General features: G+C 42.9%; 7 protein-coding genes across 9 annotated transcripts; 6 read left to right on the top strand and 1 right to left on the bottom strand.

Annotated features, from left to right (window-relative positions):
* The first annotated feature begins 6,220 nt into the window (after positions 1-6,220).
* itgbl1 (integrin, beta-like 1) lies at positions 6,221-59,397 on the top strand. The gene is made up of 11 exons (XM_076081897.1): positions 6,221-6,312; positions 15,272-15,474; positions 22,804-22,950; positions 24,472-24,594; positions 24,826-24,966; positions 28,334-28,474; positions 30,092-30,238; positions 40,693-40,809; positions 50,357-50,503; positions 53,756-53,869; positions 58,264-59,397. Exons 1-11 carry the CDS (start codon positions 6,221-6,223, stop codon positions 58,350-58,352), a joined length of 1,461 nt encoding a protein of 486 aa, XP_075938012.1. The 3' UTR covers positions 58,353-59,397.
* Positions 59,398-62,419: 3,022 nt separating this feature from the next.
* Positions 62,420-175,994, bottom strand: fgf14 (fibroblast growth factor 14). 3 transcript variants are annotated; one of them, XM_076081967.1, is made up of 5 exons: positions 175,787-175,994; positions 92,873-92,983; positions 91,161-91,264; positions 64,141-64,339; positions 62,420-62,562 (listed from the first exon to the last, which is right to left on the bottom strand). In XM_076081967.1, the coding sequence occupies exons 1-5, from the start codon at positions 175,992-175,994 to the stop codon at positions 62,420-62,422; spliced, it is 765 nt and encodes a 254-aa protein (XP_075938082.1). The 3 variants fall into 3 exon arrangements, with proteins under 3 accessions (XP_075938082.1, XP_075938085.1, XP_075938084.1); XM_076081970.1 differs by lacking the exon at positions 175,787-175,994 and adding an exon at positions 156,710-156,782; XM_076081969.1 differs by lacking the exon at positions 175,787-175,994 and adding an exon at positions 99,940-100,132.
* Positions 175,995-191,962: 15,968 nt separating this feature from the next.
* cfap97d2 (CFAP97 domain containing 2) lies at positions 191,963-193,405 on the top strand. The gene is made up of 3 exons (XM_076081798.1): positions 191,963-192,004; positions 192,470-192,556; positions 192,747-193,405. Exons 1-3 carry the CDS (start codon positions 191,963-191,965, stop codon positions 192,897-192,899), a joined length of 282 nt encoding a protein of 93 aa, XP_075937913.1. The 3' UTR covers positions 192,900-193,405.
* A 552-nt stretch (positions 193,406-193,957) lies between these two features.
* cdc16 (cell division cycle 16 homolog (S. cerevisiae)) lies at positions 193,958-203,646 on the top strand. Its single transcript, XM_076081885.1, has 18 exons — positions 193,958-194,159; positions 194,345-194,399; positions 194,681-194,778; positions 194,942-194,980; positions 195,114-195,254; positions 196,286-196,445; positions 196,559-196,653; positions 197,163-197,296; positions 197,721-197,800; positions 197,927-197,976; positions 198,057-198,130; positions 198,242-198,367; positions 198,489-198,641; positions 199,125-199,188; positions 199,304-199,365; positions 201,051-201,186; positions 202,591-202,681; positions 202,824-203,646. The coding sequence occupies exons 1-18, from the start codon at positions 194,112-194,114 to the stop codon at positions 203,075-203,077; spliced, it is 1,860 nt and encodes a 619-aa protein (XP_075938000.1). The 5' UTR covers positions 193,958-194,111; the 3' UTR covers positions 203,078-203,646.
* Positions 203,647-204,393: 747 nt separating this feature from the next.
* upf3a (UPF3A regulator of nonsense mediated mRNA decay) lies at positions 204,394-214,992 on the top strand. The gene is made up of 11 exons (XM_076081886.1): positions 204,394-205,963; positions 206,173-207,244; positions 208,340-208,446; positions 208,575-208,681; positions 208,888-208,986; positions 209,098-209,208; positions 209,309-209,364; positions 209,459-209,617; positions 209,710-209,843; positions 211,226-211,526; positions 212,732-214,992. The coding sequence occupies exons 2-11, from the start codon at positions 207,104-207,106 to the stop codon at positions 212,918-212,920; spliced, it is 1,404 nt and encodes a 467-aa protein (XP_075938001.1). The 5' UTR covers positions 204,394-205,963; positions 206,173-207,103; the 3' UTR covers positions 212,921-214,992.
* A 676-nt stretch (positions 214,993-215,668) lies between these two features.
* Positions 215,669-219,771, top strand: p2ry8 (P2Y receptor family member 8). Its single transcript, XM_076081887.1, has 3 exons — positions 215,669-215,785; positions 217,124-217,443; positions 218,543-219,771. The coding sequence occupies exons 2-3, from the start codon at positions 217,151-217,153 to the stop codon at positions 219,303-219,305; spliced, it is 1,056 nt and encodes a 351-aa protein (XP_075938002.1). The 5' UTR covers positions 215,669-215,785; positions 217,124-217,150; the 3' UTR covers positions 219,306-219,771.
* Positions 219,772-219,889: 118 nt separating this feature from the next.
* asmtl (acetylserotonin O-methyltransferase-like) lies at positions 219,890-226,330 on the top strand. The gene is made up of 15 exons (XM_076081878.1): positions 219,890-219,981; positions 220,859-220,974; positions 221,661-221,792; positions 221,879-221,926; positions 222,014-222,078; positions 222,165-222,229; positions 222,477-222,585; positions 222,909-223,230; positions 223,300-223,542; positions 224,139-224,301; positions 224,392-224,591; positions 224,681-224,813; positions 224,903-225,043; positions 225,179-225,301; positions 225,760-226,330. Exons 2-15 carry the CDS (start codon positions 220,882-220,884, stop codon positions 225,963-225,965), a joined length of 2,043 nt encoding a protein of 680 aa, XP_075937993.1. The 5' UTR covers positions 219,890-219,981; positions 220,859-220,881; the 3' UTR covers positions 225,966-226,330.
* The last annotated feature ends 22,042 nt before the right edge of the window (positions 226,331-248,372 follow it).

Genomic DNA, 248,372 nt, shown 5'->3' with positions numbered 1-248,372 from the left:
TCCTGCGGCAGCAGACAGTGAACGGTAGCAGTCATAAGAGCAGTAAAGAGGGGTGAGAGAGCATATTCACAAGTGCTGCGAGGTGCAGCTTCAGCAACACACAGCTATGCAGTTAATGCGGTGCAACCCAACTTACATAAACACTTATTTTCTCTATGAAGCCATGCGGATAGTTTTGCTTATTTTTGACAATGTTGAGGTATCTATATCTGGTATCTCTGGTGCCACCCTCAATACAACGTCTGTGGGGCTCCCAGCACAATTTAAAACCTCTCTTTCTAGAAACAACAGCCCTTTTTACTCTGGATATGTTTTCATAGGAACTATTTCTTTGGCAGAGTAGTGTCAATGAAAACGGCAAAAAAGAGAAGTTTCATACCCAGAGTATCAGAGACCCAAGATCATCTCCGTTCACCTTCATCATAAGGGGCGTGAATCTTTCAGGATTTCACGATTCAATTCAAAATGGACTCTCGATTCAGAACGATTCCTGCTTCAAAATCGATTCTCAACTCAGGACACCAGGGTTGTAATTGCAGAATCTACTGCAGTCGCTGTGTGCAATATCCCAAAAAGAAATGTAAACACACAAAGGCAAAGTGTAACATTTATTCATGCTAAACTTGCACAAATAAACACTTTTTACAAAAAGGTTTTTCAGTGACTTCAAGAACATAAAAACAATAACAAATGTATGCTGTCACATTAATACAACTGGTAGGCTTTCGTTTCTCATAAACTTGGCAATTACAAAAATGAATTGGACATAAATGAACACTGTAAAATTGGTATTTTGTGTGATTTTTTCAACAAATCGACACGCTATATGTCCTAACTGGCCACCTGTGACGCAGCACTGCGACGCCCTGTTTCTACTTATTCCTGTCGCTCGCTTTGAAAGCGCCGCAGCGGACAAGGAGCAGCTGATTGGTGAAGTTGAAGTTACCAATATGACGTATATGACGTACGGTGGCAGCTGGCTGGAGGTATCGCCTGAAACTTTCCTACTTGCTGGTGACTATAGTGTATGTCATTTCCAAGTAAATATCACAATATTAAACGTGTGTTTTCTGTTTAAAAAGTCGGAAGATAGCAAGTACTACTCTCCCATCTTGTAAGCGGTTACGTCTCCAGCCTGACCTCCAGCACAGAGCTGAAAACCACGTGGTTTATTGATTTATTATTGGATTATTCCTTGTTCAGTGTGACCGAATGTTGCATCTCCGTCTCGCGGTGCATTCATTGTGCACAAGACAGACAGCATCAGTAGCGCTGCTTTTTTTCTTTTTGAACAATCGAATATTAATTTTCATGTTCAAATGCAATATCTAATTTACTTTGTAGAAACAAATAGGTTTTTAAAAATCCTAATTTTTTTCTCCACACCCCTTTTTACTATACTGGGATAGAGGCAGAGATGTCAGAGACAGAAACTATCCGCATGGCTCAATAGGAACGTGAATAATGTTGACATTTGAGCAAAGCAATCCTTCAAGAAAAACAGTGCACTGAAATACAATTCAATAAGATAGGATAGTTAAAGTACATCACATCAAAACAATAGATCCAACATACACACAAAAGAGATTCAGAAAAGGAACAGGCATCAATGTCCTAAAGCTCGGGTGAAATGTGTCACTGTCACTGCATCATGAGCCTTTTGAACCGGTACTCAACTGACTGAAACTCAACAAAGAAGGTTTTTTTTAAAGTGACATAGCCTGAATATACATCTTTTACAGGTTCAAATCTAAGCACGGGGAACACTTGGGAATGCAGATGGAACAATGTGACTGTGTCATATCCTTGTTTCCTTTCCTGCTCCCACCAAGAAAAGAAAGTGTCCCTATGAACCCCATGTAGTTAGAAGCAATTTCCCAGTGTAATTGCTACGCTTAACATATGCAGATGGAGACGTGAATAAGAGTGAAAACTAAATTACAGGGTCTAAGTGCTATTATGTGGGAGTATAGGTGGCAAAGACTGCAATTACTTCCCCATTTGGAGAGAGGACATGTTCCTCACGGGCAGGATGTGATCACTGGGCAGATTAATTGTGACTGTGAGAGTATTTGTTGGAGTCGGCGAGAGGTCTTCGCTGAAGTTTTACTCTTGAGGAGTGCACTCCGGTGGTAACATCAAAGGAGAGAAAGTGTGGTTGATTTCTTTCTTTCTCTTCCATCGCCCTTAAATAGGCTCAAGAATCATGCGCTTTGTTCAAGTTATAAAGCGAGGACAGTCAGCTTCCGTTTTCATGTCCATGTTTAGTTTGATTTAAAGCTGCATTCATCCATGTTATATTCATGAACAGTGGTTCAAATGATTAAGTGTAATGTAGAAGGTTACAGGGATTCACAAACATCATTTTGTGATTTCTATATGAATGACTCCATAAAAATATTGTTTTTAAAAAGGAAGAAGACATCTGATTGCTACAGTTAATTCGCTGTTGAAGAAAATGAAATTTGTGATCCCACCCACACAAACGCAGTGGCAAGTAAAAATCCTTTTAGATACATATATTTGTGGATTTTTATTGCATTTATTTAAAAGCAAAATGTTTGTCTGAGCACCAGAAATATATTTGTGAATCATATTTTTTTTTCATGTGGATTTTTACAAATACTGCTAATTTCTTTTCTGTGCATTAAAACGCATTGTTGTGGTGAGTCTTTTATCTATAAATCACAAAATACATTTGGGAATCCTTCAGTGAGCATTCATTGATATTGAGACTGATCTGACCCCATAGAAAGTTGCCACTCATGGTGACAGACACATGGAGAGTCATCACCCAGCTTCCCTATGTACCTGCTCTCATTGACCTTGTTTCCAGCTTTTCTGACAAAATGCTCTGACACTGCAAACCCACTGTGCGCTACCTGCCAGCGCCGAACGGAAGACGGACAAAGTGAGCCAAGTAGCTGGTGAACATGGATCATTTAGTAGCTAAAGTGCCTTAGCAGCAAATATTTACAAAACTGTTTGCAACTTTACAGGTAATATGTCAGCATGGCACTGGCCTGCTGCATCTGAAAAATGTGAGCCAAAAGAGTAAAGTTGTGGGACGTGAAACTAAAACAGCTGAAGGACACTAAAAGGCTCCGTAGGGCTGAGGGGAGCTGCAGAATTAGGTGATGACACTTTCACATTACATTTAGTGATTTGACCCACTTCAAAATATTCACTATAGCAGCTTCAAGAGTATAAGTAATGATATTGAGGTATTAAGTCAAACACACAATTGATACCTTGTCTTGGCATACTGTTGCAGCAAATGTTCATTATCATCACATCATTAGGTCGGTTTCATGTTAACATTCTGCTTGCTGCATGTTAAAGAGGTGTCAGTACTCTCAGCTCATTTCATGAAGGTTTTCTAAATGAAAATCCAAATCAATCTTGGTAATCTTAAAGACTACACCTGGAGGATGTAATATATAAAGCCCCCAGAATGTGGCCTCGCAGGCTCCAATGGGCGAATGTGAAATCCTCAAAACCCCTAGAAGAAACTGCTCAACCACCTTGTCAACACGCGACAAGCTGCTGTGGCATACGACCGGTCGCACGACTGGCTGTCAATCAAAGAAACGCATATTATATATATATATATATATATATATATATATATATATATTTGTATACAGTGCATATCCATCGGAGATTGAAAGCTGAGCGAACGTAAGCTCGACGGAGCCAAGGTTACTATGGAAACGGATGAGAGCTAAGGGGCTACATTGGACAAAAACAAGCTAACCACAGTACGCGTACACGTTTTGTGCGCAAGCGTGGGTCCTAAACGAAGTGACCACGAAATGTGACAACATGGACACCTCGTAGTGTAGCAAATGCGCGACGTTATTGAACCAAGGCCTACTCCGGAGGATGAGAATGTCCTCACTTCCTGGAGAACCGACAAGCTAGCGCGCGGCAGCACGTCGGCATCCCTCGAGCAACAACAGCTGGATGTCACATACAGCACGCGGCGACCGAAGCGGCGGGTTAAGAAAACAAATACTGAGTCACTCACGAGAGGAGGGTTTCCCTTATCCGCCGCGTCTCGTCCTGTCCATGACATCAGCTGTTTTGGTGCGTTTGGACCGTGTGTGTGTGTGTGTGGGGGGGAGAGTGCGGGAGCGCGCGCAGGTTTTCAATCACATCAACCAGCACCAGCGCATGCAGCGGAGGCGCGCGGCCGTCTCCATGGTAACAGTCGAAGGTCCCTCGAGTTGCTGCATCACAACAACCTCCCAAATACTTTTATTTGCCCCAACTGTTTTATTACTGTAATTATATATATTGTGGCAGACTGACACCTCCGTTATCACAAAAACAGTGAAAACAGTATTGTATGAAAAATGAATTATTTTTCTCTTTCTTCTAAATGCTGGCCCTCAATATCATGAATCATCCGTAAATTCTTCATATATCTGTTTGTGTATTTTTGATCATTTGGATTGTCTGTACTGTGTTTTTTATTCTGTTGGTTATTGTGTACACACCATGTCTGTTGCATGTCTGTCCCTCCAGGGAGAGGGATCCCTCCCTGCCAGCCTGAAGTCTTCTGTGCATACCTTTTGATTGGAGCCCTCATAAATCATTGAGCTAAGTGCAGTGCTGTCAGGTCAACTCAGAGCAGTGTACCCTGTGCTATGAAAGGTGATGAAAGTTTCACTTCAGCCTGCTGTGTGTAGCTGACGTATAGCTGTATAGGCTCCCCCCCCCCCCCCCCCCTTGCTTTGGCCTGTGCTTGTATCCTGCATGCAGTTTGAATGCTGCCAGAGTACAGAATGTGCAGACCGTTGTCTGGAGGAAGCATTATATTAAAGGCAGGAGTCGCGTGAAAAAAAATCATAGTAAACCAACTACTGTGGTTGCATAAGGTGATTCTGAAGTGAGGTGACATGCTATTTTTACCAGTCATGACAGTGTGTGGCCGCTATTGTTTTCACCTTGTGAGTATTTGTGAGTCATCCAAATGAACTACCACTAAAGTGGTTTTGAGTACTTTGCCAGGTGTCTGTCTGTCTCTCTGTCTGTCACCATAGTGTCGTGATTTGTTCTCCTCTCATTTAAATAATGTGATAAAACATGTTTTTGCCCAGTAGTTAGCAATGCCCCCTACCAGCAGGCGGGTGTCGGTATAGTGGGGAACAATTGTCCTGATGATTTCAATGATATAAGTACAAAATCTTAAGCGAAGGCTTAAGTTGCGAAGAAAGTTCCGCCTCAATTCAGGATTTTGCCCTCCGTTTCTGGTGAGCTGCGCCCCTACAATATATTAAATTACTGACCAATGCTCTAATTCAGTCAGAGACACTTGGCTGGAGGACTGACCATTTAAGCTCCCGCAGTGCTTCATACATTGTTTACGGGTAAGATCAAATGCAAGGTACTCCTCTGGCTCCACTGCTGTTTCAGAAGACTCAAACATTAGTACAGATTGGATGGCAGAGCCTTGACTGTCTCTGATTGGCAGACCAAAATTACATTTTTGTATTCAACGCATGCTTAAAATTACAAATCTGTCAGATCGGAATCGAAATGCATGTTACTGTTTCTGCAGCATCGTTTGGAGCCAAATTGATTCCATGTTTGACTCGTCATGGAAAGCACAGGTGTTGCTAAAAAGAATCTTTTCCACCCAAGTGTCCCAGTCAGTTATGACCAATCTATGTGCGACAGTGAGCCAGCGTGCACAATACCAGAACGCTGAACCCGGATCAGCTAAAATGGGATTCAGCCATCATTATGTCCATCATCCACACATGTGCTTTTCTTATCATGACGTCGACATGCCTTCATAGGAACGGCCTTTTACATCAAAAGGAAAGATAGAAACAAAAGTGCAGCACCATAGAGAGATCATCTGGAAAAGGAAGGAGGAGGGGGGGGGGGGGGGAGTCAAACAAAGCATAAAAAAACAGTCTGCTTCTAATTACATCTCAAACTGGTGACTTAACTTTTTTATTTTGGCAGTTTTCCCCCACTCCAGCTCCCGCCCAGGCCTGTGTCTGAGAGTCAAGACTAATCAAAGGCACTTGTATGGAGAGAGCTGTTGGCCTCTGAAGGGATTGAGCCAGTTCAGGGCCAGCCTGCTGCTCTTTCTCTCCTTCTCCTTCCCCTCTCTCACTCTCTTCCTGTCCTGTCCGTTTAAGGCGAGAAAGTTTGGGAAAATTCCTTCGAGCTACTTTGCTTCAGGTTTCACTGGGATTTAAACATGCACACTGGGGTTTCGGTGCAGTCCATGTCGGTGCCGTTGTTTCTGATTCTGCTCTCTGCCGTGGAGGACACTTTGTTACAATCGGTGAGGTGAGTTTCCACACAGCTTTTTTGTTCTTGTTTTTTTTCTGGTTTATTTTGGGGTAATCGGAGCGAGAAGGAAGAGGGAGGTAAAGAGTGTTGCTGACAAAGACAACGTTTGGAGAGTGCAATGTGGGGACGTTTAGGACTGCCTGTACATGTAGTTTGCCCTTCTTTATGCTGTTTTACTTGCCAATAATTCGGCATGCCAAGTCATGGGAGGGAAACTCTGCTTCTCCGTTTCCATCATTCAGCGTTTGAATAGCACTTTCTTTATCAACTTCAATTCATTTATTTTCATTCGGACACTGCGTATCGCAGCTTTTGACCTTTGGGTTTGGTGCACGAAGGTTTAGTGACATCTTGGCTGGAGCGAGGGTTTTGTGCTTCCAAATCTTGGAAAAAACAAAATTTAAATAAGGAGGAAAATCCAAAAACATCATACATGTTAACACTTAGTAACCTCTTGAACTATAATTTGTTATACTTTTTTTGGCCTTTTTAATAAAATCATGAATCATTCACTGAAGCCGTTAAAGCCATAAAACTGATTTTATGATTTTATTTAATTGGAATCATGTGTGAAGAATGACATGAAGGTGAAAACTGGCTAAAATGTGAAAAAAAGAAGAAGGCCTTTTACAGTAGAGGCTGAGTCAGCAGATCTGTAAATGTTGCCATATGATTCAAACTAATTTCAAATGCAGTGGGGGTGTTTTTTTCCAAGCAGGTGCACCGTGCCTGTCTAGTGATTGCATTGTGTATGTCACAGTGGAGCCTACAGTGCATAGCATTTATTAGACAGCAGTGGCAAACCCACTTACATCCTTACCACAGGAGGCGACAGCTCCTCAGAATCCAGGTGATTATAGTGTTTTTCTCGGTTTTAATTATGAACAGTTCCTACCTTGTTTGTTTACCAGGTATGTCGCCATAACAACCTGACAGCGGCAAAACGAGTAGGTGTGAAACACTCAATAGTGAAGGTTATGTTTTGTAACCTCAGCTCTAAGAACACAGGCAAAGCGAGGGAGCTCCATGACACTTTCCATACGTATGCAATGCTCAATCCAATCGACATCCAAAACATCAATAATTTCCTAGCAAGGCAGGATTAAGGTTGGAGAGCTCCACCTGTACTCATAAAACTAGGGTTACGATACCAACTCATTCTCAGCCCAATGCGTCAAATACAACAGCTAAGTCAGTGCTCATAATGTCACAGCTCTGTCACTTCTTCCCACCTTTCACTCACCTAATTAGTTCATTCAGGGCACCTGCCAGTCACACTCTCCTCATCAGCTCATCACTCTCACCTGCTCACTCTACCTCTTCACTATTTAAACCCCTGCCTCAGACACACTCACTGCCAGATCGTTCTTTGCTTACATGCTCAACTTTCCCGCACTCACCCTTGGACTGATTCCCTGTTGCCGACCCTGCCTGTTCCGGACTACCTCGCCTTGCTTCTGCCCTGGAAACTTACTCAGCCCTTCTGTCCTTGACCCCGAGAAAACCTGTCGTGGATTCTGCCAGAGCATATTCTACCTGTCGTGCGTTTCTAATAAAGAACTTAAATCAAACCAGTCCGGGTCTTGTCGTACTGCTCCTGGGTCCTAACTACACCCGTAACAGTACGATCTGGCCATAACATGGATCCAGCAGACGACGCCACCGCATGGGCCCGGCTCGAGGCGATCGAGGAGGCGATGCGACGAACCCAGACCATGGTCGCCACCAACACCGCCGAGGTTTGCCAAGACCTGGCGAATCAAAACCAGGTTCTCATCACGTTGATAGACCAGGTACGACAACTCACGGCAGCCACAGCTCCGGCCAACGTGGCTGCTTCACCGCAACTCGCTCCGGTTCAGTCGGGAATGGATCCAGCAGCATCTACGGCGGTCTCGGAGCCCCGGGTGGGGGAACCCGAACGCTACGCCGGGGATCCTGAGGGTTGCAACGCATTCCTGACGAACTGCTCTATCCTGTTTGCGTTGCAGCCCCGCACTTTCACGTCTGAAGACGCCAGGGTAGCGTTTACCATCAACCACCTGACGGGGAGAGCTCGGCTGTGGGGAACGGCGGAGTGGGATCGTCGTACTCCTGCCTGTGCTTCCTTCCAGTCCTTCTCTGCCGAGTTACGCAAGGTTTTTGGGGCAGTTTCCGGAGGACCGGACGTCACCGGAGGGCTAATGAGGCTCCAGCAGGGCCACCGATCGGTCACGGACTATGCTATTGATTTCCGGACCCAGGCTCGATTAAGCTCATGGGGGATGGACGCCCAGTGTGACGCATATCTGCTCGGGTTAGCGGATTACATCAAAGATGAACTCATCTCGATTGAGCTACCCACGTCCCTGGACGGACTTATCGAGACTACCTCCAGAGTGGATCGCCGCATCCAAGTCAGACGGCTGGCAAGGCACCGGGGACAGCCAAGTCAAGGGCAACCGTCTCGCTTTCCTCGTGCTACGGCTCTGGATTACACGCCGACGCAGCCGCTTCCTCAGGCGAGTGAACCCATGCAAGTGGGACGTACTGGGCTATCCACAGAGGAACGAGAGCGACGCAGACGGGGAAACCTATGCATGTACTGTGGTCAGGCGGGTCATTATGCTTACAATTGCCCGTTAAAAGACCGGGCTCGCCAGTAAGGAGGGAGGTACGGGTGAGCCGAGCTGATTCCCGATCCTCCGCCTGTCAACGACCACTTTTCCACGCCCAACTACTATTAACCGGGGGCTCCCATACTATTTCCACCTTCCTGGATTCTGGAGCAGACGCGTCCATCATGGACGAGGACCTTGTTACCCAGTTGGGAATCGACCGGAGACCTCTTCCACAGGCGGTCTCAGCCAGCGCCCTGGACGGTCATCTTCTGGGAACGGTGACTCACCAAACCGTCCCGGTACACATGCTGTTATCCGGCAACCACCACGAGACCATCAGTTTCCACATCCTGCAAACTCCTCACATCCCCCTCATTCTGGGATACCCCTGGCTGCGTCGACATAATCCGCACGTCGACTGGACTACGGGAGCTTTTCGGGGTTGGAGCCAGGCCTGTCACCTAGTCTGCCTGAAGCAAGCCGCCGTTCCACGAAGTGCCGCGCTCTCCAGGTCCACGCCTGAACTTCCAGGGGTTCCTGCGGAATACTTGGACTTTGGGGAAGTATTCAACAAATCCAAGGCCCTGTCTCTGCCTCCTCACCGTCCGTATGATTGTGCCATCGACCTCCATCCTGGTACATTTCCACCTAAGGGGCGCCTGTATTCCCTGTCAGCTCCTGAAAGAGAAGCTATGGACAAGTATATTAATGACTCCCTGGCTTCCGGTATCATACGCCCCTCGTCCTCTCCCGCAGGGGCTGGATTTTTCTTTGTGGATAAGAAGGACAAAACTCTCAGACCCTGCATCGACTACCGGGGCTTAAATGAAATCACGGTTAAGAACCGCTACCCCTTGCCACTCATCGCAACGGCCTTCGAGCTACTTCAAGGGGCCACCATCTTCTCCAAGCTTGACCTCCGCAATGCCTATCACCTGGTCCGGATCAGGGAAGGGGATGAGTGGAAGACGGCATTCAATACACCTAAAGGACATTACGAGTACCTTGTGATGCCCTTCGGCTTAACCAACGCCCCTGCCATCTTCCAGGCCCTGGTCAACGACGTGCTCCGAGACATGTTGAACCGGCACGTATTCGTCTACCTCGACGACATCCTGATCTTTTCCAAGAACCAAGAGGAACATGTGCACCATGTCCAGTCCGTGCTTCAACGCCTACTGGAGAACTCCCTGTTTGTGAAGGCGGAGAAGTGCGAGTTTCATGTTCACACGGTTTCATTCCTGGGGTATATTGTTTCCCAGGGCAGCATCCAGATGGACCCCGCTAAGGTTGCCGCGGTCACTACCTGGCCTGTTCCAAGCTCCTGCAAGCAACTTCAAAGTTTCCTGGGGTTCGCCAACTTCTACCGGAGGTTCATCAGGAATTACAGTGCGGTCGCTTCCCCACTCACCACCCTCACCTCCTCCAAGAACCCTTTCCGATGGACTTCTGCAGCTGAAGAGACCTTCCAGAACCTGAAGTCCAGATTCACTTCTGCACCCATCCTCCGAGTCCCGGATCCTGACAGGCAATTTGTGGTGGAGGTGGATGCCTCCGACATAGGTGTTGGGGGTGTCCTGTCCCAGCGCTCGGCCACTGATCAAAAGCTCCATCCCTGTGCCTTTTTCTCGCGACGGCTTTCCCCCGCCGAGAGAAACTATGACATTGGTAACCGAGAACTACTAGCAGTAAAGCTGGCCCTGGAGGAGTGGCGGCATTGGTTGGAGGGGACCAAGCTCCCATTCCTTGTTTGGACCGACCACAAGAACCTGGAGTACATCCGCACAGCCAAGAGACTCAATTCCCGACAGGCCAGGTGGTCATTATTCTTCACCCGGTTCCACTTCACGCTCTCCTATCGCCCCGGTTCCCGCAATGTCAAGCCTGATGCCCTTTCCCGTCAGTTCCAGGGGGAGGAGGAATCCACCGCTGGTCCCCCATCCATCCTCCCTGCCTCCTGTCAAGTAGGCGTTCTCACCTGGGAGATTGAGAGATCGGTGAGGGCCGCTACTAGGGGTCAAGCCGGTCCCAGCGCGTGCCCTCCTAACCGCCTGTTTGTTCCTCAGGGCCTTCGGTCCGACGTCCTCCAGTGGGCACACTCCTCTCCACTTACCTGCCACCCGGGCATCCAGAGGACCCAGGACGTCCTGCGGCAGCGCTTCTGGTGGGTCTCGCTCAACGAGGACACCAGGGAATTCGTCAACGCCTGCCCTGTGTGCAACCAACAGAAACCTTCCCATCAGGCTCCGGCCGGCCTCCTGCGGCCTCTCCCTGTGCCTCATCGTCCGTGGTCTCACATCTCCCTGGACTTTGTCACCGGACTACCGTTATCTGAGGGCCACACCGTCATTCTGACAGTGGTCGACAGATTCAGCAAGATGGCCCACTTTATTCCTCTCCCCAAACTCCCATCTGCTAAGGAGACGGCTGAACTCATCTGTCTGCATATCTTCCGCCTGCATGGAATTCCAGTCGACATTGTCTCCGACCGAGGTCCTCAGTTCACCTCCATCTTTTGGAGGGAATTCTGCACTCTGCTGGGGGCCACTGTCAGTCTGTCTTCGGGGTTTCATCCTCAGTCCAATGGTCAGACGGAGAGGAAGAATCAGGAGATGGAAACAGCCCTTCGCTGCATGGTCTCCCGGAATCCTGCCTCCTGGTCCCGCCAGTTGATGTGGGTAGAGTACGCCCATAACACCCTGACCAGTTCCGCCACAGGCTTGTCACCCTTTCAGTGTGCTTATGGGTTCCAGCCACCCCTGTTCCCGGCATTGGAAAGGGAAGTTTCCTGCCCATCTGTCCAGACATTCATCCGCCGCTGCCACTAGACCTGGGCTAGGGCCCGAGCAACCCTGCTCCAGTCTGCGGACCGCGCTGCTACAGCGGCGAATCGACACCGCACCCCAGCCCCTATCTACCAGGTGGGTCAGAGGGTGTGGTTGGCAACCAGGGACCTACCCTTGCGGGTGGAGTCTAAAAAGCTAGGCCCACAGTTCATCGGGCCATTCGAGATTGAGAGGATCATCAACCCGGCAGCAGTAAGGCTCAAGCTTCCCAGGTCCATGCGCATTCACCCCACGTTCCATGTATCCAAGGTCAAACCGGTCCGGGAGAGCCCTTTGGTGCCGGCTGCTCCGCCTCCTCCGCCTCCTCCGCCTCCTCGCCTCTTTGAAGGAGGTCCGGTTTACTCTGTCCATCGCCTGCTGCGCTCCCGCCGCTGGGGGCGAGGGCTTCAATACCTGGTCGACTGGGAGGGATACGGTCCGGAGGAGAGGCAATGGGTTCCGGCTCGGAACATCTGCGACCCTCGACTCATCGCCAGATTTCATCGGCAGCACCCAGAACAACCATCTAGGACCCAGACGACTGCCAGGAACACCCAGCAGGTCCCCGGTGCGGACCATGAGAGACCTCCCTCCGGGCCCAAGGAACCCTCCCACCTGAACCCCTCCACCCACCCGGATGGGGATTCTGACTCTGCGGCCAATCCCAATGTCCCCACTAAAGCCTTACTCTGAACCCTCAGGGACTTAACTGACGTCACCTGGTAAATGGAGTGTGAGTGGGCTGCAAAGGGCTGGAAATGATATATAAATATAAATGGGACAGACTTTGCTGCAACATGTCAAGTACCTTCATGACACCAAAACATGTTTTTTTGGTGATTTTTTTTATCGCATATCATTTTTACTGCCTAATTTCAACCTCTTCCAGGCATTTGCCTACAAGACGAGAGGTGATTGTCAAATGATCAAAACAGCTTCATTAACAAAATGTAAAGAAACGATTGATGAATGAACAAAGTGTATAGAATACACTATGATGCTATGATGCACATTCCCGCAAAGTCTGTGAGGGTTTAGGGCTGTCCCACTGTCAAATCGTGGAGTGTTTGAGGGCTCTCTCACAGACATTTTGAGCCATTTATGAACACTTTCCGTAAGTCCACATTTCTGCAGACTTCATTCGGGATTAAAGGCGAACATAAAAACACATGAAAGCAGAGGAATGCAAGCAGAGACTATTTTACACAGCTGGTTTATTCATTAATAATTTCCTTTCATTTTGTTATCAAAGCTGTTTTGACAAAAACGAGTAAATAGATTATTTGACAAATTACTCTCATCTCGTGAAGCAAAAGAATGTAAGAGTAAAAAATATAAATTAAATTGATTTTACGTAACTTGACGTAACGTGATATGTCGCAGCAAAGTGCTGTCCCATTCGTATTTACGCCACATCAAGTCCTAACAGTGTCTCACACGCCATTTACCAGGTGATGCCAGATAAGTCACTCAGGGTTCAGAGTTTAAGGCTTTAGGGGGGAAATTGGGGTTGGGCCCCTCTATTTCAAGTCACAACGCCTGAGTGATTTCCCACAATTCATAGCGTTGTGACTTCAACTACGGTAAAACTGTGTTTGAAGTCACTACGCTATGAAAGTCTGCAGAAATGCCGACCAACGGAGAAGTGTGCGCTAGGTACTCAAGATGCCCTTGAGCACTTGAGAGTTTGACAGTGAGACAAACCTAAGCCCTCACCGACTTTGCGGTAACGCGTCTCAAAGTAGTGTGAGTATGTGAGTGTGTAGATTGAGATTGGGCTGTTGCATACGGCCGCGCTCCCTTTGTTTAGCTAGTCCTAATTCAAACCACACACACATGCTGATTTATTCAAAAACCCTACAGAGAAATGAAACGAAAAGAAAACTGCACTGCATTTTGAACCTTATTAGACTTCTGAGGCAGAATCTATGGGTCTTTCAAACATACTCATCCTACCCACTAGCCATTAGATAGATGACTGTTTGTATCCATCATATGATTACTTTACCTACCAAATATCCTCAACAGATCCCTTGGGATGTCCCTCTTAAGCCCCTAGCCCTATTTTTAGCCCTCTGCTCGAAAATGATACCCATACTAAGGAGACCACAGTTCTGTAACTACAAGGTCTATTTTAATAATTGTTGATGCTATAATCAGATCACAACACTGGTGAGATTGTTCAGTGGGTAATATTGTGTATATGTTGCTGGTTAATATAGTGCATGAACATATTACACAGCTCAAATTGGAAATATTCAGGTTCGCCTTAAAAAAAGCACTTTTATTGATATTATGTTTTTGAAATAATGCAGCTGGCTGGCTCAAACTCTCCCAAATCATAGCACAACTGATCAGTAGTTGTAGAATATAGGTTGGCTGGAATAAAGTGAAGAATAAGAGGCTTTAGTACAGAGAGGTCACGCGAGGTCATCATTTTCGAACCAGCTGTTGCAGCTCTTACATTGTACTTTTATATACTATATAACTATATATTTCACTTTTTTCTCACTCATATTATTTAATACATCCAAATACAGCTGTTAGGAATCATTTTGAGAGCCAGGGTCATCTCATAGCCTGTTTCTGGCTGTCATCTATAGGATTTTCTCAGTTGATGTGTGTGTATGGGGCTGTAGCTCAGCCTATCATCGGTCGATTTCAGTCAATGAGCAGGCCTTCGAAGCGTCAGAGTCTCAGGAAGGCGGGTGCCGAAGCGGGTGTTGATTGACAGAACTTTCAGCCAGTAAAGTTGCAAGAAGTGCCGCGTATCCCCGCGCGTAAAATTCCATTGGCCGAAGGTCTGACCGCTGGCCCGAGGTGGGTTGACACCCCTTCTACCGGAAACAGCTCGGCTGTAAACAGGATGCACTTGGCGACCATGACAGTAGCTCTGAAACGGATCATTGTCGATGTTTTTGTACTAATATTTCATAAAACCTGTCCAAAAACCAAGGATTTTTTCCGGTGAAGACCACTGCCCTGGTGCCTTTGTCCAGTCACAGCTTTCTACTGGTTTCATGGAGAGAAAAACCGAAGGTATTTATGCGTTCTGTGTCGGATGCTAATCTAAACGATGTACGGATTAGCCGGCTATCCGCTAGCTTTGTGGTGCGAAATCGATGTGCAGTTAAATATGATGGCGATTTATGGCCACAAATTCGTCCTTTTATGACACGTTTTCTAGATGCTTATATTAGTAGTCTATAGTTGTGTTTGGAGTGTGTAAAAAGTGACTTATATGATAGTGTTGCCCATACGTTGCTGTTTAATCCGGCAAAAAAAATTACAATTGTACAATATTTAGCAAACAATAAATCCATTTTCCGGACAACATTTTCAGGGTGCCTGAACCCCATGAGGACTCCTCCTCGCGGGGTGGAGGAGGTTAAAGGTAGACATGTCTGAGCAAAGGTGTTTTCGCTCAGATGTGGTCGTATTTCAAACGGACACAGATGGCTATACACTTGATCCTTGACCTCCATAGTTTTCAAAGCTGGATAACAACTGACCTTCTCTCTTTTTCCCCAGCCAGGTGGGTGGTGTGTGTAAGCTATCCACAGAGTCATCTCTGCGCCGCTGCCGCACACCCGATGGCAAGATCTGCAGCGGGAGGGGCAAGTGCGACTGCGGCATCTGCACCTGCTTGGCCACGGAGCCAGGGAAGTTCTACGGTCCGCGCTGCGAGTGCCACGACTGGGTCTGCGCCTCGCACAATGGGAAAACGTGCAACGGTGGGTACAGTGACGCACTGACACGTGAGACAACCTGCTGGTTTCAGTGTAAAAGCGAGGAGGCAAATTTGTCACAGCACGGTTTTATTCTCATATATTGTCTAATAAAAGTTTGACATTCCAAGCTCCATGGGAAGTAGTGTGCAGGCACATGGCTCCACATGTTGTGGTACTTAGGTTGGGTTGTTAGATGGGTCAGTAATTGATGCAGCAGAACTCGGCCCAGTTCCAATCCGGCCCCTATACTTTCCCCAGTTTCCCAGTTTGTAGTCGCACTCACAGCTGAATGAAGCAACCTTCTTTAAGGGGTAGTTTGTCTCTCCAGCAATGAAACTATCAATAAATCCCAGAATCAGAACCAGAAATACCGTATTGATCATCGGAGCTAAATTTGGTAACAGTTGCTCCCATTCTAGAATGAAAACTTCTGACATAGAGAAATTATGAGAAAATATGTGTTAAAATATGTGCATTATTCTACAATATAAATACAATACATATGGAAAATGTGGAAGAAATGTAAAATATGCATACTAGCTAGCACAATATATAACAACAGTGCAAATAATAATGCTAAGATTAGATGTGTAGTATAAATAAATGTGAATATTAGTTTAAATGCACCGTGCAGACTTGCATATTGCAGCAACAGACTATCACCATGGACATAATTAGGTTGGCCAGTTGTATTACTTAACTTTACAAAGTGCATTGAGCAAGCTGGACGTCATCAGATGAGCTAATACATTAGCAAAAGTGAAACTAATGCAGTCTAACACTACAGCCCTGCAGTAACTCTTACCTTCATGAAGGTCACAGTGATCAGTTTTGTTGAAAACAGTTTAGGTTGAATCAACTTTATGGTCATTTTTTAGAGGCAGCGGTCTATGGTGCCCTTTTGTTGAGGCTGCTATAATCAATATTTTTTATACTAACCATAAATCAAACGACTACAGGTAATGTGAAAGGGGATAGCTCGTGGTGACAAATGCTCAGAGAATTATCTTCTGACCCTGCACTTCCCTCTGCTTTACAGAGCGGAGTGGGTGAAAATTAGTAATTTAAAAAATCATTTGAGAGTGGCGTTAAATGTCCTTTTGGGGCCTGTAGTTTGTTATCACATTATTTTAAGAGGTTGTGTTTACTTTCTCTAATATTTAGTCTACCTTCATTAATATAAATGTGTCTAACAAACCCAAAGAAACACCTGTCAGTACAATCTAACACCACCACAAAGTACTGCCTCTAAGATGACCAAACACTGAAATAACATTCTAACTACCACAAGGCTAGGATTCGTTGCAGGGTAGTTGTATTAGACTTTGTGTGTGTGTGTGTGTGTGTGTATGTGTGTGTGTGTGTGTGTGTGTGTGTGTGTATGTGTAGGTGTGTGTGCACGTGATGGGGTAGAGAGATTTATTTGGGCAAACAAGTCAGCCGCTGGAGCTGATTATGGTTCAGCAAGTCTGGAGCGAGGAGGCCCACGCGTCAGCCTCATAATGGGGTCTCACTCACTGGGACACAGACTGCAAATGGAACCTCGATGCATCAGAAGAGGGATGGGTCTTCACACCCGGACACACACACACACACACACACACACACACACACACACACACACACACACACACACACACACACACACACACACACAGACACACATACATTCCTACATTACCAACAGTGGACTGTCATGCTGGTCTAACCAAGTGTGGTCTTCTGTTTCTGGTCATTTTGAAAAAACAAAAAAGAAATAGCAAATTTACTTTCAAGGTCTTTCCCCAGAATATTACTGCAAATGTGCTTTTTAATTAGTTTTTAAAGAAATTGCCAAGAGGGGACTTGCATCTTTGAGTGATGTCTACCTATCAAAGAGCGGACTTCCACATACTGCAGTGGAACTGCCTGTACCCTTTTTAGCAGCGGAACAATCATATGCGCACGCAAATTAGCAAATGATGCATTTTCCAAAAAAGAAAAAAATGAATTTCCATGTGCATGAAGGGCCCAGCAATTATATTCAAAGCATATTGAGAATAATACACACATTTCCACCCCCACCTCAGTTGCTCAATGGCCCATGCAGCATGCATGCTGTCTGAGATCGGCAGCCAATTTCTCCCCCTGCGGCTCCCTTATCTCTGCCTCTCACTGCTGCCCACTGATAAGATCCAATAGATTTTTTTTTCTCCTTATAGCGATAAACTGTGTATTTGTTTTTCCTTTCCAGAAACATTGGCTTTCCTGTTCTTTTACCTCGGATGGAATTCATTCGACTAATTCAGATCCTCCTGATCAGAGCAACAATCCTTTTTGTGGGGAGTTTACATGGTCTTTACTTTTTTGTTGTGCAGGTTTTCCATGTCAACAGACATCCAAATCAAGTGAACTGTAGGCTCTACATTTATATACTCTGCGTGCATAGGATGAACAAAAGTTAACCGCCCAGGGTGCTCTTTAGCAATGCATGCTGGAACGGAGGCATTATAGAAGCAGTTCATGTACTGAAATGTCCTTCTTCTAGTTAGAGGAGAATGAATAGCTGTCCTTGCCATTTTATTCAGAGCAAAAAGAGCCTATTATGTTCCTGTTACATATGCATCACATTCTTCACCACACAATAACAGATACAGACATACTCCTCAGTTCTTTTGTTTCTTTCTTTTGCATACATTGTATTTTATACTGTATAAACATAGTATCATGATATGCTTTTTGCGATCCATTGGCAGAAAAAAATGCCTGTACTGTCGCACAATATATGTACCATAGAACATTCCATGATAAGGCTAAAAATACATAAATTCCATCACAACATAATAGACCTATTATGGCCTGGAGTGGATTTCCAAGGATGCACACAAAGCAGTGATGCCGTCGCTCACACGTTCTTTTCCTCCCGCTGATGCATCCCACATTGTAGCAGAGCGACGGGATGACGACCTGGAATAACATCTGTTCGCCAAATGTACAAATGTGTCATTTCACCCTGCTGATTGTTTTTTCGACAGTGTTTCAATCTTCCTGTTCCGTCTCCCATTATTTTTTTGTCTGAGGAGCAGTACATGAGAAACATAATCTTTGGTTATTTTCATAGTTTTCTGTAGTAAATCATCTGTTTTCAAAGACGAGGGTCAACGTGGCAATGTTTCCATTCTCTCTTTCACAGCCCTCCCTCTTTTATTGGCCACGTAAAATCTCTCTCTCTCTCTCTCTCTCTCTCTGTGTCTGCAGTTTCCTCTGGTGTGTGTGTTCAGACAGGCTGTGCTTCTCTGAAATTCATGGTCTTTTCTCAGTCAGAATCACAGCGGGTGTTCCAGGGCGCTGCAGGCTAGCATTGTCCCAATGAAGAAACACTGTATTATCAAGTTGTTAGTAATTACTGTTGCAATATTGAATAGCATTAGACTATTATATCAAGACTGATGTGAGCAACCCAGTCACCAGAAACAATGTTGGCATTGGAGGTTTCTGTAAACGAGATGCGTTTAACCTGGATGTTTCTGAACCAAAAATACGTCTCGTGAATGTGTTTTACATCAGCCTCGTATCGTGCTTGCAGAAACGCACAATGCCACGTGGTTAACGTTTGTTAGGTTTAGGCAACAAGACTAGTTGGTTAAGGTTCATAAAAAAGAAACATAACGAACAACCGTAACTATACCGTGAATACATAAAAAATGCCCTTAGCGGACTTTCTTACATAAGGTCGACTTATAATAACGGCTTTTCACTTCATCACTTGCTCTGATCTAATCCTGAATCAACATTCAACGTATCTGTGGTTTAGCAGAAACAATTTTCTCCTGGCGACTGAGCTGCAGTGAGCAATCACCTTTGAGTTTGATCTTCAACCGGAACAGAACATCTCTTTTATTTGAATTGTTACCTATCAGAGAGTCAGAGTGACACCTACAGCAACACCTACTGTAACAGCACATGCAATGTTTGATCAAACACGGGTCAGCAGTGCGTGATTTCTGCAGACTTTACCATAAGCGTATCCTTCTCGCCCTATCTCAAAGGGGCAGTTGAAATATGAAGACATGAGAGCGAAAAAACCCTTTCCCCCCTGATGGATGGTTGTTTTAAGGGTTCTTTAAGAACATATATTAGCCTCTCTCTCAGGCTCCGGCTTTTCAGAGCATCTGCTCTTTTCGTGGCTCAGCCCCCAGCCTCCTGCCCCCCCCTCCCTGCCATAGCCAAAAATGATCCCACCCAAGGGGGTTTTATGTCAGCAGTGCATAAGAAGTCAGATTGTCCAAATCAAACTCCTCCAGATGCACTTTCCAACAGCACTACATTAGCTTAAGATGTTGCTTACAATATGCACACATTATAGACAGATGAGAGAAACTAATCATGGGAGAACAGCTCACTAATGGCAGTCTGTCCAAAATGACTAAAAGGTCATTTTTACACATTTCTGTTGATTTCCCAAAGAGAGAGGGAAAAAAGAACAGCGACTCAAAGAGGAATGCAGTCCTTAAGCCATTACAGTCCATTAAATTGTTCATCTCTGGATTTTTTATTTTATTTGCTAGTGCATATTTTTATGTGCTTTCACTTGGATATTCTGAGCTTTGCTGTGCAATGTGTGCTCGTGTGGTGAGTCACCTAATGATTCCAGCGTGGGCTGCGACGAGAGAAAAGCCACTCAAGTCTATCCAAGTCTACTAGTAAAAGGTCGTTTTTGATTGGGGACTAATTTCAACTTCCAAAGACCTCTTACTGTAGGAACAAGTGTTTCTCCATTGCTGTTATCATGCCTGAGGAAGGTTAAAAAAAGAGAATTGTAGAAAAAACAAAAACAAAAAAAGGAAGGATGAGAAGCAGGAGTTGCTTGTCGCGAGGGCAGCGCGCCCAGAGAATGAGTTATTACCTGGGACAGGTGTCTCCAAGATCTTTTCCCACAGAACACGAACTGACGTGCCGCCGCTTCACGCTCCGCCACCCACAGGGAGAGAGGAACGCAAGGAGGGATAATTACTCACCGAAATGAGTATCATGTTATGGAGAACATGATCTAAACAAAGTGAGGGTTGGGGCGGAGGGGGGATGTAATTTGAAGAGGCAATATGTAATGTATGTCTTGCATTATTGCGTTGCTTATAATTGACAGTGCACTGAAATCGTATAGGCCCGAGATTGCCTCAAACGTAAGTGTTCTCCGCTCACAGGGAGGGAATTCGTTTTTTGTTACATATATTTAACCGGAAATCATTCGAGGATTGTTGGATTATGATGTTGCACACGACCCCATGTTTATCTCCCTCTCGATATTATACACGTTTTTCTATCTGAAACAGGGACATGATAGATTCTGAAATTAGCCTGCTGAGTGAGTCACCAGTCAGCAGTTAATCATGGTAACACCACATCATCACCTATTACTGACACTGACGCTGCAGCACAGATGCACCCTCTCTCTCCCCCCGACCCCCATGGGATGTATCTGGTCCCGATCATCGGGGGCCCTGATCTGCACACGTGTCCGTCGGCGGTGTGTAGTAGGGACCCTGACGTACCCAAGCCGCGGTAGAAGTACTGCTCAGGAAGCTCCAGGGAAGATAAACTGTCGACAGACAGCCACCTTCCCACGCACACAAACTTTCGCCCGGCTGACAAAGAGGGTCCGTGTCAGAGTGATTGTCAAGCGGAGATTTATGGGGGCCAGTGGGTGGCAGTGGGTGGCAGGGATACATTCTGCTTGAATCTAATGTGTGGCAGTTCCCATCTGCAAAACTAAATGATAAATCCAAAAAGAAATGTTTTTTCTTTTTGTCATTTACATATATTCTGTATAGAATTGTGCAGGAATTGTGTTTTTGTAAGCCAAACCCTGGAAGTTTTTCCATTTGATTTTGAATTACTGCAGTAAAGAAAACTCTCTGTGGCAAAAAAAAACACTTATGGTGCTTACATGTTTTCTTCAGCCAGATAATCTTCACAAATGAACGCCACTTTTTTAATTTTTGAAGCGTGAATGCAATCGGCAGAAGTAAAAGGCCAATGCAAGCCACAAACTAAACATGAGCGTGAGTACACAAAATGACGCCATGAAGGCGGACTAGTCGGAGATATGATGTTTAGTTTAATTTAGCCACTTGTAAGCAACCACTTTTAAAGACATTTAAAAGTGAGAGGGATATTTACTGATGCATTTACATCGTAGAACAAAATCTCTTTCAACCGCAGACCTTATCCCAGGCATCTTAGCAAAAATCAATTCAAAAAATCTATTGACTTTAAGATGAGGGAACCTGGATCTTGCAAAAATGCTGACTCATTTCCAGGTTTTTTAAAACATTTTTCCCGCAACTCTAGTGCATGTTGCTACTTCTGTTTTGTGCTAGGCTACCGCACTGTGGTCTTCAGTAGATGTTTTTTTTAGGATTCAAGAATCACTTATTACTGAAAAAACTACAAGTTCTGGTGCGTTTCAAGATGCTAAAAATACTTTAATATGCCAATGGTTTGATAGTCTGAAGAATATTTCTAGCCAATATATGGCTACATTGCAATAATATAGAATTTTATCTTTTGAACAGCCAGCAGAGAGCAATATCCCACGCAGAGCCTCTTTTTTTTGTGCAGATGATAACAATTGTACAGAGGTTTCATTATAAAAGTTCATTTTCCTCAACATCATATTGTCTCTGTGGTGCAGAAGCGCACTTTCCATATTCTTCTCTCCCTTGAACCCGTTCCCAAGTGTCCCCTGAGACGTATCGATAATGAGAAGAGACGGGGGACTCGCCCGTTGCTAATGACTGATGGATGGCCCTTGAAAAAAGGACGTCACGTTTACACGATGAACGTGTCGGTAGAATGATTGAGTGTGACATACAAGGCCCCCTTGCTGCTAAATACGCTGGGTGCAGCATTTATAATAACTCGTCAACAGCCTTCTTTTGCATCACATGATTTCCTCCTCCTGTTTTTCGTGTTGCTCACCGCGGCCATCAGAATGAAGAGAAAGTGACGGCAAAACCACCTGCGTAGATCCTCTGAACACTGGACAATAAATCGCTGAGCGATTGAAGGGGAAGCTAAAATATCTTCCTTCAATTTTGTAACAAAAAGGGAGGTATTACTTACAATGTGCACATGTATGCATCTGAAGGGGAATGTGTATTTCACATCCATTAAAACAAGTCAAAGGAGTCAAGTGAATCCTATAACTCCAGCTCCTGTCTCCTGGTAGTGCGACACCGCCACCGCATCAATTTAAGACAACACTCGCCCTGTCTTGTAGAGTGTTTTGGCGATGGGAATGCTTCTCAGTGTTGATGAACAGCACGGGGTGCATTGTGCTTTCCCTTTCAGACCGCGGCTACTGCGACTGTGGGACGTGTGAGTGTGACGAAGGCTGGTTCGGAGAGGCCTGCCAGTTCCAGGAGGAGTGTGACCTACCCGGCAAGAAGAGCAAAGAGCTATGCAAAAACCCACAGGGGGTGGTGTGCTCCAACAGAGGTGCTGCGACCACACGCACACAAACTCTCACACACACACACAGATGCGTATACCCACAATGAGTCATACACAGTAGCAAGAAAAGTACACTCAAGCATTGCCACAAATTTGCAGCAAACAAATGGACATAATACACACAACATATACATACAACAATCACATGTGTCTTTTACTGGACTACAGGTTTATAATTTGCACACTTTAAACAAATATATATCATACATGCTATACAGACAAATAATACACCACTATTAAAGGTTGCCAGGTTGTGTAATCTACTGATGTTAGTAACTGAAAATCTGATTTACAAAGTTAAAACTCGTGATTTGTTTGACAATGTTTTACACATTTTCTAACAAACCACAAAGTCTACAGTTAATTACAGAAAAAAACATGAGCCATGAGCATTTCTTTCAGTTAAAAGCAGGCAATAGGTGCCGAGTGAAGCCAATACGGAAGTTTCTTAAAACTTGCATTCTCTCTACTGGCCAACAGGGGGCGACTCCTCTGGTGACAAAAATAAGTCAGATTGTATAGAAGAAGTCTATGAAAAAATGACTCTACTTCTCTCTTGATTTATTACCTCAGTAAACATGAGTTTATGGTCTCAATCTCTAGTTCCAAGTCTTCTTCAATACAGCATGCTCATTTATTAAATGATGGTCCATTCAGAGTCAAATAGACCATAAAGCAGGGTGTGCTTTAGGGCGGGCTTACTGGGATTGACAGGTCAGCGACTACCACAGATGTATACAGTGTCTCTACGTCACTCCTCCGCATTCCAAATATGGTAATTTCTGTTCATTGATTGCAAAAAAAAAAAAAACATAGCAGCGATCGTATTCCAAATTGTCAATCTCAATTGTCGCTCCAAAACGGCAGTCCACAAACCAATGGGTGACGTCACGATGACTACGCCAACTTCTTACCTACAGTCTATGGTTAGAAGAGACACTTGTAATATCTTTGCTCTCACACACTCCAGGAATTCCAACAATTCAACAATTCCCTTTCACTTACACAGATGCACTGGAAAGACTGGCATCTTGAGTCAACGATACTGTCTTCAATTTGGCCAGCTAACAAGCCAGAGGTTATTTGATGCACACAGTTGTAGTTCGTGCGTCTGTCTGTGGACACATGAGCCACAGTGCCTCCCACCTAGATGAAGGCTGAATGCGTACAGCATCTGTGTAGATGAAACGCAAATTGGCGCAGCATTCGAAAAAAGCACACAAACACAAACACAGCTTCGCCGCCTTCAGACACGAGTCCAGATCCGTTGACACACGACGCACAGACGGAATTTGCACATCTGCGAACCAGCTGGGCTTCTTTAAGTGCACCGCACTAGAATGTACACAACCAACCACATACTGTAAACTTACACACACACACACACACACACACACACACACACACACACACACACACGCACACACACACACACACACACACTCACACACTCTTGACTTTTTTTCTAACACATGAGCTTTTAACTGTGTCTCGTATCTTTAATAGGCACCTGCCACTGTGGCAGCTGTATGTGTAACAATAAGGACGACAGGGGTCTGGTGACGGGACGCTTCTGCGAGTGTGACGACAGCGAGTGTCTGGACGAGGACAACGGGGAGGTGTGCGGAGGTATGTCTCACACCCTCACTCCACCAACCTTAATTTGCCTAGCAAGTCTCAAATAGTAGCAATAAAAGCAAAAAGTTATTTTTCTCTGTGAACATATGATGAATAAATACAAACATAAAATCCTAAAATCAGGACATTTAAATGAGTAATGTAGAAATCTGACTGTCAATCTATAACACTGACAGAGGTGAACTCATCAGTCGTCGCATGTGCATTCTGATCTGCTTCCAGGCCACGGCCAGTGTTACTGTGGAAACTGTTACTGCGCTGCTGGTTGGCATGGAGACAAATGTGAATTCCAGTGTGACATCAGCCCATGGGAAAGCAAGCGGAGATGCACATCTCCAGATGGCAAAATCTGCAGCAACAGAGGTCTGTTTCCCCGCTCCAAAGCCAGTAGTCAAATTATTTCATGATTTTTTACTTAATTTGTCTTAATTTTTTTTTTCAACAGCCAATATGCTGATGCAGATTATCATCGATTCACAGAGCAATAATGTACTGGAATAATAAGTATGGCAAGGACGCTATGCGATTTCTTAATCGTCACTGCAGCTTCTAAACTCATTAGAATCCACCTCATGACAGTGACAATTGAATTGTGTTTCTCGGAAAGAGGAAACAAACATTGTAAATGGGATCAAGTTCATTTCCTGTCTATTATCTAGGGGTCATAAAGACAACTAAAAGACACATGCTGCATCCGAAATAGCATCCGATACACTACACACATATGTGTACTGTCGTTCAACATACTTCTGTGTAAATAAACAGTAGGGTGGATCTTTGTGGACGCAGTGAACTGTATATACGTCACTTCCTGAGAGCCTCCATGGTATGCCTACCTCATGTGACCAAAGGATGATTTTTTTAGAATCATAAAGTCTGAACTAATTAAAAGATATATATATATATATATATATTACACCTAGCAAAGTGGAATCTTATACGTAAACTTACAATCAAGCGTTATTGACATGACAGAGCTGTCCGCCATCATCTATTATGAATTTGGCATTGCATTGTGGGGTATTTACGTCAGCACTGTGTCCAGTCTTTGCATAATGTAATACATCACCGGATATAGTATGCAGTTCACACACTAATGGTTTCATACTAAGTTTTTGGAAGTATTAAACTATGTCATATACTGTTGTAGCGTACTAAATAGCATGTTAGTATGCTACAGGAATGCACTACCGCTTGTTTTGTTCTTTTTTCTCGTGTTGTAAGTGGGTTGCAACTGCACTTCGTTGTGCATCATTGTGTTGCATAATGAAGAGAAATGATTTGTGAATCCTTAAAACTTTTGAACGCAACCACTATCCCCGAAAGTAGTGACACACTGGGGAAGAAATTAATGGAATTTGAAACTCAACATAGATTTAAATAAATCTTTCATCCGTCACAGTTTCCGGCATGTATGACATGAGAACCCCAGTTCAGCTCGTCTTCTCCTCTCTGACTATCACAGATGAAAAAGAGTCACTTTTGACATCCAACTTTTGAACTGAGTAGGAAAAAAAAGAAAATCACTGGAGAAATACAGAGAAGAGGAGAACTCAGAGAATGGACTGGTTGAAGAAATCCGCATGTTAATTCCGCTGAAAGTCATCAGAGCTTGGCGGACAGACAGTCGGAGAAACAGCTTTACTAACCCTCGCTCAAGTGATCCTGCGGGATTTCAGTAAAGTTCTCCAAAATGAATTGCAGTGGACTGGCTGAGGACAGGCTAAGTGGTAGGGGCCAAATGGTAGGCTGCATGGACAGAGCCCCATGATTTAATAGTTAAGAGCACAGCCGGCACAGCATGAACAACCGTCGACTGTGGTCATGGTGTAGAGGCCCATTGTACTCCTATTTAGGAGAGAAAAGGGCAGTCGAAGGCCGGACAACCCCAAGAGTCACCGGAGAAAAGAACAAAGGAAATACGACTGCAATTAAAAAGAGTCCATCTCAGTTCAAATCAACCTAGACACACTCTTTTTGTGCTTGCTCTATTAGCTTGATAGCGTTATGCAATACATTCAAAAGTACTTGTTATGATTCAATTTATGAATTCACTCATTTTTGAAACATTGTTAGAAGGTGGGAAAAGATGCAGGTTTTATTGCTTTGATTTATTTTCCTTTATCTTTCTGTTGAGCTGTCAATGAAATTAAACAAACATGTACAGGAATTCACAAAGAGTTGACAACAAAATGCATCATTTTATGACAATAAATAACAAGTGTTCTTGAGCTACTGGTTAGAGCCTGAGCCCGGCTGACGTTATTTAAAATTTGGGTGAAAGAAAAATGATTGGGAAAGATTCTTTTCTCATTTAGTTACTCCTTCGAGGCAAAACCAAAATATGACGATACCGTGTGGCTCTAGTTTTATGTTAAATTGTACTTGGCATAACTGATACAAAATACTACACACCTGTACTGTAAACTGTCCAAAACACCACTTACCGACATGCACCGCATCAAATATTAAAGCACAGTGTGGCCTAAAAATATTATAAATCCTGTATTTTACCCCCTCAAGTATTGTAAAAATATGCTAACATATTCCAACATCTTTTTCATCCTGCCCCATTTGAGTGCAACACAATTCTCGGAAGTCAGACAATTTGGTGCTGATTATAATGGGAACCATTCTCAATCCCCTATATATGGCACGTCAGAATTAATCTTCCTTTTAAAGCGTGTGAAGATAAGTCCCAGTGATTATGGGAGATGGATCAAGGAAGATGATTACACGAGAGGGTTGATTTGATTTCATCACCCTGTATAGATGTGACGAGTTCTTGTGCGAGGGTTGGAAATATCTCCTGCTCCACTTACGCTCCGAAATGAATGAGTGAATGATTTGAGTGACGGGCATGCAATAGATAGCCTCTGTTTCATTCCAACAAACTCACCACCCCCTCCGTCTGTTGGGTTCACCTAGCCGCCGCAGTTGAGCTAATAATATACTGTCAAAAACGATAGCAGCCACATAATGCTGGAAGCTAAATACGTGCATATGTGATTTTTTAATCACAACAATTTGAATGGGAGATAATATGGCTGCACGTGGTACACAGAGAGGGTTGATTCCCCTTTTGTGTTGAAAGGGGAGTTTGCTTTTTAGCTGGAAAACAGGGATTAAGTCAGAAATTGCCAAACGTCCTCTAATGGAGTCCTGAATTTATAGAGCATTTTTTCAACTAGCACAGGTGCTGTAATCTGCTTCCGGTGAAGCCAGACTGTCACATTTGTGGCAGACATGAAAGTGCATGGCTGTATAAATCCAGGGCTCCGGGGTTATGAGGGTGGTGAGGGGAGGACCGCATCAGGGCCAAGGGCCAGACACGCGCCAGGCACAACCTGCAGGCTTGCCAGCTGGCCTGGCTCCCCCTGGGGGTTCCCCGTGCTCTGTCACCGCTGATAAGAGAAAATGGGATTTCCACTGGCTGCTGCTTGGGCTGATGCCCTGGCTAAGATGTAAAAACAAATCAGAAAGAGACAGGCGGACGGATAAGTAGATAAAGGAAGAAAAAGTAAGGCAGATGTTGGCTGCGGCCTAAAGTAGAAAATGAAATCCTTCCAGCCACATCAGTGCAAGACGCTTGCCCTCCTTTTAGTTTTTTTCCAGTTTACATTATTGATTTATTTGGACTGTACTACTATAAAAATAAACGTACAATGGAGAATTAATGCATTGTGAAATAATAGTGTACGTGCGGTTGTGTTTGCTTTGTGTGTGTCAGGGACTTGTGTGTGTGGAGAGTGTAACTGTCATGATGTAGATCCTTCCGGCGACTGGGGGGATATCCACGGAGACACCTGTGAGTGCGATGAGAGGAACTGCCACGCGACCTACGACCGCTACTCCGATGACTTCTGCTCAGGTGAGCATGCTGTGTTTGGATTCACATACCTGTTTGGCAAACATTTACAGAATTCCTCATAAAATTAGTCAAATAAGTACATGGTTCAAGAGTTTAGGTTCACTTAGCTTAGCATAACGACTGAAAACGGGGGAAGGCAGCTAGCCTGGCTCTTACAGAAGGTAACAAAATCTGTTGACAAAAAACAAGTAAACCAAAGTAAAAATAGCAGTTTTCTGGTGTACAGGCATAAATGTGACCAGTAACTTTATGGCAACTGCTACCAGACAAAAAATAGTCCGGCATATAATCCCCCATTTTTACTTGACACTTTGGGGGTTGTACAAATAATACAAATGATAGTCATGCTCGTTGGAGTGCTTTGGAGGGGCTGGTAGGCAGATCTTGTTGCCTTTGGACAGAGCCAAGCAAGCCGTTTCCTGCCATTTCCAGTCTTTATGCTACGCTAAGCTAACTGGATGCTGGCTACATATATAGATGTGATATCAATCTACTCATCTAACTCTGTATGAAAGTAAAAATGTAGTTTTTTTCCCCAAAATGTTAAAGGTGGTATATTCAAAATTCAGAACATATCAGTGATTTAGGGATTGCCTCCACACGGCTTTCAACATGGAGATGGCTTAGCTAACAACGCTAACAGTGCAAGCAACGGCAACATTGACAGTGTTTATCTGAAGGGGTGGGTACATCAGCTGTAACCTCCATGTGAGAGCAGTGCAGAGCGGCAGTCATTAGCTAGCCAGTGGGGGCACACACAGGGACTCACGGCCGGGCCGGCTATGTAAATATAGCACAGAGAAGCTCGGATAAAGAGGGAGGGGGACTCCATTCTCTGCTCAGGACGCCATTACTCCACAATATCTTTACATAACAAATAGTTGTCCACTGCTATTTTAATGCTCTGAATTCCAAATTCAGCACCTTTATAGTCTTGCTTAATAAGATAACTGGCTTATGCAATGAACAACCATAGTATATGATATTGGTTATGTCAGTGCCATGTGTTGATCTTAAACTTTGAATAGCTGCAGTTCAACGACACCTTTCCATCTAGTTCTACTCTGGTGCAAGTTTGAAGCCGTAAAAGTGAACTTTCTATATAAGACAGATCCTACCACTGTGACTGCTAACAATGGATGTACCGGAACATGTATCTTAGCATCCATGTTCATAGAAATCACATTTTTCTGTTCTTTAGTGCAGACCTTCATGTCCAGTTAATTGTTTGAGAGAATGTGGACACAATTCACATCTTAATGTCTTGAATCTCATCTTTCTCCATCAGTTTCTCTTTCTCTATCACCCAGACCAGACCAGGTTTAATCAAAGGTCATCCAGCAGCTTAGAGGAGGCCAGACAGTCAAAGCTTGTTCAGCCGACGCTCAGAGGACACCCAATCTTCTCACCTCCAGCGTGTCCTGCTCCTTGCTGCCCTCTCTAACACACTAGCTCCCCTTTTTCCCTCATCTCTGCTCCGTAACCCATCGAACTCTCCACCCTGCTTCACTCAATGCTGCTTTCCCCCCCTCAGTATACGCTCAAAAGGAATTTCCTTGCACAAAGCCCCTCGCTTTGTTTCACCTGTCTGCCTCCTCCACTTCTTCTCCTTGGCAGGTCATGGCCAGTGTAACTGCGGAAGGTGTGACTGCAAGGAGGGATGGGCCGGGAAGAAGTGCGAGCATCCTCTCTCTTGCTCCCAGTCTCCGGAGAGCAGTCTGAAGAAGTGTCGCGGAACGTCCAATTTGCCCTGCTTCGGACGAGGTACCTGGTCTTCCCCTCCCGCTCCTGTTGCCATGGTTACTGCAGCAGGCTTGCACTCTGTCGTCACCTCTTGGTGTAGAACAGGCCGTTTCCAGTGTTTCACATCTCTCAAACTATCCTTAAGAGGGAACAGAATTAAAGCAACCTGCGTTTATTGTGGTGCATACATGAATGTACAGTATATGCAGGTTTGTACAGTATTACTGCTTGTATGTGTGTGTTAATGCCATACATATGCATATATATGCTTGAGATTAAGGTGCACCGTATGCCTGTGAGCCGTCGCTGGAATAGCTCTTTCGATAGAACAAGCAGTGGGTCGATGCGTCTAGATTTATCACACCGCAGCGCATGCTTTAGTAGTGGCCCTTCTGGACAGAGGAAGCTTGTTTTCTTGGAGCCTCTGAATGCTGGTCCTAATACAAATATTAGTCTCAGATACTCAGAAGGCATCACTGGAAACCCCGTGGTAAGAAAAAAAAAAGTTCCATGTTCCCTTGTCCTCCCAGTCCTTGAGCCCTTGAGCCTGTTAATTGATGATAGTAAGGTGGAAGTGGGAGGGGGGGGGGGGACCGCAGTGTCTATTTTAGGGCTATAAAACCAATATGCTAGACTGTTTGTTTGTTACTGATGGGGTATCTATCTGGGATCGGTAGAATAGTCAAATGTTGCTGAATCCTGATTGGTGCACAGAATTACGTCTTCTGCAAGCTTCTGCTGCCCATTTAAAGCAGGCTTGAGCAGGCGTGTTTATATAGGACCCCATCGCTCATAGTCAGAAGATTGAGTTGAGTTTTTTAAGGGCCTTTAAATATTCCATGAATATGAGCCTGGACGGCGTGTTATAGCCTTGAAATAACCAGGGACTTTTTTGGGAACAAATTGCTGTTTCATGGATGGATTAAGAAACACATGTAAAACTATAGAAACATTGTTTTTTTTAAATCATTACTGCTCATGAATTCTTATGCAAAAGTAAAACACCCACACTCTTAATATAATTAGTCGAGTGAGAAAAAAAGCATTTAAAAAAAAATAGATGAAGGTAAAAACATGCAGTCAGTCCATTAACCGCTCAGCTGCTACATTAATTGATGTACAAACCAGCGGTTAAGATTATACTGAACTGCTACACATGCACACAGCCCCAAAGCTTCCCAGCCAAAGAGGGGAGAACAAATGACTCAGCTTTTGCATAGCTGCGCTGCTTAATCTTTACAGGTGGTGGATATAAACGCCCCAGGCCACGTCTACAATATACTGCGTTAAACTAGAATCACACTCTGAACCAAGTGAGCCAAAAGGTACGACATTTATACTACAGTCAGGTTACAGTCGTGCAGTTGTAAGTAAAGACACATGACAGTCTATCAAACGGTGTTCATCCGAAATACCAGACATTTGAATAAAACAAATAAAACTGTCAATCATCTATTGTACAGCTTAATTGAAATTAACTCAGTTGCAAGGTTATTCATCCATAGAATTTCCAGACAACAAAAAGCAAAGCCGAAATGATGGTATAGCCTTGCCAGAGAGCTACTGTGCCTGCGTCCAGAGGTAACAATGCACAATGGTCACGTTACCACTGTTCTCGGACTGACTGACAACCTGCATTGTTCCAAATAAGATAAGGTAAATTGTCTAGCGGCCATGCAGTGCACACTTAGCAGTCTTCTGAGGCATCCCTTGTATCTGTATTTTACACTGATGCAGCAACCATAATAAATCAGTTGTACAGTGCTGTATGGGGCATTGTTCAGTGCACCACTTCTCTTTTATTTTTGCTCCAAACATCGTTTGTAATTTTCTGGGGAATACCCGTCAGTGTTCCGGTACTGAGAATGAGATGACAAAAAGAAAAGGTCGAGTTGAGTAAAGCCTCCTGAATTCTGTTGTTCTCACGTTTATAATGTAGTCGGTGGCGGGTGTTACTACAAGGGGTACAACCTGCTTGGTCTCAGGGATGTGCGGATTTATCAGGGGTTAATCTGAAGCATTGATTTCCTGTATCATGTGACTGTGGGGGACATCAGTGGGGAATGCAAGGTTTTTTTCAGCTGCTGCTGTGTTCCAAATGAAAATGACTGGAGATTACTGTAGGTTATTTTAGTGGCCATGGACGTTCCTCACACCCATGGATGGGAAAGCTGCTGATTAGATCAGGGACCTGCAACCATAGACTGTAAGGAGTGGACGTAGTCACGAGGCGTCACCCATAGGTTTGTGGACTACTGTTTTGAAGCCTCAAGTTCCACATTTTGGTCGTCGCCATTTTGGTTTTTAGCCATCACCATCATGGTTTTTTTTACAACCAGAAGTGACACAAGAGGGTTGAGCTGACTACAACGAACGCTAAAAAAAAGAATTTGTTAGGTAACCATAATGTTACAATTAACTTTCATGAAGTTAAAGCACACTGTGAAAGGTTTAACTTTAAACGAAAAACACAAACAACTCCCAGACTGGACGACGACGTGGTAGCGACCTGTAAATCTCAATTTAGCCACGCCCTAAATCATATCCTGCTATGGTCTATTTGACTATTAAATTAAATGGACCATAATTCACTAAATGACCTGTCAATCCCAGTAAGTCGACCCAAAAGCACACCCTGCGTTATGGTCTATTTGACTCTAAATGGACCATAATTTAATAAATGAACATGCTGTGTTGAAGAAGACTTGAAACTAGAGATTGAAACAAAAACTTATGTTTACAATGTTTACTGAGGTAATAAATCAAGTGAGAAGTAGAGTCATTTTCTCATAGACTTCCATACAATCCGACTTCTTTTTGCAACCAGTGGAGTCGCCCCCTGATGCCGATTAGAGAGAATGCAAGTTTAAGGCGCTTTGGCTTTGGCTTCACTTTTCAAACACCCTGGTTGCCATCTGCCTGAAAGATAGGCATGGTTGCTACCATGAAGACAACTGCATTAACATTATCCATGATCCAACAATTGAACAATGACAGCAATACAGAAAACAGAGCTCACATAATGTAACTACGATATTGGCAAAGTACACTCTACAAATAGAACCAATTTGCCGCCTTTGAATACATCAACTATTCATTACATATTGTGTCCGTTCCATAAAAGACTTTTTGACGTACTCAAACCAATTCCACAACAACATGGTTGAGCAGGCATGGCGGCCCCCCCTCACATAATGAAACAGCAAAGATTAACTTGTGCTGAGGGAGTTAATTAGCTTTAATTCCTCCAGCAGTACCTTTAAATTATCTCCTATTGCTGCAACAAAATGGAACTTTAAATTACCCTGTGCAATAAAAAAACTAATGGGATCAATAAATTCTTCCTTTTAAAAATTGCATTTTGTTTCAGCCATCCCAATCTATGCAGTGACAGTTTAAAGTCTGGTTTAAAGAAATCTGCTGAGGCCTACAATTTCCATCACATGTTGAAAGCATTGTCTGTGTGCCATAAATCCTCCTGTTCCTCCTCTGTTATTAGTAATAAAATGTCTGAATGTACTGTTTACCGTCTCTGTTCAGATATACAGAGGAGGGAAAGTATCGGGGCTGTGATTAGAAGGAAGGTTGACTGTGTGTGCATGCATACCTTAGTGTTTGGGGTGGCGTGCGTGCGCATGTCTTCATTTTTCATAAGATGCCCATTTGGTTGAGTGTTTGGAAGTTCACAATGGCTGGAAACAAACTGGTGTAACAGAGTTCATTGCAAGGCTTCCATGGAGGGCAAGGGAAAGAAAAGGGAAAGAGAGTGAGAAACACAATGAATGAGACCGGAAGAGTAAGAAAGAGAGAAAGAGAGAGAGAGAGAAACTGAAGGAGACAGATGTAGAAAATCACTTAGGCATGGATGAATGCGACTGGTCTGAGGTGGCAGCTTGAGCGGAAAAGCCTTGAAATTCGAAACAGCAGCTTCGGGGCTTTTCTTCCTTGTGGAGAGCACATTCTTTACACCGCGGTATTTCCTCAAGGAAACACCTGCTTTCAACATCTTTCTGCTGATTCTTGGGATTCCTTTCTCTGATCTCTGAAGTGTGGTCCGTAGTAGACATTGAATATGTGTATGCATTTGTTTGTATTCAATCCAATCCCATTCAAATGTATTAATAAAGAACATGTACCAAAGAGCTGTACGAATCAAAATGACAATAACCATAACAAAAAATTCAATTAACACACAAAAAGAGCAAAAGGACAATAAAATAATAAAAGCAAGACTCAGACTGAATAAAAAGCCTTGGAATAAAGATGTGATTAAATACAGTGTTTAAAATCAGGCTGTGTAGGGGCAAGCCGAACAAGCAGGGGTTTCTTGCTCCAGAGTTTGGGGGCTACACAGGCAGCCACCTCCGGATCTGAAAAGTGAAGCCAATTCTTGCAAAGAAACTTGCATTCTTTCTACTGACCGGCAGGGGGCGACTCCTCCGGTTGCAAAAAGTCTTATTGTAGAAGTCTATGAGAAAATGACTCTACTTCTCACTAGAATTATTCCCTCAGTAAACATTGTAAACATGAGTTTATGGTCTCAATCTCTAGTTTCAAGTCTTCTTTAACCTGTTACCACTCCAGTAAAATGAGTCGAAAACACCTATCGTTGATTTTAAAAAGAGGCGTTGATTGTACCTGCTGTTGTGATTGAAAAATGGTTTGCATAAATCGAATCACAAGAATCTTAGCTTTCCAAAGATATGTTGCATCGGTACCTACCTATACATAGCAGTTGTGTACATGACGCGGGCCGTCAGAGTGTTAACAGGTTTACAGCATGATGTTCATTTAGTAAATTATGGTCCATTTAGAGTCAAATAGACCATTTCATAGACCAGGCTACCTTTTTATTGACGGGTCGCTACCGCTACCATTACATTACATTATTACATTACAGTCATTTAGCAGACGCTTTTATCCAAAGCGACTTACAATAAGTGTATTCAACATCGGTTTTCAAGAGAACTACAAGTCACCAGAAGTCATAAGTGCATCTCCTTTTTTAAAACAAGCATCTAAGAGCATAAACCAGAGCCAAAGTACAGTGCAGAAACAAACGAATGCAATAAGTGCCACAAACTAATACGAATACAATAAGTGCAACAAACTAGTATGAATACAATAAATGCTAAGTAAGTGCTAAGTGGAAGGCTCAGGGTAGGCCTTCTTGAAGAGGTGAGTTTTCAGCCTGCGCCGAAAGATGGGCAGCGACTCTGCTGTCCTTACATCAGTGGGGAGATCATTCCACCACTGTGGGGCCAGGACAGAAAACAGCCACGACCGGGTCAATCGGCCGTAGGAACCTCTGAGCGATGGGGCAACCAATCGCCCCGAGGCAGCAGAGTGAAGTGGTCGGGCGGGGGTGTAGGGCTTGACCATGGCCTGGAGATAGGAAGGAGCTGTTCCATTGGATGCGAGCTCTTACAGGTAGCCAGTATAGAGAACGGAGAAGTGAAGTTGTGTGGGAGAACTTGGGGCTGTTGAGTAGAGATGACAAGAGCCTTGATTAGCACCTGCGGCGTCTCATCAGTGAGGAAGGGGCGAATCCTCCTGATGTTGTTGAGCAGCAATCTGCAGGAGCGTGTAACCGATGCAATGTTTGCTGAGAATGACAGGTGATCATCCAGGGTCACACCCAGGTTCCTCGCAGTCCGAGTTGGCGTCACCACGGTATCGTCAATGGTGATGGACAGGCCTCGGTGCGGGCAACCCTTCCCCGGGAGGAACAGTAGCTCGGTTTTGTCCAGGTTGAGCTTGAGGTGGTGTGTCGCCATCCACTTCGAGATATCAGCCAAGCACGCAGCAATGCGTGCCTCCACTTGAGTGTCACCGGGGGGAAATGACAATACCAGCTGAGATATCTTTTCTTTTTTCAGTTCTTCACGCGGGTTAGAGGTGCAGTGACATGGCACTTCGTGTCTTTAGCTTGTATAATGTGATGTATGTCACGGTGAAACTGTAAAAATATAGCCTTGGGCAATCATTTCAACCGCAATATGATTTGATTGGATTGTAATTATGATTGTAACCTTTTACAAGAAGAGAAAAGGGATTTTGATGCATGGCAATTTAGAAATGTTTGGTGTAACACATAATGGTGTACACAGAAATGAACGAATGGTGGCCTTCTCCCTGGAAAGTCAGACCCTCTTTGTCTGTAGCAGTTGATGATGCGAGTATTGCTCGCCTGTACATCCTAATGGTTTGATCACTGCAGCCTACTTAAAGTGTGCACTGTATGCGTTAAACAACTGTTATACACTTCTAATGCATCATGGTATTGACAATACACCTGTTTGATAGCTGCTTGCCTTTGGTTGCTAATGGGATGCTTTTATTCTCACCACACGACCATTCAAAGCATCATTTGACTGGATGCATTATACTGTACTTGGTGTGATGCTGGACTCCTTGCAGCTGAACAGAACTAGAAATTAAATCAACTCAATAGAGAGGACAGGCTTTGGCTGGCAGAGTGGATTCAAACCGCTAATCTACGGTGTTGAAAATCTTGTGAAGTCGATATTTCCAAAATCCACGTTTAATCTTAGTCCCTTTAAGTTTTCTAGATACATTTAGATCCTACACTGTAGCCTAAATATATATTTTATGTTCAGTCAAATAGCTTTGTTTTTGTCCAAAAAATGGCAGGAGCGCAAACACAATTGCATTTTTGCACTTTTGCCAGTGTGTTAGTTTCACAGCTCTATAGTGAGAGGAGTGTCACAGCTGTGGTTCTGTTTATGCAGATCAGCCAGTGCAGCCCAACGTTGGTACTGGCACAAAAAATGGTCATGTATTTCCACTGGGTTAAGACCACTTTATTGAAAATGGGAAAAGAGTAACACTCAGATAATCTAGTTTAGAGAGTCAAACACACACACATACACACACACACACAAATGAAAAACTGTGTTGCACCTGGTTGTAATTCCATAGTAGCACAAACTGCAAGCTTCTCTGCAGAGACTTCAGGTTTATACCAGGCGGCAACCTCAATGCAGAAGTGTTAAAACCTGCATTATCTCTACTGGCCAGCAGGGGGCGACTCCTCTGGTTGTATAGAAGTCTATGAGAAAATGACTCTACTTTTCTCTTCATTTATTCCCTCAGTAAACATTGTAAACATGAGTTTTTGGTCTCAATCTCTAGATTCAAGTCTTCTTCAATACAGCATGATGATCATTTAGTAAATTATGGTCCATTTAGAGTCAAATAAACCATAGAGCAGAGTATGCTTTAGGACGAGCTTACTGTGATTGACAGGTCGCTGCCACTACCAGAGATGTATACGGTGTCTCTACGTCAATCCTCCGCATTCCAAATATGGTAACTTTCTTTTATTGGATGCAAAAAAAGCAACATGGTGACGGCCTTAATCCAAGATGCTGTCGGCAAAATCGCCGAACTCGAGGCTTCAAAAACCAATAAGTGATGATACCATGACTATGTTCACTTCTTATATACTGTCTATGGTTTATGCATAAGCAGAATAGAAGGCATCCTTATAGGAGTGATACAAGTCTGGGGAGGGCTTTGGGATTCATTGGGACACGAGCAGTTTTATCTTGGGAGAAGCTCGCTCGGACTCCAACACCAATCCCACTGAGAAACTATCGGCTGCTTTTGAAAGGAATGAGGGGAGCTGACATGACTGACCATTATCCAAGCCTACCCTCACCACCTGATTGAGTCATCTATCTAACATGCATCAATCCTGCCCTATTCCCCTTTTCCAGTGTGTGTTACACTGCTGCTCTCTAAACTGGCAAAAAAAGTCTGCCAAACCCTCACCTGCACACAACTTTGCCCTTTTTAAAAATTAAAATAGAGCCGAAGTGTATTTGGTTTGTGACTTTATCAACATGGTTGATCCTCACCTTAAGACAGGATGACGAATTAAGCGCCAACACCCACCAACACGCCCGCACGCCGGAGTAAAGGGTTTGACGAGCGCAGGGATAATCGATAAGGCAGGGCTGTTGCGACATCACCGGTTGCCAGGGTAACAAAGTCCCCGGAGCAGATGGCGGTAAGCTATATGTGAAGCAGGAAGAGCGGTTGCTGGTCATAAAAAGTGACAGTGATGTGACACGGACAACACATTGGATGACGCTGCCAGTCAAGTGGCTGTCTCGCAGAACTCATGTTCGCTACTATTTATTGCCCCTAATTCAACTCAGTGAGTCATCAGAAGATAAAAGGCAGGCACATGCACATTATGGATATGTTTCAGGTGTTATTTAGTGGCACTAAACACAAAATGCACCCAGCAGTGCAGAAGCGACGTACCCAGCTCAATAACAACAAGACAAAAAGAGAAACAGAGGCACTCAGTAAGCTGTGTTTTAACCATATGTCTTTGCTGAACTGGGATATTGCCTTTGTGCACTTATTTTTCATGGTGGGGCAGCTTACCTGTTTGTAGCACTTCGGGGTGTCTTTTGTCTGTAGAATTTGTGAGTGGGAACATATAAAAGATGTACAACTGTGTGTGTGTGTGTGTGTGTGTGTGTGTGTGTGTTTGTGTTTGTGTGTGTTACTCGTTTCTCATTAGAGCACAGACAACCAACGCACATTTTATGGTAATGTCTTCAATTATGCAGTATTATCCTGAAGATGGTAATAAAACATGCACTCAGCATTCTGAGGTTAAAGTTTATTACATTTCACCTCTCAGTAACATTGTTGCTAATGTATTGTTGTAGTTACATTACATAAACAAATTGCTGTGACTGTGAGTAAATTGTTTGCAGCGATGAGTTTGCACGGTAACACTAAATGGTAAGGGTACATGGATTTTAAAAAAGCATGACTCAGTTCATGTAGCACTTCACAAACCTCTTCATTGGTCAGGCTGGTGTCAGGTATTCGTAGCTAAACTTACGAAAAATAAAGCGCTGCAATTTGTTGTTATCCCATTAAAGTATTGGTGTACGGGAGGGCGGAAGGGGAGATGCATGTGTCCAACACACAGCGATCTTTCATCCAGCAGACAACTGTTCGTTCCACAATTTAAACGAGAAGTCAATGTTGATTTATTCGTCAAGTCACTTCTGTAGTTATTTTAACCCAAACAAGATTCATTGCTAACCTAACTAAGGATGTCACTATCTTCTTCTAAACCTAACTGAGTTGTTTCCTGTGAAGACGGTTTATTTAGTTTATTTGAAAAAGACTATACATGTAACAAGCGGGAATTGACACACGTGTTGCTGTGTTTCGTGGGACTTTTCAGAAGATACCATACGAACCGTTGTATGAGGATACGTTGCATATGTATGCAGTTAACGGGGCAAAAAAAATTGACCAGTCACAGCAGTGCACCTGCATTCTGTGTGAAAATGTTACTTTGTTGGCTTTGAATCATCAATTCAAGTTTTTAAATGTTGTGAATGGATTATCGTGAATGGTTTGTGAGCTTTAAGCCAATGTGATACACACACCTTTCCTTTCCAGACTAGCATTGATTATTCAAATGGAGTCCAAAATGATGATGTCATTTGCATTTGTAATTTTGGCAAATAGAAATGAATATACAGAAGGACTGACTTTATTTCAGAGCCGACAAGAATGATAGATTCATAGGAAACAAAATATATAAGAATGACTATCTATTTGAAGGATCAGAACCATGATAAAGTCATGAAAAATGAATGCTTTGTTAATCACGATTACAACACTTCAAATTCAACAATACTGTGAAAAGACATGAACATCATTAATAACTCAGCAATCTTAATGATTGAGATACACTAGCTGCTGCATTAACTCATGCATGAGATACTCATTATGGTACATTCCTGTTCATGAAAGACTACATGAATTAATTCATGCTTTTTTTTATGCATTAAGTCATGAAAATGTAATGTAATTCATGATAATTCAAAAATCTGTCACACAAGGTGTGAGCATTGACAAAAAACAAAGATGGATTATGACTTCAGAAGATGATTGTCCCTTAAAGCCCCCGATTATCTGTATGTGGCCTTCAATACCCCCCCCATAATTAACATAACCCTGAGCAGCCTGGTTAAGTGATCAACGAGCAAGTACGCTGCACAACTCCAACGATGGTTTCGGAATAGATGGTGTTTGCCTAATGAGCTTCACCACTAGCGAAGCATGCTACCTCGGTGAGTTCCCCTGTGGCCTTCTTCACTGGCAGCTCGCTGATCGCAACATCTCGAGGTGTGTGTGTGTGTGTGTGTGTGTGTGTGTGTAGCCCGTGTGAGTGTTTTTACCAGAGCGAGTGATTTACATATGAGATTTCCACGCACGGCCGGAGGGGAGATTAAGTCTAGTTTAAAATCAGTCGTCTTCAGCAAGAATGCGAATAACTGCTCTAAATTACAGGTGACATAAAAAAGTAAAAACGCTTCAAGAAAAGAAAGATGATTCTGCTGCTTGAAAAACACAACCCTGCTGTGAAACACTGCTCAGATGTGAGAAGATTCTCTCTGTTTTTGTAGGTCAGTGCCAGTGCGGACAGTGTACCTGCTACCCACCTGGGGACAGTCGTGTTCACGGCAAAAACTGTGAGTGTGACGACCGTCAGTGCGAGGACATCGGTGGAGAGGTCTGCGGCGGTGAGAGCAAGTGCACACACACACACACACACACACACACACACACACACACATTCATTTCATCTTTGTATCCAGTAAGGGCTGTTCAAGTTGTGTGAGTAATAGAGGGAATTGACGAAACATGGCAATAAACATGGCGAGCCTGCATTTCAACATTGCTGTTCAAACTGTGCAGAGAAGTGGGAGGCCTAAGCAATGGACCTCATGCAAGACCCGCTCCACGGCATGTACGAATGTTTTTCAGAACTTGTTGCATTCACAATTTCTTTTTTTTGTACTTCGAATTTTCAATTCTGTAAGAAAGGAATTCACCAGCGGATTAAACCCGTCATACGAGTCACGTGCAGATCTTTCTCTGCAGGTGGAGCTTAAAGGTTTCACTGTGCGATATTCAAAGCATTAATATAGCATCAAACAGCTATTTCCTATGTAAAGACATAGGGGAGTAATGTGTATACTGAGCAGAGAGTTAAGTAATTCTCCCTCTCTGCATGCGAGTGTGCCCCATTGGCTGTCTCATGGCCGCCGCTCTGCACTGCCAGCCTGGTCTCACTCCTAACTCGTCAAATACCAACGGTTGGTCAGCACCCCCTCGGCGTCTGATGCAGACGCACCGGGCTTCAAACATTAGATCCGCACTTTGCAAGACAATAGGCTCGCGAAACTCAGATCAAACCGTCACACTGGGCAGCGCTGGAGAAATATGAATCAAGATTGTGTTACTGCCTTGCCTCTTTCTCACCTCAAATGTTTTCAGAAACATTTTATTGGAGTTTGTCAACTGGGCGCCATATTGCAAACCGCCCAGCCACAATCGGCTGGAGAAAACATCTATCTGTTTATTGACAGGATTTGGTACATCTCCACCACCGGCGCTGTTAGCACCGTTAGCTGCAAGCCTTTCGGCTTAGCCGTCGCCATGTTGAGAGCCGTGCGGAGGCAATAGATATGCTCAGCATTTGATATTGAGCACCTTTAAGATTTATAATATCTTAATCTGAATGAATATGGAGTTTAAATATTCTACAGATATTAACTAAAATAGAAGTAATTCAACAAGTGTCTTTCTCTTCTCTTTTAGATGATATGAAGTTATTGGCATAATTTGGCATGGCAAACTTATTCAGCCACTCCATGCCTCGGGGTCTTTATTCATGTCGCTGTCAGGGGAACATCCTCCATTGCACCCGACAACTGTAACAGCACCAACTGTATGATATTCTCTTGTGTATTTCCATCACTGTCTTGTCCCCTGGATCCCCTCCCATCTAAGCCAAGGAACGCTTTGCTTTAGCGAGACATGTTTTAGGACTTACAGTAAGTTGGTGTGTCACCATTCCCTTTTTTTGTCCCGGTAAGGCACTGCTCTTATGACATATTGTTGACAGCTGTATTAATTCTTTTCGGGGGCCCCATGCTCGTACAACCAAGCCTCCCAGAAAAAAAGGATGCGAGATTAAGGACATGAAATGTTTTGCTCCAAGACAAGGCAAGGCAAGTTTATTTGTTAGCACATTTCAACAACAAGGCAATTCAAAGTGCTTCACATAAAACCATTAAAAACATCAAAACATAAGGCAAAAGAAAAGGAGATTTAAAAACAATTAAGAACATTGATTGAAACATAAAAAATAGTCAGTAGTAAAATGCAGAAATGCAGGAAATTGATTAATATTCTTGAATATGGTTCAATTAAAGGCAGCAACAAACAGAAAAGTCTTCAATCTTGTTTTAAAGGAGCTGAGGGTCTCAGCAGACCTGCAGCGTTCTGATTGACTTTTTATAGAGACCTGTAAACACAGCGTTACAGTAGTCGAGTCTACTGAAGATAAATGCATGGACAAGTTTTTCCAAATCCTGTTGAGACATAAATCCTCTAATCCTTGATATATTCTTCAGGTGATAGTCGGCTGATTTTGTAATAGTCTTGATCTGGCTGTTCAGGTTGAGGTCTGAATCCATAACTACAGCTAGATTTCTGGCCAAGGCACAAGTACGATTCCTGGGTGAAATACCGTTACCCGCTGCTAATGGCAGCTAAGGATCACACTTTGTAGAAACTTGAGCCGTTTAAAATATTTGGATTGGGAGTCTATTTCCGATGAATTCAACCACTACGCTGTGCTATTTTCTTTGCGATTGCAGTGGCGAAGATTGCTATGGCTCTGACTGTGACAATAGCTGCTGAGGCTCATGGGTAACATGGTACTTATAGTTCCATTCTTTAAGAACAAAACTATGAATATACATCTACTGACGCAGACATGGTTACGCACTTACACCCCTCACCTAATTATTGCAGAGGAAACTACACACATTTTGTGCAGCGTGTGCACACATACACTCACCCACTTTGAAATCATGCCAGGAGCAGCCGCTGAATTTGAAGATCAATACGGTGTGATCCTATCTGCTCTCTTTGATATCCACAGGCACAACCCCCCAGCCCCCCCCCACCCTAAACCCTTGAGCTTGAGTTTGAGAGAAATTGCTCCAAGCCTTTGAAGCTTTGGTTTGAGGTCTTGGGGAAGTTTGGGCTCCTAATATGAGCCATTTAGGCACAACTACTGTAATGGATGGGTTGTGCTAACAACATTAGAGGCTCAATTGAAATTGATATTTTGCGGCTGCTGCTGCTGTCAGACAGAGACAGAGGGAAAGGCAGATGAAGGTGCATTTAAGGATCGCGGTGCTCCTAAAGAAAAGCAGAACATGGTTGGAGAATAGTTGTATTGTAAAAGAGTAAAACCAACTGTCTGAGGGGAAAACTGACAAAATGTGTTGTTCATTCGGCCAAATATAATTCCCATAGTAATTTGCAGGATGTATTCCTCCATTTGACTGCCTTTTCTTTTACAATTGCTTATGTGTTCAATTTGAGCATACAGACACGCATTTCTGTATTTTCTGGACACATACATACTTCCTTTAAGTCTGTGAAACCGAAACAACATGACACATGCACAGCTTTTCAAAGAGTAAACAAACAGACAGATTTCTCTCAAACAACAAAGAGGAGCTTCCCGCCCCCCCCACAGGGGTATCAAGCAGGGAGTCACTTTGTCAAACTCTGTTCACTGTTTAATCCGCTGTTTGCTTCACTCCAATGCTCCAATGCTCAGACTATTTGCAATCAGTCTTGAATTGACATGCAATCTGTCTATTCCCATCTCCCAGCTAACGCACTGAATTTATTTTTTCATGTTGTTTTTTGTCGGCTGTGGCATTTTGCATCAGTGGTGCAGTGCAGCATCTGAGGGGAGATTTCTCCTTTAAAGGGGGGATGCAGTATTTATGTGAATGGATTACTGTGGCTCATTGTGTGCCGAGCTGTCCAGAAACAATTCTTCATGAGGCGTCCAGTGAGAGCCTGTCTGAGCACCAAGCACAGACGCAGTCACACACACACACACACACACACACACACACACACACACACACACACACACACACACACACACACACACACACACACACACACACAGTCAGGCTGTCAGGCTGACAATTAAGTCGGTATACTCAGAGGCCTGTGAGAAGCTCAGAGGCACTCTAAAACAGGTACCCAGAGTGAGAAGTTGGGGATCAAACAGAAAGGCTTTGTAGTGAGGGGGCTGTAAAACATAAAAAAAGAATAACTTCCCAATCCAGGGTACAGTGCAGTCTGTGCCCCTGGATGTTTGGCCCTCGATGCAGACAGCTGAGAGGGAGGGGAAGTGAGAAATGACACTGGCTCCTTGCATATAATTCAATCCCTAAGTGTTAACCAGCTTGTCAGTCAGCTCGGCCCACACTTGGCTCTCAAGGCTTTTCTCCAAACACGAAGAACGAGAGGAGAGAGCAGCCAAATATTCACTTTGCACTCTGCTCATTCTTCAGGCCTCTCTGGTCAACTTTTGTGCGCAATGGGATTGATGAATGTTGAGCATTCACGCTGTTGTGCTATTATTTCTAGTTTGTTATATTTTGTGTATTCTAATATATTCTTTATATTGTGTATTCTTTAGATATACATCTCTAGTGTTGATAATGTATACTTAATGTGGATAACCTGCTGCTGTAACACAATCATTTCCCAATTTTGGATAAAAAAAGTCTGTGTGTCTATCGAACAACTCTATAGACAGTTGTATGGCTGCAGACCTGGCCATGTGAGGGGTAAACATACTGCCCAATGATAATATTGCACAATGTATCCATTCAATTTGGGTTTCGTGACATCGAACAAGTGATTTGGGTTCATGTGAGGTTTCAGTATCTGTCTGGTTTTTGGGGCACTTCCGTATCAAGTGTCAAGTCTGATAAATATCATGAGGGCTTTCGAAATATCATAATTTCTCAGACATAATTATGACACGGTTGTTGACATGAATGGTATTTAAAAGTCTGAAACCAGTCAATATGTCAACCCCCTATGGGACAGGAGCGTAGCATTAGTGTTGAGCCTGAAAGCTGCCTGATTGGTATGAAGGCTCAGCACTGTATCTAATAACACACATCTTCAAATATTCAAAGTACTATTCTATTGTATTCATACGTAACAGGACTGAGATTTTAGTATAGCATTAGCAAATATGAATTGTAGCCACATGACATCAGTGCTGATAGCATGAGAACATTTGGCATCATCAAGTGGTTTACCGAAAACAACTTTTAAAAAAACACATCTAAGAAACAATTTAACAGGACTGTACGTTGAGATTGATGTTCTCAGTCATACTTGCAGTATGATCAAAAATATAGAAAATAGAGTGAGAAAACTTGCTTTTGGTCGTCCCATGGCCTTCTGGAGACTCAGGAGGTGCTACTTCCTGTTGATCATGTGACTGGTGTGATGTCCCAATATTTTAGGGGGGGTAATGTGTCAGAGTAACAGGACTGATACAACGAAAATGTGTATTCAAACTAACATATTACGAGTTTCTGATGAGAAAATGTACATTTATATGTCTAAATTGGAAATGGAGTCACACAATAATACAAAAAAAAACAGTGAAGTGTAGGGTTAGAGAGTTGTGGGTTGTGGGTAGTTTCAAGATACAGACAGAAAAAAAGGGCTGCATTGGAGCAACAGAGTGTGCATAGAGGCGGGCTTAGAGCCCCCCCCCCCCCCCCGCTATTACCAGCTCAGTTCTATCCTTTCCGTGACAATGGACTCCCTAAGACACTCTCCGCATACGGTACATCTTTTCCCGGGGTTGAATACCAGATTTGCCACCGCCTCCCCCTCACAGTCCATCTCTAAACGCTATAGCACAATGCACGCTCTGTGAAAGGCAGGTGCAGACTAATTGAATGAGGGCTAGGTTGCCGCTCCTCCAAAGCAATTAACTGCTCTCCCAGGCAGGCTGATTGAGGCAGCCATGCATGGCCCGCCATGGCTGCCTCTCCACTCCGACTGAGACAGAAGCTCGCTAACTTTCATTTATATCCTCCCAACAACACAACCACCACACTCACAAACACACACACACACACACACACACACACACACACACACGCACACCTCCGATACACCATCCCCCACCTCTACCTCCGTTTGATTAAAAACAGCAATAAAGAAAGAAACAACAGCATCGGGAAGCAATGTGAGCTGCAGAATGAGCCATTGCATAGTTGCTATTATTTTGTACAAGCTGTGTCTCTAAAGATACTTGAGATTTGATTTCTTCATCATCCATTTCAAGGTTCAAGCTCGATTTTTATTCTACTTCTAATCATTCTAAAACACGGGATTGCACAGAGATTGAGACTTGGACTTGGAAATTGGACTCAAGTCGCACGCACAGCGACTTGAGACTTGACTTGGACTTCCCCCCCTCAAAGACTTGAGACTTGAATTGGACATTGGAAAAATTGCTTGTGAGCATCTCTGGGTTTGAGAGGCTAAAGGGACGTTACAGTAGATTGTACGATTATAAGAGTCATTAGTTGGAGAACCAGTGTTATGATACAATATGGTTGTACTCTAACTACTATCAGAAAATAGGTTATGTTTTTAATTTCATGCCCTATGTTAGCAATATTTTCCTGTAACCTTAAATAATTAAAGACTATATCCATTTTTACGGGCAAAGTATAAGTATTTACTTCACTGTTTTTTTTCAAAAAATGTATTGCCTGTTTAAAGTATCCATATACCAAACAACTGATTAATGCTGATATGGTATGCTAATAGATAAAGGAGGGATGAGACAGTAGGCCTACATGCTTTGAATTTCTTAGATAAAGCTATGCGCTCAGAGTAACTGACATAGTATGAAGAGTGAGATAGTTTACACAAGGTGGGTGAGTGGGAAGGCGGATGAGTCAAACAAACACAGGACTTTCTTCCTGGAGACATCTGTTAATGTCCCTTGCAAAACTAAAAGTAAACGTGGAAATTTCGTCACCTAAGTCGTTAGTGACGTGAGTCAAAAGTGTCGTTTTTCACATGAGTTGTTAGTCAGTGACGTTAACCTCAACCAGGCTCTTTTCCAAAACCTAACTAAGTGGTTTTGTTGCCTAAACCTAACTTCCTGTGAAGACAAAGGTTTATTTTGAAAAGACACCAGGCATGTAACAAGCGTATATTGACTCACTGTGACTGACACGTCCAAAAGTGACGCCAGAGGGGTATGTAGAGCATCATAGCTTGAAGCATAGAAGCACTGACCAATTTTCAATTGAGAGTGTAAACGAAGAGCACACAGAGAACCAAGAGAACCAGGTTGTGAAGGCTGGTGTGCAAGCTTTTATATGTTTGTTCTTCCCCTGTGTTGTGTGAACTATCATTGTCCTCACAGGAGCAATATTTCCCCTGCCCAACAGCATGGGAAATCTCAGGGGTTCTCACACTATTACAGGTACGGTTACGACAGGTTAAGGCCCTGAAGATTATGATTATGTTAGTGACCTTAGTATCAGCCAAAAATGTTCCAAATGTTCATATTTCCTCTATGGTTCATACAGCTGAAACAGTCTGGGGTCAAGTTGACCCCGAACAATGCAGATGCATACAAAATGCATACATGACATTGAAAATATATCATGTTAATTTTATTTTTACCCAGTTGTCCCCATTAAATTAGGAAAAGCTGTTAAATTTTAAGTTTTACAAAATATGGTGTCAAACATTTATTTAGAGACGTTTGATTAGGGGCAAAATTGACCCCAATAGCCTTCATGCTAAAACATGCTAACTGACATAGCGTACATATTAATCATAAGAGTGAGGTATCGATCTTCTCATATATACCTCTTGGCCAGAAAGCATGATTTTTTTTTTCTAAACATAACTAAGGAGTTGTGTTGCCTAAACCTAAGAAAAAATGTGGGTAGCATTTTTTATTTTGTTTTGTTTGATGTAACCAAAAGAAAATACATTTCCCTCAAAACGTGATTGAGAATTCAGTTTAATTGTACATCAATTTAATTTGATAGGAAATAGGTTGAGATAAAAACAGCATCCTTCAAAAAAAAGGAATAGATTAAAAAAAAGAAAAAGAAAATTGGTATTGCTGATCTAAAAATTCTTTGAAATTATTGCCTGGATAAACTTTAAATGTAGGTATTGCGAAGTGATCATTTATATCAGTGTACAGCAGTGGCGGGCCGTGCATTTCATACCTGGGCCTTCACTGCTGTCCTGCAGTTGAACCACCTATTCGTCTGTCAACACCCAGAGGGAAAATGAGTCCACTTGAAACACATGAATCTTCAAAGATGATCACACTTTAACTTAAACTTAACTTTAACACTTTAACTTTAACACTTTAACTTTAACACTTTAACTTTAACACTTTGCGCGGAGTATATAGACTTCTGCCGCTTCATAGACATGTCTTCTTGTTGCTGGGCACCGACTAAATGTGTCCCCAGAGCAATATTGGCCGTAACAATAGTTCCTATCACATATTAAACCAAAGAAAAATGAATATTCATAAAAACAAGTTGTACAAATATAATAATATCTAAACAAACACCCTAAAGCTACTGCAGATGTAAAAACAAAAGCAGTTAACTTACCAGAGCTGCTGTTCACTATTTAAAGACAAAGTGCATCCTCCTTTCTTTGTTAATAAAGAGTTTAATGACACGGTTGTTCAGTACATCCGTGCGCTTTAGTTCCAGTAAGAAGTCCTTCTCGATTCATGGACGCCAGTGAAGACAGTCGAGCCTCCCCAGTTGTATTTCTTGAATACGTTTTAATGTGTTTGAGGGCTGAAAATGTCCGCTCCACAGAGGCAGCAGATATTGGGATTGTCACCACCCAACATGTCACGCTAGCCCACTGACCAATCACGTACTTGTAGGCCAGTTAGCAGGCTCTGGCAAGTCAAAGAATACGCCCAACATGTCAAACTAAAGATCTGATTGGTTGAACACTATGACAATCAACAATATCGTCCCCATTCACTTAAACTGCAAAGGGATTCACTTGTGAGTCTGCAGGCCTCGGGCCTCTGTTCTTACCTAGAGACACAGAGGTGAAATCTGATTGGATAAAAGCTTAAAACAAGCTGCACTGGAAGCAGAGCAACTGAGGAAGACAGTAGCTGTGCAATGAGAAAATAAGATAATGAGAAAAAAAATTATAATACATGTAGTGTATTTATGAAAAATTATTAAATTATAAAATAGCTATAACTTTGTGATTCTGTCTAGGCCAGCAGAGAAGGCCTTGCAGGCCCTGACGGCCCACCACTGGTGTACAGTACATATGCAAGTCTGAATGTGCGACCTGTTAAGTCTCAGCTGACAATCAAAATGTAATCACACAGCTTTCTGCACGGTAAAGATTTACAATGGTGGGAATGATGTGAAAATGCTCCGCTCATTATCACCTCTTCAACCTGGCATCTGTAACCAGATGTGAACACAAAGGAATCAATCAATGATGCCACCGCCTCAACATGATACGATTGAATTGTGTTGAAGTAAGTGCACTGCGAGTGATGCAGCTGTCAGAGTCGAGGGACGGAATAAGCCAATGAGTGTGTTTTGTGTGTGTGTGTGTGTGTGTGTGCGCACTTCTTAAAACCACAGTGAAGCTGTCGGCTATTAGAACATCCAAGCACCCAGACTGCCTTCTTCAACCAATTAAATATCTCTGGTTTGTTTGCTGTGTGTGTGTGTGTGTGTGTGCGTCTTTATGTGTTGTCGTCTGCCATTGCCTTTCTTTGTTTTTCATCTTTCTCTGAAGCGGTGGAGATTTATTAAGGACAGGACAAGACCAGTGATGACAGTTCCTTTCATGTCCCGGGAGAAAATACAATAAGCCTGCTGCGTCTCTCTCGTCTTCCCGTAGCGCTGTCTCCTTGTACTGCCTATTACTGTCAAGGTTCAGTGTCTGTGCTGTCAACTTTCTGTGTTTATTTGCTTTATCGCCTTTCTTGTTGCTCTCTCCAGTGGCGTTTCTCTTGACTTTTTGCTCCATCTCTGAATGCTTTCATGCTATTTTTCTTCTTTTTTTTCTCTCTCTCTCTCTTCTGGTTGTGTGATTCTCTCTTGGCCATGCTCCATATTCTGTCTCCTTTTAAATGAAGGCCCTTCTGCCCTCCGCCACCAGGTCACGGTTACTGTTCCTGCGGACGCTGCATCTGCGAGGAGGGCTGGTTCGGGAAGCTGTGCCAGTTCCAGAGGTCCTGTGACATGAGCGACGTTCAGAGCAAGGAGCTTTGTGAGACTTCGGATGGAGTCATGTGCAGCGGAAAAGGTGTGCGAGATGGTTTTTTTCAATTCTGCAAAGTCCAAAAAGTTTCCATGGAAGTCACAGTTTGTTAGTGGTGGAAGAAGTATTCACTTGGTAGGACTTTGTAATAAAAAATTGAACAAATTATAAAAGTGAACAAATTATAAAAGTGTTACTGGCTCAATGTACTTTTGTCAAAAGTAAAAGTACTCATAATGCAGACAAATGCCCCCTATGGATTTTATATTATTATATATTATATCACTGGATTATCAGCAGCATCAGCATTACTCTGTAGCATTTACTGCTGGAGCAACTTTTATTTATTATATTGTTGGGTATTTTAATCTACAACAGTGCATCAAATATAAGATTATAAAATTGTCATGTGTTTTTTAATGTTGAATCTTAATCTGCAAATCTGTACAGTAAAATAACTGTGGTGGAGTAAAAACTACATTTTTTACCCTTGAATTGTACCGGAGTAGAAGTATAAAGTAGCATGACATGGAAACACTCAAGTAAATGTACCTCAAATTTGTACTAAAGTACAGCATACAAGCAGTATATGCTCACAGAAATACACGATTCACGATGGGTGGTTACATTTAACCCTTAACTTTTTAAAGTAATATGTAAAACTGCAGTGCAGATATTATGGGGTGAATTATGCCACATAAAACTGTTGTCCAAACATCTTCCACTGAGATCTGAGAAGAAGGCATATTCTTAACGAGTTTAAAGAAAGTTAAAGTAAAAAAGTTAGTTAGTACAGCAGTATGTTGTAACAACAACAAGACACTCTATTGATGGAAGCTCTGGCATTTTCTTTTCTGTTCTCTTCAGAGGTTTAATGTCCTTTTTTATCTCCTTTCTCTAGAACATATCACAATATCTTCCCCCTAAAGATCAATGAAAATGACGTACCCCTTCCCATTACCTCTGGTAGTTTCATTCAACGCTTTCACCTTCTTACAAACTCTGGATCATAACTCTTGTCTCACATTTTCTTTCTGGAGTGTTGCTCAAAATGTCTCGAACTAGAAAACGATATGTTCTGCGTCACAAACTTTGTTAATTACAATGCGTCTTTTCTGCGGGTAATAAGTTCTCTTTATACTTGTCAAACGGCTCTCAGTTAATATACAGTATTTACATATTCTCAATCATCTCCCTTCTCTTGTACATAGTCACTATTTCACTTTCTCACTATTTCAAAACTCTTTTGATCCCCACCGCAACTGAAACGGTAGACCATTCATGTACGAGACGCATTTAATGAAACAAGGTCATCTGTGAAGCTCAATAAAAAGCATGTTCCAATTATCGTAATTTCTTACATCGGAACGTTATGGTACCAAGTAATTAAACTTACGAGATTAACATCAAATTCCCACTCTGAACCCACAACCGTGTTGCTCTGTAACAGGTTAATAACTCGCTCTTTAATGATTACGGTAATAATCTGGACAAGATTTACGTTTAGCTTCCTTTATGTAATCTTTTACCCAAGACAGGAACGTGTTTTACATGAACCAGAACACAGCTGCAGTACAATCCAAAATCTGACATATCACTACATATTATATTGAAGTTATCCAATACAGACTCAGATAGCTTCCTGTAGGGCTGAGAATGTTGATAGATTAATGGATCAGTTGATTGATAGGGAACTAATCAACAACTAGAACCACCATCTCACGGTCTAATGCCTCTGCCGACCAGTCAAGTTGCATTTAACATCCATGTCTGTCCAAAATGTCATCACTTCATCACTCTACCCTATTTGACATTCATGTGAAATTGTCAGAATAAGCATATGAATTATTGCGTTTGACCGCCACAATCGAATCAGTTCACGCTTTGAGCCCAAGATGGACGTTTATGCCAAATTTGGAGAAATGACTTCCTGAGATATGGCGTTCACGGGAACGGGACAGACGTACAGAGAACCCCGAAAACACAACGCCTTCGACCACAGCTGTCAGAGGTGCGGGGACATAAGAATGTTCATGTGAATAAATTGTTCACAATTGTAATGAATTGCGACAAGACAAACAATCTAAAGGTGTCTCCATCGGGGCATTGTCCCCTCTCCTCTGACATGTTATAGACTAAATGATCAACCAGTTAACCGGAAACAAAAAAATGTCAGGTTGATTGATAATAAAGATTTATAATATCCTATACATTTCTTAGATTCTGCACAGTGTCGCCACATCGTATGTGTCATTAGGTGGCAAATGACATTAGGCAGCAGGATTCCTCCTCTGCTGCGTGGCGTCGAATCCACAGAAATAGAGCAACTGCAGTGGGTCCAGCCCTGCAGAGCCGAGTCGAGCCGAGTGGGATCATGAAAATGAAGATGAGCGTGTTCATTCTCCACGCTCCACCACATTCAGACACCGGAACAATCTTCCCCCAGCTCCTCCTTCGCCTCTCTCTCTCTGTCTCCCTGTCTGTCTGTCTCCCTGTCTGTCTGTCTGTCTGTCTCTCTGTCTGTGTCCCTGTCTCCCTGTCTGTCTCCCTGTATGTCTGTCTTCCTGTCTCTCTGTCTGTCTGTCTCCCTGTCTGTCTATCTGTCTGTGTCCCTGTCTCCCTGTCTGTCTGTCTGTCTGCCTGTATGTCTGTCGGTCTCCCTGTCTGTCTGTCGGTCTCCCTGTCTGTCTGTCTGTCTCCCTGTCTGTCTGTCTGTCTGTCTGTCTGTCTGTCTCCCTGTCTGTCTGTCTCCCTGTCTGTCTGTCTGTCTGTCTATCTGTCTCCCTGTCTGTCTGTCTGCCTCCACCTCCTATCGTGTGATCCGATGTGTGAGGTTTGAAATTGGGGAGAATGAAAACATAGTTGTTGGACCTCTGGTATGAGCTTTGGGAGAAAAAAAAAACTGAAACAGACTGCAGTATATTTGTTTTCCACTACCAATCCTTAATACCGTACTATCCTGATGCCGACCTTGAGAGAGAGAGGAACAAACACTGATGGGGGAGAGGGGAAGTCTTAAGTCTGGGCGGATTGGTTTCCTGGTGGAAACAAGTAGGGGCTGTTTCCCCGGGGAACATCCCCTATGCACTCAGCCCAACTCCATTCATCTTCTGTGTAAAGCAAAGAATTTATAAGACATAGTACAAACAGCATTTATTACGAACTCAAAACATGAGGGGATGGCGTTAACAAGAAAAACACATCGAAATGTTACTCAGCTTGGATTCGGAATGTGAAAAGTTAAGTAACACTTTGTGTGTGTGTGTGTGTGTGTGTGTGTGTGTGTGTGTGTTGCAGGTTCCTGTCACTGTGGCAAATGTATCTGCTCTCCCAAAGACTGGTGGGTGTCTGGAGAGTACTGCGAGTGTGACGACCGAGAGTGTGACAAACATGACGGCCTCATCTGCACAGGTAGAGTGGGACATGTGGTTCACACACACACACACACACACACACACACACACACACACACCATTGTACTTGTAGATTTTGAAGCAATCCCACTAACGTGAACAGCTATGGTTGTGAGTTTGAGAAGAGAGAAGTGAATAGTGACAAACATACGCACACACACACACACACACCCTTTATATATCTTCTCTCTCTATATAGCAGCTTATCCACAGGAGCCGTCTTCTCCCCGCTGATAATGAAAATCTCAGTACATAGTTTATAATTATTGTTACCCCCGGGCCTGTCAGAATCTGGACAGCTGTTCAGAAGTGTTTCTCATCATTACTCCATGACTCCAAATGTCAGCCTTAATGTCATTCAGATGAGCATCAGTGGTTCTAAATGGAGACAAGGGCTGCTTAGAAAATGTGGAAAACTGAGAGGCAATGAGCAATGTGTGGCAATGTCTGTTAAATGTTCCCGATTACCATATAACTTACTGGAGTATATATTAGTGAACATTAGCATAATGCATGAGAGCTATTATAAGGTAATGGTGTTTTACATGAAGAGGCAAGTCTTGAATATGCAGGTAAAAGCAGTGGAGCCTTTTTTGTTTTTACAAGTTAACGATCCAAAAATGAGTTCGCCAAGTTTGCCCAGGAATTAGTCTGCACCTGGAGATTTCACGGACCCTTCAGAGCTGTACAACCCATGAGTGATGTGGAAAATTCAGCGTTTCAGGAGTGCTTGCTGGTCAATGTCATGCGCTGAATATGATCATTTCAGCCACTTTCTTTCAGAAGAGGGAAACAAAGAGCTTTTTATTTGTCTGTCTGCAACACAGGTAAAAACAAATACATTTCTTTCAATATGCAACACTTCAGAATCCTCTTCATCGTGGGCATATTCATCGACGTGATTTTCCATCAGATCTATTACAATTACCTTTTATCTTATTTTAGTATCAGCAACGCAGTAACACAAGTGTCTGTTGGTTTGAGTGAACGCCCATTTAAACTAAGCCTTGAAGAGCGTGAGCCGGGATCAGAGAGCCTCCCACTCCAGAGGGAACACGGGTGGTTCAATTGAGCTGTTGATATTATTAATTTTCCCATTAAAACATCAAAACTGACATTGACTTACCGACCAACAAGTACCGCCTGCTTTGTCTCATTCATCTGTGCCATAAAGTTCCATCGATGTCAAAAACTATTAATAAAACGCGAGACCTATACCGCTGCAATGGGTGAAATATTCCGTAATTGCCACGTACACACACACACACACACACTGTACAATTCATTTTTAAAACTTCTTGTACACGAGAGCCCCCTTTAAAGGGGGCTAGAGGGGGGCGGGGGGGTGGTGTACATGTGTACAATTCACTTTTGCGAAAGGAATAAAATAATAAAAAAATAATACCTGTGTAACAAAGAGATTCTGGGCGAAACAACCATGGGAGCCATTTTACACACTGCAAAACACAATTATACATGAACTAAGATCATATCTGGAAGATTTGCCACAATTTTGGCCAAAAATCGACGAACTGTGCTCTTTGTATGATCTCTCATCACGAAGCACGGATCGCACATGGCGGATGAGCACATCTAGCAGGCTCGTGATTCGACCCGGAAACGAGCAGCGGCGTCGAAATTACTCTCTTTCAAACCGTTCAAAGGTTATGGGTATACATGCCAACATCAGCCACTGGTCACGAGAAAATAAATTGGGTAAAAAAACTTTCGTTTTGACGGTTTTGGCGATGTAAAATGGATTTATTCCAACGGATTTCGACGCTCATGTGTCCTCCATCCTGTGTTGCATGACTGTGACTGGTATCAATGCGCGGGCGGAATGAATGGCAAAATGGCAGCCGATTCTGTGAGGTGGAGCAATCCATGTAGAGAGGGGGGTTTGCCCTGCATTTTGCGATTTTTAGTCAGTAAAGAGAAACGGAGATTCTCAAACACCCCCGCATGGCTCCCGTTGGACTATCCCACATCTAAAATGGTCTCACACTTGTAAATCGGCCGATCACAGGCCTTACCAGTGTCACATAGACACACATTATGAGCCAGTTATTGTTATGAATGACAGATATGACACATCATAACTGCTCAAAATTATTCAAAATGGTATCAAACTGATTTATTAGGATTATTGAACACTCAGTGATAAGAAAAGTGAATATATAGTTAATATTTAGTTATATAGTATATACAATTAGAATACGGCAATGCAACTGCTGCTTCCAAAAATGAGAATTTTGCATGCCTTTGCTTGGTTTATGCTGGCCTGCTTTACTCAATCAAAGTCAAATCAGTTTAGAGACTGTAAAACCTGTTGTGCTATGACTTTGGCTATGCCATTAACATTTTTAGGCCTTATTTCAAGTAATATTTTAGACACAAGTGCTTTTTTTCAGGCGAAACTGCAACTTTTTCAATTTGAGCTGTGCCATATGTGAAAATATGTTATTAACCAGTAACATATACACAATATTTACACATATCAGCACATCTTCCAAGTGTTACCTGTATTATACAATCAAAAAATTATTAAAATAGACCTTGTAGTTGCAGAAATACACTCTCTTTAGTATGGGTATGCAATTTTCGACCAGAGGCCTAAAAATAGGGCCAGTGTTAAAGAGGTTTTAATCCCATATATATTGTCACAATAATATTATGTAAACAGACAAATAGAAAAGAGCAAAGAAGTATTAACACCAAAATGTACCAGAAATATGAATGCTAACAAAATAAAGGTAGAGTTGAAAGTAAAATATTCCCCTCTGAAATATAGTGGAAGTATAAATTAGTATACAACTGAAGTACCTTAAAATTATATTTAAGTATGGTTCTAATTTCATTAAATTAGATTCTGGATTAAAATGAATGCACCAAATGTCTATTAATCCGCAGATTAAAATAGTCCCCGACAAACGCACCATTTGCTGTTGTTTGTGCATGGACTTGTGGTGCAGTAGGGAAGTTGGAATGTTCTGAGAGACAGACTAAAGGCATTTTGGGTTTTATTAATATTTTCATGGGATTTACTGACAATAAGAAGAATAAATAGAGAAAGGCCAGCCTAATCCTTAGTGACAGGGAGGTCTGTCTAATCTGCTCCCTGGAAGATCAACAAGCCGTTTAGCTGACTTTTATTGTTTTTCCTCTCACCTACTTACCCATCTCTGCTTCCTTCTGTTTCTTCCACCTTTCTTTCATCATGTGTTTAAGTCCGTCACCCCTTTTTCCCTCCTCAGATTCTGCCCTCCTCTCCCCCAGGGATATTTTGCAGTAGATAAGTCTTTTTCAGGAGTCCTCCTAAGCTCGGCATCTCCTGTCTGACAGCTCAGGGAGCTTGTGGAGAGACAGGGGCTACGAGGTTATAACACATTCAGAGGAGGGCGTTAGCCCAATATGGGTGTCTTTATATACCTAAATTTAAAAAATACCCTCACAGTGTTGGCTTGTCAGTGATTCCCAAAACAACTAATATGATGGTGTTGCTGAACTGACTCCCTTATTGGTTGGACAGTTGAGGCCTTTTAAGATACTTATGGAACGATAGCAGGAGATTGGACTTTAACTCCAGTCTCTTATGTTGAAGTCAGATGTAGCACAGTCCTCGTTCCAACCCGAACTTCTATTACTTCGATATTCAATATTTCTTCCTTTGCTAACAAAAACATTTTAAAAAAGTTGTTTCAATGCAGACGGCCACCTCCGGTTCTGAAGCCAAGGCTGAAGTGTCTTAAACTTGCATTCTTTCTAATAGCCATCAGGGGGCGACTCATCTGGTTGCAAAAACAAGTCAGATTGTATAGAAGTCTAAGAGAAAATGACTCTACTTCTCTCTTGATTTATTACCTCAGTAAACATTGTAAACATGAGTTTATGGTCTCAATCTCTAGTTTCAAGTCTTCTTCAATACAGCATGTAAATTATGGTCCATTTAGAGTCAAACAGACCATAAAGCAGAGTATGCTTTAGGGCGGGGCTACCTTGTGATTGACAGGTTGCTACAGCGACGTTGTCCGGTCTGGGAGATGATGCCGACGGCCAAAAAGCCAAACTCCAGGCTTCAAAACTTTAGTCCACAAACCAATGGGTGACTATGTCTACATACATGGTTGTGACAAGCATTTCTTTCAGACAGTCTGACTTTTCTGTGTAAATGTCTGGCTTTTTTCCCCTCTTAATTAAACCAGCGTTTTCTCTCCTCTGCTGTGTGGGCACAAGCAGTGTGAAACCAAAAGAAACGTCCTGAGCAGCGAAGTCAGCAGGGGCAGAGAAATGCACCCAGTGGAAGCGGGGTGTGAAAAGAGGAACCTTGTTAAAGGTCAGGCATGATGGCGCAGTTCTTAATTCACAGCTTCTCTTCTCACATTGCCCTCACAGGGAATGGGGTGTGCAATTGCGGGAACTGCGAGTGCTGGGACGGCTGGACGGGGAACGCTTGCGAAATCTGGGTGGGAGAAGAGTACTGAAGGGGGGAGAGGACGCTGGCGTTAAGAGACAAGAGAGGCCTGGCTGCCCGGAGCGACCAGGAGCGCCGCTGATCGTCACGACCAGGCTGGTTAGAAAACACAGCAGCCAGGAAAAACCACGGGAGGAGGGAGACGACTAAACTAAACCTGGATGTAACTCTGCATATCACTAACAGCATTCATTCTTTTATTGTACTGGTTACAAGTGATCCTTATTGTAGGTGTGAAAGAAACATATTACCATGTAAACATTTGTTTCCAAAACAGCTCTATGTATGATTTTTTTTGTTTGTTTGTAGGAACGCTTACATAGTCCAGATGGCTACACATGATATGATGCAGATACATGATGAATCCAAATGTTGGAAAGGGAAGAATAATTAAAGTGAGTTTTTTTTTGATGATGTTGATCTGTTTTTAACTGGTACGGAGCGGAGTGTTGCCCCACAATTGGACGGAAAGTTCACTCAAAGTTGAGGCGGAGGTTACTGTTTGAGGTTTTTATTTCTTTTTTTTAATAATAAAACATTAAATGTGCCTCATGACACAACATTTTTGCATGGAAAACAATACGAAGACCTTAATCATACATGGTTACAAATCTGTTATAACATGACATAACTCCAATGGGCATACTTGCAATGGTATATATATATATATATTTCTTTTTTTTGTTGTTGAAAATAAATCATTTTAACAGTGCCTATTCTTTTCCACCGGAAACCAAACAATCTGCCAATGAAAGCCACGCTGTACCGAAGGTACGTGACGGACATTTCCAACATTTCAACACACACAAGTGACGAGGTTAAACTTCTACGTGGAGGAAACAAAGAGAGGGCATACATAGTTCCGTTTTGGCATGCTGGATGTCCATGACACATCAAAAAGGTGGCATCAGGGGATGAGAGCTGCATTGACACAAGAGCTCAGTCACCACTTGAAAAGAGAGCCGATGAGAAGTCACAAAGAAAATTTAATGTAAATTCTACTTTGGCCTTTTCTTCTTTTTTTTCATGCTTAAACTAGCCAAACCCCTCCGTTTTCTTTGTCCCATCGAAAGTGACAGGTGCAATAATATACTGCACGCTATATTGCATTAAGTATGTTACTGACATTACAGTACACCTTTTTGTATAAATATTCTATTCAATATGTTGTATGTGCGTCTACAACGAACACAAACTGTATAGTGTAGACAAACTCGTTGCATATATGTATGTAAAATTAGCGGTACATACCAACAGTTCTCGATCGACATAGCCTACTACATGCAGTTCATTGATGCCATCCTCTCCCCATGCAACAGATGGGACAGTGTATAAAACAAGAGGTTGGAAACGGAGACGTTTGCTCGAAGATTCTCGTGACACATCTGAAAAGAGGGGGAGGGGGGGGCAAAGCAAACGTGATCGGTATCAGGAGACGACATCAAGCACGACCCGTATACAAGAGAAATTAGAAGAAAAAACTAAATGTGAAATGAAATAGTGGCTACAGAGATCCAAACAGAGATGTACATTTACACACCGGGCATTTACAAAAATAAAGTCAGCCTCAGAGAAGCCAGTTATCTGGACCGCAGGGCTAGAGCAGCAGCCAGCCCTGCGTGTAGAGTTTGTAAGAGTGGAGGATGATTGGCTGTAATGAGGACAGAACATCAGCCCCAAATACAACTAAAGTGGTTTCCAGCTCCTGTGTGTGTGTGTGTGTGTGTGTGTGTGTGCATCGTATGCCATTTAAGAGCTTTGTACAGATAAGTATTCCAACTAATGCGCTTCAATGTGCTGTAATAAGAAACGATCATGTGTAAACCCAATAAAATCATATTCATCAAATCAACTTCTGAACATAAATTGCAGTTTTAGCATCACGCACACAGCAGCAACAATCTACTCCGTATTCTAAATCTTATCTAACAAAACTATTCGAGGAAAAAAATTCCTTCAGAGCAAGACGAACGTTATGAATTGATCGATTCAGACAGAGCTCTGATAAACCGCTAACAGTCGTGATGAAGATGCCGAAACGGAGAGTGCAGCGGGTTTACCTTCGGATCCGCTGTGAGTGTGCTGCAGCCTGCAACATGCAACTCCCAGCACCCGACTCCAGCGCTCCCGTGGCTCACGCCGATCAAAGAGCGGTACCCATACCTTGCTCTTCGTAGAAAATACATGCACGTGATTAATTCAAGGTATACGCACATCTCTAAAATGACACCTTTGGGGGGTGGGGAGTGGAGTTGATTCTGTCGCACGGAACAAACGCAATCACAGTGAAAGCTTCGATTGATTGAATCTGATTTGTTTTCTTTTGCAAAGAATCGGTTTAATTTCCTGGGAAAAGACTTTGGTCATTTTCAGAGTTGAACACATCCGAGTGTGGCTTGTCAATGGATAATGCTACGTGTCCTCTACACGGATGTATCCGGTGGGTTAGGCACCTTCGGGGCCCAGTAACGGGGACTGGGAACCTGTTTTTGCATGCCGGGAATCGAGGTCCAAACAGGCACGTGATAGGCCAAGATGATCGGTACTGGACTCTGCATGCTGAGCTAGGAGACAAATCCTCTCGTAGTAATAATATTAATAATAACAATATCTAGTCATTTAAAGTTATGATTTATAATATTCATTTTCCCTAAGTTTTATACAGTGAAAATGTTACAATATAAGCCATCTCTTATATAACTGCTGCAAGAAGAGAGAACACAACATTAACCTTTGCCCATGCTTTAGGTTTGCCGAACCAAATAGGGATGCAGCCAGTATAAATGTCGCCTACTGGTTTTCAGCCATGTTGTTTTTCTGGCTTTTTTTGAATAGACGCTGCCATAAAATGGCTGCTAGTGCTGCAGTCGTCCACCATCTGGGTCAAAGCCACGAGCCTTTGCCTCGTAGTCCAAAGAAGTCAGTGAGTGAGGGACAGAGGCCCACAAGGCCTAGAGATATTCCTAGAGCCCACACTCTGAAATGAGATTAAAGAAAAATAGACTTCAGGTTTTCTTCTATTTACCAGAGAAGGCGGAACGGAAACCGCTGGTGGGACTTAGATAGTGATATGTAGACACCATTCCTTACAGCGCTCTACCGCCCACACGCAGACGTCTGTTTAGAAACGCGCGTGTGTGTGTTCGTGTGTGTGTTTGTGTGTGTGTAGGGAGCTCCTCGCATTGATTGCAGTGGCGGTAATTAGCACTTCATCAACTATGATTGCAGGAGCTCTCTGCCAGCCTCCAGTGTGTTTCTATCCGCTGTAAAAAGAAAAGAAAAAACAAGCAACACATCGATTTGTCCCCCTCCACCAACTGTGTGTGTCTGTCTGTAAGTGTGTGTGCGTGTGTGTCTGTGCCTGTTGCGGGCAACACAAAAATTTGAATTTTTTTGTTTGTGTATGTGTTGCCACATCTGTTTGAATGTGTTTCTTACAAAATCAAACAACTCCCCTGCAAAACGTTTTTATCTTTTCTAGGTTACTTGACAAAGAGGAAAAAAAGAGTGTGTCTAGAGATAGAAGAGAAGGAGAAGGGGAGAACGTACTGGTAAAAAATAGAGGACGACAGTCCAAATATTTGCTCTATCTATACAGTCTCTATCCCAGAACATAGCTGGTGAACTGTGGTATAGAAAATAGATCTGAAGGTACACAGACTCTGCTGCTGCAGCAGGGGGCCATCACAGAGAGAGAGAGAGGGGGGGGTGGTGTTCTTGTACGAACCGCCTGGCAAGCAAAGTGCCACGAGCGTGGCCGTGAAACACAGGGTTCTCACAGTTTTTAAGGGGAATCTAAAGGCATTCCATGATCAGAGGTCCTCTTGTTTCCCTCCTGTGTGCCGGAGAAACTCAGCCGCCTCGTTGTCCATGCGTCCATGTCGAGGACCGGCTGGAGAAAAGGGAGGGCGAGGCTGGAGAAAGAGGAGCACGAAAAAGGGAAGGGGTGGTTTTCGCCTGGATCTGGTCCCCAGAAGAAAAGAGGGTCTGGAGTCTAGTCTCCGTCACTCCCCCCCCGCCTTTCCCACCTCCGCGTGCACACACACACACACTCACGTGTTGGGTACTGGTGCGGGGCTATGTGGCAGGCTTGTCGGGCTTGCTTACAGGTTTACCTCCGTTCATCACCGCCGGCTCACTTGTGCTTTTACTGGGAGGCGCCGCCGCCTTGGGCACCGTCTCTCCAACGTCGTGCAACGATGGCTCTCTGTACATGGCAACTGGAGGGGCGGGCGAAGAGGAGAGAAAGCAGAGAGACAAAGAACAGAGCTGTTAGCGAGAACTTCCCGACTGCACTTTTAGAGTTTAACTTTCAAAAACCATCTTCCCCACAATATCTGTTGTTGTGTACTTTTGCAAAATATACTACACAGGCAGAAATTCCTTAAAACCTTCAAAGAAGATGATGACATTTTTTGCCCATGGGCGTCCTGACCTGCTTCTGTCTCCATGAGGGCTGATTCTTAATCTAAGCAAATGCTTTTCAACAAAACATCGAAAAGTGCCTCATTATCCAACACTTTACAGCTGTCTACTGCGGTCTTGTCGGGAGACTTCTACTTGATTCCACGTTTTAATCGGTCGGGAAGCAATCAGGCCGGTTGACTGACAGTGAGTGACTGCGGCATCAGCTGGACTATCAGCACTTCATGCTGCACTCACAGAACTGTCCTGCCTCCTGCACTGTACTGTACAGCAAAATCAGTGAATCAGCACATAATTACAAGAATATGTCAATGAATCACATAGTTGTATCATCACTACAGGGACAGGCCTTGTAGTATGGGGCATCTGTCTCGTAATGTAACAAGGGTAGTCGTGATTTTTTAACTGTTTTTCACCCAAATACATCAGGATTTATTTGTGTCTCCACCTACATTCATGTTATGCTACAGTTATGTTTCCTTCTGCAAAAACAGCACTGCTTACAGTAGCGAGGCCTCTTGCAATGTTGACAGCTGATAAACTCCTTCAGGCACCAAAAAGTGGAGAGAAAATATGGAGGAAATGTTGCCCCTTTAGTCTTGAAGTAAATAAATATTGAAAGCTGTTAAGCTCTGTTTTTATCCTGCTTTACTTATACTGTATTTTTTTATACTATTATGAAAGAACTATTGAAATAAAGCCCCTAAAAGCAAATGGAAACTGCCCAAGCAGATAGCTTTAGATTTGTTTGCCCTACAATATGACAAATCCATCTCTGATAGTTCTGTTGCCATATATGATGGGTGGGTCCTGGAAGTTGTGCACCTTGCACACATCTTGGATCTGTCCCTTTAAAGGATAAAGCTGGTGATGAAAAGATTAAACCCACTAATGTGTTCGCTCATCTCTCAATTTGTTCCAACTCAGCCCCAAGTTCTTTGGTTCCTAATGAACACGTAAAAACAGATTTTAACGTTTTTTTTTAAAAGGCTCCGTAATTTCCTGATACAGCTGGGCACTGTAGTTTTTAGGAAATTATGCTCAAACAGAAGGAAATAGTGCATTTGTCGGGGACTATTTTCACTTGCGGATTATTACACTCTACTGTGCAGTAAGATGGTGTATGTAGGATTGATAAAGTACAGTGGGAAGTTCATTGGAATGAAAGTTAGTCTTTTCATTAAAATAGTTGACAAAAATAAAAAGATATTAAATACTACCACACCTATAGTGAAAAACTATATCTATTTAATACAAAAAAATACTAATAATAGAAAAAAAGAAATATATATATCTGTGCCTACCAGATTATAAATGGATTGTTAACCTCCCTTTAACCTCTGTGCAGTTCTAAAGTCTATCACAGTACGTACCTTCTAATGGCTTGGGCAGGAAGTGAGCAGCTGGTTTGGTTTTTTTCACCCGGTTCCCCTTCATTGCTTGGCCCTCTTTATTGAGCCCTAGGAACCAAGCTCTCCCCGACTCCTGTTGTCTGTACAACATGGACGAGTAGATCACATAGTAGTTCTCAAACACGGACTCTTTGAACTTGCACTCCGCTGTAAAGAGTTCCTGCAGGGACAGACACAAGCACCGGGTGTTATTGTAAGAACAGGCTCTTTGAAAACCAAAAAAGAAAGAAAACAATACAATGAAGATTTCCTCTGAATGTAACACATTCCAGTCGGACTCCGAATAATAATTCACAGTTCACATTACGTAAGAATGAAACAGATGTCGGATTCATAATTCATATTCAAACTGTTCTGGGGGGGTCACCTTTATTTCATGCACACAAGTAATAATATTGCAGAAACTGCCTCGCCAGGTGAAATGGACTTCCATTTCACCTGCAGAGTCCATCTCGCTATAATCGTGTCTCAAGCCAAGCCTAATGACCTGCTCGGGATGAAATGCAACTCTCATCCTCACCTTGGCCCTCAACCTTGACATCAGATGTAAGAGCACTCGTTTAGTCAATTAGCTCATGTTCCCGGTCGAAAGTATATATTGTTGGGCACTGACCCTCGCACCTGCAGCGCTGGAAACATCAGCAACACTCCCCTGTTCCTTAGACATTTCTTTTTAATTGGTTGAACCCAAATGGGATCATCCCTCCCAAATACTATGTCTTCCGTCAGCAATTTGTCTATGACTGCCTTCTGGACTTTGTACGAATAATGATAGAACTAATCAAGTGGACTCCTCCATCCTTTTACACCCCAATATGGCCACGACTCTCTGCACTGTCGACCATTCTTCTCCATACCAGAAGGGTAATAAAGAGCGTAGCCACACTGTCCCGCCCTGCCCGGCTAAAAGTAAAGACATTTATCGGGGCGGTATATAATCAAAGCGCACTCGTTCACAATGGAGAGTTTCACCGCATCTGTTGTGAGCAGTTCACACTGAGCTGGCTGACACTACTGACAGTAAATGTAAAAAAAAAAAAAAAAAATCCCCTGATGCGCCCCGTGGTGCCGGGGTTGTTAGTCTCAGAGTCTGGAGGCTTCTTGAGGTAACCAAAATAAGGAATACTGTCATTTGCTTTGCGACAAATGAGCAGAATTTACATCGTGTCGGATGATTTTGTCGATCTTCCAACCAGGATTACTTTCCGTGCTAGAGAAATAAACATTCGCAATCTTATCAAACCAGGGTCTCTGACGAAGACGATGGAAAGAAAAAAACCTTTTTTTGGAAATTCCACCTTTTGATTCAGCCGTGTTTGAATGATGCGGGTAAATCTGAAAGGAGATTATGCTAAAAATATGGCTACAGCTTGTGTGTAGATGTCTTAAAATTGACATGACTATACAGCCAGGCTAGCGGCTCTGTGAGGCCACGCAAGCACAGCGTTGCTTTGTGCCTAAATCTGACGACTGTACATGTCCACAGTAACAATGTTAACACGCTGATGTTCAGCAGCTGTGATGTTTACCATGTTCACAGGCTTAAGATTTGCAAGGCTGATGGGCATGTCATTAGCTTTGCAGGTATCGGCTCATAAATCAAAGTGAGATTTCGTTTTGTTGTACTGCAACTGCAGCACAACAATTTCCCTCGGGACCAATGGAGCGTTATCTCATTATCTTATCTTATTGCAGTTCATCCTGAGGAGGATATAAACGTGCATACCACATTTGTGCCAATCCATCCAGTAGATTAAAAGTAGCAACCTGACACGACAAATGGTTTGTTACACAGAACCATGTGAGAGGCCGTCGTTGGCAACTATTCGGAAAAAGGACACTTTCAAAAAATACTTGGCAGCTGCCATCTATCCAACCATCTATCTATCTATCTATCACCACCTCTCCATGTCGTCACACTCTTCATAGAGCGCTGATTGGTCTGAACTACATAAACTGCCAAACGCATTCATGATATCACGATAATCCTGCTGCCGTGTAAGGTAAGACAAAGACTATGGGTGTCTGTACAAAATTTCATGGCAATCCATCAAAAAGTTGAGCAAGTTTAGCAAGAAGATTGAAGTTTACGTCAATATCTGTCCGAAAATGTCATCACTTCTTACATCCTGTGAAATTGTCACAATTAGCCAATGAATTCTTGAGTTATGGCCAAAAGCGTGTTTTGTGAGGTAACAGTGACCTTTGACCTCCAATATCTAATCAGTTCATCCTTGACTTTGGGTGGATGTTTGTGCCAAATTTGAAGAAATTCCATGAGATATCACATTGACAAGAATGGAATGGACGGACAATCCAAAAACAATAATTACTGTGGTATCGAGAGAAAGCCAGCTATCGCTGGCACAGAGGCATAAAACCATATTATTTTAATAATAGCTATATCAATAATAGGATCAACAGTAATACTGGCAGTAACGTTTCCATGTTACACCCAGGCCTGTCGAAATAACTACTTTTGTTGGACAATAAATTGTCCCAGAAATAATTCAAATTGACGATATTATTGTCATATTAAGACATTAAATTACATTTCATTCCACTGATATGACTATGTAATATAATAATGCAAGTGCACCCTTTCAAAGAGCAATTAACTATTCATTCTTAAGAATATTTAGACATCGGAACTGGAGTGTAAAATAAATATGAAATTATTCTAAATAAATAAAATAAAAAAATTTAATAAAAATACTCAACCAAAGCAACAAATAAAATGGACACTGGCTCTGTTTAAAAAATGTGCAATGTCTGCAATATGCACAAGTCTTATAATGGTATAGAAACCCCTTCTGTTCATTCTGGCTTCATACGATGAGTCAATAACGTAATTATCGTGACAGGCCTAGTTTCAACATACTTTGATTTCATAGATATTTTATAAATCTCCTGTATTGTATCTGCAAGGGATGTCATGTATGAGCTAAATGCTCAGTTTTGAACACATGATTATGCTGCAATTAGCCCCTTGGAGGCTAATTGCCTCACTCCTGTCGGAGCTTATCCTCTGAAAGCAGAGCTGAGCAGGAAAGGAGCGGAGAGACACTTGGGATGAACCGTAGCGGTCCCGAGGAGCACCCAGCTGTATTTGTAAGTGTCCTCTCTCTACCCTTGATTGAGGACTCGTGGGCATTCCCGAGTGTCGAGGCGCCAAAACGCGCCATGCAAAAACAACAGCATCGACTGAGACGTCCCTCGCATCGCAATAACAGCGAGAAACAGTTTGTCAGCGGAGGCACTGAGAGGTCAGATTGGCGATGAATGTGTGGTGGGAATTCCCTCATTGTCTTGCCATTACGCAAGAGAATTAATTTAACAGACTATTCCGGTGGCAAATGGAGGGATTAGGACGACAACTATTAATGTTGCTTCGGTAGTCGACTACAACAGCTGGGCAGAGCCATTGATAGGCAGACTGAAGCAATAAAAAAACTGAGCCGTACATGATAAAACCCGGAGCGCGAGGCCGTCCGGCATGTTTAATGTCATATAAACAAACACTCCCTCTGGACGACGCACAGGCTCGACCCCATCGTTATTCTTTTTATCGTGCACATTAAGATTTATTGTGCGTCAGCAGCGAGCAGTTTATTAAACGGCTGCTTATTATATCCAAGTTGTCAGGAAAAAAGGGAGGGAAGGCTCCTGTCTGGGCAGGTGACATAATGAGATATTAAATACATACGTACATACAACTCTAGATGTACAATGTCCAGCCTACAGCGCAGAACTACGTGTAATAGTTTTGTTTTCCTTCATGGCTCCCTGAGTTGCCTCAATGAGGTAATTAATTTGACTTTTTTTCTCCGTCAGGTGAGCGGCGCCGCAGGTCGGTCGGCTGCTGTGATTAGACACAACGTTTTGTGGCGGCGGTCCAGGTACGCGCCGGGCGCTGATTACTCGTCGGGCACATGCAAAAACAGCCCAGCGTCAAACCAATCACAGGAGTTGGTGTCAAGGCCGTAATTGTGGCTAACCAAAACGCCTCCACTCAGACGCACACAAAGTTTGTTGACGGAGTCAAAGCAAGCGGAGGTCGGTTGTTTGTGGAGCAACGCTCGACTTGTCTGTCACGTTGATCAGTTTGATGTGAAGATCAGAGCAACTGACTTCAGATATGGTTGATTGCATTTTAAGTAGAGATCCACCGATATATCCATATCGGTGGATCGGATAAGGCACTGTGACAATGGGCCGATCTGGTACCGGATACCATTATTTTAATAAATAACAATTTAGTACATTTACGTCTATATATTTGTTTGTTACATTTTGTTTTTCAAAGATAGGAGAGCAATGTTTAAGTTGAGCCTGATGTTGCCTTAAATACATAAAAATGATTCCAGTCAGCTTCTTAATTAATCAAACACTGGTATCCGATCAGTGCTCTGTATGGACCGATTATCAAAGTTTAGGTATCGGTATCGGGACTGAAAATGCCGCATCCCTAATTTGTGTTTGAGTGTTGAATTTAAATGACAAGCCAAACTCTTTTTATCGCGTTCTTACATTATCTTATCACACGTCCATAATATCCTAATTAGGCGATAATATGTCAATATTGATCGAGCATCCCCACGTATCAAAACATACAGATCATTGAAAGAGAAAGTTGTTTTGCCCTTTAATTCTACCCAACGTGTGAAAAATATGGGTGGCCTGGAAGAAGAAAAAGAGAGAGTGATACTCGGACACGGAGCACTCTTTCACACCATGTGGAAAATCAAATGATTTTTTTGCAGCACCAAACGGTTGATTTTCTTCCCACTCCAAACCTCGCCCTCCCTCTCCTTCCCTCCCAGCCCCGGCGCTCCACATCAGCGGCTCCCTGCTCTGCGAGGGAAGGCCATAATTGACCTTGGCCACAGACAGCGCGAGGGGCCAAAAACCGCTTAGCCACCACATAATCAGCCCCCGGTCGCCGAGGCTACAAAGACAGCAGCAGAAATAAAAGAGGAGATGAACAATCACGTGAAGGCAGAGGAGAGTGGTTGAGGAGAAAGGGAGGCAGATCCTGGGAGGATTTATAAAGAAAAATAACACAACCAAAAAGGAAGAGGCAGAGACAGACGGAGAGAGTAGGAGTCTAAAATAAAAAAGAGTGAACAGGCTTTAAAAGACAAGAGAGCAAAGAGAGTCACTCTGAAACAAACATCCTTTAGAGACAAAAAAAAGAAAAGAAAATCACATAACGGGTGTTGTGATTGCCGAGCATGACCGTCTAAATGTAGGTGACAGAAGGCTCGCATGGGGATGGGGGGGGGGGGGCACATTAGTATGCAGAGTGACTGCTCATTATACCCCAACTGTGGAAACTGAGAAATTGTTTATTAATGCTGCCAGTATAAAACCTATTAATCCATGGAAAAAGGTCAACCTCCAGAAAGCTGAGCTGCATTCACGATGCCGAGCTGCTCTCATATGTATAAGAGTCACGACGGCGGCGGCAGCGGTGCGTGCAGACAACGAGGGCTCCAGCAGACCTGTCTGATTATCAAACCCAGAGGAGGAAGAGGAGGAGAGTCACGGGGTAAACAGCTGGATGAATTGTGTACACAGACGGTGTACAGTTTCAGTCTAGTTTTTTTTTTTACCTTGAATGATTAGAATATATATGACATGACTGGAGGTATATGTGCTGATGATAATATATAGAACATTTTTCCTACATATTGTGTTTAGGAAAAGTATGACAATAACTTGAAGGTCTGAGAATTCTCGCAACCAGCTGGTTTTGTCTGAAAGTGAAAAATGAAAAGGCAGTGCTCGACGGGGTATGTTTTTATGAACATTTGAGTACGACAGCGTAAAGAGGAGAGAAGTCAAAGTGCTATCCAGGAGCCTCAAAATCCAAATGTCAAAGGAACAATCCTTGACTTTGCTCTTGTCTTCACTGACACTCGGATCTGCTACCCTTTGCAACGCTGACTCCAATGTTGTACCGGATGAGCTGGAGCAAATTATTAGCTACAACTGATGAAGACATCAGCAATTCACAGGCGACGCAAGTAATATCATGTTTCATGAATGACATGGTCAAAAGTAAATGATTATGGATAGTTCATTTTTTTTTTTACAATTGGAGGATTTTGCAACTAAACGTATCCTCACAAAACGGTTCGTGTGATGTGTTACAAAAAGTCACTTCTAATTTTTCATGCATTTTCTTACGAAAGCCAGCAACACGTGTAAACGTCCACTCGTTAGATGCATAAGGTCTTTCCAAAATTAACTTCTGTCTACACAGGAAACAACTTTGTTGGGTTTAGGCAACAAAACCCCTTAGTTAGGTTTAGGAGAAGATTGTTGTTTGGGTTAAAATAACTACGGAAATGCCATGACAGAAGTACCCAAGTTACGTGACAAATAAATACACGTCGACTTACGAAATGGTGGTCTCCTGTCTGAAAGATCGCAGTTTGTTGGACCCATCCACCTCCACTCCCAACCCGCCGTGTGCGGGCTTTTGCGGCCTTTATACTTCCTCGTCATGATCACTTGGATAACATACACAATCATTTCATGGGACGTCTACGATTTACGCCGCATTATTTTTTGCCGGATGAGACCAGCCTGTGCAATTTCGTGACGTTTTGAACTGTATTTTGCATAATGCTATCTGGATACAGATGGGGTGAATTGTCATCCCTTTGCACTCTGTTTACTTTACTAAAACGTAAAGCATCTCTGTCTACTGATAATGAAAAAATGTCACATCTGCAGCCATAAAACAGTAAGCCAGCAGTCTGCACTCCAAAGCCCTGCTGCAAATTTACCGTGTGATATATGACTTTATTTGAATGTACTCCTAACAGACTATTTGCATATGGTCACCTTAACATGCTGTTGTTGCAATACTTCCATTTTAACCGAAGTAAAGAACCTTTTCTTTTAGGGGTGATAAAAAGCACCAACACCTTGAAGGTATTTGGCCACCAGAAGCACTTAAGTGTTCAATAAAGATTCCCTGAAGACTTAGACCCTTTGACACTGGCCCAGTGCAGCTCCCCTGGAACATTTCACACACACATACATACACACACACTTAGTCTATGTATAGAAATGTTACACAGAGGTGATGCTATTCTCAGTGGAAGACAAACCTGGTGTATGCTGAAAAAGTGAAGCCAATGCTGAAGTGCCTTTAACCTGCATTCTTTCTAAAGGCCATCAGGGGGCAACTTCTTTGGTTGTATAGAAGTCTATGAGAAAATGACTTCTCTCTTGATTTATTACCTCAGTAAACATTGTAAACATGAGTTTATGGTTTCAATCTCTAGTTTCAAGTCTTCTTCAGTACAGCATGCTGTTCATTTAGTAAATTATGGTCCACTTAGAGTGAAATAAAGCATGGAATGCTTTTGGACGGGGATCGTTCCCACAGCGTTGTCCGGTCTTGCAGTTGTCCGTGTTTCTGTCTTACAACTTTAACCTTTTCAAAGTGTGTTTTCAGTTCAAGAGAGACCTCTTAAGCTCGGAGCCGTTTTTTAGGTCTCTGAGCGAAAATGGCATAGCCCTACAAAACTGACCATAGTTCTGTAACTACAAGGTCGATTTTAAGAATTTTTGTTGATATAATCAGATCACAACACCTGTGAGATAGTTTAGATAGGTAATATTGTGTATATGTTGCTGGTTAATATAGTAAAATAAGACATTACACAGCTCAAATTGAAAATATTCAGGTTCGCCTGGAAAAAATGCACTTTCATTGATAAAAGGTTATTGAAATAATGCAGCTAGCTCCCTAAAACTTTCCCAAGTCATAGCATAACTGATCAGTAGTTATTAAATAAAGGTTAAAGTGGAATAAAGTGGAATAAAGTGAAGAATAAGAGGCTTTAGTAGAAAGCGGTCAAGCGAGGTCATCATTTTCGAACCAGCTGTTGCAGCTCTTACATTGTACTTTTATATACTATATAACTATATATTTCACTTTCTTTATCACTCATATGATTCAATACATCCAAATACAGATAATAGGAATCATATTCATATTCATAACATCATCAGAGCCTGTTTTGGCTGTCATCTGTAGGATTTTCTCAGTTCATGTGTGTGTGTGTGGCTGGATCTCAGCCTATCCTTGGTCGATTTCAAAAAATAATCCCTCCTTCGACGCGTCAGAGTCTCAGGAAGGCCTCTGTCGAATTTGGTGGTGATCGGCAAAAGTTTCAAGCAATAAAGTTGCCAGAAGTGACCCCGGCGTAAATTTCTGCTCGCAGGAAGTCTGACCACTCGCCCAAGCCTGCTTGACCGCTCTTATTCTGGAAACAGGTCGGAAGTCAACAGTATGCAGTTGGCAACAATGACTACAGCTTTGAAACGGAAATTCTGCGACGTTATTATCCATATTTTTCATAAACTTGGGCGCATACCTACGATTTTTTCGGCGGAGGGCAGCACGAAGTCCAGTGTTCATACGGATCGGAAAACAGAAGTTAGTTACGTGTTTGGCCACGTGTGCTAATGCTATTAAATGCATTGCATGACTTGGTAGCCGCCAGCATCAGGGTACAAACATTGATTTGCGGTACTCATAACGCCGATTTCTGGCCAGGATTTGGTGTTTTTATGCCACGATTTTTTTATGCTTATATGAGTAGCCTATAGTTGTGTTTGGAGTGTGTAAGAAGTGACTTATATGATGTTGTTGCCCATACGTTGCTGTTTCATCCAAAAAAAAAAGTAGCCACGTCCACACTACTGGCTAATAATCATGCTATTTTCCACATTTGAGTTTGAGGGGTTCTGAGCCCGAGAGCCCCCAAATTTGGGGGCGTCGGGCTTAAGAGGTTTTAATTGCTTCTTTTGGCTCGCCTAAAAATGTCTTATTCAGCATTCGGTTGTACTTAGCTTCACCCTCTCTTGTCACTTCTGGTTCTAAAAAAACAAGATGGCGATGGCCTGAATGCCAAACTTGAGGCATTAAAACAGTAGTCCACAAACAAATGGGTGACGTCATGGTGACCACGTCCACTTCTTATACACAGTCTGCGGACCTTTTTATTTTATGAAAGTTATAGAGCAACCCAAGGCTGCTGCCAAAAAAAAAGAAGGTTCTTTGACTTAACACCACATTTTCCAATCAAGTGAAGACGTTTTGTCATGACATTTTTTATTGCTGTTAAATCTTGAAATTTTGTATTTCTTAATTACTGGGTTGGTTTTGCTGGATTTTGAAGCCACAACGAAAAAACGTAAACAAGCGCCAGCCAAAACTGGAGCAGCAATAATTATTATTATGGGTTCATTATGGTCAGTTTAGATAAACACACCGAGAACGCAAATATCTTTGGAATTAAAGGAAGAAAAAAAACATGCATTGTTCGTACTCAATAAATAAAAAATAAAAAACATATTGTAGGAAAGTCTGTTGGTGAGCAAACAAACACAAACAAAGCACAACCACCACCACCTAGATCAATGGGGTTACACGTACATCAGTGTGTGTGTGTGTGTGTGTGTGTGTGCCCAAGTGTGTGTCAGCGTAATTGGTGCCAGATTGGTGTCAAGTCCGGCAGAATTTTTTTCTAGAATGGCGAGTCATTTCTTGTCAGGAAAAACTAGCAGTCTGCCCTGTGCAACAAGCTGACAAGCATTTAGCATGCATGTCTCACGCACACACACACACACACACATACAAATCTGCTGAAGTGCACACCCCCGCAAGTCCAAGTACACACAAAGAGAAATAAGGCAGATTTACACACAGATAGAGAAATGCAAAAGGTGTTTCCAGGTATGGAGCTGTTTCTCCTCTCTGCTCTGTTTGTGTTGTTTACACCCTCAGGAACAGTGTCCCAGTTATTTTTAAAAGAGGAAATGCATGTCCTCTCCTTGTAGATTCACTTGGCGGCGACTCTGTCTCTCTCTCTTGCTACTTTGCACTTCAACATCTTCCTCATCTCGGCTCTGAACTCTGGCGAGCGTTAATTTACGTGAATAGATTGCAGCATGTGAGAAGAGAGCGAGTGTTGATTTTTTGTTTTTAACATTCAGCGTGTTGGTCTTCTTACTCATCTTAGTGATGGTGTTTTATTTTTAGCAGCAGCGCCCTTGGTTTCTGTTAGCAGTCGAGCTTCTGGGACTACTTTCATTTTTATTACTGTTGTTGTTAAATTCAGGCCCCTCTCTGGTTTTTTCGTTAACCTATTACAGCCGAAGGGGTTCAAGTCACCAACCGAGGGTTGTAAAAACTTTCACCAAGACTAAAAGGATAAGGTGGATTATATTCTATACATTTGTAATTGCCATCAAGATCCACGAAAAGACCAAAACCAACAATGAATGAATTCAACTATAAGTATTGTCTGTGTATCCAAAGCTTGATAGATGTATCTTACTCTTCTGTGCAATAGCCCTCTAGAAGTATTAAAAACACATCAGTTATCCCTCGGTGACATCTTCCTTCATTACATGAACGTGGGTAGTCAATCCTGTAAACAACAGCCTGGTGCCGGTAATGCTAACTTACATTAAATGTGTTTTAATCCGCAGCTGTAAATATTCAACAACAAAAATAAACTGAAATTTTACAGCATAATGCTCAGCAGTTTAAATGTGCAACCTGTAAGATCTGGCCAGAATATTAGTTTACAACATTGAATTCATTTAAATCAAACAGTTTCGACTTCATGTCAAATACGTATGTGTATTGTGCATGTGTATCTACTGCCAACCAGCAATGTTCGGAGTCACTGTAGCATCCGGTCAGCCTCAGTCCAGAGAACGAAGAAGTATGGGTCTTGTCAATAATACATGCCCGGCGCAATTTAATGGTTTATTTTAGGCGGCCTGGATTTGTAGAAACCAAAAGAAATCATCAAAAATTGAAACCCAAACAACATTATTACAAAAACTATTTTTTAAAAAGGGGTAGCAAAAATGTAAATTCTAACGGATTCGGAATTGTGAAGCTAAAACAAATGCACTGGTAGGATCTTTTGATGCAAACCTCCAAAGACCCTTCCCAGGATCATCACGATAATATATATTTTCCCTTGTAAATGGGATTCTTACTGTTACTGCCAAACCTCCTGTACATGCGCTTATAGTCAGGTTTAGTGCTCCAAATTTCTATATAAATCAACACCGACAGATTACAGCTGTCTGTGTCTCTGGAAAGGCAGGTCAGAGGTCGTCATGGATGGTAAGATTATGAAATAGGCACTATGAGGTTATAGCGGTGGTAGTGCAGGGCATAATCTGGATGCGAGACCATTACATAAGCAGTCATCTCTATTACTGCTGGCATAATGAAGGGTTAGCCAGGTTCACACAGTTTTTACCACATGTCTGTGATGAAGGGCGGTCCATAAAGTCAGATGTTGGAACTGCATTGTGGTAGGCCGGAAGACCTGAACAGCTTTATGGGACAAAAAGCTATACTAAAGCTGTGATTTCCTCAAAGTGCCTGGTTCAATATATAATAGGATTGAGGGATTTGGTTACAGAGTCCTGCTTTCCCTTTGGTATTTTTGAAAATGTGACTGTAGTGGGGCCATTTTAGTGTCCATCCCTCCTGAAACCCTGTTGACAGGCAGCCAGAGCACTCAGCCTGAGTGTCTGTGCATGAGGGGAGGACAGCGGAGGATTCCCCGACAGTCTGTCTCTCTCTCTGAGGATAAAATGTGGCATGGCTACAGCTTCAAGGCTGAGTGATTCAACCAGCCAGCCAGAAAGGAAACACGAAACCAACCGGCCTGCCAATCAGCTGCGATATTGGATTTGGGGAAAACAGAACTGGATGTAGTCAGTACTTGACTACCTGCAGCTCTGTTGCCTCAAGCTCTTATGCATTAGTCCAATACATTTAGTCTGTCTTATAATCAAATGGAAAAAACACAATGTATGGGGAAGAATGCTTATCAGTGCCTTTCTGCAACATCATCTCAGGACAAAAGCTGTAAAATGTGCTCCATATCACACGGAGAAACTCCTAAAGGTTGACGGTTTTAAAAGCAGCACTGTCAGCGTTTCTTCACAGAGGATATTTTCATACATTTTAATCAATTTGTTGAGACTGACTGCTCTGATAAATGTCAACTGTTACTTCATTTCAAGAAAGTTCTGGCTGGTTCAAAACACTCTGGCAAACATTTTAACAAGGGCTAATACTTTCCTCTATATGTATCCAGTTAGCCCCATGCATTGGTTATTATAGATAGATAAAGTGGTAAAAATAAATCTTTTTAACAAACATGCTTATTGGTATCCCAGCAGCCCCTTGGTGCCTCTCACCCTGGGCAGGCTGTTTTCATACACTGTTCGTTGCTATAACGAAAAGTAATGCACTGTAATTTGTATATATCCCACAAAATCAATTCATATGAATCCAAGTAATTGTGAACCAGGAAGTATAAAGAGCTTATTAGACGTAAATTAGACGTATGCAGGAGGGTAAATGGTAAATGGAGCTTTTCTAGTCAAACCTCTTTTACACTACATGTCATTCACCCATTCACACCGATTCATACACTGATTGCAGGGGCTACCATGCCGGGGAGCCGTGGATCGAACCGCCGATTTTCAGATTGAAGAGCGACCCATTACTTAGCGACAGTCACCATGGGTAGATTAAAAAACACATGACTTTTAGAACAATGCAAACAGGAGACCACTGTTTGCATCCCATGTGGAATCAGAAGTCAAAGTTTATTTGTCGCAGAACAGTTATTTTAGGCTAAACCACAATGTTTTCCGAAAAATACTTTGCCTTGGGCAACTGCAGCAAAGGTGAGAATCCAAGAGACCACTGTTGCAGCCGGTGTGGAACCAGAAGTCAGTGTTTATTTGTTTGTCATAGGGCTGGGCGGTATACCGGTTCAACCGGTTCAACCGGTATACCGGTTTTAATTTCCCGTATGATATGAATTTTTCATATACCGTCATACAGCCGAAACAACTTCTGTCGCTCTTCAACAGGCAGCAAAATATATTGTTCGCCACTGTGAGCCACTTCTTCTTCCTCTTCTTCTAGTTTTACGGCGGGTGGCATCCATCTTATTGGTGCAATACTGCCACCTTCTGCTCCGGAGTGAGGATCAGAAAATAGACTGATAAGAAGCTGTACTTGGAGGGGCTTAGGACCCAGGGGAATGTAGGTGAAGGAAATAGGAAGTGACGGAACGGAAGACACGCCACACAAACAGCTGTTCACCGCTCGCTGGCCGGTTGACCGGCCGGTTCTCTTAGGGGCTAATTAATTAATGCTTTAACGTGGAAAAAAAATACCGTGACATACCGTGAAACCGCCAGAATCTTACAAAATACTGTGATATGCATTTTTGGTCATACCGCCCAGCGCTAGTTTGTCATGTAACTTCCGTACTTAAGCAGCCCCGCTTCTATATATGTTTTAAGCCAAACCATGATCTTTTCCAAGTACTTTTCTGTGAAGACAGGCTTTTATTTTGACAATGTTGTATGCATGTAATAAGGGTACATTGACACATGTTGCTTGACATTCCTAGGAGAATGCACGGAAAATGAAGAGCAACTTTTTGTAAGATATCATACGAACCGTTGAGACCGTATGAGAATACGTTGTCTTGGGCCACTCCGGCAAAGGAGAGCATCCAGGAGACCACTGTTTGCGTCCGGTGTGGAACCAGAAGTCAACGTTGATTTGTTTGTCACGTAACTTCCGTACTTAAGTAGCCCCACTTCCATAGTTATTTTAAGCCAAACCACAATCTTTTCCTAAACCTAACCAAGTGGTTTCCTGTGAAGCTGGATGTTTATTTTGAAAAGATTGTATGACACATGTTGCTTGATATTCCGAGGAGAACGCACGGAAAATGATTAAAATCTTTTTGTAAGATATCATACGAACCATGAGGATACATCGCCTTGGGCAACAATCCAGGAGCCTGGTGACAGCATGTGACAGTATTTCATAGGCCTTATAAAATTAAATGTGCAGACGCGTAGAAAAATTGACAGGACATATTTGACTTAACAGGAGAGTGTGTAACACAAGTTTTGAAACGGCTGCTTGTGTTTTTTTTTTCGAGACCATACAAACAAAGCTTCCTTTTCCTGCATGTGAATATTTTTAAATGCAGATAGCTTTTCTAGTAGAAGAGCGTGCGTGGGCGTATCACACAATACCGGCTTCTAACCTGCCGGCCTCTGCTGCAAAGCTGTGGTGTAAGTCCCATAACCACAAGATCACACAGTACAAACATTTATATGTACGGGTCAGAGCTAGTCTTACTACAGTGCAGTATGATTTGCATTTAATGTTGCATTACTTGCACCGTGTCCACGTTACACATCATATATATATATATATATAAAAATGTATACAATTCTCCTACTTTATATTTAAGTTATCGTTTATAAGACGATGTATTGTGTACACACAAACTCCTGTTACCCAACTTGTTGATTCTAGTCCTCCTGCTGTCGTGTCGCCTGGCTCACAGTGTGAGGAGCCACACAGACACAGTGGAGGATTAACTCAGATTTAAGAGAATGAATTTTCATGATTTACAACCTGCCTGTAACAGCTCTCACTGTATTGATTTTTACAACTCCAGGGGTGAAGCTTGATAAAACGTTACTCTCATTTCACGGGTGTAAATAGAAAAAAGGAACGGGGGATTCTTGTGGAGGAAGAGAGAGGACTGTGGCTATTACACCTGCAGGAAGGCCATTGAAGACTTCTTTGTCGCAGCAAAATAACCGCCATCCTTCTTACACACACACATACACACACACACACACACACACACACACACACACACACTTTGATCCAGCTACAGAGAACAGCTTGAATAGACACAAAAGTCATTCTAAGGTTTGAAGTGTGCTATAATAGCCATAACCCTTTAGAATTTCTCTTTATGAATCTTCCTCGGAGCTATAGTGTCAAGGAAAGAAAATACTGTATATGTATACTGTGTAGACAAATATTTCACACAGGTTCTTTGAACTTGGCCACTGAAAATTTGATGGTGACCCAATGCTGCTCAACACCATCTCACACAATGGATGAGGCATTATATAAGTATTTCTATTGAAAAATGCATCCATTTTACAAAATGAGCAGATTGGTTAAACAGATTTCCAGCCTGATTTCCACCTGTCGAAAAGACGCCTCAGAATATACTATATATATATATATATATATATATATATATATATATATAATGAGCGACATGAAAGCGAGCCCTCATCCCTCCGCTGGTCATTTGCACATTGCACTGCTCTTGAGGCAACAAGCGCAAGTGTGTCATTTGTATTTGCATGGTGCTTGACATTTACACACTGGGAAAGCAGGCAAGAACGAGGGTCATTAATACAGTGAACAGGCCAGACGTGTTTGCTCTGATTCATGGAGAAATGACAATGATGCCATCTAAATTTCTGCATACTAACATATGCGAAACAATGATGGAGATCTGAATTCCCTGTTCTTTGAGCCTCCTCTTCTGTTTTGGCAGACTGTATCCAAGCACTATAAAGGCCCACTGATTGAAAGGGGATTTTTCAAGCAGTTTCAGAGGAAAACAAGGGAATACAGGATAGCACTGGGAACAAGGAGACATTAACAGAGGCTCATAGTGCTTGGTATGAATTGGAAAGTGTAGCAGAAAAGTGATACTAACTGCTGAGATGAAGTTAATAATAGAAGTACGTGAAAGGGTTTTAGTCATCATGGGGACATATATGCTTATTTTCTGGTTCATGCTTGTATTTTTTTTTTTTTTACGAGAGCATGTTCACATTCTTTAATGTTCAAAGAGTACTTTGTTTTCCTGCTACCGTCTGTCTGAATATACCTGTATTCTCCCTGTCTGAAACTTTCCGTTTTAGTGCCTGTCTCTTCCCCCTCCCTAAAAAAAGCCCAGTCTGCTTTGATCGGGTTGCAAGAAAAATTTGGTGCACGTTTGCAAAGTTCTCAAGCTAATGAGCCCGTATGAGAGATAGGAAGAGGAGCCGAATCTCAATAGGTTGTTGAATCATGTTTCTGATCTGGACAGCCCACAAAAAGACGGATTGGGTTGTCTTATTTCACAGTTTGTGGGTTGGTAGAAACTCCAGATACCCAATGTGCACAAGCACTGTAAAAGTAAAATTGCATGATATGTCCCCTTTATTAAGTAGCAGCAACTTGATAGTTTTTCTACATGTTTCTTGACACCTATCAAACACTACATCCAGGAGCCAAACAGGCACTGTCAAGTTACTCCCGGGAATTACTGCTGTCATTCTTGGTCCCATCAAGAGAGCCATTGGGGTTCATTTGCAAGTCTTATCCTTGCCTGCAGTTTTTTTTAATGATATGTCACCTGTATTTAAAATACAGCTTTTCTGAGGGAAGTCCTAGGTTTGAAAGGTTGTTTCTTTGGCAAGCAAATGAACAATGCAATCACGACATTAAAGAAAAACTACTGGTATTGGTATTGGTTGCTAGGTGACAATGGCACTGGGGTGCATCCCAAAATATGGTGGTGGTCACGGCTCATGACTTCCAAATCACGACTTTTCCCAAAAATGTATTGTACCTGGTTAGCAAACATCATCATTTCTCCTCTTCTTACGTGAGTAAGAAGTGTGACACAGCTAAGCAAAGGGTGAGCAACAAGGCAACCAACAGTGAGCTCTCTGCAGAGGTGCTGCAGAATTATAATTGTTCCAGTTATAATTGCAGTTGTGCATCGAGGCTTAGAAGTAAATAAAACTTGATGAAGGTTTACTGTACTTCATATCTTCATGTATTGTATTGGACAGCAAGAGTTATTTGAAAGTGTTATTCCTTTAATAAAAAACCTTTCACTGTAGTCCTTGTGACCACTAAATATCTTGAAGCTTGGTTGTTTACCCTGCAGTAGGGAAGGCTTAAGGCCTCTTCAAATCCAAGCAACACTGTCACAGCAGTTGTGAATGTAGATGTGAACGACAGTGTTTTATTTTGTTGAGCTCCTGACAGACCTTAATTAGTTAGTGTGCCACTCAACAAAAAAGGGAAGGACATCCCAGTGTGTTTTCTCTTCCAGGCTACTATTGACAATAGTATTAACACAGATATTTTTTCACATCAATTTACCAAGGAAGTAAATGCCCTCTTTTTGAGGGTATTATCATATTTTAGAACACCCCTCATAAGCAAGTCATTTTAATCTTTTATTGGTTTGTTACTTATTAATTCACAATTGACAGCGCTTGACTCAGAAGTACATGTAATCAATTTCCAGTTACCATGCAGGATGCATAGTCATAAAATATCAAATACATTATCAATTAGAATTACTGCCTTGCGGTTGTATGACTGCTAACCAGTTAAGTTGCAGTTCGCATCCATGACTATCCAAAATGTCATCACTTCATCATTTTACACTATTAGACTTTTGTGTGAAATTATCACAATAAGCATGTTAATACTTGAGTTATGTCCAGAAACGTGTTTTGTGAGGTCACAGTGACCTTTGATAATCAGTTGATCCCTGAGTGCAATTGGATGTCTGTGCCAAATTTGAAGGGTCGAGGTATTCCTGAGATATCGCATTCACGAGAGTGGGGCAGATGTGAGGGTACAGTGACCTTGACCTTTGACCTCCAGATTCTAATCAGTTTGTCCCAAATTTGAAGAAATCCCCTCCAAGCGTTTTTGAGATATTTAGTAAAAAAATTAAATTCATCATAAATAGGAACATTCCAGCACTAAGTGTAGAGATCAGGAGGCAGGTGGAGGCATCAACGGTAAGTATATTTGGAGGAAACCACAGCACAGCCAAATAGAGCTCCCTTATGGGTATAATAAGATGTCCTAAAGATTGTCTCTTATAAGGTAATCACATTAAAAGAGATGGGATTCATATAAATTGCAGTTTACCTGCTATGATGACAAATTAATTAAATCACGTGTGTGACTCTAAAAGATTGTCTTGCTGGATAGTGTGTTGCTCAACGCGGTGGATGCTTTTAGCAGAAGGAGCAACTGACAAATGGGTGCAAGACGCAGCGGTTGTCCGCATGCAAGATTGATCATATTGCCAAACACAACGCTGAGTTCCCCTCTCTCTTTTTGTACCTCAACTCTTCTTCTCCCAACCAGTCGATGCGGTATTTGTATTCTCTCCAGTCTCCTGCTTTCCCATTACCTGTCTGCAGCACATAATTTATAGCTACAGCACAGTATCTCTGCAGCATCCATACCATGCCGACTAGCTAGTGCTTTTTGGCCACTCCATTTCAAGAGATGTACAGATTATCCCAGATGGATGAGGGAGATTTAGCGTAAACTCTAGCTGACGGATCGATAGTTGGCAGATGGCCACCATGGTAGAAAGTCAGCCGACTCGGGGAGGAGAAATACAGCTGGAACATGCTTCTATGAAGATATAGATAAATGGCTTCAGGGACACAGAAATTTCTAGGAAGCTCACAGATGCCTAAGCAGGTTCTCTGAGCAGCCCGCATGCACACTGCTATAAATGTGCAACCGTACAGTACAACACCGGCTGGTACAGTAAAGGACATTGTGTAGCATCGAGGCGGGGCTAATACAAAAGCAAAGCTCGAAGCTAAAGCAAAGAATCCAACGGCAAAATATAATAGATGTAAAATGGAGCCGTTCAAAGAGTGACTTATGATAGCTCTTATGAAAAACCTTGATAGAACGGCTTATTATGCATTTATTTTGTGCGCCATTTAGCTTCTGGTTACGTATATGTGACTCTTTTCCATATACCACACGTTAAAGTTGTGCAAGTATGTTATTAGACACAGGTTTCAAGAAAACAGGAGAATCGCAACCCAAAAAAGCATGAGAGTGTATTAGCAATAATCATTTCAATCATAGATACTTAACGGTCTTGGATTTGGCGGGTTGTAGTGGTGAGGTTGCAGATTGCAACCAACTGAAACTTCTCCCCTGTGCTAAGCGTGAAGGAGAACTACGGTGGCCGTCATGAAAACGGTACATTTTGAAGCATTTTAGTGTCTATGAAATGGCTAACAAGTCATTAAATGAGACTACAAAATGTCATCACACCAATAAGTCCGCTTTCACAGCCTTGTTGTGTATACTCGATATGTTAGCTTTGTACTGCCGATTGCATATACGCTCCAAAAATCATAAAAGTGGTGTTCATTTGTCAATATTACCTAAACATAAATGTATAAGTATCATAAACCTGTTTTCCACTTTCTGCAATAATCCAAAGGTTGGGTTGGCCTACAAAATCTGTTCATCCCTTAACCACTCCATAGATCCCCCTACATGCTACACACTGTTCGTTAAGGAAGAATAGATTTGGGCAAGGTTCTAGCTGTTTGAGGGAGCTCTTAAATAATCTAAGCAGCAAGGAAGGCTTTTTCTGAAGGAACTAATCCCCCTGTAAAAAACACATACATGGAAATTAAATCAAGAACTGGCACATGAAGATGATGCTGACCATTTGCATTAGCAAATGCATTGGCATAAGATAATCCACAAAGTCAATTTGACAAAAGTGCGATTGAATATCATCAGTTAACTGGTAACCAAGAAGCTAACAAATGAGGCCCTGATAAGCCAATCAGCTAATGCAAGCAGGACTTCAGTGCTCTGCTAACTCAATGATCCATGTACTACACATAGCCTATCCACCAGGACTTTAAGGGAACGTTGCTGGATCTTCCTAAAAATGTATTTACAAGAAGATTTAAAAGCCTCCCACCACCTCTGATATGTACAGTACACCGCTTGGCAAGTTAATGGGGGCGGTCTGGACTTACAGTGTTTAGAGACTCTTCATAATCCATAATGCATTGACTGAAGTTCCTCCCAGCACATTCAGTCCCTCTGCTGCAATACCGCATACCATAAATACTTGTCATGTAAACCAGTGATTCAGAGAACAGCTGCAAATGCAGACTCATAATTGCCTTAAATAAACAGGGGAATAACAGAGTGATTGAGGAGCGTGGGGAGATGTGACATTAATAGACCTTAAGCTGTTGACCTGGAAAGAGATGGAGGTTGTGTATTCATGATTCATTGCTCGGAGAGGCATAATCCCCACAGGTAAGGGCAGACTCACTGTGGGTGGACTCCCTGTTTCATGGGTGGGTGACTCACTGTTGTGATGCAAACCTCGAATTTCTACTGGCACAGCCCAAACTAAAACTTACTGACGTGACTCTGGCAAATAGCAATATTCTGGCAAATAGCAATATTCTGCCAATGAGTGTTTTCCAACCTGTATGATTTTTTAACAAACCAGGAGAGTCCATCCATTAGAAAGCCATTAATAACCACCGTGATATTAAATGGCTGAAGGACTGGTCTGTCTATTCCTAGCTCCCATTGGCCCCGACAAACAGTTCAGCAGTTCAGCTTTGACACATACCTCCAACCTCTTTGTTCATTAATGCATGAAGCTGCTCTCCCTCCAGCCCTTGGGACCGCCACCCTCCCTGACAGCAAAACTGCATTAAAGGCAAGAGAGAAGCGCCGCTTTGGAAATGATGAGGTTCACCCTACCTTGACTCTGGGCCCGACACTCCTTTTGTTTAAGTGGTTAAGACACGAACAAGATCGTTTCAGAGGCATGGTTTATGTCAAATAGCCAACCCAATCTCATGCCATTATTATGCATTTCAAGCTTTTTGCGTTTCATTTTTATGCCACGTCGTTCCCTTGAAACGGCCGCGGTTATGTTCAGGGAACAAAACTACGGTGACAAACACATTGAGCTGTGGTTAGGTTTAGGAAAATGTTCATGTTTGGGCTCAAACTATGTACCTAAACTAAGTAAAATACATACGGAAACACCGTAACAGAAAAACATGTCACAGACATCACTAAGGTAACTTTAAAAGAACAGAAAAAAACGACAACACTTTGGGACACCGAGCTCTAACACTGGTCTCCTGGTTTCAAGTCCCGTGTCCACCTCCCCACCATAAGCGGCCTCTCACATTTTATACTACGTCACTTGTTCAAAGATGCATTTACATTGTACTCAGTGCTACAGACTTCACGGCGTACAAAGAGCACCCAAAAAGGAAAGGTGTTTTTATTGCAAGCAAAATTACTTACAAATTGTTATGTTATTCATACGCCAATTGGTGAAAGCGTACTGCAAATAACATTTAAGCAAGTTTTCCCAAAATGATGACACAATTTACAGGTGCAACTTAAGTCAAGCCGGATTTCAGCTATAAAGTCAATGGCAATGAAGACAGAGTTTGAATAATGAATAATGTTTCTTGCACCCTTAAGTGTGTTTGTAATTAACATCTGAATGCCAGAAGTCCATTTGCATTAAAATAACCTGGAATGCTCCCGATGCCCCACCTTCATTGCTTATCCTTCCATAACGCATCCATAAAACTGTGAAAGAGATCACTGTCATTCATGGCACATTTGAAATCAACACCAATAAAACATGTTCACACGAAGCCATCTGTTGGGCAACGATGCTGCATGTAATTTAAACACGTACACACGTGTGCTTATACACACTTGAGAAGAGGTGTCAGTGTTGCCAACTTGGCGACTTTCTCGCTAAATCTGGCGACTTTCCAAACCCTCATGGCGACTTTTGTCAAAAGCTACTAGCGACAAATCTGTCTGTTTTTCTGCCGTTGTCGGAGACTTTTCTGGTGTTTTGACTCTGACGTGAAAGCCCCTCGCGCAGCAGTCCCAGCTGCAGAAAGAGGAGACCCACGCTCTCCGTGTCCAGACTGCAAATGAATCGCGCATGCGCAAAGCCGCCGCTGTTCCCGCCTCTCTCCTACAGCGCTCATTGCAATTGTGCAAATTGGGCGATGACGTCATTTAGCGACTTCTAGCGACTTTTAGGACAGCCAATAGCTACTTTCCTTACTGAGGAGTTGGCAACACTGAGAGGTGTCACAATTCTGTTGATGTATTTATATGAATGCTCTCCATATGGTCGTACATAACTAGACGTTTGTCCACAGCTATCTGCATTCTCTTTTTCCCCATTTTTACACTTAAGCCCTAGCTGGTCACACCAGAATATGGAATAGCAAAGTTGATCAAAGCATCACAAAAATAAGTCACCAAGTAGTGACTACTCACAGGGCAAGTAAAGAAAGTGGCTGGCAAGTTAACGGCTTACATTCTAGCCAGCCAGGAACATGCCGGGGCTTGTGAGGCACAAGTACGCTGCAGCGATTCCGTTGCAATTAATGTATTTCTCTGCTTATGCTGGTGTGACTGGGCGAGTCACAGGCTTCCCTCTCAGCTGAATGAAAATAAAAAAGGGATCCATATATATATATAGAAGATTAAACCTGCATGAGCACACATTTCGAATTGACCTCTTGTAAATATTGTAACTTTCTGTGAATTCACACTGAAAGATTGTTTTAATATGAGGTGGAATGAATTATCTGCCTATGAAATGCCGTGTCTTTGTGAGACACCTGAAGCATTTGAAGAACTATAGAAATAGAATAGGAGCAGAACGGACATTGAGTACCAGTACAAAAGAAAATGGCGATCGCAGTTAGTTGTTATAGTGACAAAACATGTTGGAGACGGATGGCTGGCTAGTTAGCTAGGTAGTTTGTTCTTCTCCAGGGCAGTGGGCAGTGAGGCGGAAGGACCGTCAGACCCAGCTCTGCAGCTGGCCGTCATTATCTGCAATTGGTGCAGCATTAAAGTAGCTAGCTAACATGTTAATTCCACCGTGCCTAAATGCTACACTGGTGACAGAAAAAGAAGCAATGTGCTTTCCTACGCTGTGACAAGAGTGTGTGGATAAAGCATTAAGTTATTAATCTTTACTTATTTACTATGGTTCTCAACACTTCGTCCTCCACTGCTCGGTTTACTGCAAAACCTCCCCTCAGAGAGTCTGTGACTTGCCATAAGTCGATCTAGTTCATACCATGGACTGTATATAAAAAGTGGAGTCACCCATTGGTTTGTGGACTGCCGTTTTGAAGGCTTGAGTTTAGCAATTTCGTTGTTGCCATCTTGGATTTCCAAGTCGTTTTGTAGTTGTTTTTGGCAGCCAGTGAACGTGAGTTATCATATTTGGAATGCGGAGGAGTGACGCAGAGACACCGTATACATCTCTGGTAGCAGCAATGACCTGTCAATCACAGTAAGCCCGCCCTTAAGCATACCGCTTTATGGTCTATTTGACTCTAAATGGAACATAATTTACTAAATGAACATCATGCTGTATTGAAGAAGACTTGAAACTAGAGATTGAGACCAAAAATTAATGTTTAAAATGTTTACTGAGGGAATAATTCAAGTGAGAAGTAGAGTCGTTACAATCATAGATTTCCATATAATCTGACTTCTTTTTGCAACCAGAGGAGTCGCCCCCTGCTGGTCAGTAGAGAGAATGCATTCCTCATTGGCTTCACCTGGCAGAACCGGAGGTTGCCCTCTGGTTTCTACAGAAGTTAGCTCGCTACAACAGTCTCAATTGAAATGGTACATAAAAAAATGGCCTGATCGTGCTATGTTGATTTGAATGGGAATATTCGTACTTCTCCTATTCTATTTCTATGGACAGAACCTTTGAAAGCAGCCTTAGATATAACAGCCAAAGAGGTGAATTTGAATAAGAATGTAGGGGGGGGGGGGGGGGGGTTATCAAATACCCGATGTTGGGAGACTCGTGGCTCCTCAAAGGACTCTCTTTGGTACCACACCGCCGACTCCTGAATAAGCCGCTCTTTTCTATTCTCCCTCACACATTGCTGTTGTGCACTTTCATTTTCATACCGATGCAAACGGAGGGAGCCCTCACATTAAGCTCCTTGGAGATTTCATACATTCAGAATTGGTCGCTACAGGAAAGAGATGCCCTCGCTCCTCAGTGTTCCTACCACTGATGATACAGCCTCCGCTGTAAAGTGAATCTTGAGCTGCCACGCTGCTCCAGATTGGTCCTCTCAAGGATTTCATTTTGAAAAAGGACCACTTAAGTGATGTGGCAAGTCAATTTGACAATCATGAAAGGTAGCACTAAGCTAAGTGCAGACTCCTGATTAAGAAAGCCTGCAGTGAGAGACACAGAGTGAAGGGAGGGAATGGGGAACTAGCTCTAAAGAAAACCAGCCAACCATGAAATGTCCAACCTTTACACTTGAGAGATGGGAGGGAGACTGGATTAGCAGGACAGGAAGACAACAACAAAATCTGCACTAGGGAGTTGCATTTTCTGGAACTTTCATTTCATTTAATTTCATCATGTGCAGCAAAACTATACAATCCAACACTTCTTGGTTTGCAGTCCCTACAGAATAATTAAGTTATTGTTTAATCTTTTATCTCATTGATATGTGTCTGCTTTTGCCTACATAAAGACTTCTATTACAGTTATCTGGAGACTACAGCAAGTCGTGTTTCCGCTGCCTTCTACAACAAGCTGGGAGAACTCCTCTCCCCTTATTACATTTCAGAAGGAGCGCCTGATCCAGGGAGCGGCCTGGAGGAGAAATTAGCTGGGAGTTCATTGGCTCGGCTACAAAAGGAGCAGATTAAAGAAAGGGGTGAGATGATTGAACTCCCCTTTCTTCCACAGCGTGTCCTTTGTGCCAGGCCGCACAGTCACTTTGATGCTATCTCTGTCATTCGAGCCGCACGCTGCGCCTCGGGTGCCTCACACAAAAGGGTATGATGCACAACCAGAGGCCTTGAATGGAGCTTTCCATCTAATTCCTATAAGAGTGGCACTCTGCTTGTGATCCACCTCATCTGCTCAGAAAAATGAGCGTCACTCATTATCAAAGCCCGTCATCACAGTCAAAGCCTTAGAAATGTATTATTGTGAAAGAATAAAAAAAATGACCAAGTGAAGTCTAGTTAATGAAAAGGACGTGGCTTTAGGGAAATGAGGCCAAATACTTTTTTTCCCAATAAAAACGGGTTGTTTTTTTGCATATTAGCCCTGTATACTCAGTATTCCACCAACTCCAAAGCAACCTCAACTTCTACATTGATATAACCTTCAAAGTAGTTTCTGAAAAATGTGAGTGCACTGTAACCAAATACCTCTAATGGGTAGAAAAAGGTCAACTGTCAGATCCTCGCTTGCGGAGGAGCGGAGTGGTAATGGGAGGAATGGTTGTACCTTTTGCTTACAGAGGAGCACAGAAGAGGCAGAAAGATGGGGGAGGAGGATGAAAGGCATCTTACAAGGCTACCATTACCAGGGTAATTCACACGCTAAGGAGCAAAAAGAGACCTTTGAGTGGGTGGCTGGATAGTTGAGGTCTGATCAGAGCCTCCATTAGCACAGAAATGAGCTGCAAATGGAGCAGGGGAGAGCTGTGTGAAGAGAGGAGCAGGACGAACTGAGCCGGAGGAACACAACGCTCCCGACCGGGGCTCAACGAGACCCACTTCACAGCACTTCTGCTTGGGCTAAACATGTTGTTTTTCAGCGGACAATAAGTAAAAACACTTCATGACAAGGCTCTCGGAGAGCAACTTAATCAAAGCTACAAACCCTGCAGTAAAAAAAAGGGGCTTCAGGTGAGCTTGAATATATTAAATATAAACTAGGTCTGAGTTTTCACAGCAACAATTGTCAACTTACTACAGAGACGCAAAATCATTGGTGATCCACCCGCACGAGTCGAAAAACCTCATAATTACTGAATGTTGAAAGTGGGGAAGCATGGAAATCATAAGAGCATATTGCAAAAAGACAATGTGTGTGGACAAAGAGGCATAGCGATCACAAGGTGAATCTAATCAACAATTTTGTCTTTTTGCCTTTGCTTTTATTGTCCTGTACAGTAGGTTAAATAATAATAATAAAAAAGTATTGTATACATCTATAAGAGTTAAGTATGACAAAGAAGATAATATGTTTAAAGCTTTACATGTCCAGGTATGCTTCTAACGTGTGTGTCTGCAAGGAAAAAGATAGAGTGCAAATCAACAAATCATGCAAATTATGTGCGTGATGCAGTTTAGGGCACCCATAAAATATGTTAATTCATAATCCCTACTGTGCTATTCCTTAAACACATCCATAAGAGTCCAGGTCAATCCTCCTCAGATGAATTCCATTCCCTGGCTCAAGTCAATTAAGAATTGGAGAGTTCCACTGGAATGCCAGTGCATTGTATAGTAGGAGAACCTCCTAGGTAATGAATGAAGAATAAGATGGTTCTGCTCCCCGCTCGGAGGATTAGGAACATGAGGACAGCAGAGGGAAGAAGAGACAGTGATTCTGATGGATACACCTTTCTGTGAGAGGAGCGGTGCTCCCAATGTTCTTCCCCGCTGATTGATTCGAATGACTGGGAGAGGACAGAGTGGAGGAGTGAGACGAGAAGCACTATCTGTGCTGGACGAGGTCTCATCACCCCCTCGGCTGTCTATAGCCCCACAGACGCCTGGTTTATTTTGAACAAGGGCTAATCAATAACAGCATCTGACCACAAAGAGAAAGAGTCTCTACTCCTCAGATGTCCTACTGTAACTCTGGTTTTAAAACGGCTCTGCATTTCTGTTACTTTGCAAAATGCCAAACATATTTGTCATAGCGTTTATCTGCCAATAGCATCCATCCAATTCATTTGTATCGTCTAACAGACCAAAACATTGACATGTTGTCAGAGTATTTTTGTAATACACTGCAACAGTACGAAAGCAGATTTGAGAGAGAGACATTATGTCGATGAAAATGTTTGGTTTTTTTCATATGGAATGAAAACTCTAGAGGGCATTTAACCTGATGAATAGAAATCTGGATGCATGAATTTATGCTTAATGGGATCCCTAACCTTCAGCAAAATGCAATTATGCTGTCGCAAATGTGGGAAATATCTGAGACATGTTCAGGGGCCCCTTATTGTAAATAAGTGTGTTGCTTGCTACATCTATATTTGAATATCTATATTTTTGTATGGAAACCACAAATAATACAGATGTTTGTATGTGTTTAAACATAATTATGTGCATTGTCGAGACACGCTCAGATATTTTGAGAAACACAGTAGAAACGCCTGCTTACTGATGTGTACAGATGGCCCTCCCCGTTCATGGCGATGTATAAACCTGTCTTCACGGACTGAATGGCGACGACTCTGAGGCCCACAGGAATAAGGTTGAACAAAGCTGAAAAACACACAAGTGAACAGGCAAACACACACACATGGATACGTCACCGAACAGCATTACCATTAAGGGAACATTAAATACATTGGAAAATCCTTGTTCGATTCATCATCCACATTAAAGCTGCCCTGTCATTAATGCCTAGCAAAGCTTACATAATGCAATTGCTAGCTGTTGCATTTAGGTAATCGCTGAAGATGAAATGGAGCAGGGCTGGGGAACGTGACTAGCCTAGCATAGCCGCCACCACCCAGAGCTGTAATTGGTGCCACCGCTGGTGCGTGGCAGATCTAATAGGCCTTTTGTTGTTGTAGCAGACTCCCTGGGCCTGGCTAGCTTCTTTGTACTAGAGAGAAAAAACAGGACTGGCCTGGCTGAGTCATTAAGAGTGTGTATTTGGGAGACTTAAAGGTGCATAATGACCTCAGCTGACCCTCTACGTAATTGGCTGACCCTCTACGTAATTGGTATTGGCTGGTTTGGAGGCCGGGAGGGAGGCTGAGAGAACTACTGCGTGACTGTTGTTTCTTGTTGGCTTTTGGCCAATTTAAAAAAAGTCTTGTCAGTGCCAACGCTTGATTTGATCTTGCAGTCTTAATGATATGATGCATCTCTTGTGCTCACTGTATGTGTTGCCCTCTATCTCAATAAGTCCCTTCAGCCTATCAGATGTGGCATGAGTAAGTGACACAATGTGGAGTGTCGGGCTGGCGTTAGCACCAAGCAGAGGAATCAAATTAACCACCTAGCCTGGAGCGCTCTGGAGGAGCAGTGCCAGAACGAGCTAATAATACCGTTTTCTCCCCGTTAAGCCTACTGTTTCCTGGTCCACTTTCCCTCTCAGAGGAGGATAAGTCTGTTTGATACTACAGCTGCCATTTAAGAAGACATTTCAGCTCCGAAGGCTGAAAAATGAGGGGAGGTACTGGCCTGAAAGTTAAAGAAGTGTGACTGGAAGGTCGCTGGTTTATTTCCCGTACCTGAGGGATAAATCTAAAACCAGGAAGTGAGCGAGGCACTTCCCGTAAAGAAAAAACAACCCTCTGAGATCAAGGAACCTATACAGACTTTAATGGGGACATATCATGCTCATTTTCATATTCATGCTCACATTTTGGGTTTCTAATAGAATGTGTTTACATGCTTTAATTGACAGAAAACACATTATTTTTTCTCATACTGTTTGTCTGAATATACCCTTTATTCTCCCTCTGTTTGAAACACTCCGTTTTAGCGCCTGTCTCTGTAAGACCCCCTCCCAGTCTGCTGTGATCGACTTGCGAGAAAAATGTGGTACACCTTTCTAAAGGTACTTCCCAAGCTGTGGGTGGAGATACCAAGCTAATGAGCCTGCATGTGACATAGGAAGGGGAGCCAAATCTGATTGGCTTGTTGAATCTGGACAGCCCACAAAAACTGACTAAGTTGTCTTATTTCACAGTTTGTGGGATGGTACACAAGTGTATGAGTACCTGCTCTGAAAAAGTGAGTTTTTCTTAATGATAATTCCCTTTTAAGTACCAGTTAATTGATCATTTTTCACAGTGTCCTCTTGACTTATCCAATGTTGCATCTAGGACCCCATCAGGCACTTTCAAAGGTACTCACAGGAATTACTGCTGTCATCTTTGGTCCCATCGAGAGAGCCATCGGGGTTCATTTGCAAGTAGTATCCCTGCCTGCAATATAACCTGGTCACTATACCCTTGAGCTGGGGATCTGCAGGAGAGAAAAGGGGAGAGAGAAAACAGGAGGACACATTAGCAATCAGCAAAACCACAAAACCCTCGTTACAGGGACTGCTGCGGCAAACCAATTAAGCTCAAACTTTTTTTGATTTGATATAGCAAAGTTATTGTATTATGTTGTTTTCTGAGTTTTTTTTTAGCAGCAACATGCCATGAAATAGAACTGCTCCACGGTACTTGGTGACTCCTGTGTATGTTCGCAGGCAAATCCCACAGCCAACTTTCTGGGCACATAAGCCCTGCCCCGCTCAGAGATAGGCCATCCAATTATAGGTAGCGGAATTAATCTGTGGTCGCCTGACTCCCATAATGAACCCAACAGCACCCTCTCTGGGTCCTCGGCGTGCAAGGATGTGAAAGCGTCTGTGCTCCAGCTGACCCGACGGGGGAATTAGCCGCATAGATATCTGCTGCAAATAAATCACCGCTGCGGTTAAATTGCGCAGCGACGCTGTAGCCCGACCCAGTCATGTTGCAATTTAGTTGCCGTTTTTTGTGGGTTTGTAATAATGTGAAAATTGAAAAGGTTAAGGAAAGAAAAACTTAAAAGGAAACATTTTAATAAACCTGCATGCCGCTGCACATTTGGACGCATGTGTGTGTATGTGTGTGTGTGTGTGTGTGTGCGTGGATGTGAGAGAGAGACAGGGAGAGAAAAATGAGAGAGATAGCGTGGCCACAGAGGAGAACACAAGGGGTCTCGCTGAGGGCAGAGAGAGGCATTTTTTTTCTCTGCAGCTCAAGGCGGTCTCTTCTGAAATGGTCTCTGCTGCTGGGTGACGGCATGAGACCTTTCCATGCTGTCTGAAGAAAGAGGAGACAAAAAAGCCTCTCTACCGGTGTACCAACATCGCTATGACGGCATTCAACGGCGCTGCTTTGTTAGACCTCGTCAGAACAATGAAGAGGTGGCTAAAGCTGAAATCTGACTGTCAGAGTTCCTCCGCTACAGGCATTGAGCGGGCTGACAGGAAGGTGACAGTATCTCTATGGTTCACAATGACACTCAAATCTTCAGCAGGGAGGGAAATCAATGTGAGGCCATCATCCTTTCTCTGTTAGCTGTGCTTAATATCTGACGAGCGCATGCTGTGGTAGGTGTTGTGTAGTAACATAGTTTCCGCCTTCTATCTTATTATGTTGAGTCAAAATTGTAACTTAATATCTTATAACTTTAACTTACCATACAATGATCTATTTCTAATCATGAATAATATTTCATTTATTTTCATTTACTTTAATGGCAAAGTGGGGCTACTACAGGTTAAGGCATATCTTTTGAAAGAAAATTTTTAAATACATTTGAAAAAGAACTCCCAAACTCCCAGACTGTTGGTCAACAAGCAGTCCAGAGCTCAAAAGATATCCGATTTACAATTCTACAAAACAAAGAAATGTAAGAAAATCTCACATTAACGGCACTGCAACCAGCACAAGTTTGGATGATAAATGACTTTAACAACTGCTGATTGAGTGTCTGAACTTGCATATCGACTGATACCGAGTACCGATCAGATACAGATGTGACAAAAACAATGAATATCAAACAGGTCATGATTGTACATTGCTGTGAAAACATCTCGTTCAAACAACTGTCTATTTAAGTTTCTTGCCAAAAAAACTTAATTTTACGAGGTTACATTTGAATACATGATAATAACATTATAATTAATCTTAGCCCAGTGTTCATTTTTACTGAATAGAGCTTGAATGCATCATAATGTAACTCAATGCAACCTCCCGTTAACGTTAGCCGTTAGCTCGTTATTTAGCCAAGCAGGACAGCGCTGCCCACCGGCTGCAAGCGGCTAACGTTAGCTAGCTCTCCTCACGCTGAATTCAACACGTTGTTCACGATGTAGCATAATCAGGAAGAAAATAATGTTTAACTACAGGTGTGTACTGCTAGTTTGCACATGTGAAGTAGTGTTCAGGCAGGTGAACGGATCGGGTAGCGTGTTGTTGTTCCTTTGCAGCGCAAATGAGCTGATAAATGATACGATAACCTGATATCGGATCAGTGCATAGACTCGCAAGCTCGCCGATACCCGATCCAGCATTTTAGGCTGTATGGGTGGCATTTCTGATTCTGGTATCGGAACAACTCTACGATCTATCTACTATATGCAAGTTAGGCCAGTTGGCATTTTGTGGGTTTTGTAATAACATACAGAAAAAATAAAGCGAAACAAAAAAAGTAAAGGAATAGAAAACTAAAAGGGATATATCTCAATAAACCTGCTGCATGAGGGTGCAGATGTCTCATGCATTCAAGCTGTGCAATAGTTCTTTCTTTTAATTGATTATTCTACTAAATGTTTCAGCACATCTGCACTTTGTTTACCAGACACCTAATCCGTGTTGCATCAAAGGAAACGCTTCAAGCCACTGAGGACCAATCAGAGTTGGGAAAAACAAAAAATGTCAATACACTACTGCCTTTATTGTATTACTCTCAACCTCTCTCTTTTCATTATCATTCTCTCTTTCAGCCGCTGTCACCGCAGAGGGCAGTAGGATATCATCATCAATGGAAAGGACTAAATGCATTAATTAATAATGCATAAATGCAATCCGATATCCTACGGTATATAACCTCAAAAGCATAGAGTGAGTATTTCTCACGGTAGGGAGAAAGCACGAGCTTCACACAAACTATTTCACATGGATACACAATTCCCTCGAGCGAATACTATTTTGCTCTGGTTGCTGGCTGCTTGTGTGTGTTAGTGTGGAGGTGAACTTGGCCACTACATCATGCTATAAATCATGTGACGTTGGCTGTGTTCTCCTGGGGCGAGCCAGTGAGTTCATCTAACACACACACACACGCACGCACACACACACATACACACACACACACACACACACACACAGATTTCCCCTCCGTTTTCTGAGCTTCGGTATTTCAGTAACATTTTAGCTTTATGTAATTTATCAAATGGGATAAAACAACATAAAAAAGACATACAGTTGTTGACATATAATCCTATTCAGTGGGGTTTTTAATGAACATGTCCTGAATTGAATCGTGTCCTCGAATACCCGGCGCATATGACTGGCCGCTTTTACACCAGACATTCACGTATGCTGGTGAATATGTCAGAGTGACATTGAAGGACAAACTCACTCACGACCCATTGATAAAATGTTTCCAGTGGATTTAAGGTCATTTATTTCCCATGCAAACCAAGATTCATTGAATGTCCACCGTTATTCACACCACAGAGACGTGCTCCTATTATGGTGCTTTGTATATCAACTACTGAGCGAAGTGAAAGAGAATTGCCTCATAATCCTATATGCCAAGGGGAAATAGGAGAACGGGAGGTTGGAAATGTCTTGTGGGCAACGAAATTGAAGTGTTGTTTTTAGAATGACACAACGCTTTCAGGTCGGTCAGACAAGCCGGATACGATGCGTGCACTTCAAAAAAGGACCGCTTTGAGAATGTCTCTGTGGAATTCCCTAAGTCGAGAAGGTCCTTGACTCATCGTCGACATTCTCTGCGTTTCTTTGCCCTCGTCTGTCTCACTGTTCTCTCTCTTTCTGTAACGGACTTCAAATGGTGAGACAACAGTGCTGCTTATAACCTACAGAGAACGGTTGGACTTTCCCAGTTGCACTGGTGTTGTTGTTTTTTTGCTTTTTACAACAGAAGCACTGTGTGTTTCTACATGCCTTTTTCTCGTTGTTTCTAGGGAAAAAGAGTGTGGCGTGGCAGCAGCAGGGGGGTTTCCTTATAAAACAACAAGCATCAGAACCGTAAGATCTCAATTCGGGCCGCTCTGCAGCAGAACTCTTCTCTGCATATAAATTGAACCGTCACAGAAAGGTTGTGATTTCGTTTTTTTTCTTTCATTTTCTTTTCATTTCAAAAGGGGCCTCCCTGCGGCTCCGTTCCCGTCTGATTTTCTGTTGTGTCATTCCACTGTGAGTGTGTGTGTGTGTGTGTGTGTGTGTGTGTGTGTGTGTGTGTGTGTGTGTGTACAAAGACACACATTGGGCTCAGTGCAAAGCAAACAGCACAGAGGACACACATACACACACACTCAAGCACAGCTGCAGCAGCAGTCTTCTTTCAGCTCTGCCCTGCCTGACCCACTTCGGATGTTTCTGGAATGGGAGACGGGCTTTTCCAGCCTGTGAAGAAGGAAAACCCCCCTCCATGTTGCTTCTGTTGTCATGGAAAAAAAGCAGATAGGGCAGAGAAAAAGCCCCCCATTCCTCAACAACAATCTCTGACATCTCAACAATAACTCCACGGACTCCCGGACAACTCTGAAGGCTGACCGATGACGAGCTGCTGTGTGCCGTCGGCGTAATCTTGAATAAACAGCTTCTAGATCACACGGGCTAATCTAACGGTCTGATCTGTGTTACGCGATCTAATGATCTGTGGGTCTAATCTGGGGAGATAATCAAAAGCCAGAGCGGCGGGATTACGGGCGGGCCCCAGCTGGATGTGCCCACAGCTCACTTACCGGGTTCGAGTGTAATAGGATTTACAACTCAGATCTAATCCCTGAAAAAAAAAAAAATCTGGCTGCTATGAAAAATGCAAATTGTGTACATGTTGAGTTGTTCATCTAGAGCTATGGGAGCTCTGCTTCTACAAAGAGCATTTAGAGGTTGAGGATACTGAGTATTGATTTGAAGTTTTTCTTTTAAAATTTCAAACTCAAAAACACGATATGTGTCAGATCCAATCTACACCAGCTCATAACAATAGCTGATCAAGTGTCTCACAAGATCAATACTCAAAGCCGAAGGGAATACTGGTGTTTGAGTACTCAGACACCTCCGCTCCCTCCTCCTGACGGATCTCGCTGGGAATCTGGAAGCCAGCTGCCAAAAAAAGGGCGAGCCCAGTACCTCCCTTTCTCACCTGGGAGACAAAGACGAGTCTGCCTGCGTCACCGTGACACATTTGACTTTTATCCGATCGTGAGAACAAAAGTCCTTCTGGGGGTATTAAATTAAGCACGCCCCAAACGAGCCGTTCGTTTTTTCCCGAGCTGTGTGATAATTCGGTGAATAAGACCCGAGGGAGGGAAACAAGAAAAGTAAGGGGGTGAGGAGAGGAAACATTGGTATTTGTGCAGTATTTTCACCGAAGCCTGATAACACTTAATGGAGATCTTCCTGAATCTCATGCGAGGGGTGAAATTAATGGAGTGCATCTCCATTAGGGCCTCTAATCACAAATAACGCAAAATGAAAGCAAAGCAGATTGGTCGCCCTGTGTTCTCATTAGAGCTTTGAGAATTAGGACAAAAATACCTGTCCTAACAACGGCTTCCCCCCTTCATTTCAATTTTATTTTCCTGGGACTGCTTCTCAGGGTCGTGTTCCTGTGGACTATCGTCACTGCTCTGAGGAGCTCGGGGAGGGCCCAAAGTCGCTCTGCGAAATGGCCCCATTGCAGGTGTGATGCTGTCAAGTCACGTCAGGGATGGCCGGTGCGGGTTGACTTCACATATCTGACTCACAGATATATGTAGGCCACATCCCAACAGTTTGCATCCATGAAATGCTAAAATATACACAACACCACCACCCCCCCCATCCCCCTCCCGCCCTCCCAAAATAAAACTAAAACCATCTTAAAGAGGCTGGTATGCTTTGTGTTCCATCGCTATGATCAGACACAAATTCCCTGACCAAAAATGACAGCATCCAAATCTGTTCAGCTGCTGGACACTGCTGATGTTCGAATGAGAAAAAAACAGACACATACAGTATGCACAAGCCAATTCCAATGTGACAGGAGGAGGACAGACTATTGGACACACACACACACACACACTGGGACAACCGCGCACACATAGACCCTAACACATGCACACATGGGCAGAAGCAGATTAGAACCTGACCCATGTCCAGATGTGCCGCTATATAGCTCCCGTTATAGCACAGCCATTTTAATCTGTGTAATCACTAAGGGCTGGTGAAGGGGGACATCATCACTCACAGTAGTGTTCGATTCCAATGTGAGCACAGGAAGGGGACGATAGAGAGACTATCAAAATGGCTCAACAAGATGAAAGACTAAACACTGCTTCTATATGGTGCTTTGTTAAAAAAATGAAAAAAAAAGCTTTTTGCAATGCCAGTGTGCCATTAAATTGTGCAAAGCGCTGTTCAATCAGTTGGGGGTTACAGTCAGTCTGATGCAACAGGTTTGATACCTGATGATTCTAAGAGGAGCATATATACAGTCGCCTTCCATCATTCTCTAACAAGGGGAAATGATTGGAGTCATTCTTTCCTAAATGAATTATCCGAATTATCCAAAATGAATTATCTTAATTAATTTTGTGTGCGTGAGCAAAATTATCCTCACAGTTAGCACTGGTTTCCAGCAGTGAAATACTTGTCGACCCCCCAGGTTGCCACATTAGAAACAATTCGTGGCATTTTCACAAGCGGGACGAATATCAGCTGGAGCAGGGGACATTGGAAGTCGTAAAAAAATTATGCGAGAAAAGATTATGCTTGCAAAGAGTGACCTCCATCCCGCTGGAAATGTTTGTGCCGAGCGGTTAGGAAAATCGTGCATGCGCTTCACAACGACCGGTAAACCTGTCTTTAAAAAAACGTTTGGTGGCGACTCGTCGGGAGCCTGTCAGCTATACCTGGGAGTGCATGTGAATCACAAGCATGTTGTTCAATAGACAAAACAGAACGCTCTCTCTCCTCTTTCAATTTAACTTTTTACGCACCGAGGCGCAATTTATCAAGTTAATCTAAGCAGTAATAAATCATCCATTATCACCTCGTGTACTTTAACCACATAGAAGCAACAAGCTATGCTTGTTAAAGGCCCGATAAGAGCCATCAACCAGTGGTTGTTAAACGTATGCACATGTTTTTTTATTACACGCTCTGCGCCAAAACAAAGCAGACTTCAGTTCCCCATCACACCTTGTCTCCGTAGTCTCCGCTTCCTGAGGCCGAAGATGCGCACTTTAGAGAAGATGTCGACCAGGTTCCCATTGCAGAGCCCCTTGTTCTTGTTGGGGCTCTTCCTCCGTCGGTTGGTGGCGGGCCGTTCTAGATGCTGCTCCCGCGCCTGTCTCTTCTGTCTGATCAGCCCACTCGCGATGGCAGCGGCCATGGCTCACAAAAAATAATACAAAAATTGTCACAACCGCTCGGGTCCGGTCTGCGCGCGGAGCGCACAGACTACCACAAACAAGCCGCCTCTCGGAGCTCGCAGCCCGGGTCACAGTCCCATGGTGGCGGCTAAGTGGTCCGTTCCGTGGTGAGAAATGTCAAATATATATTTTTTTTGTTTTTGGCAGCTGGTCTCTTTTTTTGTCCAAATACTACATGGTAATATTAAAACAGCTTTCACCATCACTCGAAATATTCTTGGACATGATGGAGAAAAAAAAAAGGAGATCAGTTCATGCGTAATTCCACACATGCATCAACAGCCATAGTCTTGATTGAAGAGCTATGCCAAACTCAACGCGCAACGAGACCTCAGAGGAGTATTCATACCTGCACGGTGGTGTTTTTGCTCATTGTCTGTGACATGTTCGGTTGCGTCGCCTCCTTTTAATGTCCGGTGCCGTCTGCGGCGTCCTCGCGGCACATTTCACCCAATCTTTCCCCTTCTTTTTGCCCCCCGTTTTTCTCCTCCTCCTCCTCCTCCTCCCAGACGAGGTTGCTCTATCAGAAGTCGCCGTTTGGGTATAGCGGCGCGGAGAGAGCCTGTGCACCGCCAGCAAATCGAGCGGTACGGAGGCACCTCCTATGCGCGAGGATCACCGCTCGAGCGGAGGCTCGGCGGCACCGCCGTGGGGGCGAAACGAGCCCCCCAAGTTTGCGAGAGGCAAACGGCGAGGGCGACCCTGCAGTGACGGATCACACATTTGGAGATGGAAAAGAAGAAGAAGAAAGCATGCAACCGTGGTGGAGTTAAAATCGATGCAGCACAGGCTCAAATGGACGCAAACTTGTATTCCAACTGCCCGCCGATCTGCCCGGATAACCTCCTCAAAAACATAGATGTCCTCACTGTATTCCACACTCGCAACAGTGCGCGGTAGGAGCCGGGGTGGAAAAAACTAAACATCGCCAAAGCTGATCTAAATCCTGTGGAGATGACGTCTGCATTGTGTGACAAGCTGCATACAAATACATAAACTTAAACCGCCCCCCCCCCCCCCCCCCCACTGGTGATCAGCAGACTGTGTCGACCCAGTGGATACTCCTATAGCCCACGGCAAAGCTAACGCCACTGGTGTACGGCATGCACTATTTATTTTCTCACGCTCAAAGAAGAAGAGAAAAAAACCCGACAGGAAGCTGTGATCACCCGCCTCAGTCTGTATAGCCCCAGATCAACAAATCCTTCCCATCAACAAGTCCTAACCACTCGTTAGTATACGCATGAGTGGAGAGGATGCCCTCCCCCTACACTCCCTCCCTCTCGACCGCCAAGCCCCCCCCCACCCCACCCGCTCGAAGGCGACTGAGCAGCCGGGGTCTTGATGCTAAACGTTAGATGGTGACATTACATTTACTTTAAAACGAGGCAGATGCTAAGAAAAACAATTGTATTTATTTTTTGGCCAAATAACTGAATTTCCCCACAGAAATTATAACACTGGGGGGGGGGGACTAGCTGCAGACGAGGTAAAGCAGAACATCCCAACATCGTTTTAATTGCGAGCCCTTTGGGCTGTGGGCTCATTTGCTGCGTGTGTACGGTTTCAGCACCGCGGACAGCGCCGCTAATGTCAGCACCAGCACAACGACGGAGGGGGAAACGTTTCCTTTCAATCTTTACTTGAACGACCACATTCCACTGGGAGATCCGCTTCACGCTCCACTCCGCATTATTCCTCTATTTGATAGATGACGAAATCGGACGAGTCGGTCCCACACGATAAAAGCCAGCGAAATACAAAATATCTGATACCTTTTTTTTTTCTTGTTTGGGGATGTTAATATCGTCTTAGTCTCAATCACAGGCACTGGAATTAAAACTCAAGAGGGCCATCTGCCGTTTGTGGCTGTAATTAAACGTCTGGGGCTCACAGGGGGGACTGCAGCGTTGCGTTGCATTGCCCCATTGCTGTGCATTCATTCTGGTCCGCACGCCAGACGCACCTGTTGATATATATATGGGACAATAGAAGATGGGTTGAGCTACTTAGCTATAGAAGGATCACTCTTGTATTCATTCGTTTCCATTACAGGAAGAAGAAAAAATGAGTAGATGTCATTAAAGAAAAAGCCGAAGAACAATGAAATGAATACTGAATATACGGCATGGCACAGAATGACAATATACAGTATATACCTCATCAAATTCACATTGATGGATATTTACGACCCTGCTTTTTAAATTCATGCATATGTGAACGGTGGTCAGGTGCCCCCCCCCCCTCACCCCCTCACCCCACCGCTTCCTCGAGCTCCGGCTGCGGATGCACACACAGAGTTTGTGTCCCGAGGTCTGTGCAGAAGCCTCCCGCTCCGCCGGCGCTGCAGGAGACACTGCAGTAAACGCTCCAACCAGCAGCGGACACTGTCAGCTCAACAATGGTCCTCTCAGCCGCAGCAAGCCTGCAGAACAGCACCGTCACAGCAGCCTCAAGTGTCTGGATCTGAGAGGCTTCCTATCTAGATCTCTCTCTGTCATAATCATACACAGATGGGCAGCTTCAAAGGAAAAGGAGTATTATCCTGCAGGTTTAGCAGAAATTAACCAGCAGGTTGATATTTTTTTTACTAAAAATGTATTGCATGTACTGGATAATGTTGATAATATTTGAGTCTTCCCGGGATGACTTGAACAACTCTGTACTATTATTGTTTTTTTTGGAATTGCAGCATGGAATAGGGAATTTGGCAAATCATGAGTTTAAAAAAATATGAGACAAAGAGACCTAATGGGTTTCAAAATCATTTTTTACCAAATAAAACACAGTTCACGCTGAAAGCAGCATTGTTATCTCATATTCTTTTCCCACAGAGGCATACATTAGCACTGGTGTGCTTGAGTAAATTCTACAAGCGTAGAACAAAGAACAGCACACTGGGCTGGATTTAGAACCTGGGATCATATGCTGGAGAGGAGAGGAGAGGCTTTGGACCGTGGCTTTTACCTTTGTTGCTCACGCGGCATGAGGTTGAACGCATGCAGGGTCAGACAAGCTCTCTACACGAAGCACAGACATTCAAATGCACAGGTCTTACCGCTGCACATGCTGCAGGAGCAAAGTTAACCACTTGAAACCACGAGACTGCTTTCACATCAAACAGAACACAATGCAGGGTGTCGAAAAGCACCTCTAAACCCCAAGAAACACTCATTCGTGAAGCAAAACGAGGGCGCACATACCTACATTTGTTTTCCTCCTATATGTGAACGAATGAGAGTCCATGGCCGTCCCATTCCAAAAGCCCCTCTAAGCCAAGACCTTTTCCCCTGGGACTTCTAATGCCCCTATTTATACTGCCCCACCAATAGGACCTAACGCTGTTAGGGCGAACTGACAGTCTGCCCCGAGCTGTTCACTTTAAACACCTCATCCTTTAAGTTGGGTCACAGGGAAAGGCAGTTTGATTAACGCACTTGGACATTTTCATCTGAGACTAAACGAAAGCGGACTAAATGTTGCCTCAGGATCTAATTTCCAAGAAATTAGCCTGCTGCAAAGAAGACATGCGCAGAACAGCGCTGTGCATATCTGCTTCTCTGTCATCAGTACATTCTTGACCCAAGAAAGATCACGGCACACCATAATGTACCATGCACAGTCGGCCTGTATGTGGGAAAACACGGTAAACCCAAAGGTTCAGCAAAGCAGAATCTGATGCAGACTTGTGAAGCCGCGGCCTCATCGGTTCGGAACATTTTAATCCAATCTCCTGTGAGGAAATTGCATTACCATCAGATGTCCTGCTGCCGAGCGAGAGCAAATATCGCCCAATGGAACCGGGATAAACAACCCATTTGATTATTGCTATTACTTTGCCCCAGGGCCGTGTTCTTTTATCACCCATCCTGATGGTAAAAAAACTAAAGAAAAAAACTGTGAGTGGGACTCAGCACTTCTCAGGCCCAGTGAAGAAAAAACAAAAGGCTTCACTTGCCGGAATCATATTACACTGCATTATCAAAGTCAGAGAGTTAATTCAGTTTCAGATGAGTAATGATTTTTGCTTAGCTGGGATTTATGTCATTTTCTTTTCTCCCTTCTTTTTTTCTCTTCCCTCAAGCTGTTTAATCATTGAATATCTCGAGTCCATCTACTGAAGCTGTAAAAGCTTAGTGAGCCCGCTCATGGGCTGTGAGTCATGTGTGTGCAGTGCATGTGTGTGTCTCATTTGTTTTGACGAGTCTAACAGTTTGAGCTAATCAGAGAGCTGAGATGGACGAGTGCGCGTCAAGAGCTTGTAAAGGGGGAATGAAGATGGAGGGCTTTTGTTAAACGGTCACAAATGAAGAGTGTGTGGTGATGGTGAGGCCCTGGCGTTGGGCCAGACAGTTGATGTATCATATGCTAGGGTATATGCATGTATGCACATATGCATGTATGAGCAAGTGCCCCTGTTATATTAAGCCTGGACACCCTTCTGGCCCCCCCAACTGTGGCACATTTTTTAGTACAATTCTTTTGACCTCACATTTATCCTCAGAGGGGAACATTTTAATTCTTCATAGCAGTAATAAAATGTGCGTTAACACTGAATCAGTATATTATTGTGTTTGTTGTTATGTGTGTATCGTTATTTTTTTGGAGAACCAAACCTATGCGGGTGGTAAATATACTGCATTTATATAGTGCCTTTCTAGTCTTAGCGACCACTCAAAGCGCTTTACAACACAAGTCAGCATTCACTCATTCACACATACATGAATACTCTGGTTGCAGAGACTATACCGTATAAGAGGCCACCTGTTCCTCAGGAGCCATAAACATTCACACTCACACTAGCATGTTGGGGTTCTTGCCCAAGGACACTTCAACAGGTAGACAGCAGGGGCCGGGGATCAATCCGACCTTCTGAATAGTGGACGACCGCTCTACCTCCTGAGGTATCCAATGCAGTAGTTGTGCTTAATATGTTGGTGCCCCTAGAATTGCATGTTGCCCGAGCCTAGAAAATGACTCTAATTCTCACTAGATTTATTCCCTCAGTAAACATTGTAAACATGAGTTCATGGTCTCAATCTCTAGTTTCAAGTCTTCTTCAATACAGCACGATGTTCATTTAGTAAACTATGGTCCATTTAGAGTCAAATAGACCATAACGCTGAGTATGCTTTAGGGGCGGGCTACCTTGTGACTGACAAGTCGCTACCACTACTAGATCTGTATATGGTGTCTCTACTTCACTCCTCCTCAGTCCAAATATGGTCACTTCCTTTCACTGGTTGCAAAACGATGGCGACGACCAAACCGCCGAACTCGAGGCTTCAAGACGGCAGTCCACAAGCCAATGGGTGGCGTCACGACCACGTCACGTCAACGTCCACTTCTTATGTATACAGTCTACGGTTGCTTCATTTAAGAGCCGGTAGTATATGAAATACAGCGAGGCCGTGCAGAATAAGAGGATTTTAACTACACTTTAAGGGCAAACTGTTCTGCAGCACTGAAAAAGCATAGCCTTCCTTAGCTAATGAATATGTGAATGATTTTTAGATACAGGAGTTGTGACATGAAGGTGTAGCATTCACTTCCCGGGGTCCAGGTTCTTCCTACACTACTGCCCCTCAGTTGTGAGGCTTACCTCAGACTACTTCCTGCAGCAGTCTGATAACACACTGTCATGGTCCCAGGTGTGTCTGCCTGGGCGTGGCCTTCCTTTCCCCCTCCTGCTGCCAATCAACTCACACACATGGAACTCATTCCCTCATCAAGCTCCCACAGTATATCTACTCAGCTCTCCCTCAACTCCTCGCCAGATCGTTTGTTCTCTCTCCGTGAACGACAGCTCCCACACCTCTCTCTGGCAAATAAAGAAAATTGTGTTTAACTCCAACTCCGAGTCCTTGCTTTTGGGTCCAGCCCCGCACTACCATGACAGAACGATCTGGCCATGTGGACCCAGCAGTGGACCCAGCAGAACCGGTGCAGAAGCCCACCGTCTCGACGGCGCTTTCCAGCCAAGGAGCCTTACTCGGACAACATCAAGCGTATCTCCACACCCTATTTGACAACGACCGGGCAATGGTAGACCAAATCGCGGAATTAACAAGGAAAGTGTCTCTGTTAACCTCTCGGTTGCCTCCCTCAGCTGATCCTGCACAGCCCGGCCTCCAGCCCTCTCCAGCTCTGCTCCCGGAAGTACCCACTCCATTTAGAGAGTCCTATGCTCCGGACCCTGAACCCTTCTCCGGAGACCTGGGTAGGTGCCGAGGTTTTCTTCTCCAGTGTTCTCTGGTTTTTAGCCAGCGGCCGTTGACCTTCCCCTCCGATGTTTCCAAGGTACGCTATATTTTGGGACTGTTGAGAGGAAGGGCTTTAGCCTGGGCAGAAGCCGTTAATTCTAATCTGGCAGTTACAGCCCTTTCCTATGAAGACTTCCTTTGCAGGATGAAGGGGGTTTTCGACCACCCGGACCACGTTGGTAATGCGGCTAGACGCTTGCTTAACCTTCGCCAGGGCCCCAGAAGTGCGGCTGATTACTCTGTGGAGTTTAGAACACTCGCAGCGGATTCCAGATGGAACGATGAGGCCTTGCGAGGGGCGTTTTTGAATGGGCTCAGCGAACACCTAAAGGATGAACTGGCTTCTCGTGATGAACCTGTAGACATTGATTCTCTGGTTTCCCTAGCTATCCGGCTCGATAACCGCCTGCGTGAGCGACACAAGGCGAGGGCCGGCCGTCCCAGTCAGTTTGCCAGCTCCCACTCGTCACCACCTCAAGCTAACTGGGGAGTGCAACCCCCCATCCCGGTTCAGTACCCCATGCCGGCTCATCCCTCCACGCCTCCAGACCCTGCTCCTCCTGGCGAGGAGCCCATGCAGCTGGGCCGGGCTCATCTTTCTCCTGCTGAACGGTTGCGCAGGATGAGGGTGGGTGAGTGCCTGTACTGCGGCCAGTCCGGTCACTTCATTGCTCTCTGCCCAGTCCGCCCAAAAGACAGGGCTCGCCAGTAGTAGTGGGGGTTCTGGCGAGCCAACCCAGTTCCCCGTCTAGTTCCCTGTCTAGTTCAGAGTCCAGCTCCCCGAGCCAGTCACTCCCATCTAGGTTGCTGATTCAAGCCACTCTTTGTCACAAACAACTATCCTTGCCCCTCCTAGCCTTGGTCGACTCTGGCGCTGAGGATAGTTTCTTAGATAGAGATGTGGCCATCCAGGCTGGTTTTCCCTTAGAACGATTACAGTCCCCCCTCTTGGCAACTGCTTTAGATGGCAAGCCGTTTGCGCAAGTTACCCATCATTCAGTCCCTTTGTCCCTTGTCCTGTCTGGTAACCATAGTGAGATTATTCGGCTCAACATAATTTCTTCCCCTAACTCGCCGCTAGTCTTGGGCCATCCCTGGTTAAGGTTGCACAACCCACACATCGACTGGTCGGCAGGGAGAGTCCTTAGCTGGAGCCCCTTTTGTCTCTCTGCCTGCTTGCAGTCAGCACTGCCCCCTGCAGAGGGCACCACATCACCACCGAGCCCTCAGCCTCCTGACCTGTCCGCCATCCCAGCGGAGTATCACGATCTTGGGACTGTGTTCAGTAAGGACTTAGCCCTCTCCTTGCCTCCTCACCGCCCTTACGACTGTGCCATAGATCTTCTCCCGGGCGCTCCTCTCCCGTCTAGTCGGCTTTATAACCTGTCCCGTCCTGAGAGGGAGGCCATGGAGAAATACATCAAGGAGTCGTTGGCAGCTGGCATAGTCAGACCATCCTCATCCCCTGTCGGAGCTGGATTCTTTTTTGTTTCCAAAAAGGACCACTCTTTGCGACCCTGTATTGATTTTCGTGGATTAAACAATATTACAATAAAGAACAAGTACCCCTTACCCCTAATAAACTCTGCTTTTGAGCCTCTTCAGGGTGCTACGGTTTTCACGAAGCTGGACCTCAGGAATGCCTACCATCTGGTCAGAATCAGGGAAGGGGACGAATGGAAGACCGGCTTCAACACTCCACTCGGACATTTTGAGTATCTGGTAATGCCTTTCGGCCTCACTAACGCTCCCGCTGTTTTTCAAGCCTTAGTTAATGATGTGCTAAGAGACTTCCTCCATCGTTTTGTCTTTGTGTACTTGGACGACATCCTTATTTTCTCCCAGAACATGTCCGACCATGTCTCCCATGTCCGCCAGGTCCTTCAGAGACTGTTGGAGAACCGGCTCTTCGTCAAAGCAGAGAAATGCGAGTTCCATGCTGGTTCAGTCGGCTTTCTGGGTTACATCATTGAGAGTGGGAGGGTAAGGGCCGACCCAGACAAGATCAAGGCAGTGACGGAGTGGCCCCGACCCTCCAACCGAAAGCAGCTACAGCGCTTTCTGGGCTTCGCAAATTTCTATCGCAGATTCATCAGAGACTACAGCAGGGTGGCAGCACCTCTAACCAGACTCACGTCCACCTCCATCCCCTTCGCTTGGACCCCTGAGGCGGAGTCTGCCTTCAACGACCTAAAGGGTAGCTTCACCTCAGCCCCCATCCTGATTCAGCCCGATTCCTCTCGTCAATTCATTGTGGAGGTGGATGCTTCAGACAGTGGAGTGGGGGCAATCCTTTCGCAACGCTCTACCTCCGACCAGAAACTCCATCCCTGTGCCTTTTTCTCCCATCGCCTCTCCCCAGCCGAGCGCAACTATGACGTTGGCAACAGAGAGTTACTCGCAGTCAAGCTTGCGTTGGAGGAGTGGAGGCACTGGCTGGAAGGAGTAGAGCAACCTTTTGTGGTTTGGACCGACCACAGGAACTTGGCGTATATCCAGTCGGCCAAACGCCTCAACTCCCGTCAAGCCCGCTGGGCATTGTTTTTTGGCCGCTTTAATTTTACCCTCACCTATCGGCCCGGCTCTAGAAATACGAAACCTGATGCCCTCTCTCGCCTTTATGTCTCGGTGGATTCTCTACCCAGCCAAGACTCCATCCTTCCTCCTACCTGTGTGGTAGCGGCAGTTACTTGGGAGATCGAATCCATGGTCAGGGAGGCTCAACGGACACAGCCAGACCCAGGTAACGGCCCCCCAAACTGTTTGTTTGTCCCTAACTCTGTCCGGTCTCAGGTTCTCCAGTGGGTGCACACTTCCCGTTTTGCCTGCCATCCAGGGATGAACCGTACCCTGTCCCTCCTGAAGCGACATTTCTGGTGGCCATCCATGGAAGCAGACACCCGGGCCTATGTTGCTGCATGCACGGTCTGTGCACGAGGGAAGACCTCCCATCGTCCGCCGGCTGGGTTACTATGTCCACTTCCCGTTCCTAGCCGTCCCTGGTCCCACATTGCTCTAGACTTTGTAACCGGTCTACCCCCGTCTCAAGGTAACACAGTCATACTCACCATCGTCGACCGTTTTTCTAAAGCTGTTCATTTTGTGGCCCTTCCTAAGCTGCCCACTGCCCGTGAGACCGCCGACGTTTTAGTGAGCCATGTTTTCCGCCTCCATGGCATTCCTCTGGACATAGTCTCTGACCGTGGCCCACAGTTCATCTCACAGGTATGGAGGTTATTCTGCCGTGCTCTTGGCGCAACGGTCAGTCTTTCCTCCGGTTTTCACCCGCAAACCAATGGCCAGTCGGAGAGGGCTAACCAGGACCTTGAGGCTGCTCTACGGTGTGTAACCGCCACCAATTCCACCACCTGGAGCTCGCAACTGGCATGGGTGGAGTACGCCCACAACTCGCTGACCAGTGCTGCCACGGGTTTGTCTCCGTTTGAATCTTCTGTGGGCTATCAGCCACCTCTGTTTCCCTCCCAGGAGTGCGAGTTGGCTGTCCCATCGGTGCAGATGCACCTCCGCCGCTGCCGGAAGGTCTGGAGAGACACCCGCGAAGCCCTACTCCGCTCTGCCGACAGCAACCGGCGCATTGCTAACCGCCGCCGGACCCCTGCCCCAGCATACCAACCAGGTCAGAGTGTTTGGCTTTCTTCCAAAAATATCCCGCTGAAGACCGACTCTAGGAAACTGTCACCCCGTTACATTGGCCCTTTTGTCATAGAACGGATAATCAACCCAACTGCTCTCAGGCTAAAACTACCTCACACTATGAAGATCCACCCCACGTTTCATGTCTCGCAATTAAAACCAGTTTCTTCCAGCCCTCTTTGCCCTCCTTCCGATCCCCCACCTCCCGCCCGGGTGGTCGACAACCACCCAGCCTTCTCTGTTCGACGGATCTTGGACGTACGTCGTCGGGGCAGGGGTACCAGTACCTGGTGGACTGGGAGGGATATGGCCCAGAGGAGCGGCAATGGGTACCTCGGTCCTTCATCCTGGATCCTGAGTTCGTCCGGGAGTTCCACCGGACCCATCCTGACAAGCCCGGCGGGTCGCCCGGAGGCTCCCGTTGAGGGGGGGGTACTGTCATGGTCCCAGGTGTGTCTGCCTGGGCGTGGCCTTCCTTTCCCCCTCCTGCTGCCAATCAACTCACACACATGGAACTCATTCCCTCATCAAGCTCCCACAGTATATCTACTCAGCTCTCCCTCAACTCCTCGCCAGATCGTTTGTTCTCTCTCCGTGAACGACAGCTCCCACACCTCTCTCTGGCAAATAAAGAAAATTGTGTTTAACTCCAACTCCGAGTCCTTGCTTTTGGGTCCAGCCCCGCACTACCATGACACACACGGGTGAATGAAGGAATGAATGAGCTCGCTGGCAGTGATCAACTGAGAAACAATCCTTAAGTGTTGCTTTATCGCCAACATGACGCCTCCTGCTGCACTGTCAATGAATAATAGATTTGAAAGGATAGAAAAAAAAACCCTGGAGAGATTCAGTTCTAAACAACCGCAGGAGCCGACGCATTAAGTGTCTGCTCGCAGACCTTTAAATCGCTGGTTCATCATCTGACGCGGCGTGTCATAAAATCATTTAAATGTAATCGCGTAATCGCTGCCAGGTGCACAAAATGGGCCACCAGAGAACATGTACGGACCCCGTTAGAAAATGTCTCTGCATGGTGTGAGCGTGACGCAGCGTCCCCCCCCCCCCCCCCTCCAGGGAGGAGATTAAAGTTGGGCCCCGAGGAGTGGAGCCCTCCGACAGGGACAATAATGAAACGCAGCGAGCTCCGCTCACAAATAGCTCGGTTAACGTCCGTGTTCCTGGACTTCATGGCAGTAAAAAAAGCTGCCTGCAAGTGAACAAAACCGAGATGAGGGTGAGCTTTGGGGGGGGATTCTTGATTGAATTGTGAGTTTCCATGGCAATAAGGTAAATGGGAACAACCTAATTAAGAGGTCTTGACGAGTATAACATTGGAAATAAAGGTCAATTAGTAAAAAAAAAAATGTGGCTGGGGGCTTTTTTTGCCATCGACTCAGACTTTTGCGCATTTAAAGGAAACCTGATTAAAGCAAGAGGAGGAGGGGGAGCATAAATGGGAGCATAAATTGGGTTAGAGTGGCAGTGATTGGTAGTGAATATTGGCCCGAATCGCCGAAAAACACGACCCAGTTACAAAGTGCATAATTCGGGGTGAAGCAAAACGATGGTGTTTAAGGACTTCTAATGTGAGCAAAGAGACAAATATAAAGCGGGGGGATGCAGAGGCAAAATAACAGAATTCACTGAGGAGTCAATGTGCCCTCTCACACACATTCCTCTCTCTCTCTCTCTCTCTCTCTCTCTCCTCTCTCTCTCTCTCTCTCTCTCTCTCTCTCTCTCTCTCTCTCTCTCTCTCTCTCTCTCTCTCTCTCTCTCTCTCTCTCTCTCTCTCACACACACACACATCCTTTGATCCTATTTTAAGTCTGCAGCAGTGACGGAATGTGCAGCGTCAGCAGCACTGCAGAGTGAGGTTCCTCGGAGAAGCCCTGGGCAGTTTGGGAGAATATCAATTAGTCCAAACCCCTCGGCAAGTCCTGCCTCTGGAGCTGAAGGCTGACACCAAGTGTGTACGTGCATGCGAGCGCTTTATTTTTTTATTTTGCACTGAGCAAATGTGTTAGCGAGTGGGTGTGTAGGTAAACAAAAACAATGCGCGCGTGTGTGTCCACTTGCAAATGCATATAGTGTATAGGTTACCACATTAATATTAATACGGCTGTGATACAGGTGAAGGACCTGGGTATTTGGGTGCTGGAGGGCTTAATAGAATGGTAATGAGGGTGAAGTTGGGTCAGGCCGTTTGTGATTTAGAAGATGAGATATGGGGGGGGGTTCAGGCCGGTGAATGTAAAATATATCAGTTTGGTTGCGTCTGCAACACAGAAACTTGCAAACACACACTGCAACTCATTCAGAAGGATGCATATCTTAAGACAATGTTATGGGTACTTTTTTCTGTTTAATCTCACATAAACGGGATTAGCCACTGACCTCTGGTGTGGCCCTAAACTGGCTCATGTGTCAAACTGCAGTCCGCAGATTATACCTGAGGTGAATGGAGGTGTAAGACACCTACAGGTCCATCTGACGCCCTACCTATACGTTTGATAGCATTACTGCTAACGACAGCTCCTACATACTCACATAGTCACATTACCACACACATTTCACAGACACATAAGCAGGTCGTCCTCTTCTTAAACCCCAAATCGAAATGAAAGAGGAACAGATCACTAAGACAGATGGAATAAATCCATTATAGATACAGGAAATCCATTCCTACACTCAAGAAGCACACACACACACATGGTGCACACAGTATATGCCATTTAAGTTTTGTACAGAAACAGTTTCCTACGTTATTTAACCCTGATTGGTCAAATTACACACACAAATTAGGTGCATTTAATTGTGACCCTGCCCTAGCCCGGACTGTAAGAAGTGGACGTACTCGTCGTGACGTCACCCATTGGTATGTGGACTGCCGTTTCGAAGACTCAAGTTTGGCATTGTGGCTGTCGCCATCATGGATTTTGGCCATCCCCACCTCAGATTTTTGCAACCAGTGAACGGAAGTGACCATATTTGAACTGAGGAAGAGTGATGTAGAGACACCATATACGACCTGTCAATCACAAGGTAGCCCCGCCCTAAAGCATACTTCGCTTTGTGGTCTATTTGACTCTAAATGGACCATAGTTTATTAAATGAACAACTGGAATAGCACAAAGGTGCACCCACACTGTTTTTCTTCAATTATTCAATTAAATACTCATTTTCACATTAAAGGAAGGAGTACATTTGATTCAAAGATATTGCCTAATGGAGCTTTTAGATGTATGAACTGCCTTGCTGGAGAAAAAAAAATTGACCTAATCACCATGCTTTGCATATGAATCATAAACTTCTTTATGACAACATGACAAATGTCCTCTTGTTAATGAAACCATAACCATAAAAAAATGACACCTTCATGAAAAGTTATGCCTCATAAGCGTGTGTCCATATCGCTCTTGTTTCCGTCCTAGAGGTCTATTAAGGTGTGCTCATATGATATGCACCATAGATCTCAAATGAGACAGTGTGTAAATGGGACCTGAGCCCCCTCTGATTGAGAACAGCAATAAAGTTTTCCCCGAGAGACAATGAGAGACTAATGATGTCTGGAAGTGCGGCCCCCCCCCCGGCTAATGACGGTTAGCGCCATAACTTTGGGCCGCCGTGACCCTCCTGGCACTGAGAAGAAAGTGAGGGGAAAAAAACAGATGACACCCTGCTGCCACTACAGAAATAATGTGATGTCATGTGTGTGTGTGTGTGTGTGTGTGTGTGTGTGTGGTGGGTGTGTGTGTCTATGTGTGCGTGTGTGTGTGTGTGCTTGTGTCTTTGTGTGGGGGGCGTCTGAGTGTGAGCTAACAGATGTGGCGATGGGGGCACGACGGGTGCAGCGATTAGTCTGAAGTGACGGGGTTAATACTCCAGTATGACAGCGGTCATTAACCGGCGGACATTAGCGTGCACTCAGACGCCCATTACCGCAGCCACAGATCAAATGTTACAATAGCTCTGAACACTTCACACACTGCATCCCAGAATGTTTTCTCCAGTATTTTCCAGTTAAAACTCTGCTTAAAGTATTAATAACTGTCTTCTTTTTAAAGTCTAACTTATTTCACAGAAAGGTAGGTTTGTAGGTGAATGGGCTGCTGTACTGATCATTCATCTGTTCCCACTATTTACAGTAGCTCAGTAGATCCATGTTTTTTTGTTCCAAATTAGTTACATTTTTTTCTCCTTAAAAGCTGCTGTACCGTCCCTGTTGACACAGCTTAAGTTATGCAGATCACATGGAATCAGATGGGTGTATGTTTAATGTCAAAATTGAAAAATATGCTGATTATATGCCTTGCTTTTCTTTGCTTCTTTGTAGTATTAAGACAATCAATATGGTGTGGATAATATTTTAAAGGGAGATATCATTTTAAAAAAAACGTACTAACCAACCCACAAACTATGAAGTAAGACGACTGAATTAGTTTGTTTTGTGGGCTCTCTAGATCAGAAAACTTGTGATTCAACAAGCCAATCAGATGTAGCTCCCCCTCCTATCCCACATGCATGCTCATCAGAATAAACTGCACCTCCATGTGAGTATCTCCACGCTGGAGAACTACCTTTGCAAAGGGGGCGCCATTATTTTTCTCGCAAGCCAATCAGAGCAGGCGGGTCATTTTCGAGAGGGGGTCTTAAAGAGACAGGCGGTACAACGGAGCGTTTCAGGCAGAGGGTGAATACAGGTGTATTCAGACAGAAAGTACGAGAAAAAACATGTGCTTATTGAACATTAAAGCATGTAAGCATGTTCTAAGTAGAAACCCAATACACAAGCATGAACCTGAAAATGAGCATCAATATGTCCTCTTTAAGGAGCTGAACCATGTGTATGGCACACATTTACAAATGCCATGCATCTGTGGTTATGTGCGCATACAAGTTTCAATAACTTCAGTTATATTCACCAAGTTCAGTTATATAATAAGCTAAGTTCTTTTATCTTAGGGCTTAGAAATAAATCAGCTGGGTTGATGGTAAAATTGAACATAATGTGTATTTTCCAGTTAATGCTCGCAGTTAATCAGCACTTGTCAGCCCGACAAATTAACTCACTGGGATTCGGTGACATTCTGACAGGCAATAGCAACATTGTAAAAAATTGTGGCTCCAACAAGTTCGCTATAAATCACTCTTCAGATGAGTGTGGAGCCCGTTGCGCCAAAAACACTCTTATCATGTCGATGCGGCTCCTAACTAGACGTTTAATTATGGATTCGACACATATCAATGTACAGCTTGTTTGTAGAAGGTCTTTGCATCATTTATTCCATCTGTTTTGGCTCAGCAGACCGCTGCTGCAGGCTTCTGTATGTGTCACCGACTTCACTTAATCTGCATAATCAGTTTTCCCAACCTTATCTGCCGTTTTTATATTTGAATGAAAATGCTGACACTTTTGGGGCAATTTCGACCCTCCTGTCATTCTTAAAATTGCTTTATAGTTCTGATTTGCTTTACCGCTCTTCAGCCACTAGAGAGCAGCACAGAGCTCGGCAGGACACTGCTGCAGGATTACAGTGTTGATCAAGGAGGCAAACTGATCTGCACAGAGAACATAATCTTTAGCTTTATTCTAAAAAGTTTTGTTTTGTTTTTTTCTGATAAAACCAAGGTGACAAGTCTTGTAAAAGCTTCTACACTGACAAAAATAAATAAAAAAGACTTTGCACCAAATGGAACCCCATCTACTTAAATTTGCAATGGAGCAACACACGGTGTGAAACGAGCCAGGGAATTAAACATAAGACTAGATTTCTGGGGAAGTAACAAGTCTGTCATGTTGGTCCTTTGTCCCGACTCGAACGGCTATATTTAGATGTGGCATCTCCCGCTGCAGTTAGATAACCGGCTATATCGAAGCGCAAGGCTGAACTCAAAACTGGAGCAATTCACAAGAAACAAAAACAGCCAAGATGCCCTCAAGTGGCCAAAACAGGCCACATCACAGATGCTGTGTTTCGGAACATGTGCGTCTGATAATGGCGTCGCCTGGCACTGCCAGATGACCACGTGTTCTTGATTTCCTTTACAAAGCAAGAAAGATGAACATTTGCCACTGACTCATCAACTGCACTATGTTGTCACTTTTACAGATAAATGTTTAGACCTCAGATTCTTCTCATAGTCTTCGGATATCTTGCCACCGGTTAAAGGTCTTGGCAGGTTGGATGAGAAAGAAGTCTCACGAGAGAAAAGCAGACGGTGCAGAAAAGCGCGATAGACAGAACAACGGCAAAAATCAAAGCCCAGACACCTTGCTTTCTGTTTGTGCCGCCTGAGGGCCTAATTTAAATATATGCAGATCAGGATAATAAAATAATAATGCTAGAAATGTAGGCTTTAAAAAAAACGGAGGGATGAGCACCTTTAAGCTGTTTTTTTCTCCGTGTCAAACTGAAAAATATAAAAGAGTGTGGGAAAGGATTTTTCTTTTTTAAATGCCCACTGTTAAATAGTGTTTCATTTGCATGTCCGCTGTTAGGGCCTAATGAGAAATGACACATTGGTAATTACAGTGGACTATAATTAGCTGGCGTGTAAGTGAGATGCTGAGGCCCAGGTCTTTCTGACATGGGGTGGGGTGTTAAATAATTTCAATGTAAATAGAAAAATCGCTTAAAGTAAAAAAATGAAAAGCTTCAAGTCTGTAATTTTCTCTCCACGTGAAACACAGACTGTTGTGGTGGGACTTGATTTTGAGAGCTCAAAAATTGGCAGGACAAAGCCTGCAATGTGGCCTTCAATGTACCGCCGAAGCTCACTCACCTCCTCCATCGCGCCCACCTACGGAGGAGGTGGAGGACAACGAGGAGGAGGGACACGTTTCTATCCAGGGCCTCGGGATACGGTAGAGCGAGTTTTGGCAGAGGAGAGAACTGCATGATGGTGTTGAAGCCTGACACGTTTCTGACCTCATGTGATCGCCACGCGGCCCATTAGCCTAAAGTCATACTCCACCCGGAATTTGTTTTTCAAGGAGCAAACATCGTTACACAACTTTGTTTACTCGAGAGGTGATTGTTTATTTGTTTAGAAAGGAAGTGGAGCTCCTCAGCTAAGTTCATGTTGGTCACAATGGATTTCCAATGCTGACAAGTTTTCTCTGTGGAGAAGAAAAAAGGAAAATAAACTGATCCTGCAGCATAAAGCAACTTATTCCGCTACCGTGGTAAAAAGTAACTAAGTACGTTTACTGTGCTGTACATAGGTACTTGAACTTTCAGTATTTCCATTTTATACCACTTAACACTCCAGAGGAAATGTATATTTTAAGGCATGGCAGATATCTGATGGCAGCAGTTAATATTTACTTTGCGGACACACATTTTGTTCAGTTTATGAAGAATGAAGTCTGAGATAAAACAACCCAGGAGTATGTAAATTAGTTGAAATTGCACCTCTGTGTCTCTAGGTAAGAAGAGAGGCCCGAGGCCTGCAGACTCACAAGTGAATCCCTTTGCAGTTTAAGTGAATGGGGACGATATTGTTGATTGTCATAGTCTTCAACCAATCAGATCTTTAGTTTGACATATTGGGCGTATTCTTTGACGTGCCAGAGCCTGCTAGCTGGCCTACAAGTACGTCAGCATTACGTGCAGCTCAGTTTTCAGGTGCAGCGCTGCAGTGAGATGCAGCGTGCGCTGTGATTGGTCAGTGGGCGAGCACATGACTATCGTGAAACGAAACTTACGGAAGCTGGCAAAGCTTAGTCGGAGTAGTAAGACTTCAAATTGAAAGATATGGAAGAAATTATGACATTTTTTGCATTTTGCTTGGTGTCGATTTTTGTTTTTTTTACCTAGCTTTGTTTTTTTAACACTCAATGGCTGAAGGAGGAAGAGAAACGGATTTGTGAGATTAAACTCTTTGTCAACAAAGAAAGGAGGATGGAGTTTGTCTTTAAGTGATCAGCATTTGGTAAGTCAACTGCGTTTGTTTTTTTACATCGAATATCTGAATGGCCCTCGAGTGTGTAGCAGAATGCGTGTTGCTGCTGTTGTTTTCCCGTTAAGCTAGTTTAGCGTAGCCTCCCAGAACACGTGCGGTGCCTCAGCTGTTTTGGGTTTTGGTTTTTTTTGTTCCGGGTTCAGAGGTCACACAGCCCGTTGTCTCCTACGTGGCGCAGAAAACATTATATTTCCTACAATTTAAGCTTTTGCATTTTCCAAACGTACTAGTATTATTCAAACGTATTGTTCGGTTCGTAAGCCTCGTACCGAATGGTTTAATACGAATATGTGTATTGTTACACCCCTAGAAACAAATAATAACCATAGCTGTGGCGCCATCATGAGGTTATTAGGAGATGGTTCAGCTGCAGGACAGCAGTGAAGGCACAGGTATAAAATGCACGGTATATGTATGTACACTTTATCTCGTACTTATGAGTTACTATCTCGTAAATACAAGGAAGATCCGGAATGGATTATTATCATTATGACAAAAGGTCTCACAGTGACGAGATCAGGCTGCACATAGAGACCAATATTATTTGTCCAGCTCGGAGGGCGGCTCGTTTTGATGAAAATTACATTGTAGCTCGTCGTATCCTTACTTCGGTTGCAAAAAGGCACCGTTTGAGTGTCTCAACGTTTCGCTTACGAGTTATCGATCCAGGAAGTCTGAGTCTGTGAATATCTTTCCAACTTTACCGAACTAAGCTGCCTTAACTTTTCTCATATTTGTGAGATCTTTTGTCATAATTATGAGATATTTTCTTGTAATTACTACGTACAGGAACTCATAAGCATAGGAGATAAGGTGTCTTTTTTTTTTTCTTTGTAAATACACTTCCCTGAATATCCAATGATAAAATATATAATAATATCAAAGGTGATATTCTGCAGTAATTGTTTTACTTTTGGTGCTTTAAGTTAGTTTAGCTGATAAAAATGTACTTATAACTTCTATTTTACTCTACTTTTATTGAAGCAAAAATGTTGATATAGGACTTTTACAGTACTTGTAACTTAATGTTTCTTTTCTAAGTACTGAGATTCTTTAAGTAATTTGATGAACGATTTAAAGTTGGGCATCATTTCGAGGACAAAGGAAGACAAGCAGGTTTCATAGAAAGATCACCCAAAAAAATGTAATACAGTGTCCTGAGGCATGACGATGACTCCAGACAAAAAAAAAAATAAGAAGCTGATTAATGTGAATTTTACAAGGAAAAAGCCTGATCTACTGGCTAAAGCCCAAGTCAAAAAGTAACACACACAGTGTCACCACAGCACAGGCCTTGTGAGGGCGATGCAAAGCATGTAGCAGGTGACTGAGGCAAAGCAGTGTCCATTTCCCAGAGGATGCTCATTTTTTTTTCTTTCTGCTAAACCGTCGTTTCAGTGTTTTTCCGGCCGATGGAGAAGTTGACCTTTCGACACGGCTCTAAATATAGCAGCATTGTCAAACAAAGGGGAGCTCCCAGGATAAGTGAGACGCCTGTGAAGTACAGGTGCACACACAAATGTCTGCACTCGCATACGCACACATAGCACATTGCCCTCTCTATCAGGCCCCCCTGACACCTGGTCAATTTCTGCTCAGGGAAATGTGCTCCTCTCCCATCGACAAGCTTGAATTAGATTGGTTTAACTCATCTGTCTTATAGAGAGGTCAGACTCTTGTCTCTCCGCGAGCTAACAGCGAACACGCTGCTTTTTTTTTTTTGTGGAGGATCAATTGCAATTGTTAGCATGCATATATGCATCTGCTCGCAGGAGGATAAGACTGTGTTTGTCCTCAGTGCGACTTTCAGTGATGGGATTCTCGTTCTTTCTGCTCGGCGACAATAGAGAATTACTCTTGTCCTGATGGGATCACTGATCAGACTGCAAACCTCTAATCACTGTAAGAATCCTCGGTTGATTGCACCGGTAAAAAAAAAAAACTCGCTCGTATTCGTGGTGACCATGAATGCACTCATCAAATGTCATGCCAGTAAGGCCTGTCTCAAATGTATGTAGTGCAAAGTGACGTGATCTCACCGAAATGACCACGACCTATGAACAGCGCATTACGTGGTAGTGGACAAGTAAACAATTTAACGTTTAGGTTTAGGCAACAAAAAACACTTCGAAAGGTTCAGATAAAACATCATGGTTGGGCTTAAAGTAAAGTAAAACAGGTGAACACGTTGCTTACATAGCTTCACAATGATTCAACAGCATGTGGAAAGCTGGTGCAGTTAGCCTTAAAGCTGCACTAATCCGTTTATAAACAATATAAAAAAACATATAATATAATGTGTTGTCCATGGCGACAAACCGCAAGAATGATCACCTGACCCGACGGTTCCCTCATCTCTACAGATCGTTTTAGTGTCTTTCAGCTCACTGTTTTGGTTTTATGGACTCAACTTTACCGTTTTTGGTTCACCCTCACCGCTCTCACGATGCTAGTGGAGGAGGCACCAAAACATTACACAATATTCATCCTTTGGGACATACAGTAAACAGCAATAACGCATGGGCTGTGGCAGATGAGATATTTAGCTCTGGATAAATGTGAGATGGACGAGCGAGCTGCGATTGAGGGACAATAGCAACGCTACGATGTGTCACTAATAGCACACACATGCAGAAATACAACCATAGAAGATGCACGCAGGTTTGGGATTTAAAAACTCAACCAAACAGCATGGATTCAGCTTGTCACAGAAACCGGGTGTACATTCACTTCAGCTGGCAATCTACCTACCTGAAAAGTGAAGCCAGTGGTGAACCTGCATTATTTCTAACGACCATCAGGGGGCAGCTCCTCTGGTTACAAGAAGAAGTCCGATTGTATAGAAGTCTATGAGAAAATGACTCTACTTCTCACTTGATTTATTCCCTCAGTAAACATTGTAAACATGAGTTTTACTGTATTGTTGTATCGAAGTCTTCTTTAATACAGCATGATGTTCATTTAGTAAACGATGGTCCATTTAGAGTAAAATAGACCATAAAGCAGGGTATCCTTTAGGGCGGGCTTACTGTGATTGACAGGTTGTTACAGCTTCCAGAGCTGTATACGGTGTCTCTACGTCACTCTTACGCAGTCCCAATATGGTCACTTCTGTTCATTGGTTGTAAATAAAACCAAGATGGCGACGGCCAGAATACCAAATTCTAGGCTTCAAAATGGGCAGTCCACAAACCAATGGGTGACGTCACGACAACTACGTCTACTTCTTAAATACAGTCTATGGCGAACCTACTCCCCCTTGAGCGAAGCTATTCCTTCAGACATCAGTTGATTCACCTCACAGAGAGGTCAAGTCAAGTCTCTCACTCTAGGAATCCGTGTTTCGGTCTCTTTCTCTGTTTGTTTGCACGCTGAACTGCACATTTGCAGAGGGACATCGGCAGAGGGATGGTGCTCCTTGAGAAAAACTAAAACAGACTCTGCAGTGCAAAGCACACCGTTGCTAAGTAACACACAGGAAGCTCCCCGAAGTGCACTTGGGTAAGTTCCGTGGCTTGTCACAAGCCTACACATGGTGCGCAGGTAAACACGCTGAGTCAAGTTTCGCACGTCTTTCTTCCACGGTGTGATTTCTACCCCGCGAGTAGGTTGAGTAGCAAACACCCCTGGGCACTACTACTCAGGTTTTTTTGACATTTACTTATGAGCGCACGACATCTTGGAAATATATTGACACCATAAGTTTTGATGACATTTAGTCTGCAACAAAAACAAAAGCAACAGAGAGGGTGAAGGGAGAAAAAATGTGAAAGAGTGAAAGAGAATGAGTGAAGACAGAGAGAGAGAGAGAGAACAGCGCTGTGCTGCAGCAGCCGAAAAAAAAAAAGGCCAGGCCATGTAATTTATGGGAGCCCATACTTATAAAACATGAATCTTGTCCACAAAGTGCTGAATCACTCGGCCGTGCACACCCACCGGTACGACTCCCGCTCCCACACAAACGCATGTGTGTAAACAAGCAAAAATATGCGCATTGGGGACAAGCGCACAGACACACGCGCGGCGACCACCCACACCCAAGTCCTCCCATTCACTCCCAACACGATGCTCCTTCGCACACAGCGGACACTCTACTTCTACCGAAAACCTGCGCGATACATCTTATTGACAAATGGGATAATGAGGCCCCATACAGTTCTGTCTGTTCTACTCTTTCCACTACACCCCACTCCTCCAGCACCCACCCACTCTCTCTCCTCCCACTGCACTCGATGTGCTGGCTATAGTGTATTCCCAATAGAACGATTTTATCTCCCTTTGGGTTGGATTTAGCGAGTGGCTGAGTTCAGCTCTTCAAGACACTCGATACAGGCCTTAGCTTGGACTTCATCAGGATAAGTCAACCCAGCGCAGCATTAGCTGATTAAACACATGTTAAATGGAATGCTCCAGGCATTCTCATGTCGGAAATCCACCGGTGATGCATTTTTTTGCTCCAGGGTACCTTTGGTAAGTGTTTGTTTGTCTTGGATCCAGCCTTTCCTGTGTGTCACCCTCTGCAGCAATTACCCACAGCTAAACAAAATATATAATGCCAATTATGCTTCCATCATTTTACAGCGGTGGAAGTAAATGATTGGAGGGACACAAAATTGGAATGAAATCATTTGTTCTACAGCGTCACAGTCGAAGTCTGCTGCCAATTAGAGAGTGAGCCCAAACTCATAAACTCAATATTTGTTTGGCACGCTGCAGAGAAGAGGGGGGGGAGGTTGTTCCACTCCGGAGCTGTCCAAATGTTTCATTTTCAGTTTGTTCGATGGGTTTTTTATCACCGGTGATGTGAACAAGGCAGCGGCGGCATAGCTGCTGAGAAACGACGCCAAACAACAAGGTTTCTGATGGAAAGTTTCTCCCTCAGAGGCCGCTCTACAAAACAAGCTTCCTTCTTGCTTCGCTCGTCATTTCTCCAGGTTCCACGATCCACCACAGTGAAGTATCAGTGAGCGACGCCAGCGGAAAGGGTTCAACACACACTGGCTGGTACAGTAACAAGAGAGGTGAGAGTGTGTACACATGCAGGGAAGGACACACATTGATCTTTGCTGCATAGTAATAAACAGTGGACACTTTGTTGAATATTCATGACCCCTCCGTGCTGGAAGGTGATGAGTCTGGAGGTGGACAGGGGATGTGGGTTGGGGGGTGGGACTTGTCAATGAGAGTGGGCTCGGGCATCGCGGAGTCCGGTCCACTCTGCTCACCCTCCTCCTCCTTTTGCTCCTTCATTTTAAAAGCACCGCGAGGCAAAAAAACAACAACAACAAAACAAAACACATTCCAATATATTGATTTAAGAGAGGTCGCCCATGCACGACGCAGGAAAATACACATTTACGAGGTCGGAGAAAGAGATGAGGCTGGATTTATATATGAGGGGCGCTCACAGAGATGGAGGGAGGGAAATCACAGGGGCCACATGGCAAATATAGACTACTTCTACCAAACGCATCATAGGCTTGTTTTTTCAGCTCTCTGATTAACATTCTCAGTCCACGTAGAGCAAAGTTGCGCTGGATAATTAGCGGATCTCTCTCGTGCCCGTCACTGACACCGACTTGTATGTCTTAAACAAACAACCTCTGATCTCTTTTAATTCGGTGAGGTGCTGCGACATTGCCGCCCCGGCCTGTCATCACTTATTCTCCCGTTTGACGTGAGAAAAACACAAACCATTGTCTTCTGTGTGTGTGTGTGTGTGTGTGTGACTGCCGGGAAAGCATTGTGAGGGTGTGACAGTAACGCTTTGACGTGTGTTATCTCATAACCACCAGGTAATTCATCATGTGTACAGCCCCCCCCCCCCCCCCCCCCCCGTAGGCCCCAGTCCTTTTATGTTAAAAGCCTCCAGAAGACCCACACTACACGGTGGTGTAAATCACAGAAGACAGATTCGGGGCTGTTAAGAGCTTGCCTCGGCTTTTAGAACGCTCCTATCCGTTTTACAATGTCCCCCGGCCTTCTATAATAACCCCCCCTCGATTGCAAACAGCCTACTTTGAGAAGCACCTCGCTAAACAGTCCGGCACGGTTCATACTGAACTCAAATCTGTGGACTGTAGAGATCGGTAACTTACAAGAGGGCGATGATATCCTGGAGTTTACTTCAAACTTTAAGAAGTAGAGCAGATGCTGAAACATTGTGTGTATCTGAGATTTTCCCAGCGTGACGCGCACACTGTTGCGTGTGAGCCAGTGTAACACTGTGCTTCTGTCTCAGAGATAATCCCACCCAAGCAGCGGTAAAGTTCACCATTATACTGTACCCTCGGCTAGAATCAATAGTTCCAACATCTCCTCCCCTCCTCCTGCACCGACAAGCATGAGAGCTGAGATGTAACCGTAAAGCATGTCTGTAATTAAGAGGACACTCAAACACACATCGGTGTAACATTTAATCAATAGCCAACGATGTCAATAATTATGTAAAACACAGACGTTGTGTTTCGTGTATCGACTAGCAGTTCGTTTTTAGATTTTTTTTTGCTCCGAGAAATACTCATCAATCAATAATCCCTACCACTGATAGTCACAGCCATGTAAAAATAATGAAATAAATAATATATAAATAAATAAATAATAATAAATAATACATTTGTACTGAAGCTCTCGTGTGGAAGGCATGTTAACCTGCACAAGATTACTACAAGTGTTAATCAAGCGATCAAACGGGTGTGTAGGTGCACAGGGATGGGAAGGTGGGCTGGTAGAGGGCGCTCAGCCAAGAACTACTCCTGTGATCTATGAGCATCCTATATCCAACTCCATATGTCTTCCACCTGAAAACAGATTTACTGACAAACTGCCCCGTCGACACACACATGGGGCTGTTGATCGAGGAGGAGAACTTTCTAAACGGGGAGACTTTGCCAAGCCCACCGGGGCACCTCACGGTGCTTATTGCTCCTAACGGGACTAAATTAGACATCGCAAAGACATACAGAGCAATACATAAAATAGTGCACATTCTAAATTCGTGCATGTCCATGGCACACATCGTGGGGCTGCACTAAGATACCATCGTAGATTGCTAAAGCCACCTTGAATTCAATAGGAATGTCTTTAATCAAAGACTGTGTGCTATCCTGTAATTAAGTGAATAAAGAGGCTCTCTGGCTTCACAAAGAGCCTCACTTAACCTGCAGGCACGCTCCCAAGAGGCTTGCATACCTCCTACTCATGATGTACTCTCCGTCTCTTATCTCTTCATCAGTATCTATCTCTTTATCGGTTTATCTGCACTGATACAAATTAGCTGGGATTGCTGAAAACAGTGTAAAGTATGATTATTGTAGACTAATAGAAAAAAACGCACTCTGTGTGCTCAGGAGAATGTGACCAAAATTAACACGTTTGAGGTTTGTAATATGTGTCCATTGCCATCGCAGTAGAGCTCGGGGACGTTCTGCCTCTTTACTGCCTCATGATTCACTGCTAACAGCCCTTTATCCCTTAGCGTACATGACATATACTCATAACATAAAACGTGTGCGCAAACAAATAAACGTACCGTTAGATATCTATGACTGAGTCATCCAGGCCTTGGGATATCGTCTGCTAGTAAATCATGGAGTGCGTTCTATCTGACGAGTGGTGAAGCTGAAGCATTAGATTTGATACCGCTGGATATATATAATGTAGAGAATGCGTTTATGTAAGTCACTCTCGAAGTAACTTTCAAAAGTAGACCAAAAGTTTTCTTTGAACTGACAGCGATGGTAACCGGCCATCCAGTTTTCTCTTCAGAGGGGTGTAAAGAAGCACGGAGCTGCTGATTTCAAATAGCGATCAAGAGAGGCTTGGTAAATGACAACCAGACAAAGCAACGTCTCTCTACGTCTCTCACGACTGTCAGCACAGCCCCGTCTCCTACGAAAAACTGCGTTCCCATACGACTTAACTGCACTCTCAATTATGCCTTTGATGGGAATATAACATGACAAAGCCACAGACCCAAACTCTGGAACTTCGAAATGTATAAATAATGCACTGAAAGGCATTTTTAAGCCTTTTAACATCTTGATGTTCTTCACATGGCATGAACTCCAAAGTAAAAGTCTGCAAAAGACACAAGATATGAACATACGAGATATGAACTTAAAAGACAAAAGATAGCTCAAATAGACTTCAGACAGTGGAGTTCAGCACCATGGACAGCACCACCACTGTACAGCACTGTGAGCTTATTCAGAGAGGAGAGCTTCCTTCAGCAAATAGAAAATCCTGAATGGACTGAATTTACACTGCGCTTTTCAAGCTAAGCAGGACAAAGCGCTTTACAATGCTTCTCATTTACCCATGCATACACGCACACACGCACACACACCCACACGTGGCAGTGCAAGGTGCAGGCCATATGACGTTACAATCTACAAACTGCAAGCAATCTGAATGGGAAAGACCTTTTTTTTTGAGTATGTAGTACAACAGTGGCAGAGAAGGCTATTTCATTCACAGTTCTGTACAGTGCACTCGATTTCGCACTGCTACAGAATTGCTTGATTCACACATAGACGTAGAAAGAGAACTGGATACAGCGGGTTGGATGCAGCAACCCATTCATTCCTCTATGAAAGTTGCTCTGTGGTGCATAAAACGAAAAAGGTTTGACTTCCAACTATAAAGCTCTGATGTAATTACCCAGATCTTCTGGTGATCTTCAACATGGGCCCACAGAGCAAGCGCACTACATTTTCCTTTAACTCCCCCTCCCAGCCCTCGGAACGGCCTCGCTTTTGGGCTCATTCACATGAACGGTGGAAGGTAAATAACTCTGAATTCAGCTATTAGTGCTTTTTACAATTTTTAGGAACTGATGATTTGAATAAGGGCTATTCATGTGTTCATACTGAGTTGATGAAAATAATTACCCACTGACTTACAGTCTCTTTCCCAAAGTAATTCTGTTGGAAAAAGTCTGTTTGGGTCCAGTGGCCCATTACAGTTGTGATTACACCGTTTTGACCACTATGTCAAATTTTCCTAAAACCCCGGGCGCTCTTCCTAGGGGCTTGGGTTCACAGCCATGCTGGCCACTTTGTCCTACTCAGATATAACAGATATGCAACAAGTACAAAGACAAAGATGTATAAGTACATTATTTAAGCGAGGAAGGTATCCATCTTTATCCATAATACTTTTTAAGAATATTAGGGAATATTTACAGCTAAAGTGGCCTTAGTTTTAGATGTTGACATAATTTACACTCTGTCAATATCATATTGTGCACACTTTTGAACAATTTATAGCTTCAGGGTTAGCTTCACGTGTGCTACTGTGGAAGTTAGTTTAAATGTACAGTATTCTAACAGTCCAGTTACAGTGTAAAGTCCGTGAAGCAACAAAAATCAATGCAAGTCACAGTTTAACGGAAATTACCAAGAATGAAGTTAATGTTATTAATGGGACAGCAGGGCCAGAAAAACTTCAGGTAGTTGCAGGCGGTCATGTCACAGAACAATTCTTCCTTTCTGAACTCTCCAAATCAACAGGGACACGGCTGTTTTACTGAAGCTCTAAGTAAAAGAAGCAATCAACCAATAGATCGGTCTCCACTCTACACATTCTCCTCCATCCACAACCTGAACCACAGACGCACCTGAAAACACACTTAGACATGCAAACCCTGCTATCCGACTGGGTGGAGCGACTTTGGTGCTGGTTGATGGGTCCGGAGGGTCAGTCAGCCGTGGCATCAGTGCCCTTCATCAGCCACGCTGACGACACACTTGCCACAGGGACTGATAAAGCTGTGACGCCCATAGGGCACTCAGAACTAACCGCGGGGGCGGGAGGGAAGGAGGGACAAATAAAGCTGTGGCATCAATGATGCGGGAGCGGAACAAATGGAAACTGCGAAAACTGGAGAACCAACGGGATGTGACCGGTGCAGCTGTGACATACGTCTTTTTTTAAACCACAAAAGGATCAACGACACGTAACAGAAAGCAGTACCTTGACTTTTGTGTTTCAACGGACAAATAAAGCTCATACACGGACACTCAGGGACGTTTTGAGGGGCTGTTGCTGTAAGTCTGAAAAAAGGTGTACTTGTACTTGCCTTACTTTACAATAAAACATATGACACAGAGAGGCTAGGTCAACGTTACAATCAAACAGATGAAAAGTAATCATGCACTATGAATGAGCTTCTCATGTTACTGTTCTGAAAAAATGTTTCTAACACAACCTAACCTACATTAATTAGTATACGTCTCTTTGCACATTTGTTTTATGGCAAAAACTTTTGCCACAAACTGAGGAACTAAAGGGCTTCTCTCATGTATGGACTTACCCATGTATTTCTTTTTTTAAACTTCTGCTAAATCTTTTTTCATGCGATTGAATAGTTGTAATAATATATCATAAACAATATCTAACAAAGCCATAGAAATAGAATGTGACAAGAATGGACGGTAAACTGTTTTCCATGGTCATTGGACTGGTATAAAAGTAAATAGCGATTGTTGTTATGGTGACAACACACCGCCATCGGTGGGGCCGTAAAGTGTGGCTGCACCTCCGGAGACGGATGGCTGGCTAGTTTGGTCGGTTGCTTGTTCTTCCCCAAAGCAGTGAGGAATGAGACAAAGGGACCGTTGGACCCAGCACTGGCCTGGCCACCAGCAAGCTGTTAGGCGTATTGTTCTGTAAGCAGTGGGACATTAAAGCATGGCCGCATCAATTAGCTATAGCTAGCTAATTAATTGCACCATTTTAATGCTACACTGGTTACAGAAAATAAGCTGAACAAAGTCAACAATCATCCGGTGACCGCAATGTGCAAATGTGCTGTTGTTTAAGCAACGTACAAGCAAGAAGTTTATACTCAAAGCTCTGTTCGCTGTATTATTTTCCAAAACGTCAGAGGGCATACAAACATAATGTACAGTGAAGAAACAAGAAAAATGGTGTCATAAACCAAGCTCCACATTGACAAGGAGGAATTTTAATAAACTGTTAACTCATATCTCATGTTCATGGGCTACTTTATGGCCTTTATACGAGGCCTGTAGAGAAAGAAATCACGTATGAAATGCATTAAGAAAAGAAGGTTAAATATCCTGTATATATCCCAGACATGTTAATAATGATTTTATCAGTGAACTATTTGTAACAGTGATATCTGAAAAGCTCCGAGGTGTATGACACCACATGCGGAGCCTTGCCGCTTGACGCACAAGCCGCGATGACCTCATTTTCTGGCGCACGCACCTCGTGCCGGCTTTACTATGGCAAGCATAAACCTAGCTTTAGCCCAGCCTTGTGCATGTACCTACAGAGCATTGAATCACAGGCAAAGTACAATAGCCAGAAGGTGTTAAAGTGAAGCAGGGAGCTGTAAAGGATGCGGTCTTGACCCATATTTTGACCACACTATCCAGGACAACCTGCGTAGCTTCAGCCAACTGTTCTCTCATTATACTGTAAGTGGGTTTTGCCGCACGCAAACGCTACTCAGTGCTTCTCAACATTCACAGGTACTCAACCCTGATGTGTACAAATATGTACAGTCATCTCTCACTCAAACACTCCAAAACTGACACAGCCATCATACACACAGTCACTTTCACATTCCACTGAGTACAATGTGCATGAGTCACAAGCAGAGAGGAAAAAAGGGAAATAGACAACCAAATTACAAAATGCTTTCATCGCTGACAATAAAGAGGAGGGGAATCATGCTCTTTCAAGATCTTTTTATTTATTTCTACCCGTATGCTCTTGGTAATTTTGTCAATATTGCAAAATATCAACAACTACCCTTAAAAGAACAAAAATATCTTGAAGAAAAGGACATTGACGATCAAGTGACAATAAATTAAATTATTTAGCTATTCTTTTGTATTGCCTCATATGTGTCCAAGAGTCACAACACATTAGGGTCCCTTACGAATTATGAATACCTTATCAAAAGTATTAGAGGCTTGGTAAAAATCCTGACAGAGTACATATGCTCCAGAAACTATTTGGAAAGTTTCCGTCTGCTTGTTGACGTCAACATGCAAATATGAAATAGGATGAAGAGTCCAAAACCCTGAGAAAAAGAAAAATGACTTTGTCTGGACCTTCAGTGTAGAACAAACCCGATGTGGTCCGACACTTCCTCCCGTCTCTCTGGAGCATCGCCTTGTGTTGACTCTAAACAACAGATGGGCATGAATATGTCAAATGGTTCTTAGATGCTCAACGACGTGCTACTGTAGCACCACGTGTGTTAGTGTATTAATGCTCACTCTCACACAGACACACATATAGAGGTGTAAAGAGAGTCACCTCAGGCCAAGGCCAAGAGCTGCCCCTTCACCTGCTCCTCATAGGATGTCATCTTTCATATTTTGCACACAAGAATTCTTCCACTACGATGTGAAACGGATTTAGTTCGGGTTTCTGACAATGTAACTGGTTTTGATAAACAGTTATAGACGGGACTCCGGTCCAAGAATCAGGTCAGGGAGAATGTTCAGGTTATATGACTTCATCACAGGAACTCTGTTATCTCCATGCAACATGCTCAAATCAGTGATACAGACTACAGAATAGGTCTACAGAAATGATGCCGTCAGAAATGTCTCAACCTCTCAGTTTAAAACACACTGACAACCTAACCAAAACCCAAATTCAGATCTATTTAACTCAAGATTGCATGTATGGAGTGCAATGTCAGATAACCTTAATGTAGCGCTGCAGGAATGAGTCCTAAAACCGATTCCCTCGTCTTGAAGTCAATGGGGTTTTTTGAATAGGTTTTCAGTTAGAAGCCTGAAATAAGGTCTGTGGTTAAAACTTTAGCTATTTTAATGATTTGTTCACAACATAAAATATGTCAGTAAATACCCAAACCATGGATTTTGATGCTTTTACATGTCTTTAAAAAAGAGGCGGTTGCTAACAAGTGGCCAAATGAGACTACAAAACATCATCATCCGACGAGTCTGCCTTCACAGCCTCGTTGTGCAAGTGTCATAAATATTTGTTTGCCACAGAGCTTATTATCAAGCACGGGATGCAAAATCCCGTTGGCTTTTTGTCGACGGAAATACTGTGATGCTAACTTCAAGGGTTGGTCAACAAAATACGTCATCCCTGCAGCACTCTTTAAAAACAACAACAACACAATAGTTGCTAAGTAGCACAAAAAAAAGGTGTTGGAAAAAGGTTTCTTCTCAACTCAGTCACTAAAAGACTAATGCCAGCACTTAAGGCAGTGACCTCATTGTTCATGAAATGAGCATTGGGCGTTAAAAGACATCTTCCTCAATATTGGTTTGAGCTATGTGTGTAAAGCCTTTGCAACGATTTGTAAAGTAGTCCTTGTCCGGACAAACACACACACACACACACACACACACATATCTATCGATCTATCTATCTATCTATCTATCTATCTATCTATCTATCTATCTATATATATATATATATATATATATATATATATATATATATATATATATATATATACCAAAATAAAATACATATGTTTTTAGATCATGAAACAATTAGTATGTGTAAAAAAGAGATTTTTACACAAAAGGATAAAAGCCAATTTGGGCTAAAATCGTGTATTTAGCCTCATGGAATTAACAAAAGGAGTGTTTAACAGTGTTTTGAGGCAGAAAAATCACAGCTACAGTTTTTTTGGACTGGACAACATGTGCATGTGTTTTGCAGACATAATTAATAAATATATAGAAAAACACAAAAATATGAACTGACATAATTAATTCCTCTGATGAATTCTACATGAGAACTGAGCATCCAAATCACTTTGTCGAAGAAGTCTGTGTAATACAGGTGAAAGCTCTAGAAAAAGCTAGTAAGTGGACCTTGAGTTGAGATTGTGTCGAGAAAGCAAAGTTTTTTTTTTCCTTCCCCTCAAACAGCTACTATAAGTCTGCGTTGGCTTGATATCACTCGAGAACACTAACAAACCTCCCTGTCCAGCAGTTGTTATCATCCTCTTGTACTCAACTATAGATAGGGGTCCATTGTATGATGACAACTTTACTTCCCCTGGGTTTGTCAAAAAGTATGGGGGGACCATGCAGCTTCAGCGTTTCCTTACCTCCTCTCAGCCCCAGCACTTACAGCACATTCAAAATATATCACTACTACAAGATCTTCTGACAACACCATCTGTTCTCTGTTAACCACGATGACGGCAAAACAGGTTAATGGTTAATTTACTGCTTTTACATGACAGAGAGACCCCATCCTGTACACAGGGTGGACTTAGACACTGGCAATGCAGCATCAGTGAATCATCCGCTGTGGAGTCGCTGTCTGTCGGAGACATTCGGGGGCGCCACTGTCTGTCAGAGAGTGAGGTATTTAGGGGAGGCGATTGGAACCGTTGTGTCTGTTACCCTGGGAAGGCTTCTCACCTCCTGGAACATGATGAGAGCTGACTCACAGGGTGGGAAAACGGATTCTGATAGTCATCTGTGAATTTATCACCAACAAACCAGGCATCCTGGGATGATGAGTTGTGTAACTGTCTACAATTCAGGCTACCTCGGGTTTTGTACATTTTCACGTGTAAAGACGCCTCCAGTATAGTCCAAATAGGTTGAAACATAAAGAACCAACAGACCAGACAACCACATATTAAACTTAAAGTGACTGGTCATCCCAAAATCAAAAATACATATTTTTCCTCTTAGCTGTATTGCTATTTAAAATTCTAGACTGTTTTGGTGTGAGTCGAGATATCAGCTGCAGAGATGTTTGCCTTCTCTTGAATATATTGGGACTATGTGCCACTCGGCTTGTGGTGCTCAAAGGGGCAAAATAATGCATTTAAAAAACTCTTGCCAGATAAGCGACAACTTCGTTCGGCTCATTTTCTGTAACCAGTGTAGCACTAAAGCAGGGGTGTCAAACTCATTTTCACTCTGGGCCACATCAGCATCATGGTTGCCCTCAAAGGGACGGTTGTAACTGTAAAGTCTTACAGTTAGTGTAAATATAACTACTCCTAACATATTGGTTGCACACACTGTCTCTGCATTTGATTATTGTTTATTCAAGTGTAAAAATATTGTACATGCAGTTATATAAATGTAAAAATATATTTAAGCACATTTCTGTTATTATAACTTAAATCCTTTTAATTTAGGGTTAAGAAACCCACATTACTCTATCAAAGATCTAACTATTAAAGAAAATATGAAAGACAAATATCAAATACAAGTTATTACAATAACTTTTTTCAAAGCTTAAAATCCTTTCAAGGGTGCGTTTGCACAATCCCACGTGAAGTATTTCATCTGTTGTACAGACACGTTTAAAGTAGTCTTCAATGTACTCACAATACATTTCCATGTCAAATGTACAGTAACCAGCCAAAGAGCTGCTTCTATGACTGTGTTTAAGTATCTCATATTTATGACTTTCTCTCTCATAATTATGACTTTCTCTCTCATAATTATGACTTTCTATCTCATAATTATGACTTTCTATCTCATAACTTCGACTATGGGGATATTTTTATTATCAAGTCTAACTTTTTATTTTTTTATTTATTTTTTGCTGGGCTGATTCGCGGGCCACATAAAATGACGTGGCGCGGGCCTTGAGTTTGACACCCCTGCACTAAAGCATGGTGGTGGGCTAGCTAGCCAACTAGCTAGCAAGCTAGTTAGTCATCAAAGCATGGTGGAATTATTAAACTAGCTAGCTAACTAGTCCACTAGTTAGCTCTAGCTGGCTAGAATGCAAGGTAACTAGCTGGCTTGTTCGCTTGCTTGCTAATTCTGCCATGTTTTAATGCTACACTGATTATGGAACCGAATATGGAGACGAACAGCGGGCTCTTGGACAAGCTATTTAGCAAACTAGCCAGGCATCCATCTCCAGAGCTGCGTCCGCTCTCTTCCTGGCGACAAAACTCGAAGGCCCCACTGACATGGGTCTGACCACAGAAATAATATATCTCTCCACTATAACTAAATCATGTTTACACATCATCATCACATCATGTTTGATAAAGAAATGTGCACATCTACAACCCTGCACATGCACAGTGTACAGTATTTCCGTTTGCACATGTGAAGGATTTCCAGCCATTTACACTCATGATCCACATCCACAGCGGGACTGAGTGTGCGGGATCAGAGAGCTAATGAGTTAACACTGCAAGGAGGGTGAGCAATCTAGTACCTGACATTTACCAGCTCTAAAAGGTGTAGTGGCAAAGACGTATCAGACATAAAAGCAAGGCTGAGGTGCGATGGGTGAATGGGAGTAAAAGGGAGGGAACCTGCATGAGAATAGCTGGTTGTTACATGGCAAAAAAAAAGTGAGTGTGTCAGCGAGATAAGAGAGGGAGAGATGAGTAAGCTAACATAAGACAAGGGGTTCATAGAGGAGACAGTGGCCTGTGGGGAGACTTCTTAACAGGAGCTGGCCCTCTGACAGTGGGACCAGTTGCTACCATTATCTGCCATGTAAAGACAGCTTATTGTGGTTTAGCACAGCTGCCTTCTGGGACAGAGGAAAAAGCCTCCAAATAGTTAAAGGGAGTGCAACAGTGTGAAACAACAGCTTGCAGGATGGATTTCAAAAAATGGTTGCTGTGTCTCAATCCGCATACTTCTGTATTTATACTTGCTATTTTAAGTGCATACGCGTTTTCACACTGACAAGAATGGCAAAATGGCAAAACGCCGAACTCGAGGCTTCGAAACAGCAGTCCACAAACCAATGGGTGGCGTCGCAATGACTACGTCCACTTCTTCTATACAGACTATGTATACATACATTGCATACTACAGGTCAACAGACATCTGTATCTGCCAAAGTTACTTGGTTAGAATATGTAAGCCAACAAATTAAAGTAGAATATTGCCTATTTAAATGTTTAAAACAAAAAATATGCTCCATTATTAAAAAGGTTGAGAAAAAATGGGTTTGACTCCAATCCCACCCCTTTCCCAAAGTGAAGCTTCTTTCCTCAGACCTAGGCAGGAACATGCTTGTCTGCCCCAATGCAGTTTCCTTGTACAGTCGGCATGAATAAGGCATGCAGGGTGTACGACAAGGCCTATCCTCTGTGTCCAGTCACTTATCATTAGGGAGAGTGACACACACTAACTGCACTGTGTCATAATTAGACCCTTCACTTGGAATCTGGAGGAATAACACTTATGACAAGTTTCTACCGTGGGGTTAAACACAAGCAACAGCCGCTGCGCTGCTCTCTGCTGCTGCAACTGTAAAATAAAAAAGGTCCTACAGCAGTGTTTTCTAAAAACATAAAGATGTTTCTCAAACTTATTTTTAGTCTCGATTGATTTGAGACTGTTAATTGGACACTAGAGGACAAAAAGGGCTGCAGTTATTTCCATTATCATATTCCTTTTTTGCTTCAATTATTAAAATATTCAATTATGAAAAATAAAATATTCAATTAAATGATTGTCTGTATCACACATCACAGTCTAAATAATCCCATCCAAATGTCCCAAAGCTCCAAGGTAGTAACAGTCCAAAAGCCAAACACTGTATACACACACAGAAACAAGCAGTAAATCCTTACATTTCAAAAGCAAAGAAAATTATTTTAATTCATCATGTAAGAATGCAAACATTAATTTATCCTTGATAGATTCAACCCATTAACAAACTGAAAAATAAATAAATTGTTCCAGCACTAGGATGAAGAGATTTCCTTACATTTCCGGTGTCAGAATTTATTCCGCCGTGCACAGCGCGGCTGTTCTGACCTGCACCGGACAACAGCTCACTTTGGCTCAGGCTGTCGCTCTCCTCTATCCCAAGCTTCTGCTGAGGCTTTCTATGGGGATGGAAGATGGCTGGTGACGCCTGTTAATGACACGTCCAGCTACATGCTGGATACATGCATTGCATGCACACACTACTCGGGGATGACCAACCTGACTCGTTTACATTAAAATGGCACAGTAGAATGTGTCTTGAGAATACCAGAAGTACACTTTTTTTCCCTCCCAAGGACAAAATCTTCAGTCCGACATTCATTATATCAATAAAGACTAAATATTAGACACACCTCTGATTGTAAAACAATAAAATCTAACCAAACTACAGCGGCCAAAATGACGATTGAGTCTCTGAAACTGTTTTAACAGAAACTAAAAATGTTGCAATTTATTAACCGTCAACTGCAAGTGCTATATTAAACGTTTTTAATACATTTGCACACTGTATTATTGCATTTACTCTAGGGATGACTGTATAGAGTGAATTGAGAGCGAGAAGAAGGCATTTGACATGCAACAAATGGCCCTGGCGAGTCACACACCGGCGGTTACATGTTTTTTTGTCACCATCAACAGTGGACGTAGTATTTCTTTGGGGGAAAACTCCACTAATACTGTGAATGGCACGCTCGAAAAGAGATCACGGTTCTTTCTGTGAAAAAAGCGCAGGTACATGAATTGTTATATCAGCCCAGGTCTGAGTCTCTTCCTTTCAAAGGAAAGCTTAAGATCATTTATGACTCAAACACCGACTCTTGAAAACGCTGGGCTGGATTATCAGCACAAAGGATGCGCACCCTTCCCTTTCTCCCTCCGCTTCGCCATCCTCTCTTTCCTCTCCAACAGAATAGCACGCGGGGAAGAGTACACAGTGTTTCCCACTGAATAAACCACATGTGTCATCGTAGAAGATCCACTGTGTGTGCGTGTGATCAGCGAGAGGCATGGGATAAAACGTGGAAAAGGTTAAGTGTACACAAAGATATTGACGTGTGAGTCAGGGAGAAGAAAGAGGAGCGGAAAAGCTGCCGGATAGTGAGGCATGACTAAACAGAGAGAGAGAGAGAGAGAGAGAGAGAGAGAGAGAGAGAGAGATGGAAAGGAAAAGAGAGGCATGTAGGCTAGCGGGGTAGAGGTCGAGACGAAAGAGGGGTTAGAGTGAGAGGGACAGGTGTCCCCATGCGTGTCCCCTGTCCCTCTTGCGTCTAGCTGCACTAATCAGCAGCACAGTGTCCCCCTGGGTGATTTAAGCCCCATGCAGAACAGTACTCTGATGTCAACAACCTACTGATCCCCCACTGCTTCCTGGTGGAAAAAAAAAACACACACACAGATGCGCAGGCACTCGAGCAGTCCCTCTCTCGCTCACTTTGCAGCATATACTCCCACACAGGGTAGCGCAGGGCAGCGCAGGGCTGGCATCGATACAGTATTATCAGGCCCATCAGGTGACAGGGCTATTCTTAGAGTTTCCATATGCACCAAAGAGGGGAGAGATAGAGAGGGAAAAAAGAGCGGGGGGGTGAGTGAGTGTGTGAGAGAGAGAGAGTTAAGAGTGACAGAGGAGCCATGGGAAAAAAAGAGAGGAAAGTATGCATTATAATGGATAAAGGGGACTAAAATGCACCAGTGTCAGGTTTTTTTCTTCACTTTTTGTTTCTGTCTAATACAATTCTTTCATGCGGGGTGTCGCTGTAATTCACAACGCTTGCTCCGTCCACAAAACATGCAATTCCAAAGTTTAGCCAAAGCTAACATGAGGCATCAGCACAGCAGTCTGAGGAAGCAACGATCGACAACCAAGAACTGAACTACATCAGGCGGCAACCTCCAGGTCTAATAAGTGAAGCCAATTCTGAAGTGCCCTAAACCTGCAGTCTTTCTAATGGCCAGCAGGGGGCGACTCCTCTGGGTGCATTAAGTCTGGTTGTATAGAAGTCTATGGGAAAATGACTCTACTTCTCTCTTGATTTATTACCTCAGTAAACATTGTAAACATGAGTTTATGGTCTCAATCTCTAGTTTCAAGTCTTCTTCAATACAGCATGATGTTCATTTAGTGAATGAGCAGGGTATGCTTCAGGGCGGGGCTACCTTGTGATTGACAGGTCGCGACCACAGCGTTGTCAGGTGTGGGAGTTGTCCGTGTTTTCGTCTTACAACTTTAACCCTTTCACAGTGTGGTTTCAGTCATGAAAGTTAATTGTAACATTGTGGTCGCCTAAAAATGTCTCAGTCAGCTCCAACGTCTCGTGTCAATTCCAGTTGCAAAAAGAAAAAGATGGCGAAGGCCAAAAGGCCAAACTTAAAACTTCAAAAACTGTAGTCCTCATACCAATGGGTGACGCCACGGTGACTACATCCACTTCTTATATACAGTCATATTTCTCTGCAACTACACAGATTTTGATTTTAAAAAGATCACCAAAGTCAACACATTAATTGTGGATGAACAAAATCAATAATTGTAATCACCACATTTAATCAGAAAGGAATACGTCTGATGTGCAGCCCTGTTTAAAGCTGAGATCTTTAATAAATCAATTATTTGTGAGTTCAGTATTTATTTACCATAAGAGGACACTTATGGTAAATTCCATCAACAGTGCATGGTAAAGATGTTGATCTGCTCTGCTTGAAATACCCATAAAAAAGCACCAAAAACTGAAGTCTAAATCACATTTGTCATTATGCATAACTGCTCATTAGTAAAAATCGTGAACAATATATCTTTATGAACATTTAACGCTTACTCAAAAATTCTAGCAAACTATAGTTTGTAAGTAAGCCCGACTGTAAGCATTAAAATAAAACTCATAACATCAAAGCTGTTTTTTTTTATCATGCACTGTTGATGGAATTTCAGGAACAGACAACATTGCTGAGTTACGGCGACAGCATTATAGCACCTTATTCAACTGTATCAAAAGTGATTTGTATAAGGTGGACAATTTTGAGAGTAATGAGTCAATGGCAATTGCGTCATATGAGGTGCACCAAGCTATAAATAAACTGTCCGAAGGCAAAGCAATTGGATTAGACCATATTACTGCTGAACACCTTAAATATGCTAGTCCGAGGTTAGCTCCTCTCCTCGCTATTTGTTTTCCTGGCTTCATGAATCACGGCTTGTTACCAGACTCAATGCTGTCTGTTCTCTTAGTGCCAGTCATTAAAAACAAAGCTGGTAAAGTATGTAGCCTAGATAATTACAGGCCCATTGCTTTGGCCAGCGTACTGTCAAAAGTCCTTGAACGAATCCTGCTGGACAGAATACATGACTTTATCACCTCCACAGATAACCAGTTTGGCTTTAAAGCCAAACATGGCACTGACTTGTGTATATATGCCTAAAAGGAAATTGTCAACAAATACAGAGGTCAAAACTCATCAGTTTTGATGTGTTTTATTGATGCCTCCAAAGCTTGGCCCCATTTGGGGTTAGCAATGGTGTCCGACAAGGGGGAATTATGTCCCCAGTTCTGTTTAATTTATATATTGATGATCTGTCCAAGCAATTGAAAGCCTGTAATACTGGGTGCATGATTGGCAATACTCTGGTTAACCATATCATGTATGCAGATGATCTGGTGATCTTTAGTCCATCTAGCGCTGGTCTTCAACAGCTCCTCACTATATGTACTGTGTATGGTGTGGAACATGACATCAAATACAACGCCAGTAAGAGTGCTATCTTGATCTGTCGAACCAAAGAGGACAAATTTCTAAACTTGTCTGACTTCAAATTGTCTGACAAAAATCTTGTTGTCTGTGATGAAGTAAAATATCTTGGTCATTTTATAACGGAACATATGACCGATGATAATGACATTTCTAGGCAATGTCGTAGGATGTATGCACAAGCAAACAGTCTCTCACACAAGTTTGGTATGTGTACAGATGGAGTGAAGATGTCTCTGTTCAGAGCATATTGTACACCACTCTACACTGCACACTTGTGGTCAAACTACAAAAAAAAAAGCTTACAGAGACTTCAAGTAGCTTCTAATGACGCCATGAGAATACTGCTAAAGAGACCGAGATGGAGTAGTGCTCGTGAAATGTTTGTGGCTGCACGAGTCAATACTTTCCAAACAGTTTTAAGAAATCTCATGTATAAATTAATTTGTCGACTTAATGACTCTGAAAATGAGATCATATTGGTTTTAACAAACATAAGGTTTAGTAGCACACGCTACCAGTCCCAGCTGTGGTGACATTGGTACAGCTGTCTATTTGTAAAGCATTGCTAGGCCTATGTACTTTTATTGTTTGTGTATGTCATTTTATGTATTTGTCTCTCTGGACCCTGAGTCTGAAATAAAGTCTATCTATCTATCTATCTATAGCATTATTTTATAAAATGCTCTTGATTGTTTTGGCTGGCAACAAGCCCGGCACTAAAAAAAAAGAAAGATGCACACATGCAAACCAGTAAAAAATAAATAAAAAAGAAGTATAAACGTACAAATGCCTTCAGAAAAGAAAAGAAAACTGCATATACAGAGAGAGAAAGAGGAGTGCGGAGATTAATGCAATATGCTCCATTAGACAGCGGTGTAGAGGCTTTGCTGTGGGGAGAATCTGCACTGAAACAGATTCATCAGAGCCACAGTGCTCCGGTCTGGATGGATGCCATTTGTGTCTGAAGGCAGAACCTCACCCGCTACTATAACTCACGGAGCACACGCTCACATACTGAAATGTAACAGGGCCCGCTCAGACAAACTGCACGGCCACTACGCTCCCATGTAGGACACGGGAGAGCAACAAGGGCAGCCTCGCACCACAAGACACACACACACACAAGTTACATAAAGTACGTACGCACACACAAAAACATTAATGGAAAAAAAAACACTCCCTTTTTCCTTGGCCGCTCTCTCTTGGCCTCTGAAACATGCACAAACAGTGGTAGCAAAAAGAAACGTCCCACCCTGCTGTGAGAGTGCGCCACCTCTGCTCCCACTTGCTGTAACTCTGGTGCCCCCTGTCACACTGTGTTATTAGTAAGCAGGCCCGAAGCTTTTAACCAGCTAAATTAAGCTAATCCGCGGTTGGCACAGTACACTTCACTGCAAACAATTTGACTTCAAAATGTAAAGTGACTAATTAGTGTCGTTACTAATGCCATGGTCTTTATCTTTTTTTTAATCTTTTACATTAAACCTCAAACAGGTTTCGCTCAGGTTTTTCTCATTTGCTCGGCCCCGCACCCACCCTTCCCCTTTTTCTTTTCCAGCGTATTGGGAAATTCTGTTGAACCCGTTACGTCGATGCTAGATGAGGATGAGAAGTCCCACTTGGACTTATGGAGCCTCGGTACATTTTCCAGTTGCCAACAGTCAGTGGTGATAAATCAGAAGTCGGAGCCAAGCAACCCCCTTCCTCCGCTGTGACGGATGACGGGGACGCAAAGTTGATTTGAGTTCAAGGCAAACGGGCCATAAAAAACAATTAGCTATAATTAATTCCGTTTTTTGTAAACTAAAATCCTAAAAACTAAAAGCCACGATAAAAAAATGGTTGCAAATAACATGAAGGGTTTAAAGAAATGTGGTCTTCATAAAGTAATAGTTTACTGCTCCTGTACAAATATGCCAGAAAAAATAAATCAATGTGTGAATCATTTTATAATAATTTCAGTACCCTCGAAAGCCAAGAAGTCAAAATGAATTAAGAGTCCCAACCTGCACGTCCAACAATGTTTCCCACACTGGCTCCTCCTCAAGCCCTGGTTATTGACTCATTACATTACATTCTCAGTAGAGGTGTAAGTTATTAGCGACACACTTGAATATTGCCATATTATGTTATAAGATACTGTATCGATTCTCAAAAAGAATGCATACATTTTTTATTTAGAGTTTACATGCAAAGATTCGTGGCAGACAGAGGCTCAGATGCACAAAAAGTAGTGCCATGATGTTGGATGTTACAGGGACTGTGATGAATGAAAATGCAGATAAGTAAACTTTTTTTTTTATGCACATGGCGGTGTGTTCATTATACTGCAACAGTTTTTCTAATATATCGCAATATATCGACAGATTCTTGCCGACACAGCCCAAATTCTCAGTCACACTAACACCAATATAGCAATATGTATACAGTATATTGTGAACAAAAGGAACCACCCAGTATACGTGCCATGTGTATGTGCCTTGTGTATCTCTGTACATTCATGTGTAAACAGGTACACCGATAAAAGTCACTTTTGCTGCATGTGTTTCAGCACTCCCGCTGCGCTCATCTCATTTTATGCTGCTATAATCACTGTACCCACTCAGTGAGCAAACATAGTGAGCGTTCTCTGGCTCCATTAAGACAATAAGAGAATATATTATCAATAGTAATCACATTTACTCGCTTGATGCTCAGGCTGGATGAATGAGGCATACCAACTATTTTTATTTGTCTGTATGTTTACCTGATGACAGTAAAAGAAAATAATGAAATGCGTTTCTTTTGTCTCATTTATAAAGTATTTAACATGTTTTCAGGTTTTCAATAACGTTTCTCACGATTTATATATAAGATGTATTGTTAATCCGGTCGCAATGGTTTGGCATTCTTTTTTAAAGAGGGTCCCCAGAAAGACTTCAGTATTTATTGTACTTTCCATTCACAATTCATGAGCCATATTCCTGACAGCTTTACTGTCAATAGGGTTAGAAACATTATATGTCTATTATATGTCTTTCAATAACAAACCTGATCAAATGCAGTAAAAAAAACAACCACTGAGTAATAAATGGAGGCTTACATCCTGCATACTATTGTTAGATGAAAGTGTATAGGCTCTCATGATGCTGTTTTGTTGCTAGATCTGGTGACCTTTAAGTCCCTGTTAGTCACTTTTTCCCAACAACAGCCTAGCTTTAAGCAGACATCAGCAAATCTCCTGGTCAAACCAAGTTTTAGTGAAATAATATCTGTAATAGAGAAGTCTTCATTGATGATATAATTATATAATTAAATTTAAATATATTGAAATAGCATCTGCTTAGATGCTATTTCAATATATTTAAATTTTCAGAATCTTTCCCTCCAAAGTCCATGTGTTGATATGTAAACTAACATGAATGCACCATGAATGCGCAGATAAGCACATGGCTTGCAACATTTACAGCGTGCCACGTTCAAGTATAGAAATCCAGGACGCGATTCTGCAAGACTTGGAGGAGGGTTGATGGGCCACTTCGCGGACGAGGCTGTGGCAAAATGAACGTTTCTCAAAAAAAAGAACACATGAAGAATCATCACTACTACATTATTATGATTAATAACGGCTTTACTTGGAACACCATAAAAAAACACAAGGCATCTTCCAGTTTCAGACCTTACTGAAAAGCCTGCTATACCATGCGTCCATACCCACAACTGGGCATCAGAAGTGCTTCCTGCTCCATGTTCTAAAGAGAGAAGGGGGGGGTAAAGCCATTATAAATTGAACAGGACAGAGTGCAAGCAACAGCTGTTGTAGCTACTGTATTCAACTGTACCGGGCTAGGCACACATACGCACATATATATGCGCTCTGAAAAAAAAATGGCTTTGTATCTGATGCATATTTTTGAATGTGGACAAATAGATTATTTTTAAGAGCTCGCTGTCCCTTATGGAAAACGGGTAAAGCATTGAGAGAAACAGTCGGGCAGCAACACGGAGCTCCATTCGCACTTACAGGCAGCAGATGTAGGAAGAGAGGGAGAGGAAAACTACGACAATACATTCAGATTTCGTCTCTCTGAGTCATACGAGAGATACGTTCCGCAACTCGCGCATTATTGACCCAGACTTAATTACGCCGTCTGTTATTTCACCGAGCACAAACAAGACTAGACTTGACGCAGGTGGTACTCCAATTAGAAGGGAAAAGCAGCGGCGCGATGGGGTTTTGTGTGCGTGTGTTTGTGCGTGTGTGTGTGTGTGTGTGTGTGCGTGCACGGACGTGTGTACATTTTCATGACTAATAATGTCGTGGGAGAGGTCCTTTGCCACCCTGGGGGCAGGCTGGACTCAACAAAAGGGCACAGAGGTGTTGAATGAATCAGGTGAGCACAGGTGCTTCATGGCAAAATAATATAAAAAAAAATTGAAACCCTTCCTTGGACACACGAGCAGGCACACACACACACACACACACACACACACACACAAACAAACAAACACACAAAGGTGCATGCACAACCACTATGCAAGCACACACTCTTTCAGTTTGACTTCCAGCTTGTCAGCATTTCTTCTGCACTCTGGTCGCACACTCATAACATGCACGCAGGTAACACCTGCTACACCTGTAGCTCCCCTGCTGTGACAGCAGAAGTGATTAAATTCATTGACTCTGTTAGAAACTGAAAAATGAAATAGTGTTTTGAGAAAGACCAATTTTGCACCACAGCCAACAAGGCTTGCCAAGAGTAGCCTACAGTTGAATGTGTCAAAACTGGATCTGTCTACCTGCAATTTCCTCCACACACTGGAAAGAATTGTCATGGAAAGACGACTCATATCACCAAAGCACCAGCTGGTTTCTGTGTTTGTGTGAGAGCAGGTGGGACTTCCAAGTCCGGGCATGCCGCTCAGTTATCAACTACAGAGGTCGTGTCTCCGCAGGCTGACTGCAAACAAACAGATTTTAACAACCGCAACATCAGGGCAAGCTAGCGCCGCAGGGGGGGGGGGGGCAGGGAGGGTGGCGAGAAACGAGGCCAGGGCAGCTGAAACGCTCCGAATCGTGACGATTCCATTATGAATATTTCACTGCATTGTTTTTTTTAAGATTACACACTGCTGAATAATTAAGATTGCCTTAAAATGCCTCAGATTTAACTGAGGCCCCCTCACAAAAAAATATGCCATTTAAGTCCAAACAACCTCTGGAGCAGCAAGTTCACATGAAGTACATGGGGTTGGTTTTGTAATCTTTATGCAACCACTTCTGGGAACTATGACCCTTGTTTGATAGGGAAGCAATGGATCATAAAACTCACGGTTTCGGGTCGTATCACGGATTGGAGTCACGGATCAGCACAAAATGAAAAAAAGGGAGTAAATGTAACTCTTAGAGATCCCCAATCACGTTTCTTTGCCGCCAATACCTATTGCCGATCATTGATGATCCATATTGGCGAATGCCGATCGTTTTTGTTGTTTTGTTTTGTTGTAGCAACCGGTCTACAAGGTTCAATGTTATTCTTTTACTTTGTTAAAGCCATCTATACTGTTTTTTGCATAAAAACACAATTCAAATGAATAGGAAATAAAAGAAAAAAAGTCTTGTCATTAGTAGTTTGAATTATGTTTTATAAGCTGCTTAGAGCTAGTACTAGGCCTTGTAACTGAACGGCACCTCCATTCGTTAGCCGCTAGCGGTGCTGCTAGCGTTACTAGCTCTCCTGACAATTTCAACACGGATTTGTTGTTCACAATATAACATTATCAGGGATTGGCAAATAGAAAGCATGAATGCAGATGTCCTGATCGGCAATATTTTTACTGACTATCATCCGATGGCGATTGTCAGTCAACCTTTATTTCACAACGCGATGATAAAACTGTGTAATTAATCTGCGGTTCACATGCCTGCCAAAACCACGAAGGGGGATCCGTACGAATCACGGCTCGACTACGGTCTGTAACAGCACTAATGTTTTGATTAAAGACTTACAAGAGATTAAAAAAATCTTAATATTAACTGCAACTACACTGGCACAGTTACTGTCCGTACTAAACGTATGGATTCACTGTCATCCTCCTGTGCCGACATGCACCGGAGCTCTGCCGACAAGCTCACTTATGCTGCTTAAATAAAGAGTGCTTTTATTTTTCTTCCAAGGAAATGATCAGGTTTGTCCACACACCATTTTGCTGCCGTGCCGTTCATAATATCTAATAGAGGAGCGCACGAGTTAAGTTCCTTCTTACCACCACATCCAGACTGGGAAAGCACCACAGGTAGCGATGCCTCCAGCTGTGAACGGAGTAATGTTGGTGGGAGGTAAGCCAGCAAAGGGCTTTCCTTCCTGACGCGTTAGTTACATCAACAAATGCCAAGTGGCATTAAAAAAAAAAATGTCTTGGCATTATTTTAAGCCTTTTTATGTCATTCAAAGTTAATCGTACTTGTGGTGAAGTCACACCCGATCCTTGGAAGGAGTAGCTGTGTGATTTACGGTCGCGCTAGCAGCATGGCTGTGGGGAAGGTCGGTTTGTTGGTCAACCCACCACTTTGGTCAAAACTGAAATATCTCAACGACTGAATAGAATACCATGATATTTGACATGTCATGGTCCCCAGAGGATTACCCCTACTCAAATTAGGAAATCCTCTCACTTTTCATCGAGTGCCACCAGCAGTTTAATGTTTTAATTTGACTAATAATTTGGTTTATGACCAACTACCTGCCAAAATAATGACATTCAGCCTCAGTTGTACTTTGTGTTTATTGCTATTTAGCAATTATTATCATGCTAACAGGCTACAATAAAATAGTATGCATTCCCTGCCAAACATCAGCATGTTAGCATTGCCAATGTGTGCATGTTAGCCAATACAAATAATGAGGTTCGTTATCATGCTGTTATTGTGCCCTGCCAAATATCAGATTGGCTGGAGTGGGAAAGTTGCTCAGTTCAGATCTTTAACATCAAGGTCAATTTGATGAAGACCACAATCTTCCCTTCATGCGCCTGCAGTCATTTCTATGAAGCTCAGAGCAACAGCAGCATGTATTGCATCATTTATTGCCATTGCGCCATACATCACGTTGAACCAACATGGCAATAAGAACGGGCCTGGACGTATGGCCCTCTATCTTTCCGAGTGACATCCTGAACCATTACCGGCCACAATCCTTTGCTCGCCATGACATAATGTGGATAAACCGGCGAGAAACCATCTCTCTGTCCGCGTTCATATTTACTGGGTCACGATTACCTTGTGTCATGTCGTTGAATCGAACAGTGAGACAGCTTCAATTTGTCAACTCAGTCAATGCTCACAAACATGACGTGACGACACATTTACAACAAAAGGTTAGTGCCATGATAGACCTCTGAAATCAGTCCGAAGACAATAACAAATTCACTTCACAATGCGTTTTATAAGGTTTCTATTTTGCAGCAAAAACTACAAAGAGTTTTCTCGTCTGACAACATGCATATCCAGCGCCTCACTGGATTGATGGCTTCTTTTTTTCTTTCTTTTTTTGCTTATGTTGTAGTTTTGCTACAACACCATTAACCCTCAGGTGTCCCATCTCCCACTTTCTTCTTTATTAATACAAACTATGAGGGTATTCAGCTATCAGTTCCTCGATCTATTTTTATCCCAGCACTTCTAATAAGATCAGCACGAAAACACACATTAATATAGAGAGAGTCTGAGAAGGCAGTTTTCTGAGGAGCTCAGCAGCAAGGAGTGGCACTGTGCAGGGTGTGTATGACACAAGGACCTTGGTGCTTCCCTGAGTGTCCTTGTCAGTTGCTCTTACCTTTCCTCGCCATCAACGCTGCTGCCAATCCTCTCACGTCAATTGAGTAATCAAATAAGGAATGGCGCGAATCAGTAAATCTGACAAGTGGATGTGCCACGAACACGGCAAGACTAGTATGTATGAACACGGATCGTTTGTTAGCACGTTAGATGACAAGCGCCCTGCGCAGTTGGGGTTGTCATGATTCAAAAAATGAAAACCTTTAATATCATTAGCGAGAAAATTGCAGTTGACTCGGTGCTCGTTCTAGATCGTCAATGACAAATGTTTTTGCTTCGGGTATTATAGTTGTGTAAATAAGCAAGGGGGCAAAATATGTTGCTCAGAATCAGGCAGCAACCTCCGGTTCTGAAAAGTGAAGCCAACGCGGAAGTGCGTTAAACTTGGATACCACGACGTTGCACGGTTTGGGAGTTGTCCTTTTTTTCCCGTCTTAAACTTTAACACTTTCACAGTTTGTTTTAACTTCATGAAAGTTAATTGTAACATTTAGTCGCCTTAAATTAGTGTTCTGTTCCTCTCGTGCCACTTCTAGTTGCAAAATGCAAGATGCCGACAGCCAAAATCCCGAACTCACTGCTTCAAAACAGTTGTCCACGAACCAATGGGTGACGTCAAGGTGACGACGTCCACTTCTTAACAATCCATGCCCATAATGAAAAAAAACACAACAGTAAAAAAATCTATTACTCCAGCAACATTAACCTCAGTCAACAAAATTATTTTAAAATTGGATTATTGGTGATGGAGATGTTTGCCTTTTCAACTGTAGAGCGGGCATACAGTGTATCTGATGAACCCGACTGCTCCATTTTAAGGCCATTCGAGCAGTTAGATAGTCTAATTTAATAATCAACGGTTTTATCTCTGTGAAACAATTCTCTTCTGTGCTACACAAATGCCAGAATAATAAAGCACAGATCGTTTGCCTTGTGTGGAACTTTTCTCCCTTCTCAACAGTCTGCGTGTCTGAAAACAAATGTGATGACTTTCCTCTTTTTTTTTTTTTTTTCCTGATCGAGACGCTTCAACAGTACGCCGGGCTCAGCTTCCCTGTCAATGATCATTCTATTATAAAGTCTCAGATCTGGCATATTTTGCCCGTGCTCGCATTGATCCGTGATTTTCGCCCATCCCTATCCCAACTCCATTCTCACCGCTCAAAAAGACTGCTGATTTGGTTATCGGAGGTGGGGGGGCATGCACTTCTTCCGCTATCGCCACCTTCTTTGTCCGTGTCAACAGAATCTCGAGTTACGGTGGAGATATTAGGAGACCTTTTTCTTGCTGCTGTGGTGAGTTAAAGGGCACCGTGGATGACATTTGGCCCCCCATCAACCAGACTTTGGCATGCAAAAGACCCAGTCCTGCTCTTTCTAAAAAGGATCAGATGTTACTGACAGGTCACTTTGAAAGCAGGTCTGGGGGAGCCGATGCAGGGAAAAGTGATACAGCGGAGGAGGAGGAAAAGGGAATAAAGTGCACCACAAACAGATAAGAGGGAGATAAGGAGCCCAACCGCGGAGGATTAGACTGCTGGCTTAAAGAGGTGAAAAATCATCTCAAGGTAGCATTCAAATTCACAATGATACAGTCATCTGCAATGACACCATATCCCAACAGGAAACCAAGGGAAAGTTCATGTTTAAGTTCATGGTTGACATCATCTACAAGTGTCCTCTTGTGAAAACATACATGTAGCCATTACATGGCATAAACCAAGCGTGTCGACAGCCAACAGCCCTGCTCTTTTACAGCAACAGACAGAACCAGTGAATGGTGAACACGGTGAAAGCCCTGAGGGAGACAGATCAATCACACGAGTTGGTTAGAGGAAACATGATGGCAATAAAAACGTACAAGTATACAGAAAAAGAGTTCAGGGATCATTAAAGAATACACAACTTCAAAATTGTACTAAAGTCACAAGGCCAAAACCGTATCATCTGCATGTTTTAACGCAATTATACGCATATAATTGCATTAAATTATACGCCGTCTACACAGGACACCCACATATGACACGCTCCGCTAAACACACATTCAATCTGGGTTTGACCCATGCGTGAGTCTGCTGTCACAGGTTAATCCCTCTGCATCAGCGTTTAGAGACTGCAGATCCACACACTTCACCTTTAAACCACACAATTACGTTACATTACATAGTAAGTTTCTCTCTATTGCGAGCCCTTGTTTCCTGATATTCTATGATCTTGGATCTATATTCTATGTTCTATGTTCTATTGTTTTTGATTCATGTTCTATTGCCCTTGTTTTCTTTATCTTGCATCTTGTCTTTAAATAGTTCAATGTTTTAACATGAATTATATACTATACTCTGCTACAAACAATCAATATCATTGCATTAAAGGGAACTTTGGTATTTCTCACCCTGGATTTGGTCCAATAGATTGCTTCAGATAGCTGCCGCTGAACAGGCTGCAATGTAACTGCTCGGGGCAACTCCTCACCATTCACGTCTGTCCACTAAAAGTGTTTGTTGTTGCCACAGACTGGGTAAGATTGTTATTGTACTGTAAGTGTCTGATATGATTATGGAAAGGACCCTACAAAGAAATGAAATTATCAAAAATATGGGTCAAGTTTGTTGGTCATGTTAAAATAAAAAATCTGGTGCTCTTCAAGGATAGGGCAATAACGCATGTAGGCTACAAACAAAAAACATACAATCCCACGCCGTTATCGTTGGGAAATGATTGGTTAGGTTTAGGCAAAAAAAACTACTTTGTTAAGGTTAGAAAAAAAAGATCACCGTTTGTGTTGAAATAGTAACATAATCGCTCATGAAATAAATTATTCTTCTCATATCATTTTGGTCACTGACCACAGTTGATTTAATTGGCAGATCTGTAAAACAGAGTTCCTCCGCAAAGAATCACAAAAAAGGATTAAAAAAATGACCAGAACAAGGGGGCAGGCCTAGTATGAACGCACCGTAACAACCTAACTAAATAATCACCCTTGACGAACTTTCTTACGTACCATTGCGTAACAAGTGTAGAGTCGGCCTTTATTTTCACACGGGAGTTGAACAGTGGTGTCCCGAGTAAAAGTCCCATGTTTGTTTAACCGCCCTTAGTGGAATTTCCTGCTTGTTATGTCGTTATTATACCACGTAACTTTTAATCGCTCGATATAGTAGCTACTACGCAGAAACGTACAAGGCTAACATATTTGCCCTGGTGACCGAGCTGAATTTAACCCCACATCCAAGTGATCTAAAAGAACGATTAACGACACACGACCACGCAATTATCATCTTGGGCGCCGAAAAGATTTGTCAGCTCCGAGGACTCTGAGAAGCCGTCCTGTACCAACATTAATATACCTGCACAGCCGTTCGCATACCATGACATTTTCACGAGCCGTCACTTCTCCCCGCAGTGCATCCATCACTGCTCTACACCGGTGATTTAGGAGGGCCCTCTGCTTTACTATGAGAGGGGTTTGAACAGCACACAGGCACAGCGTTTGTGACTTTGCCTCATTGATCGTTGACAAAGACTCGTCTTTCCTTCAATCCGTCATTGGATTCTCAGCAGCAGGAGAGAGTCTTCACCTTTCTACTGTCTACTGGGAAACCTTGACACCTATCTCTGACCCCTCTTGCTGTAAATTTTAAACTCTCAATACACAGAGAAACTATTATTTTACACTTAAAGCAGCATTTACTTACAGCAGATGCCATTATTGGTTCATCTCAGTTTTCTGCCAGAGGGTTATATATTATTCCATGAATGAAGCATTCAATAAGCGGTAACTTCATCTCACCAATCAGGGCGTCTGCCGTAAAATATTGTAGTATTCTCCACTGCGAGTGCATGAATGGTTATTGATCTGAGGAGGATATATCACAAAGATGAATAGCGTGGGGGAGGTCAGATAATTAGGTCAGCGTTGTAACGTGATAGTCTGCCTTGCTAAGTGCCACCAAGTTTCAATTGCAGTGTGTTTAAGAGGTGGGATACCGAGAGGAATGAATGGAATTTCGATTTTAATCTCTGGTTCTCTGTCGCACCATAAACATTCCAACACCAAATATATACACACATTTAATGGATTGGTAAATGGGTAGATATGGTAACTACCTGTGACAATAGCAATAGTGGTGGAACAGTGGGATAGTTCAGCTTCTTGATGAACTGACTATTCTTCCCACTTATTCAGACTCATGAAGGACGTCTTTTTATGCCTACCTTTATGTGTGAAGGTATGCTGAGCTCAGCTGAAGTCACGGATGTCTGCATGTTTAATGTCTCCTGTCCAGGCCGGTATAACTAAAATAGATGTTATCATTTACGTGGTTATGAAAGTGTCATTTAAGCTAACAAAGAAGTGAGATTGGAACTTCCTTTTGACATGAGCAGCGTGATGACAGTAGGTTAATAGCCTCGCTTCATCTCAACAAAATCACTCAATTACATTTCCTTCAAAAACCTCAGCCATCTATAATATAAATATTACATTTGATTGACCGTAGCTTGATGACCGTAATCCATTCCTAAACTTTCTAACTTACATTGAAAGTTGTTTCCAACCATTTAAAATCCAGCAAGAGACTACAGTAAAGGAGGCATGGTACAACGACTGCCACTGAATTAATGACTGAATAAATCAATCAATGCAGAGCACAATACAACGATATGTTGACTAGTGTGTGTGGTTGTTTGAGAAACCAAACCAGAAAAGTGTGCGACAGCAGTCACACTAGTAAGCATTTCATGTTGTTGCAACGACTGCTTTTAGTTTTAGTTTTCCATCCATCCACTATCTTTAACCGTTTATTATATTAGGCTGGAGTCGATCCCAGCTGACATTGGGCGAAGGCAGGGTTCACCCTGGACAGGTCGCCAGACTAGAGCAGGGCTGACACATATACAACCATTCACGCTCACATTCACACCCACCTACCAAATGTAGTCACGTTTTAATGTTTTTTTACATACTTTGTTCTCGTAAAAGTTTGTATTTTTATTGATTAAAACAAACCTTGTCATTAATAGGGGTGTGATGATGTAAGATAGTGAATTATATGCTGCTTAGAGCTAGTTTTAGGTAGTTAAACAGGTGTTAAGAAGTTAAACGTCATTATTAATCTCTAATATCTATTTATGTTGCTGTGAAACATCTTCAAACAACTGTATTAATTCAAGTTTCTCACCAACACTACAATTTACGAGATTACATTTGAACACATCCTCCAATACAAATTTTCACTGAACAGAGCCTGAACGCATTATAATGTAACTGAACCTAACTTTCATTCGTTATCCCTTGGCGGGTCTGCCACCGTCCTGTCAATTTAAACACGGATTGATTGTTAACAATGTATCATTATCAGAGATCGGCGACTAGGAAAGCATGAATGCCGATGTCCTGATCGCATATATTACTGAATATCAGTAAAACTTTATTTCACACTGTAATGTTTAACGTTTAACTGTGTAATCAATCCGAGGTTCACATGTGTGCCGAAACCACGAGGGGGGATTCGTATGAATCGCCAATGGTCCGTTACAGTTACACCACTACCCAGGACAGGTCGTCAGACTCTGGTAGGGCTAACACATATAGGCAGACAACCATTCATGCTCACACGCACACATACCTAACTAACCTAACCTAACATATCTTTGGACTGTGTGGGGGGATCCGGAGCACCTGGATAGAACCCACTCTGACACAGGGAGAACATGTAAACTCCACACAAGAGGGCCACTAGCCCGGGTGCTGGGCCTCTGTGAGGTGACAGTGCTAGCCACACCACCAGCGTGCCAGCAAGATGGAATGCAGCGGGTCCTACACCCACAGAGGTGAGTTTCTGTTGCGCCCCCTGTGGGGGGGAGCTACATTTAAAATCTGAACTGATGACATCATCTGTAAGAAAAAACAACAGATTAATAATTACCCTGTTATTTTACCTCAGTCGGGTCTTGTGGGCATTGAGCTGAGATAAATATAATGATCTGACATGATCAATCAATGGGCACAATGTGGTTGAAACAAGAAAGTTGATTAGTCGTCTACCATAGAGATAATATCTGACATATTAATAGAATAATTATATAGTTCTGAAACAGAATCAAAGTTCTTAAAGGAATGTATTTCAAAAGGTAAACCGACAGAGAATCAGGATTATTAAAGCAACACATTGTAAAAAGTAAATATCCTCATTAGAATACTGTTGAACAACAGTGATATGTAATCTAGACATCTGATAAACTACAGTAGCTTGGCAGCGATTCGGCAAACAACATGGCCAAAATATGTATTAATACATATCCCGCACTGCTCATCTGGTCCTCCCCTCCATTTATGGTCACTGCTGCAAACACACACTGTTCCATGGCAGCTTATTTTCCCTGAAATTCTTTTCAAAAGATCAATTTGGTTGATTAGTCAAAAATTGGTCGCACACGTCATGAATCATAAACTTGTCATGTACCATAATACAACAGTGCCGTGCAAATCAGATCCTCAGATGCAGCCGGGAGGGGGAAATGGAAGAAAGCGAAGAAGAAAATGAGCAACATATTTCTGTAAGCAATGGCCTGAGAGTTTGTCAGAGAGGATAATTACTCAGCAAAAAAAAGGGATTTCACTTGTACACAGCCATGGTCCTTGGTTATTGCCTGAGCGAGGCACTGTGACACACCTTGGCCAGACCGCTGCTCTGTACACACAGCGTTATGACACTCTCCCACATTTACACTGCAAAACCGTCCTCACACAGCGAGGTTGCAACAGGCTCAGGGATTGTCATTAAAGCACAGTGTAAACCCTGATGATGCAGCAGAGTAAAATATGTCCGTTACACAGAGGAGATTTACCAAGAAAATGGCGCAGAGCAAATGTACGTCAAGTTCAAATTCACATTCACGAACACAAAAGAGAGAGGCGTCTTGAGGAGGACGTCAGCGTCCGTCGTTCAGCCGTGATTTGGAGGACGTCGTCCTCCCAATGGTGGCGTCAGATCAGAAAATGCTTCTACATGTCGCTCCAGAGGGCACGGACAAACGACCGATTTTGTTGTTTAAATTCAAAAGGTCCGGGCTTTAGGGCATGAGAATGCTGTTGAAACAACGGTTATATGTAATGGAGACATGTGATAAACTCTAAATTTACAGCCAAATTAAGTCATGTTTTGATGTTTTTTGACCTCCAATTCATCAAATATTGATGGAATATTGACATGTACCCCTCATGAATATGTTGCACAATTTATAAAAAAAAACAAAGATACAGCCGAAAATAGACTTAGCCTTAGTACATAGGGCTCCGCCCTACCGGGTGAGCTACCAGGTTACCCCAATGTTGAATGATTATTTTTGGCGACCTATTTTCTATTAGTATAGCTCATTTCTAAACTACATTGAAGGTTGTTTCCAACCAATCCAGCAAGACTCTACGGTAAAGGAGGCATGGTACAACTACTGCTACTTATTTAATGACTGAATAAATCAATCAATGCAGAGCATAATACAATGATATGTTGACTACTGTGTCTGGTTGTTTGAGAAACGTTTGTAATGACTGCTTTTAGTTGTATTATTCCTTCCACCCATTATCTTTAACCGCTTATTCTATTCAGGGTCGTGGGGGGGCTGGAGCCGATCCCAGCAGACATTGGGCGAAGGCAGGGTTCACCCTGGACATGTCGCCAAACAGATGATGTCATCAGTTCAGTCAGGTCTTGTGCACATCGAGCTGAGATTAAAAAAAATACCTCACACAATCAACCAATGGGCAAAATGTGGTTGAAACAAAAACGGAATGTATTTCAAAAAGTAGATGTCTCGATCATTTTTGTTTTTGGCTGTCGCCAGATGTGACACAGGAGGGGAGAGATAAGTTCAACCAAATGCTGAATTAGACATTCCTAAGTGACCAACATGTTAACTTATAACTTATACTTATAAGATAAAAACACGGACAACTCCCAACAACAATGTTGTGTTTCCGACCTGTCAATCACAAGCTAGCCCCGCCCTAAAGCATACTCTGCTTTATGGTCTATTTGACTCTAAATACGACCAAACTTACTAAATGAACATCATGCTGTATTGAAGAATATTTCAAACTAGAGATTGAGACCATAAGCTCAAGTTTACAATGTTTACTGAGGTAATAAATCAAGTCAGAGGTAGGGTCATTTTCTCATTTTTTGCAACCAGAGGAGTCGCCCCCTGATGGCCATTAGAAAGAATGCAAGTTTAAAGCACTTCTGCATTGTTTTCACTTTTCAGAATCGGAGGTTGGCGCCAGCAAATAACCCACACAAACAAGGGAATCAACAGGTACACCACAGTGGCCCTACAACCTACGAGTGTTCAACCATCTTGTTCATCTAACCCACTTCCTCCTATTACTTTACTTCTTTCAGCCTTTCCAACATGCGAGGCTGCAAGACAGAAGGCAGAGTAAATATTGTCATGTGCTCAGAAGAAGAGTAACAATGCCACTGTACATTGATGGGAAAAATCTCAGCCAATTTGGGTGCCAAACTTCCCACTTGTCTGCAGGCATTCATCGGTCCTCACATCACATCTGGTGAGTCTCTCTTTTGAATACCGTACCCTTTTTTTTGTTCATACATCGGCGCGTGGAGCCGTTACATAACCGGTAAACCTGAAGAGTACTGTGAGAGGAGATGATTCCGTCGAGGGCGTCACAAAAGGCGGCCTTGAAATCGTGACTATGTTGCCATAAGAGCGGGTCCGTCAAAGGGACTACTTTAATAGCCATTATCAAAGAGCAATTCTTACATCACATGTTGGGCAAGGTGTTGAGACTTAATGCGAGCCGTGTAGGTCTGTCAGCAGAGGAGAGGAGAGTTCGGTGCCACTGTACATCCACAGCCGTGCATCAATCTTCTTGGCTTCCTTGCTCGGCCTCGAAATAGGTTCATATTTTATGCAGGACAAATAATACGGAATAAACTCCAGAAGCATTGCATACATAATGAAATAACCTCCTACTCTTTGGCATGCTGCTGTATGAAAAAATAATTGGAAGAGTGGACCACACACACACACACACACATAGACATGCAAACATACTCTCTCTCGCACACACACACACAAAGTGTGACCTTCACAGGTTTGATCATCTGCAATGCAGTGATTAGTTGTATTGGTGTGGAAGCAGACTGCATTGATAAGACTTTTTTCTCACCTCGTATGGATTTCTTTTTTACATGTCGCAGACTGTTAACGTCAATCGCACTGTGAGCCAATGAAGTGATCCGATACAAGCAAAAGAAATATTGTACGTCTCCCGTTTGACCGGTCTACTGTCGTGATAGCTGGACTACTTTTAAAAGAGTGATAATCGCGTAAGACTCGTCCAAGCTCTCCGCCGGGACTCACCGTGCTCGCCTTCGGCCTTCAGTGCCTTGCGTAACTGCCGCTCCACGATCTTGGCAAAAGACGTCGCCTCCATAGCCGGCTGCAGAAAGCTGGATCGAGTCTTGATTCCTCTCAAGTCCTTTTGACGGCAATTTCAACTAAAATTTAGAATAAAACGTATCTTTTGCGCCGCTGCTCCATTTGTTTTCACACGCCTCATCATGTCCCACGCAGAGCTTGACACAACCTTTAAACCCGGAGCACGGCCGCCTCCTAACACACAGACACGTCCCCTGTCACCCACTTGTTAAGACCCTCCCAAACCAGAAGCCCCCAATGTGCAGATTACCGTATCCCACAGATAGCGCCGACACCTACCGCAAATGCCTGGTGCCGTCGTGTCATGGCTAAATGGTGCTTGGTGACATGGCAACCTACATTCTGCCGGTATGTCATGCGACCTCTGGCAAAAAAGCTGTAGTAGTTTAGCAACATGTGTGCAAGCGCCTCCCCGGCGCTGTATCTGTCTGGGTCTCTGACACGCTGTACACTGAGTGCTTCGGCCCGTCTCCAGCCTGGTGTGCATAACCGAAAACAACTGGCCTCGCTTGCGCAGGGAACCAAGCACTCACCGCCACAAACAGGTTACTTAGTCACCGCCCGCCCCATCATCTCTCTCTGGGTCTGTATAAAAGGACAACAGCCGCAGGGGGGTCAGCCTGTAACTGTTGGAATTGAACTTCAAGAGAGGGATGGGCATGAGGTTGAAAATAAGAACTTCCAAAAAGGTCATCAAGGCGACAAAGTGTCGGGCTGGCCTTGTGTGGTGAATGAGATGGAAGCTCTGGGGCTAATGGGATTTCTTTCTTTCTTTTTTCTTTTACACAGCAAAACAGTTTGGAAGTGTTTCACTGCTCCCAAACAATGTAAACAAAAATGAATGTATAGAGAGAGAGAGAGAGAGAGAGAGAGAGAGAGAGAGAGAGAGAGAGAGAGAGAGAGAGAGAGAGAGAGAGAGAGATGAAGAGAAGGGGGAAAGACAGAGGCAGCAGCAGCACAATACTGGCTGCTGCACTGCAGCAAAAAAAAAAAATCCACACAGCATACCGTAGCCACCACACAACCTCCAGCGCTGCACAGAGCAGACCCCTGTACGGGGAGTGATAGAGCGACGGACAGAGCGAGGTAGACAACGTGCACGTATGTGTGTGTGTGTGTGTGTGTGTGTGTGTGTGTGTGTGTGCGCGTGTGTGTGTGAAACTGGGAAAGACAATGTTATTTGTGTACTAGGATTTTCAACAAATGACACAAATCGCATCAATCGTAGAAAAAAAACCAAAAGGACTTTTGTATCTGTAAAAACAGGCATGAAAAAAAAACATTTGAAACCTACACAGTGAAATTTGTAAGAGCGTCCCCTGAGTCTGGAGCAACACAACAGATAACGGATGATGCTCTGAATTAGGCCAAATTCCACTTTTACTCAGGATTGAAACGTAATAAAATTTCTATGAACACGTCAAAGCCGGTGACGCCCAACTGTTACGATGATCTGTGTTGGCAAAATGTTGAGAGCTCCACTCAACCAGCTGCTCAGTGGGCATTCAGACTGAAAACAGCCCTGCATTAAAGCTTGGGTTGCTAATCTTGAGTAACAAGCAAGAGTACGCTAGATTTTTAAAAAAGTGTCCAACATAAAAACCCAGCCCAGTTTGCCAACTCTTTTCCAACTAAAGTAGCTCGCAGCACTAGCTCCAAACCTAGCTAAATCTAGCAAAAAAGTTGGCAACACTGGCAGCCCGTTCCTTCAGACCTCCCTCCAAAACCACTCCCACAAAATGATCATAATGGCAACGTAAACAACGGGCAAAGCAAGCACTCAACGCTGTCAAGCTAGCGGCTTGCGGAAAACTCTGGTGATGAGCAGTGAGTGCGCTACAGTCCCACAACAGCCGCAGATCCGCATTTAATTTATTTTTGTTTATTGATTGCTGTCAGGATATAAAGAGCATTTTAACCAATATAACAAAAAAAAATGTTTTTGAAAAAGATTATCAACCCTAGCTTTAACATAAAATACAAGTAAGAATATACATGTTGTTCAAGTTACCAGTAAAAAAAAATACTATCCAGGAAATCCAGGTTCAGAAATAGATCCACGAGTTTGAGAGCTTCTCAAACGCCAAAACTCTGAATTACTTTTTTGCTTAAGTCGTTCAGAACGCTGCCTAACTCGGGGAAAACAGCCGGTTCTGCCTACAAAAAGAGGTAAATAACCCTGCTACACCGCAGCCCGTAAAAAGAAATAAGAATATAGGTCCCTACCAAAATATAACGGAAATACAAAGACCTCATCTCTTTTCCCAAAACAAAAATCAAAATTCAATATTTACTTGCGGGAATATTCACTCTCCATGGACGCATCAAAATATAGTGTCAGCAGGTTACAGCCCGGGAGGAAACCAGCAGAACAACACATGAAACTCTGACTCCTCTTTTTCATTTGGAATTGATCTCTTTTCTCATCTAGTTCTCACCATCAACTTTACATCCAACAGATACACCATAAGTGCAAACCTGTCGTCTTACTTAAATGACACTGTGTGCCCTTGGTAATACTGTATCTCCATATTGGCATGATGATGACCATAATAAGGGAAAGAGAGGGAGAGAGAGAGAGAGAGAGAGAGAGAGAGAGCTTCCTGCTCATCCCGTCAGCACAGTCAGATGATGGACAACAGTATTAAATGAGCTACGGGCCAACAGTGAGTCATGCAATTACATCAGCAATCAATCATAATCAAATTATCAAAATGTACTTCCAGCACAGGAAAGACCCAGACCCAGCTGACCTCGCTCTGTGCCCCCCTGCCCCCCTCCTCCTCCCACCGGTCCTCATGGCTCTGAAACAGTAGCAGCATAGCCATCTCTTTACAGCAGCGCGCCTCTGGCTTTGTGATTCGTAGCAACATGTACAGTGGCTCAATAACACACACACACACACACACACACACACCAGTATGTTCAGTCTGGTGTGTTTGATAAAGGTTAAAGACGCCACATCCCCGTCGTCAGAGCCACGGGGAACAGGAACCCAACCTTCTCGCGCATCGAGCGCGGCGACGAGCTGATGTGACTGCATCATGTTCTGCTGCTACCTGGAAACAATATTACCGATAACGTGGATGGACTCCCTCGCCACGCTCTGTCAGCCCTTTAAGCACCGTCGCTGGGTGAACCGTCAACAGGCTGCATTAGCATATGCATTTTTTGTCTGTATCATAATTACAGTATTGGAAACTGATGACTCCAGTGCTTGTTGATTTCTTGTCGTACCCCCTGTTGTATTTCTGACATTTTTTCGTTTTTTCTATAATCCACTTCAGTGGTTTGTCACATTCATTTTTTCTACAGTGCGCGTTTGGTTTCCTATTGGATTTATTTCATCTCATCTGCATCTGTGTGTATTTTCCACTGCTTTGACTCTGCATTTTCCATCAGGCCCCATCAAGCGCGAAGCCCGCCGACTGTCTCCCTCCTGTGTACCTGCGGTTCTCAGAGCTGCACACTGTTTATGACCCCATCCTCAAAAGGAATAATTCAGAGGCAGATTGAAACACTTTTTGTTGTCACTCGCTTCAGTATTATCTTCTGATTGAAGCGGGTTACAGCAGCTACAAGAGATCACTTTGTGTGCCAGTATCTCGTCCACTCACCTCGTGTACACGTACAAAAGCTTATGATCAACGTTTAAGTGTGTTACAATTTTGGCAGCAACTTTGACTTCCCCCTCCTTTATTTAGAGAAAACTGTCACCTTTTCTGTCCCGATGCCTTAAAGGGAAGTCAGAGAGCGTCAAGATATTATATATTAATAAGGTTTGTCTTATCAAAAACGCATATTGTCACTCATTAAATAAATATTATGACCTACATGATGTTTGCCTGCACACACATTTGCAGTGTGCAGCCATGGTAGATTATAGGTGTATGTTTAGGAATAGTAGTTCCATTTATAATGTGCTTGTTACAATTCATACTGATGACAGTATTTGTTAAGAAGTATTTATCGTGACGGGTTAATGAAAACGCAGTATTTATTGTGCAACCGTTTCACTAATAACCAACCATAGTAGACCATATGTAAATAATAATTACACTTTCAAAAAAGTATTAAATAAGTCTTTTTCCTGAGGCTACACTGATCCAACTTTATTTTTCTCCTGATACTACTTCCGATACCTGAACTCTGCGATACTAAATACCAATCGTATACCAGTTTTCCAAGTTTTCCATTTGTGTATCACCGAATGGAACCATTGGAATCTTTGTTATGTAGGATAACATGATGCCAGTGATCGCTATGGTACTAAACAGTGAGTCAGCAGGGCGCGCCTTTAGCTCACCTGGGAGAGTGGACCACCTAAATACTAAGACTGAGTCCTTACCTCAGCAGCCTGGGTTTGTTTATCCGACCCGTGGGCTATGCTGCATGTCGTCCCTCTCTCTCTCTCTCTCTCTCTCCCTCCCTCTCTCTCTATCACCCCCTTCCCTGTCTCTCTTTGACTGCTCTATCCAAAAAAAAGGCAAAAAGCCCCAAAAAATATCTCACTTTTTTTTTTTTTAAGTGTGTCTGCTGGCTGGACTGAATAAATGAAACCGATGGCGGTAAAACTAAATTAACGTGGAATGGTCACTTAACAATGTGCGTCTCTTTTTCTTGAAGACATTTTTATTTCCATATTATTAACATTCATTCAAGCTTAATTTGTCATATTTATTCAGCATGAAAATGTAATCTACATCATCTAATCTGAAAAATAAATATCTCAATAAACTGAATTTACATTTACTACATTTGTGATTATAACCACATGTACACAATGCTAAACTCTTCATGTGTTTACATTACAGTTACCTTTTTACTGTACCATCGTCATCTTGGGTGACACTGTGATGAAGGGCTCCAGCAAAGGAACATTCGCTAGATCGTCTTAATATCACAAAAAGAGGGTTTTGGGGTATATTTGGTATTTAGGATATTTACACGGATGTGGTCGTCTCTGCATTAGTTCTGTTACAACTACAGTGTGACTGTACTGTACCTGTGCCAATGGCTTATGTGAGCTACAGTTCATAGGAAAATAAACTGAAACAGCTTTAGATGCACTCGTACGGTGTTAAAATGGTTCATTTTCTACACGAGCTATAAATCAATGTGACCGTGTTGCAGTAATACATACCTCTTGTAAGTTATAAAACCACAACATTACTTTGGGCTGGATCCAGATCTGAGATAATAATGGAAAAGGAGAGGTCTGTGGACTGTAGCGTGAGTAATAGAATAGAAGCTAAGACCACCAATGTGTGAGAGTTGAGTACTGAGGCAGGTAGACTGAGGGATGGTGGGGTTACGGAAGGGTTTGTACCAATCCCGTCTCAGTGAGCTGGATCAGCGACAATGAAGCCGATCTATTCAATTCAATTCTACATTATATCTTGAGATATCAATATGTATATTTAAACTTGAATTGATTTGTGTTCATTTTGAGACTTTTTTTTACCAAGTTGCTGGTGTATGATTTATTATTTTAACAATACCATTTTGTATCTATGTATTTACTTGTTACGTTTGGTTTTACAGTGTTAAGTCGAGACTGATGTTGCCTTACATGTAAAAAGGATGATACCAGTCTCTTCCACGCAGTCTGGAATCTGGGTATTTTGTCATCGCCATGCCAACGTAGCACACCTCCAGGGTTTCTTTCAGTCGGAGCTAAATGGCACCTTTTCAAAAATCGTCTCCCCTACAATCACGTCAGCTTTCAATCGAAAGAGGAAGAACAACGCTTCCTCTTTCGCTGATATCAATGCCAATGCCACTTTTCCTCGGATGTTTTGTTACATTGTCACTCCGAATAAGGTATAATGAAGACTACATCACTATTCTCAGGAATACAGAAATAGGAATAAGTATAATGTTTGCATACTTATAGTAGCAACGATTGCGGGGAGTCAGAAACTGATACTGATTAAAGACCAGTTCCCAAAGACTACACTCTTGCAGATGAGTCACTGATCTCAAACACTGAGCAAAGCTTGTCATGTTTTTTTTTGTAATTAATGCTCCAAATAATGGGAAATGGGATACCATAACATAAAAGGGCATCATTTATTCCCTCTTTTTTTGTTACTGGAAAACAAAAACAAATGCACATTTTACAATAATGGTACATCCTTACCATTCAAAAAAATACACTTTTACTAATAGACACACAAATGTTTTGTCTTGAATAAAAGACCGCAGCAGTGCTCAGTGTTAACCATTCATTGCTTTTGTTGATGGACAACCTGCCATGTCTTTACCAGGAAAGCCTATAGAGAAAGCGATGACGTCATGTTCTGACTAGACTCCGTTCTACTAGCTTATGTAACTCAATGGTGCTCAGTTGTTCTTTCATTTGTCTTCCAATAACAAAATGAAGCGTGTTCCAGGAGGTTTATTTTCCACAATCAATTTCATAATCTCCAAAAAATACAAATCATCCTGAATTAAGGCGTTTACAATTAGAATTTAAAAACTTTCTTCAATTTAACAAAGTTAAACTTAACATTAAAGGTCACTAAAAACTGAAACACTAAATGAACGATACATTATATATACCGTATTTTCCGCACTATAAGGCGCACTTAAAAGCCTTTAATTTTCTCAAAAAACGACAGTGCGCCTTGTAATCCGGAGCGCCTTATATATGGATCAATTGGTTAATTGGTTGATCCATACTGGTTGTACACGGCGCTCTGTCAAAATGTTTCAGTACGACTGGTAAACTACAAAGCCGCACCGCGGTAAACACCGGTACTGTGCTTACTCCTAGTCCAACACCACTTGTGTGTATAAAGACCCCAAAATGGCACCTTTCAAGAGACACGCTTACGACGCTATTCTATTCTATGCGCCTTATAATCCGGTGCGCCCTATATATAAAAACAGTTCTAAAATAGGCCATTCATTGAAGGTGCGCCTTATAATCCGGTGCGCTTTATAGTGCGGAAAATACGGTATATGTATTTTTATTTTTTTTTTATTACCATTCTTATCTCGATATATGGAGCTAACCACACAGCATTGTTAATTATTCGCAGTGTTACAAACGTCAATGAGGCTTTCTTACTTTTGGAACACTGGCTCTCTATGGCTACTGGGACACTCATCTGCTAATGCCACAATATTGGACCAGAGAATTGATAACTTCTGGGATACAGTATGGATCACAGACTACAAGTGGACGTAGTCACTGGGAAGTCACCCATTGGTTTGTGGACGGCAGTTTTGAAGCCATGAGTTTGGCATTTTGTCCGTCGCCATCTTGGATTTTGGACAACGAGTGAAAGGATGTGACCATATTTGGACGACGGAAGAGTGATGCCGTGGCGGAGACTCAGGTTCAGGTAGTGACCTGTCAATCACAAAGTGGACATGCCCTAAACTAAAGCATACCCTGCTTTATGGTCTATTTGACTCTAAATGGACCATAATTTACTAAATGAACATCATGCTGTATTGAATAAGACTTGAATCTCGAGATTGAGACCATAAACTCATGTTTACAATGTTTACTGAGGTAATAAATCAAGAGAGAAGTAGAGTCATTTTCTCATAGACTTCTATACAACCAGACTTAATTTTGCAACCAGAGGAGTCGCCATCAGTAGAGAGAATGCAAGTTTAAGGCATTTGCTTCACTTTTCAGAACAGATGTTGCCGCCTGCAAGTAACAGACACATACAGGAATTCAACAGTTGACACCTGGTATTGACGAGATCACAGGGTCACATTAGCCAGGACTGCCTGCACAACAGGGATCAAATACAAGAGAGTCAACAATTCTCTCCATATTGTGGTGTCAACACATGACACATATTTGCAGAGGCTTCAAATCAGTACTGATTATCTAGATTTTAAACATGCTACCTGTAGTTAACAATGTTGACTACATTATACACTGAACTGTCACAGCAAAGGTTTCCCTACACTCTGACACTCAAGCTCTCTCCGGAGACAAAGTCCTCCACACACCCACTAAAATGTTCTCATCCACTTTCACAGTGTTAGACTTCAACGGCACACAGAGGCATTTCTTACACCTCCCCGTGCATATTTTGGTAACGATGATGAACTTCAAAAAAGGGCACATCCGTCTCAGCTCATCTGTACAACTGTGTGCAACTGCTCAAACTTCTGGCCCCATGAATCAATAATCTCACAGTCTAACTGCATTATTCTCTCCCGCTCTTCATCTCTCGCTCTCATCACTTTGTCACTTTATTGTGGAGGGCGGCACAGTGCATCAGGAGCTCAGCGGCTCCTCTGGGGTCCTGGAAGTAGTGAGCATTAAGATGTGTTTGTAGTGTTAGGGAGAACCTGCCTAAGAGTTTGAGTTACACCCCTGCTCCTCAGTCCTCACACAACAGCCATGCCTTCGCTCGCAGAATTGGGGGATCTGTCACACAGCTTGGGTTATTGAGGGCAGCGGATGAACCAAATTACAAGATGATTTATGGAGCGTCCAAAAAATTAACGGGGCAGAAAACAAAGTGGGGGAAAGCACGGGATATACTCTCCGGCTTTGATGACTATTTTGAGATGCACCTCAATTTCCCCAGTGTTCCTTGAAAATAACCGAGCTTTCAAAAATGATGCATGCCCTCGATAGAGATACAGATAAACTACTGAGGCCGGTGAAATGAAAGAATCCTTAAAATGCATGTTAAGTGGTAATTAAATTTAAAAAATTCAATTTTGAAATAAGGTTTTCACAACTTGCACATCCACTTTGTCCTAATTCCCCCACTGTGTGGAAGCCAGTAGTGGACAGGGAGCGACTAGGACTAACTAGCTCTATACTACAATGCAAGAATGTTTCTTGATTTCCTTGTCCACTACATGGGTCATCAACCATTGAAGATGTTGATTTGTTCATTTAGGAAAGACCCCCTTTAAAAAAATTCTTGCTTTAAAACTAGTTACCAAGAGACAGCGTTCTGACTGAGCTACAGCTTAATTATCAAGCTAGCCACGGCAAATAAAATCTGCCAGCTGCGAGTTGTCATTTCAGCCAGCAACATTTAGAAATCTATCTAGCGATAAGAAGCCTGTTTTTCCCGAATGACGTCCCTAAACGTCAGTGTTAGCCCAGACCTAGCTACGTAGCTAGGCTGCTACGTGAAAGAAAAAACACAGCCTCCTCTATTATTTGAATACCTTCGGCGGAAAAGAGTTGAACTTAGCTCAACTTTTTGCCGCAACGCAAAGCGACGTCATCCAGTGCAAACGGGCAGTAGCCAAACAAATGAGTGCAAAAGAACATTACCGGTAGATTACTAATGTTCATGCCACATTTCTACCGTTTACCTCATGATGATCGAGACAAAAGATAATGATAACTTCCCAGAGTTTTGAAATCCTGCGTGAGAATATTACAAACAGCTGTGCAGTGTTTTGGCATTTTATTTAATCCTTCAAATTTATGGATCGGTTACCCAAACCGAGCTTCCTGGATTGTAGTTCATGGTCTCACTGGTACCGCAAGGGGCCCGAACGCCTCACTCAGATAACACTGAACTGAAATTGTGTTTAAAGTCATTCCATTGTATTTTCTGGTGAAAAAATCTAAATACTATGGTCAACATATCACTCTTGGCCTAACTAGCAATTTTCCTGACTCTAAAATGACTTACACTATCAAGGCTGTTTCAGTAATACCATTCACAAATGGCCAATTTCATCCCCACTGTGTCAAACATGACCCAAAACCGCCACAGAAATTAAGCTGTCAGCTGATGATTTTGAGCTTTTATTACCAAAGTTTACTCAGAGTGACTGCTTAAAATATGTTCTGTATATTGCGTGTAGATGACCTAATACAATAATACATGTAAAACACAAAAGTGTCTAATTTTGCTAAATCAGCACCCTTCATACGTAATCACACTGTAATTCTCATTCATCCACATGATGTCCCGCACAGCAAACCTTTTACACCACAGGTAGCACAAAGTCACAAAATCAACTAACCATCTCTCCACATTCTAATTCCACATGCGCTTTATTCTGAGGACATTTGTTAACACAAAAAAAGAAGTATTCAATGTGCCTTACCTACTTGCATAAAATTGAGAGTGTTGCTACTTTTTGAGCGAAGCTGAAATGTCATATTTTTACCTTCCAATGTTTTCACACATTTTTCTGGGAGAGGAAAGATGCATTAGGTGGTCTAACAAAGAAAAACAGAGGTGTAATCTTCTAATACTGTTACCGGGGCAATCACAGTTTATTCAAAACGACAATATTATCTCTAATGTCTTCAGTCTGGTAAGTGCAAGTAACAATAAAGGTAGCCTCTTTGCACCATTAGCTAAAAACACAAATCCATCCTCTGTGCTTTACCTCCATTTGGAAAGACTGACTATTTCTCCGTGTTATCATATCCGATATGCAAGCCCGTATGGACCCCATGGGCTGACTGAAGATGGATCAAATTAGTCTTAAAGATCAGCTCAAAAACAAGCTCTCAAATGACAATGTCCAGTCTTCGCTCTGCTGAAACTGACTCCTGTCTAGTCTGCGTGGGCAGTTTTATGATCTGAATACTTGAACCTGCACAATTTTTTGGAGATACTGTACACAACAAAAGTTGTGTTGTTCCACTCGATTTTCTTCATAATCACTAACTTGTTATGGCAACTCCTCTGGTTGCAAGAAAGAAGTCTGATTGTATAGAAGTCTATGAGAAAAGGACTCTAATTCTCACTTGATTTGTTACCTCAGTAAAAATTGTAAACATGAGTTTATGGTCTCAATCTCTAGTTTCAAGTCTTCTTCAATACAGCATGATGTTCATTTAGTACATTATGGTCCATTTAGAGTCAAACAGACCATAAAGGGGGCTACCTTGTTATTGACAGGTTGCTACCAATGAGTTATCTGTGTTTTCGTCTTACAACTTTAACCCTTTCATAGTGTGTTTTCACTAGTGTGTTTTCACTTCATGAAAGTTAATTGTAACGTTTTTTTTTTGCCTTAAAATGTCTTATTCAGCGTTCGTTTGTACTTAACCCCAACCTTTCGTGGCACTTCTGATTGCAAATAGCCAAGATGGCGACGGCCGAAAAACCGAACTCAAGGCTTCAAAACAGCAGTTCAGAAAACCAATGCGTGACGTCACGGTGATTACGTCTAGTTCTTACAGTCTATATTGCCAACATGACAAATGTAGGTCTAATATTTACTCTTCATTTAACTCTGGTTTGGACCAACTCCTAAGAGGAATGTTGGTGCTGGTGGGCAGGTAGCGCACAGTGTATTTTTCATACTTTTTTGTCGAAAACAGATGCCTGCTGCGATTGGAAAACTTTACCAAAACAGTAAAGTTGTGGGCCGTAAACAAAACAGTTAGCCGAAACACGTAGAAGCTGAGAGGACCTGTAGAATCGTCTGATAATTATATGTAGGTTCGTCACTACGAGCAACACTTTCACATTCATAAAGTAATTTCACCATTATTGATATAAAAATGCAATTACACCAGCTTTAAATCCAAACTGCTTTTAAGACGTGACTCAATGATATCCTGTTTTCAAAATGATGCGATGTGTCATTAAAGACAAGTCAGGACACACTGCTTCAGTGCATTTTCATTTCTGCATGCACACCTACATTAATGTATCTCAAATTAAAAATCTTAAACATCAGAGGATCAGACAAACAAAAGATGGTATCCATCCCAGAACCTGAGAACTGATCCATTTCACGGTGTCTCCCCTCAAAGTGAGCTCCCATCAGGCCTAACCTTGAAGGGGATAGAGAGCAGCTCTGCGCAAGGCCACAGTCACCATCCACCTGCGGATCCAGTGGGCAGTCACCCTTGGAGGCACCCAGCCAGGACCGCGTGTCCCATCATTCCTCTCGCCTCTGCAAACGGGAGCATCTGGGAAGAATCCAGAGCATTCTGGCAGATGCCTTGTGTTAATTCTACAGACATTAATCCTACCTTTCTACAGTCCAGTTTCTCCTCTTACCCTCCCTTTCCCCTCTCTCTCTCTCTCCCTCTATATCTATATATACAAACACTATACAGATCTGTGTATGTATTGGCCCTCTCGTGTGCACTGATTTGTATGTAAACTTGATTGTCTCTCAGAGGGAGGTAGAATAGCTGCCAGGAACTTGAATCTCATCACCAACTGTAGGTCATATTTCTCAAGAGCAGGTCAGAGACTGCCCAAATGAATTCAGTGTAGAAACAGATGATGGTGCTGCCAATATCACACATAAAAAAAAGAAAGATGACACAGATAAAATAGCCGTATGTGCTTTCAATTGTCGAGCAAATTTAACGTGAACTTTTAAAATGACTCAAAGAAAGGTATAAAAATGAGTTGCATTTCCACCAACTGGTGCGGACCAATATACTCGGCCACAGCATAGTCTCCCCAGAGGTTGGAGACGCATGGCTGAAATCCGCCAGTTAACAGAGTAAAAGAAATAAAGGTTGCGAGCAAAACAAGTCAGCTAGGCCATCCAACCATATATATCTGACCCATCTGCAAATGGAAATGGAGAGGGATTTGTATCAATTAGGCACGTTTTAATTGTTCTTCCATATCAGCTCGTATTGGCCATGTTTCATGCTGTCCGGATACAAAGAAAAGCATTCACACGTCATGGGAGTATCCGGGACGCCGACAGCAGAAACAGCTGATCAGTCATGTTTGCTGCGTCAGAATTTATTTGGGAAAGGCGTTCCATATCCCATTTAGCCCATCAACTGTTTTTTGAGAAACCACCTCAAGCAGGTGAAGAAACCGTAATTTGCAATACTTCAAAATGCACATAAAAATATGTCAGTGGAAACACAACTCATCTTTTCTTGTTGACCTGTGACATACCAAGAGCAGATAACCTCATATCTCTCCCAAATGATTGCAAAAGCAAGTATTCCTGAGTCTTTACACTGCCATGAGAAAAATTTCAAAATAATGTCGCTTCATATTAATTACTTAATCCTCTTTTCCTGTATTCAATAACATTGTGGGGGGATATGTGCATGCTCAGCTATTTTTAGAAACAAAAGGTTCATCCATGTCACAAGTGCTGTTTTTAGAATGGTCCTTATAAATGTGCAAAAATTTGCTAAACTTGTTAACTTTCAAAATAGTTTTTTTTCTATCTTAGCTGTGATATGACAGGGCCTGCAAAGCCCATGTGTGCTATCAAAAAAAGGCTCCTTTAGCCATTAAACAAACTTACTGCAACGTTTCTGTATGAAACCTAGCAACATACTGTAGTTGCAAGCATGGCTGGTTGGAGGATGGTATTTTTAGCCGACCCTGCTGTTATTGTAATTGTGGGAGTTCTTGTTTGAATCCTACCCATCCCATTTAATTACACCGCTGTTTCTTTGTTACCACAAGTTAAACTAGCGTGGGTTTGTAACACAAACGAATCAAACATCTTTTAACTGTAGAGAAATGCCTATAAATTCTCGAGCGTGTATGATTTTTGAAAAAGCTGAAGTTGAAATACGCGCTCTTGTTCTGTGGTGAGACTGGAGAAAAGACACCAGCAGCAAAAGTGGAGTTATTAAAATGCATATGTAATTTCATATTACACTGTGTAAGTCTCTGCTCAGCAAAGAACAGTGCACAGCAAAAAGAACAATGTATAAATATGATATGACAGCAAACGACATTTAGACATATGAACATGCATCTTATGAAGGGGTCATTCAATATTCTGACACAGTCATTGTCTTTGAAAAATGTATCACCAGCCTAGTCATGAACCTGTCAAGTTTTATAGACAAATGCATGCAGACCGTGTAAAGTCCTTAAAAATGCCATTGTCCGAACAAGTGCCTTTTGTTTATTTATGGCTCCACGTACGCACTGTTATGATTTTATGAGGCACAATGAATTTGCATCCATGGATCGATCTCCGAATGGTTTATGTGCCACAAATAAAATGTTCAGAGTTCTCCGTTTTTGGCACCAGTACGAGGTTATAGTTCCAATAGCCAGTATGAATGTCCATTACAGAGACTTCAAATTAATAATCTTGGGTCACCGCCTCATGTGTGTGAGGTTGACCTAGAAGTTGCAGGGTTCCTACACAATTTCTCATTTCAAAATTCCAGACTTTTCCAAACTGCGTAGGAACACTGTGGCTAAAGCTCCAGCACACCCATGGAGCAAACGAGCTACAGCTGCACAGTGCCGAAGCTTCGGTTCGGCCTCCCGGCTCTGTCACATGCAATAAAGTTAACTTTTACTTGATATGCTATGAGCCATCCTCACGTGGATGTCTGGGTGTTCTGTGACCTGTACTGTCACTCTGCTGTCAGTGAGCTAATGCTGTGCTGCTCTGGAGGAAGCCACCTTCTGACTTCGCACACCCACTGCAATTTTGCTCTTTCACGAACCTGGCTGATTCTGTAATCAATGAACCATAATAAAGACGTAGAGTCATTTTCTCATAGACTTCCATACAATTTGACTTCTTTTTGCCACTGGAGCAGTCGCCTCTTGCTGGTCAGTAGAGAGAATGCAAGTTTTGAGACACTTCTGCATTGGCCTCAATCGGCAGAACCGGAGGTTGCTGTCTGCATGGGACCCATAAAGGTGGAGCGTATTTTAAGTCCCGCCCACTTCGGAGGGGAAAACAAATCATCTTTCTCCATTGCCCTTGTATTGCATGACGGTGCCTCCTTGTCACTTTAGTCTGCTAGCAAACAACAGAAAAACGCCTAAAAGCTGCTGTGTGGTGGGATCCACAACCAACAGGTTAAAGAACCCAGAACTACGTGTTTTATTAAAGCTGCCGAACTGAAAAACTGAGCCTTTTAAAAAAAAAAAAGTGAGGAAGACTGGGAAAACTGTGCTATCCTGACACTCTGTATATCTACGTGTGCAGCAAACATTTTAACCAAATGTCAGTTTTAGGCTCACTATACTTTTGGAAGTGACAACTAGTGTTATAGTGGAATGTGGATAAATGGCAAGCTATGCAGTATCATGTTTGCAAGTGTCTTAGCTAACTACACTAGCTTGCTAACACATAGCTAACATTAGCTTGCTAACTTGCCCCATCATCATTTTAGTTATCAACTGTGACCCTGGTGGACATAACGGTGATAAAATAATGCTGAAATATCATGGTTTTTAGCTAGCTACAGGCATTTTGTTAGCTTTTCAGCCCGTGGTTTTTTTTCCCTCTTACGGGCGGTGGTTTTCACAGTATGACGCGTTGCGCTCTGTCTCTATTCAATGACGCTTCCAAAGTTTTAAGATGACAACTATGTGGTCATTTGCACACTCATCAATGCTACACAGGCTGCAGGGCGGAACTCACTGCATCTCCATCCCTTCCACTCAGCTAGCTCATCACTTAATTGACTTAATGAAGTATGTTCACTCAGAGACATGTACCAATGCTGGGAGTGAACATTAAGGGTTGAACAGCAATGCCAGTCGGACCAGAGCACCAACCCTGAGGACAACGCACCATAGAGTTTTGCTGGAAAACAGTGACACGGCTGAAAGAATATTAACTATGGGCATAGTGGGACTAAAAAAGCTCAAAGTGGCTTGCAGTTTTTACATGATGGCAAACTGACGTGTGCAAAGAAAGTGGGTAGTTCTACAGTTTGTGCTACAACTTTGACCCAGCGTGTTCATTTGCATCAGAATGCAACATCTCTTGTGTGGTTTATCTTATCTAAAGACAGGTGAACTAAAAGTGACAGCTTGCAGACTGCAGATGACTCAAAAGGGAGGAGACCCTTGAAACAATGTAATGTAAACCATGGATTGCCATAAACTACACAGAAAACTGCCTTCGCTGCATCTGGCCTCCTCATAAAACCATTTGGTTTATTTACTTCAAGAAATATTCCACACACATCTACTTTATTTGTGCAACAGCGGAGACAAATGCATTACCACCTAGTTTGAAACAACAGAGTGAATATTAATTTACTCCACGCTTTTCTGTAGATTGAGTGGCAAAACAATATCGCAGTATGAGGGACATTTGAACTGATTCAGATCGACGTTATAGATGATAACAGAGCGAAAGCGAGAATAAAGTTTGGCATAGTTAGCACTGCTAGCTATGAGCCGTCGGCTCGCCGTCGACATGTTGAGAGCTGTTGAGAGGCAATCGAAATGCTCCCAATCTCGGGTCTTGCACCTTTATGCCACGATGTGTCACTTTAAATGCAATGCTGTCTGACATGATTATTAGCTTTACGTTCAAATATGTATGTCTTGAGCTCTCTGTTTGGAAGTCTTATTTTGAAAACTCCTTTTAATGATTAGAAAGACATAATCACAGGCTCTCCACACACACATACTGTGTGGCTACATAGATACTAAATATCTAAATATCTAACCTTACCCCCGCATTTCCCACCTGACAGGTAACTATTAACCCACAACAGGAAAAAAACAAGTGCCACCTGCTGGAGAATCGCCAATACTTTTAACTTCATCAGATGCAGTGGTGTTGTACAGTAAGTATGGCTAAATTTGCTCTAAAGACTGGCAGTCCTATTGATACAGCCCAGTTGGCTTAGTCTCTCTGTGTTCTCTCAGATATGTTGTGTTACTAAAAATACAGCCAAAGGGCTGGAGCACCATACCCAGGCCTTTGCCAGCCTAGTGTGCACTATACTGGAAACACCCTGCCTCTGCTGACAGAGGGCCACACAGATGTACATGCAATGAGTTCGCAGTTTTTAAGTCATACGAAACAGCACTGCACCCCACTGACACAGTCTGCATCTTGGCCTACTTCATTTCCCAGCGAACCACCGGCTCGACCTGCTGCTTCAGCACAAACCCTGACGATTGTGCCCACACCATCAGTTTATGATAATTTAATAGTGAGCCTCCACGAGTGAGCCACTCTCACTTTGAAAGGCACGAGGCATCAAATCCCAGACACCTGACAGTGAATATCGGCTTTGATTGATCGGCCGTGCGGTGTTGAGCAACAGTTAGGGAAGTTAGTGTCTTGGTGCGGCTTTCCACTGAGCAGCAATCAGTCAGCGATCACCCCAGAGCCTACTGTGGCTTAGCTCCAGATTGTGCCTTTCATGTGATCAGCATTTTCACATTTCATACCTCTACAAAGATAAATACAAGCTTTGAAAAAAAAAAAAAACTCACAAGTGACAACACATACTGCTGTTTTGTAGATACTTCCAGCTCATTTGGAGTATTTTCAAACATTTGGAAGAAAAACTACATTCAATTTGCAACTCTTTCCCAGTCGTGAGCATGGGGCTGTGCTGCTCCCTTAAATAAACATGGCAGCCGGAAATGCCATGGCACAATGGTACGAAAAAAATGCGTGACAGCGATTTATATGTCAATATAGATACATAAATTAAAAGTAATTCAAAGCTTAACTTTTGTGTATATCTTATAGGAATATAAATAAACCTAATAATACAGTATTTCTAGTAGATAGTTTTACTTTTCCGATGCCAGCAAGGGGATTTTACACTTCCTGGTACGATGTGTGTTTTGCTAACAGTTAAATTAGCAACTTGAGAAACCAGTTTTTAAAAGTATTTAAAGTGTGGCCCTCTGAATAGGTTTGCCCCTGGTGTTTGGGGGAGTCTTGGAAGAATCTAGAAATGTCAACAAATCCGTGGGAAGTGTTTTCAAAGGACCCGCGAGGGGTTTTCCAAAGTTTAGCTACTAACGTCAAGTTAACAGCTACTTTACGTTAGCTCCGTGACTCCAATGTAGCTCATCAATGTCTTAAATTGTGATGAAATGGTTATTGCTATGTTAAAGGCACAGACTGGGGCTAAATATGGGTTGCCACTCATCAAAGGGAGACAGAATTTGATTGTCTTTTTAAATGAATAGAGTTTATAGTTGATAGTAAACCATGTTTTTTTTGTCATTGCTCCTGCAGTGCCAGCGAGGCAAAATAGTGATGATGATCTACTATACTGCAGATGCAGTGTGGAGGAACTGTGCTGCTGCTGAGCACATCATCTTCAAAACCCACAACATGAGGTAACAAGTAGCCCGCACTACATGCTGTCCACCTGGGGCTCCTCTTCTTTCTAGCCTACACAACAGCCTGTTGAAATAAACATAACGTTACTTTGCTCGCTAAAGCTCTTGGGTGTTAGCCTACATCTAATTAGCCAGAGCATTTAAGTAATTATTGTTGCTGTGATACTGAATACGGGGCTTACACACGCACACACACAAAAATTCCAGCATCTGAATCGAAACGATGCTGCCTGCTAGAGTGCAGGATTTGCATTAGTGCAGTGGAGCCCGGTTCCTTTCTACGTGCCCTGTTCGCACCTCCGCTGCTCTGGTTTCCCTCAACACAAACAATCAACTCGAGTTCTCGCATTAAAAATCACATTTCGCCAGACCCGCGTGAGGAATAGTGGCCTGCAAACAACAGAGGGATGGACATGAAAGTGTAGTCTGTCTCCTCCGTCTGGCTCGGTGAAAACGTAGCGAGCAGCCTATAGCCCGTTTTTATGGTGTTGCAGAGGGGGGGCAACGCTGCTGCGGTAAACCCGAGGATGGAATAATCTGTTTTGGGGGGGTGAGAGGGGGGGGGGGGGTGGATCACGTTGGACAGAATAACATTTGCATGTATTTCATCCACAGAAATAAAAATCTAGTCCGTGCTCGTATGTGTGTGCGCGCGCGCACAAGCGTCTGTGCGCGCGCGTGTGAGCGCTATTTAAAAAGTTAGGAGATCATAGTGCCGTGGTGATGCAGGGGGGACGGGGGGGGTTTATGTGTCTGTGCGCTGCGCGTCCCCAAAACCCATGGGCTCGCCGATAGTAGCTGCACAGAATAAGTTGTTCCCCCTCCCAGCGCCTCTGCATGATACCATATATCGCTGCATAAATATGATTGCAGATCTATCAGCGTTACAACAAACAAACAAACGAATAACGCAGATGCACACACACACACACACTGGCTCTCACGCACGCAACAAAGCCGGTTCACAGCGAAACGGAGGCATAATGGGGATTGAGCTTACCACTTGGATTCTTGTTTTTCTTAAGACTCTTGCCACAAAGACACTGCAGCATATGCGTTCCTTTGCTGAAAATGTTCCAAAGAAACCACATTGATTTGGGCGAAGAGCAATCCAGTGGCTTAAACACCCAGATATAGATGAGATCCTTGCGGTTGCATAATAACACAATTGGATCAGTTCTCCAGGACAAGGCGACCAATTGCACCATAGAAAAAAATAGGTATATCCAAGTCCTATCGCGTTTGCATTCACGTGTCAAAATATTCAGTGTCTGTCCGACTTCGCAACAAACGGCGTGTTTTCTTCTCCTCCTGCCGTATAAAGGATGCCTCCTCAACTAGTCGATGGTAGAAAACACACTCTGTAAATTGCATGTGTCGCACCGGGGAGGAGACGGGCCGCCGGTAAACAAACACACAACTAACGTGAAAACAGTGGAACACGGTGGGTTTCCGCGGAGATAACCATTCCCTATTAGTTCATCACTCTGAGGAGAGGAGGGTGGATCTGCACAGCATCAAAAGCCAAGGGAGGATGCATCCTATGCACAGACTGCTGCAATGATAGCCCCAACAAAACGCCACATTGCCGGATCCGAGTCCAGTCTCAACGTTTCTCCTGTTTAAAAAAAAAAAGAAAACACAGGCTGCTTTGGCGAGGTCAGATAACGCCAACCTCAGTTCATTTCTTAGTAGTCCCACACCGCAACCGTTTCAGTTTTAAAGCCAGGCTTTTGGGGCTCTTGGCGCGCGCGTATATGTGTGTGTCCGTGATTCCTGGAGTGTGCGTTTCTTCCCTGTACGGTGTGGTGTTTTCCCCTCCTCGAGCCTTTCAGCACCACGCCACTGACATCTCCAAAACAAAGTACGGTGCGCCTACACCAACATTTGCATGAATTTCCTCCAGCGTCGGGACCTCTGGTAGAAATAGACGGGGAGGAGGGGTTAAATTGAAAGATTGGCTTTCCATTACGTAAACACGTGGTTTCTACGCCGTCATTTCAGTGATGCTCTAGGAACATTTTTTTATGATCTGACTGTGACTATTGTCCCCAATGTCGTTTCGGCTTGAATTCTTGGAAATGACTAGGAGTGGATTTTTTCTCTTTCTTTTTTTTTTACATCCACGAGGTTGACGTGTGCACTGCCCGTTTATGGGTCTATATTTGCAGCCCTCGTCTTAATAGCTCACGTGCGATTTCTTTTGCCCTCAGTTCCTTAAGTAGTTGCAGCTTTTGTGCATACAGATGGGTGGTAATGGAGAAATGATGCACCAAAGCTCCACAGTCACAGGTGTTAAGTGATGAGGTTGGTGGGGAAGCCTCCCCGTGCTGGTGTCAAGTCATCTTAAGCATTACTGAAGCAGGGCTGCAGAATAGTTTATAGGCCCGCTGCAACAGATCGCTATTACAAAATGAATTTAATCCAATTCTAGCTGCTGGAAAAGATGTATTTACAATAAAAGTGAATACAGAAGAGCAACTTTACACATCTCAAAAAAACGATTTGGTCATCTACAGAATATAAAGTAATGACAGGATACAACATTTCAGAGCAAGATAGTTCATCATTTGCTTGATGAAAACATTCAGATGTAACACCTATGTTTACTTTTTACTCGCTCTGTTTTGTTTCCCCTCATCCCCGAGGACCAGGGGGCCAGCTAGTGTTGCTCATGACGACTGTTTCCACTGCATCACTGCTTTTCTCTGAGGATTTAAAGGTTTTCCATCACAGACTAAGGGAGAAGAAGACGTTGTTCTCCCCTGATTATTTCTTCCCTCTCTGTGGAGAGAAAGTGTTTGTCCTCGGTGGAAACTTTGCCCCCGCTGGTGTTTTTGCTATCCGATACTCCTCTTGTTCGTGTTTTTCATATTTCACATCTGGGATTTAATAATCTGTCAACGTGACCCCCCCTCTCCCGGCACATTTGGCAGAAGTCACTGTGTCTGCCAGTGTTTGGAAGTGGACCAATTAGTTGCTCAATATAGTGTTGACCCCAATCACAGGTGTTAGATACTGTTTGCAAGTAAGCCATCTCCGTCAGGCTGCAGTACAAAGAACACTAAATGACCGGCATTATGGCCCCAGCCAGAATAAATGACCTATTTAGAAACTGTAGTTTTTTTCCCTCTTCTTTTCCTTTTATTTCTAATTTATTAGTCAGGGACTGGTACTGACTTCCTGCTTGTGTGGTGATTCTTTTGTAAATATGAGCTCAGGAGAAACTCGTTGATCCGTGCTAATAAGGAAATAGTGTCGCATGAGATCACCCCATTGATCCTTCCATTTCCCAAATGACCTCCAAAACCAACACGTATGTAACATGCATCCCTTTGACATGTATGGCTTTCACGTTATCTATTTTTCATAATCGTATCCTTTTGTGGATAACTGATGACAAGTTACAGTTGAGCTCTGCGCTGAAGAGTTAAATACAAAAAAAGCTTCTCTTATCCGATGCAACGTCGAGGGAGCAAAAGGCCGAGCGTTTGCGTGAACGATATTAACCACAGCACAGGAAGCTCGATGCGAGACTGGAGGGGTTCATTAGCGGGGGGTTGTGTTGTGTGTTCATCTCTGAATTACAGCATTAATCAACTTTAATGACCTAGTTTTGTGGCGCCCAGGTCTTGACAGTTGTCTGTGATAACTGGTTCCTCGGGGATGTGGACCACTTCGAAACAAAATGCCTCCTGATTGACTTTTCTTTACACGCCATTATAATTTAGCCGTGTTACAATTACTGACAGTTTTCACGTGTTGTATACCTGCTGACACATATAATGTTAGGGCACAGAACTTCTGATCGAAGAGAGAAACCGCCCCTCCCCCTTGCCATGTGCTTCTTATCCGCCTCCAAAACAGAACAGCTGGTCCAAGTCAAAATCAAAAGGATGTATTATCCAACAAAGGAAAAAACAGTTACAAACTGAATCACACTATTAATAATCTAATGTTCCATGGAGCAGAGACCAAATATGTCGCACACCACAGTCTGGCGTTGCCCAGTCTAGCTGTAATGTACTCCACATTAGGTCTGATCTTCTCTGGACAGTCACAGTTCTTTTGTGTTCTGAGTGTCTCTGAGATGCCCCGTATCAGCTCAGTGATTGGCTGAAATCCAATAAGCTCCTCCTGGCCTTTGACCCATTGGCCTGGTCAATCCTCCTCTAAAGTCTGCTTTCTCTTCCCCCGCAGCTGACGGTGTCTTCACTCCTTTCCTTTGTATGGTTGTGACCTGTGAACCCCTCACTCACCTAACATTCATCTAATCTCCTTCAAACCATTCAGTGATTATACTTACAGTCTTTTTGGTTTAAAGCTTCTACACGTAAACATATTGCAGACATATAATATCCTCTATAAGTAAATATATTGTGACAGTACAACGTGTGCTTTTAATCATACTAACAATGCTCTTAAACTTAAATTCCTCACAATAACTAGTCAGACAACGGGTGAATGCTATTTCTTAAAGTAATTTACAGATGTGCGCTGCAGACGAACATCCACGTGTGTCCCGCGAGGTCAAGCGAACTCACCGGTGGAGTTGGAACAGAGCACCGCAGGCACCCCCCCCCCCCCCCCCCCCCAGCTCTCTCCACCTCTGCAGAGGCCTCTCGTGTCAGCCTCCCCATCGATCGTTGCTGTAATGTAAAGTACCATCGCACCCTGGAGGATATCGTCTGACGAGTTTGTCAGGGATCATTAGAATACTTCTTTTTGATTGCCCGGGCCGCGGCCTGGCAGGAAGTGGCTCCCTTGGGAGTTTTTAACAGCCTCTTTTCTCCGAATAACTTGATTTAAGATACACAGAGATAAATGGACTGGTTCCAGTTTTACTCGTGTGGTCTCTGTGGTATTACTGTTTGACTGTGTTATCATTTGGAAATATTGAGAGGGATTCATATCATATCATATGAAAAAATATAAAGCTACTTAGAGAGGTATCTGATATCACATGATACTTTGACTCTTTTGTGACTTGTTAGTAACAATGTGCACACACATACTGTATAGTATATTTGTAATTTAGATAAACTGAGTTGAAAGCTGGCGATAAGCATGGTGAACTTTGTTGAAATAATTAGATAATTTTGTCATTTTTAAATTAGTAGCTTGAAAGTATGAATGCTTACACACATCAAAAGCTAGTAGTACCCTTACAAGCTTTTTTGATGAGTGTTTCCTTCCATATTAAATCAAACCAGGGCAGTGCCTTAGGGCTGGGCAATATATCTATTATAGCAATTTCCTAATATGAGACTAGGTAGTGTCTTAGATTTTGGATATGGTAATATGGCATAAGTTCCAGGTTTTAAAGGCTGCATTGCAGTAAAGTGGTGTAATTTTCTGAAACATACCAGACTGCTCTAGCTGTTCTATTATTTGCATTTACCCGCTTAGTCATCATAATCACATTAGTGATGATTATTCAGCAAAAATCTCATTGTGTAACTATTTTATGAAAGCACAAATAGTCAACCCTACAATGTAGTTATTAGGTATTTGGTCTAAAACATCTTGATGTTTGATTTCCTCCGTATATGTTGGACTACACTCACGATCACCATGGCAATCAAGGCATTTCTGCTATTGATTTGAAGCAGTGTCGTTAGTATGACGAACTGCGTGGACATCAAGGCAGTGTGCTGCAGTGTAAAGGATAGTCGTGTAACATAACAAAACACTTTCATCAGTTCAAAGTACGTCATCCTGTCTTTAACGTAAAGTTTCATGATCAGCTTGTCGTAGTTTAATTTAGAAACTTGTGCACCGACCCAAGCCGTGGCCGATGCTCTAAGGGATTTCTGGACTGGCACCACATGTATGTCCAGTGTTCAGCAGCAGTATTAAAACCATCCGCTCGCCTTCACCCAGCATGCCCGCAGCCAAGACGTCTACCAATAAGAGAACGAGCCTCAGGCCATGTCCACACTACTCCGTTTTTACTCCGTATTTGCTACGTTTACACTGAGCGGCCACACTACGCCGGAGTTTTGGAGCACCCTAAATGGAGGAATCTGAAAACTCCGCTGAGGTTGGAGGTGTTTGAGAACTCCGGAGTTGCGTTTGCGTGTGGACGGTCGGATACGGATGTGCTTAGAAAAAATTACGCCCACACCCGTGTTCGCTACTGGATTGGTTCTTGGCAACCATGATGTCTCCGTCCCTGATTCGGCACACTCACTATCACGTGACCCGTACCCGGAAGAAAACAAACTGGGCTACCAGCGATTCATTTCAACATGGATAACTAATTGCAAGCGTTGCTGCTAGCACAACATCTACATGATGTTGCTGCTAGCACAACAGCTAGCACAGCTAGCAGCTGTTGTGCAGTAAAAGTCTGCATTTCTGTGGAGGAAGCAGCTGTTATTGGAGTGATTAGCGAGCGGCGTGACCGGCATCATCCCTATGGAGCAGCTCGTTGTTTTTAGATTCTAATGAGAAGACACGCTGCACTAACGTTTTACTTCTTCCGTTTGGTAGCCTTGAGAGACCTTAGTCTGTAAGTATGTCTTTATTTATGGACCCATATTCTAGTAAACGTTTATGTGTAAGTGTTGATTTTAAAGTAAATTTGATGTGAGAGAGAGAGATAGACCCGCAGCGCTGTAATGCTAATCGCGGTTAGCATTTCTCCATTGGCGGTAATGTTAAAATTAGCTTAGAAGCTAGCTAGGCGGACATGATGTTCAGAGCTACTAGTGAGAACAGACATCAACAACACGGAGGAAACGAGTGAGAGACCACATTGATGGACCCATAATCTAGTAAATGTTTATGTGTAAGTGTTGATGTTAAAGTAAATTTGGAGAGAGAGAGAGAGATAGACCCGCAGCGCTGTAACTACGTCTGAAAAATAAAACTTCTAAAACTTTCCACGAACTGTGTCTATTTGAGTTTATAGAGGAAGATTTTAGAGGAAGATCTTAAGTATCAAATACAACCTTTCATTATTAAAGACTACTTTATTTTATTTTTTTTAACTAAGCAAGCAATCCACTTCCTGTTTACACCGTCACGCGCATGCCCAGTGTACGTTAATGGTCACGTGCTGTCCGCCTTCGAAGGCTGCCGTGTGGACGCAGATCAACTCGAGAATGATGCTGAAACTCCGGTGTGGACGGAGATCGTTTCTATTTGACAAATCTGCATCCAAGGAGAAACGGAGTAGTGTGGACAGGGCATCAGCTTTGTTTGGCATTGCTTCGAGCAAGTGTTCGGTAGCAGCCCAACAGCTGCTGTGAACCGAGTCATGACCGAAGACTTCGCTCAAACCCAAACACTCCTGTATTGAAGGGCCAGAACTGCTGTCTGTGCTTCACTTGGCTCAAACTGCATGACTGCATTGTACAGATTTACAGATATCAGTTTCATCAGAATGTGTAGATGCATTATGCCACATGAAATGTGGGCCTTCTGGTCATTTAATATGTTTAATACATATTAGCACTCAGCAGTTAGTTTCTGCTCACTGGTACTTGGCTCAAATCTAACTCCATATGGGATGTTCAGACACCGGCTCTAAAAAACCTCTCCAGTGCCCTCACATTGTGACTAATAGGGCAGGAGATCAAATGGAGAAATCCCACACACATAACAACCAACTCCTCTTATTCATTATTGGAGAGAGATGAGGGCAATGACACCGGCCCAGTGAGGATTCAGGCACCCTTCACTGTGTAGCAAGCCAGCCCACATCCAGTGAATGTAGTGCTAGTTATAAAGTCTAATAATATCTACCTGGATATAATGCATGTCGTCATGGCCACATGAAGATGATCCAAGGGGAGTGTCTCAATACAATATAATTTCACCTTTTATCCGTCTTCTACTTGTGCCGTGGTATAAAAGGAGGACAATAAAAAAACAAAAATACTTAAACTACTTTCAACCACAGGAACATTTTGACATTCAGCATTCATTATCATAAAGTGTATAGTGCAGGCTTTACAAAAACTTAACCTGCTGCTGTCCCCGGAGTAATGAAGACATCTTCAGTGAGGCTGTCACATGATTAACAAATAGCCCATTTTCCTCCTGGAATGCCTTGTGCCGTGTTAGTTCTGGGCAGTGGTGGGTAGAGTCAACAACAAACGGCATTCAAGTAAAAGCATTGTTTCTTTATAACTGTTTTGACTCGAGTAGAAGTAAAAGTACTCAAAAAAAATAACTACCTGAGTTATTTCAGTAGATATGACAAATGACAAACTACATGCTGTCAAATCTCTTCAAACTAATCAAAATGCTGAACTAAAGAATTCAAAACAGCAGTCCACAAACTAATAAGTGACATCACGGTGACTACCGCTGTTGAACGTAGAAGTACATCTATTTTAATGCAAATGTACTCTAGTAAGAGTAAAAGGTATTTTGCAAAACAACTACTCTTAGAAGTATAATTAATTAATTAATTACTCAAGTAGGCTACATGTAATAGCCACCAAATTTCAGATCCAGTTTCATAGATGTTCTATAAACTACATTTTTATCTAACATTTTTGCTTTGTTTTTAAGAGCTTAGTGAATCTGTCGGTGTTTGTTTCAGCTCTTTGTTGAAGCTCTGAGATCATCCATGGTTTAAGTCTTAAGAGCGTTGTCTATATTTGGAGACATCTGCTTTGGGGCGAGGCTGGAAGTGCCTTCACTGAGAGGTCACCTAAAGCATGAGGAAGGGCCCGCGGTCCAACGGAGCCCAGAACTAGTGAGCGGATATTAGTTACGAATGCTACGGTGGTCACTCTCATGCCGAGCATCTTTCTTGCGCTGGCACTGCCCTTACCCTGACATTTACTCCCCACGCCCTCAGCCAAACTTCACCCAGAAGCGATACACACACACACACACACACACACACACACAATGATGTGTAAGGCCTAAAATAAAGCCCACTCTCAAATCATGCCCCTTTATAGTCGTGTCTCTGGGAGTTTCCTGTCTAGTGAGAATTGCAATAATGAACATATTCGCTTCCTTATCATGAAAACATTTTCCGCTTTTAGCCTCTCTGAGCTCCTCTCTGCTGCTTTACAGTTTAGCTTGCAATTTCCTTTTCAAGTAATTGTTCCCAAGTTTCCTTTGTGTCGTTCTTTAATGTCAGTGAGTTGCATTGCAGTGCTGTACGTGGCTGCTCCAACAGTGCAGCAACATAGTCAAGCTCATGAACATACATCCATGAGGCGATCATGCGATTGATTGGTTCCTGCAGTGCCAACAGGATAATCAATATTTTAGCTGTTTCACCCCCTCTTTAGCCACTGATTTGCCATGTAGTGAAGCATTCTGCTCTGCTCTATACACCGACTTTATGTTGTACATCTTGTACAGAAAGCAGAAGTCACCGCGGCAGTGAAGTGATACCACTTGTACCAGAATGAAATGCAACAAGTAGGCGGATCATAAATGTGACACATTGTCGAGTTATTTTGAGCATGAGGTTGATGTTTTCCTCATGAACTACTTTTTTCCGCGCTGGAGGGTGCAGTCTTTTGTGCTACTTGACCAGCCAGGTTCAATGAATGTGGGAGCGGTCAAACTGACTCACTTTGTCGTAATTTATAAGCAAAGATATGGCATATCACATAATGCCTTACCGGGCTTGTTTTTGACTCCGTTATGTTTTGAACCGCTTCAATTTTGTGTTTAGTAGTAGTCGTAGATGGATAATTATATTTCTAAATACATTTTGTTATTATGTTGCCTGAAGCATAGACTGTGTATGAGAAGTGGCCGTAGTCGTCGTGACGTCACCCATTGGTTTTTGGACTGCCGTTTTGAAGCCTCGAGTTTGGCGTTTTAGCCGTCGCCGTCTTGGCTTTTTGCAACCAGTGAGCGGAAGTGACCATATTTGGACTGAGGAGAAGTGACAAACCAGATACGGCTCTGGTAGCGGCAGCAACCTGTCAATCACAAGGTAGCCCCGCCCTAAAGCATACTCTGCTCTATGGTCTATTTGACTCTAAATGGACCATAATTTACTAAATGAACATCATGCTGTATTCAAGAAGACTTGAAACTAGAGATTGAGACTATAAACTCATGTTTACAATGTTTACTGAGGTAATAAATCAAGTTAGAAGTAGAGTCATTTTCTCATACACTTCTATACAAACAGACTTCTTTTTGCAACCGGAGGAGTCGCCCCCTGATGGCCATTAGAGGGAATGCAAGTTTAAGACAATTATATTCAACATATCAAATAGTCACAAATGGCTTAATGAAACTCATGTTGTTTTTGAATACAATTGCAAGGCTGAGTTCATTGCCCTTTAAAAAATGAATTTACATATTGGGAATCTGGATCATGAATCATTTTAAACACCTTTACAAAGCTGACTTCCCACCACTTATAGATTATCTGAAAGGAAGTTAAAGTTATTATCACTAGTGGTGTAACGGACCATCGCGCATGTCAACCGCGGATTAATTACACAGTTTAACCATCACAGTGTGAAATAAAGTTTTACTGACGTTTGTTCAGTAAAACATGTGATCAGGACATCTGCATTCATGCTTTTCTAGTCGTCGATCTCTGATAATGTTACATTGTAAACAACTAATCTGTGTTTACATTGACAGGACGGTGGTAGCACCGCTAACGGCTAACGAACGAAGGTTCCGTTCAGTTACATTATGATGCGTTCGGGCTCTGTTCAGTGAAAATAAGAATTGGGCAAGTTATCATGATGTGTTCACATGTAATCTCGTAAAATGTAGTGTTGGTGAGAAACCAAATGTTTTCACAACAACATAAATAGATATTAGAGATGCATTATGACCTGTTTACAATACCTCTAAGCAGCTCATAATATATCATTAAAACTACTGACAAGATTTGTTTTAAATACAATCTTTTATTTCCAAATAATTTAAACTGTGTTTTTATCAAGAAGAAAAACAATATAGATGACTTTTACAAAGTAAAATGAAAACATTCAGAATTTGTGATGGTTTACACTGACTTCAGAGCAGTTGAAATGATTTTTGGGACGGATAGAGCCTTGTAGACCAGCTACTATAATCAAACAACGAAGGGATCTGTATCTGCCAATATGCATCATCAGTGATCGGCAATTAGTATCGGCAGCAAAAAAACGTGATCAGGGATCTCTAAGAGTTATATTTGCTCCGAACCGTGAGTTTTATGATCCGTTGCCCCACTAATTATCATTGTCATTAAGATGGAAGGAGGTTGAATTTACATCATTAGATTTGTTCCAATGTATATCCTTATGGCAAAATCTTTCTCTCTTCATATGGATATATTTATCCTCATTCACAAATCTATGAAAATGTGAGAACATTTTACAGTGACACTTTGAACTTGGAGGATTGAATTTACTCAACTTTTAATATTTTTATTGGGCAACCAATGTTATATTGGCTTAACTCATCACATGACAGGGGCCCAAAAGTGGTTGAACGGTTGTAGATCTTGCCATGTGGGCCCGCCTCTTTACATACTTTGCTTAAAGTCCTCGCCTGAACCTTTATCTGAGTGGTTAAGCAGTCCTTGAAGGCTTGGGCACGGTTCAGCCGAGTCTTGTCACTTAATAATGTATCAATCAGTGGCTCTAGAGCAAGTAACATGTAATATGTTTAAACCTACTATGATTGATGGATCCTTCAATACCCGGACCAAGAGGGGATTAGTCACATTAAAAGATGTATATGTTGATGATGCTTTTGCATCATTTGCGCAGCTAAGCTTAACATTTTTAATCCCCAACTCTCTTACTTCTTCAAATACCTGCAACTGTGCAGCTTTGTGTCCTCACACTCGGCTCACTTTCCATCATTAGCTCTCCTTATGAATCTGTTGTGGAGCTCAGTTCCTGCACTAAAGCGATTATTAGCAGATCTACTCTTTCAACTCCGACAATCTAGAAGCCCTGACATGTTTAAAAAGACAATATGGAGAAGATTTAGACACAGAGCTTTCAGAGGACATGTGGCAATCCACAGTACATATGACACACTCATCGTCAATTAGTTTAAAACATTAAGTAATACCGTTTAAGATTGTACGTAGACTGCATTGGTCTTAAGCGAAAGTGGCCAAAACTACACCAAATATTGATCCTCACTGTGATCGCTGTGGAGCAACACCATCCACTGTATCACATATGTTTCAAAATTAGCAGATTTTCTTGGCAATCCATATTCAAATTCTACTCTGATATGCTAAAAATAGCAAGATTGCAATATTTGGTATGGTACCGCGTGATTTATGTCTCAACCAATAGAGCAAAAACAAGATAGCCTTTGCTGGCTAGAAGACTTGTACTGCTTAGATGGAAAGAAAAAAATGTCCCCAACTTTCAATCCATGGATTCGAGATCATCTGATCCTGGAAAAAATGTGTTATGCTACAAGAGGCTGTGCATTCAATTTTTACACCATTTGGCAACCAGTTCTGGATCAGGAAGGAAAGTTTTAGGCTGGCCTCTTAAATCAATTCCTTATTCTTTCAATGACGGCAAACATTATCTCTTGAATGCAAGCACCTGAACACAACACAAGACAGCAGAGGCTTTCAAATCGGTTCACAACAGCTCAAGTAAATTGAAGGTCCATAAAGTTTTTCCACAAATTCAAAAGCCTCTATCACAATGGCATGCTTTGAAAATTGTGGATCAGTTATGTAGAGAATGTATGAGACATTTTACATAGTGTATATACAGAACGATTAACTCCAAAGCTGCACAGGTTGAAAAAACAAACTGCATCAAGGTTTTGTACCATTTAGAAAATCTTGAGAGGGACAAAGAGGAGACAAACACACTCACAAAACAACACACGCTCACTACAATAAGAGTGATCCTGTCAGATACACGATGATTATGAGACACTGTTTGTTTTCTGCAGGTTTTAAAACCATGATACAGGGACGAGGGACCTTGCCAGTAACCAAGACACTGAGATTTTTCAAAGAGGTAAAGTTGCCAAGGGAAACAGGAGAACATTTATAGTTGTGAACAACGCCAAGGTTACATTGAAGAGCACAAAATCTGGGCATAAATCTGGGTTGTGTTGGCTCACTGCAGCGGATTAGTCCAGCATGTTACAGTCCTTGGCCTCGCGCCGCCTAATTTGTTATCCTCATAACTCATTCCGCTGTTATGTAACTGCACTGTGGCTCTTTTTTAACTTGTAAAGACTGCGTCGTTCATTATTTATACCCTTTCATGGCGCGGATCTATCCGGGATATAGGCCTGCATGGGTTTGAGTGTTAAAATGGGGCAAACTTCCTCGCATTCAGGGAGGAAGTGCAGCATGTGTGCGCCAAACTGTCATCAAAAGAGCCACTTTTAGAGGGATGAAGCCTATTTCTGAGTCAAAGCATCCGTTCCTCTGCAGCTCGGCGGCATTAAATGGAGCAGCGGGGGATGAGGGTATGTAGCCTTGGAGTCGTTACCTATTCTACCGTCCATTAGCTGGAAACTGTGTTGACTTTAAAACGACTTCCTGTAAATCAAGTGTGAAGGGTTTTCAGATGTCATTAGAGTTAAGGGTTCGCTAACCAGGGGGGCTCTGTAAGTCGGGTTTAGGGGTTTTTTTTGCACATAGAAAGGAGCAGGTGAGGGGAGAAAAAAGAGGCGCTGATAACCCTCCCACATGATATTCAGACACACGGAATGTTCGCTGCATTTTCTGATAGGTTTAAATGTGACGTACAGTGTTCTCTATCATACGAGATAATGGAAGAACGGGACCATCTCCAGAGGAAGTAAGCAGTGTGCCCAGAGATGTCGGTCACAACAGTGTTTGTAATGCTTCATCAACCCCTATCCGATAGATGATCACTGAGAGCGGAGCAGAGAGCTTTTAATAAGAGAGGAGAGCTCTCTGTTGGCGAAAGCTTCCTGGCCCATTCACCGGCTTCTGAAAGGTATGAATAAAGTGTTGCATTTGAGCCAATGAACTATTATGTAAATATGTGGAGAAATAACAGTATTAGATGAAAAGAATCAGTCTTTACTGACAGATCGTCTTACTTGCATGTTCAGGAACCCTAACGAGCAGGCTTAGAGCCGGTGTGATGCTGACACCTTCTCACGGGACCTGTTACCGTAGTCACTTTCCATCACACAGATTTGCAAAAAAACAAAAAAAAGGAAAACCTTGATCTTGACCCTAGGGGAATGCACAAACTCCTCCTGCTGATCTCGCTGCGGTTCTGGTCACAGGCTCGGACTAGAAAGATATCAGCCGTGAAGGACCTGCTCGTATTTGTCTCAATAAGCGGAGAGACGGGGCGGCCAACAGGGAGACCGGGTTTCTGTTCAGTTGCCAAAGTGTGACAAGTAGAAAAATAAGTAACATTTAAGATAAAATAAGATAATCCTTTATTAGTCTGCAGGATTACAGCAGCAACGTAGGAAGTACAACATGAGACTTCAGTTGGAAAAAAAACTAGTACAGTAAATTATACCGTTTTATCTTTACGGTATAATGAATAAGTAAACCGTAAAGATAAAACAAAAGATAAAACTACAATATAATATACTTTGATTATTGGATTGGATTCTTCATCAAAGCAAAGTACCTTGTACATACAAACAGCTATAGACCTGCACTACCATACATAACATAATCTAATAGGAATGGTGATGGAGGTGAGTGTTACACTGTTACAGAAGTGTTGTGCAACAGCAGCAGTATATATTTCCCCTTCTTTCTCCGATTGTTATACTATACAGTAAGCATCCTTTCCATTGCATATGTTTGCCTTCTCTTTAAGATTAAAACAATAGCTTCATCTGGAAAACCTTACACACCTGTGTATATACACACACGCACGCACACATACACACACGCACACACACACACACACAGTGTTGTTTATTCGTGTAGCAGGTCTTAGGTCCTTGCACTTCTCATGTCCCAGAGAGACTGTCTTATTCCCACAATGGTGCAATGGAAGATCCACTAGTGCGCTGGTGAGACTTCCCTGGAACTGGTAGCGTCCCCTGCCATTCAGGACATGAAAACAAGCTTTGTTATTTTAATCTTATCTTCTTAATTGATCATGATACTTACAGAGCCAACATGAAAAAATTGACTTTTTGTTTTTTTATTTGACTTATGTGTTTGTAACCACATTCAGTGACAATGGATTGTGGACAGACAGCGATTAATAAAAAAAGAAAAGCTGAAATTAAGTGTAAACAAACATTTTGGGTGTTAAACACAAAATAATTGATTGCACGAGTATTTAAAATGACGCTTGTAAAGCATCACTGATGGAACCAGTTGTTATTAGGTGCCATGTGATCTGAATGCATGGAGATGTCCTGTGAGTAATCAAGGTTTGACAAACTGGGTTTGGTTATTTAAGGAAGGCCCAGCTAGTCCATTTCCTAGCAGAAACTGATATGATGGTGGATCTGGTGCAGCTGTAAGTCTGTTGAGAGCAGCTTTTGCTCAAAGTGATGTGTGAGAGGCCTTTAGGTTAGTTTCTTCCCTGTGATTTGCGTTTCCTCCCTCTGCTCGTGTTGGTTTCCTCTGGGTGCACCAGTTTCTACACACCAAGAGCATGCAGGTTAGGTGAACCACAGTAGAGACTCCCAAAGCTGTGAATTAGTGTAAATGGTTGTACCCCACCTTTTATGGCCAGTGTGTGCTGAGATTAAAAATCGGTTGTTTGGTGGAAGTAAGCACACCAGCAGAGAGTACCACTCTCATTCAATTTGCAAGCACATTGAATATGATTTTTTGCAGTATCCCTACAAGCATGTTTTTTATGTTTTGAAATACGATTGAAAAACAAAAATCACAAAGAAAGAATGTGGCAGATCGAGAGGCACCCATCTCTGAGTCTATATATTTTATCACCCTGGCATCTGCCATCTGTCCCATCAACACGTCTCTTCTTTATCCAACAAAGTAACAAATTGGACCGGTATGGGGGGGGGGGGGGGGGGGGGGCAGTTAATTGGCTTGTGAAGGCGTCTGTGGGGAGATGTCAGACATGAAGTATCGCTCTTTGTTAGGGCAACTTTGCAACAACTACTGCAGTTACATGCTGCCGCAATTATTTGCCAGCATATTGTTTGTGCATTGATAGTTGGCTGCACAGGTAACACACATAGGTGTTACATATTGACATTCAATTCAGTTTGCCAGTCTGAATCTTGTTACAGTTAACATTTAATTCAATGTACACTGTGGTGCATGGGGGGGAAAAGGGCGGCTTAATTATCTAGTAAGAGTTTCATGAGTGCTGTGGTTGTTCACTCTGGCGTGGAATTTGAATTATTAACAAGTTATGATCTCAGTTGCAGCAAAACAGTTGCCGTAACCAGTTCTGGTCAGCAGGGGGCAGTGTGGCGATATAGATGTTCATTCATGAAGTCATATCACCTCAATGGGATTCATTCAACAAATCCTTGATGATATGCTCCATTGTGTTGTACTGTCCAGAATAGATATTGGCTTCTAAACATGATCATGTATCATGATACCACTGCATAATATGCAGTGCTGTGTGGTGTATGGATTGGATTTGATTTAATGTAGTTGTCTAACTTTATATAAACTCAATCCCCCTTGTTGCAGGCATCAACCTGCAGTGTTGTTTTGTGCCAGCAGATTTTCTGCACCGAGTGCGTTAGTTCAAGTTTCCAAGTAACTGTTACCAAGGCTGTTATTGTCTGCATAAAGCAAGGAAGGAAATACAGTCGCCTGCATTCACCATGACCTCATTAATTCAATGCTTTCAAATTTTGTTTTTTTCTTTTCTTTTTGCAATACATGTAATAATTCTGCATTCAATTTACTTATTTCACGATCAACATGTTTAACAGATCCCTTTGGAAGTCTGATTGGTGTTAGAAAATGAGTGTAACCTTTTTTATTTTCCAGTTTATAAATAGCATGAGTACATTTAGAAAATTCAGTTTGTATTTCCAGCTTTGAACTGTGTGGCAGCTCATTTCACAGTCCCGTCCCCCCCTCTCCTCCAGCCTCCTCACTAATTAGCCTATCTCGGTCTCTCTGTGTGGAACTTGCTAAACAAGGACATCGTTTGAAACCATTCATTCATCTCCGCTCTCCACAGCCGCTGTCATGGCAACCGCGTATGACTGGCAGAAAACAGACCGCAGTCTCTGGAGCCGGAGTCAAGCGAGACGCTTCAGAGCACACACACTCTCTCCTGGGCTGATGAAGAGCTGTGACATCGAGACGCCAGGGCCGCCACAGAGTGTGAGGTGAGTCAGAGGAGGGACCGGGTGAGGTAGTGATACTGTTCACTGTTTGTGCGATTCATTCTGGACCACAGCATTAATGCAACATGATTTAAAAGTGTGTGGTTTTCTAGTGGAGGTCGGGGGCTGGTGGTATAGCACTTTAGTTTAATGTTTTGTATCGACAGGGCCGTGATGGCGCATCGGGGGTATCAACCCCTGCTTCCCACTGGAAACAAATACCTGCAGCAGAAATTTGACATGGCTTCATATGATTTACACAGGGGGATAGGACAAACATATACCCTACTTTGGTTTGTGAAGTGACTTAATACCTTTATATTATTCCATATTTTAAAATGCCTCAAGTTTTTATTCTAGTCACAAATTAACCTATTTTTCAAACAGTACGTGTTGCAATGATTCAGTGCCATTCATTGCTCTACTCAAAGCTGTATGTTGTTGTTTTTTCTTGTCTCCCAAGGTGAAGTCAGCCAAACCAACAATCAACACGACTCCACCAAAGACCTATAGTCACCTGACAATCAAGCTGAAGAACCAAAAAGCGGCTGTTTTCTCTCTCACGTTTTCAACTCTGCTCACATTACGTCCACAGGGTGGCAGCAGATGTATCAGTGCCGAAAACCACCCAGTGAAGCCTCAAACTATGAGAAATGAATAGTGCAGTGAATATAAGAATGTTTTTAAATCTCAACCTGAACACTGTGTGGCAATGTCCAAACCTGTGTTATTGCATTAAGCTTGAAGAAGAGTTGGCAATGACGATTCAGAGGAACAACAATATGCTCGTGGAGAAAATATCGCACATCATGAGGACAAGTGGAGGAGTTGACAACAGGAATTATTACGATTCAAAAAGGTCGGTTGAGGTTGTGGTAGAACTATCGATGTAAAAGTACATATGAAAGTGAAGCAACAAATTGTAATGGCGAGAAATAAGGTGGCCCTTGACACTGAACACAGTCGTAAAGCCTGTGTTTACTCTTCATAGCAGCCTTGGCGCGGAGAGGCGACAACTGGAGCTGCTCCGTATTACCAAGGAGAATCAAATGATCCTGTTCCGTCTCAGCCAGTGCAGCTCTCATTATAATCTGAGGAGCTGGCATGAGGGCTGGCTCAAAACTCTCAAAGTGATGGACAGCATTACACATTACCCACAATGCAGGACAAGCCAGCAAAAGGTTCATTTTTTTTCTTCTTTTTTTTAGATAACATTCATTAATTATCTGTCACTTCTGCACTCACAATGACCCCTTAAACTGTATCATATGATCATATGCCAATTTCAGGGACAAGAAAAACACAGCAAGAAGCGCAGTGATGATAATGAAGAACAGAAGATCAGCGCTGGTGCAAACATACACAGTCCTGCAAGCAATAAGGTCAATGGCAAAGCAGAGTCTGGGTAAAATGAAAAGAGGAAAGAAACCAGCAAGAAAGAAGGTACAAGAAGAGAGATACAGCAGGACATAGTAACATACCCTGAACCAAATGCAACTGAGAAATACATCTCACAGGATACACCTGAGAATCCTGGTTACTGAAGAGGGATAACATGTTTTATTCTTTTTGTAAACTTCTTCTTTCTTCACATTAAAGAGACTTTTTGTGCCACTATAGGCAGTTTTGAAAAGTACATACATGTACAGAGAAACTGGACCTAAATCTTGCATGGCACTCTAAAATAGAGAAGTAGTAGTTTTGTATAGGCTGTGTACCGAGTTAAATTCATATGTCTGTGGTTTATGTAATTGTCACAAACTGCATGATAACCATTTGTATTGTTTCTTTCACAGCACAAAACAACAATAAATAAATCAAGTAAATGTTTGTATATTGTTTTTATGTATATACTATTATTTTACAGCTAGACATACAACGAAAGTGAAAGAGTTCATGTGGAACTGTCTATCCAGTATGCGTTTCTTTACGGCACAATTTTGCAGGACACCCGTTGCAGAAAGAAGCCGCGGATTTGATTTTACGCTGCTAGCAAGCTAGCACTTACTGTTTTGAGCATAGTTTGATACACTGCATTGTTTTTGTCTCTAAGAATGACACGCTTTTTATAGTCAGAGCGATAATTGTAAAAAGGAAAACTCAAAATGAATCTCGACAGAATTCGAAAGCGAGTACGGCAGTACATTGACCAGGTAACAATTAGCCTCATTTATTTCTGACTTTCTGTGCTGCTAGCTAATGCTAGCTTGGGAGCGATACAGCTAGCTTGACTGGCTCTCTAACTTAAAAGCTATCAGCCGGCCAGGCAGCCAGCCAACCACAACAATAACGATGTATTTGAGTGACTCTTGCCCTGTCTTTGTGTGTTTCTTCACAGCAACAGTATCAAAGTGCTCTGTTTTGGGCCGACAAGATAGCGTCCCTGTCTCACGGTGAGTTAGTGCTATAACCGCTAACGTTACATCAGCATGAGAGTGGATTTAACCTACCAATCTGCCACCTTAAGTTACTATGCTAATCTTAGCAGCACTGGCGTTTTATAGAGAGAGAATACGTGTTAAATGTGACATTGTTACGTACACTCAGCTGAAAATAAACGTAACTTGATTACAGTAGCTTGCCAACAGCTGCAGTGTTATTGTGTAGCCGGTCAGTGATGATTCTAACGTCAGACGTTGATGACCCCAATACTACCTCTTTGTTTGGCATGCAGAGGATCCCCAGGATATCTACTGGCTAGCTCAGTGCCTTTACTTGACCTCACAGTACCACAGAGCCTCCCATGCCCTCCGCTCACGGAAACTTGACAAGGTAATCGCAGGTTGTGTGAGAGTTGTCAATGTGTGCAAAGCTTTGTGCTGGGGAAGTGGGTGACAAGGTTTATAACACAAATCAAAATGTGTGTATTTGAAGTTATCACTGTCTCCCTGAAGTCAGTCCCTTGTCTGAAACAAACATGTCCTCTCTCACACAGTTGTACGGAGCTTGTCAGTATCTTGCTGCTAGGTGCCATGTAAGTAACTCCAAAATACACACTGTCAGTCATAAACCCTCCTCTACATGTGCTACAGAATATAATATAGAGAGAAACCTACCAGATATTGCCCATGCTTTAGATTTACTATCCTTTTGATTGTTTTGTCTAGTATGCTGCCAAAGAGTTCCAGCAGGCCTTGGATATCCTGGACACAGAGGAGTCAGCTTGTAAGAAGCTGCTGGACAGGAGTGCGAAAGAGGACAGTGGGACACCAGAGTCGGCCAAGGATTGGGACATGTCCCCTGCCGCTGTAAGTCTGGACTGCCGTTGAGACACTGGAATATATTGAATGCCGTCAGATGAGAGATTTTGGACTGTCTTGTCTGTCAGTGTTGCATGATCGAATCTCATTACTCAACATTGTTCTGTTAATCACCACTCAACTTTTTTGTAACAATCATATTGTTTAATGCTGTTACTGCAAATATGTAGCTGTACTCTGCCAGTGAATTTTCCCAGCCATGTGCAGTTCGACTTAGCACAAACACTCTCACCACCAAGTTCAGTTGTATTTCCGTTGTTGGTAGAAATTAAATGCATTCTTTATTTTTTTAAACCCTTATTTTGTATTTCAGGGAATTCATACGGTTCCCAGAATCCTCAAAAGCAGTGCTGCATATGCAGTCCCTATAAATCCTTTATTTTCACAAATTTAGAAACTAATATTAGCAGCTTTTCTTTACTGTTAAAAACTGTCTACACAATAGATGACCTCATGCATTAATATTGATTGACATATAGTGTTTAAGTCCTGCAAAAGCATTCATTGACATTAATGCTCGCTAGTTGAAAGTTTGAAAACAATCATATTTTTTACAGAGGAAAACTATAACTAACAATAAGATCTTTTTCATCCACACTAGTCACTTATGAGATCATTGTTTATATTCATCAGATTCAACTAAGATGTTTAACTACTACACAACAGATATGGTCATCTCCACTGACATTCACGTCATGGAGTTCACCTGCTCAAAAGTGCCCCTGCACGACCGGCTTGTATTGTATAGTAGATCGTATTCAGTGGTGAAAACGTGCTCTAGACGTGGCCATTTATAACCATTGTTATAACAGTTGAGTGCAGCAAATATAAATGTATTTATGTGACATTTAATGCTGTCATGAAATACTTTCTATGTCGGGATATGAGAGTTGTTTCTGAATGCTGACAAGGTCCGGTGTTGTTAATGCCGTGGACGGAGCTTAAACACTATATAAAGTTATGAGTACTGTTATATGTATTTACTAAAGACTCTTTCTGTTCTCTCTAACATATTTCAGGTCAACAGCTCCATCTGCCTCTTGCGGGGTAAGATCTATGATGCCATGGACAACAGACCACTGGCCACCTCGAGCTATAAAGAGGCCTTGAAACTGGATGTGTACTGCTTTGAAGCCTTTGACCTTTTAACGTCCCACCACATGTTGACCGCTCAGGAAGGTGAGGCTGATCTGTGGCGAGGATGTGCACTGACCTGTTTATTTTCTACAGCGATGATGTTTATCATCATTTCAAGAACTTGTATGTGAAAGTTGTTGTTCATTTTTCAATAGAAAAAGACTTCCTGGACTCACTTCCTCTGAGTCAACAGTGCACTGAGGAGGAGGAGGAGCTATTACACTTCCTATTTGAGAATAAGTTAAAGAAGGTATGGGGCTCTGCATTTAGTTTTGATTTATATTTTATTATTATTAATTGAAGGATAAGTCTGATGATAGTCATATTTTCTTATTGTCTGCTAGTCCTTTGAAAATACCAAAACCAACAATGAATTGATCCGACCAACAAGTATTGTCTTTGTAGCCTGATATAACTTAAAGGTATTCCTCTGTCTTATCGACACATTTTTGTTCTATTGTTGTCCAAAAGTTATTGAAGGCACATCATTTATCCACATTGTTGTATAAAATGACATCTTACTTGAGTGAACATGGGCCCTGCAGTTTGTTTTTAGTCAATCTCAAATACTTATCCTTTAATTTGAGTTCATAGAGAGCTAACACCCAAATGTTGCTCTCCAGTGTACCCTCCTTAATCAGTCTCCTTTCTCTGCCTTTTTCATGACCTTGTTTTATCTTTCACACCTACTCTCATTTAAACCCTACAACCACCTTTCTCACACACACACACACACACTCCTTCTCCTTCCCTCTGCAGTATAACAAGCCCAGTGATTTGGTGGTGCCAGAGATGGTCAATGGTCTTCAGGACAACTTGGATGTGGTGGTGTCTCTTGCCGAGAGACATTATTATAACTGTGATTTCAAGATGTGCTACAAACTCACCTCAACGTGAGTGTCTTCCTCTCAGTCTGTGGTTGATCTTTGTGTAATGTGGATAATTATAAAGAGACGCTGTAGAAATGCGAGGCTTGCATTCACCACAGCAACATCATACACGGTAAAATCCCATGACAAAGATCATTCTCACCTCTGTATGTAACTTGTAGCCTGCTTTAATGTCCAGCTTTGCCTGAAATTCCTACTTAACCCTCAACCAGACAAAGTGGTTTTGACTAATACACATGTATGGATCTGTGTCATTGTATAGTAACATTCAAACCTAAAAAAGCAATTAAATAATGCCTGAAATCACAGTGTAGTATCAAATCATATGAGGTGGATTACATTCTATATAAAGGTTAACAAGTTAAATGCAGTAGAATGTCGGTAAAAATGCACAACCACTTAATGTAGCTCTGTGTTTGTATTTCAGGGTGATGGTTAAAGACCCCTTCCATGCCAACTGTTTACCGGTCCACATAGGAACTCTGGTGGAGCTTGGAAAAGCAAACGGTAAAATATACATCGCATTCATGCATGAAGCAGGTTTTGTTTGATTGCTTAGCCTACCCATCAGTATCATAGTTCATTGGTTAAATTTGCTCAGTAAGCTTTTTTTGTGTTTTTTTTCCTCTGCAGAATTGTTTTACCTCTCGCACAAACTTGTAGACTTGTATCCCAACAACCCAGTAAGTGTTGCAGACTATTCCTCTCTTTTTTTAAAAAACATAATTTGCCGTAATTGATAACCATCAGAAACCTTTATCAGGTATCCTGGTTTGCTGTCGGGTGCTACTATCTCATGGTGGGCCATAAAAACGAGCACGCTCGGCGGTACCTCAGGTATGCAGTCTCACACTCAAAAGGAAGCACATCCTGTCTGAGGCCACAGAGCAGGCTATTTATGTTTTGGTGAAGTTATGCAGGTTATATAATATTGTATGTCTCCTGTAGCAAAGCCACCACGCTGGAGAGGACGTACGGCCCTGCATGGATCGCCTATGGTCATTCTTTTGCGGTGGAGAGTGAGCATGACCAAGCCATGGCTGCATACTTCACCGCTGCGCAGCTGATGAAAGGGTAAGTACACGACTGACAGGTCCTGGAGGTCCTGACAGCCAGAGACATACCTGTCTCTTTAGCCTGCATTGGCAATTTTGCCATTTCTGGTGACACTTGTTTGTGGCTCTCTCTGATCCAGGTGCCACTTACCCATGCTTTACATCGGCCTGGAGTACGGTCTGACCAACAACTCCAAGCTGGCAGAGCGTTTCTTCAGCCAGGCTCTCAGTATCGCTCCAGAGGACCCGTTTGTCATACACGAGGTGGCGGTGGTTGCCTTTCAAAATGGAGAGTGAGTCATGGAGCCACAAACACAAACAACCAACACGTAGGCCTCCAGATTGACAAAGGTAGCCTACATGTTATTGGCAGCACAAAGGAATGTTGGCACACAGCGGTGGTAATTGTAAAAGCTGGTTTAACAGATTACAAGAGGACATGTTTTCTCATAAAACCCCACTGGTATCTAGTCATGGAGATAGTTTCAGTCTGTTTTGAGGTGGTTTTGATATCAGTGCATCAAATCAAATTACATTCACCTGTTATATTGGGATGGCAGAAAATATCTCAAAAACTCAAATCAAAAATCTTTAAAAATGTTTTAGTTTTTTCCTGAAGTCTGGGTAATGACACATTAAAGCTAGGAACACATGTAGACAACGCATTTAACTAACTCATAATGCACCTAATTTAAATTACACACACATTGGTTTATCTTAAAAAAAAAAAAAAATCATGTGATCTGTAAAAATGTTTTTCACATTTATTGCTTTAGCTGGAAGACGGCAGAGAGGTTGTTTCTCGATGCAATGGAGAAGATCAAAGCCATAGGAAACGAGGTAACAGCTGATTTATTTCATTAAAAAGGTCTGAATGTGTAAATGACGAACAACTTGAAAACATGACCACATGTTAATAATGTATGCTTTTTGCTGTTTTTCTTTCAAATGTTAGGTCACTGTGGACAAATGGGAGCCTTTGTTAAACAACTTGGGTCACGTGTGCCGGAAGTTGAAGTAAGTACGGAGCCAATTTTCCCAGGTCATTTTCTATTTAAATGAATAGTCTCGAAGTGGCCCAACAGGGGAGATGGCGCATACGCTACTAATATGGGAGGCTAAATTTATCCCAAGTGGATTATTAAAGAAGATCGGTGAGTGCACTCTGCTCTAATTTGTTCATGCCCCTCCTTATATTATTTTCATCATCTTCCTCATACAAGCTATTTTCAGAGATGCGCTCACTTGTTCTGTCGCAATCATTCAGAATGCAGGGCCCTCGTTGGGAATTCATGAAAAGACCCTTTAATGAATTATGCATAGCCACCACTCAATAGATATAAGGGGCTTTGCAGAATGTGCACCACACAAGTGGTTGTTTTGAAAGGCTGAGGTAGTTTTTATATAGAACGAGGGTTTCATCCATACGGGGTGAGTGCGTTAACGTTAGTGCGTCATTGATGCATCCATGTCCATTCCTTGTAATTAAAACCATAGAAACACAGCTTCACATGTGCTGATAGGAACACTCTGTAGTGCATGTGTTATCGTGGTATTACTGAAGTAGGGTCAACATGATAATCGGTACTGCACAATGACTTTATGATGTTGTGCTGCTAGCACCTTTAGCTCACCTGACCCACCAGATGAGTTGTTACACAGAATCATCCGAGAAGCCGTCATTGTTTGGAGAAGGGCAGGCCCTTTTTAAAAGATACTTGGCAGGTCATTGGATGAACCAGCTGTCAATCAAACCCTTGCCAAAGCCAGTCGGCAGAGGAGCGAAAACATCCTTTCCATCGTGAAAAGCCTTCTCCAGTTCTGATATAACTGATGCCATTGCAGCATCTACGCTAACTTCTTCAGGAGCCGTTTGTTGTTGAGGACTTCACACACACATCAGCCACGGTAGCTGCCAGTAGCTCCACACAGGACGCTGACTGGACCAACTGTGGTTCGAACACAAAGGCATTACTTGAAGCCTGACGAGGTGGATTTTTGTGTGATCTTGAGATATCGTGAGAATCCAGCTGCCGTGCGAGGTTAACCTTTGGCTGGCACTTTAAAAAAGGGTTGAACAGAACTGTTCTCTGCATTTGTTTGTAAAACGATTATAACTGAAGTGTGTATATACTTTGGACATCATCTATTTTTTGTTTTGTGATCACAACGCCTTCATGAAATTGGCTTGTACCTCAGTCACAAACTCACTTTGTCAGGATCAGCAGACATGCGTCCACAAAGAAGTCCTGTTTGGTCATTGTCAGACTAGATCTACACATACCTAGCAACCGTTTCCAAAGCAGTGGCAGCAGTAATCTGCTGATGTAGACACGTCGACAGCAGTTAATGTTACCGTCACACAGAGGGACGCACATTGAGCAGGAGATATGCTGTATTTAGCAAAACTTTAACAATTTGCAACTTCAAACATGCAGCTATACAAATCTAAAAACCTTCCCTCGGTGCACTCATTGCCTACAAAAGGTACAAATTTCAAAATTGCTGATATGGCCTTGTTTATCAAAATACATTGTATATTGCTGTGTTTGACTTTCGTTACTAAACAAAATCATGGAAACCAGTAATTTGGTCCTTTTAAATGTACTATTTGATGAAATGTATTTTGTCACATTTCTGCAAACGTCCTTATGATATTTTGTTGGATCCATCGATACAGACTTTGTACTTTGTTTCTGTAGAAAGTACGACCAGGCTCTGGAGTACCACCGTCAGGCTCTGGTGTTAATTCCTCAGCACGCCTCCACCTACTCGTCCATAGGATACGTGCACAGCCTCATGGGAGACTTTGAGAGCGCTATCGACTACTTTCACACGGTATAGTGCCATTGTCTTCAGTCCATAGGGGCTTTATTTCTAACTTAAACACCTTGAGTCATGAAGGATTGATGGTCTACTCTAGGGCTGGGCGGTATGACCAAAAATGCATATCACGGTAAGATTCTGGCGGTTTCACGTTATATCACGGTATTTTTTTTTTCATGCTAAAGCATTACTTAATTAACGTCAAAGAAACGGCCGGCCAGCGAGCAGTGAACAGCTGTTTGTGTGGCGTGTCTTCCGTTCTGTCACTTCCTGTTTCCTTCACCTAAGCCCCTCCATGGAAAGAAACGGGATTAGACCGTAGGATTTAGTTGTTAGTAGGTGTTGTTTAGGTTTATTTCTTTAGTTATTTATATATATTTTATTTTATTATTTTATTTTATTATCAGAACAGTGAAGAAAAGGTTACCCTGAAAATGCACACTCCGGTACACTCGGTGGCGGTATGCACCTATGCAAGTAGCGACCCGCCAATGGAATTTAAAGAAGAAGAAGCCCCTCCGTACAGCTTCTTATCACCGTCTATGTAACAACGTACATTTATAAGAAATACCACACATATTACGGTAATCAGCGTTGCATATGTGTCTGACCTAAATACCTTTTGTTGTTCAGTCTTTGTTCATCCTGCATCGCTCTTTTCTGTTCTTTAATGTAACGTTACTGGCGCACAGAGCCTCTCCCAGCTGTTAGCAAGCGAGCTTTACCCAGCATGCAGTTCGGCGGAGAAATTTTATAAATGTACAATTATTAGTGCTACAAATTGTTTATGTGTCACAAACTGTTGTGTCGTGGTGTTTTGCCCTGTTAAAGAGCGTTAGTTGTGGGTTGTTAATTGTTGTTATAAAGTTAACCATGACAAGGGTTCCCTCTCAATACAGCTAAGACAACTAGCTCCGACTGTAGCATTCCTAGGGCCGAACAATATATTTTGCTGCCTGTTGAAGAGCAACAGAAGTTGTTTCGGCTGTGCACCGGTATGACTGTATATTAAAAATTCATATCGTACATGGACAATTCATATCGTACGGGAAATTGAAACCGGTATACCGCCCATCCCTAGTCTACTCTGCAAGAAGGAATAGGAGTTAACATGAAAGTCAGAACTTTTAAGACACAGTTTGTTGAAAAGCTAGCTGTCTTTTTAGAAAACAAAACAAATGTAAGCATTAAGACCAAGTGCAAGTGAACACCACCAGCTGTATGTTTAAATGAAAATAAATAGAAAAAGATATTGTGGTGTGGGACTTTATTTTTTTATTTTCAATAGAATAAATGCATAACAGGGAACATAAAAGCACCACCTGTGATAGGTCGATTGTTTATATTTTTCTCTGTATGTCAACAGTTATGTTTTTGTAAGAAACGTAAGAAGTCTGTTTGTTTGTTTCTGTGCAGGCACTCGGACTGAAAAGGGACGACACGTTCTCTGTGACAATGCTCGGCCACTGTATTGAGATGTACATCGGTGACACAGATGCCTATATAGGTAGGACACGCTACTGCAGTTTCACATCAGTTGTCTTTTATCTTTGAAAAATGATGCATGATCAAATTTTGTTGCAAATATTCAAACGTCTGTGCTGAGACACCAGCTGACATTTCAGGCCTGTCATTTGTCTCCACAAAAGGCACGGACATCAATGACAAGGTGCGAGGTGGCTTGAACACTCCGGCGCTGATCAAGATGCTGAACACGTCGGAGCCCGGCGACCTCCTGGCCACGCCCAGATTGGAAGACGCCAACATCACATCCTTGGAAACGCCGCTGTCCAATCAGGACAAGATGATGCTGGAGACGCCTCTGCGACTCTCCCTGACCCTCGAGTGCGACATGTACGAGAGCGACATGATGCTGGACACCTTGTCGGACGCCAGCACGTGATCTCATCCCGTCGCGAGGCAGAACTGTCGCAGCAACGGGTTGTCATAGGTACACATATCCGAGCCCAGGGACAGCTATTGAACCGAAACTCTGGCACGTGTCCTCCACCAATGGTTCCCTGTGGATTCTCCCTCTTGTGCATTAGATATGGTTGTTCCTGTAAGTGACAAAACACAGAACATGCCGTCGTGAACATTATGAGCATGGGTAAAAGTGTGTGAATTGCGATACAGCGCCTGTTGTATTCATTTTGCAAGAATGCACTTTAAAAGGGGGAATTAACATGTGCCTCGGTGAAGGGGTTGAGTACTTGGACCTTGGGTTGAGCCCGGAGACCCCGGGAACATGTGGCCCTCTGACACTTGACTGAGCAGAGCAAACACAGCCGCACACCTCGCATCGTATCTAACAGACTAAAAGTCACTTATTACTGCCTATGGCAGGAGCCTCCGTGTTACTCGACCTGTGGATTTAATAAAGAGCCAGCTTATTAAGTAGTGCTTATAAGCAGTTTTTGGTGAAAACTATTCCTGGTGATTACTCAAATAAACCATGCATTTATCTTAAAAGATTCCAGCATGTCTGTGTTTTGTGTTAATAGGAATATCGTAATGACAACAGGGCTGGGAAATGCTTCATGTTATCTTTTGATTTTTTTCTCACAAAATGACTTTCAAAATCCTCACTGAGGATGAGTTGTGTTTGAACCCTGTTGAGATGTGAAGTCCTACCTATATGAACAAACATGCTCTTGTACATGTTTATATTACTGATTTGAACAAACAAGACAATTTTACATTGTCCATCCATCAATTTTCCTCCGCTTATCCGGGGTCGGGTCGCGGTGGCAACAGGCCAAGCAGGCTGACCCAGACCTCCCTCTCACCGGCAACATGTTCCAGCTCATTCTGGGGGATCCAGAGGCGTTCCCAGGCCAGCTGGGAGATGTAATCTCTCCAGCGTGTTCTGGGTCTTCCCCGGGGTCTCTTCCCAGTTGGACGTGCTTGGAAAACCTCCAGTGGGAGGCGTCCAGGAGGCATCCTAATTAGATGCCCGAACCACCTCAGCTGACTCCTTTCGACGCGAAGGAGTAGCTGCTCGACTCCAAGCTCCCTCCTGATGACCGAGCTCCTTACCCTATCTCTAAGGCTGAGCCCGGCCACCCTACGGAGGAAACTCATTTCGGCCGCTTGTAGCCGCGACCTTGTCCTTTCGGTCACGACCCAGAGTTCGTGACCATAGGTGAGGGTAGGAACGTAGACCGAGTGGTAAATTGAGAGCTTTGCCTTCCGGCTCAGCTCCCTCTTCACCAAGATGGTCCGCTGCAGCGCCTGCTTTACTGTTGCAGCCGCACCGATCCGTCTGTCGATCTCCCGCTCCATCTTACCCTCACTCGTGAACAAGACCCCGAGATACTTGAACTCCTTCGCTTGAGGTAGGCACTCTGTCCCCACCTGGAGGGAGCAATCCACCGGTTTCCGGCAGAGCACCATGGCCTCAGATTTGGAGGTGCTAACTCTCATCCCCACCGCTTCACACTCGGCTGCAAACCGCCCCAGTGAATGCTGGAGGTCACAATCCGAGGAGGCTAACAGGACCACATCATCTGCAAACAGCAGAGAGGCGATCCCGAGACCCCCGAATCTGACGTTCTCCACCCCCCGGCTGCGCCTAGATATCCTGTCCATGAAAGTCACGAACAGGACCGGAGACAAAGGGCAGCCCTGGCGGAGGCCAACACCCACCGGGAATGTGTCTGACTTATTGCCGAGAATGCGGACACAGCTCCTACTGCAGTCGTACAGAGACCGGATCGCCCGTTGTAATGGGTCCGGCACCCCATACTCCCGCAGCACCCCCCACAAGAACCCCCGAGGGACCCGGTCGAAAGCCTTCTCCAAGTCCACAAAACACATGTAGACTGGTTGGGCAAACTCCCAGAACCCCTCCAGTAGTCTTGCGAGGGTAAAGAGCTGGTCCACGGCCGGGACGGAATCCGCATTGCTCCTCTTGAATCTGAGGTTCGACAAACGGTCGGAGCCTCCTTTCCAGCACCCTGGCATAAGCCTTCCCCGGGAGGCTGAGTAGTGTGATACCCCGGTAATTCGAGCACACTCTCCGGTCCCCCTTTTTGAAAATGGGAACCACCACCCCGGTCTGCCAGTCCATGGGCACTGATCCCGACCCCCATGCGACATTGAAGAGGCGTGTCAGCCAGGACAGCCCACCTATGTCCAGCGCTTTCAGCATCTCAGGGCGGATCTCATCCACCCCTGGCGCCTTGCCACCGAGGAGCTTTTTGACTACCTCAGCGGCCTCTGCCAGGGATATGGGTGAGCCTGGTCATTTTACATTGTGTTTTTTAATACTCCAATATAATTAGGTAATTATCCTGATATTAGCCCACATACGTATAATACAGTTATTAGTACAGAATTAAACCAAATATCACTTGCTAGTTAGCAATGGTAAAAAATTTCAACACAAACCATTGCGTATCCTGTGCTGTGCAAACTCCTCCAGAGAAAAACACACGGTAGTGTGAAACTGACCGGAGATCAGACCGTCCTCTCAAATGTCATGCTCCGGTTTAGGGGGAGGAGTGATCTCTCTCAGCCCTCCATCCATCCATCGCTCTTCACATTCACGTACAGTATTTTCCCGTTCACCTCCCTTGTTTCACCCTATGGAGAGCGGCCGTATTAGCTCCAAGAGAGATGGGCTGTACTCCGTCTAAAGCGGCGGGCATTTACACTCAAGACCAGGTGTGCCGGGACCTGGACACCTGTTCCACTTTTGTTCCCAGCCTGAAGAGCTCTGTGTCGACTCCAGAGAGAGCTCGGCTGTGTGAGGAGACCAGCAACGGCAGGCAAACCTTCCTCAGTGGTGAGTTTATGGTCAGTTTAAAATAAATAGTTTACTTTAGTGATCCAGTTTAATAAAAATGCTCTCAGATACGTTTGTAAAGATGTATTTAGGCCAGACTATGTGCTCAAATTAAAAAATAATAAAGTCTATTTTATTAGTTGTACAAAGTCCCATATTTCCATTTGAAAAGTATCGTTGGACTTTTTTAAATTATTGTTTTTCCTCAGTTCCCTGCCGAGACGTCCACGGGCGGTCAGTGAGCCAGTCCTCCCACGAGGAACCTTGGAGCCCAGCGGACAGCTCGCACTGTGCGGGTCAGTCGAGCATGAAGCGCCGCAGCCCGACCCCGGACCTGCACGTTGACACCGAGGGCTGCTGGACTGCCTGACTGCGCTCCGACCCTGCAGGAACATAGAATGACACTGGAGACATTAAAGGGACGAGCGCAGCAAATGGGACTCGCTTTTGTTTTCACACCACAATGTACTTTATTTGGAGCTAAAATAGTTACTTTAGCGGCAGCGAAGAGTTACGTGACAAACATACGCTGGTGTTTACGCATTCACTAAAGCGATGACCTAGTCGATGTGTTAGTTTAATTTTACATGTTGCATATTTAGTTTAAAATATATAGTTTGTAATGTTGTGGAAAATAGTCCATTTATTCAAGTAGTTTAGGCTACTGAAGTACAATTGTAGCTACTTTAGTATTACCATTTTTCTACTCCACTACGATTCAGAACGAAACATTGTACTCGTTTAAAATGTAACCTTTATTTAACGAGCAAAGCCACTTAAGTTAAAATCTATTTTACAATAGTGTCCTGGTGAAGATAGGCAGCAACAACAACGAGTTGATGACAAATAAGACGGATAACACTAAGTAAGCAATGGCAAAAAAAATTAAACAGAAAAACAATTATATAATAGTGGAAAACATTTTGTAATACACCATGTGAATGATTTCATCTTAAAAAAAATCATTCACATTTTTTTTGCTTCACACCCTGGGCAGTGTCCGCGGGCGTCACGAGAGATGTACAGGCTGCAGACGCAGTTCGCAGCGGCGTGATATCAGAGCGCCGTCTCTCGCGATATCCCCACACTCTCGCGAGCGCACGGCGATTTAACACGGGCGAGAGAGGGAGATGGAGAGAAATGAGGTCTGAAAAGGACCAGATGACCGCGGGCAAGGAGAAAAGCGTCGTGGAGATACAGTTCAGAGACGTCCCGAGGGAGCAGGAGAACATTCCCGGTAACCTGAAGCAGAAAGAAGAGAAGAAAGAGGTTTTCACTAAGGTGGGTAGGCCGCGCGTTAGCGATGTGTCGCATTGTTTATACACTGTGTGGGGAAGACAGACATGGAGGGGAGTGATCACCACATTTCAGCACCGCGGACAGCGACAGGAGGAGTACGACGACGGACTGGAATAAACGACCTGTCAGCCGGATCGATAATCTCATACTATTTTCTATTTTAGACTTTATTGGACGTACGCGCGACACTGTGTCCAATCTAGTCCGCATTCTTGCATCATCTATGTTTTAAAACAAGCTGCATCAACATTTTAAGCACCATAATCCCGCCTTTAGGATCCTAACTCCTACTTGTCCCAGTAGCTAAAGAGTTCCAAAGGTGTCATATGTATCTGAATAATGCAGAAAAAAATCCATAATTTACAGTATTTATTACAGTGTATTAGAGTCAAAAACATTGACAGAGTCAAAGTGATGGCTTCGAAATGCTTGTTTCATCTGTGTTGCATTTTTCTGTTATTATTAAAATATGTTTCAGGTTAACAATGTCATTCTGTCAGAATCATATCTGTAAACTCGAAGCTTGTTCCCATCCTTATGGTCAAGTGTGTATTAAAAGCTAATAGTTAAGGAATTTCACCATGGTCACATGACTTCACCTCACCACTGAGTGTTTGAGCAATGTTTGTCTGCACATCATCGGAGTTTGTAATGAGCGGCACATTGGCAGGGTCAGAGAGTTAAAGGGATACTCAAGCGGTTTAGTCTAGGACTTCCATAAAAGTAAAGTGTGTGTGAAGCTGCATGTGTAAACCGCCAAATTGTAGTATGCTCTTTTTCATGAGCGTGGATTATGAGAAAATTGCTGCAAACCATTCCGTATATCTGACTCATCAGTCTCTCATGATGCCGTCTGACAATCCAAACTCCCCCACTTCTTGGTTTTCAACCCCCCGCTGAGCTTTTCCCCCCTCGTGTCATTGTCTGATATGTGTTCCTGTGAGATCTGGAATCAAGATCTTAATAACAGATGTCAACCTTGAGCCGATCTTTCGAGAGAGAAACCTAATGATCTTGATTACCAACAAAGTGCTTCCTGCTGAGCCGAGGAAATAACATATAAATGGTCGATTTCAGGTGGTGATCCGAAGGCTTCCACCTAACCTGTCAAAGGAGCAGCTGGAGGAGCAGCTCAGTCCGCTCCCATCCTATGACTATTTTGAGTTCTTTCCGGCCGATCAAAGGTAATCACGATAACCGTTTTATCCAATCAACGAGCAGTAACAGCTATATTTATGCGCGTGATATCAAATCGTATTGCCTTTGCCTTACGTGTGAATGTATGTGACTCTCTCTTTCTCTCTGTCCACAGTCTTTACCCCCACCTGTTCTCCAGAGCGTATGTCAATTTCAAAAACCCTGAAGATATCCTCCTGTTCAGGGACCGATTTGATGGCTACGTCTTCATCGACAACAAGGGTATTTCTCTCCCTTTAAACTCGGTTTACGAAACACGGCACGTATTCTGCCGTATTGAATGAAAACAAGATATGTTTGTTTTACAGCTGCAGGCTGGATTTAATGGGCCCGAGAGGCGGCTTTAGAGCTTTTGTTGCCGTCGTTACTGTTAGATTGTGGACGTCTGTTATATGACGAGCTGCCTTTTTATTTCAATATTTGCTCAGGCCAAGAGTATCCTGCCGTGGTGGAGTTTGCCCCCTTCCAGAAAATCTCCAAGAAGAAGCTGAAAAAGAAAGATGCCAAAGCCGGGAGCATTGAAGAAGGTGCTGAAATACAGAGATTGAGTCATCATTAAAAAATAAATACCCTGACATACACAGACGTAGACATCGCACCATATTGTACACTCATTCTGGATCTTAAACCCCATTCAGACCCAGAGTACAAGCGGTTCTTGGAGAATTACTCCTGTGATGAGGAGAAGTCTATGGCCAACCCGGAGACTCTGCTGGGAGAGATAGAGGCCAAGACCAGGGAGCTCATAGGTACAGGACCATAGAGATCAAGGTTCAGGTTTATATGGGTTCAAAGAAATACTTCTGTCTACTTTTTTTTTCTAACATTTCCTCCCTTGATCGATTTTAGCCAAACGGACAACGCCACTGTTGGAGTACATCAAAAATAAGAAAATCGAGAAACAGGTGAGAAAAGCTTGAAATACTTGAATGAAAAGAAATTACTTGACAAACTGCTTTGAACAATTCTCTCTTCAACGTGCCACATCTCTTCTCGCAGAGAATAAGAGAGGAGAAGAGGGAGGAGAGGAGAAGGAGGGAGCTGGAAAAGAAACGACAAAGGGAGGAGGAGAAGAGGAAGCGGCGGGAGGAGGAGAGACGCAAACGTAAGGAGGCAGAGAAGCAGAGGAAATTGTCCGATAAAGACATCAAAATCAAGGTGACGCTCCATCACTTAGAGACTCATTTGTTTGTGGATGGTGCAGTAGCATGCAATAATGGATTTTTTTCTTTTTGTATCTGCATATCCAGCTCCTGAAGAAGAGCGACAGGGACGACGATGTGGATTCAGACCGAATGAAGGACAAAAGTGACGTCGGGGAGACGGACAGATGCAAATGGGAGAAAGTTGGAGGACAAACGAAGTCCAAGGACCCCAAAGAAAAGTAAGGATTGTTTGGGGGGGGGGGGCATTGTGTGAGATGGACCCTATTCCAGATCTGTTAGCACTCTACATTCAGGACATTCAGGCACACCTAGGCTGCAGAAACAAGTCCACCTCTCAGTGAGTGTATCTTCTGCTAATGTGGCTGGCTCAGCCTTTTTAACCAGTTCTCTATTTAACCTGAGAGGACCATTTCATAGATTCCAGAGAAGTTGGAAGTAGGAGTGTGGGGCGACGGCACCCTGTATGAAGAGGATAGAATGTCAATTTATGTGGCATAAGATGGAGAATAAATCCCACTCGAAATTCCTTTCATGGATGTGAAAGTATTTCTGCCAACTGGTGAAACTTGTCTATGCAGTAAACTAGATACGACAGCTCATTTCAGTCAATGCATGCAAAATGCATAGTCATAATAAATAGACTAGTTGTAACAAATAAATGGCTAAATAAAAAGTAAAAGTTCAGTTTTGAAAAGTGTCCAAATGTGCAAGCTTCCATGCACCAGCTGAAGTAACTGGAGGTACCATGTCGTTCTATTCTTGCCTTAGTTTTTTCGTTTGGCCTCATGTTCTAGTTCACACAATAACTTTGAGATATGACTTTATGGAATAGCCGGCCTTCATTCACATGTGGTCTTTCCCTCAGAGGCTTAGTTCCTAATGACCTTTGTTTTGGCACTTTTGGGATTTTATCAAGGTTTTCTGATTGATATGAGCATGCGTGACATAGGCCATATGAACCATTCTTTACTATCATAATAATAAAGATGCTTTGTTTACATCTACATCTTAATTTTCAGCTTTCTTAATAGCTGTAAACTTCTCAAATTACTTGAAATAAAATCCTTAGGCTCATTACTAGCTCAGTCTACTCAGCACTACTGTGTTGGACAGCTCTGTCCAGGGTGGGGAAACACGAAAGAAGTGACAGCGGTGTGTGGGGTTAAGTAGTCCATGGATAATTGCTGATCTGTAATGAATAAATATGTTATTTTCTAACCACTGATGAAGTAGTTACAGTTGGCACGAATCTTCCAGTGAAAAAAAAGAGGGGCAACTCTAACACCTAATTTCTAAATATATATCAGGGTTGGAATCTGCTATCACTCACTAAATAGTTCTCTAGTAATTTATAAAATGTATCAGTGCTGGGAAAAAAAATCGGAGAAAGTTGTGTTTTTAATTGAGTTAAAACTTTGTTTTTTGCAAACCATCATCTAAAACTAAAATTGTTTTACATTTGAATGTACATCTATATTTTATGGTAGAAAGAAACACACATCTGACTGTGACCTGCTGCCAACAATTCTGACAATCACAACCGGGCCTGTGTAACCCTGACGTTATGTGGTGTCTATGCAATCTCCGCTCTGACCACTAGGGGTCAGCCTGAGAGCGACAAGGAGCAGAGAGAGCAGCACGGCCGCAGACAGAGGGATAAGGATCACCGGGGGAAGGACGAGGAGAGGAAACGGCAGCGGCACCACTGCGAGTTTGACAAGTTCATGCGGCGCAAAGACGAGACCAAATGGGGGAAGGGCTACTGCCAGGACCGAGCCAAGAAAGAGGGGCACCATCATGGCTATTCCTACTGCCCCGACGGGGGAGACAAACTGGGAAAGGAGGACAGGGAGGACCTGGGTAACAGGAAGGAACGCCTCCGAAACAAGGTGAGCGAGAAGGTGAGCATGAGATGGGGGGGAAGGTGACACCCAATTACGTGTAACTGTGTCTCAGATGTTTGTTGATGTGTGTTTTTTTTTTTTTACAGATGATAATCATCAGCTCCGAGAAATCTTGTTTCTTAACTTTCAGTGTATTTGTGTCAGAGAAACGGTCTCTTTTATGCCTTGATGCCGGCGTAGAGATAGCACTTAACCGCGTTACAGTGAACTTTATACAGTACGCTTATCTCTTTAAATGTCACGTAAAAAGAAAAGGTTTTCTATTTACGTGACATTTAATTTCACAACTACGAGGTGCAGGGTTTGATTCTTGGCTTCAGTCTACAAGAAAGTTGCACTATATTACCCACGTCTGTCCAAAATGTCCTAATTTTATCCTAGTGGACATATGTGTGAAATTGTCATAATAAGCAAATTAATTCAGGTCAAAAAACCCTGTTTTGTGAGGTCATATTGACCTTTGACCACCAAAATCGTATCAGCTCGTCCTTGAGTCCAGGTGGATGTTTGTGCCCAATACGTCCCTGAGATATTGCGGTCACTAGAACGGGACTGACAACCCCAAAACATAATGCCCCCCCCCCCAAAAAAAACTAAAAACAACAGGAAATCAGGTCAACATGAGACCCTAAATACCTCGTAAGGATACATTTTAGTGGAGATGGCTCATAGAACGTCTGGTGCTCCAACAATTTATCGGTGCTAATCATTCAAGAATGGATGAATAATAAATGAATGATTTTTTCCTACGTTAAAAAATAAACATTACAAAATAAATGTTACAGATCAGACTATTGGCATTAAACAAAGGGTGTAGGTAACAAACTTAATCCGGTCGTCGTTCTTCTACGGTGCGTTCACTTACTGATGCGGAAGAGCATTTGAACGTTGAAAAGGCTGTTTTCTGTACCTGCCGGCCCCAGTGCATGCTGGGATACACTTCAGCCCTGTGTGACTCGTGAATAAGCGGGTAAAGAAGAATAATAAGTGTGTGTGTGTGTGTGTGTGTGTGTGTGTGTGTGTGTGTGTGTGTGTGTGTGTGTGTGTGTGTGTGTGTGTGTGTGTGTGTGTGTGTGTGTGTGTGTGTGTGTGTGTGTGTGTATATACATATACATGTACATAGTATATATATATATTATTTGTATATTCAAAATGTGTGCTGCTTGTCTCTCCCATGTCCCTGCTCTCTTGTCTCCCTGCAGGACCGTCCAGCCATGCAGCTCTATCAGCCCGGCGCACGCAACAGGAAGCGCATGAGCTCAGCTGGCAAAGGCTACGACTGCATCCCTGTGGGCCACTCCCCTGAACCCGGGACGGAGCACTGCTATGAGGCAGTCGCTATGGCAACGGGCCTGGAGAAGGGGTTTGAGAAAAGCAAAGATGAACAGTGAGCAGTCTGGATGTTTATAATACAAAACAATATAAATAGCCTATTCAGCTGATGGTGGCAGATTTGACAGGTTATCATTGAGCTTTTAAATATAATATACTCCATTGAGGGAGAAAGGCACTTCAAAAGCAAACAAATCTTTTAATCGTTTGCATCTCTTTTAGGTGTAACAGACAACAAAGCTGTGAATGTTGGTCAAGGTTTTAGTTTTGCTGGAGCATGAACATTTTAAGTACTCACTAAATATTTTGTCTCACTGTTTAGTGTTCAAAGAATCCTTGGAATGAACCATGTGAAAAATACTAAGAACAGGGTCGAACTAAAAAAGTGCACTCAGTTGAGTGCAGATCTCGACCTGGTGTTTCTGCACCGACCAGTGCTGGTTGAATGAAAAACCACACTTGCTCCCCGTCTTAACCCCTGAGCGATTCAGACACGTTTTTCACTCGCACGTATCACGCAACAGATAGGCTCTTATTTTAATCCAGACAGCTGTCTGCACCGGCTCGGTGCAGCTGAACTGTCGTTTACTGTGTAACGCTTCATGACGACTGTTTAAAGCTTCCTCTGAACTGACACTCAGTCAGTCCTGCTGTGTGTTTAGTTCTGTAGCTGCTAGCTCTGTTAGCCAAACACAGTAGAGGACTCCCACCGGCTGCTAACAGCTAAATAGCTCCCCTGCTACCAACAGAAGAAGACACGCTCCGTAGTAGTCAGAGCTCATACATACATACATACATGCATGCAGTACATACATGCAGTACATACACGCAGTAGATACCTACATGTATACATGCAGTACATACCTACATGTATACATGCAGTACATGTATACATACAGTACATACAGTACATACATAAACAGAAAACTGAATCACTGCAACCACGAGAGGTCCTTAGGCATAAATGAGCACAACAAACATTAGGCTAATAGATCCAGCAGTACGCAAGATTAGCCATGGACAGACACAGAGATGCTCACTCACGCATGCATACACCACCCAATACATAGTCTCCTGGCGGATATAATAATGATAGTTACCTTAATGATAGCACAACCAGTCGGTGTCAGACAGTCCAGTGTCCTTCCTTTTGGTCATCTGAAGTGTGTCCCTGTAAGAGGCAGCTCTCCTGTCGTATCCGTCATCGATTGTCTGGTGAAACCATGACCTCACCCTCTGCAACAGACCTTGTTACCAAGCCTTTGTAGACCTCCCCTGAACCTGGATGTTTTAAATAATCCTATATTTTATCAAAATGATATATAATGTAAGTAGAACTTACAAACAATGGATGTAAACAATTTCACAGATGAAATCCTGTGTGTATTTTTGTGTGTAGAGGTGAGCGAATGAGTGGGGATAAGAGTTATTATTGATAAAAAAAGAACAATGTTTTTCCGCTTTTTCCTCATTTTGTATTCCATCTTATTCTGCGGTGTCATCCAACAGAGATTGTTTTGTATTGTGAGCAAAGCTTTGTACATAACCACCCATGAGCCAGGAAGAACACATTCTCTACGTATATATAAAGCATTTCCTAGAAATAAAATGTAAAGTTGCAAAGTATGACACAGATAAATGAAAACAATTTGTTTTCTATAATGTGTGCATTGTTTTCTATCAATACTGTCAATTCATAATAAATCAAAACAGCCACAAGTATTGATACAGTAATATGTCTGTTGAATAAGCCTTATATTGTTTTTGCACACCAGCTAACATTTGTCTATCATACCTCTTGTATCATTCTTTTTTTTTTTTCTTTCTTGAAGTTGTGAGAAAATAAAGTTCTTGTACCGTTATAAGACACTAAATCAGCGTTTCAGTCATTTTGACAGTTTGGGTGAGGCAGCGTTTGTCTCCAGCACTGCCCAGCATACACATTTACAAATGGCAGATATGAGTCAATTATACTTGGCAATGTGCGAACACACATGAATATGCAGCGGCATCTTAGCATTAATGGGTGTACACATGCTAGGTGTTTCATTGATGATACTGAAGGCAGACCTTTATTTCTCTCCAAATGTTGCGAACACAGTTATACTTGGGCAGGTGTCGTAATTGATGTTTCCCCCCCCCCCCCCCAATGTTCTGTAATGAATTCATCAGACTAATCTCACTGACAGCGCCTGTGACAATGTCACCAAAAGTAAAGCAGAACTATCATAATCAACAGGAAGCCAGCAGCATAAGAACACATCCTCACACTCATGAGCGAGGGGTTAACATGGGGTGCTCTCACTTCACTTCAAAACAAAAGCTTTCATACAGAAAGAATGTATATGTGTGAGTTTGAGCATCGAATTGAGTATGGTTAAGAAATATTTAATAATCTTTATTCTTTGTGATCCAATTCAATCTAACAGGTGTTACTATGTGACGTCACTCTGGTTTCCCTTCCTAGTAAATCACAGTGGTGATATGACTGACTATGAGTAAAAGTAATAGTCTTTCACACGTCACTCCCAACACTTTTTAACAGCACTATTGCTTTAAACATTGTAGAGATAATTCATAAATGTACTAGGCAACCATGCAAATCATCATGATGAGTAAATGTGTGAGTTCTCCATGCTGTGAAGGCGTGGGGATTTTTCAGACATTTTAACACTGAATCTGAAGCGTTAACTGCAGTTGATAGGATGGACATCCTCACATGATCCATTTCCTCTCTCTTTCTCTCTCTCTCTCTCTCTCTCTCTCTCTCTCTCTCTCTCTCTCTCTCTCTCTCTCTCTCTCTATGTCACTAACACAATCAAATCTCACTTCCTCAGCAGTCACAATATCTGTACCTTTGTCTTCAACCGACACGACCTAATCCCATACCTGCCTCTTGTTTCGTCTGCCTCCGTGTTTCGTAGGTGAGTGTTTGACTAACTTTGACTGAGATTTTTTAGGACAGGTGCTAACCTTGAGAAAATATGCATACTTTCACATTTTTAAATAATGACTCCAAATTGGCCTACACGGCTCCATGTGTCGGTTGCTTAATATTTACTATTACGCATACTTTTAACTCATCAGCAAAGTCACTGTGGTCAACATGTGTTGTTCCTAAATGTGCTCAGTGACGTTATCATGAGTCAAAAGAAAAAGTGAAAGGTTACCACAAAATGTATTTATTTATTTAAATACATTTTTGGACAATATTTGTATTTAGCGTTTAATAAACACATAAACACAAACAACACCCAGTGGCTACAAGAGCTAAACATGTGACTTAGATCTAAGGTACAACATTAGTATAGTGAACATACAATCGCACACGACGTGCCTGACTGCACACACTCATAAATATGTTGTGTAAGAGTAAAAACGTCACAGCATGAATATGCATGGGTTAAATAAATGCTTCGTTACAACACCTTGAAAGCAGAGGGGAGGGAGAATAAAAAAGCAAAACAAACTATTAACAAGTTATTTAGTTGACAACATTTTTGTTACTTTTAGAAAGAAAAAAAACTCATTATAACCCCAAAGTCTCAGTTTGCTAATTGTCATGTTTTCTGACGTATCAAAAATGTGTCACTGTTATTTTCATCCTGATCCTTGGTGTAGTAGTGGGTACTTTCCATTGCATGGTTTACAGCGCAACTTGCAGTGTCTCAGGGATCTTTGTGGCAACTGCCCCCCCACCACCACCACCACCACCACCACCAACACCAACACCATGTGTAGTGCTTACTGCTTACTGAAAGTGTTCACTTTCTCATGGCACGAAGATAAAATTTCAGTTGGGCCTTCGATGATACAATCATCGACAGTTGCAAGTCTACTCCCCATAACATCGATGCTACACCAGCTAAACCACAGCGGCAGTTGACACTCTTCACCGCAAATCAATCATGCTCTTTTCCTGTGTGAAAACTCAGCACGAAACATGTGCTGCTCGCACGCATACAACACAGAATAACGGAGTTCTTATGGGAGTGCTTAAAGTGTCCGTTTAACACCTTTTAGATCAATCACTTCTGCACATTCAAAGAGAGGGAAGATTGCAAACGTGTCGCTTTACACTAGGTTTATCATTTAAAATTTTTTTTTTATTGTATGTCGGCTGATGTTTTATGCTTTTTCATTCAAATATTACAAACCAGTTGCATGCCATAGATAAATTAAGACGGATGCTGCTCCAGTTTGTTTTCTAAGAAAAACAACCACTGCAGCACATGCCTCTAACCATAGGTGATCTCTCACAGGTGATAGAAACCAGTTCCCATCCAGTCATGACGGGGAATTCCAGCAGCTTCAAGCTAGACAACACCACCCGGGCCCTGTTCCTGAATGTAAACACCAGCGTTGCCATCTCTGTCATCTACATGATCGTCACTGCCATTAACCTGACAGGAAATGGCCTCTCCATGTGGCTCCTCATCTTCCGCACCTCCCCCAAGACCCCCTCCATCATCTTCATGATTAATCTCACCCTCACCGACTTGGCCCTCGGCGCCGCGCTGCCCTTTCAGATCGCCTACCAGCTCCAAGGATACCACTGGAAGCTGGGACCCAAGATGTGCAGGTACCCGTTGTAACTGCAGTGCTGATGTTGAAGTATTGATACGGGGTGTCTTCGACAGAAATCCACAGAAATTTGAGAGAACGTGTTGTTTGAACGTGTTGTTTGAGCCTTGTAATATTTTGTTATTTTCACAGCTACTCAGTGTACATCCACAGTCCACCAGTTGGAATAGTTTGACATTTAGGGAAGAACACTTGTTTGCTGTCTTGCCAAGAATCAATGAGAAGATCGATATCACTCTTATGTTTGTTCGCTCAATATGATCGGGCGGCAACCTCCGGTTCCGAAAAGTGAAGCCAATGCTGAAGTGCCTTAAACTTGCATTCTCTCTCCTATTGGTTGCAAAAATAAGTCTGGTTGTATAGAAGTCTATGAGAAAGTGACTCTACTTCTCACTTGATTTATTACCTCAGTAAACATTGTAAACATGAGTTTATGGTCTCAATCTCTAGTTTCAAGTCTTCTTCAATTACAGCATGATGTTCATTTCGTAAATTATGGTCAATTTAGAGTCAAATACACCATAAAGACTGTTTATAAGAAGGTCTCTACCACGGCGTCACTCCTCTGCAGTCCAAATGTGGTCCCTTTTGTTTACTGGTTGCAAAAAAAAACCAAGATGGCCATGACCAAAATCCAAGATGGCAATGGCCAAAATGCCAAACTCTAGGCTTTTAAACCGTAGTCCACAAACAAATGGGGGAAGTCACAATGACTATGTCCGCTTCTCATGTACAGCCTATTGCAGTGATTTCTCCAGTCTCCACTGGGTGCCTGGCGGCCTCACTGTGGCGACAAGACTCCTTGATTTCACTACCCCTCACCAACTTGTTAAATACATACAAGAACCAAACAATTCATAACGTGTACATTTGTGAGAAGTGCTGGCTGGTGTATTTTTCTTACTTTTGGACTGGACAGGGCCGGGCTAGCTTTCACCATCTGTTTCCAATCTTAATGCTAAGCTAAGCTACCCGACTGCTGCCTGTGGCTTTATATCGATCAGACAAATAGGAGAGTGGTATTGATCTTCTCATCTTTCTTTTTGCTTTAACCAGTGATTGAATAAAACCCTCTTCTTCTATGTATCCACCCACAGCATCATGACCCTTGTCTTCTACACCAACATGTACTGTTCCATTCTGACCATGATGGCCATCGGAATTGACCGCTACCTGGGCATCGTCAGGCCCATGTGGTTCAGGCAGACCAGGGTTCGGAAGTCCATCTCTGTCCTCAGCTGCCTCCTCATGTGGGGCGTGGTCCTGAGCGTACTGTATCCGCTGATGACCACAGACTTGACCTTTGAAATTCAGGAACTCGGGATTACCACATGCTTTGACGTGCTGAAGAAAGACATGCTCCCGAGCCTGTCTGCCTGGGCGGCCTTTCTCTTCAGCATGGTGTTCGTCCTCTTCCTCTTCCCTTTCTGTGTCACGACATTCTGCTATGTCAGTGTCATACGCAAACTGGCCAGAGATTCCAAGACAACCCAGAAAAAGAGAGCCATACGTCTGGCCTTTATCGTCCTCCTGGTGTTCACCGTCTGCTTCGCGCCTAACAACATCCTCCTGTTGACTCACACAGTGCTGAGACTCTTCTATGAGGAGTCTATCTACATGGCCTACAAACTGTCTCTCTGTTTCAGCTGCCTGAACAGCTGCCTTGATCCGTTCATTTATTACTTTGCTTCCAAGGATTTCAGACATAAACTGAGACAGATAATCAATCTGAAGAGCCTGAATAGCATGGACTCAATGAGGATGGAGCGTAGAGAGAGTTTTTACTCCTCACATTACGCTGTCGAAAGTCCGGAGGAGAACACAGCAAGATGCCATCCAGAGCAGAGAGAGACAGAATGAGAGGAAGAGAGAAAAAAAGAGTAAGAGAGACAAGGGAAGTGAGAGGTGTGGTGTGTCAATCTCTTACAACATCTAAAAATGTCTAAATCATTTAAGTTCAGTTTTTTTGTGTGCACCACAGAACAAATGAACACGGACAGCATTGTATTTCCCTAGATTATGACTTATGTGTTATCTTAAAATGTGAAACATTTATTGCAACCAATGTATTTATAATCATGGGTAAATAAATCTGCCACAGGCATCATATTATTTTTTGTATTCAAAAATATGTAGTGTACAAGTGCAAATAAAATGTGAAGATATAAGCCTTCTCAAATGGAAAGTTGTAACGTTTTTAACATGATCTCTGTAAATGCCTTTATACTGTGTTGAATTGGTTGAATTGTTTTCACTTTGTTTTCTTCCTCTACTACTGTATATTATATGTTGTATATATGTTTAATAAATGCTATTATTGTTGTTATTATTATCATTTTATTATTGTTATTATTAGTACTTGCATACTACTCATATAGAAGGTAAGGTACTACTCTGTGCAAGTTGTGGTTCCGCCCACTTTCTGAAACGTCATCGCGTATGCGCCGTCACGTTGGTGGTAGTGTCCTAATGGTCGTGACCAGCTAAGCAAGCAGCTGTGTCAATTTCCTGACTGGAGCAAGAAATATATGAGCAGGTGAGCGATACCGTACTATCTACAGTAACGTAACGGCCAGACCTTAAAACGTGTTCTTCTTAATGACTTTGTGCATTCAACCGTGTCGCGCTTTTGGAATGACAACGCGCGCATTTGCGTATTAGCCGCTAGCTAACACCAAGTTTACACATTAGGGAAAACTATAGCTAGCAGAGTTGTGAACTATCCATGCATGTCGTAAGTTAACTCCGTTTTGTTAGGATATGCTTGGGACATTATGTATCACGTAACGTTACGTGGTTAACTTTGACTCCTTCCATAGAAGCCATATATTGATTATGTAGGCACAATAAAGATATTAGTCGAACTTTACATTGTCTGCAAAAGCTGTAACCTGGTTGAAATGGCCAATGTTAACGTTACCCAGCATGCAATTAACGCCACAGTGAGCGGAAATGTCTTCACAGCACAGACAGCAGAATGTTGTCTTTTTATGAATGAATTATTCTAGTATGTGTGTTTGAGAAATATTGGGCTAGGGCTGCAACTAACTACTGCTTTTATAACAGATTAGTCCATATTGTTTAAAATAATAATATGTTATGCTTGTTTTGTCAAAAACCTAAAATATACAATTGAAAATAATAGAAATCGTATTAAAGCAGCAAAGCCTCACATTTGAGAAGCTGGGACTAGTGGACATTTGTTATGTGTCCTTAATGAATTACTTAGATGATTCTCAAAATTGATTGTTGTATTGATTGACTGATTCATTAATCAATCACTGTTTGGACCTGACCTCCTGTCCTCCTGACTGTGCATGACTGAACATCTGCAGTGGCCTGACTCGTTATTGCTGCCACCTTACATAGACTAGATCTAGATCTAAAATGTTCAACTGTGTTTATCACCTTAGGGCGGTTAAACGAGAACACCACCATGGTGCTGAACCCTGTCATTTCCAAGCTCGCTGGTAAACTGGTTGTGCTGGCAAGTGCTTCTCCTCGGAGACTGGAGATTCTCAGCAATGCGGTATGTTGCCCTCTGGTTAAACTCATGGAATGGTATATTAATCCACATTTTATTGTGATCACATGTTGAGCAAATGCCCCAGCAATTAGAGAGCTGTCATGTGATCGTATGCATCATATAAGTTACAGTTACAATAAGTTTTTTTATTTTGAACTAGACCGATGTATTGATATATTATATTAACTTATCGCAGACATATCTGTATTGATGTATATGTCTGTCGACAGTAACAATCTATTGCTTTATAGAAGATGTGTTCAGGGTATTTTGGAAACTGTGTTGCCGTTGGATATGTTTTCCACCAGAGAACACTGATCTTTTTTTTAACTGTAAAATATAATAATGATAATAATAATGATACAACATAGTGCTTTTCAAAGTTCTCAAAGACTCTTTACATGCTGTTGAAAAAAAACCCAAGTAAAATATGCAGAAAAGCTCTTCAATAGCCTACAGACCAAAACAACGTTCATTATGAAAGAAAGAACTACAATAAAATGGTGTCGTAAAAAAAGAAACGGGGGAGGACTAAGCTGGGGAACGTAATTCAAATATTAAGTATCCCACACAGTAAACATCTTAGTCATAGTTATTTTTATGTCTAAGAGTGAGTCAGATGTCGACCTCGGAAATCCAGCGTGGTTTGGGGTACAATTTTTGTGGTTTCTTTTTTCACTCCTTTGCAGGGCTTAAGGTTTGAGGTGGTACCATCCTGGTTCAAAGAAACTCTAGACAAGGGACTTTTCAAAGCACCTCATGAGTATGCTGTGGAGACGGCCAAACAGAAGGCCCTGGAGGTGGCCAGGAGGATGCCCTTTGTGAGTTAAGCTCCTTGTTGTATGGCAGCATGTATTAACCCCTCGAATGACTTACTGATAACATATTGTGCGTCCATTTGTTTCAGAAGCACCTGAAGACTCCAGACATAGTAATCGGAGCAGACACTATTGTGGTGAGAGGAGGAAAGCTTTACAGTATTTTATTGGCTTACTCTCTTTTTTTATTATTAACTCTGGCCATTGATTTTTCATTTCCACAGACTGTAGATGGCATGATTCTGGAGAAGCCAGTGGACAAAGATGATGCTTACAGGATGCTGTCAAGGTGAGTGTGGTTTACGCTTGTATGTGAGTTATCATTAGTATGAATGTATCATTACATTTCCCTCTTTCTTTATCTTTCTCCTCCAGCTTGAGCGGTAAAGAGCACAGCGTCTTCACTGGTGTAGCTATCGTCCTCTGCCATGAAAAAGAAAGTAAGTCACAGCTCCACTTTCAGATTGTTTTCTGTCGAAATTTGATGAAAGCACACCCGTTAAAACAGTTTAGGTACTTGTTGTATCTTCTATTTCTTAAATGCTCAGCAAGAATATCTGTGAGGCAAAGTTATACATTCTTGCACTGTAGGATTTAATGCCAGTTTCCTAAATATGCTGTATATGGGAGGCCTTTACTGGTCAATTGTAGTGGACAGTAACATTTCGTTTTCATAACCTGCCCCAGACGAAGAAGTGGATTACCAGTTGATTGAGTTCTACGAAGAAACAAAGGTGAAGTTTGCTGATCTCTCCGATGATATGCTGTGGGAGTACATCAATAGCGGTGAACCCATGTGAGTAGGAAACTTTTGAACTTTCAACTGTTTAACTGCTCCTGATTTCTCTTTGTGCAGTAACATAACCACGCATTTGCTCAATGGAGGTCATTTGCTGCACATTGCATATACGAAGCTGCTGTTTTTTTGGACTTTGGTGCGTGAGTTTAGTGTGAGCTGTGTTTGCCTTGCCCTGTTTGACATGGAATGTGTAAGCAAAAAGTAAAAATACCTTGGCCCGGGTTGGATTGGGTCATCACAGATATAGCCCTGTGTGCGTGGGTGTGTGTGCAACTGTGTGTTAATCTGAGTGTATATGTTTGTGTCTCCGTGTGTGTCAGGGACAAAGCTGGAGGCTATGGTATTCAGGCTCTCGGCGGGATGCTTGTAGAGTATGTCTACGGAGACTTCCTCAATGTTGTGGGTTTCCCCCTTAACCACTTCTGCAAACAGCTGGACCGTATTTACAACCGGTGCACTTCCTCCTCGGACCAACAGAGTGAGTCCGTCCGGCCGAGCCACAACGGCACTCACGCCACCTCGGCGCTCACTCAGCCCCCGCCCAAACTGTCAGCTCAGTCCAGCCACAGTCCCAGCTCTCCCGCCAAACACAACCCCACGTCCGGCTCCAGACCGAACTCTTCAGCCGCTCCCCTCCATGAGGTTAGTTGAGCACAGCCAGTTACTTTTTTTACTGTCATTATCTATAAAGTAACGGTCTCCCATTTCTAGCTGGACAGGAACGGCAGTGCAAATGAAGCGGATGGGAGTTGTTGCACGTTGGTAAACAGCCTGTCCAAACACACGGAGGATAGAGAGGCTCAGAGGCTCAGAGACTCTGAGAACACATTACCGCTGATGACCAGCAGAGGGCAGGTGATTGAGCTCAATGTGACAGAGCAGGAGGACAGCGAGCCGAAAAAAGAAGACTTGCAGCGAATCGTCGATCTGATGGATGGATTCAAAGCCTCAAAGGTATAATTACAAACTGTGTATTCTTATAATATTAAAGCCCTATGTTTTTTGTAGTGACATATAACCAAATTATTGTTATTATAAATATAATACTTCCTTCACGAAACTGCTCACAACAAGGTCTGTGGATGATCTTGAGTAGATTATCTGAGGAAACTCACACCAAAACAATGTAGATTGATAAATAGAAGTACAGGTGAGGGGTAAAATATGTGTTTCTGATTTGGGGGTGAACTGTCCCTTTTCAAAGGAAAACATTAGGGAATATACACTCATTCTCTTTTCTTTCTAAGAGTTACATTAAAGATTGATACCACTTTAATACGCGTACATTAGCTCAACTTAAAGGGACAGTTCACCCTAAAAGTCACCAATTAACATGCATCTGATTTGGTTAATCTGTACAAAAAAAGTGTAGAAAGGACTAGTTGTGATTTTATCGAGGGTTATGTGCAGGACTATTTATTTATTTATTTTATCATTTTGCATGTGTTTCTTGATCTGCAAGTACAAGGCACTCTCAAATCACATGCACTCACATTGATAAAATTGCACTTTACTCCCGTATCCATTCCACCGCTCTCTAAATGTTCCAGGCGCTGTTTACCGCATCCAAGATGTGTGTGTTTGACCTGCTGCAAAGCCGGCCAGGGCTGGATGCAGCACAGGTGGCCCAGGAGATCAAAGCCTCTGTGAAGGGCACCCAGTGCCTGCTGGAAGCCTGTGTGTCTCTGGGACTGTTGAGGAGCAAAGAGAGACGTGAGTCCGAGCTGGTCTATTAAAGAGATAGCGTTCAAAACTCAACTTGAAATGAACCTCTTGCATGTTTTGTGGCGTCTCTACTCGCAGCGTGCAAGAAGCCGGTGTTCGAGAACACAGATCTGGCCTCTCGCTTTCTGCTGACGGACGCTCCCTGCTCGCTGCGCGGCTACATCCAGCATTGTAACGACACCGTGTGGCCTCTCTTCTCCCACCTTGAGAGCGCCGTGTGGGAGGGGGCCAACCAGCGCGAGAAGGCTTTTGGCAAGACATCCACGGATATGTTTCAGGTGATTGAGATAAGTTTAGCCTCAGATGGATTCACGGGGGGGCAAATAAAAAGGATAATATTTGAAATGTCCTTTGTTTCTATTGAAAGGATACTTTCTACAAACGTCAAGAAGTCCAGCTGAGATTCATGAATGCCATGCACAGCATTGCTAAAGTTACAGGACAAGCTGTAGCAACAGCCTTCGACCTCTCCAGGTTTAAAACTGCCTGCGACCTCGGAGGTAAGGAGAAGAATGGAAAGCTTTAAAAAATTATTTAAAAAGTGTGCCAGAGAGTAATAAACCATTATTTTATTATCTTTTTTTCCCAGGATGCACTGGTGGCATGGCCTATGAGTTTACCAAAGCCCATCCCGGGTTGTCTGTGACAGTGTTTGACTTGCCAGCAGTGATTGAGATGAGTGAACATTTCCATCCTCTGCACACAGACAACAGGATGTCATTTGTAGGAGGTGTGTGTGTGTGTGTGTGTGCGTGAAAATACAGTCCGTTCAATGACAGAGAGCTGGCTGCTGCTGTCTCAGATCACAGTAACACCTCCCTCACTCTGACTGTAGCTCATGTCTTTCTCCTCTCTGCGTGAACAGGAGACTTCTTTAAAGACGAGCTGCCCAAAGCAGACTTGTACGTCCTTGCGAGGATTCTCCATGACTGGCCTGATGAGAAAGTGCATATTCTGCTGAGTAAAATCGCAGATGCGTGCTCGCCAGGTAAAATTCTCCAAGTTTCTTTTAATCTTTACTACACGTTGACCGAACAATGCATGCTAACATGTTTAAAACGTAAACGCTAAATGTTTAATATAACAATCTCAGTCATGTGCTAGTGAAACTTTTGAGACTGTAGCAATTTAGTAATTGCCCACAATCTGATTAAAATCATATCTACTGTGAGATCAGCTGCTGTGTAGTTTGTTTTCAGTTAACCACAGTCTCTTAGTTCTCAGTGGAAGTGCTGCTGTAAACTGTCAGTGGTGTTTCGTGACGTATAAAACAAGAAGCTGGCAAGTTCAAAAGCCAAGCCAAAATACCAACTTGATGGCATTTTTGTTTCCCCTCTTGACCGTTATTCTTTGCCTTAAGCAAAGGAAGTGGCAAAAACCACCACTGTTGTGGTCTCTAAAGTTGTATACCCGCATACAAATCATGCTCTTCCACCATGCTCCCAGGCTGCGGACTCCTGCTGAGCGAGATCTTCCTGGATGAAGACCGAGGCGGGCCGAGGCGCGGCCTGCTGCAGGCCCTCAGCATGAGCGAGGGGAGCCAGAGGAGCGCGACGGAGTACGGCCTGCTTTTGAAGAGCCACGGGTTCACGACGGTACACGTCAGACACACGGACAGCCTCCTGGATGCTATACTCTGCATCAAAGCGTGACCGACGACAGCCTCGACAACACTGTGTTGAAGGTCTTGTTGAATACTGTAGACCTTTTTTACCAAAATCAGGGACTAAGGTCAGGAATGTTTTCATGAGGAAGTGTGAATCAATTGAACAAAGAATCAGTTTGTGTTTGAGGTATTGGGACATAAAACAGACGGAGTATATTGTTTTGTACTAGGCATTCTGTAATTTTTCTTTGCACTCAGGTCTTGAACAAAGTCTTCTGTTGAGACCACGTTGGACGGACAGACAGCCCACTCTGCCCCTCGGTCTCTGAACATGCTCGCCCAGACTGAGGGCACAGAGAGCCAGTATACACCCTCAGTGCTTTTATTGCCTATAAAATGAATGCTCCTGTTTCTCATTCATTCCTTTGATTTGTGTTCTGGCCTTTTAATCTGTGGTTGAAAAAAATTATAATAATAGTAGGAATACAACAATAGGTATTACCAAAGTTTACTTAAGTAAAATAATGTAAGTATAATCAGGAAAATTAAATATAGCACCAAAAGTAAAAGTACCCATAATGCAGGATGAATAATGTTATTTAAATTGGATGATTATTTCTGATTTAATTAAGTTGTAAGATACAATTTGATTAATCTGGTAAAGCTGGAGCTAATTTGAAAAAGTGTTATACAAATTGATTATTAAAAGCATTATTTTGGAATGATTGTCTATACCAGTGGTTCTCAACTGGTTTGGCTGCGGGACCCACCATCACCCCTTAATGACAAGCCACGACCCAAATTAATTATTTATTTATTTATTTATATATATATATATATATATATATATATATATATATATATATATATATATATATATATATATATATATATATATATATATATATATATATATATATATATATATATATATATATATATATATATAAATAATAAAAAAATTATTTGGGTATATCTATATTCAAGAAGCCTAGCAGTAGTAATGTCTCTGTGTAGTCAACAACTGCCAAATCAAATTATATTTTAACAAATATTAGTCTCATTTTTCAAATTTAACTGGATGGATTATAAATAATACATAGAAATATATGAATAAATGTTCTCATTTCAAGTAAAATAATGGCTGGATTAAAAAATAAATTACATTACAAAATTCATTTTAGAAAAGTTATTTTCACTGAATTGCCCTGCAGCTTCAAATTCAGTTCATTCAGGGTGAAGTGAAAAAGCCACAATATAATAATTTTCTCATCTACTAAAAAGATATTAGTGTTGGAAGAATTCACCTCTATGAGTCTGTCCAGTCAGTCTAATGACTCTGGTCTCTCTGGACATTTTTCTCTTTTGGAAATTGTCCTATGATTTGACTTTCACAACTCTCACCTCAATAGTCCTGCTCTGCTGTCTATATCCTCATCTCTCCCCGTGTGTCACGGTGTGTGTACATCTCACTCAAATCAGGAAACTTGTCAGAATACACAATATATATTTGATTGGCTGAGCTGCATCACGTGATGTGATTCACAACGCATTGATCGGTGTTTTTCCTGCACCGCTGAACAAGTGCCCTCGGCCCGACGTGTTTCTTCCGGCATGGACATCTGAGGCTTTGTAGCTAAGCTGCTAAATCAACATGCTCAGAAGATGTTGGTTCTCTCTGGATCGACTGACATAATTATGAACAAACATTCTCCGTGATGGAGTTTAACAAATCCAGATCCTGTCTCACTGACGATGACCTGTCACCTCCTTCACATATCACCTCACACATTCAACCTGACTTCAGTGCACTCGTTCACTGAACTGAAAAACAGAAAATGAGGTAATTGGACTACAAACAATCAGTGGCGGCTGGCCAATAGAGGGCCATGGGGCCTGGCCCCACCTTGAGCCACACCAAAAATTAAAAAAATGATAATCATAAATTATACAAATTGTCAATATTTGTGTTTTTGAACTATGGAATGTACCCAGTAATATGTGTAAAATATGATATCTGCGCAAAATATATGCTTTTCCTGCTCGTGCTCTCCGCCTGTGTGCACGACACGTCTCAGAACATGCAGCTAGGGGAGCAAAATCGTGTTGGCCCAAAAGAGGCGGGTCTATGAAGCAGTTTAGCCAATTGCTGATTAAAGATATAAATGAGTGACATACAATTTAGCCAATCAGCGCCCTCAAATAGATTCAGCGAACGATTTGGCCCCCCTAGCTGCGCGTTCTCGTCAGGAGAAGTCTCTACAGGCGAGCGCGAGCACTACTCCTCCAAGTCTCGTTTGAGAGGAGAACTTTGGCGGAGATCCTGCAGGCCAAAGAGCTGATATCAGATCAGCCTGACCTCACAATCAAGACAGCAGACTAGCGGGAAAGGGAAGCAGTACATGCGAAGCTTCTGTACTAGCTGTACACCAGACAGGTTTGGCTAGCAAGATGACGTCATGCTAATAACTTATTTAGCTTTTTAAAACAACGGGGACAGATCCAGCACGGACAGTTACGGGAGTGAGGGATGAGGAGGTAAGGAAACATGAGAACACCAGGACACACATGGAGAACTCTGTCAAGCTACATATTAGGCAAAGTGAACATCTTTTCTTCTACATAGTTGCCCTCAGTCTCATCTGCTTAACTTAGTCATGGAGGCATCAACATTTAATTGAGATGGTAAATTAACAGTGAAAACTCATCATAGCTTAATTTAACATCAGTATTCATAATTACACTTCATGTTTACTTCTGATCTTTACGTCCTATAACAAGGTCCATAGGGGCATCTCAATACATAAACAATATATTATATTATATTATATAAGTGTTATTTACTGCTTTTTTCATGTTGGAATAAATGTTAAATATTTAACTGCAAAGTAGTAATGCGTGTTTGATACTTTAATTTGTTTGCATTAAATCATACTGGGATGTTTGCTGAAATTGATAGGATGGCCCTACCTAGAACATTTTCCACCAGCCGCCACTGCAAACAATAGTAATAAAAGTACAAATTTATCAGAAACATGATCCCTGTCAGTGTTTTACTATTACATATGGATATTAAATATGGATATTTGTTTGGATCATTATTCTTGCTGCAGATGTTTCAGGTGGAGCTCATTTTAACTATTTTATTGATCAGTTTGGATAGTTAGGAAAGTTTTGAAAAATTGTAATGTGCAAAGTAACTAAAGCTGCCAGACAAATAGTGGAGTGGAAGTACAATATTTCCCTCTGAGATGTAGTGGAGTGGAAGTACAAAGTTGATTAAAATGGAAATACTCAAGTAAAGTACCTTTAATTTGTACTTAAGTACAGTACTTAAGCAAATAGACTTAGTTACATTCCACCACTGATCATAATATTTACTCTTACCACTCACAGCTTATCAGAACCTTACAATTTACTGCTTTTTATAAAGAGGTGGAATAATATAGAGCAGGATCCAGTTCAGTCTATTGGTCCAGCCCTCCACAACAGGCCCTGTTTCTCATGTGGCCCCTTGGGAAAAATAATTGGCCACCCCTGTTCTAGGGGCTGGAGGACGAGGATGAGGGAGGCTTAGCCTTCTTCAAACCTACGCCGAGGCTCAGGTTGAGCATTCCTCTAAACACGGATCACACTGTTGCCACCTACCTTTGGCCTATTGATCATAATTGCTCTTGATGATCAAACTGATGACTGCTTATCCTCTGACGTTCATCTACCCACAAATCAAAGCTGCAGAGAAAAACACTTAGCTTGTCACTGTTTTACTTACAGTAGACGTACAGAGACATTTGATACTCTGGAAATGGAACCCAAATATTTATTCTGCAGTTGAAAGCATTGCACAGTGCTTTAGTCCCTTGCAGTGCCAGTAAACCTCCTCAAGGTGGCATCACAAACCTGCAGAAGACACACACAAACACACACACAGTTCCCTGTTCTGTTAACTAATACTTTCCAGTGGATGTGTGCTGTAGAGATTCAGAACTACGGCTTGTGTTGCAGATTTTTGGAATGAATCTGTGCTTTATTCATATGGTCGGGTAGGAGAGTCTCTTAATGCATTAAAGACACCGTCCCTTCATTTCTTACAGATATTCCTCTTTCATTGCAGCTGGTAAAGCAACCAAACAGCTGATGGAAATGTCTCTGGCCAGGACAAATAGCTCTTATTAGGGCCCGAGCACCGACAACGTCGGGCCGCGAGGTCCCTATTGAAACTGTAGGAATTATTATTATTAGGGCCCGAGCACTGACAACGTCGGGCCGCGAGGTCCCTATTGAAACTGTAGGAGTTATTGTTATTATTCCTTTTCTCTCGAATGAAACGCCTTTTTGGGGGCTTTATCATATCCCCAACCTCCCCATATTTGGCAAGCATATCAAGACTGCGGGACAATTTGATATTTTATAGGTCCCATGCTCGAGCATGACAAAATTGCTCGCTAGCACCCCCTAGAAGTTGGAAAGGCAAGCCCCGACAGCCTGTACGTCCAAATGACTTAAAGTTTTACGGACATGACCAACTGAATGAGTTCTACAAAAAATCCTTTTGGGGCCCTAAGCTCCGCCTACCAAAGTTTTCTGGCATTTTGAATTATGTAAAAAAAAATAAAAAAATTCACTACTCCTAGACCAGGGGTTGGCAACCTTTATTATCCAAAGAGCCATTTTGCTCTATTTTCCACCAAATGAAATTAGTCTGGAGCCGCAAAAGCTATTTGATATCACAGCCTATAAAGTGTTATATATAGTTATATTATATATACAAAAACTATAGTTTGTTGTATTTATGAAAATATAGAACAAGAATAAAGACAATTCTTGACATTTTACTCCAATTTTACCTGTTATAACAATATCAAACTCTTATGAAGAGCTCAGTTTGCTGCAGCAGTTGAGGAATCGCTCTTTGTCGCTCATCTCCAGCGTGACACTTTTCAGCAAATGCTGTGTGCTTGTTCTGGAAGCTTACAGGTAAGTCAGCATCTTTAGCAGTGAAAGCAAATTAATACATCCACGCAGAGTTAAACTCTCTATTTTCCTCCGTGACTTTACTGTATTTGGATTTATCCATTGATAGTTTACAGAGGGCGGGGGTCTGAAAATCATGATTAGCTGTTCGCGTACCGCGGAGCTCGAGTCTACAGTCGTGCAATGTCTACAGTGACTGTAGACAATTACGCGTCCTCATTGGTAAGTTTGACTGTGGACTACCAATTGGATCGGAGGAACCGACTGCAGACCACCAATCACAAGTAGACCTGCAAATCTTGAATACATCAAGCTAGAGTTGCGAATCTACCCACAGCGTTGAGCTTGCAGTAATTCTGGTAAGACTGAAATATTTTTGTCTTTATAATTATTTATACAAACCACTGTTTATACTGCCCAATTGTCTTTTGGTCGTTTGGAAAAAAATGGACGTAGTGTTAACGTTAGCTAGCTAGCTAAGACTTCCTTCAACAGGTTAGGTGACTTTGCCGCTAGTTCACGGTTAGCAGCTCTCAATAACATCTCTTCGAAATTGTATTACTGTCAACATCCATTTTATCACTTGTTAACCTTTAAATACTGTTCAAATCCGAACACAACACAACAGCAAGTGTTCGGAGTGTGCGGCCGGGTCAGGTAACATTACGTGTTCAGCTAAGGCTAGTTTATGGTCGACATCTCTCAGCTATACTTCTTGAAACTATAACGCATTTGTTATAACGTTACTGAAAATGTTTTGTCAATATGCATTTTATCTTGTGTTAACCCATTAACCCTTGCATACGGTTCAAATCCTGACGCTCGAGTACGGGCCGGGTCCGGTAAGATAACGTTAACGTTATCTAGCGTCTCTTAATATAACCTCTTAAATCATTATTACGAATGCCAAATATTCTTTGCATCCAAAAACAGCCAGTCAGTCACTCATTAATCAATAGATAACCAACTATTAGCCAGTGTTCCAGAGACAGTATTTTTGAGGGTTTAAATTCGTTCTTTTAATAATTTACGTGCTGTCATAAACACCTGCTTGCTCGGGTGTTTATTATCCATCTAACGTTATATTATTAAAGACAAGAGAGTGTATGAACTACAAAGACTTCTGTCAGCGTGTTTTTTGTCTCCGTTGCTGTGGTTATGATGGTAATATGGAATAATAGAAGATCCATATTTCTGATGTCTTACTCTTAGTTTTGCCATGAGTAAGAACATGAAACTTATCCAAAGGGAAGCTGAACAGTTGATCAAATATCAGAGGAATCAGTCAGTGTTGTAGGCTCAGGAGTTATGAGATATGAGATATGATATATGAGTTAACGTTATAAGAACTCTCCCTCAGAGATCTCTAATCTAATCTGTAATCAGGGTTGTAATCAGCAGTTGTCATCCTGCTCTGACACTTCCTCCTCTTCTTCCTCCTCTTCCTCCCTGGGTGCTAAAAGGATATCAATGGCCTGTTGTACGTTCATTGTTATATTAGTAGTGTATTATTATAATATATAACAATATCTAATATTATAATAATAATATTTTGTTGTTGTGGTGTTACTCTACAAGTGTATTTCAGCTACATTTGAACTTACCGCCTTTATATGTCAACTTTTCAACAGGAGGGTGCCTGCAGTCCAAACCCCCTTCCTGGCTTCGAAAGGTTGGAAAAGTTTGGCTCTGCTCTGCTGGAGGTTAGCCTGGCAGATGACAAGCTGACTCTCACCACTGAGCAGAGGAACAAGGTCCCTTGAAGCCTGGAATGCAGTGGAGGAGCACGACAAGCAGCTGCAGCAGTTCAACCAGCTGTACTAGTGCAGGGGTGCCCACACTTTTTTGGCTTGCGAGCTACTTTTAAAATGACCAAGTCAAAATGATCTACCTACATTAAAAATATCTATTTATATATATATATATATATATATACTGAGTATACTTTATATTTACAATATATGTTGGCGTACCTTGCATAACTGCATGAACCCTTATGGCACAATACAATTCTGTACATTTTTGGTCATTACCTTACTCTGATGACTTGCAATGAATGGGATTGGCCAGAGTTGCATAGTCCGGACAGTAGCTGCTGGTAGCCAGCCTCAAGCACACTTCCAAATGATAATCAGTCATGGTGGAACGGTGTATGGACTTAATGTTCTTCATGTGGGAAAAGGCTGACTCACATAAATGAGTAGAGCCGAATAATGCAGTCAAAAAGGTATCACATTTCCTCATGTTTGGGTACTTTTCCTCTGTGAGAAAACTGTCCATGAGCCCTGGACTTCAGCTGAACGTCAGCTTGCAGTGTCAAAATCTCATCCTCCACTCCAGACGAGTTCAGGTGAAACAGCGTTGCAATTTTTGATGCGAGTAAATCAACCTCAATATCTTCCTGAAATGTGCAGCACATAAGTGTAGTAACTGGCTCGAGTAAAGCAAAGTCTCGAAAGCGTTTGTCAAACTCTAACAGACACTTGTCAATCTGCTGTGTAGCACGCACTGTCAAGTTACGCACACGCCTTCCGTTGAGTCTCCAGGTCTGACGCGAGGTTTTGGAAGTTTCCCAAATCATGGCGCTACAGCTTTAGCTTCTTTAGTAGAAATAAATTGGAAGGCTAACTAATTAGCTCGCCGGAGCTTTGCAGTAGCTCGCGCGGTTGACCGCGGATACGTGGTGACCCGTGTGTTAGAAAATCAAGTGTCAAATGCCATGAGGAAATCTATTTTTTTTTGAATGGCATGCGATCTACTCGCACTACCTCCGCGATCGACCGGTCGATCGCGATCGACTTGTTGGGCACCCCTGCACTAGGGCATCACCCTCTACTGCCACACACAGAGGGACCATATTGTTGATGCTGCTGTGATCCAGAGGCTAAAGATGGCTAAGCGCTACGCACCAGCTCAACAAGACATCAGTGCTCAACAGGCCCACGTACACGCTGGTGAAACTGCTGTGGTCTCACCTCAAGGGTCTCGCAGCAGTCCTGAGAAGAGCACCATCTTGAAGGCCTACGAGAGAATCCAGCACCGGATTCTGGTGGAGGATCCAATCCTCTGCAAAGCAGGCATTCCTCTCCCTAAAATAAACATTAAGACAGTACGGGACTTCATACATCATCAAGAGCGCCTTTTTAACCTGCATGTCACTAAACAGACCTTCACTGTCACAAAAACGACCTCCATCTCATCTGCTGACCTCCCTCCAGCACCACACCAGCCGGCAGTCCTCCCTCCACCACTCTACCCTCTGATGGAGTATGTGCCCACACCCAGCACGGCAGGGACTAAAGTGTTGAAGGGAAGAACGGACATAATTATGCTACTCTCCCGGCCTCAACCACCACTGCCACTTGTGCTACTGGCAGTTAGAAACACCTCTGCCACCTCTACCATCAGCAGACCTGTGCCCTCCCTCTCTGCATCCACAGCAACCGCTGAGACTGCTGGCCCCTCCACACGGCCCATACTGCCTGCTCAGTCCCTACAACTCTGCCCACAATGTCTGCTCCTCATGAGTTAAGCCCACTGTCCTGGGCCAGAGCTACGCAGTACAAGCGAAAGAGTCTGGAACAGCCCTCTGCAGTTGGAGTGGAGGTGTCACGAGTGCAGAATCTCCCTGTCTGTACATGCTGTGGCCAACCGACGCAGGGACATAAAAAGTACAACAGAAAGGCTTTCTGCCCTGTAAAGATGATGTCAACATCAAAAGGTCTGGACCACACAGTGTACGACAGCTACGAACACTTCACTTATGTTGTGGACAAGGTGGAGCGATGAGCTGTAGACACCCTATATATATGTGTAAATACTCATCATCATCTTCATGTACATACTCGTGCACATTGTAAATAGTTTAGATCTTCATGTACATACTCGTGCACATTGTAAATAGTTTAGATCTTCATGTACATATTGTAGTCTTCTTTTTTATGACTGCAATGTTTTTTCTGATTGTTCTCCATTTCATGCACTGTATTCAATAAAGTGTTAAGTGTTACAGTAACATCGAGTTGTGGAATATCAATTAATGAATGCAACAGGGGTGCGTTTGTTGTCATCAACAATAGGGACACGGATATATAGAGTTCCAGATTACTTACATGCCTATATTACAATATCAGATCATTTTGCAATAGAAACATTAAACAGCCTCAGAAAATATAAAACTACTTCTAATTAGCCTCCCAGGTGTCATAAGGGAATTTAAAACGACAGAAGTGACAAATGTAAACAAACGGCATTCTCTCACATGTATCATTTTGATTTGGAATAAGATGCATTTTATTGAAAAAAGACCTGAATAAATGACATGAATTATGTAGCATTATGTATACACAAATATACTTGAGATTCTCTATTTATAGCGTCATTCTATTATAGCTTCAACAGGTATCACAATAAATAGCTAATTACAATCTGAAATGGACAATTTTACATATGTGGAATCAATCCAGATGATAACAGTGTGTGCAACATCTTGAAAGGAGGTGAGGCGTGTTCTAGACTCCTCCTGTGGACTCCTTCATATTCTCTCTGAACATGTTTCTCTTTTTGGAGAGCGTCATGCAAGATATCTTCTTCTATCAGCGCAATTTCCCTGCTCTTCTTTCTATTTCCTCGTCTCAGCCCTGTGTGTCACGGTGTGTGTAAACCTGGCTCGAGTCAGGAAACTTGTCAGAATACCCATATTTGATTGGCTGAGCTGCATCACCTGATGTGATTTGCAATTCATTGGTCGGTGTGTTTCCTGCACCGCCGAACAAGTGCCGTAACGGCTGAATAAGAGGCGCCGGTTAAAGTATAAACTCAGTGCATAATATATTTCAATCAGGAGAGACTTGTTTTATAATTTAACAATGATTTATTATACAAGCGTCAAATATGAAAAGTGCAAAGTCTTTGGCGATTGGACTCCATCCTGAAGTACTATCACCGAGGGTAGGGATACTGAGGTCCAACAGGCCTAATCCCCCCTGGAGTCCAGACACTGGTGGTGGTGGTGAAAGGAGTTGCTGCAATCTGATGATGAATCAGGAGCCTGACTGTGATGCTGACTGGGGTGGAGGCGGGTCGCATCTGCTTAACGCTGAAATGACAACTGACAGCAGCAGAGAGGAGAACACTTTAAAGTTTGACAGCAACGATCTGATTGGCTTAAGGAAACTGTGTGCCGAATCTGGTTGGTTGCTTAACTGTGCACACCCCCAATCAGCTGATAGATTAATTACAAGGAGAGGAGAGACAGAGATCACAAGTTAATGTCTTCCTGACTGAACTTGCGCTTGAGCTACATTTCAATCAGGAGAGACTTGTTTTATAATTTAACAATGATTTATTATACAAGCGTCAAATATGAAAAGTGCAAAGTCTTTGGCGATTGGACTCCATCCTGAAGTACTATCACCAAGGGTAGGGATACTGAGGTCCAACAGGCCTAATCCCCCAAAAGAAATGTATTTATATGAATAAATAAATACCATACCTACTGCTGTGGTGAATTTCCTAAGAAAATAGAAAATTTGTCATGAGAGAAATCTAAGGGTAGAACGTGAACGAGTAGATGTTAGACCAGAGGTAAGAGGACCAGTTTAGTCAAAGCAAAGGATAGAGGAATGTCACGATGGACTGCAGACTAGGATACGGTGGTCTGGAAGACCGCAGAGACAGGATAGTGCGGGTCTAGATAGCCCATAGTGGAGTATGGTAGGATTTCAACAGATCCCGAAACATATGGTGGGGTCAGCCCTGCGGAGGGTCCGAGCGCAGGACGGGATAGGTGAGGATCAAGCTAGACCGCAGACAAGGATAGGTTGGGTCATATTAGACCGCAGCGTAGGATAGTAGGGGGTCATGTTTAGACCGCAGAGCAGAATAGGGGGGGGGGGGGGGGGGTTCAAGGGAGAACGTAGAACAGCATGGTTGCAGGTCTTACGGCCCCCGCATGTTTGGGGTCTCACTGCCTCAGCACAGCCAGACCGGGTGAGCTCACCCGGGAAACTAGAACGTATGTCATACTTTGACAGGTCTCACATCACTCGGACTGCGAAATAGAAATTATGTCATATCTGACTGCGAAATTAGAAATTGTCATCCTTGGACAGGTCTTACATCACTTAGACCAGGAAATTAGAAACGGGGCACCTCAGACCCTCCTTTTCTTTTAGGAAAGGAAAATGGTCCCGTCGGACCAGGAAACAGACACGTTAATCCAGGTCACGTGAGACCAGGAGATTGGGAAACAGTATTAGACCAATCAGGTGGAGAAAACGGTCGAGTCACACCAGAGAAATAGAGCAAGGTAAACGGGAGAGCACAGTATTATACAGTGCTGACAGGATATCCATTTGCACAATATAATGTGATACATACATTAGTGTTATGATAAGGAACATTTCAAGAAGGATATAATGCTATCCCCTGCTGTGAGATAATAATAATGTTACCTACCAATGATGCACCAATCGACGTGAACATGTCACCACCACCAGTTATACCAGTTATATATATATAAGTTATATTCCTTACTGGATTTTAAGGCTTCAATGATCTTTGATTATCGAGGATGGTGTTGAGATCAGGGCGGATGTAAGACGTGAAGGCAGAGGATGACCAGCGACCCAAATTTTGTAGGGTAGTAGCGGAGATGCCTTGGTTAGCCGCCGAAGTAGCAACCCCTAATCTAAAAGAGTGCCCCGAGTATAGCTGAGGTGATTCTAGTGAGGATAACCTCCAAATGCTAGTTAACCACGTTTAGCTAAAGGAACGTTACCTGGGGTAAGAATAGTAGAGCAACTAATAGGTCTTAACCGGAGGAATTTAAGCATGGATTTGAAAGGGCAAAACCCAGAATCTATCCAAGCCACAACTACTGTGCAAGCACCTCCGCATTTGGAGTGTTTAAGCCATGAGTTACCAGCCAAGTCACGTACCCATTAGACCAGAATAGTGTGAGTCCAACAAACTTGCGTGCAATGGCCTTATAACGTGATGCGCGAAGATCCACTTGAACAATAGCATGCGAGAGGTAGCTTTAGAGATAACATAAAGAACATTTTGCATGAATGAGATAATGCTATTAGACAAATGAAATGCGTGCCAAAATGCCAGAAACAATGTCAACATGACGCATGACTTATGCATGACTTACCGTACACATTTTTAAGGCTTTAATGAGCTTGAGATACCATTTGTGTCGAGCAAACCACTGGCCTTGACAGAACCCCCCAAAACCCACGGATGGTCTGCATCCGTGTCGACGTTTTAGTGAATCAGCGAAACTCACCAGCTTGTTTGCAGAATGTTACACCCTTCACGTGATCGCACAGCGACCTGACACGCAGGTCAGCGCAGCACCTGTCATCAAGGTAGAATGTGCATCTTAGGACAAGGAAGATGCCATGTCCAACGAACAGGAGAAAAAGGGCATCCCTAGGGGATGAGCCTGAATGGAGCTAATTATACTTTATGTATAAATGTCCAAGTATGGTTTTGCCACTTAACCGTCCCCGTAAGGAGTCACAAGAACGCGGTTGTGGCAGATTACTGGATGCAGAGCACCTGGTCCTGGAGCTCTGAGGAATAACAGCCCTACTCCAGTGTTGCTCTTCTGCGCACATGAACTCATCTCTGCCAATGCTGCCCGTTTAAAGATTTGGTCTTTTACTTTCGCTGACCATGCCCCACATTTCATCACGCATGCATTCTCGTTACATTACTGATGTTACTGACTGTCACACTTCACCATTGGTAGCCGTTCTTTACTTTGTTATCATAAATACCTTTAAATCCCATCCTGCCTTGTGTCCTTCCGTATTTGTCATAGCTTGGGAGCCGGGTTACGACATTACACCTGGCATTCTCCAAAACACAGAATGTGGATATTTTAATCAGCCTTAACCAATATGGACAGCCTCTTAAATGTTCATTCCTCCCCTGCAGTTTAACCCAGTGTGTTTCATATGTCCAGAGACCATTACGATTATTCACAGCAGCCAGGTGAAGCGCCACTAAGCAAAGTCTTTTGAGCAAACGCACCCACGCCAAAATAATAGAGGCACAGATATGAGCTACAAGCCCAATAATCAGAATTCTATCACATGATTTCACTGCCCAACTATGATATAAAAAGAGAGGGATAGAGCTGAACCAAATAGTTTAATAACTACAACTAATGTTGCTGCACACAATCCTCTTTAAGATACGATGTAATGTCATACTTCCATTTACATCGCTTCACCCTGATTGCACTGAATTTTTACCACTGCGTGACGATCCAGTTCCATTCATTTACTAAGATTAGGTACTTTATCTTTATAAAATGCAAGTACTTAAAAGCTTCTGTTACGTAATTTAATCTATAAATGCATCCCTTACTTTACATGACATTCCTTCGACTTCTTGATTGAAGTCGAAGGAATTGATTACAACAAACGTCGATACAAATGTTAAGCTACCTCGATTTATATGGGACTAACTCATCGCGCACCTTAGACAGACTGTGATGTTCCAGACCTTTGCATGAGGAAACTCTCTCAAACTGGACTTTGTTCAATTTCATTTGAACACCCTGCTCTATGCGTTGTTATTCTCTGAAACACCAGAGGCGTACCAACAACATGGGCTGTGAAGAATAACAGACGCGTGTTACTCGTAGATATACCCATAGAATGTTGGTATAGCTGACACAAGCCATGAACCAACCTCCACAATGCCGAGGAGGGATTGTAGTCATCTGTAACCTCATATTCACAAACTACTTTATCACCTTGGCCAAGCCCTGTTAAGAAAGAAGTAAAGTATTAAATAATAATAATAATAATACGCTTTAATAATAATAATACGCTTTAAAAGGCACTCAAAGACACTTTACATGTTAAAAACAGAAACAATAGAAGCATTTATAATAAGAACAAAATATACGACATAACAGTAAGAAAAAAAATAAATAAAATAAAATAAACATGAAAAGAAAGAAAGAAAACATACATGACTGACTTTAGAGGTTAAAAGCAGATTTGAATAGGTGAGTTTTAAGTGCAGTTTTGAAAGTGGCAAGTGACGAAGAATGTCTGAGGTGTTGGGGCAGGGAGTTCCAGAGGGAGGGGGCAGCAACGGAGAAGGCCCTGTCCCCCCAGGTCCGATGCTTGGACAGAGTAGGGGGGGTAAGGAGGTTGGCGTCAGCAGATCTGAGGTTGCGGTTGGGAATGTGATGGTACAGGAGGTCCGAAAGGTATGAAGGGGCAAGGTTGTGGAGGGCTTTGTAGGTGATGAGGAGGAGCTTCAACTGGATTCTTTGCTGTATGGGGAGCCAGTGGAGGTTTTGAAGGACTGGGGTGATGTGGTCTCTGGTGCGGGAGTGGGTGAGCAGACGGGCAGCTGAGTTCTGGATGTATTGTAGTTTATTGATGATTTTGGTGGGTGAGCCGTACAGGATGCTGTTGCAGTAGTCCAGTCGAGAGGTGATGAAGGCGTGGATGAGTGTTTCAGCGGCTGCGGAGGAGAGGGAGGGACGGAGACGGGCGATGTTTTTGAGATGAAAGAAGGCGGTTTTTGTGATGTGATTGACGTGGCGTTCATATGAGAGAGTTTGATCGAAGATGACCCCGAGGTTACGGACATGTGTGGAGGCAGGAACAGTGATGCCATCGATGCAGAGGGAGAAGTCGTGGTGGGAATTGTTTAATGATTTGGGGCCGATGATGAGGACTTCAGATTTGTCGGTGTTGAGTTTGAGGAAGTTTGCTTGCATCCAGGTTTTTATATCTGTGAGGCAGTTGGTGATGGTGGAGTGGATGGTGGGGGTGATGGATTTGGTGGAGATGTAGAGCTGGGTGTCGTCAGCATAGCAGTGGTACTGGAGACCATGGTGGCGTATGATGTCACCAAGGGGGAGCAGGTAGAGGATGAAGAGGAGGGGACCGAGTACTGAACCTTGGGGGACACCTTGAGAGACTGGGGCTGTGTCAGACTTGAATTTGTTGATGCTGATGAACTGTTCACGGTCGGAGAGGTATGATTTAAACCAGGAGAGGGCTGTGCCAGTGATGTGGAGGGAGGACTCGAGACGTGAAAGGAGGATGGAGTGGTTGATGGTGTCGAAGGCTGCGCTGAGGTCGAGCAGTATCAGGATGTTGAGGGAGTGTTCATCAGAGGAGAGGAGGAGATCGTTGGTGACTTTGATGAGGGCAGTTTCTGTGCTGTGATGAGATCTGAATCCGGATTGAAATGGTTCATATAGTTGGTTTGAGTCCAGGTGAGTTTTCAGTTGATGGGCAACAATGCGTTCCAGTATTTTAGACAGAAAAGGGAGATTGGAGATGGGTCTGTAATTGTTGTGAATGTCGGGGTCAAGGCCAGGTTTTTTGAGGATGGGTGTGACTGAGGCGAGTTTGAGGGCGGGAGGGACGGAGCCAGTAGACAGGGAGGAGTTGATGACAGAGAGGAGGTGCGGGCGGAGGGCCGGGAGGCAGGCCATAACTAAAGTGGAAGGGATAGGGTCGAGGTCACAGGTCGGAGTCTTCATGCCAGAGAGTGATTTATTGAGATCCGAGAGGGAGATGAGAGAGAATCGGAAGAGTGACCGGTCAGTTAGTGGAGGATTTGCAGATACAGGGTTGGACAAAGCAGGGCTGGAAGTGGCCAGTTGGTTGTAGATGGTGTCGATTTTAGCTTTGTAGAACGTCAGAAAGGAGTTGCATTTCTCTGCTGTGGAGGAGTGGGAGAGATTGTCCATAGGTTTGAGGAGTTTGTTTATTGTGGAGAAGAGGACCTTGGGGTTGGTGGAACCAGAGCGGATGATGCCAGAGTAGTAGGTGGAGCGAGCAGAGTTTAAAGCCAGTTTGTATTGCTGTATGTGTTCCTTGTACGCCAGGGTGTGAACTGTGAGGCCGGTTTTTTTGGAGAGTCGCTCTAGTCTGCGTTTCCGGGATTTCATGAGGCGGAGTTCAGGGGTGAACCAGGGAGCAGTGTGGGTGAATGAGACAGTTCTGGTTTTGAGAGGGGCAAGCTGATCAAGGCAGGAGGATAGTGTGTTATTGTAGAGGTTGACCAGGTCTGAGGGGGAAGGGCTAAGGGAGGGGGAGAGTGTGGAGAATTTTTCAGTGAGACAGGCTGACAGGGATGAAGGGCAGACAGACTTGATATTTCGGAGAGTGATGGTGCGCGTGAGTTTGGGTTCTGGGATGGGGATGTCGATCTCCATGATGATGGCTAGATGGTCGGAGATGGTGAGGTCATAGCCGGAGAGGTGGTTGATGGTGATTTCAGTGGAGCAGACCAGGTCCAGGATGTGCCCGCGGTTGTGGGTGGGGAAGTCTATGTGTTGAGTGAAGTTGAAGCATTTAAGCAGGTCCAGAAATTCGGTGGCAGTTTTACAGTCTGAGGAGTCGATGTGGATGTTGAAATCACCAAGCAACAGGATGGAAGGTGAGACGGAGCAGAGCTGGGTGAGGAATTCTGATAGGTCAGAGAGGAAGGCAGGGTTGGCTTTGGGGGGGCGGTAGATAATTGCAATGACCAGGGGTTTAGGACCAGAGAGTTTGAATGTGAGCTGTTCAAAGGAGGGTGGACTGTCGATGTTAGTCAGTCTGGTCTTGATATGTTGGCGGTGAAGAGCGGCAATTCCTCCACCGCGGCCATCAGGGCGTGGTTTATCCAGGTAATGATATCCAGTTGGGGTGGTTTGATTGAGTGCGTAGTAATCCAGGTGTTTTTGCCAAGTTTCAGTGAGACAGAGGATATCAAGGTTGTTGTCAGTGATGAATTCATTGATGATTGGGCCTTTGTTGCTTAGTGACCGAGTGTTGAACAGAGCAATGTATCATAAAGAAACAAAGGTTAAATATCCTGTAAACTATTGGATTTGGCTGCCAAACATTTACTCAAAATGAAAACCCTGCTGTTCTGAAGCATCTCAAACGAATTGGCCCATCTCCTATAATCCCCAGAGATGTCAATAGTGTTTTATCAGTGCACTATTTGTGATATACAATTGATCATGAGCACAGCCCGTGCCAGATTGAATTCGGAGGTGCATGACCAAACCGTGACCACTTGCGGGCCTATCCGCATCACGCGCCTGCCGTGATTACTTGCCGCGAGTACTCATTGAGCCCATCACTACGAAGAGGATAAACTAAGTTTAACTGCTGCTTAGTTATGTTTATTTCGGCTAATAATGATTTGTAGTCTCATGAATTTGCTCCACTTCCACTACTGGAACAGGCGCTTACATACTAATTCAATGAGTGATGCTCCGGAGCTCCAGACGTGTGTCAGACCCATGATTTCCTCATTTGTCGGGGAATGACGAGGAGCAGAAACAAAGTCTCCGTTTAAACAGCGAGGAGCCTGAACTGTCCCGTGGAGCTGATTTACCATGGCGACTGGTGGCGCCGATGTTAACAATATAATAGAAGCTGCATCGATTACCAGAGATTGAAGACCAGTATCGATGGAGTGGATGGAGCTACCCGGTGGAAATGACGGCGTTGTCTGCATTGGAGGCCAGGAGTGCTGGTGGAGAAAGAGTACGGGAGCTCGGATGAGCCCGGCGATGGATCGACTGATCGCGAGTAACTGTTCGACTTACTAGGATACCACCGCGAACTACTTGCTGAGCCAAGAGGGCTTCTTGCTCGTCTAAGGGGAGCCGCTGCGCCGTGCTGGGCGAGTGCTCCTGCGCCGGCCACCTGGCGAGCTGAATGCCGGCTCCGGCTAAACATCGATGTTGAGACCCGACTCTTCCTGAAACAATCAAAGTCGGAATCCGCTTTACGTTTGATGGAATGGCGAAGCCGTGGCATGGCAGCCATTTTACGTGATTCGGCGTTAAACAACAAGCTGATGTAACTCCACTGGACTTCCTCAAATCTGTCCCAAACTTGCCATACTTGATAACAGTCATGGCCTGAGGATGTATACAAGCCAATTTTCACTCATAGTCATAGCACCACCTACTGGCAACAGGAAGACAGCGTTATGTGACAAACTGTTTCCGATTTACATGACATTTACATGATGTGGTCTGCACTTGATATAGACAAACATTATGTATGTTTGCCTGTGTTCTCTAGCGCCACATAGTGGATACACTAAGTGGTGGAATATTTGCACTTCATAATTTCCAGTGTCACACAGTCCACGCTGGAAAAATATGTTGAACTCCGGGACGCATTGTCCGATGGTCAAAGACATTCATGCCCGCGTCTGCCGGCGTCCCACCAGTACCAACGAGACGCGGGAAGGTGCGAGGGCCCGTACATCGCTGCTTGTATTATTATCGTACCTGTTTCGTCACAAAAAGGAGGTGCTTGGGATACTGGAACGTTTTCGAAATTGGGCACTCAAGCCAGAATTTGCGAAAATTGCAGTCTGATTGGGGTGTCCAGCTGCGGTATGAAATATTGAGTAGCCCCAACATTGGGTTTCACCTAGCTGTATGACATTTGGTAGGTATGTGGAACGTGATGGGACCTCTTGGAATTTTTCTCTAAACCAAACAGGAAGTCGGCCATTTTGAATTTTATGACGTTTTTGGACCATTTCAAGGCGTCATACTTTAACGAACTCCTCCTAGAGATTTAACCTGATGGTCAGTATGCTCTTGAGACCTTGGCAGTGAAAAGTTACTCCAAGATCAAAAAGTTATCGAACTATGTATCCGTGGCGTGGTGGCAAAAAAACACCATTCGCCACGAAACAGGAAGCTGTTGTAACTCGGCCGTACATTGTCTAATCTGTTCCAAATTTCTCATATGTCATAACATCCTGACCCGGAACATATCTATATGACAATTTAGAATCATAGTAATAGCGCCACCTAGTGGCAACAGGAAGTTGTTAGTTGTGTACTTTGACATCCTGCTCCTCACAGATTAATCAGATCCCTCTAAAATGTTGTCAGAAAAGCCTTTAGACCTTGATAATGCTTCATTGTAAAGATTGTAAGAAGTTGTCAAAGGGCGGCGACGTGGCGGCTCGGCGAATTTCGATCCTTTGCCATGCACGAATAAACTGATGTAACTCGACTCCACATCATCAGATCTTTACCAGATTTCACATGCCTGAAGACATCTGCAGGCCAATTTTGAATCATAGTCATAGCGTCACCTACTGGTAGCAGGAAGTCAAAGTCTTTATACTTTGGCTTGTTTCTCTTAGTAGGTAAATCAAATCAACATCAAATTAGTTCCACACAAATATAAGAAGTTCATAATGCCAGTTCATGAAGCTTTTGATGTTTCGTCGAACGCCGTTGCCGTGGCGTAGTCTTCGCCGTGAAAAACGAAGGTAATTTTGAGAGGCTAAAAATGCTCGAAACATAAGCAAACTTGGCACACAGAATACAAGCCCAAAATGTAGTTATATAATATGATTTTATTCGTTCAGACTGGCAAATCGGCTCAATAGCGCCCCCTACAAAATTTCAACGAAGCAGCGCTGTTTTCCAGGCGCTGTACTCTAACGAATCCCTCCTAAGGAATTAATCAGATCAACTTCAAATTTGGTCAGTACAATCTAAAGACTTTTGTGATGAAAAGTTACTCAAAGCCTGTTTCGTGAAAAGATGTTGCCGTGGCGACGCATTCTTCGCCATGAAAGATTAACGTGTTTTTGAGGGGCTAATAATGCTCGAAACATAACCAAACTTACCAAACACATTTCAAATCCTGAATGTTGTTATCTAATGTCATTTTAATGCTTCAGTGTGGCAAGTTGGCTCGATAGCGCCCCCTTCAATATTTCAACGATGCAGCCCTCGCAGTACGTTTCACCTAGATCTATAAAATTTGGTAAGCAGATGTATCACATGTAGACTTAAAAAAAGGTCTCAGGGGTCTATGCTCTAAACCCAACCGGAAGTCAGCCATTTTGAATTTTGTATGAATTTCTAGTGTCATTTTTTGCAATTTCCAGGCGCTGTGTATGTTGGTCACAGAAATGCATGGCCGCGTCAACCAGAGTCCTGCCAGTACACTCGACGTGCGTGAAGTTGCGAGGGCCCGATCAATGCTGCTTGCAGCTTTAATTCTTTTTGACACTGAAAGTATATCTGGACTACTCTTCATTTTGGATCCATTGCTTTAAGTATTTTCCCTCGAACGGTAATAAGGGTGGTCATGTTATTCATGGCTATTTTCTTGTCAGTCCGGACTCAGGCTCTCAGTGACATCTAACTGATTTCCATGACTCAGATGTTGTTCCGTCGATGAGGAGAGACAGAGGGGAGGGTGGACTGGAGTTCAAATATGACTTTAAATATGAGTGTGAATCACAAAAAAGTAGTTTTTATTTCTATTGTTAACACACACTGAATGCATCCAAACATACATTGCAGTACTGATTGTGAAAGTCTGTGTGGATTCAATGAACCCAGTGCTTCATGCACACATTGCATCGCTGACCAGTTATTTTTTTTAAAGACGCCAAATTGTCGTGCAGCGCGAGACACAGATGGGCGTCACAAATCAAACGGCCGGGCCTGTGTTCCCTTAAACCACGATTCCAAGATCTGCATGTCCACTGCCAGTGTCCCATCTGCACCCGCTCACTCTCCAGTGTCTCCACTTTTTGTGTGTGTGTGGTTTTTTGTCTACGAGAATCAACAGCAAAGCCTGCGCGAGGCCTGTTTTTTTTGTGTTTTTTCTAATGAAAACCATTCAAGTCAATCAAGTTTACCAAAGACCAAAGGCCGCTGTAATTTAAGGAAAATTGCTCGAAACTCCAAAGTAATCTTCTGTAATGCGATCTTGCCTGTGGAGACACTGGCTGTACTGTAACGTGGCGGATAAGAGCTCAGTCATTTTCTTCAAATGCGGTCCTGACAAGCAGGCTCTCCACCTGCAAGCAATCATCATTCTCATGTTAAGTGCTTTGATATTAGAATGAGTGATTTAAGAGTGCTCGCTGCGAGTAGATAGCAACTTGAAAACTCTTCCATGTGTTGATAGCGAGGATAAGCCGGGTTTTTGGGGGGAACCGTGTTGTGTTTGAACACACTGTGGCTGTAAGTCACCACTTCAGTGTTTCAGTCGAGGATGCAGGCCGTGCATTGAGCAAGGATGATGTAATGATGGCCTGTTTAATAATGATGAATGTAACGTTTTATACGGTTTAATATGTGAATTATTTTGTGATGTAAACTTGTACTTCATTGCAACTTCTAGAGTCACCACTTGGGGGCATCATTGGCTTAAAAAAAGAAAACAAGCTCCACCTGGTTTGATCAAGTTACATTGTTTGTTGACACTCTTACCAAAGTGACAGTAAAGGACAATTTCATTTTTTTTGCAAATATCCGTGTCAAACTTTTGAGTTGAAAAGTAAATAGTGTCGTTGTGACCATGACTTTGGGAAGGATCTACACAATGCAAATGGTTGCATGCAGAATAACAAACACTCTCTAATCAGTCAGTTTTCCGAATTGCCGAACTCGTGCTTGTGCACCTGTTTTCAAAGAGCGGGCTTTGTTTATCAAAGTCCTGCTCCGTCAACAAACGAGAGGAAAGCGCGATGATGGCTGGCTCCTCGACCCACATCTGATTTCAGCAAATGTGCAGTTGTTCAAAGTGAGTTGTGCTTCATTGATTTGTTTCAAGGCAGAGGAAAAATAACCTCGGGGCTTCTACCGGTTAGAAATAACAATGGAGTCCTTCTCTGCTGTTTGTAGTGTTTTTGGCCTGACATCAGTAGTGGAACATAGAGGGATTTTCACTGCGGATTTAACTGCTGGTTTGGGGCCATTTAATAGAGTACTTTCCAATTGACATGTTGGTCTATCAGATCAGTAATTATGGTCATTGTACTTTAATATTTCAGTGATTCATCATAGATTTGCATCGATTAATGTTTGCTTTTCTTTGTGGTCCCTCATACCCTCATAACCTAATAGTTCCACAGTGTTGGAAATATGCTGATTTGCTTTTTTCTTCCCCGAGAGTTAGAAGATAAGAAACGATACCACTCTCATGTTTGAGCACTAAGCAGGAGTGAGGAGGTGATTAGCTTAGCTTAGCATAAAGCCTGGAACCAAGGGGGAAAATATATATATATATCTCACTAATTAATATGTTTGTTTACCTGTATACGCAAACAGAAATATACAAACAAGTTGTTTTAAGGGGAAGTACATGTTGGAATTTAGGTAAAAGCCAAGAGCAGTGACTTCCTGGAGTGTCCTCTGGTTGCCGGGCAACCACATGGTGATGGCAAGACTACAGGAGTAACAGCAGGTTGTCCTCCGTAACAATCACAACTTGTCCTTTTTTTACATTTGTGTTTGTGTACACATTAGACGTACAATAACATGCAAGCTAATTAGCTTTAGAGGTGTTGATAGCCGTAATCCTGCACAAACAGGACAGAGCTAGCTAGCTATTTCCCCCTGTTTACAGTCTTTATGCTAAGCTAAGCTAACGGCCTCCTGGCTTTGGCTGCATAATAAAGGCAAAAACATCAATCATCTAAC

Source organism: Anarhichas minor, unplaced genomic scaffold, assembly GCF_050575085.1.
Source record: "Anarhichas minor isolate MPS153535 unplaced genomic scaffold, ASM5057508v1 ptg000087l, whole genome shotgun sequence".
NCBI lineage: Eukaryota > Metazoa > Chordata > Actinopteri > Perciformes > Anarhichadidae > Anarhichas > Anarhichas minor.
The sequence above is the reverse complement of the archived record's forward strand: the minus strand, read 5'-3'. Positions and strand labels throughout refer to the sequence as shown.

Coding starts and splice junctions, on each gene's coding strand:
- upf3a (XM_076081886.1), top strand. CDS start 207,104: ATGAGGTCTGAAAAGGACCAGATGACCGCGGGCAAGGAGAAAAGCGTC. Junction 207,245..208,339: donor AGAAAGAGGTTTTCACTAAG/GTGGGTAGGCCG, acceptor GGTCGATTTCAG/GTGGTGATCCGAAGGCTTCC. Junction 209,209..209,308: donor CAAGACCAGGGAGCTCATAG/GTACAGGACCAT, acceptor GATCGATTTTAG/CCAAACGGACAACGCCACTG.
- cfap97d2 (XM_076081798.1), top strand. CDS start 191,963: ATGAAGAGCTGTGACATCGAGACGCCAGGGCCGCCACAGAGT. Junction 192,005..192,469: donor CGCCAGGGCCGCCACAGAGT/GTGAGGTGAGTC, acceptor TTGTCTCCCAAG/GTGAAGTCAGCCAAACCAAC. Junction 192,557..192,746: donor TGAAGAACCAAAAAGCGGCT/GTTTTCTCTCTC, acceptor TATTGCATTAAG/CTTGAAGAAGAGTTGGCAAT.
- asmtl (XM_076081878.1), top strand. CDS start 220,882: ATGGTGCTGAACCCTGTCATTTCCAAGCTCGCTGGTAAACTGGTTGTG. Junction 222,230..222,476: donor CCTCTGCCATGAAAAAGAAA/GTAAGTCACAGC, acceptor AACCTGCCCCAG/ACGAAGAAGTGGATTACCAG. Junction 225,044..225,178: donor CAGGATGTCATTTGTAGGAG/GTGTGTGTGTGT, acceptor CTGCGTGAACAG/GAGACTTCTTTAAAGACGAG.
- p2ry8 (XM_076081887.1), top strand. CDS start 217,151: ATGACGGGGAATTCCAGCAGCTTCAAGCTAGACAACACCACCCGGGCC. Junction 217,444..218,542: donor CTGGGACCCAAGATGTGCAG/GTACCCGTTGTA, acceptor ATCCACCCACAG/CATCATGACCCTTGTCTTCT.
- cdc16 (XM_076081885.1), top strand. CDS start 194,112: ATGAATCTCGACAGAATTCGAAAGCGAGTACGGCAGTACATTGACCAG. Junction 194,779..194,941: donor GCTCACGGAAACTTGACAAG/GTAATCGCAGGT, acceptor TCTCTCACACAG/TTGTACGGAGCTTGTCAGTA. Junction 196,446..196,558: donor CATGTTGACCGCTCAGGAAG/GTGAGGCTGATC, acceptor ATTTTTCAATAG/AAAAAGACTTCCTGGACTCA.
- itgbl1 (XM_076081897.1), top strand. CDS start 6,221: ATGCACACTGGGGTTTCGGTGCAGTCCATGTCGGTGCCGTTGTTTCTG. Junction 24,595..24,825: donor CAACGGGGAGGTGTGCGGAG/GTATGTCTCACA, acceptor ATCTGCTTCCAG/GCCACGGCCAGTGTTACTGT. Junction 53,870..58,263: donor TGACGGCCTCATCTGCACAG/GTAGAGTGGGAC, acceptor TTGCCCTCACAG/GGAATGGGGTGTGCAATTGC.
- fgf14 (XM_076081967.1), bottom strand. CDS start 175,994: ATGGTGCAATTGGTCGCCTTGTCCTGGAGAACTGATCCAATTGTGTTA. Junction 91,265..92,872: donor AGATGACAGCAGTAATTCCT/GTGAGTACCTTT, acceptor TGTGTTTTTCAG/CTTTGTTCAACCTTATTCCT. Junction 62,563..64,140: donor CCTGCCCAAGCCATTAGAAG/GTACGTACTGTG, acceptor CCGCCCCTCCAG/TTGCCATGTACAGAGAGCCA.